The 207,554-nt window shown below is 42.0% G+C and overlaps 6 protein-coding genes and 1 non-coding gene across 14 annotated transcripts; 4 read left to right on the plus strand and 3 right to left on the minus strand.

Moving 5' to 3' along the window:
• Positions 1 to 489: 489 nt before the first annotated feature.
• On the minus strand, positions 490 to 7,340 carry TRMT2A (tRNA methyltransferase 2 homolog A). The gene is made up of 11 exons (XM_054289076.1): positions 6,760 to 7,340; positions 5,949 to 6,057; positions 5,283 to 5,464; positions 4,267 to 4,381; positions 3,894 to 4,009; positions 3,223 to 3,334; positions 2,649 to 2,771; positions 2,279 to 2,354; positions 1,670 to 1,786; positions 1,393 to 1,489; positions 490 to 1,064 (listed from the first exon to the last, which is right to left on the minus strand). Exons 1-11 carry the CDS (start codon positions 7,338 to 7,340, stop codon positions 782 to 784), a joined length of 1,911 nt encoding a protein of 636 aa, XP_054145051.1. The 3' UTR covers positions 490 to 781.
• A 72-nt stretch (positions 7,341 to 7,412) lies between these two features.
• RANBP1 (RAN binding protein 1) lies at positions 7,413 to 18,073 on the plus strand. Of its 2 annotated transcripts, none has more exons than XM_054289078.1 (6): positions 7,413 to 7,685; positions 9,663 to 9,799; positions 10,799 to 10,956; positions 13,257 to 13,385; positions 15,229 to 15,294; positions 16,161 to 18,073. In XM_054289078.1, the coding sequence occupies exons 1-6, from the start codon at positions 7,413 to 7,415 to the stop codon at positions 16,283 to 16,285; spliced, it is 888 nt and encodes a 295-aa protein (XP_054145053.1). In that variant the 3' UTR covers positions 16,286 to 18,073. The 2 variants fall into 2 exon arrangements, with proteins under 2 accessions (XP_054145053.1, XP_054145052.1); XM_054289077.1 differs by lacking the exon at positions 7,413 to 7,685 and adding an exon at positions 7,864 to 7,924.
• Positions 15,372 to 15,503, plus strand: LOC128945377 (small nucleolar RNA SNORA77). The gene has a single exon (XR_008483872.1). It is a non-coding gene; the product is annotated as a small nucleolar RNA SNORA77 (small nucleolar RNA).
• A 7,303-nt stretch (positions 18,074 to 25,376) lies between the features above and the next one.
• Positions 25,377 to 135,657, plus strand: ZDHHC8 (zinc finger DHHC-type palmitoyltransferase 8). 3 transcript variants are annotated; one of them, XR_008483851.1, is made up of 12 exons: positions 25,377 to 25,584; positions 110,458 to 110,579; positions 113,903 to 114,060; positions 117,645 to 117,817; positions 119,006 to 119,108; positions 122,406 to 122,497; positions 124,119 to 124,251; positions 125,117 to 125,234; positions 125,947 to 126,056; positions 128,924 to 129,960; positions 131,309 to 134,721; positions 135,387 to 135,657. XR_008483851.1 is itself a non-coding variant. In XM_054288811.1 (11 exons), exons 1-11 carry the CDS (start codon positions 25,481 to 25,483, stop codon positions 131,478 to 131,480), a joined length of 2,322 nt encoding a protein of 773 aa, XP_054144786.1. In that variant the 5' UTR covers positions 25,377 to 25,480; the 3' UTR covers positions 131,481 to 135,657. The 3 variants fall into 3 exon arrangements, 1 of the variants encoding a protein (XP_054144786.1); XR_008483852.1 differs by having other exon boundaries at positions 131,309 to 133,081; positions 134,568 to 135,657; XM_054288811.1 differs by having other exon boundaries at positions 131,309 to 135,657.
• Positions 135,658 to 149,152: 13,495 nt separating this feature from the next.
• PGAM5 (PGAM family member 5, mitochondrial serine/threonine protein phosphatase) lies at positions 149,153 to 157,627 on the plus strand. Of its 2 annotated transcripts, none has more exons than XM_054289006.1 (6): positions 149,153 to 149,409; positions 152,340 to 152,518; positions 153,735 to 153,860; positions 154,260 to 154,348; positions 154,618 to 154,751; positions 156,487 to 157,627. In XM_054289006.1, exons 1-6 carry the CDS (start codon positions 149,153 to 149,155, stop codon positions 156,635 to 156,637), a joined length of 936 nt encoding a protein of 311 aa, XP_054144981.1. In that variant the 3' UTR covers positions 156,638 to 157,627. The 2 variants fall into 2 exon arrangements, with proteins under 2 accessions (XP_054144981.1, XP_054144982.1); XM_054289007.1 differs by having other exon boundaries at positions 154,621 to 154,751.
• A 2,226-nt stretch (positions 157,628 to 159,853) lies between these two features.
• Positions 159,854 to 175,701, minus strand: ANKLE2 (ankyrin repeat and LEM domain containing 2). The gene is made up of 13 exons (XM_054288839.1): positions 175,437 to 175,701; positions 171,574 to 172,008; positions 170,443 to 170,634; positions 169,446 to 169,639; positions 168,434 to 168,622; positions 167,962 to 168,084; positions 167,555 to 167,621; positions 166,738 to 166,919; positions 165,283 to 165,389; positions 164,240 to 164,433; positions 162,946 to 163,627; positions 162,675 to 162,806; positions 159,854 to 161,832 (listed from the first exon to the last, which is right to left on the minus strand). The coding sequence occupies exons 1-13, from the start codon at positions 175,699 to 175,701 to the stop codon at positions 161,610 to 161,612; spliced, it is 2,985 nt and encodes a 994-aa protein (XP_054144814.1). The 3' UTR covers positions 159,854 to 161,609.
• Positions 175,702 to 178,496: 2,795 nt separating this feature from the next.
• GOLGA3 (golgin A3) lies at positions 178,497 to 201,261 on the minus strand. Of its 4 annotated transcripts, none has more exons than XM_054288725.1 (24): positions 201,186 to 201,261; positions 199,110 to 199,461; positions 196,112 to 196,270; positions 195,029 to 195,141; positions 193,863 to 194,554; positions 192,576 to 192,687; positions 191,860 to 192,166; positions 191,059 to 191,261; positions 190,828 to 190,965; positions 189,714 to 189,875; positions 188,579 to 188,947; positions 188,167 to 188,244; positions 186,929 to 187,192; positions 186,351 to 186,445; positions 185,971 to 186,187; positions 185,251 to 185,394; positions 184,430 to 184,627; positions 183,845 to 183,961; positions 183,489 to 183,628; positions 182,585 to 182,717; positions 182,266 to 182,388; positions 181,719 to 181,883; positions 181,345 to 181,505; positions 178,497 to 180,894 (listed from the first exon to the last, which is right to left on the minus strand). In XM_054288725.1, the coding sequence occupies exons 2-24, from the start codon at positions 199,237 to 199,239 to the stop codon at positions 180,687 to 180,689; spliced, it is 4,428 nt and encodes a 1,475-aa protein (XP_054144700.1). In that variant the 5' UTR covers positions 199,240 to 199,461; positions 201,186 to 201,261; the 3' UTR covers positions 178,497 to 180,686. The 4 variants fall into 4 exon arrangements, with proteins under 4 accessions (XP_054144700.1, XP_054144698.1, XP_054144699.1 ...); XM_054288723.1 differs by having other exon boundaries at positions 195,989 to 196,270; XM_054288724.1 differs by lacking the exon at positions 201,186 to 201,261 and adding an exon at positions 200,611 to 200,800 and having other exon boundaries at positions 195,989 to 196,270.
• Between the last annotated feature and the right edge of the window lie 6,293 nt (positions 201,262 to 207,554).

Below are 207,554 nucleotides of genomic sequence, written 5' to 3' on the forward strand. Positions count from 1 at the left end.
GCAGTGAGTGCTGACTGGAGCATCTGCTGGAGCTCAGCTGCACTGGCAGTGCAGGGTAAGGTGCTGCTGTTGGCACAGTTCAGTTCTGGCTGTCAGTTCGCAGTGGTGAGGGCCTGCCTTGAGCAAAATCCTCTCAGCTTTAGCAGTATGGTTGAGGAAACTTGCAGCCTTTATTGTCTTGCTACAGTCTGAGAGTAAGACTGACTTCAATTGTGGCAAGTGTAGCATTTTTATTAGACTGAGTTTGTTACTTCCTAATATTTTGCAAGTAAATTATTTTTGAAAAGGTTAATCTTAACTTGCATACTGAAAAAACATGGCACAGTTTTGACAGGGGTCAGAGCATGATGAAATACTGACAGGTAGGTCCAGGTCCCTGTAGCAAGATCTGCTCTGGGAATTGGGGGTGTCTTTAGATAAATGTATGAATGTACCTAGGCAGGAAGGGAAAAGCAGGATTTGGGCTAATTGTATGAGGTAACATCCTGTCCCTGGAAGTGTTCAAGACCAGGCTGGATGGGGCTCTGAGCAGCCTGGCTGAGTGGAAGGTGTCCCTGCTCATGGCAAAGGGGTGGTTATCAGATAATCATTAAGGTCCCTTTCAACACAAACCCTTCTGGGAATCGATGATAACGAAACTTAATTCAAATTAGGGTGATGAAATAAGTTGGAAGCCTTGCAATTACTCTGTTGTACAGAGATTTATTACCTGCATGTTACAGAAGTGATGTTACCAATGCAGTTAAAAATCAGAAGTAGTTTCTATGAAGTCTCTGAGGAGTTAAGGTGAGCCCTCTCTTGGACTGCAGTCCCCATGGCCAGCAGCTGCCTGGCTCCCCTCGCTGTCCGGGTTGGTGCCATCCATGCCCTTGGTGCCACAGGCTGCTGCTGGGGTCTCAGTGGCAGCAGGTGCTGCTGCTGCAGAGCTGCCATTGGCGTATTCCACCCTCTCAAAGAAGATGAGCAGCTCACAGTGCCTGGTCTGAGGGAACAGATCCACGGCCATGGCTCGCACGGGCCGGAATGAGGCTCCTTTCACCCTGTTGGAAGGGGCCCGGCACAGGCTGGATGGGGAAGGGAAACAAGAGCAGGGAGAAATGAATTAATATTTTAGTGCACTGCTCATCCCTGCTGCTCTTCTCAGAGAGGTTTTCCTTCCCTGAGCCTCAATTCCATGGTGGGCTTACTCACTACCACCAGTATTTCCATTTTGACTCGTCTGTTGGGCAGTGCCATTCCCAGCCAGCTGCTGCAGCTGCCAGCTGTGTCTGGTGAAAGGTGAGCCTCAAGGAACATGGCTTGCAAATAAAAATCTAGCAATGATACCCCTCCCCAAAAAGCATTGTTTTCTTATCCCATTTAGTAAGTCAATTTAATGCAAGAAACACTCACTCCACAAAGTTATTCATTGCAGCTCTGGGATTGCAGGAGACATAGATGAGCTTCTTTAGATGTTCAGCTCTTCTCAGGGCAAGAATTACCTTGGAATCTAGATGATCAAAACCACAACAGCTGTTTACTGGCTCTGTGTGCAGGAAGAGCCCCACAGAAAAATGCCAGGTTATACTCAGCATGAACAAAACTGCAATGTTGCTCCAAGCTATACTTGAAGCTTCCATTTAATTTATCCCAATGGTGTTTTCTTGGCCTTAAACCCCTGTGAACTTACGCAGCCCTGCCCGTGGTGGATCTACAATCGTGATCAGGTTCTGAGGAGCTAAAACATTCATCAGGGAAGGAACAATATCTTCTGCCTTCCCACAGTAAAATTCAATATTATTCAGTTCTGTAAGAAAAAGAAAAGATGTTATCAGTGTACTTGTCTAGTTGAAGCAGGTTTCAGTTCTTTACCTTGGATATTAAGTTTTGATGCCTCAGAAACTCCAAATCGTTTTGTCTACCCAGTGTAATATAAACAATCACTGTTAACTTCAGACCATTCAAACAACAGTAATTTGAGCATCTTCCACTGTCTGGACTAAAGCAAAAGCCCACAAACACCAGCTATGTTATTGTTTTCTTTAGGAGGGTAGCTGTGGTTTCATCTCATTTTTACACTGAAATAAATGTTTTACTTTTCAATTTAAAAAAAAAACTGTTCAACTGAGAAATTGATCTCACGGGCTAACAAGGTGTTTGTTTCCAAGAGCGATTAAGTGTTTAAACGGGACAAGATCACTATCAACAACATGTAATTCCAGGCTGCTTAGATAAGGTAAAGAACTGGCTGCACCTACTCCTCACCAAACAAAAGCTTCAGCATTTCAGCTTCACTCACCATTAATCTGGGCATTTGCTTTGGCGTCCTGCACAGCTTCCTGACAGAGCTCAATTCCAATGACCTTCTTCACTCTCTGCAGAATCAAAGGGAAAAGTTCCCTCTGTGGTCTGTATGTGTGAATTTAACCATTTTTCATAACATCAGCAGTTAACAGGGACTTTAACTCCTCCTACCCAGCCTGCTCAACATAAGGGTGAGCTTTCATAAGGATGTGGTAAAGCAGCTGCAGGCAGCTCAATTACAAATTAATCAAAAAATTGAGATATAATCTGTTGCATTTCACATTCATTAGGTGTTTTCTTCCCTTCCAGCCATAGTTAAAAAACGAGTAAAAAGTAACTCCTATCCAGGAAGAGAAATTGCCAACCTTTGCTAAGGAAATCCCAATGGTTCCTGTCCCACAGCAGATGTCCAGCACGGTGCTCTCCTGGCTCAGTTGTGCCCACTCCTCAATGGCAGTGTACAACACTTCTGCAGCTTGGGTGTTCACCTGGGAAATTAAGGTTCCAATAGATCTACTTCTTCATAAACAGTAAATATGTTTTAATGAGTCTCAGTAAAGCATCAACAAATCATTATAAGCTAAAAACACATTCTAAAGTGTTGAAAGGGCAGAAATAAGTTTTGGAAAAGCAAACAAAGATCACTTATACAAGACTCTTGAACTGTATTACTGCATGTTCAGAGTTACAAAAGGCTGCCATTAAACAGAAGGAAAATTATAATGAACAAGTAAATAGGAAAAGTTGTCTTCAAGGTGCTCCCATCAAGCTTACAGTCATTCACTGCTTTTACAGCCAAACATAACACTGCTATTTAATCACACCAAGTATATAAAAGGTTAAATTTCTAGGTATGAAACATCTTGTTCCACAGCATTAGTCAAGCCCCAGACCATTCAAGCAGATCCAGTTAAATGAGCAGCTTCACATCATCCTTACCTGAAAAAATGCATGAGGAGAAATTCTAAATTTTAGGCCAAGGAGTTCTTCATATATGTACTTATCACCAGCCACATGCTCCAAAGGCAAATCTTCTAGATTGGGAGATTTCCTGGGGGTAGGGGAGGAATGGGAAGACAAAATAGAGGGGGAATCAAAACCAGAAAAAAGAAGACAAACATGTTTGCTACAATCTTTACCAAAGCTGTAATCATCCTAAAACCTGCAGTGCTACACCCTAAGCAGTGCCATTTATCATCTGCTCTTGGAGACTCCCCTTGGCCATTAATGTCTCAGAGTGTGCAAGGACCTCCACCATCTCTAGATGAAGATATGTGAGCCTTGTGCTCCATGGAGTATGGGAGATTGAAAAATTCACAGCAATAGGGAAGAAGTTACTTGATAAACACAAACATTCATCTACTGCAGTAAACACTTCTGTAGCTTGACAGGCAGCAATGGCCAGTGGGTTCACCCACTGAAACTCTTCCTGCCTTTACCCAGAGAATTGGAGATTTCAGGAGTCTCTTGTGGCAAAGGTGAGTAACTTAAAACAAATTAGTAACTGCTGCTGCTACTTCTATGAAGTAGATAAACAACGCTATGAAATTTGCAAACATCAAAAATCCAGACACCACCAAAATCCCCCAAAGCAAAGTCAACCCGCTCACCTCTGTCCCTCCTCCACAAAGTACAGGGAAGTAACACCACTGCTCTTTCCCATCCCTTCTGTGAAGTATTTTGCCAGAGAGATTTTCAGGTCAGCTAGCTCTTCTTTACTCAATTTCTAAAATTTTCATGTGAATGAAGGGAGAAAAATAATTTTAGTGACTTCAAGATATCATTTAGTGTATGCTTTACATAAGAATATTACTTGTTCATTTCCATGTATCAGATTAGTCTAAATAGAATTAGAGCAGCGCAGCAACTTAAACCACACCAAGTAATTCTTCTATTTCAGTTTTGCATGCACAATTCATAAAAGCCAGTTTAAGTGGTTCTAAAGCAGAGCCTGGGCTGCCCATCACCCATCAAGTGCAGTACCTGAGGGTTGAAGTAAGCAATGGCCATGATGTGGCCGTGGCGGCTGGTGCGCACCGTGAGCTGCTTCCAGTGCCCCTCGTAGGTTTCGGGGCTGTACACCGAGTAAGGAGTCGACCTGCAACGGGCACGAGCTCGGTCACTCACACTGAGAATTCCTTCTTTGTGTAACATTAAACAGTTCATTGAATCAAAAGAAGTGATGGAGAAAATGCTGAGTACAAAAAGAGGGTACATTCATTTGTCAAACAAGAAATTACTTCCAACTAAGGAAGACTGATGGACAGTGTCTCCTAAAGAAAAATAACCTGCCCTCCTTCACACAATCCTCTTGCTCGTTTTAACCCATGCAAAATTACAGAGGCAAGAGGCAGCTTCTCACTGAATTCAGACAATGACATAACTTTTTAGAATGCTTTCATTAGCTTCTCTGCTTCACAGCAAGTTCAAATCTTCCATCTTCATGATTCTTCTGAGGTTCCATTTTTGTGCATTTAACTGCTTTTTAGAGAATGCATCCTTTTTTCTAAAAAAGTACTCTTATTTAAATGTGCAGCTCTTGGGTTATTCCTTTCTGTAGGACGATGATTCCCATCCCAGAAAACAATGGACCTTGGTTAATTAATTCCTCCTTTCAGAAGTGTTTTTCTGAGTGCTTCTTTACAGTTAGTGGAAGAAGCTCCTGAGTAACACACACTTTTACTGCAGTAACACACACTTTTGCTGCAGTAACACACACTTTTACTGCAGTAACACACACTTTTACTGCAGACTTACACATCCCTTTGCTTGCAGTGAAGCTGGGTTCAGCTGGCACCTGACCCCAGCTGGGAGCAGCTGAGCAGGAGCAAGGGCAAAAGTCCCCATGATGCAGGCACAAGGCAGAAACAAAGAATTGCTAAAATTGAGACTGGTACATCTTAGATCTCAAAGCTCAGAACAAACATGAATTAAATTTATAAATATTTTTGATTAAGATATCAAAACCTTTATGGATAACTCATTTTACTTATGCTCACCTTATGTAGTCTTGGAAAGCTTTTACTACTTTTTTGGCAATAGCAGGAATGTGAATAGTATCAAATGGCTCCACTACAGCACATGTACCACCCTTATATTTGCCAAGACGACAACCCACAGTTTTGTCTTCTTGATTTACACCAATCCCAATCAAGAACTCACATTTGTTGCGATATTCGGTCTAGATTTAAAATAAAGTTATGTAAGATATTTACACAGCATTTATTTGTACATGCCAAGTTGCTCCTGGAAAAAATCCCATGTGGTTAAATGCATTTGAAAATGGACACAGGACATTGAGCTCACATGGACAATACTGATGGATTTTGATGTGTGTGAACTAACAGTAATAAAGAAAAGGTATTTGTAAATCTTGTTATTTAAAAAGCAAAACATTGCCTCTGTTGAGGAATGTATTAGCTTACAACAGAGGCTTGCAAAGACAGCATATTCATTTTAAAGTTATCATATCCAGTTATCAATTTCTCTGCTTCCTGTTAATATTTCCACATAGTATTTACATGAAACACAACAAAAATTCATCATTTATTACAAGACTAAGTCAAATACTCAGTTTGTCCAGTGTCTTCTCAAAACCAAATAATGAATGAACATAACCCTCAGCTCATTAACCCTGTTCCACACTTTACCTGAGATTACATTACCTGCAAGGGTGATGCTTTCACTCCCTCCACTGGGCAACATAATTTATTAAACTTCTGCTTCTGCAGGAACAACCAGGGTAATAAAGCTCGGTTATTATTTCCTATTTCCCTGCCGAAATCAGAAACAAAAAATGTAAAGCACACATTTAGAAATATTGAGGTCAAGAGTTGCACAAGACTTCTTCTCTGTAAAGGGCACAAAAAAGAACCAGATTATCACATGGAAGAGTGTTTCTTCCAGGTTTTTTTAACAGGCAAACCCTCTCCAACTTTGTAAGAGCTGTAACCTGAAAAAGTAAGGGTTAAATGTACTGCTTACATTATGCTTATGTACTGGATTTATCAACGTACCATGCATGATAATTAATGCCAGTTTTGTCGACGGCAAGATACAGAAGTGATACTTTGATCTTCAAAGACCAGGCATAAAATTTTGAGGAGATTTTAAAAGAGAAAATCCTAGTAGTAATTTGCCATCTCTACAGACTGATTCTCTCTTACACCATGTGACAATGCCATTTTTTTACGGGCACAAACATCCTTCTGCTTATGGAACAACAGATTTAAAACCAATTTCCCTTCACTAAGCAATTTTTTGAAGGTGACCAAGAACATCAATAGCAAGTTTTGTCAGATGGAACAGCTTTTAAGCTGCAGCATCGCAGATTATCTTGTAATTATTTTGACAGGGGATCCGAGTTTTGACCTACCTCTAACTCACTTCAGTTTAGAGGTATCAATTGCTGTGAATTTAGCTATATCCCATCACAAGGCCAAGTCTTGTACACATTACGTTACAAACAGGAATTACTTTGTCAGCTTCTGCAGCACTTGTTCGCACTCCTGCTTCTTCTGGGCCAGCTGCGCCTCGTAGGGCACGTTCCACAGCGGGGTCACCACGTCCGCGATCCGCTTGCTCAGGGGCTCCTCCCCGCAGGGAGCCGGACGCTTCGCCTCCCCCTGCTCCGAATCCTCCTCCTGCTTCCTCTTCTTGGCGATGGGGTCTGCCTTGGGCTTGGCCAGGCGCACGCTGAGGTGGCGGCTCTTCCAGAGCGCGCCGTGCAGCACCCGCATGGCCTTGTCCCGCTCCTCCTCGCTCTTGAACGTCACGAAGGCGAACGTCTGCTTCCCGAAGAGTTTTATCTTGTGAGGGTTGAGCCCGTACTTGGCAAGGAACTTTTTCACATCGTTAAACCCGATGTATTTGGGCAGGTTCTGTATCTCTACTTTATAAATCTCGGAGGTGAACAAGTCTCCCTTAATGTATCTGTACACGTCGGGGCTCTTCGCGGGGTCTTCCCCGGCCTGGCTGTCCGGCTCTGCCCCATCTCCAGCCTCCGCCACAGGAGCCGGGTCGCGGTCGGGGTCGCAGCGCTCGCCTTCCTCCGCCATGGTCCCGCCACCCCTCAGCCACCCCGCGCACCTCCCGGGGCGGGGCCGTACCCTCACGCACGGGCAGCTGCGATGAGAATGGCGGCAGAGGAACGATCTGGTTGTTTTTCAAGCGCTGTCCCTCAGCGCTGCCGCTCCTCGCGCCCGAAAGCACCCGCGGCCCTTAAACACAGCAAAAACAGCAGCTCACACATCACCCCTTCCCTCACGCGGGCGCCATCTTGGGCCGGGACGCGGGCCGTCGCCGCCATGGCGCGGGGGGTGATGGGAAAAGCGCCTGGGAAACGGGACAACAAAAACGCTTCTCGGGGGACGGAGGGGCCGCGCCGGCGGTCGGTACCGGGGGCCGGTGACAGGGCCGGTATCGGAACCGGTTCCGAGGACCCACGGGGGGATCGGTGTGACGGGGCCGGGGCGGGCGGTGCTCTGCCCGCGCCGGGGGCGGGGCTGAGGGGGAGCGGGCGTTTCCCATCGGGCGTTGCGGCGGCGCGGCGCGGGCTGCGGGAATGAGGTAAAGGCGGGCGGGGCGCGCGGCAGGAAGCGGCGAGCGGAGCGCGGCGAGCGGGCCCATGGCGGACACGGCGGTGAGGGGCGGCCGCGGGCCGGCGGCCGGGCCGGGAACGGCGCGGGGGCGAGGGCGGCACCGAGGGCCGGGGTGGGAGAGTAACGGAAACAGGTGGGGCCCGGGCGGGGGGAGCCGAGGTCGGGCAGGGCCCGCGGGGGGACGGACGCTGGGCCTGGCTGGGGGCTGGAGCGGCCGCGCCCGCCGGGCCTGGGCTTTGCGGCCGCTCCGGGCACGCGTGGCCGCTCGGGCCGGGCCCTGCACCCGCTTTGGCCGTTCCCCAGCATGAGGGAGCCCGGGCGAGCCGGGATCTTTCGGGTAGTCCCTCTCCCCCTTTCCCTCCTTTCTTCTCCCCCTCTTTCCGCCCCTCCCCGGGCCCGGGCCGGACCCCTCGTGCCGCACCAGTTGCTCACGTGCTTCTGTCGCGGCAGGGCGGGATCGTGTCGGGATAACGGGATCGCGTTCTCTGTGCCTGCTGCGATTGTGCATTTCTCATGGTCTGTGTGATTATTGCTCAGGCGCAGAAGGCGTGATGAATGACCATGCGGGATGTGCTACTTGCACACATGGATACAATGTATAAAAGTTTGGCTAACATTTCCTTTTTTTTGAGACAGATGTGACGTAATTCCTTTCTCGCTTTTTTTGCTGGAACGCTGGGGATATAATATTGGCGATAGCTTGTGTGACGTTGCTGACACAACTACATTTTATTTTGCATAATTTTTTACTTAATTTTCCCTTGCCCCCCTCTTTTTTCTCTTGTTTACTATTTAGTAAAAATAGACTGCTTTATTTCTGTTGCTTTATGCACACGTGGTGTATACCTACTCTGTGAAGGACATTGTGAATGGAGCCTGTACAAGTGGACTCTTCCATTTGTAAAGTAAAAATATTATTTAAATGTCTTGTACGTGAAGACTGTTTTTCCTTTCTGTTGCTTCAGCAACACCAAAAATCCCCAAACACAGATCAGTTCCCTAGACCTGAGATAGCTGTTCTGTGGCTTTGTTAAACTTGCATATGAATCTCCCTCCCAGGCTTGTGTTCTGAGTGCTCTTAGCAGTCCATATGTATGAAGTACTAGAGATGTTTGTCGTTTACCTGCTAGTCACGGTAGTAAAAACCATTCTTAAGCTTAATGAATGCTCTGACAGATTCCTAAACAACTTAAATAGGAAGGATTATTTTGGCCATTTACCTGTAACCTAAAGTTCCTTGAGGAGTCTAAAAGCAAGAAATGTAAATTACTTTATGAGCTGTGCCTCAAAGAATCTTTGTTTGTGTTGACTGTGGGTGATTCTAATACATAAGACAGAATGGTGAACTGGGGATGCAATATGTCCCTTAAGCTGGGTTAGGTGGATGTTGTGTGGGTTTTTTCCTAATTTTCCCATTAACAATGGGTCATTAGGCACTCAGAAATAGTAGGGTGTTGGTAGCATAAAACACATTACATAGGAAAAACTGTTGATGAAATTGTTTTTCCATAACCCAGAGCTATTACTCCAAGGCCAAGCCTCTGCACAATTCATGAGTGGTAGGATTAAAACACCCAGCACTGCATGAGCACCCTTTTGTTTCTTAGTGTGCCTGTATGTTGACTTGGAAGTCATTTGTTTTCAGGTGTAATCATATTTCTTTATTTTATTGGTTATTACAGTTATTAAGATCTAATTGCTGAAAAGTTTGAAACACAGATGTGAGTACTTCATGGTTGGGGTACATAGCAAGTTTGTGTTTTCTTTTTTTCTCCTCAGGAGGCACACGAGGATCATGATACTTCTGCTGAGAATGCAGATGACTCTAACCATGATCCTCAGTTTGAGCCTATAGTTTCCCTTCCAGAGCAAGAAATAAAAACTCTGGAGGAGGATGAGGAAGAGCTCTTTAAGATGTGAGTAGAATACTTTTCACTATTATCTGACTTTCATTAGGCTTAAACTTGGCAGTGTTTATAAAAAGTGCAGAACTTGCAGCAATCTCTGTGTGAAGGCTGCCTTGGTTGGTCTGCACTGTGATGGCAGAGATTGAGTGGGGGGTCATTGATGTTGCCCCAAGAAAATGAAGTCTGGAACCACAGAAGGGAGCTGATAATGTGAATCTGGCTTTAGCATTGTTTGCATGAAAGAAGACAACAACTGAAATAATAATTATTGAAATTGTGATCACAGAATGTGAAACAAGTGTCTTGGGAGGAAGGAAATGAGATGTATGTGGTGTTACTGCCATGCATCCCTGGGTAAAGGGTGATGTACAAGGTGCTGAAATAATAAAAGCAACAGCTGCGGTTTTGGGGCATTTGTGGCAGTTCCTGTCTGTTGTCTTCAACACAGTTTATCCTTAGATTATGCTTATTGTCAAATCAGGATGGCTTGATCTGCCTGAAGAAAAATGTAGTCTTAGGGCTTAAGGATTTTGAATTTAATCCCTGATGTGCTGGCTTGAAATAGGTTTAAAAAATTATGCTTTTGCTTAATCACAGAGTGGTTTTGCTCATCTGGAAGAGAGATTTCAGTTCTCCTTGTACAGGTTCTGATAATAACTGAAGTGATGGTCAGTTTCTGACAGGTAGTGTGGTGAACTCTGGCTATGGAAAAACCTGTTAATTAGTTACCCGAGTTTAAAAGTTTGCCTACACCAAATATGTTTATCATCCCCTAACAGTGTCCAGAACCTGTTGAATTTTAGTACAGTTATTACATAATTCCTAATATTTTATTATTCAATTTTAATTTATCATATCAGTTTCTGAATGTGTATTTTGAAGCAGAACAGGGGATCTTATTAAAGGAATTGTTTCCTTTTTGTGTGTGGCTTTTAAAAAGAACTGTGCTCTTTGGTCAGGTGTGATATTTTAATACCTGCAGGCTAATTACATTTTCTGTTCTCCCAGGCGAGCGAAGCTCTTCAGGTTTGCATCAGAGAATGACCTTCCAGAGTGGAAAGAGCGGGGAACTGGTGATGTGAAACTCCTGAAGCACAAGGAGAAGGGAACCATTCGCCTCCTCATGAGGAGGGATAAAACCCTAAAAATCTGTGCAAACCATTACAGTATGTTATACATTTCTATAATTATTCTTGATTTAAAAAATAAGCTTGTGGAATTGAAGTGTGGTTGTTTCTTGCTCTTCATACAAGGCTTCAGGCATCAAAACCCATGAGGGGTTATTTTTATTAAGGGAAGGAAGCTGGAGGTTTTTTCTTTAAGAGTCTGATAGTGCTGTAGGACTAACAAAAGTCACTTGAAAATTTAACTATGATAGACAGGCATTATGTGGTTGCTTCCAGTGTGTGTGTGTGTGTACTTTATTTTAATGATTAATATAGTGTAGAACATGTAGGCCTTAATACTGCTCAAAATAAGAATTAATATTATCAAAATAATAGCATACATTAAATGTATGCTAGCTCACTTTTGTAAGAGTGAGAGAAACCATGATGTAATCATTTACTACTTTGACCTAAATGTCTGAATTTCCAAAACCAATCCTTAACTATCAGAAAACAGAGACTGAGGTGCTAAGCAAATCTGAGTCTGCTTTTCTCTGCTTGTGAAATAAACTGAAATGAATGTGTTATATTGGGCTGACTCATTCAAAAAAGAATCCTCTTTGAATTATAAAAAAAAAAATTAAAGAGCAAGACAGACTTGAAAGTCGGCACAACTTGCAACAAATAGACCAGTTTGTGATACTTTGCTTGCTTTGCTGATATTCAGATGTTTATATGAGGAATCTATAGTGTTCTGTGGAAATAAACTACATTTAGCTAATTTGAAATAAGAAATAGCTTAATGCCACCAACCAGCAGGAATAAACCTTTTGTTTAGGGAAATAAATGTTGCACATAGGAAAACAGAATTGATGAATTTATAGTATTTATGTCAAAAGTTGTATAGGTGTTTTTCCTGGAAAAGCTTCTCTCCATATAGATTTGTTTATTGAATTTATGCTGACTCACAGTCAGACAAAAGAACTCTTTTCATTTTTGCAAAGCATTAAATGGAGCAAAATGTAGTTTGATCTCTAGATGTTAAAAATGCAGGGAAGGGAGTAGACTTTTCAGATTTTCCTGAACTAGACAGGGCTCAAGGAGAAAAAAGCCCTGCTTAGACTTTGCATGTCTGTAATGTAAAAAGTCTTAAAGTACTGTGGGAAGTAACATTTCAACTTCTCCAGTCAGTCAGGTGAGGTAATTGTAGTGTGTTGGAGGGACAGGGCCCCATTAACTGGGAGGGAGAAAATAGATTGAAAAGGCAATGTGTACATTTTGCAGCACCACAGAATCCTGTAATTTCTTGTAGTACAGCTTTAAACTGATGGGAGTGGTAATTAGCCTGATGACTAATGGAAGGAAAAATGCTTTTTAAAATGAATTTTGGTAGAAGAAGAATGAGTGTTGTTTGTCTGGATACCTTTTCCTTCTAAATCATTTGTCTGTACTGCAGAGCTGTGCTCAGTGCCTGCATCTCTTTGTATCACAATCATCTGTTTTAAGCAAAAATTGAATCCAACTCTTTTTCCTAACAGCGGTGAATCCAGCATCCTCTCAAACAGTAATGGCTTTGCATAATTTTATTTGACAATGTAAGGAAAAATATATGAACATCACTGTCTTGTATTCATCCCAAAGTAATTCTGTGTCAAGTGCTTTATGTAACCATCACAGCCTGTTTTCACTGAGATTTATGGAGGCTGGTGTGGAAAACATTTGCTGTTGTGCTCTGTACATCTTTGAATATTGGAATATGAATCCCAATATTACCAGGTATATTGTGCCGGGGCCAGTCTGACCCTTGCTGCTGGGCCAAAGGCAGCAGCTGTGGTGTATCACCCCAGAGACACCTTTAGCTTGCTGGTGGTTGCAGCTGGGCACTGAACAAGTCCAGACTTGGTAGGAACTCTGTTTACCTCAGGAGGAAGGCTTCAGGCGATGGTGAAGACAAAGGAGATGGATTCTGGTGGAGGGTTAATATCCAGAGCTTTATTCCATGGTCACACAGGTCTGAATCTTGGCAACAGCTCCAACAGAATCCCGACCACATGGTCTGATTCACCTTTTTAGCTCCCGGGGGAGGGGAGGGGACAGGTGAGCCACCAACCAGGTGGGAGGGGCGGGGTCTCAGGGGAGGATGACACCCAGACAGGCCAATGACCTCTGGGCCTGAGGGGCATCCTTTGAAAGTGAGGAACCACACGAGCCTTGCTGGAATGTTAAAACTGATTGACAGCCCAGCAGGGGGCGAGATGGGGAAGGGGAAGAGGGGTATTGGCACACCTGGGGAAGGGACCTGGAAGTTTTTAAAAGACGCTGTTACAACACACTGCAACATTTGAATGCTTTTGTTTCAGTCACACCCCTAATGGAGCTGAAGCCCAACGCTGGGAGCGACCGGGCGTGGGTGTGGAACACACACGCGGACTTTGCAGACGAGTGCCCCAAGCCCGAACTTCTGGCAATCCGGTTCCTAAACGCAGAGAGTGAGTGCCTGCCACTGAGCTCACGCTGACTGTAACCTGGGATGGTGCCCTGCTTGTCTAAAGGCTGCTCTAAACCATTGCTGGAGATGTGCTGTATCTCACCCCTGCATGGCAGTGTTAGCTAATTCATTCTTTATCTGAGAGAAGTCTGTTCATCACTTAACCTTATCTGTTGACAAACAGTGTAGTAATTAGGTCTGTAGTAATATTTGTGCATTTTCTGCCCTAGGCACTTTCTTAACCTAAGCCATTTCATGTAAGTGCTGTGCCAATTAGAATAAAACTACAGGCAGTTAAGAGACTCACATAAAGCTTACTTTCATGTAATTCATGTTCTCAGTTGTAGTTAAGATTAGATTTTTGCATTAGAAACAAGGAAATCCTGACCTGATATTTCTGGCACATCTGCATTAGCAGAATATCTGGGTTGGTTTTTCTTTTTTTAATGAAGTATGTAGTATCTTTTGTTTTGATTAAATGGAACCCTCAATGCAAAGTGCAAGTCAGACCCATCATACTAGTTGGTGGGTTTTTCTGGAGTGACTACAATGAGTACCAGAAAAGTAACTCTAATAATGGATCAGCTAGGATTAAATCAAAGAAGTGTTTGGAGGCAGAGGGAATTTATGTTGTATTGTTTTGTTGTTGGGTTGGATTTTTTTTTAAAGGAGCAAAATGAAAGTGTTGCATTTCTTGCTTTACAGTTTGCCACACAAGTTTAGTGTGGTAACCTCCTTTTCTCCTTACATACTCAATGAATCATAAAAGTGGTTAAGTATTTTAAAGCTTGATGGTCTACCTGCTTAGTGCTTGCTTCATGATCAAGTAGGAAGTGAGGGGCAACTATTTGCTAATCTCTAAGAAGTCTTTCTCTCTTTCTGGTAGAGGCTGTTCAGCTTATTGAATGTTCTGTCTTGAGGGAATAGTCCTTCCCTCCTGTTTGCCCTTTGCAGCACTGACTAAGCAGATGTCAGGTGAACAGACCCAGATTTGTCCTTCAGGTGTCTCTGCTGTTTGAGGTGCTGGAAAAGGAATCGATACAAACACTTCCCGGGCTGGTTACTAAGTGTCTTCAGAATTCCTGTGGGCAACAGTGACCTCCTGTGGTCAGCCAGACCAGCCTGGGATGCCAGGCTGGTACTGCCTTGCTCATTGTGGTGACAGGAAGCTCCTTGCCCAGGCCCTTTTTGCTTGTATTACTTGTGTAGAGACATTATTGGGATTTGATCAGCTGCTTGCAATGGTTGTTGACTCGAGTGGTGGCTTAGACCAGAAGGTCATGAAGATTATGCATTGCTGGCTCTTGCAGTGAGGAGTAGCCCTCAGGTACAGAGTATGAATGCTGTGCTGGTGACACAGGCATTATCTTCCTAGTGAAACAGGCATTCTCTTCCTTTGCTGATGCTCAGAACCCCCAGTTATGGTCAGCTTGTGGAAGACTCTTAAGGTGTAACACAGCTGGCAAGGATTGCAGTTCAAAGCTAATCTTCAGGCTTTTGCATATAGTTGTATTAGCAGTCTCTGACATCATATTCCTATTCCTTTAGGCTACAGACAGCTGGGAGTTGCAATAACTACAAAACAGCTCCTGCTGGCATTACATTTTGAATATTTTGCAAAATAAGTTGCTTTAGTAGACATGCTGAAGAAGATGAATTGCTTTTGCAAAAAGATGTGATTGAAGAATTTTGCATCTTGTATGATTTACTAGATTACTTCATAAGTCCCTACAAATTTGGTTTACACAAATTTTCCCCTAGGGTATCTTTCTTCAAGATTAGAAGTACTCAATGTTGTGAGGCAGTAAAAGTAATGAAAAAATATTTTATCTTCACTGAAACAGATGCACAGAAATTCAAGGCAAAATTTGAAGAATGCAGGAATGAAGTAGGCAAGACAACAAAGAAAGGTAAGGTGCTCTCAGTGTACTTGGTGCCATTTCTGAGCTGTGTGAGTGGTTCCAGTAGCCTGGAGTGTTGTGTTCCAGCAGACTCACTCTGTGCTGAACTGCAGCCTTCAGTTCAGGTGCTTTTCTGTCTGCAAGAGTAAGAGCTGACAGGAGTGACGATGGCCTTCCTTCCTGTGGAAGGCTGTTACAGTTGCTGTTGGGACATTTTGCTGTTGGGCTGCTTTGGAATGACTGTCAAGGAAATATTTATGGCTTATAGTAAACAAATGAGCTGTGAACACTGCAACCACAGTGCTCTTTCTTCCTTCCAGGTCCCTTCCCCAAGTTTTGCAAATTATAATCATGCAAGTATAATATTTAATGTTTTTCATAGTTGTTAGTGTGTGTGAGATTGTTCACAAGTCTAACAGATTATTGCACCTCCCTTTAGAATTGCCTTTGTGATGAGCTATGTCACCATGTAAAAAAAATAAACATTTCTGTCTTCCTTAAGTACAGACTAACAGTGGTCTGCAGTCAGCATTCTTCAAGATATTTAGATTGGAGTTTTCCAGTCATAGGAATTCCTATGCCCCAATTTCAAACTGGGGAACTTGACTTTGGTTTTTTTGTTAAGATGCCAAGAAACAAAGGGTTTGTCTGGATACTTTATTGGTAGCAGCACAGCTGGCCAGATGCTACACATTCTTCAGTCCCTGTGTAGTGATTAATGTACATGAGTGGTGTTTCTTGAAATCTGACATCTGAAGTAATTACCAGAGGAAAAGAAATGGAATGAGTCACTCCAGTGGTCAGTGAAGAATATCTTTATTTTTGTCCAATCCATTACTGCTTGTATGTAATACCTTTCCTAACCAATCTTTTAGCAGGCACAGACAAAAATGATAGTGCTGATAAAGTTGCTGAAAAACTAGAAGAGCTTTCTGTAAAGGAAGAGAGCAAAGAATCTGAGAAGAAAGAGACCAAGGAAAAAACTGAAGAAAAGCAATAAAATCATCCTGGGCCTTGCAGTTTTTCCTTTACTTTTTTATTTCTCTTATTTTTTTTTCTTTTTTCTTTGTTTTGGTTATTTTTTTCATTTTTACAAGGGACTTTATATGGAACTGCATTCAACATTCACATTGTTTTTTCTAGGCTTTTGCCCTTTGGAAGGTGTCTTCAGAAAAATTCATTCCCCAGTCATGAAAATGTACTGTGCTAACTTTCTTTTCCATAGTGGAAACACTTATTTACAGTTATCCAAAAGAGTGAATAAAACAAACTTGAAAACAGCATCAGGGGACAGAACTGAGTTTTCTGTATACTGTAAAGGCTTATGAATACACTTGTTTAATTGAGCTACATATCATCATTCCTGTGGATTAAGTAGGTTAATAGACTTTGTCAGCAGGGAAGATTAAGATTGCATTTGTGTTTCTTATTTGGCTTCTAAATTGTAATCTAACAGACCTTTCACACCTGCTGCTGTGTGTACTGAGCAGGGAATGTGCCTGTGCTTCTTGAAATGCAGCAGACTTCTGGAATCAGGCAATAAGAGCATTCCTGGCACACTGCTGCTGCTGATCCCTCAGAAAATAAAGGTGATGGTGAAAGATCCATGGTGAAAATAAAGGTGGGGGACAAAATTTCTTGTGCCAGATTTGAGAAGCGTTTTCTTCTCACAAAATGAAATTTGTGCTTCCCCCCCCTGCCCCAAATTTTGATTTTAGCAGAAAGCTCCTGCTGTTGTCCCAGATCTTCCATGGTGCTGCTTGCTGACTGAAGGCAGCTGCAGCAGCCTGTTGTGCTGAGGGCTGTGCAAAGGAATCTGAGCTGTTTGAGTACCTTCCTGAGAGATCCCCCTTGCCAGTATATTGTTGTAGTCTCAAGAATGTACAGGTCTAAAATGTGTAAGCTTTTTTCCCAGGGCTTTGGAGCTTGTGTTTTTACAAACTGGAGGAGTTTTGAACTTCTCAGATGTTTGCTAGGGAGGCTGTCCTTGGAGAGCAGCAGGCTGGAATTCACTTTGGAACAGTTAATTATGGTGCACATGCTTTGAGGGACACCCTCCTTGCCAGAATAGGCAAATTGGTCAAATCTCTTCCTTGCAAATATTTTTTGTTTATCCAATTTCAAATTAATGTTAGAGAGTAAGAAAATAAACTATAGTAAGCAATAAAATCAACACAATTAAGTCTGGTAGATAAATTGAATTTTGTTGTTTAACACTAATACAAGGATTGTGTTAGGAATAGAGATGAAAGTTTAAATAGTTTCCAAAATAATTATGAAAAGTGTACAAACCTTGCTGAACTGTAAGACTGAATGATGTTAACATGGGATAGCAAGACCTTTTTGTCTTCATGAAGAGGTTTTTAACTCAGTCAGGTTCTGCAGTCTGCCTAAGAAAAATATATTTTTAAAAAATAAATCATGTCTTTCTTAGCACTGCCTTTTGATGCTACAGTGAATGAGTCTTAAATCTGGAACTGTAATTAAGGTACTCACTTCATTCAAACAAAATAATTCCTTTGGTGTTTTGCACGTTCCCCTTCAACTACAGCAGATATCAAAAGTCTGTTAATTAACAGAGATGGTTGAAAGGCAAAAATAAAATGCTCTTTAGTGTTTCTGGTTTGGAAGTAACAAGACAAAGCTATTTTGAAGTATTTAACATTTGAATGTAAAAGCCAAATCTTTTATCCATGAATCACTGTAAATGATCTGATAATGTCAAACTGTGTCTAAATTGATAGAAATGACTTAAAAATTTCAAAATAAACTTAAATTTTCATTTAAAGGATTTGCTTTTTATTTTGAGAACTTACTGGGAATGCATTTTTAGTCTGCAGGGGTAAAGTGATGAAGGCAGCAAAATGGGTGAGTTGCATTTCACTGTCAAACATTGCACAAAAGGGAGGGGGCAGCACCTGAATGGTTTAATTTGTCTTAATATTAGTTATTGATGACTCCTGCTTAATGTTATTACCCTTTCTTCTTCCCCTCTTGCTTCAGCATGCTTGAATGACTTCAAGACATTTCCATTCTTGTTTAGGTTTAACTGATCTGTGTTTACAGTTCCTGGATTGCAACAATCCTTGCAAGTCTTCAGTCTCAGAGAGCAAAGTTAAGAGAGAGCACTCAGTAAAATAATTTCTCTGGTAACATTTGGCTGAAGAATGTTTTAGTCCTCTAAACTAAAGGATGGTAACTCCATGTTCTGGTCACTTTAGCTGTTCTACACATTAAAAAGCAGTAAGTATTTTTAAAGTTATCTCAGTGGAATAAGGCTTGTTTTGGGCTAGTCACTGTAATGATTTAACTTGCCTATAGGTAGACTGCCAAGTGAAGATTTTTTTAAAAGTCATTCATTTTTTATAAAGAAGGAAAATACAACAGTGCTAATAAAGCATTGTTGGGTGCTAAAGTCTGCAATTCATACAAATTTTCTGCTTGCTTCAGGTTTAGAAAGATGCTATATAGCCAGGCTTAGTGATCCAGTCTTTGGTGGCACAAATGGTTTTGTGTGTATGTGCTGAATGGATGAATGTCTGAAGACTCCTGAGTGATAAATTCAACTTTAAAATTGTTACATTTTGACAAGCATCAAAATAGTATCTATTTAACAGCAAGTTCAGGTCTTAAAGAAGTCTACTTACAGAAAATAATTCAAACTAGTTCCCTCTAGATCTCATGTTAATTATTTTGAAGACTACACTAATCTGTTGGGGGGTTTTCTCCAGGAATAAGTTTTCTAAATGTCTTATTCAGAGATGGCAAACACTCCCAATTTGTTGTGTTTTCAACACTAAATGTTGATCTTCCCCCCCCCCCCCCCAATAAGGTAGTTTGTATCAAATGCAAGTTCTCAGTGATACCAAAACATCAGAAAATTAAAATTATTCTCACCACTATGCAGATAGGAGAATGTTGTAAATTCTTAATTTTGATGCTCGAGGCATACCTGTATGTAAAGGGAAATAATGAGTGTGAGTAGTTCTTTGGGTTTTGTTGATACTGTTGTCACCAGTTTGAGTGTTGTCCTCTGGTGGATGCTGTGTGTGGCTCACAGAGTTGTGCTGAACTCTGATGTCCCTCAGCAGTGCTGGGCCTTGAGCTGCTCCATCTCAGTGCATTCCTTCACAGAGCTCAGTGAAAAACTTGAATGTTACAGGTAACCTTTCTTTAAAGAAAAGACTCCAAAGCAGAGTCAGAAAACTCAGCTTGACTCCTTAGTAATATTAAATTGCACCTATTTATGTGGAAATGGAGACAGTGGTGAAGATTACATTCCAAAAGCCCTGCTGGGTTTTGATCTGTACAAATTGCCATTGGCTTTCAGTGATGAGTCCTTAAAGAGTGGATGATTATTTAAACAACCTCAAACCTCTCCAGTTAACTTCCCAGTGCTGTCTTTATTTATGCTCTCCTGTTCCCAGGACACCCATCTGTCCTGGCTGCTCCAAGTTGTTTCTAGCAAGCTGTATTTTCTGAGGTATCCATGGCAATCCAGTGTTTTAATTTTGATTAGCCAAACTAATTTCCAAGTGTTTTTACATTGCTGAGGTCATGTGTAAACTTGCACTAGTTCAGTGAAGTGAGCTGTGTATAAAGGATTTTGTTTTATTTTATGATTGTTTATTCAGGGTCTACTTTAAAGGTTTTCCTAATTAAATTTAGCTAGAATTACTCTTCAAAATAGAAAGAAGAGGAATTACCAGTTTTTTACCAACCTTAACTAAATCTTTGACAATGTATCATTTTCAGAGTAAGGAGCTAAGGAAAACTTAACTGCAGCAGATCAGAATTATTTTGCTTGAGGAAGAAAAGCTTGAAGTAATGAGCTGTAGAGTGGATTCCACATGTAAGTGATTTCTCAGACTCTAGTTTGTGTTAAAACAAGGTGATTCTCAAGTAAGCAGCTTGTGCAAGTAAAAATAAGGGAATAAATACTGAGGTTGTGAAAACTGACAAGCACAGGAGCAAAAATCTTCCTAATATATAAGAGCTGAATAGTATCTACAGCTATGCATCAGATTTTGTGACCACTATATTTTTATGATATGCAGATTAAGGTACACAATGTCTTTGTCCACGTAAGTCACATTAGACACCAACCACTGACTTAAGACCTGTTCATGTTTTTAAGACTTGTCAAACTAGTTAGCTGTAGTCTAGTGAAAATGCAACCTACATCAGATCCATAAATCAATTACATTTGTAGAAATGCACTTTTTTTAGGTATTAATGGTGCAGGTAATGTTTGTGGGGTGTATTTCCTGTTACAGCAATATAAGTTTTAAGTACAAAGAAGGTACTAGCACAAATCTGGATTAGATGTTGCATACAGCAAATTTCTTTAATTTTGTGGAAGGTGTCTGACTACCACAAATATTTCATCAACTTTACAGTCTTAAACATGTTTCCAACTTTCAAACTGGGAAAGTCCAGCTCATTGTTTATCAGTCTTGACTGTACAAATTTACATCAGCTGATTCACTGTACTGTAGATATGAACTGTTCATCAAGATGTGTAATTTACTTACAACCTAAGAGAGAAGCTAACAGTGTCATGAGCTCTTGCCTATTCATGTGCTGGCTGGCCTCATTTCAAGTAGTTTAAATTTCATCATTTTCTAATGCTTTTTTTCCATAAAAGCAATTATGGCTATTGTAAGCATCAACAAAGATGGATTGGACATGAAAATAACTGAATATTTTGTATGCTTGGAGGATATTTCTCAAGACTATTCTAACAGGTATAATTAAAGTTACATTGCTTCATATAAATAGTGCTTATCAGTGCATATTGTTTGTTGGTTTATGAACACTGTTGGCTTGCAGAGTTTCAGCAGCATCATTTACAGTGATATTTCATTTAGAAGAGGAGAATTACACTTTACTAATGGTTTTAAAGAGGATGGTTAGTGAATCTTTAAAACTGCTTGGATGCCTACCTCATTTTGATGTAAGTAGTTTTTTGTGGGGATCATTTAGGAATCAATATGCAGAGGTACTAAAGTCTCATAGTAAATGCAACTTGACATGCCCCATCACTGCTGTTGGGAAATGCACCAGATCTGTTCTGAGTAAATGCCATCCCACAAAAAATATCTATTGGAATCATCTAGAAAATTTTGTCATAAATCTGTTAAGGTTACTGAGAAGTCATTATTAGGCAATAATTTCTTGATTTATCTGGTAAAAAATGAACAACTAAATTAAAGTTGTCATATTAAAGTTCCAATGGGTAACTTACTAGGTCTGGCTTGTACCCAGAACTGTCTGGCCCTTGCTTGGACTTTTGGCAGCACTGTGCAGCACAAGATGATGCAGGTTTCTCTGGTCTGAACACTAAATTTGAGGGGAAAACCAGCTTTTATTAAACAACGAATTTGTGATCCTTGAGGGTTCTCCAAATGACCCTGAGCAGTTTGCAGGTCATCAGTAAGTACTACGTGGGCTGGCAACAACATTTGTAGTTGTAGTAAGAAAATGCAGTGAGAAAAGTAGAATTATTTATTGTGGTCACTGTTAAATGGCAACAGCAAATTCAAGCTAGGAGCTAACTTGCAAGTGACCAGTAAAATATTCCAGGGATATTCAGTATTTTCAAGTGCGCAAAATAAAATAATTTTCTTAATCATGAAGCTAAGATTTCCAGCTAAAATTAGTGCTGTGACTTGATATGAAAATTGCATGGCTTTCAGGCTTGCTTGATTCTTGCTCTGTTGTAAGTTTCCTTTCATCTGAGAGGGGTACCCTGCCATGTGGCTCCAACACAGCTTCTGTGGTTGGCCCTTCCTCCTTTGGGGTAAAACCTCAGAGTAAAATCTTGCAAGAAGACATGCAATTACTAGCCATGCTCTGCCAGATTATTTTTAGATTGTTCTTTGTAGCTGTGTTTGTTCTTTGTCATTAAATCTTTCCCTAACTCATGCTGCCATTGCTGTTTACCTCAGTGCTGCCAAAATCTTCTGGCATGCCAGTAAGGTAGTGTGAATCCAGAAACTGCAGTCCTGGAAATAAAGGTGTTCCAGGAGAGCAATTCTGAGCCATGCCTGTTCTGCCTTAGTCAAGTCCTCCTCAGACATCCTTAGTGTTTGACAGGTAAAGTCATCTGACTGCTTTAAATACACTTGGCTTGTAATAACAGGATTGAGTGTTGCTCAGCAGTGCTTTGTGCTGCCTTGAAAACAGAGCGTTCTTGGGAACTGGAGTGGTAGTGGGAAGGAAATGAGGTGAGCTGTGGGAACTCTTGGACACAAAATTACAGAAAATTACTGCTTTGTGATAGGTAATCTACAATATGCACCAGAAGAAAGTAATCCCAAAGCCCAATTCAGCATAACCCTGTAGCCTTGTACCATGGAATGTCTCAGCCCCCTTTTGGAAATGCTGGGTCTGCATGACTGCACAGCACAGGTGTCATGATCCACAGGATGATTGTGCAGCCCCAACCCAGCTGGCATTGTGATCTTCAAGATCTGTTCAGATTGGAGATGCACCTCTTGTTGCTATGAAAGGTACAATTCTTTATGTCCTGATAACTCACAGTTATCTTTAGTCTCTCTAGAGAAGTGTTATGTGATTGGGATATTAAAAAAAGCCAAAGTTGCTTGCTGCTGAGAGCCTTTCAGAACAGGAATGGCTTGAAAGATTGGCCCAACAAATGGGGGCTGATACAGCAAGATTGGATCAGCATCACTGTGTCAGAGTGATAGAGGGAAAACCTTTCTGAGGAGTGAAATGAGCAGAAGTGCTGAATCCTCCCCACTTGCAAAGCTGTCTTTGAGAAGCAGACTTTCTAGAGAGGAAAGAGTCCTTAGGGGAAAATACAATTGAAAATAATGAGGTGCAGAGGAGGCATAGTCTCCTTAAGAATAACTCCACAATTCGCATGAGGGAATGTTACTGTCCCAGAAAGGCTGCTTCTTTAAAAAGAATGAAATTTAAATAAATCATCAGACTCCAGATATGTATCTTAAAATGAACTTGTGCCTATTGCTTCCCAGCTCGTGCTAGAAATTTGACAGGATGCTCTTGTGCCTCACCTAGAAAGGAAACTTGCAGGTCCATGCTAAAAATGCAGATATGACTGTCACTTGGGAGAGAACTTTTTTCTCTCTTTAGACCTAAGAAATGCATTTGAGTAAATCTCATGCTGTCCATTAGAGGACATTCACCCAACTTCATAAACAGTCCATAATGCTGCTTAGGATAACATTTTCTAGATTAATTCTTCAGAGTTCTGTTTGCAACTTAAATTCTTTACCCAGACTGTTGCTTGAGTGGGAAGGAGGAAGATGATGTAAGGGATGAAGTCTCTGATGTAAGGGATGAATTCTCTGCTTTTGTCAAGTAAGTGGTGCTAAACTAACTCGTGGCCCAGAGCCTTAGGTGTGCTCCTGAAATGGATCTTCCAGCCCAGTTTTGTGGAAAAGAGACCCAGGTGATTCCCTGGAGACCACTCAGCAATACACATCAGACCTGGTAAGTGGAGATGATGGGGAGATTTGCTTCCCAGCTGTGCCTTTGATCTGATTTAGCATGCTCATGTAGCTGCACCTGAAGCCTTTCAGCTTCGTATGCACAGCCTGCTTCTGCATAAAATTGTTGACCTTTTGATTAGTTACAGGGGGTTTGAGAATAATTAATTCCAATAAGCTGGCATGACAAGGAGTAGTGAAGCATAGGAAACATTAAGTTCCTCCCATGCAAAAATAACTTTAGGTAGATGTTTTCTTTCCTGTTCCTTAAAAAGCTAAGTCTGGAGATGATTTTAAGTTGCCTTCTGGCTTTAGTCCCTTTTGGATTTGACTTTTTTTTTCCTTTTTTGTTTTTTTAAGCAGGGCAGTTGTTAGCAAAAGCTGAGATTTCACATAGCCATATATCCTCAGGCTGGAACTTGCTGGCTTTGCTTTTTGTTAAAGCTGATGCTAAAAATTTTGGGGTTTGTTTGGCTTGTGGTTGTGGGGGTATTTTTTTGTAAACTGCAAAGTTGAGGACCCTTACAGATTTTTGGTCGGGTTTTACTTGTTCTGTTCTTAAGACTTCTAAGACTGTGGAACTAATCAAGTGTCTTAAAATGAGAAATTATTAATGTCCTTTCTGAACAGCACTGCAGTGTACTCCTTCTAGGGCAAGCTTACTTTTAACAACACTCAGCAGATGCTGCAAATGTGGCTTTTGTATTAGGCAGGGGTTACTTTATCTGCATGTTGGCAGCTGCAGAAAAGGGATTAGCTGAGAAAGAAAGCAGGAGGGAGTGAGCAGGATGTATGCAGCTCCTGGTCTTGATTTCTAAACTTCCAAGTGGCCTTGAACCCTTCTTCCCATCGGAGGGTTTCCTTGAGACCGGCGAGCTGCTGGGTGGTGCCCCCGAGTGTGAACAGAGGAGCCATTCTCACTGCTCTTGGGAAAGCTGATTCGGTGAACTTTCTGTTGTTACCTTAAATTACCTCTTCTGTCTGCCTCCTGATGCTAATGGATAGATTTAAAAGAGCAGAGTGTAGTGTAATTTCAGTTATGTTTGCACTCAGTTATGGATCTTGGAATCAGCTAAATTTGGCAGATTGCAGCAGTTCCCTTAATGCTGTGGCTCTGGGTGTAGCAGAATGAAAAGTAGGGTTTATTCCCTAACGAGCACGGCAGGATTCGCTCGCAGCTGGCCCTGTCGTGCAGGGCCCCGCTCGGCGCCGCTCCCTGCGCGGACCCCGCAGCGCTCCGCGGCTTCTGCGGCGGTGCCGCGTCCGCAGCCCCCTCTAGAGCCCCTGTTCAGGGAGCTGCTACAGCAGCTTCGGCGTCCCACACAGCGCCCTGCGGAGCTCACTGCATTGCCATTTTTCTTGGCGGGGGGGAGGGGGTTGTCTTGTAGAAAGAATAGAACTGGGCCCCCTCCGTCCGCAGCGGGTGCCCCGCTGCAGGCAGCCCCAGCAGCCGCGGCTCGGCCGCCCTTCGGCGGGGCTGTGCTGGCTGCGCGCCCCGCTCCCGTCTCCCCGCAGCGCTACCTTAAGGGGCTGGTTGACATCAGCCGAGTGGGCTGGGCGGTGTGGGTGGGATTTCCTGTGCTGGAGGTCAGCTGCTCCCGTCCCTCTCCCGTCCCTCCCAGCCGCCCGGGTCCCGCTCTCCCCGCGCCGGAGGGACCCGCATCCTCCCGGCTCCCTCCTCTCGGGTTGGATTTACATAGTGATGTGTAAACTACAGGATGCCCAGCAGCACTGGAAAGAGGTTTAAACCTACGAAATACATCCCGGTCTCCACAGCAGCTGCCTTATTAGTGGGTTCGACTACTTTATTTTTTGTTTTCACGTAAGTACCGCTCTGGCGGAGGGGGGGCCCGGGCTGGGGCCGCCCGGCCCGGCGGGGGGAGGCGGCTGGGCTTGACAGTCCTCCAGGCCCTGCCGCTGCTGGTCCTGCTCCCTCCTGCTGTCCCTGCCCGGCTTTGCTTTGCAGAGGCTCACGATCTCTCCCTATCATAAAATGTGCCTGATAGTCAGATCCACCATTTCATGGCACTAAAACCCCGTCAGCCTCCCGCAGCTGCCGGCTGTGTGCATCAGAGCTGCCCGAGCCCCGCAGCCCCTGTGCCCGTGTGGCAGAGCTGCTGTACGGGAGGGGAATGCAGCCCCAGCCGCCCCGCTGCCGGCAGGCGTGGATCCAGCCCGTGGCTCCGCTGGCCGAGTCTCTGTGCTCCAGGAGGGAGGGCTGGAGCTGGCCTCTCCGTCAATCTCTCGCGTGTCTCAGGGTTTATCCGGCACAGCCTTTTGAAGTGGAAGGAATCCTATTCTAAGCATTACCGATTTTACATATTTTTATGTAACTGTTCCTGAAAGCTTGAGGACCTAACGAACAAATTTACATTTGCTTGGAGGAAAGACGAGGAAACTTTTCCCCTCTCTGTTTCTTCTCTCATTCCCGTCTCCCTTAAATGCGGAATGGAGCTGTGGCTGCCGGCTTGCAGCTCTCCTGTAGTTATATTAATATGTGAGTGCTGTAGTGCTTCGGCTGTTTCCCTCTCCATCCCCTCGAGTTCTGTAGCTCGCTAACCCTTCCTGTGCGGGGGCAGCGGCACCCTCCCTGCAGAGGTGTCCGTGTTTCCAGAGATGCTACAAAACTGTGCTCTGAAAGGAGCTTTGACTAATCTGCCTTCGGGAAAGTGCAGACATGGCTATTGCATATTAAGATTTATTGTTTCACTTATTTTGGAACTCTGTTTTCCTTGTTTTGCCGTTGCTATTTTTTAACCGAGCTTAGTGAAGCTGTTGGAAGCAGAAGGCTCTATAAGAGTGGGAGTATGTGTCTGTGTCATTATCTTTTGTGGTTTGGCTGTGATATGATTCTCGATGTTTCAAAATGCTTGTCACTGGTATGGTAATCTCAATGTAGGATTTCAGAATAAAACGTAAATGTTGTTTTGTCTAACAGTTTCTTACATCGGAACAGATTTTGACACTGAGTTTTGCTCTTGATTTAATGTGCGTTGATTTCTTCCTTGCTTGTTTTCAGTGCATTTGATGTAGTTTGGTGCTCACAGGCAAACACAGGACAGAAGTTGGCTTTTGTGATGAACTTGGTTGACACTGGAGTGTTGAATATTAAATGGTAAAAAAAAAAAGGGGCCTTTATGCTAGCATTTATCTTTGTGGCTCCTTGAGGAATGGATGTATGCTAAGGTTGTTTTGGAAGCTGTATGTTTATTTTCATATGATACTTCCAGTGTAGAGCTGCAATAGTGATGTAAGACTTTCCTGGTAACACAGTTGTTGTTGAAACATCCTTTTGGCAGCAGGACATCAACTGAGATGTTCGTTTTACAATTTGTACAGAAGAAGCAATTGCCTCTAATCTATTACTGAATCTGAAACTTCACTCTGCTCCCTCTGTTATCAGTGAATAATTACATGCAAAATGAAGTATTTTAAGGATCTCTCCATATTGTAACTTGGCCTGTGTATCTTGAAGTGCTAGTAAATTTTTCGAGGATTGTCCCAGACATACGTTCTCTGCTGCTGCCAAGTCTTGTGTGTAATAAAAGTAACACATAATTGAGCAACTGTTGTCAGGCAGAGTCTGAAGTCCTGTCCATTCAAAAATACTCAGATGAATTTGAATGGGATTGGTGTTGTTTTTCATGCTGAGCAGTGTTAGTAAAATCTATCTTTGTTGTGAAATCAAAGCAAGCCACATGCATACGATTAATTTCTTTTGTGTGGCAGTGGGTTTTTTCCCCTTTCCCGAGCATTTCCATTTTTTATCTTTTTCCACAGGCAGTGTTTTATCTCCTGAAGATCTTTTTATTGTAATATGTTATTAAAGGCTGAGATAGACTTGAATTTTCAGGTGTGTTGATTTGTTCAGCTTGCTTGATGTTGGATAGATCTCTGATATGCAGCAGTTGAAACACTGGCCTGAAATTCTTTTAGCAGTGCTTTTAATACAATCCTTGCTTGTCATAGCACAAGAACTTAATCGAATGAAGATTTACATGTGTGTTTATTAATTACTTATTTGTTTCATTAAGCTCTAAGGCTGCTGTGTCTGTTAATGAAGTAACCTGTGTATAAATACATGAATCTGATGGTGGACGGGATTGCTATCAAATTTTGGGTGCAGATCACCTCAGTGGGATGTCAGGGAATAGAGCAACTTCAGCACAGTGGAATTGAAATAATAGAGGATAATATATGCGGAAAAACTTGATAATAACTATTTTTAAACCTCTTACTGAACAGAAAAAATAAGCTTTTTAGGGCACTGGAAACATTTCTGAGTAACACGTACGAAAACAGCCTCTGACTTGGCTTTTTCTCTAGACGCGTTTGTGGTCTCATGCCACACATTATGAGTGTCTTCTGCTGGATAAAAAGCTCTTTGAACTTGAAGGCCAGGGTTAGCTTTTTAGCAATGTGGTCTTTATTTTTAGCTTTTTTTCCAAACACCTTTGCTAAAAAGCAGCACATAAAGAGTGTTTGAAATACACAGTGTCTGCTATTAGTTCATCATGGTGCTGATCACTGATACTGTTATACTTTAGGAAAATTCCATTTTAGATTCTCCTTTGCTTTTTTTCCTCAGCTAAGCATTTAGGATTCCCTGTATCACTGCTATATTTCCTCTGGTTTTATGAGGGGGAACTAAACTATTTAGCTATACAGATTATTGCCTGGAAAAGCAACTAAATATTGGAGTTGTATTATTGCAGGCTTTTAGCACTCCATGTGTGTTCCTTCAGTAATAAATACAGTGTCTGAGTAGGTGGTCTAATTTGTCACAGTGGGAGAGTAAATAAGCATTAACTCTAAGCGTTATGAAGGAACTTATCAATAATGTTGTATAGAATGATTAAGTTAATTTACTTATATGAGCAAATCAAATGGTGTAATGAAGGAAGAACTAATTCTCCTTAACATAGGGCAGATCCAGTGATTCAGTTCCAGGAAACCTGAATTTATTTCTAATAAAATAATTTTTATTCATATTTGTCATAAGACATTTTGTTAGAAGTAGCAATTTAACCCATTTCAGTGAAGTCTGGGCTCTTATGCCTTGGACTACGAAGTGCTGTGATGTAAACCTAATTATCTTCATTCCAAGACCCTGAGTTTCAAGAACTTCCCACCTTATTTTAGGTTGTACAACTTCAGTGTTAGCAGAGAATGCAGCTTAATTATCAGCAAGCAGAATGTCACCTGTGAACAGTTGCAATCAGTGATCTAAAAGGACTGTTCCAACCTAAAGGATACTATAATTTTTCTGGAGCTAGTAATTCTCTTCACCTGCTTAAATTGGCTACTTTCTGTAGGTGTTGGTGTGAGAACTTCTGAGATAGTTCAGCAGCTGCAATGCCTGTGTCTGGAGATTACACAGCCAGCTGAAAGCATATGGTTTTAAGGGGAAACTGTGGCTCATTTTAGTAAGGAGAAAAATGCTCATCATTCTCTCACTGAATATTGTAGGCCTGAAGTTTCTCATAAAATGGCCATTTTCAGACTATTTTCTGTAGCATGCAGCCTCTTGAGCATCTTTGAAATACAGTGGAAACATGTAATTCATAACAAAGGTCTAGGTGCCACTACTTCTTTGATATAATGGTAGCAACACTGCTGTGTATTATTTCTTTAAATGGGATAATAAAATGGGTAATTTTCTGGGTGACGTGAAAGCACAAATAAGTTGAAAACTCATTCAGTCAGTACTGAAAGTACGAACACCTTTGTTCTTAAGAGTCATGATGGGAGATAATCATAGATACACACCACAGACATCTGCAGTTGGCACTCTGATGCAGTCTGTGGCACAGGGAGTCCAATACTAATAACCTTCAGGAAACAATTGAGCAGTGATAAATTGGTGGAGAAGAGCAACTCAAGTTGAAGTCACAGTAGGGATGGAAAGAAAACAGAGAACTAGGCTGAACCTGTGCTGTTCAGATGGCAGAAGGAGGAAGAATGGCTGGCAGACTGTGCTCCATAGCAGGGCTGCTGCTGCTGGATTTACCTTTACAGGGAAGAAAGCTTGGCTTTGTTGGTGAATATTTAAAGAAAAATTAGTGCTCCCCCTGCATTTGTATATCATGTTACTGCATTTCATGAGCTAGAAAGACTCAGCATTTCTGTAGTTAGACTTGTATGAATCCAGATGCACTTCTGATACATTCACCTCTTAAATCATAAGCACTACCCCCTTCCTGCAGTTATCTGCTCCTGCACTGGAACAGCCTTAAAATAAACAGGTAATAGCACTGTAAAGCTTAAAACTATCATAACCTTCCTGGATGGTAGTTAATGAAAATACAATGATGTGTGTACCTACAGTTCTTGAACTATCTGTTAGATCTTTTCCTCCCATGACTTGAATATATTCACAGAGGGAGGAACACAGTCTGCTGTTTTCACTTGGGTTTAAGTCACAAGCAAAGGCCAAGCTAATAGAAGATCATCTTTGCTTTAGTGAATTTGATTTGTATCCAATGTTTTCCTTGCCTAAAGTATTTGGTTCCAGATGTGCAGATGTTCACTTCTGCCAGTTGAGTGTTCAGATTTCAGTTAGATGAAATGATAAAATGTGATTTAAAATGTATATTGCAGATGTTATGGAGCTTCATCTGTAACACAGGTGTGTTTTATACCAACCTAGAGGAAATAGAACTGAATGCTGAGAAGTAGATGCACAATAAAGATAATAAAGACAAAATTGTACCTCAGATTGTTTTATCTTGGTATGCTGCTGGACAGCATGAATTCTGCCTTAGAGTGTGGTCTTACATCCTTCTTACAGTTTGGCTTCTGCCCAGCAACTTGCTGAAGGCTGCTTGAGGATTTGGGAGAGCTCTGGTGGCAGAGCTTGTGCTGTGTGATGCCAGAAGCTCCAGGTGTGCTGTGGTCTGTATGAGAGCACATGGAAACACTGCCACTCCACAAATCCACTTCCCCCAACCTAACCAGATGGTCATATCAGATATCCTTGGCATTCTGAAAACTTTGGAGCACAAAACTCCTCTACCTCGTCTGTTTCTAGCTAGGGGTCCATTTGATAGTGGTAATGCTAATTATGAAACAGAACAAATTCCCCCCTCCTTGAACGTTCTCTCCACACCATTCTTCACTACTTGGAATATTAATGTATTTCTGATTTTTCTTTTTTGCTTCCCATATGCCAAACAAAGAAATCACTGGAATTGGTAGGGAGCAGCTTCACTGATGGCCATGCAGGTGACACTGTACAGGGAAAAAAGAATGTGCAAAGAAGCGTGGATTGGTTTAATCAGGTGAATTTTAAAACTGACTTCACAGTCACATACTGATTTCAAGCAGTGCAGTTTGGCCTCCTGAGATACCTTAACATTTTCCATGTTAAATGCATTTTTAATGGCAGGTTTTTCCTGTCCACTCTACCTGCAATCCAAAAGAGGCAACGCTTGCCTGGTTGACCTGAGTCATCTCAGTTGTCATGTCTGTAATCTTCTGAAAAATATTTACTTTGGTTATGACAAAGAAATGTCCTTTTAAGCCATGGCAATTTCATCTTGCTATAAAATGTTTGGAAATAGAATCTAGACAGGCTTGTCATTCTAGATAAGAAGGGCAGTCTCAACAAGAAAATATATTTAACTGAAGAGTGAAAAGTTTTTGGTTTATTTTTTTTTAATATCATAAGAAGCCTCAGTTTTACTTCTTTTAGGTAGTTAATTTTATGATCTTTGCTTCCAAGGGCAGTGATCTTTGCTTCCAACAGCAAAGTTGGCAGTACAGGACCTTTCTGAAAGCTATTAAAATTCATTCATTTAGGAAAAAACTTGATATTTCTTATCAGTGAGGATATTTTATTCTTCCTGTAGTTTGAGAAAGTAAAAAGGAGAGAATCATGTTTGTTGCGGGCAGTAAATGGCTACACATGTTCAGCTGTGGATGCAGAGCTTTCTGCAGCCACTGCAGTGGCATTTCAGTGCTCACTGTAGATCCACTTTGAAAAAGGCAGGAGAGCTACTGGAATGGAAGTTATTGCTGTCCATGGGCTACAGCTGTAGTCAGTGTGTGATTTATGCCAGTAGCAACCTCCTTTCTATTGTTCCTAATAAGCAGAGATTAAGGTCATATGGAAATAGGAATGAGTGTGTCTCAGTTAGATCAGGGTGGTCCTCTCAGCCTTTGTACAAGAATATACAAGCAATTTTTCTTTTTTTTTTTTTTTTGGTCTAAAGTCCTTTTCAAGATGCTCATTTAAATACTGTCCTTGTTTGTCCAAGTATGCCACGTGTGTATGCTTTTATAAATAGAAAAAACCTTTACAGGATTGTTCAAGCTCAATTGGTTTGTTAGTAATGTCAACTACGAATGTTATTGCCACAACCACAAAACTTAAACTGAGAGATGAATACATGTGGTGACCTTGGAGATCTGATTTTTGAGATTCATTACCTGGGATAGTCACTAATTATACACATAAGATTATTGTGTAAACAACTTATTCTGCTACTACCTGCTTCTCAGCTGAAATCAGCTGTAGGGCCCTGTGGTGTGGGGATCTCTGGGGGACCTGTGAGAGATGACCTGGAACTGCATTTCTGTGCTCATGTAGTGCATAAGCTGCAAGGAAACATTTCAAGGCCATGAGCTTTGTTCAGTTTGCACTTTAAGATGTCTGAAACACAGCAGTAAAGTGGTGTAAGCCAATTTAGAGCATGAAGGAGATGCACACTGGAGTGGGAGAGAAGTATTGTAAAGCTACACGAGATACACTTGTGTAATCAGTGCAGAAGTGGAACACTGATTTACTGTCCTTTGGTTCAAGCCAGTAGATACAACACTTATTTCTCTGTAATCCAGGAGTAATGTTCAATTTGGCTGCTCTGTTACAGAGATACTATTAGTTGGTCATTTGTCACTGGGAGCAGCTAATGAAATTGAGAGGAAGAGGCATGGGGGTTGAGACAGAAATGCTGCAGTTTGTAATGGAAGTTCTGTATTGTTCTTTTGCAAAGAATACCATAGATTGGAAAAACTTACTCAGCCTTGATCTTATTTTACCATGGAGAGGCAATTGTAGGAATCCTTATTTGGTGATTTGAAAAATTAATTCCAGTGAGTACACCACAGTGTAGTGTCTACTACATAAATCTTCAGCCAGTAATCTGTATCCAGAAAGAGGATTTAATTAGTCACTGATTGGTTTTTGCAATTACTAATGCAATTTAGCTAGACTAGCTTCAAAGCTGTCCAAAGTGCCTAAAATTCTGTGCTCTAAACTATTGTGCAAACACGAGTGGGTACCTGATTCTTTGTTTTTCTCAGGATGGATATAATGGAATAAACTGTACAGTAACCCATATTTAGATATTGCAGTGTTACCATGGTTCTTTGTGCACGTGTAAACACAGAATTTGTGCACTTCAAATGTGAAATCCTTATGAAATACCTGTATTCTGCTGCTGTGTTTTGAGATCATCCAGCAACACAAGACAGGGGTGCCAGGTGCAAGAAAAATCTCTTTCGAATTTGAAATGTAAGCACCAAAGCAGCTGTTTCCAGTGTACGTGTGCACCATGAAATGACTACTCTCCAGAAAAGCTTGGTGCACTCTTAGACTAAAGTAATTGCAGAATATTCTTAAATTAACAAATTATTTTTAAGTTGGAGCCTAACAAAGCAAACTTGAGAGTGCTTAAATATATAAGGGCCTTCATAAATAAAGCCAGACAAAGTATTACTCTCCGAGGATTCTTAAAACTAAATTGGCATTTACATTAGCTCTTATTCATGTCTTCAGGGAAATAAAGTAATGTAATATCTATATCAACACAATTTAAGTACAGTTCTGGGAATAAGGAAAGCTTGGACATTTCTATAAACAATTATAATTTTAATTTAAACTTGGGTCAATCACAGAAATGCTTCAAAATGGAAAAATTAAGCTTAAAACTTTTCTGCTTACTCTGATCCCAGTCAGCAAGGAGAGGTAGGTATTTTCTTATGGAAAAACACTTCCTCTCCCCTTTTTCAGCCAGTTCAGTTTCAAAAGTTATTTAGGATTATTTTCATTGTGTATAACATCCCTTTCAGTTCTTCCTCATGAGTGAGATCTCATTTTGCATGTTTAGCTTTCTCTGAAGATTAATGTTTGCCCCAGCAATAAGACTCTCCAGATGTGTTATGATCTAATAATGCTGTGGTTAACCCTTGTCTGCTGTCAGCAGCTTGCTGAACCACCTCCTGTGTTTTGCCAAGCCCCAGCATTTGATGATGCAGTTTCCTGGCTCCAAGCAGCAGGAGCCATGAGTTGTGTAGGTGGGCAGCTCTCCCTCCTTGGGGTTTGTGTCTGGCACTGGGCTCAGGAGCCTCGAGACTTCCCTGTGGAGCCCCACTGTTAATTTGGCTCATCCTTCCACATTCCAAGGCACAATGATGGAGCAGGGTCTTGAGGGTGTCTTTATGGTCACCTTCATGTGCTCAGACCTGTGGCTTTGACCAGGAACTCTAGATCTCTGGGTTCTTGTCTAACTTCTCTGTTGTGTGGTGCATAAGTCTCACATCTTTATTTTCTCTTTGAAGCTGGCTTTGCACATAATGTATCTTGTGTAAATGGCTAATGAGTCTTCGTGGCAAAAACAGTAAGAGCATCAACAGGCACTAGTGGTTTTTTAATTACTAGGTTTTGAGAATTCTGTAGAAAGAGGTCTATAAAATGGCTGCTTTCTGATACACAGTACAAGTCAAACACAAGGAGATATGAAGCCTGTGAATCTGATAGTATGATTTCTAAACCAGGCATGGAAGTTGTAGCATCTGCAGCAACAAAGGAAATTAATATCTGCTACAGAAATTTCAGTACAAAGACAATGCAGGATTAAAATAACAGGACTTTCTGGTGCAGCCATTGAGTCAATGAGTCAATGTGATTTTTTTTTTTTTTTTTTTTTTTAGTTGTGAAGCAAAACTTCTAATCCATGTCTAGATAGTTTTTTATCAGAAATAAAATGCCAGGACCAACTCAGCTCCTCCTGGCAGAGCTCTTCTGAGAATGTTCCCTCATCTTGCATAATCCATTAATTTTGAAATCATAGCCAGTCTGTATGACCAGTGCTCTCAGGAATCTGGTGGACATTGGAGGAGGACAGGCAGATACAGGTTTTTATAATATTGCAAGGGTTGATTAATTAAAATTAAATGGTTCTGGTTGTGTCATCTTTGTGTATTTTTAGAATAAGGCATTTGGCAAATAGATTGCAATGATAATAGGATACAAGGTCTTACATGTGGCATTGGAATTTGGCCTGCTGATGATAATAAACAGGTTGGAAAAAATCTGCTTTCCTTCTCTGCTGCAGTTGAGAAGACTTTGCTGGGGCAAAGCTGTGCTACTCCTCAGGAAGTCTCCATCCCTGCTGGTCTCTAGTAGTGCAACTTTTGGATAAGGTCAGCAGTGCTATGATCCCTGTTCACTTCTTAAACTGAGGCAGAGAGGCACTGTGCCACTGGAGTGCTGGTGCTTAGCAAGCTTTGCACAGATGTGCCAACTCCAGGCTGAAGCCCTGTCAGCCCAGGACTGAATGGAGATCATTCTCTCTGAGAGGGCTTCTAAAGATTTGCTTAATTCTACAGTTTCTACTCCATCTAATGTCATTTTGGGCCATCCATCATGCATGTTTTGTTTCTTGAACACTGCATGAATGTATGAATAGAGAAATACAGTACTAAAGCTTTGTTGTCTCTCTTTAAAAGTTTAATAGTAACATTGTAGTCTTTAAATTTTTATTTGCATGTGATTCCACAATGACTAGTTACTTTTACAAGTAATTTTTCTTGCATTGTATTACAATGACTAGTGGGATGGAGCTAAACATGATATCTATGGTTTGAGAACTGAAAAATTAATGATTTCTCCTCTAGCCTGTTGTGTTTGATTTATAATTCATATCTGATAAGAGACATTCTCTTCTGAGCCAGCTATCATCTCTCCATTTACATCTAGGTAGGGTATTTTTTAATTCTTTCTGTGGTAGGTGCTGGGGGTTTGTGAATTTTGAGCCCTAGAGTGCTCCTGAAGAAGGTTTCCAGACACACATTTCTCCACCTCTCATTTCCCACGAGACTCTTTATCCTCTGTAGGATCTGGCCCCGGGGCTTGTGTTGACCCCAGACGTCACAGCTGCTGTCACAGCCCACTGCCATGACCTGTGACTTTTAGCATAACCCAAGTACATGGTTTATCTTTCAGGGGCACTTGACAGCAGAAGGAAATGGAGAACTCTGGGGGTTTTAAGTGTCCTGAGTGGCTGCTTCCAGCCTCTCCACCTCTCAGGGAGAGGCATGGCTGAGGACTGAGCTATGAGCCCTTTACAGAACACTTCTCTCACTTCCTGTGTTTGGTCTTTTCCATCACTCTGGGTCTTTCTGGGCTTATCTGGCTGCATCTTGTCTGTCTCTTTGTCTCTTGTACTGTTGTGTTTGTTTGTTTGGGGTTTTTTTTGGGTTTTTTTTTTTTTTTTTTTTTTTGCTGTTCTCTGTCTCTCTTGACAGGTGGTCTCCAGTTCAGTCTGTTCAGGTGGGTAAGGCCCTTTTGCCCAATACACACACAAAGGGTGATCCTCTGCTTGTTTACCCTCTGAAATGCCAGAGTAGAGGCCTTACAAGATGCAGTTCAAAATCCTATCCCATCTGTCGAGCTGGGGTGGCTTTTAGGGGTTGATGAAACAACTCTTCTGTATTGAAACTGTAAGTGCTCTCAGTGGGCCACTGTCTTTACTGTGACTCACACATATTTGGCATCCTCTCCTAAAGAAGCTGACCAGTATTTCTATCTCCTTCCCCACTAAGAAGTTCTGTATTCTTTGTGAATCTATTTGCTCCAGAACAGTAAGCTGAGTCGCTGGCTGGTGGAAAGGGAAAGAAATGTGTAGCAATTTGCCAGTTACATTGTCCTCTTCTGAACACAAGAGAGCCCTGTTTAGTGGAGTGAGGCACTGATCCTGCATTTTTGTAATTAATATGTTTCGTGCTCTTGTTTGTGTCTTTGAGAGTGATATTATTTATTTTTGTTGCTTCAACTGTTTTGGAAATGAGAAAAAGCGATTTTGAGTGTAATATCGACTTGGCATCATTAAAAAAGTGCCTCTTCTTGCCAGTTTTTTTTTCTTGGTTCCCCTAGAAATACATTTCTTTTGGGCTGTTTCTGCCATTGTGTATGTTGTGATAAGTCTCCAAAGCAGCACACTGTGCATGTGTGCTGGATGGATGCTTGCATGTCTGATGAGGGATTGATTCCCCTGGGCATGTGAGTCCTGCCAACTCCTCAGTTAGAAAACTTGAGGTTTTAATATACATTCTGTCTTTTAGTCCCAGTTTGGCCTCTTCTTTTGGAAGGCATTTCTTTTCCTTTTTATTAAAAAAAGCTTACAGTTATATTGAGCTAGTTAATTAAACAGCCTGCATCTAATTTAGATCTCTCCTCTTAGTTTCCTTCTCACTTTTTCTTAACTGTGCCTACTTAAATAACCTGATGAAGCTGTGTAAGAATTACTGAGATGGGTTGAAGCCCATCTAAAGCTAGAACCTGAATCTGATCTCCCATTAAAATCTCACTGCAAAGTGATTACTCCAAGATATTCAAGGTACTGCATGCTTGGTTTAGATCCTTTGGAGGGCTCTTGGCTGATTGTGTTCCTTCAGCAGCCTTTAACATGCATATATCCTAGGCCTTACCCTTCTGAAAGATGTCTGTCTGTGGCCCAAGAACAAGATCCTGTTCTGTAGCTCTGAAGGGATGAGCTTTTCAACAGGAGAAAAGAATAACATTTGTCAGCTTCCTCTTGGAAGCATCTGAATCGTTTTGGTTGAAGCTGTAATTGGGACAAATGTTTTGCTTCAAGGGCAGAGGTAGCAGAAAGGTTGCAGCCTAACAGTTAATTTGGCAAAGTGATTCAGGATGGAAAATATGCAATATTGCTTTATACCTGTGCTTTCTCAGTCCCATCAACAGATATTGAAACACATCCCATCAGCTTTTCCAGTGGCTGCTAGTCTTCAGATGCTTCTCTTCACTCCTTGGTTTTCAAGTTGGTCTTCCTAAATTTCAGGAAATACTGAGCTTTCCCTTTGAAAGTCAGTCCTCTTAAATGTGCTTTTTCCATAGGGTGACAGTCTTAAAAATGTATTGTTTACTCTTTTTGTTCTGAGTTCAGAAAACAGTGATTTTAAGCTAAATTATCTCTTTTAGAAGACAATTCAAACAATTTGCAGTCTGCACACATTTAAGTGGTAGGGGGCAGGATGGAAAGACAAGAGAATATAAAATAGTGCTATTATGAGTTATTGTGCAGTAGGCAAGGATTTCTTCCATTCTCTCCCCCTCCTCCCCATCTTATGTATCTAAGGAAGAAGTTGCAGGGTGAGCAGGGATATTCTGATTTCCATGGCAGTAACACAGAAGGAATTTTCTGTTTTCTCCAAGAGTACACAAACACTTCACTATCACTTTCCTGACATTAGCTGTGATATTTTGAAGGCTATTGGAGAGAAAGTACATCAAGGGAGGCTTAGACTGCTGATTCTTACTCTGTATTTGCCGAGCCTTGACTGGGTCCATGTGCAGAAAGCAGAAACCTGTCAAAAGTCAGTGCATCTACACTGAATTTCCAAATTACTGTTAGTATTCTACATGCAGATTAGCTTTCGTTTTGTGCTTATTTATCTGTATCTTGGAAATAGCCCTCTAAAAATAATAGCAATCGATGAATACAGGATGAGTGCTGTGCTAGGCACACTTAAAATGCTCTCATGTATATCAAATCTAAAGTTCTTTATTTCAAACTAAAGAAAATAGAAGGGAAAGAAGTCAGAACCCCTAAGGGGAAAGTACTGCCTGTTCAGGTCTCTTGTCATGGCCCATTTGATTTATAAATATAAAAAAATGTTTGTCTTCTTGAGCTGTGACTGGTCCAGTGTTCTTTGTTGCTCTCCCACAACATAACAATCATCCAAAAATCTTGTTTCCATGTGAATACTGTGGGGCTTTAGGTGCATTATGGTATAAATGCTTATCTGGATATAAACTGTCAATCTCCATATTTGGGTGAGCCTTAAAGGAAGGTTCAGGCACAATAAAATAGACTTGTTTAGTGACAGTTCAGCATCACTTCACTTGCCATGTATGATCACCCTATCAAGAACTGCATCCTGCTGCGATGACAGTTTGCTGGAAACTCTCCACAGATTCATTGGAAGTTGGCTGAGCCCCAGCTCCACAAATTACTGGTCAGAAGAGACTGTTTTTAGGGCACAAATCTATCCAATTTGTAGTGTTGATTTGATTCTTTTTTTAATTAACACTTTAAAAGTGTGTCAGCCGAGTGCCAAAAAGACAAGAAATGATCAGCTAAAAAACATTTTCTTGCAGCATATGATGCTGTTCCATATTATCATGGAAACATGGCACTTAGATACAGCAATATTTTATTTCCTGTTACTTTTGTTCATTTTTGGGTCAGCAGTAATTTTAAATAAACAGTCTTCAAAACAAATGCTGGGGTTTTGCCCTTTTTCCTTTTTACTTCTCGCTTCTTTTCTCCTTCCCCTGTATTCTCATTAAGGCCAGTATCTTATTGAATGTAAAGCTAAAAAGTTGAATTTTCCCCATTTAATTTTTTTTTATTTGTAAGACTACTTTCTGTCTGGTGTTTCTGGCTCGATGAGGTGATTGCAGGAATTACATAAGGAGTACACTAGTCTGCAGTCCTTTGGAGATCCTGCAAGTACAGTCAGGATTAATAAAATCTGCCGGGCTGTTTTTTGATGAAATCATCTTTCTCCTTTTTATTTTTTTCTTCAAAGCATTTTTTTTTTAAGCTGTTGTTTCCTCAGTGCTCTGTGTGAGACCTGTCACTCCTCCATCCATTCCTTCAGTCCTGGATTGTGAGATCCAAGCATGAAAGATCAGAGCTGGTGTTGACAGCAGTTTAAATACACCCTTGCTTATGTTTCCTCTAGAATCGCTGGTTTATAGCTACAGATGCTGGAAATACTCTGTGCAGGGAGTCTGCAGGTGCTGGAGCCATGGCTACCAGCAGAGTTAGTGCTGTGTAAGGGTTTCATGCTGCCCGCAGCCCAGCGTGGAGCCCCCTGGGCCGGTTCCCATTCCAAGCTCTCCCTCTGCCCTGCCCTTCCCGGATGGCCTTGGCTGGCTGCGTGCCCACCCTGCCACTCTCCCCCTCACAGGATGGAGAAAATGGGATGAAAAACCTCCTGGGCTGCGATAAAGACAGGGATGTCACTTACTAGTTGCCATCAGAGACAAAAGAAACTCAACTCAGGGAAAATTAATTTAATAATTATTAAATTACATTTGGACGATACATTTGCACCTTCCCCCCCACCCTTTTTTTTGCAAGCTCAGCTTCATTCCTCTATTCCCAACTCCTTTATCTGTTCCAGCCCCTGAGCAAGGCCGAAGGGAGGGGGAGTGAGGGCTGTGGTCAGTCCATTTCAGCCCCGCTCTTGCTCCAGTGTGGGCTCTCCATGGCTGCGGTTCCCTCAGGAAATACCCCCGGCATCAGCACAGCCTCTGCCACAGGCTGCAGTGTGGATTTGCTCTGTGCTGGCTGCCAGGGAATCCAGCACAGCCACTCCCAGGGACGTTCCTCACACTTTTCCCCTCACTCCAGGGACATTCCTCACACTTTTCCCCACACTCTGTGCGGATTTTGCCCTTTCCCGAGATGCCGCGGCCTGGCTGAGGCCTCCCCTCACAGAGCCGCAGCCGCCCTCAGCGTCTGGGAACAGGCACCCAAACCCCAAAGAGTAAACATTTCTACGTAGATGTTCCAGCAGTTCTACATTTAAATGAGTCTTTGCATACAGGAGAAGGAGACTGTTACCAAAAAATACGAATTTGACCTTCATCATCCCTACCTGCACCTCAAGGTCAGTCAAACAAGTTGGGAGGAAAATGGATTTGCCCGTGTTTTCTGCCTGCGAATGACTTGTTTTTCAGTAGCGCTTAACAATCTATCTTCAGGAAAATTGCTGAATGTCAAAGTGCAGCAATGGCTCACTCTGATTTATGAAATTCCTCAGAATTTCCATTGTGATTCTGTGAGTCACATTTAATTTGGCTTCTTTAGCTCAAGGATTCTCCATTTGCGTGTTCTACTATAGTTTCTCTGTCATGGTCTGGGGGTTGTTGGAGGCCAAGCACAGGACACAAAGCCCATCAGTTCTTGTGTTCTACAAGCTGCTGGTGAAGAGGGTTCACTGCTGGGAGGCTGTGGCTGAAAATGTCCCCACACCAGGGGCTGGCAACAGGTAATTAATTGTGTAGCCTCACAAGCCAACTGCATTGCTGCTGAAAAGCCTTGTCCCTCCTGCTAATCCCAGAGGAAACTTGATGGGGTTAGTTTTAACCCCTCTTAAATACTGGGGTTTGGTTATAGGGCTGAGATTTTTAGGGGAAACTTTCCAGAAAATAGCTGCCTCTTCTCTGGGGACTAAAAAAGGTTTAAAGATGTGGAAACTGCCCACACTAATAGCCATATAGTAGAAGGACAAAATGTGAAACATTTACCACAGTTTTACAAGGATATGTTTGGGTAACTTTGGCAGCTGTACCCTATTATTGGAGACTACACAGGAAGAGCCAAGGAGAAGTAATCATCTTCTGTCAATGTCAGGAAAAGTGACTAGGTCAGAAATTCTGAGAAATGAAGTTTCCAGAGCAGAAACACTAAAGCTTCAGCCCAGTTCGCAGTTGTCTGTTTTCCTGTCCTGAAGCACTCCATCATAATTGCCTTTACTCATAATCCACCTGTCAAGAGATGACATTGTTATGCATTTAGCTTGGTAGTGTGACAGCAATGCATTTTGCCCTGCCAGAGCAGGGGTGGCTTGTGCCCATCTTATAGTACTTGCTCAGGTCTACCAGCTTATTTCCCCCTGATTTAGAAATAATGCCAAACAGTAACACATTGTGTATAAACCACATTGACTGTCCTTCCTGGGCCCCTTTAAAAATACTGGAGAGCTGCTTTTAATGCCACTGTTTATTCTGGTACAGCATCCAGACTGCTGGAAGTATGTTTATAGCACAGTCTAACAAGCTGAGGCTCCTCTCTAAGAGTTCAGTGCCTCATGGCTGGCTAGAAAAAGTCAGTGCACTCTAAATATGTATTTATGTCAGACTCTGGCTTGCAGTAATAGTTAATGCCACCTAAGCTAAGTTTGAGCAGCAGTGGATAGCACAGGATAGAGTGATCCTTGTTACTGTGGTGCTCATTAGTCAGACTTATCAACACCTGTGGTTGTGAACATCACCAGTTGCATTAGGTCATCTGTATTTAAGCTTGATGACTTGATGAGAAACCATTTTAATTTGCTGTCTACCTGTGCAGCACGAATTCCAGGTTAACTTTGAAATCTGGTTAATGTTTTAGATGCAAGAAATACAAGTATATGAAAATAGCGTTATCTACATTGAACTGAAGTTATAACTCTGCTGTGAGTGCCTGGAGCAAATATAAGTGAGATATAAGCTGCTCTTTACTGTGCTGATGGCCTTTCAATCCACATTAATGCAGTGGGTTTAATCTCCTACTCTTCACACTTTCTTTCCCGAAGGAAGTGCTTTTAGCTTGATGCACAAAGACTTCATTAACTGGGAGACAGTTTTGAAAATGTTTTATTTCTGATAACAATATCTTCCACACAGGGAGAAAGACTGAAACATAAAATAAATTATAAGTTTACTTTGAAACACAAGAATTATTCTCAAAGTTGAACAGATAATCCTGCAAGAGTGCAATTTTGGAGTTGTTTAAATCAAACTTGCTGCTTAAAGTCACAATTTGTTTCCAAATGGTTTCAAAGCCAGTTTGCCACATCTGCTCTCCCTGCCTGTGTGAATATCCTCCTGCCCCAGTTACTCATGGCTGGTGGGGAGCTGGTGCTCACTATCACTTTTTTGTCCAGGCTCAGACCACTGAACTTGTCAACTCTTTCTCACAGCCTGGATGATACAGAAGAGTGATCATCCTTTTCCCTTGCTGTCCCAAATTTAAAGCCACTGCAAAAGCTTTGCTGCAGCTGATAATTCACTGACATAGGGTATGGAGAATTTTGCTTCAGTGCCTGTTGGAAGGAACCAAACTTTTCCAGTGTGCCTCTGAAAAGTGCCTCTCTTGTGTTCACTTTTAAAATCTCATGCAGTCCCAAAGCTAATATTAGCAATGAGCTTTAAAGGCTGACTGGAGAAGAAAATTGATTTGGAGTACAGAATAGCTCTTCTGTCAGTGTTTTGGCCAGCCCTCTGTACTATGGGCAGTAGTTAAATCTTTCTGAATTTCAAAAGAATGTAGGCATTTAAATGATTTACAGGATATTAAAAACATTTTTATCATACCATGACAGCATTTTAATGAATTACTTTTTAAAATTACAACTGGAACTAATATCTGCTGGAGTAGGAGCTCCTTCAGTAGGTAGCAGAGTTGTTGCCAGGATTATATTGAGTATCTGAAGCCCAGATTGTATGTAGTGAGCCTGCTTGGCTCATTCAATAAGTTATTAGCATAAAAATCCTCCTGTAGCAAACTCATCCTGGGCTTTCGAAGAACACTGCTGTTCCTTACTGACAGAGTGAAGATTGTTTGAGCAGTTTGGGGGTTTGGGGAGGAATGTCCTTGTGCATGCTTTAAGAGCCCACTGTCAGTCTGGGGGGTTACAGTGCTCAGCTGCGTGCTGCAAAGTGCTCATCATCCTCACCACGCTCCTTCCCCTTTCCTGTGCTGAGACTGCTCAGAGAGCAGCAGCTCCCCTGAGGCACAGCCCTGGCTGGCACCTGCAGCACCTGCTGAAAGGAAGGACAATATTGCTTAGGGATGACTCACAGGAACCTTAAACCTGCTCTGTTACAAGCAGGAATTGCAGCTTCCTGAGGCAGACACACATGATCCCTGTGTACCAAGTTGCATCTCAGACTTCTGGCCCTTTCTGAGCACCTGGCAGTGCCCCAGCCCTGTTGTCTCCTTCTGGGGTACACTGGACTATCCCTGTTTCACCTGAGTGGGTTTTGCTTAAGCAGGTGAGGCCCAAGTGAATACATTTTGGGGAGGAGTGACTGGGAACCAGTGGGTGTTTAATCTGTGCTTTTCCAACAGTGCTGTTCCTCACAGCAGTGGTTTTTGCTGTCTCACAGGACAAACCTGCATAGAAGAGAGGAGGGAGTGAGAGGTAAAGTGAATCTGAGTGCTTTGGTCATTGATGGGGATTTTCATTTAGCATTGGCAGTTTCAGAAAGGTGCTCAGGGGCTGGCAGGGAGATTTTGCTCCCCAGGAATGAGGCATGAGAGACCTTCCTTTGAAGTCTATGGGCAGGAAGAAAGCAAGTCTGTCCTGCTGCCTCCTGTTTTGTTTCTGGGGTGGAATGTCATCCAGAGTGACCAGAGACAGGTGGGCAGTGTCAGACATCCAAAAGAAGAGGCTAATAAAAAATCAGATCCTAAGGCTTAAACTTTTTTTACACACAGGCCAAGCTTTATAAAAAGCCTGTCCTTCATTAGCTATTTTAAAACACATTAGAAAAATGAAGTGACTCTCATGTGCCTATTGGTGACTTCAATTCTTTCTGTATACAAGCAATTTCATTGATTTAAGGTAGTGCAAAAGAGTATTTGAAATTTTAGTGGAACTGATGTGTCTCTTTGTGTCATACTGAAAGAATTACGAATACTTGAATGAGCAAATAATGCAAAGGACTGAAGTTGTCACGGTATTTAATGCAGGAAGGGGTACCGAGTTACAACATGGAGGTTTTGTATACCTGGTCTGTCACTGAACAGCAAATATGTACAGAACAAATTAATTTAATTTTTTTTATTATTTGGCTCATTTTCTTTCATCTGCAAAAAAACGTGATAAACTGCACTACAATGATTACCAGTCTCATTCCTGTAGCTGTGTGAACAGCTAATCTTTGTAAGTGGGTGCTAGCATGGATGCAGAGCAGAACTGGGAATTCTGTGTTGTAATTTGCAGCTTCTTTGATCACTGGTGTTTACTGCATGATTTTTATATTCTAGTTACAAAACTTGAAAATGCAGGTTCTCAAAAAGTTATGTTCTTAATGAAAAGTGTAATTCACTTGTTGGAAGTTTGTCCTTTTTATCTCCTCTGTGGTGAAAGGGAGTGAGTACTTGGCCTTGATAAACTCTTGTGCCAACTGTTCTTTTGAAAACAAAAAAAGATATTATGGCCCGTAGTTATTTTCAGCATAGCCTTGTTTGGAAAGCAAACAGAACTTCAAATTAAGTAATTCCTCTTCATAGATTAAAGACACGTAGGTTTTCCTCTCCCCTGTATATTGCCTTCTTGTTCAGGGCTTCAGCTTATACTGAACTCTTCAGAGCCAGGATGCCATTGGGCTAATTAATGAAAATGGTTTCCATTGATTGCTGTGGAAAGAAAAGAACTAACTGGTTTCATTAACTCAAGACTATGCATATCTAGAAGAGTGACTACTGATCTGCATGAGTTTAATTAAAATAAAGGACTTGCAATTTTTGCAGACCTTGTCACCTCATTCTTGAGAAGGACTTCAGAGTCTGGGTGTGCCCTTTCACAGCAGCTCCATTTGCAGACCCTCAAACTGCAGCAGCTGGGATGGCACCTGGGCATGAGGGAGCAGAGTGCACAGCTCAGAGAATCACAGCAGCGTGAGGGGATGCTGGAATTTCTGCTCTTTGTCCTCCCATCTGAGCAGCAAGCTTGTCTGGAAATGAGATGACTAAAGCTGTAGGAAGCCACTGTTTGTGCTATGTACTACTTCTAAAATAGAACACTTTCAGAGGGGGAACCCTTCTGTCTGACATTCCCAGGTTTATCATAGGTTAATGAGACAGGAGATCCAAGGCATTATTTAATGTCTCTTTTTACTGTTTTGTAGCTTCTGTATTTATTTAGCTCTGTCAAAGTAGTGCAGATCACTTATTCAAATCAGAGCTTTCTGTGTTGCCACCAAGGCTTGCATTGGATCAAAACCTGCCCAGTTTTCTACTGCTGGACTAAAAATAGTACTTGTAATGTAGTCCTCTTAAAAGCAAGTGTTTTCAAATGCTTCTAAAGCCCTTGGTCAGCATTCTCTGTCTCTAAAACTTGTTTTCCTGGCTTCCATCTGGAAGGCTTCCAAAAGTAAGGAAATGAACAAAATGTAGGCTATTATTCTAACTTTTGCTGGCCACTTTGGGTACTATGTGAATAGGAGGGAAAACATGGGAAAGCAAGCCTTCAAGCAGTGAGGTGGATTCTGACATGAGTAGAAGACAGAAGCAACCAGTGGAATTTCTAAAAGCTGTGATATTTTTTGGGACATTGCTTATGATTGCAGAAGGTGACTTACCCTGTGCTGGTTCTGAAAAAGTTACCAGACCATACATCCTATGGCATCCCTTTACACCCACTGTGTGCCAGCACTGATGGTGGCTTTCATCAGGTGGCTGTTGTGGTTCAGTTCCTGTGTAGCCAGTAGCAGAGAGGGTTGGTTCTGTGCTCTGTCTGCTGTTGGCATCAATTCTTTGTGAAACTGTGCCCTTGGTCTCCCTTGTGCATGGAATCACTGCTTTGAAATTTAAATTGCAGGTTGCAGTGTACCTTAATTGTAATTATCCCCAACACTTGCACTGTGAGACCTTAGGTTTAGTTCTGTGAAATTTGCCATTTGGGTGAAGAAATACACTTCACACTGAGGGGGTTTTGTGTGCTTAAGCTAAACCAGAATGATTTTTAAGAAAAAAACCAGGTTTGCCTATCAGAATCTTCAAGTTCAGCAGGACTGAACCTTAGGGACTTGAAATGGGACAGGATTGCTTTTGTGGCTGGACTTTTTCTGCCTGTACAAGAGCAATGGGGTTTGTGTTCATGGGCAGAGGGCTACAGTCTCTTGATGTTCACCCTCCCAGGGCATAGCCTGGTGCCTAGGGCCTCTGCCCTGCCCTGAGGAGGCAGCTCTACTCACTGAGGAGGAGACAGGGGACTCTCTGCCCAGGTTTGGATCCTGCAGGCAGCAGAAATGAAGGCAGAAGCAGATGTTTCAGAAATAGCTGTGTGCTTTCTCAGTGCTTCTAAGGTGGGCAGTCAGGGAGCTGGGCAGGGGAAGGCAAAGAGCCTGTGAGCACCTGGCTGAGCTGTTTCAGTCATCTCACAGTGACTGCAGTCTTGCTTTGTTTGCAGAGCAGTGTCAGCTTGAACTTCTAGCTCTGAGCAATACCAACTTCATGTTATGTTGGCAGTGCCCCTTTCACTGCCAGTGCCAAGGTCCCTGAAAAGTCAGGTTCTGGGCGACACCCAGCATTCTGGGTTCCCATCTGCAAAATCCAACTGAGATGGAGAGATGGTAACAACTCCTGGGGTGTTAAAATGATAAATGCTGATGTTAGCAAAGCACTCATATGAGGTTAATTATAACAGAACATCCCAGAAGGAGAACAATTCTATATTGAGTACAGAATGTGCACAGCATGCAGCGAGGATAGCCCCAGGCCACGTGCTGGCGGGGTGCAGGGATCCTGAGCAGTACCTGCTCAGGCAGCATGCACAGCAGCAGCAGCCCTCTAGGGAATACAGGCAATAGAGAGATTAAATTTGGCCCTCTTGTTAACATGCAAGTGGCTTTAAAGATTCATGGACAGTTTTATTCCAGCAGTCCAATTTTCTGAGCACTTGTCTTTATGCCAGTGTTGTCACTTTAATGTATTTAAAAAATATGATGGTGAATATGAACTTACAGTGTCAAGTTGCAAAAAGAAGTGTTGGGCTTGGGGCTGGTTTTTTCCTCACTCAATTATTAGTCTGAGGAAGGTGAGAAATCCAATATTATATCTATAAAGTGGAGAAGCTTAAAGGTTATAAATAGCTTGGGTTCCCTTGGACTGATGTGGATTGTTTCAATGCATTTTTTTTCTTTATTGTCAAAATGATCACAGCTGATCTTGGAGCAAGTAAAAGATGTTACTGCATGCAGAAATATTCAGAAAAACATTTGCTTCCCCGGGAATTACAGTAAAGTCTATTAATCTTAGCCTACAGCCTATTTTTACAGATAGAATTATGGGTCTCAGTTTGTTGTGGTCACATTTCTGCAAGACTATCTTGGATGTTTCCATCTCTCACTTCTAAAAAGGGATCGTATGATGTATTAAGCAGCATCATAAATGTAAGTCTTATTTTTAAGGACAAAACCTTAAGCCTCCTTGCATTCTCATGATGTTTAATATTTCACAAGTTTGACTCTTTTGCAATCATTTATGACTTTACAAGTTGTGGTTTTATGGATTAGAGTTCAAAAACTGGTGGATTTTTTATAACTTCAAATAGATTGGGTGAAAGTAATTATTATTCTTTGAAATAATTACAAGCATGGCAACTATTTGAGGCAGAAATAACTGGGACTTCAAATTCTTATAGGCAAAGCTATTAATCCATCAAATAAATCAGTCCCTGATGGGAAGGGGAGAAGGAGTAATCACCATGTTTTTGTGGCACAATAAAACAAGGAAGATATTGTGTCCTGAAAGTCCTACTGTACAGATTTAAGTTACCTTTTTTCCTCTACTACTTTTAAGGATTAGGGAAAAAGAAAAAGCCAAACTCCGTGTCTCTTGGGCTTTGAGATTAGTATAAATAATTTCTTGTCTAAATGTAATTCCTACATTCTCTAAAAATCCTCAGAATTGTTTTTAGAATAAAAAATGTACTGTGTATGAGAAGACCAAACAGGCTAAAAACCTGGTAACATTCTGGGTTCCATGAAATTGCAATCTTTAAAAATGGCTAAGAAAGGAATTTTATTCCCACAGGAATCAAACTGGGCTTAGTAGCAGCAGTGGGAAGGGTGGACAGGAGTAGAGTGGGAGGACTTGCCTTCTGGGAAAGTGGTTACAATTCCAGTCTGGAATAGTACAATCAAAATTTCTGTATCCTATAGCAAGAAAGAAGCTTGGGAAGAAAAGAAATCAAATTGGTTTATATTTAGACTTCTTTATGTCCTAATGTTTGTTGGTTTGCATGATGAGAATTGTGGGTTTCTGTCTGTATTGACAGCTGTCGCCTCCGTGTCTCCTGGCTGCTTGAGCAACCAACCATCTTCTTAAAGCTTCTTCATTTCCCAGGGGGCAGGAGAAAATATTTGGACCATTTATTTTGAAATATAATTATTGCTCTAAGCAACCACTTAAAATTGACACCATTACATTGATTCGAGTGTAAACATATGAAAAATGTTATCATACTGAAAAAGAACATTTCGACTGAGAATGTCTGTTGTGAAACAGTCACAAGTTTTAAATCACTGTTGCTCTAGTAGGAGTCCTGTTTCTTTTCTCTGTAGGATTATGGGTAAAGAGTTCAAATTTTGATTGTTAGAACTTGAGCTAGAGGAACAGTTCAGGGAAGGATAATTCTACTGTGGGACGACTTTTCTTGGAAAGAAATGTTCCAGAATGAAGCACAATATTCTGTAAAATGCCAAGCCACCCTTTCCATAGTCGTGGGTTTTTTCAGTTCAACTCCTGCGTGTCAGGAGTTTGCTGTTGATTTAAATTTCATATAAATGTTAAACTTGATTTGGCTTTAGCAAAAAAAAAAGCATAATGAGCTTTGGTCAATGTCAAGATGATCTCCAATACCAAATTAAGCATTACTTTGACTTCAGGAGGTGTTTGTAATAGTTTCATGTGTTTATTCCTTGTCCTCCTCCTTCTCATGTAATTTGTTTGTTGAAATGTAAAAGCCCTGTAAGTGTTGAATCATCTCACCAGAAAAAAAGCGATTCTAACCTCTTTTGGCAGGGGAAGAGGAGGAAAAAGGAAGAAAAAGTCTGCATAGTCTACGCTTAGGAAAGGATTTTCTTGGCAAACTTTGCAAATGGAAATGATGCACATGGGTCCTTCTGTCTGCTTCCTCGTCTTTCCCTGCTGGGTACTGGATGTGTAGAGTTGTTTTAAAGTCCAGCACTGCTTAACCCTCCCTGCCCCCAGCCATGCTTTTTTTCATTAAGTAATAATTTACAACAGGATACGATGAGGTTGTCCAGTCTGGCCACACCTAACGTGTGCAGGGCCACACTGACTCCATTCAGGGCTAGGTGTGGTGGCTGTCAGACAGTTTGTCACCGCACCCTGCAGTGTTTTATGGCAAACATTAAATGGTTCAGCTAAAGGAAACATCCCTTTTTCTAGAGGAAACAAATGGCAACTTTCTACCACTAAAAGAACTCATTCCAGGAATGTGTAGTGTGAAAATTTCACAGCCTGGAATAATCATTGAGCTTGTACCAAATATACAAAGAATTGCATGGCTTTTTCCATTGAGTAATAGCATACTGCAATATTTAAAAATTATTATCTTAGTTTGTACGGTTCCAAATTTTCATCAGATCTTGTGCAGAATGGCTGAATGGAGGGCTCATGCTTCTTTTCTTCGTCTGGCATGCAGAAAGGCTTATTTTATTGTGTGAACTTCTTTATGGGCAATCCAGAAGGGAAACTGCAGAGCTTTAGAAGTGGAAATATTTTACTTTTTGGCTGGTGGGTTGTTCATGACACAGAACAACATTGGAGGGTAAAAACAAATAGAGCTCATGTGTATTTCTGGTGAATTTCAATGTTAATTGGGTTTTGAGCATGAGTTCAGTTTACAACACACTTTTGCTTGCTGTTAAAAGAAGGCTCTAACTTAATCAGAAATGATAAAAAGAAGCCGTTGTGCCTTGCAGAGCAGCAGAAATGCCACTGATGAATGACCAGTCTGAGGTATTTTTAAATTCAGCCTTGCTGGAGGGAACTGAACTTGGAGTCACTTCCAAGTAATTAAATTAGAAGGAAAGACTTTAAAAATAGTGTAGGGGATGAACTGTATTAAGATGTGCTAGTTTCATACTGTGAATGCAGCTACGCTACTGAAATGATTTCCTGGGTTATAACTAGGGGAATTGCTTCATACTTACCAACTGGAGGTGTGATTTCCTGTAAAAGTGGGAAAGGACAGAAAATCTAGTTTAAAGCTGATTTGTGACCTTGAGGAAAACAAGATGAGACAAATGATAGAATTTCAGGAAGTGATGAGCTGCTCATTCCAAGCACGTGGCCACTCACAGGAGATCTTTTCCTCTGTCTTTTACTCTGTGCTTCATCCTGTCCTGCTGTAAGCTAATGCTGAGGTTCCAGAACAGTGCAGGGGAGCTGGGCAGCAAGAGCTTCAGTCCCCCTAAAGCAAACTCACTGAGCTCTACCTGAACTGACTTTAAAGCATGATAGCCAGGTAGTTGGGGACAGAGGCACAACTAATAAAATTCAGTGAACTTGATAGTCCTGTGTTTGTAAAGAGGAATGAGAAGGGAATGACACTGTCTCACAAAGCTGATTATGGTCGTCCTGGAAAATGTTGTGTCTTTGTAATAATTTTTAGAAGGGACTGACAGCTTTGATGGCAGGGAAATCTTTCATTTCATTTATTGCTGTCACCAAAATCTTTTGTTGATGCTATGTTAAAATATCCTTTCCCAAGTCCTTACGTCTGTAGTCTTCTTTCCCAAAAAAATTTGCACTGAAGACAGAACATGCTAAACTGGACTGTCTTGCTGTTTGTCACAGATCAGTTCCATTTCCTAATTTTTTGCTTATAAAATGAGATGTAGAAGCCAAATATGTTTGCCATGCACATTTGGCATATTGAAGAGGCTATTTTTGTTCTGAGTGGAGGAGTATTAAGAAATCGTGATGGAAAATGTAGAGAGGCAGCAACACTGCCACTGCTTTGAGGCTCAGTAGTAGCATCTATGTGCTGTTGATTTCTCTGCATTTATCTACATAGTGATTGTGGTCACCACCATTCCAAAGCCTCCCTTTTCCTTGCAGTTAGTTTTTCCCAGCTGTCAAGCTCTTTCATGTGTCCATATCAATGGGAAATCCCTTTTCCTATGCAGGCAATCTGAAAGAAGCCGAGGTCTCCTCCCTTTTCTTGCAGCCATGAGATGATGTCCAGCTCCTGTGCTGCACTTCTTCCATCAGAGGAAGGAAACCTCTGTGTGAGTCTGCCAGGCAGAGTCTGGGGAGGAGCACAGCTGAGGATCCTGAGAGGCATTCCCCTGGCCAGTTTTCTTTTCAGGAATCTTGAGGCTGGAGGAACTAAGCAAAAGAAGTTTGCATACACCTGGAAGATAAGATCTCTTGGGTGCTGTGTAGTATTTTAGATAATTGACAGTTTTTAATGCTGGAGGTCCTGTAATGCCTGAGTTTTGGGCAGTTTGATTAAAAAATAGACTCTTGGCAAATGTGGCTGTCTCCACATCAAGTGTTTGGGCTGCCTACTTGTAAATCACAGATATTTCCTGAGCTACCAGCATTTAGGATAATTCATATCTTTCCCTTCTCTTTTTATTTTCTTTTTAAAAATCACTTTGTACGTATTAATTCTCCATAAGATTAAAAATATTGTCTGGAGAGCAATAAACAAATTAGGAGCTTTTCTGTGCTTGTACATAGTAAGGCAGGAAATGAACCTCCTAAATGCGTGTGCAGGTGTGATCATAAAACTGCTAGAATGCTATTGTTCATTGGCAATGAGTTATTCTGGTGAAAACCCTGGAGTGCAGGAGTGGTTTGGAACCAAGAAAATCTGAACTTGGCAGGGCTGTGCTTCACAGACCCTATAGCCCCCCCTGCCCCTTCTCTGGCTTGTTTCTCATCTCTGGGTTACTGATGAAGATTTTTTCCCCTTGAGTTACTGAAAGTGGTGTGGGCCAGAGAGCTCATCTTTCCTCTCCACTGTGAATTTGCCTTATTAGGAGGTAGCCAGACAATTTTGTACAAGTGTGTGACTAACTCTGGACTCCTTTTTGTAACGCTTTTGTCTATAGAAACAAACAATTCCTCAGGCAGAGAAGGACAGATGAGCTGTTTTCCTTAAGTCCCCTCCAGTGTGTTCCTAGTAAAGGGCTTGACCAAAGCATTTTGCATTGCTGTTACACAGCCTGATTGTGGAAAGGGTGTGATTCCCCCTCAAAGGCTGGCAAAAGCAGGCTGGCAGCATCTCCCATTTAGACTTGAGGATTCTCTGAAGACACTGCTGGTAGACATGCTTCATTTTGCTTAGAGATGCAGCTGCCAGGCTGTTTCACCTTGCATCTTTCAATGGGAGAGCTTTAAACTGGTTTTAATACCAGTTTAAAGCTCTCTTTCTTACCTGCATAAATTGTGCAGGTAAGAAAGTCTTCCTATTTTTGAGGCCAAGACTGAATTTTTGTCCAGGAGAACAAGAGCTTTATGGCAAGAGCAGTTTCTCTGGCAGAGCTGTAGAAATAAGACAGCTTAGCAGCATTTTTTTTTTAAAGTATGCTTTATAAAACATTTTGTGGAGGGAAACTTCACATCAGCAGTGATTTATCTTCCTCTAGGGGAAGGACTAGAGGCAGTGAAATATTTTGCTGTTTAATATCCAGTGGAAGAAATGGCTTCACTCTCATCCTAATGATGTTGTGTTATATCACTGAGGTCATGCACCTCTGTGCCAGCCAGTCCACTGGGCAAAGTTCATTGTGGGTTCTTATGGAAGCTAAGCAGTGTTTTCTCTTTTGGGAGGATATTCTGTCTGATCTTTGGCACTTGACTTTGTATTGGAAACATAACAGTTCCTTCCTAGTGCACACATGTTTTACAGTAATATCCTATTCTTTAGGTATGGAGCACAAGAATGTGTTTGCAGGAAAAGGCCCTGCTTTAGTAGCACTGTAAATTATGTGTAAAGGTGCATGATGGGGAGGCTGCTTTTTCAAGATTTCTAACAGACCATAGTTGTAAAGCTTTCTATACAAATAAAAAGAAAGCCACTCTTTATAAGTGGAGCCTTTTGTCCAAGTTACAGCTTGGAGAAATGTTTCTTTGGGATATAATTTTAAAATATTTTTACAATTCTAAGTTTTCATAAATTTTATTTGTTTTAATAAGTTCTTATTTATTGCTTCAATTTAATGGCAATGGTGCAGTCAATATGCTTATTATAGTCTTAAAGAACAGATGCACAAAGATTTTTTTGTGTATTCCCAAGCTACAGGGAGGGGACACCAATGAATCAGCCAACAATTGCCTTGGTTGTTGCTTTTTCAGTAGAAACTTAGAGAATTTAGAAGCTGTCTGCCCATACAAAGGAAAGTATGTATTTTGAAAGCTCTTATTGAGCTTTGATCAGCAAATGGTGAGTTTGCTTTTGGCCCAATTCAAGGTCTGATCCAAAGCCTACTGAACTGAAGTGGAATGATTCCAGTCATTTTGAAAGAGCTCTGGATCTGGCCCACATTTTTAGCAACGAGATGATGAAGGGCGGTACCTCAGCATCTGTCAGTTCTTTCTAGCAAGGCCACATCTGGGTTCTTTTGTATTTGCTTCTGCTTTATCTTAGACTTCAGCTCCCCTCCTGTGGGCCAGGAGCCCAAGCTTCTGTTGTTTTTTATACTCCTGTCCTTCCCCTCTTCTTGAACACCCATCATGAAGTAAGCAGGACAAGTACCGGTGTAAAAACTGTAAGATCTTCCAGACTTTGCATGTTTTGGCTTTCTTTGTATGTTTTTCTTAAGTTTGTTTTTGCCAACATCTCCCTCCTGTGTCTCTCACATATTTACTGTTTTTCTGAGATACTGGAGGAGTGTTTCTAACAAAGAACAGCATAGATGTAGCTACAAAACTGGCAATATATTCCCTTGCTGGAAAAAAAGCTATGAAATGGTTTGCCCAGATAGGATTTAAGGGAATGATTTTTCCTTTTCCTTCATATCAGATTGTTTTGCGAGTATATTGTAAGTGGGAGGATGTGTTTAGGACACGTGTTTTAGGAAACTGTTTTCTTATCTGTGTAGGCCTGACTGACCAGGCCAATTTCATACTTTTGATAGTTTCTTTGCAGTCAAGTAGGTTTGGGTATGAATTAGTGCATGTCTTCAATGTCCATCTGAGGATTACACTTTCATAAGATTTGAGTTGTATCAGAGGTGATGCTGGAACACTGCTGTATATTCTCACGTCATAACTATTTAAACAGTGTTGGGTGTAAAATTAACTTACAGATGTGTTGGACTGGGGAATCAAGAGCTGCTGATGCCTCACTCTTCTGGCAGCCCTTGTGATCACTGTGCTTATATAATGCTCTGTGAGGGAGACACTGTTGCATAAACACCTCTGCATTGCCTTACTGAAAGTTGCTGCTTTTGGGCCACTCCTTCTTAGTACCCTGCTCAAGAGTCTACTAGGCAGGATTAATATGTGGCTTTGTACACTTGCTGTTCAGCTGCTGGGATGTTTGGAGGAGTCAGGTGGGAAGGAAGGGGACAGAGTGCAGAAAAGATCAGAAAATAGCTGCAGGGAGAAATTACTGCAAATTCATAACTGTCAAAAACTGTCAAAACCTTTAAATAGCTTGCTGGGCCAGTAAAGCATCAGTGGAAATGCATTGCTGCAGAGCTCAGTTCCAGGCAGCCTCAGTGTTACTAAAGAATGAGGAGTGATCCTGTCTCTCACGTCTCTCTGTGACTTAAAAAAGATTGCTGGATCCATTGGTTGAGGTCTAAATGGGCTGTGAATAGGACCCCATTTCTTGTGGTGGTATTTCTGGAATTTAAACTTAAAAAAATGTAATTTGGATGCCTTTTGGCTTCCTGGGACTTGTTAAGATGCTTCAGTAAGGTTTGAGGTAATTGGGTAGGGAACTAGAAAAATGAACTTCTCTCTATAGTGTTTTCAATGGTTTATGCAGCACAAACATACATATACATATACATATATATATGAAATATATACATACACACATATATATGTAGATACACCCATAATAGAAGTAGGACAATTATACTTTGTTCAGAAGAGTCAGCAGTTCAATTTTTTCCTCATCCTGTGCAGTTCAAACCCTCAAGCAGGACCTACATTTCTCTCTACTTTGTTTCTTCATTGCTGTGTTTGATCCAGCACAATTTGTTGTTCCCTCCTTCTGCTGCACCTAAATGGTTTTTTTAAATAATTTGCCTATGAGGGATGTGTGAGTGAAAGCCATGTCCAAACAGGAGATAATGTTTTGAACTTTTCAGGTGTTGGACTAGTACATTGAAACTACTCCAGGATTTTGTTTGGTTTGGAAAAGGAAACTGTGGGGTTTTTTGCTCTTAGTAATAAAATCTCCAGGGTGAATTTTGATGGCTGAGGTCTGTTTTTCTGAGTTTAAACATTCAGCCTGCATAACTGAGATTTTTGCCAAGCAACTGGAGCTACTGTGTTGATCCTATGGAAAATTTTAAAGTGAGGCTGTACCAGAGTATTACAGGTGTGTTCAGGGGCTCATCCTTGTAATGTACAGTTTGACTTTGGTCCAGAGAGGTACAAGATGTGGCTGTCTGGACAATATGTTGGATAGGAAGCTTGACTGTAAAAGCTCTAACACAATCATTATGTTACTGGACATAGCCAGTAATTGTTTCTAATATCTTTATTTTGGATTGTGCTACAAATGACTTGTTCTTTATGAGTGGAGCTAACTGGATCACTGAATGAGGAGCATGCAGAGAGAAAAGAGGAGTAACTAACAATACCCAGGCTGGCATGTGCTGTGGACTTGCTGTGTGGTTGAGGAAAGGAATGGAATCCATTGAATGGATGTGCACAAAGCTGTTTACCAGTGGCTGGGAGCTGGTTAACTGCTAATCCAGGAGCTGCATGCTGCTGGCTCTGAAGCTGCAGGCTTTGCTTGGCAAGCAGATTTTGAAAAGAATGGGACTCTTCTTGTGTCCTTGAGGATGGACACATGCCTTTTATCGTGGCTACTCTGTACCAAGACTGAGAAATCTATTCTGAAGGAGGAGAAATGAATTTGAGCAGACTTGAACATGTAGTGGAAATGTAGGAACTCTGCCTGTGTAAAAGAAAGATGAGAGCACAGTGTGCATCTGGAGCACTGCTTGGTGGTGTTCTTGGTCAGGTAAGTTATGGCTCTCCAGTCTATCAGCACATGCAATGGCCTTAATTAATGGGTTTAATTAATTAATGGGTTTAATTGTGCTGTCCTTGGGGCAGGGCTTTGGCCAGACACTCAGCAGAACCACAATGAGAGGTCTGGGCTATGCTGCTGGGGTAAATCCTCTCCTGCTCAGCTCTACTCTGAAATAGGCTGCTTGTAGATGTAGAGGGAATAATTCATAGTGAGAGGGGATCTGGGAACAAGTTAGTTTAAACTCCTAAGCCATTCTTGTCCTACCCATGAGAAAGTGGTATTCAAGCTTCTGCAAGAATTGAAATTACCTATAAATAATAGGATAGGGTGGCTTAAATCAGAACGTGTATTTCTGTGCTGACAATGCACAGCATCTGCTTCTGCTTTAAGCGGGGACTGAAGAGACTTGGCAAAAAAAAAGCCTTTGGCATCACATGCAGGGGGAGCTAATAAAAGGCTATAAATCGAGCAAATATATGGGCCTCTCCACATTGACAGTTGCCTTTGAGAAAGTAATTAAGGATGGGGATGAAATTTTAAAGAAAACACATGCACTGGGAGACTGAATGGATCTCAAACAACAGAAGAGCAAAGAATGTATCAGTACTTTCTTGTGGAGTATAAAATAACCAGCTTTTAGAGGCTGAGCTGAAAGTCAGAAATTTTGCCCCAGACTCTGGTGCCTAACTGAGGAATGGCTTAGCCTATGGTATGTCTTCCATTTCTGATGAATCTTTGAAGTGAACTGTGTTGCTGGATAAAACACATGGTATTTATGTTTCGACAGTAAAACAAATACCATGTATTCATATGCTTGGACACTAATCTTTTGAAGACAAAAACAAAACCCAAACTCAGCCGTGATAAAATCTTGGCAGCAAAGTAGACCCAGATGAACTGCATTTTGTATGCAATACAAAAAAGCTTCAGTTTTTTCTTCCCCTTCCCTGGCTGACTGGCCTTAACACTTTCCAGTAGATAGTTTGCAGTTGCTTCCAGGTTATTTCACAGGCTGTAGTTATCTTTGTGATTACATTCAATATTCTGTCAGTGATAAAATTCCCCTGATGGTTTTAAGGAGAGTTCATGAATGTGAGATGCTACAGGATAACTAAGCAATGGAATTCTTAAAGAACCACTCTTGACTATGATTCAGCTTGTTGGCAATCTGTCCTAAAACACACCAGGACTGTATATGCTTCTGCAGTGGCTTTCTCAAAAGGATATTGTTTCATGGGTAGTCATTTCAGGTGGGACTGCAATGAAGGTGGTTGTACTAAACAAAGTTATAGTTAGAGAAAAATCTGCAAGATTGATTTCTCTTTTCTGCTTTGGCAAGAGTGTTTTTATTCAAGCAATAACTGAAATAGTGTTGAGCAAATTTGAACTTCTCAGGATCAGTGGGAAGAAATGGTGATAGAGTGGGAAATGGCTCAAAGCCACCTCATGTTCTTTCCTGTACATCCCTGATATAATCGGGGCTTTGAGCTGAAGTCTTGATTTCTAGAGGTAGGAGCTCTTCTAGAGGTCTTTTTCTGTAGTGAGCTTTTCTCAGACTGCTGTGCAAGGCTGATGACATTCCAAGAAAAAAACCTGCATTAAAGGAAGGCATCAGCAATACTTGTGCTTCTTTTAAAGTCTGGGTTCAGTTTCCTTCACTCATTGCCATGTTTTAGCCCCATTATTTCCAGTGGGATTTAAATAGACTCTTCACTCTAACACAGGGCAGACTTGCTGGCCTTTGGTTAGCAAAAAGCAGGAGTTGAATTAATATCTTTTCTGACAGTACCTTGAGAGTTTGAATGGCCATTAGCAGTAAATGACTGGTAATTACTCTGGCTTCCTAACCCAGCAGAAACCCTGCTGCTGTATTAATCTCCTGGCTGTGGAATGCAGCAGAAAGGTGTTAGGCTGTGAAGGCTGCCCTGTGCAAAGCTTGAACCCAATCTCAGTCAATAGATGAGCATAACCAGCTGCTGCCTTTTGATCTGGGGAAATACAGGACTTCATTGGCTCAATGGCAGGTTATGCTCTCATTAGGTTCCAAGTAATGTTATTTCTTCATCAGATTTCTGTAGAAGTTCGCAGTTTACACTGCTTAGTACTGAACTAGGGAGAAACTTTACAGGACTGCTGTATTTCACACAGCTCTAGCCATCGAGAGGTGTTTCAGATGTTTCAAAAGGAGCTCTTTTCCAAATGTGTCTATTGTAGTGGCAAAGTTCTCAGGAAGGTGTATTAGTGGGAAGGATTTGGTTTAGAAATGCTGACCAGCTTCCCACTGTTTCAATCTTAGTGTTCAGGAAATCAAATGTATGCTTTATGAGTTAGCACAGTGGAAGCTGTATATAATTTTATAATGAACCATGTAATAAAGGCATGAAAGGTCTCATCTACAAGGAGTGCTATATTTAAAAGAAGTGCTTTTAGTCAATTTTAGTACATTGAAACAAACCTGTGGATACTCTTTAAATCTGCAAGCTTCATGCAAACATGCAGTTATGTGTGTAGATCATTTGCTGGCCGGGGGTGTTTTTGCTAACACACTCAAGATGGGTGTTGGGCAGTGTTTACTCTGAGCTGCCCTCGTGGCTGAAAGGGCGAGTGCTTTGTTACACATCCCCTACTGGGACTGCTCTCAGTGCTACCAGAGGCGTGGCAGCTTTTCTGTTGGTAAAGTTGCTAGTAAAAGTCTTGGAGCATGTTTTGGCCAACTAGAAAGTATTTGAAAATCTCGTCCAAGAAACAGAATAGTGCAATCTGTTATTTTTGTGGGATGGTGGGTGGATTTACAATGCAGTTGAACCAAATAAGATCATGCATAGGCTTCTGAGTCTCTGTAGTAATTCTGCTTCCTTCAGAGCTCAGCTTCTGTTTTGTCTTTTTGTAAACCTTCTCAAACAGTATGGATTTAAATCTGTTTCTGTTATTGAAATTATGAATTTAGATCTGGGAAAAGCTTATCCCAACAGTAAATTGGTGTCAGTCACAGCCAATGTGTTCAGACCAAAGGATCTGACTTACTTGTCTGCTGAGACCTGGACCATAGGGAATCCCAAGTGTTGCAGAGCTGGATCAGTGATACACTGGAGTCATAATGCCAAAATTACTGCTTACTTAGGTATCTATATGTAAAAATAAAGATATTTAAACTTTTGAAGCAGATTAGAGTGAACTTTTAGGCCATTTTTCTGTGGTACTTTTCAAGATGGCTGGGGAAGATTCTACAGAATATTGTATGTGTGTTTAGGTGATGGCAAAATAAATTATGGTTCCGTACTTTCTTCCCCCTCTCCCTACTCACTGGACTTGGAATCTTGTATTAACATCTCAGATCATCTCAAACTTAGTCCCAAATTCTGTGCTTCAGTCTTGTGGAGTACCCACAGCCTGCATCAGTTTCTCCAGAGAGAATCTGTATCTCTCTACTCCATTCCTAAAAGACTGTAAATCTGTTTCTAAATTCCATAAAATAACCAATAGGCTTTCCTTGACACCAAATATTGATCATACAGGTAATTGAATATTCTATTTCTGGAGTTTAGGTCTGAAACAATATAGAACAGACTGCCTGAGTTTAGCATTCAAGTATTGAAAACTTGGCCTACATTTTGAAACTGCAGGCCTTATTTCCCTAATATTTCCCACAAAATAATGCAATAACTTGGGCTTTTGAAGCACATGATAGAAGGAGTGATCAGATGCAGTCTGCCTAATGTTTGCTTACTTACCCCAGTGGATTCCTTTCAGGGACAGGACTGTGGTGGACCTAATTCCTCCTTCCCAAGAAGTGTGCCTGCAAAATACAAAACTTCCTGCATTAGGTGATCTGTACAAAGTCTCTGGCCAGCAATGTCTAAATGCAAATGTAGAAATTGAGAATTTAGTGAGTCTGACTAGCTGAAAGCTCAAGTTTGTTATTTTGTCAATAAAATAGGTTATGCTCAACATAAAATTATCTCTTACCAGGTGTGCCATAGTGCCACTTTTGAAGGAAATGCTTGTGATAATTGACTGTTGATGTTCGGAATCATTCCTCTGCTTGTACCCCTCTTAAAGCACAAGAGAGAAAGGTCTGGAAAGGAAGGCAGCATTTAGTCAGGTAGACAGAGTTTACAGGACAGATACTGAAAATGGAACCAAACATGAGAGCCAAACACCTGAGAGATTTTTAGATGGTTTATGTGGGTCCAGGAGGTGTTAGCACATTGTCCTACTAAGCACAGATGAGTAGTAAACCCAGTTCTTTCTACTTGTCACCTGTTTCTTTGAGGTTTCTTTTCTTCCTTCCTCCTTCCACTACAGGAAAAACCCAACTCTTTGTTGATGGAAGTACAGCAAATAGGAAGCATTATTTCCCCAATTTCCCAGGAGGTGATTTACTCATGAGCAGTAAAACCCCAAAGTGTCTGAACTGCAGGTTTACCCAGATCCCAGGGTTCAGTTCAATCTTCATTTTGATTTGTAAAGAAAAGCAGTGGAGAGGGTTAGGAGACATCCTGCCTTGCCTGATCTTTCATAAGAATTGAGATGCATTTGAAATACAAAACAGATGCATTTGAAATACAAAACATTCTCTCTTCAAAGTATCTTTTCAACTATGGATAAAAGTCAGCCCTGATGGGGTGGATTAGCTTTATCTAGGGTGAGATTCACTCTTCAGCTTAAATACTGCTGTTCTTCTCCTCTGGATTTCCTGTGCTTCAGACTGAACTCAGAAGAAGAAGGATTTTCTATAGGTGGCTGCTGATTTATTTTACCTCCTCTTCAGAGCAAAGTGCCACCCTGTAAATTCAAGTGGAGAGAACGTGCATGGTGAATTGATTGTAATGGGATGTTTTTCTGCTCTCTGTGCCTGTGCAATCCAACCAGGCTTGTCAGCTCCTAGATTCCATGGGGCATAAGGCAGCCAAGCAGATTGTACTTAAACTTACCCTGTGATTTGTATCCCCACTTCAACTGAAATTCTTGGTGTCAAGCCTTTAAGCTGAGGTTGATCAAAACCACCTTTGTTTTTGTGTTAAATTACAGTGTCAGTCTTATAAAGCTAAGCTTTTTCACCCTAAAATGCAGATGCTATGCATATAGACTTATATTTGAATTAATTACTTCCATTTGTCATATATTGGCTGTATAAGTCAACAACAACAAAAAATAAAAGGACCTGTCCAAAGCCTTTAGGGAGCTCATTTAATGTCTCACATAAATATTGGCTTACAGAAAGGCTTATAATTTACGTTAAAGGGTGAATATAAAATAACCAATAACTCATTTTCTAGAATTGTGATTCAGCTAAAAGAACATAAGATTTTCATGGAGCTTGATGTTCTGCATCACAGGAACTAGTGATCCCAGGGGTGGGTTACATCTTGAATATGTGAGTCTGTGTTTGGTGCTGTTGGATATTGAGAGTGTAAAACAGTGAAAGAATGCAAAAGAAGTATCACTAGTTCATGATCATTTGAAAATGGTCTGAAATTTTGTGGGCCTGAATTTGACAATGTCCCTTTTTAAATATAATCATCATTTATCCTGTGCCTAATAAGAGGTAGAATATGCTAAGCAGTACATAATCCTTGCCCTAAGGAATTGTTCTATGCTCAGTGGATGTAAGGCACCAAAGAGAGCCATGGGGGTGTCATTGTGGATGTAAGAGGTGCAGTAGGTGGGATTTGGAAATGCACAAAGCACTACAGTTATAATGAACAAACCATTTGAATAAGAAGCAATGCAATAAAAGTAATTTGCACCAGCAGATACCAATGGTCAGAATGTGCTGGTTTAGGGGCTCCAGAGTCATGGTGACACTGACACAGAGGGTACCAACCTTTCAAGGTTCAGGATACAAGAGGAGTGAAAGAAAGAAACCCTTTCTTTTATAGGGGGAGCAAAAGTAGCTTAGTAAGCAAAATAGCTGCCAAGAAAAGATCTGTGATTGTTTCTGCACGCTTGACTGCAGGTAAGAGGCAGCTCTGAGATTCTTTCAGAGAACAGGAATATCTCTGTATATTTTTAGCTGTCATAAATGGTGTTCAGGTGTGGTAGAACTGAAGGGGAAACAGCCAAAACAGAGAGATATTACAGACAGTTTTGAGCAATATGTAAATGGTTAAGCTGAGGGATAGACACTTAGGCTGTAAGGAATGAAGGCTTTGTAGTGGCTTGAGTGCTTTAAAACCATGGGGGAAAGAAGCAGCTGTGTGTATGTGTTGTAATTGTTTATTAAGTAGAAACTGCCTGTTTGTAGTTAGTACCTCTCAATTGAACTCTGCTTCCCAAAGACCTAAAAGCCATTGGAGCTTAGAGCACGTGTCCTTGTGGGAGTTGGGAGCATTAGAGAGCAGTTGGAAGAGAGTTTTGTCTGGGAGCCTGGGCAGAAGGAGGTCAGACTTGTGTGAGTCCCTGTCAGTGTGATACAGCTGCAATTGCTGTCTCTGCTGCACTTCTCAAATGGATCCCATCCCTGGGCTCTGTGGCCCAGGGTTGTGCACACAGTGCTTTTCCATTTGTGCTTCCACAAACAGCACTCTTTTTAAAGCTGAAGGCAGAGATGAGTGAATGCAGCTCCAGATGGGAACTGACAAGTTTGAAAACATGTCAGCATGTGTATATTTTTAATTTCAAAGGCATCACGCTAGCATTAGAGTTGCTTTAATTCTAGAAGTAACTCTGTAGAACTATACAATTCCTAAACATCTCTGCCATAGAACAGGCACGTTGGCAAAAACACAAGCTCCCGTGAGCCAATTAATCTGTAATGAAGGTGAAATATTCTTATTCCGGTCTTTTGGACTGATCAGCCACTTATTGAGGATGTTGTTGTTTAGACTTATTCTGACATTATGTACATCAATTGCAGAGAACTGAGGAGGAAAAATCTGTTATGGATACCTAAATAATCTTGGCTTTTGGAATTCAGTCCACAGAGTTCGGTGAGGTTGAAGCTGAAGATTAATCTAAACAGATTCTATTAATAGTGGTGCTGCTAGGAGACTGAGCCTGAATTCTCTGTACAACAGCTGATGTGTGCTCTGAAATATGTTTGGTGTTGGTGCTTGAGATGTAGATTTGGAGGTGGGAAAGATTCTTAATGCAACCTTTCCTCACATGGGGATTATTTTATTTCCTAGTTGACTCTACAAAATGACATTGCCCTCCAAGGCCATTTATTTGCCAGCAGGGATGCACGAAGGGAATGGAGGATGTGCCTCCACTTCTGATAATGGAAGGCAACATATTGGACTATTTACAACTTCTTCTCACTTCCACTGTGCCAGACTGACACAATCAGCAGCAGCTCTGGAGGTCATATCTGATGTGCCTTGTGTGTTGGCAGGAAGGCAGGGAAAGGCAAGATGGAGTGTTCAGTGTCTGTGGGTATTTGAGACCTTTGGGAATGCCCAAATGTAGGTTACAGTGAGGTATCTAAACAAACAGACATCTGGGTTCAAACTTCCCTCCACACCTACACCCAGCTTGCTGAGCTGTAAGCTAAAGTGGAATCTGAGTGCCTGATTCCTACACAACTTCTCTCCTGAGCTGGAAAAACTTGGTTAAATAAATTGTTAAATAGTGTCCTATTTCACAACAGAAAGAAGGATTTATTTTTTTTAAATTCACATACCTAGAAAAATGGCTGATGCTGCTTCATCATGGCCTTCACTAACAATGATTTTTGTTTCTTTGATATAGTTTGTTAATGTCTCTGTATTGCTGCTCATGTGCCATAAATCTTAGAACAATGACCTGTGATAGTAACTGGTACAAAATGTCTGCGGGCTTAATCAGTGTCTCCATCAACTGCTTTCATCTCAGTGAAAAGAACAGAAGAAAAGAGCAGAAATAGCCTCTGCTGTAGTGATAACCTGAGGTCCTGAGGCAGCCATTGCTTTCTGACCTGCTTGCACAGTTTCCTGCATAAGGAGACCATTTCCAGAGCACAGCTTTGTTTCAGGTGTGTGGAAAGCCTGGAGGTGCTTGGTTAGTGGCCCCTGGCAATTGACCCTGGAGGCCTTTGCCTTTCTGCTGGATCATTTTATTGCCTTCCTGCCTGAGAACAATGAGCTTTTAGTTCTGACACTTAGTGAGATTAGATGTTATATAAATGGCCCTTATATAAAATGCAATAGAATGGTAAAATTGCCTAATTAGTAACACACAAAGCAGACTACATAATTGCATAAGAAGTGAAAACTACAGATGTGAGTACCTGGGCACGCTGTGTGGTGTTATTGTAGGAAGCCTAGTTATAGTTTCTGGGTTTTTTCATGAAAAATGTTTATTGAGCAAGTTCTAATCATCTAACTCTGTAGAAGAGATTAAACCAAAATTGACCTTAAAAGAGAATAGAAACTGCTAATATACTGTTAGGCCAGGTTTGAAATGGCTTACTAAGGGCAAGCTGTGTCCAGGTGGGTTCTCTCTGATGGTAGGAGCCTGCCAGAGGTGTGGTGCTGAAAACCACTGGATGTTACAGTTAGAGCTTGCATGCTGCTGGGATGATTCAGATATTGGTGTTTCCCAGCTTTGCAGATATCTGCAAATGTTACATTCCTACTTTCTGCTTTAAAAAAGACATTTCTATTGAGCAACTTCTTATCTCTCTTTACTATTTTTGGTATTCCAACCAAAGATGCCCAGATTGAATTAGAATACTGTATAAGGCTATTTACTCTATTTTGCCTGCTTTCTAAGGAAATGCCAGGATTTTGCAATTGCCCTGTCAGCTGAATAATTTCTGAATTCATTGGTCAGCTTTCAGGTTTGAGAACAGAGCTGGAAGCCTGGAACAGCATTGCTGTTTGTGAAATGGGAGGGTGACACAAGTGAACATTTCTGCTCAGGAGGAAGCTGCAGCATTCAGCTGTTGCACCAGTGAGTTGGACAGGTTATCTTTACTTAGATTTGTCTCTTTATATATGAACTATATACACATCTATCTCTAAAACAATGGGAAGAGCTGTGAGAAATACCTGAGCACGTCAAACGAGACCAAATGATAGAGAGGAGACTACCTCAAACCTGAAACACATTTCCTCTGAAATACAGCTGTGATCCTTGGGTTGTTTTTCTTTGGGGCTCATCTCACTGCTTGAAGTCAAAGAAAACAAAGTGCTGTTTGATTTGATATTATTGCTGGGAGGAACTTCATGGGTCATCAAATCCAGCACTGTGAAAAACGTGCATTCAACCAAAAGCACAGTTGATAGATGTACCTGCCCTTCATCTTGTGTCTTGAACTGCTTCGAATTTCTGATAGCTCAGATGTCTTGCTTTGAATGAGAATGGAACATTTTACTGTTGGTGCTAAATTATGAGCTTGCTGGCTCTGTCTACCCTGAGCTTTACTGTCAGTGGCACAAGAATGCTGGAATAGATAAGAAGTGATGAATGAGTAGTTCTTAGGGGTTTTTTCCTAAGCATCTGCTGTTGGCTGCTGTCAGAGACAGGAGCCTGAGCCTGCTGAACTCGTGCTCTGGTATCAAACAAGTGTTATTTTCTTAAGAATTTTGAAAATCCTCTCTCCCTCTGAAGCAGAGGAGGGAAGGAGGGGGGTCCTGCATGACTGGGCTGCTGTGATGCATGTTTGGGCCAAGGAGCAGGAGGGCTGCAATTCCAACAGAGCATTGCTGTTGCCTCATGCTGGCTGTCTTCACCCAAGGACTGATGGCTGCACACTGTTCCTGTCAGCCACACTCCACCATCCCTTGGACTTTCCCAGGGAAGCAGCTTGGCCAAATGGTTTACCTCCATTGTGCTCAAGTGTCAGAGAATATCTGTGGAAATGGGAGGCTGCTCCATCACATTCATGTTTTGAAGGAGACCTGGAAGCTGTGCAGAGAGATGATCAGAGGTTCATTACACACCACCTTGGAAACAAAATGTTTGGTTTTATCTTTAACTTTGCAAAGCTGTCTGTGTCTTAGCCAGAGATTCTGTTGTTTTGTTTGAAAGGCATGACTGAATGTGAAAAAGACTGAACTGGGACTTGTGTATACAAGGTTTAAGATTGTGAATGACTGAATCTACCATCTATCTAATATCTGAGTTTCTAGGGGGATCTCTAGATTTTACTTGTGCAAATGTGACCAGTTTGAACATCTGAAATTGCAAATAAACAAGTTAAGCTTGGTGCTATGAATAATAATGTTTTCACCATAAATAGTTTCTGAGTTTGCTGATTTATTGGTTCACTGCTCTTCCTCCCTCCTTGATTAATTTGCATGTCTGAAATTTCCTGACTTTAACATTCATGAATTTAAAAAACTGATCTTACAAACACTTGCACAGACACACATATGGGGTCATTTTATCTTTTGACGTTTGAGCTTTGTGAGCACTAAAAACATTGACATAATCCTGGTGCATCTGTTTCTAACTGGATGATGAGTCCACTCCTGATTTAATAAAGAAATAAAGGCTAGCAGTGTTTTGTATCTTAATATCCAGGGCAGATATGAGTGGAATAATCTCTCAATTAAACTTTTAATTTTTTTCCTTTGTAAATTTTCCAGTTCAGTAGGTTTGGGTCTTAAACTTTTCCATTGCTCCTTAGGGGATCATATTGGATGAGCCTTGGACAAGGAACATGTGATGCTTTTTAATATTGACAGGTCTTGAAAGCTCCTGAATAGATTAAATGTCTTTTTGCCTTCTTAGAGATGGCCTCCTTGCCCTTTTTAGAGTTTGGATTTAATCCAAGAAAAGGCTAAGACTTAGCTCAGCTGCAAACAAAACCTGACTACTGGCTCCTGAATTATGAATTGAAACTTCACATAATGGAAATTTGAGGCCCAGTTGTCTAAACATAGAAGTTGCCTTGCAGTATTGTTTTTGAATGAGTGCAGGTAGTTTTGCTGGGTTTTTTTCAAAAGCATAGCTTTTGCTTCCCTTCCTGTTTCATTCTTACTTGTTTTAATACCTAATTGTAGGCATACAATATGTAATTAAGAGGCTCTGGTACAGGAAGCTTTCAAAATGCATGTGAAATTTGGAAAACATAGCTCTTTAACTTAATGTTTAAAGGTACAGTGTGATAAGGGTCTAAGGGAATGCCTGCAAGATTAAATAAATGTCTATATAAAATCCAGCTAGCTTTAATACCTTCTTGTTCCCTATAATGTTCAGGGGAGATTTTAATACTGATTTGGTATTCCTAAGTGCTAATTTTGGCTAGAAAATGTCAATATTAATTTAATTACTTAATGTTTCTATTCCTGTCATCATCATAGCCTAGAATTACTTCCTTTTCTTTCTCCAGTCTCAAATTTAATATTGAAGTATTTAGTGTTTACTCCATATCCAACCCTTACTAGAATGATACAGGTGTGCATGCCCAGAAGTTTTACCTGAAAGTCTGTGTAGGGTCTGGCACAGATGTAAAAAAGGTACAGCTAAAAGGAGCAATTATCTTATTTCACCATCTCTCACCCATGGGCATTCCCATATCCTTGTTGATTAAAGTACATTTTTCTGAAAAGCTGATAGATTTGATCTAATGACACCAAGTGAAGGATTTGATGTTTTACTTCTTGTTTTCTTCTGGTAATTAATTTTCCTCACCCATAAATTGGTATATTTCTAATTTGTCTTGCTTGAATTGTGCAGCAGCTTCTGGGACTGTGCCCCACTGTGTCAAGAGTCCTTTAGCATTCCTCAGGATTATTTCTTGCTGTTTATAATTGTCACTTCCCAACAGAAAGCATGTTTAAAGCCTCATATAGAAACCTTTCGTTTCAACACTCAGACTTTTTTCATGGTGGCTTCTTTTCTGCCACCTTCAATTTTCCAATGCAAATTTAAAAATTTGGATACTAAGATTTGAATGTAATACATCAGTGGTGCCATGGAATCACATCCTGACTTTCTGTCCCCTTATTTCAGCAAGCTGAAGGCTCTGTGAGTCATTTATTCATTGTGCTGTGGCAGTGGCTGCTCCTGAGTCACTCACCGGCCAGGATGCTGAAGTTCTTTAAGACATCCCCTTTCCTGGAGCAGTTGCCTCTGCTCTGTGCTACCACAGGTGTAGCTCTGTCTCTGGCTTTGCCTGTTTTAACTGATGTCAACTGAATACGTGCACATTTTTCTTTATATTTTTATTTTTTATTTCATTCTGCCAATCTATGTGTTAGCAGAACATTTCTTCTAAGGAACTGGTTATATGTAGACTTCAGCATTTTTATGTATCTGCATGAGCATTTGACTGATTGATAAATGCAAAACCAAACTAGAGCAATTTCATTCCCCAATGACTTTAGACTGTCAACTACTTTGAGATCTGTCAGTTAGCCAACCCTTAATCCATTTAGCATCTGCTTTATTGACACGAGCCAAATTTGTAGTCAGAATATCACGTGGTGTAAGTCATGTGCCTTGAAAGTCTTAAATATTCAGTCAGCTCTACCAGCCAAATGTGTGATTTCAAATTCTGAAATCAGGTTTGTTTGAATATTAGTGTCATAAACCCCTTGAGATTGCCATTAGTTGCATTGCTGTCCTTTAATAGAAACCTATGCAAATTTTTCAGTTTCAGTCCAGCACTGGTTTTGGACAAATGAGGTTCCAGTGGCCAAGGCATGAAGTTAGCAGTCATTTCTTCTGGGAGCCATGGAGAATTGCATCCAGTGAGATTTACATTTAAAAAGGAATTCATTACAGGCTGAGTATTGGTTAATGCTGTTAAAAACTGCAAACAGACTGAAAAATTTGGAGCTGATATATTAAGTGTTGGGTGAGGAAAGTGTTTCAAACAGATCACAGGCTGCTAGCTTCCATCTAGACACTGTTGACTCTGGTAATTGTGTTTCTGTGTTCCAAGTGCCTGTCAGAGGTCAGCATCTCTGGGAAGAACAGTGTTTGTACTTGATGTCTTTGTTTATACTTTGATTCACAAGTCTAGTTTCTTCTTGTGTTTTCTTCAGTGAAAGAGATGTTGTTAATTAATGCTCCCAGATAGGAATGCCAACACACATTTAGCTAAATGTAGCATGCACTTCTTAATAGGAATGTTCATCACAGTTCAGCTAAAATTAACATGCATTTCTTAAACCTTAGAGCTCCTTGAGTGAAGAAACTGGCCTGGCCTTGTAACCAAAAATTAAACTGGGGTTACTGCAGATTTCAGCTTGATCTCTTGCTTTAGATTCTCAAGTTCAGTGGCTGTTGCAGCAGCTTCCTCAGGACCCAGTATCTCAGGAAGAGGATCTCACTGAGGATCACACACTGAGGGTTCAGGAGGAGAACTAGAGCTGATTTGATGAGAACTTTTTTGCTTGAAAGATAATATTGAAGAAGTTTCAGAATATTCAAGGGCTTCCCTCTTTGCAAATTTATATCACTTTACTGTAATTTCGAAAGAAGAATCTGTTGCATTGTGGGAAGAACGTCATGAGTTTAAAATCAAGTCTATTTTAGTTTTGCATAAATCCATCCTTACTAATCTTAATCTGCCTTTGCTAATCTTGCTAGCCTTCTGCAAAATTGGAAAAGGCTGGTTTGAAATCAAAATTGTGCAAACTTGAGTTAAAACCCACTTTCTGAAGCCAGCTGGTGTGCAGTCAGCACCCTTTTGGTGCTTCTGATGGAGCTTCTGATAACTTGAATTATCCATGACTGATGTCTTTATCACAGCCTCCATGCTGGAAGGTGAGGGAGAGCCATCTGCTCACAGCAGGATTAATCCAATTGATGGCCCATGAACACAAGCTGCTGCTTCATGGATCTGCCTCTCTGAGTGATGGGAGAGGCTGTTGCTGTCATATCACTGTAGACACAGGCATGTGGCTCACTGCACTTGAACAAAGTCCCTCAGGATACCCAAGCTTTGTTTTCTACATCAGCAGCAAAAGAAACACTTGTTCAGGGTGTTCTCACCTATGGCTTGTGCCTCAAGAAAACAAGGCTGGAACTAAAAACCATATTGAACCATGGATTAAATCTTTTTTTGCTTAAGGAGTATAATAAATATTTATTTTGGGGAAATGGCAATGTCAGCAGAAGACCTAAATGCAAAAAAATAGTTTGAGATTTTTTCTTTTTCCTTTTAGTTCCTTTGAGCTTTTCCTTTAGGCTTTCATTATTAACAATGAAATAGCAAACCTGCTCAAGGGCAGAATTGTGCTCTGAGAATCATAAGTGCGGTAATAAAAACAATTTTTTTTGTCCATAGTATACCAGATAGCTTAAATTTTAACCCTGTAAAGCAGGATCCATGAACTGGGCCATATGAATTTTTGCTGATAAGGTTTTGAATTAATCCCATTTTGTACAGACCTGTGGTTGCAGAAGCTTAAGGAAATTTATCACAGTTACAGATTGTTTTCCAAGTAATATCCTCATGGACTATGAAGCCTATCATTTTATGATAAATGCATAAAGGTTTTGCCTAACTTCATTTTTGAGCCACTCCATCTCTAATCTCTGTTGCTCAGTTTTTAAGCAGGCTTTGGCAGTCTGGCTGAACCACAGTAGTGCTGACATAGAAACTGCACAGTACCAGGTGGGGGAGGGATGTTAGAGGAGGTTCACTGTAGACACAGCTTGGATTTTTCCTCCCCTTTGATACAGCTGAAACTCTTACTTCCTGCACAGACAAGCAGTCAGCATGATTTCTGAATATTTGGGTAGAGGATAATATACAGCAAAATAATTCCACTGTAATCCCTAAAGATGGGATAAGAAGTAACATCCCTGCTGTACAGGCAGCTAGAATGATTCAGAAGGTGTAAAAGGGCTTTAATGTTGTGAGGAGCTGCCTGTAAAGGGTGCTTTTGAGTAGGCACATCTGTAACTTTGCACATGAAGTGAGAGGCAGGCACAGAGAGGCTGCTGGGTTGTTTGCTGTGCTGAGGAGGTGACTCAGCATCTGCAGCTGCTGCCAGGTGAGCTCAGAGCTGCAGGTGGGGCTTCCAAGGCTGCTCTGCAGAACAGAGTTTGCTCCCAGGGATCAAGGCATTGTTAGCACTGCTCCTTCCAGAACAATCACTGTTGAGGTTACAGCATTAAGTCAATATTTTCCTTTATATCAGTGTTATTTAATCTGCCTGGGTAAGGGGAGTGACAGTAGTTCTGAGAAGAGCTCTAGTGGGGAACTGGCTCTTGGGTATTGGCTCAGGGCTGCTCTGCTCTGTGGGGCTGTGCCAGGGCTGAAACAGGGGCAGCAGGGGGGTATTTGGGCCAGGATTTAAGCTGCCACTGCCAAAATCTGGGCCAAGGTATCAATGGCTTTGATAATCAACATTTCCATTGTAAACATGGTTCCCTCTTGCTTACTGTAGCAGCAGATACTAAAGTTTGAATTTCTGCAGGTTGAACTATTTTGAGATAAGTGCAAAAGGGAATGATTGTGTGAAGACATACTGATATACTGTTCTTGTTTGTGAGTACACCTGAGGAGAGAACTATCCAATCATTTTTTGTAATCCTTTTGGTCTGTGACATGAATTTGCATTACATATCTGTCTCTGAGGCAGATGACAAGCTTTTACTAAAAAAATTCCTTAAAACCACCCAAATCTTAAAACTCTCTGATTGTAGCATCCATCCAAGGTAGTGTTTGTCAAAAGTGATTGTTAGTTGTACAGGAGTTTATTGGCCTGTTCCTTTTTTCCTAGTTTGGGTTTTACAGCCTGTGGTGTGGTGTCAAGCTGTGGCAGTGTGGGAAGGAGCAGGGTGTTGGCAGGCAGGAGCTCCATTCCCCATCCATTCAGAATCAGATGGCCCAAACCCACCCCAGGTTTATTCATCTTTCTATGGGTTTGTTAATATTTCTACAGATTTCTGTCCAATTCCTTACTCCTTACTGTCATCTAAGTTATTGTAGTTACAGCATGTAGGCTTATATGACAAATAGCAATGAAGTGAAGTTATGCACCAGTGGGTGCTGTTAATTTCAGTTATATCATTGAAAGGCTTTGAAGAAATTAAAAGGCATGGGGTTTGTGTGTTTTTTTTTTTCCCTAAGAAGGTATAAATGAAAAGTGCACCTTCTAAACAGATGGATGTGTGAATGATGAGGAGGTAATCTGATCTATAAATATAAATGGAATTTTGTCTACTGGCTTCAGGCCAAAAATCAATAGGTTTAAAAATAATTTTAAATCAAAAACCCCTGCTTTAACTTGAAAGTAGTTTTTCCTCTGAACAGAATATTTCACAGTGAATGACCAGAGAGGCTCTTGATGAGAATTGCTGTTTGACTCAGGAGCTCTGTGAGGCATGCAGATCTGGAAGTTGCAGCATGCTATTCAACCCTTGTTGCCAAAGTTCTGCAGGCCAAATTATTCCCAGTATGACACCTAAAAACTTAATCTATGTTGATGTGTATTTCCTCTTACAGGGCGTTTTTGCTGCTGTGAGTTCAGCCGTGCTGGGTCCACCTAGCCCTATATCCTGTCTGTGACTGTAGCCAGTAGCAGTTGCCTGAAAAGGAGTGTTGGAACAAGCCAGATGAGATGCTTGGCCAAAATACTGTCCCTGATTCCCACAACTGCAGTCCAGAGTTCTTAAATCAGCAGTGGTGCCTTTTTGCACGGTGTCAGGCAAGGATCACAGAGAGTGCCCTGGCAGCACAGCTCATGCCAGGGCTGGGGCTGCCAGCTTGTGGTTCCTTGTGGAGGAGTCAGGAGATCCATCCCCAGCTGTCTCCATGGAGAAGCTGTGCTGGTCCCCAGTGAGGAGGGACAGTCGGCTCAGGTGAGGGTGTGGCTCCTTCCTCACCAGCAGGTCCTGGCCATCAATCCCACACACAGCTGCTCAGAGCAGGCTTGGGAAGGGAGTTTGCTTTCCTGAGCTCAAACAATATTGTGTTTTGGGCATAATGGAAGAATAATGGGTTCTTAGTCTAAATAATTTTTGTAATAAAACTAAATAAGTCAAGGACACCTTCTATAGTCAAAAGCTATTCAGCTAAAGTGGAGAGTTGAAATATGCAGAGGAAAAGCCTCCTCAAATAAAGTAAAGGGCAGCAGATGTTATTAGGATCTGTTTTTCTATCACAGAAGTGCTGATCCCGACTCTCCATTGCATTTCTATGCTGGTGCTTTTCTTCCTGGGAAGGCTGTGAGGGTCATATGAACTGTGCTTCCTGCAAACAGCCGCACTGTTGAAAACTTAAGAGAGCTTTTCAATTTGCCAGACTTGTGGTGAAAGGCTCTGATCTGCGTTACACAATCGAGCCTCAGTTCGTGCCTGTCGGAGGCCGGTAGCTGGTAACATGTGGGCAGCCCCAGTCTGCCTCTGAAGGGTTTTGTTCAGTGTGTGCCTCTGCTCGGCCCCACCAGGCCCTTGCACTTTTCAAAATGTTAAGTACTCAGCTTTGCCCCAGTACATTATCTCACAAATTTTCTATTGTTTGGCCCTTTTCTGAAGAGCACATTATGTGTGGTGGCACGAACCAGGCCGAGCTGTGTCTGCAGTGCCTGCAAAGGTGCTCTGGGCTGCAGCTGGTGCCACCCCTCATTGGGTGGTTTGGGACTGCCTGCTTGGGGGTGCTTTGAACTTGTTCTTCTGGGCCTAAACTTGTCAATGAAAGCATAAAGTGCTGTGGCTTTGTTCAATGGGGACCAGCAGTGACAGGTACGTAATGTTCCTATTCTTGGAGTTGTCAGATGGAAGGGAGCTAATATGATAACCCATAATACTTCTGTGATCTGGAGAGATAGCTGTGCTTATGCATCTGATTTCCACTGGAGAGGGTTGGAGGAGAGTAAAACAATCCCTGTTAAGGCTCAAATCCAGCCTGGCCAAGCTGCAGAGTTTTCATCAAAGGCAGGAAACAGATGGACAGGCACAGCTGCAGGAGGAGCTGCAACTTCTCTGGAAAAACTGCCCAGGCATGTGCTGCAAGCAGGGACACCAGGACAGCACTGCTGCTCTGCACAGGGCCTCAGCTCTGTGCCAGTGGATGGATGGTCCCACAGCCCCTGCAGCTCAGGGAGATGCCATTTTGGGGAGGAACCTGCCTGGCATTTCTCCCAACACTGTACCCTTGCCTGTTTCCAGGATTTGCTCACTGTAGTAGAAGAAAAGCGCATGAAAGACTTATTTCTGTTTCCAAGTCTTACATCTCTGGAGTGTGCTGCAGGCCCTGTCCTAGGGAGCTCAGCCTTACCTCCTTTGCAGCAGCACCTCATTGCCCTGTGTCCCTGCTGAATTCTCCAGTTTGGAGTGGACAGTTGTGTGATAAAGAGTTCTTGTACTTTGGTGGGCTCACAGAGGCAGCCAGAGAAGCCTCTGGGCTACACTGGGGGTTGTTTCTTATGTTCCTTGTGAGACAGAAAAGAAAAGAATGTCCAGCACCGTGTCCCTGGTATGTGCCCAGCCACTCACCCAGAGCCAGCCTGACAGTCAGGCATTGCTCCTGTGAAAAATGACTGTGCATGTTCTTCATCTGGCACCTTCAGGCCTTGACTCCTATTTACTGGAAGGTGCAAATATTTAGATCTCTTCCAGAGCAGATCTGTGTTATTGTTATTTAGAAGGTTTCTTTTCTTAAGCAGTTTAGGTTTTTTCTTCTTTTGTGTAATTTTTGCCAAAATCAAAGATTTTTCCAAGCAAGAAGCCTATGTAAGCACAACTGTGTAGTGGGGAGAACTTTTCTTAGTTTGCTTTCCCTTTTCTAAAGACAAAAGAGCCTTATTGAAATGTGCTTCCTTTCTGACTGCTAATGGCTTTTCCTTCCTTCCTCCTTGAAATGATCTTAACATTCTCCCATCCTGTTGGGTATAAATTTCAGCCTGGACTGTTTGCCCTGTTGAGGTGTTGAGTCACTGGCCTTGAATGGGAACCTGTGATGAGTTAGGGAGAGGAGAAGGCTTGGGAAAAAAAGAGTTTTTCCAGCAGTTTGGTGGTAGATGGGATGAAATTTTTAAAAAACAAGGGTAAGGTTCTATTCATTTTAGCTTGAGGCTGCCCATATACTCTTTTCCTTGTTTTATTTCTGGATGCTTTCTAATGATGGATCTGGATAAATTCCAGGACGTAATACACAGAATACATAAAGGAAGAGCTGGTTCCTGCTCAATAACAATGTTCCATTTTAAGCTGTCTCAGGTTAAAGGAGAAAAAAATATGATGCCATATCACTCCAATCCATTTGTCTCCTGGAGGAATGATGCTGAAATCTTGTTTCAAAGGCTCTGTGTGGGAATTATGTCCTAGAGCCTGGATATTCTCCAAGGCTTAATTAAGCTTATTCATAGAAACCCTAAACTTTATGAACTGGACAGCAGACCTCTAAATTTGGCTCTAAGTGCAGAGTGGGTATTGTTTCTGCACACTCTGATTAGCAGTACTGAGCACAGACATACACTCTGGAATAATTACTAAAATGGACAGGAATTAAATACAGCTTCCTATCTGCATTTTTCTCCCTTAAGTAAGGTTGTATTTTGTGTGGTGTTGGGTTGTGTCATGTGGGATGTATCTTCTCTCTCTGTCTTCCATCCAGAAATTCTTTCTGATCTAAAGTCCACAGTGGCAGATTTGAGACAAAAATCTGCATCTCCTCTAATATCTGCTTGCTCTTCAAAATGTAGAAAACAAGGATGAGCAATGCCATTAAACCAGCAAGAGTAAGGTTAGGTTAGTGACACTTTTGACAATCTCAGAGAAATCTGAACCCAAATATCTTTGTTACTACTTTGGAGTTTTCTTTTGCCCTTTTTTCCTCCCTCAAGCAATATGGCTGAGAAATTAACTTCTAAAATCAAGACTGGAATTATTGTTGTAATTATTGTAAGGTATCTGAGCTTGTGTGAAAACAAATTATTGTTCAGTTGGCTTAAGCAAAAAAGGCTGGTTTATTTTGTGTGGTAGAAAAGGAGATGAGACTTCAAAACCAGTTGACATCAATGTGTAGTGTTGCTTTCATGGATTTGTTTAGTTTGCAGTCCTCCCTCTGGAGAGCCAGCAGTGAAAAGGGTCACAAAAGTGGTTTAGAGGACTTTTTTGTTGGTGTTTGAGGCTTTTTTTTTTATTGTTCTGCTTTAATTGCAGATCAGTTTATAAGAGATAAGACTCTTCAATAATACTTCCTTTTTAGAAAGCTCTCATATAGGTGAAACTGAAGGGTTTGCTTGGGGTTTTTTAAGAACTCTACCTTAAAGGAATATTTCCTTATTTTTGGTATTGCTTAGGATTTATATATCAGGATATTTTTTTATAACTTTTCTCAGAGCATCCTAAATAAGTGTGAAAAAAAGCTGAACAGAAGTATCATTGGGACAGAGTGAGTTGCATACTTTGCTATTGTCACAGTTTTGTCAGTGTTGGGGCAAATAGCAAAATGTCTCCTGTTCAGAATTTTGTCCACCCAGAATTCCCCTATGATTAGTTTTGAAAATTGCTGCTCAAAAGAATTTAAGAAAAAATATCCTATGTAAAATTAAAAAAAAAATTTTGTAGTGTTAACAGATAGAAATGTTGATTGACTTTATTTTTTAATGTAAGTCATAACATTTAGACATGTAAAAATATAAGTGCTTTTTAAAATGTAAAATAGCTCCATGAGACTGCCTGACTCTCTGTGCATGACATCTCCAGGCTGCTTAAGTACTGTTTGCTTTGTTAGTGAGATGAAACAAAGATTTGAGAATGAAAGGCAGTCATGGTCTGGAGAAGCAATTGTTATCAGTGAAATTTATCTCTTGGAGAATGAGGCTCTTGGAGCTGGAAACTTTGGCTTTGACATATTGGAGCCCATGTTTCCCACAGATGTGCAGATCCTGTTCTGATGACCAGGAGTCACTGTGGATCTCAGTGAGTATTTCAACTTCCATCCTGCTTGAAACTGTGCACTTTCCTCCTGTCTGTGCTTGAATAAGAAAGAACCACAGGGTGGAAAGCAGCTTAACTAATCCAGGTTAAAGAGGCTGCAGTTTGGGATAGCTGAGGTCTCCTTACTATGGCAATTGCCTACCCAATGTGTAGAGTGTGAGTAAAGTGTCACTACAGCATTCCCAAGCCTTGTGGCTGCTGACCTGATACTGGAAGATTTTAATCTGACATAGAACAAATATCATCATCATCTTTCATATCTCTGAAAGCAGCACTGTGCTCTGTAGCTTTTCTGTTTGATCCTTGCAGGCACTTTGAATGTGTATCTTTTGCCCAGTATCCTGCTTTTGAATTTGCAGTGCAGTATCATAACACTCCATCTTTCAGTGAAAGAGCCAGCTGGAGGATGAAGCCTAGGAAAAACCTTGGGGTTACACTCTCTGTCTGAGCTGCTTTAGAGATCAACCCAGCTGAATTCTAATTTAGAGAAGAAAGCTTCCCATGCTACATTTGCACTGTAAACATTTAGGGAGGTTTGTAAAAGTTGAAGTGTCTTTTAGGCTGGTGATTCTGTTTTTATTAAAATTTTGTTTGTGAGAGCCCTTGAATACACACTAGGGAGGAAAGAGGTGAATAGAAGTAGACCACAGAATTCTGAATCTAGATAACATCATATATCAGGAGACTAACTTTGTAATTAAATATTGAACAATTCTATCCAAGCCTTTTCACAGCTTAGATTTAAAGTTCAGTAGTGTGGTGCTAGCCCACCTTGAATCTTGAATGTCCATCAAAAAAATCAAGGTCAAGAAGGCTCAGATCTACCAATCAGTTTCTTTTTGGTTGGAAATACTTGTAAGAAGGCTCTTATTTTTAGTGTCTGACATTGGAGATTGGAACTGGAGTGCTGGAGGGATTGAGGTCCTTACAAAAAACATGAGACCAAGCAACAAGGCTGCTTCCCTGAGGAAGGACACTCTGGTGTTTGGCTGCCAGAGTCCTGGACAGCTGCTGGCTGAGCAGTGTCTGAGTGGAGATCAATGCAGGGGTACTCCCATTCTGTATCTTTTTATTGAGCACAGTTCTATGGGCAGCAGTAATTTCAGCAAATCTGGGACAATTTGGGTGCTTTCTCTGCCCTTTGGCTTAAGGCTGTAGTTATCTGTAAACTGAAAACACCATTGTAAAAATCCAAAATCACAACCCTTTGTAACAGCTCACCAGCCTGCCCTTAAGGAGGTGGCCATGTGTGAGAGGGACAGGTCTGTCACCTAAGCAGGGAAGTCTCATTGAGTCCTTGGTGAATGGCAGCATCCTGAGATGTCAGGCTCATTAGGGACACGCTGCTAATTTGGTCAGGCAAGGGCTGCCAGGCTGCATTGTGTGGGGTTAAGCAGCGTGAATAGAGCCCCTGAGCAAAGCTGCTGGAATCTGCTTTTGTGCTCCCTTTGGATGCCTGTCCTCTGCTGCTGGCTTCTTTTCCAGTTCCAAGTGGCCACGTGGAGTTTTGGCTCAGTGAGTGCTGTCCGTGGATGAGTTACAGATTGCAGAAGTGATCCAACTTGTGCTGAGAGGAGTTACCCAGCCTCTCTCCTCAGCTGCTTTTGCATACACACACTTAGAATGTCAATTCACTACTTTGTGGGACTTAATTAGAAATGGATTAAGCCCTTTCTCTTTAAAACCCAATTTGAACTGCTATAGGTATTTTCCTTATCATCCCTGCTCACATGTGCTAGGCGCTGCCTATATAGCAATTAAAGTTTGCATTTCTTTTCTACCGTCAAAAGATAACCTTCCTCCCCTTCCCACGTGCCATGGAGCCCTGCAGGTGGGTTTGGAGCTCTGACAGCTCTGACTCCAGTCCCTGGAAGAGCTGGGAGGTTGTGGACTGACCCTTTGGACCCAGGAGATTGGTGGTGGGGAAAATCTGCCCCATGCAGCCTGGCTGGGTGGGTGTGCTGGCTCTGTGCGTGCCTGGCTGGAGCCATTCCTCATGGGATGGTTGAGCAAGAAGAGATTGTTTTCATCTCATAAAGGGAACAACCAGATTGTCTCAGTGCTGCCTTTCCCCAGCGTGCGTCAGAATATTGTTAATTTAGGAGCTGGAACCCAGTGGAGGATTTTCTGATTCTCTACCATGTGTTTGCCTTTGTGACTCCAGTTTCTCTCTCATCCTTTGGGGATGTTTTCCCCTGACATCTTCAGCCTTACCAGAACTCATTTTTGTTTCTGCCAGAGAAAACACTGACATTAATAGTTTTTGGTAAAATTTTCTACATCTTCATCTGATCAATCTGATTATGTTAAGGCTGAGCCGAATACTCCATTAAGAGTTTCAGATGCTCTCAGAACTGCAGCAGGAAGAGGTTTCCCAGGAGACTGACTGTGTGTGCCTGTGTGGAACAGACTTGGTGGGGATTTTTCCTGCACAGTTCCCTGGCAGAGCAGCTCAGCTCTGGCACTTCTGTCCCCAGATACCTGGGCTGGAAATTTGTATCACACTGGGGCTGCCCTGCCCTCCAGAAACAAGGGAATTCATGCCTCTGCCTGTTCATGTACAGGGATATTGATGTAATGCAGTGCCCCATTTTGGGAAGCAATGTTTTTCCAAGGGTGGAAAAATGCTGGCTCTGTGGGAGGGAATACTTCTTGCAAACAAGCACTGAATTTCCTCATTTTACTTTACTAGGGATTTCTATTAGAAAATAAGGCTGGAGGGGGGAAGTTTGGAATGATTCTGGGAAGCTTTGACTCAGAAAGGGGAGAATGATTCATATTATTACTGTCATTTATTAAGGAGAACAGACCATGAACCTGATCTTTTACTTATCTTTGGAAACTTAAAGCACTTATGCAGTGACCCCAGAAGAGTTTGTGGGTTTGAACCAAGGTCTTTCAACATAAAAGCTAAATCCCAGCTGTGGGAGCTGGCCCATAACATTTTAAGAAGATTTATTTGTATTACCTTCATACTTGATAGGTATTTGAATATCCTCAGTGCATCCCTTCTCTGTTTGTGAAATGGGGTGGTAAGTAAGTCTTGAAACTTGACCCTTTCTGTGCTGTGACAATGGCCAGTTTATCTCTGGTTATTGCTGGAGTCTTGATGTAAGAAGTCATTCATTTGAGAATGAGTCTAGTTTTGATGGGGAGAATTTGATTACTGAGAAAAGTAATTTGTTTAGTAGCAACATTTTTTGTCTTTTTAATTAGGAAATAAACATTTACTTCTCCAAAAATAACTTTGCTGTTAATAATCATGACCTAAGATAATCAAAGGTGTATGTTACAAAGAAGGTTTTAAGCTCCATCTTAAGATAATACTGAGAATTGTGAGGTAATTTATATTTGTGTTTGTATTCTGGTACTATGCAAAAAAGGTAAGTGCAACCTAAACAATATTTTCATTATATTTGGCAAGAGGACTTAAGCAAGGAAAAATCAAAACTTGACACAGTCTATGTCCCACTTGTAACTTCATTCTTGTACTTCAGAAGGTAGTGTAACCTTATCTTTTAGCTAATTCCTTAGGTCATTTCTTTAAAGAATCAATCAGACAAGGTTCTGTGTACTTTATGAAAATGGAAAGGCACTTGACTGTGGCCACACCGTTGTATCTTCTCCACTTGTAGCATCACACTGTGCACCCCTAATACTGCTGGTTGTGCTGTCAGTGGCTGAGAGTCAGAGAAGTTAAGGGAAAGTTTTAACTTGTAGGTTTTAACTTCTAGAGTTTGAGACTGGAACAAATATCTCCATTATCCTCCTGAAAAATCCTGTTAGCGAAGCAGTCCCATCATATCTAAGTTACTGGCTTGAATATTGCTTCTATTGTCTGCTAAAGTATAGCAGCTTAATCTCACCAGAGATTGAGAAAGCATGCAAAGACTCTGCTAGCAAGAAAAAATGGATGGAAAGGACAAATTGTCACAGAATTTCAGTACAGAAACTTGAACTTAGACTGTCTTTTACTGCACTGGGGAAGGCAGAAATCCTCAGCTTCCACAACTGAATCAAACACTTCTGACCAACTCAGCATCCATCCCAGAAGGATTTCCTGAAACTGACTTATGTCAATTGGAATACACACACTGTGCAAAGTTAAGAAGTCTCCAAGGCTTTGGATAATCAACAGAAATCTTAATTATGTTCAATCCCAGATAAGAATTTATCAATAATTACAGACATTTAGTTGACATGTAAGCAGTCCTGTGAGGTCACCAAAAAACATTTCTTGGCTCATATCTGTTAGTGGCATTGGATGTTTGCTTTGCTTAAAGGTCCATAGTAATGCCGGCCACATGGCCATGGAAGAGATGTGATAAGGCATTGAAAATCCATCAGTGTTTTCTTCATAAAGCTGCAAAATAAACACATTGAACTCTCCTGTAGTCAGTTCATGCCTGAAGTCTTCTTGTCCTGTGTGCTGTCAGAGAGTCCGAGTAACTGCTATGGTGAAATAAGATCCTCTGTCAGGATTGTAAATACCTTCCAAAACTGAGCTCAGACAGAGAGCCATGCACTCCAGTACTGGGGTCTGTGGGTGCCATTGCAGGGAGGGGCTGTGTAAGAACAAACACATGTCAGACACATTGTAGAGGTTTCCTCCTACTGGGCCTGGACTTCCCAGCTCCCTCAGGTTGCCAGAATTGAACACGGTGCAGAGTTTGTGGCTTTTGTGTCAGATTTCTTAAAGCAGTGCCTGATGTACAAATTCTGCAGCAAAACACAGGGATCTATAGCTACCCTACCACGTGGCCTGACTCCTGTCCTTGATTTCACCTCTGGAGCTCTCCTTGGCTATCCTCATCTCCCTCCCCAAATTAGCAATCCCTGTATAAAGAAAATGAGCATCAAGATCATTCCCAGCAAGAAGTATCCTTCATAATAAGACCAAAAGCTCCATTTCATGGAAACATTTTGTGAGTCAGCATGCTGAAATCCACAGTTCAGGCAGTACATCCCAAAGATCATTATTAAGTAGTGTGGCTAAGAACTGTTTTCCTGGGAGTGATTTTGCTGCTTGGGCAAATCTCTCACAGGTGCAGCCTATTAGGAAGTCCAGACTCTTTCCTATAAACAAGCAAGAAAAAACAATCCAAAGGACAGCAATGATCTCTTGCCTTGCTAGCAGGGAAAGTCCAAGAGAAGACTTGGACTTCAGTGGAGGTAGAATCTAGGGGGAGAGGAAATCCATAGTCTATAATGGGATTTTTGGAAGGAACCATTTATTCTGTACAAAATTGTCCAGTCAAAAGAGCTGATAAGTTTAAGGAACAAGCAGAAATACCCAAGGAAAAGCTCAGGCAACCCAGCCTGGTTACTGAATTGAATGCAGCCCTCTCTTTGTATGGTACAGATGGGCCTGAGAAGAGATTTCAGTCATCTGCTATGCAACGTGCATACTTTGCCATAGCCAATTTCATCTGCAGCAGCCAACACTGATTGTTCAAGTGGGGTAACTCCAGCATTTGCAATCTGAGAGTGCAGCCCCTTTTTCTTTTTTGCCTTTTTTCCTTTTTTTTTTTAAATTGAAGATGGCCAAAAGAACCCAAACTACAGGAACCTTCCTCACCTGAGAGGCACAGAGTTTGGTAAGTAGATCTTTTCGAAAATTCCCTTAAGAACACCCCCAGCTTCAGCAACACTGAGGCAACACTGATATGTTCCTCTTTTCTCCTAGGAATGAGAATTCAAGTACCAGCAAGAAGGTAAGCTGTGAGTTATTACAAATTTCACATCCATTCCAAAAAGATTCTTCCTAGAAATCCTTTGAATATGAAATTAAATACTGTTTGAAGTCAGTTGTCTTGGAAAATTTTCTGGTCCTTTTTTTCTACCCAGTTCATGTAGAATGTGATAATTTATTCTTTTGTTTCCTTGGCTGAGGGGAATTCAGTGTGTATTTTTGCTTCACCCCACTAGTTTGAGTGATTCATCTTGCCTTCCAAAGTGATTACATGTCCATCAATCCAACCACAAACCCATTTTTGAAAACTCCTTGCTGCTGTTATATGCACTGAATAAATCCCAGCCAGACTACCTCAAATACATGCTTCTGTGACACAATAAAATGATTGCAGGGATTATAGCTCTCTGTTGCTGCAACTGAGAGCTATTTCAGCATTGAGCAAATAAAGCAAACAACCTTCCCATTCCCCACCCCACTCAGTAAAACCACTGCAGAGTGGGTATAACCTGTATTTCATCTTTTTCTGCAGCATCCAGAAGAGTCTGTGGAAGCAGCTACCTGGAGCAGCCCTCTCACTGTTTTCCACCTGCAGCCTCTTGAGCCTTGTCTCCAAATAGCTGCACTGGGCCTTTCTCCTGGCACTGAGTTGTTGTTAAACATTTTCCCATCTGGTTTTGGCTCCACAATGGATTTCTCCTGAACCCTGAAAGCAGTGAATTCTTTTGAATGAAAATGAACTGACTGAAGCAGAATGCAATTTGAAGAGTCTTGCACATGTTAGTGCTATATCCTGGGAGCCTCTCTTCAGGATTAGTGGTTCCTCAAATGCATCAATGGCCAGGGCTGGCAGTGCTCTCACAGGCAGAGCACCTCTCAGGTGGCCTCCTTGGCTCTGGTTTTGCCTCAGGTTATTTTCACTTCTCTTTCCTCAGAGCTGTCTTTCCTCATCAGCTCCTCTTCTTCCTCTTTTACTCGTGGGTGTTGCTCTTCAAGAGCAAATTCTTATTAACTTAAATCATGGTTGCTTTGGCTCCACCTTCTGCTCTTTGTATTTTAGTGTTACATTTCACTTGTTATGGTTTATTTTTAATCAAACCATATCACATTTCTTTTTGGGGCCATAGAAGTGTGTTTAACATGTTTAAGTTGCCACTGTGAGGTTCTTCTCCAAACAGAATTCAAACCATTATGTTGCAATCTGTACCAGAGCCTTTCTAGCAGCTGTGTTTATACAGTTTCTAGTAAAATGGGTCCCTGATTAGGATTTTTGAATAGCTCATTCACTGTAAAAATGGTGTTTTGAACCAGCTAAAGCTATTTTAAAAATTGGGATAATATATGATTAAAAGTTTTGGTTTGAAGGAATCAGTGGCAACACCCTGCCAAATTTTAGGCCCCAAACATCATCACCATTATTAGTATTGTAAAGATTAAGTTACTGGATTTTAACTGGGCAAGAAGTAATTTTCTTTTGCTTGTTAAAAAAATTAACTGAAAAAGACATTTGTCACAGATTGAAAATTTTATGTTCAGTCATCCCAAAATTGTTGAAGTTTGGTACATTAGATGAAACTGAAGACAGGTTCTTTTTTTTTTTGGAATTGTCAAGCAGCAGTGATTTGAGGGCAACCTGCTGTAGAATAGAAGCTGAACATGAGGCAGTTCTGGGGTTGCTCCTCAGTTACCAAGACAAGCAGTTTGACAAACCAAACCCCATCCTCAGCTGAGTGACACTGACACACAGCACAGACTCTGTGTGTTGGGCAGGTGGGATTTCAGGAGCCTGTCTGCCCCTTCTGTGCCAGGCAGCCTCCTCAGGAGGATGGAGGAGCAGTAGCTGCTGTGGAGCAGCAGTTTTCTGCAGGGAACCCTGCAGGCTCTTCCTGCCACTGGTGAGGCTGGGGGGAAGAGGTTCCTCATCTTTGCTGTTCCCCACGGTGGAGGTGGCAGCTGCATTGCCACAGTTCTGCAGGTTTGGTTGCTTGTGTTCATGCTGCAGACACTGGTGCTGTACAAAACCAGTAAGTGCACATTAAGGCAGGGAAACACAAGTGCTGCTTCTGCTCCATTAAATTGGAGCTCAGGAATAAAGGACCAAAAGCTACTTTGACTGACAAACTCCATATTTAAATGTTTTTTAAATCATAAACTAAGAGCAGAGATTTATGAGTTTGTGTCATAATCCATAAATCTAAATCTTGTCCTTTGCCTCTAGACAAATGGCTTGTAGAGGAATTTGTAGTGGTTTGGATAAGTCTAGATTTCAGCAGTCAGCCCTCTGAAGTCAGACATATATGAAACATCTGTGATTGTTTGAGGAATTTGGCAGACAATCGTGTACTTAAATCACATTTTCCCCTTTGAAAGTTGGAAATGTCCATGTATGAATTAGACATACAAGCCACATAACTCTGCACTTGTGAATTAGACAAGGTATCAACCTGCTGTTACCTTGCAAATCCTACTGCAAGATAACAGCAAGTTGATACCTTGCTATAGTGAAAGAGACCAGCTTAAAGTTCTTTAAACTGTGTACCTTTTTTGTGCCCCAGAATAAAATCTAAGAGCTTTAGGGGAAGTTGCTGCTAAATGGCAGACTACTTTAGTGTTCAGAATTTGCCAGTTAGCCAGAAGACTAAGACTGAAATCAAAAGGTTCTTTGAGTAAAATTATACAAACCCTCCTTTGCAGGCAGAGTTGCTGAGTTATGTGCATAGCTGTCACATGCTGGGCCCCTGAGTACACTCACCATGCAGTTGTGCAGAGTCTGTCTAGAATCATCTCATCCTGTAATGAGACCATGTGAATTCAAAGCATCTTAAACTTAATCCTAGTTTTCAGGATTATACCCTGTAAATTTAAAAATGCAGAGTATAAAAAACATGTAATGTTCTTGAGTGCTTACTATAAAAAATGGGGCCCAGCTCATTGTGAACCAGCTTTGGTTCTGCCACTGAAAGCAGAATTTGGTGAAGGGACTTCACTGGGAGATTCAAGCTGATGTCTGGTGACCTTTGTCAAGCAGAACAAATGATTGCTCTGTTTGCTAGAATTGTATTAGTGCTGGATGCTTCTGGTACAGCCTGAGCAAACGAAGTTTAAAAGTCTGGCTGTCTATCAGCAAACTTTGCCTTTTGATTGAGTCTGTGCTGCAGCATGGACCCTCCAGGCAGGAATTGAGGCTCTGCTTTATTTGATGTCAGCTTCTTCAATAGTTCCAGAAAGTAATTTTGCTTGTAATAGAAATGCATGATGAAAACAGACATAATCTAAATAATGTGTTAAAATCAATTTCTGTGTGTCAGATTCCTGCATAGCAAATGTCCTTTGGTGCACACAGGAATTGCCTGAGCAACCCAAGGAAGAGGCTGTCACACACATACAGGCTGTACCTCTGAGAACTCCAGCTCTGGAATGACAAAGCAGAGCTGTCAACTATAAGCTTAACTTAACTCTGTGGACACAGAGCCAAAACTAGGCAAGAGAACCCCCCAAAAAAGGGAAGCCAAAATTTGCAGCTAGTCATTGAATAACCTCTAAGAGCTAAAGGCTACATGATTCTGACTTGACCACTGAAATGCTGTAAATTTACTGTGGAATTCCCCTGGTAGCTTTGAGCTTGAGGATGTGCAAGATTTATTAGCAGCATTCATTGACCTGTCTTGTGTGATGCCAAGCCTTTCCATGTTCAGCTCCCTGCTTTATTCTAAGGACAAGCTTAGTAGTCCTTCTGAGGCAGAGGTTTTTACTGTGCCTGATTGAGCAGCATCACACTGGAAGGAAAGAAGGTGGAAGGATTGTCTTCCCCAAAGCCATTACTGGAACAAAAATGACTCACACTGGCTTTAGTGGAAAACAGGCTTATTGTTTTCTTGCAGCTCTTTCTGCCACCTCCTTTACTCTTCTTTCTTTTCTGTCTTCTGTACTTTGGCTTCACTGTTCTCTCCTTTACATCTCTCCCTTTTTTTGCTTACTGCTCCTTTACACACTTAATCCAAGGCAGTCAGTTCTAACTGGGGTTTTTGCTTTATTCCCTGGGAAACATCTATATCCTTTCTGTTCCCTTCCCAGGGGCTTTTTTTAATGCCAGCACTGGTGCATCTCAGCCAGCTGCAAACTTCCCTCTCCTCCAGCTGAGCAAGAAGTTGACAGCAGCAGACTGGGTGCCTGACGGGACTCAGCTGAGCATCTCCCTTTGGATATTCTTGGTGGCTGCTGCCACGCTCCCCACAGCAGGGCCCAGTTTCTCTCTCTGTGGTGGGGGTGGCAGGGAGGGTTGGCACAGAAAGTGCAAACCAACCTGGCATCTTCCACAACTGAAATTTTTTCCCCCCTTGAAGAATATAGTTTTCCTTTTGACCTGTTTGGAAGGCTTTCTTGACATCTCTGGGGTAATGCAGTGTAGTATTTCTCTTGGCAGCCTATCTGAACCATTTCAGGAGCTTGTGGCTGATTGGCAGCTGTCAGTCCCTGGCTGTGCATTGTCAGTGTTTTGCTTAGGGAGGCTGAATTGCCTGATACAGCTCTCTGGAATGTAGCAGGAGGCAGTGCAGCATTTTCATTTAATTGCTTGTGGAGATAGCTGCAGGATTGCAGTGTCAGAAAATATTGCTAAATCTCCAGGGATTTCTTGGCATTTTGTTGCCACAATAAAGTCATAGTTGTCACAGTGGCTTAGTACAGCCACCAATATATGTACACTTATTTGTGCAGCCTGAAAATGTAGTGCAATAATAAAATACTCTATTTACATTTCTGCGACTTGCATTCATTTGAGTCTTCTAATGCTGCTTTTGTTATTCACTGTATTGTCTAAATGCATATTTCTTATATATGGAATTTATAAAGATGTTAAGAAGAGTTGTCAGTAAAGTCACATCTTGCAACCAGTCTTAAACATGATCCTACTTGTGGGTTTGTGCCTCTGCTGTTTTTATTACCTAAGCATTTCAGTTTTGGAAATCCATATTTATAAGGAATTTGTTCCACAGTAGAATTGCCATGGCATTGTTAATACCAAGATGACAAGTGGCCTGAAAATGAAGTGTTGAGCAAACACAAGCAGTTTTCACTTGAGCTCTTTTTGACTGTCCTGAAGCCCAACCAGTCCGTGTTGTGGAGCATTTGCAGAGTAAGATTGATGCAGTGCAGAGCTACTGCTGAGTTACAGGAAGGCAGTCAGTTGAGACCAAAAATGAGGTTCCTGTGTCTCCAGCTCTCCCCTAGCCAGTCAAAAGTTGGCTTGCTTTGAGAATGTAAAGGTATCTGTTTTTCTGTGTGTCATAGCTGAAACCTCCATGTTCAGGGTTATGTTCACTATATGTAAAATGTTAGCCTGCAGGAGGCATAGATTTTTCCAACAGAAATTATCTTAGTTGCACAAGTGTGAAAAACACTTGCTCTGTATGGTGTTTTTGAAGATCCTTTTCTCACACTGCATTTGTGTCTGTTCCTCTTGTCTCCAGTGAGGTGTTTCACTTAAAGCATTATGGATAAATCAGAAGAGCATCCATCCTGTGAGCAGCATGGAGAATATTCCAATTATCTTCTTACCCACGTCTGTGGGACTAAACCATGAACATCCCTGCCAGGTTGCTCAGTCATTCTGGCCCAAGCAGGACTGCTCACATGAGTAAAAAAATTCAATGTGATCTTGCAGTGCTGTTTAACAAAGTCATGGGCACACTGGTCATGGTAGGGTGTTATTGGAGGAGCTTTCCTCATGGTTATCTGTGCTTTTACTCCTTCCATTTGTCACTGCCTTGGTACCTCTCACTTCTGGGTTTTTCTTTAGGAGGAGCTTTATGTCTCTGTTAGGATACATTTGTGAATTCACTGCTTTTTCTCACAAAACTTAAACTGGAGAGAGATTTTGAGTATGTCTTACAGAACAGATGTGAAATCCAAGCTAATCAAACTAATCTGATAAAATAGGTTTTAGAATTAATCTAACATCAATCTGCTGCTCTGTAAAAAGCACATATCAGCAGTGCTTATTGTCTGTAGCCATAAGAGAGGGAGAAAAAAAACCCCACATGCATTCAGCTACTGCAGCAGCAAAGACTTTCCTTAGAACAGTGAACATGATGATCACAGTGCAGTGTGTTAGCCTAAACTTGCTAATAAAGGTTTGTGCTCAGACCCAGCCTCTCTGATAGAGACTGAGCTGAAAATCATCCCTGGAAACCTGGCAGATTTGTGAGTTGGGTGAAGAGGAGATAAAATATGATTTTCAGGCTGTAATGAAAGATGGCTTTGGAGGACATGTGCATGTGCAAGGAGCCTGAGGGAGGAAGTGTAAGATAGGAAATTCTGTGCCTTTGAACACTGACAAATCACCTGGCTGTGCTTAATGATCTGACAGCATCTTCTCACCAGCTGCATCAACATTTGGGCTATTCATCACCTTTATAGGTTCACAGCATTAGGTAGCACAACTTTTCTATCAACACATGATTTTTCCTGGCTGGTGAGCTGCAGAAAAGCTTCTTACAGTTCCTTTGGTAGGGAAAGCACACAAACAGGCAGGTAGCACTCCCTGTCAGATTATGGGATTTATGTCTCTGAACCATTTCTGTCTGCCACAGCCATTTCAAGTTTGAGACATTGATTCCAGAAACTGGTATTTTGCTATTCAACATCAAAGATTTGGTCAAAGTTTTCTTCTGATCAAATTATTTATGTCTTCATAAACTTGCCTCTCAGTAAGACTTCCCAGTGTCCCCTGTGATGAGTTTAGGAATGACTGAAGATCATAAAAAAAACAAATGGAGAGGTTTTCATAGAGACAGCATTCATTTGGGGAAGCAGTGGTATCTTTATCATTTATTACTGGGAAGCAACTTTGTCATCACATTTGGGAGACAGCTGTGTACAGCTGCTGGATGGAACTGGTTTTTGGAAAGCTGGTTTGTAAGAAGTGACATTCATCACAGTGACATTCATCACTGATCCACTGAAGGGCCTTGGTGCTGCCAAGACTAATGGGGGCACTGTAACATCAGCAACCCCATTGAAATAAAAAATGAGAGGTCTTACAGTGTTTGGAGGTTGGATTTAATAACATTTTAAATGTTTTTGTGTGAAGGTGGTGTTGATGGTTCTGGTGGTGGTGTTTTATTGGTCACTCACGTGATTTGCCCTAGATAGAAACATAAATCATAGAATTTGGGAAAGGTCTTCCAGCTCAAACAACAGACCCAGCCCCTGCTGTTTATAGTATGGAATTTCTGTCCTGTTTTTCTAGCACAGCAAAGGTGAGAAGCCAATCAGGAGCATGTTATGATTTGACTGTGCTTATGAGCTCTTTTGTTTTCATTAATTTTATTTACATATCTGAATTTGCCTAAGCGAGACCTACTAAGCAGTGTTTAAATTAAACTTTAGCATTTGCCAGAATAAAAAGGAACATTGTACAACTGATGACAAAAACTACAGTTGATGCAAGTGTCAAAGAGGACTTTGGCATAACTAACACAGTACCCTATGCAAATATTCTTAGTTGAAAAGGAATTAATCCCTATTCAAAGGGCTAGCACAAATCTTTCAATGGCACATAAGCCCGCTTTTGAAAGAGCAGGTGCTTAGCAAGCCCTGAGGATTCTGATTTCCAAACTGTACACTGTATTGACACATGCAAATACCTTGAAAACAAATTTCCAAACTTTTTTCTCTTACAAATTTGCTATAAATTCTGTGTTTTGTGAATTTAGATTTAAGTTATATGGCATGCAGAAATTCTGCAAGAGCAGGATCGTGTCATTCTGGAACTGAGCAAAATCATCTTTAAGCTGGGGTCAGACCAAACTGTAATTAAGGATTGGCCAGGTCCATTTGCCAAGCTGCTCATTTTGATCATTCATAGCAAGACACCCTTATTTTGTAAAAATCCTTTTGTTGGTAAAGACAGCAGGCAGGTTCTGTTCTGTCCTCGAAGAAGGTGGCTTGGTGCCAGTGGCAGCAGCCAGCAATCCAAAGTGTTTTGTTTAATCACAAGATTAATTTTTCCTTTTATTGGCTTTTCCTTTCAATATCACCAAGCATGACATGTTGTAAAACTGAAACAGTGGTTGAACAAGGGCTGGCGAGCATCTCTAAGCCCGCTGGCTATGTTGATAGCAAAGTGAACATTTGGCTTGGTGTGCAGCTGTGAGAGACTCCCAGGAAACCAAACTGGGAGAACTCTGCTGTCAAGGCATGGGCTGTGTGCCTGCTGAGGAAGGAGGGAAGGGGAAGCAAGAGCTGTGCTTTTCCTCCTTCCACACTTCAAACATCTGCAGTTTCAGTAGCACATCAGACACCTGAGTTTTTGTGCTGTAGATCCAGTCCATGGATGGTCTGTGGTTCTATTAAAATGTATTTATTTTAGACTTAGTGTGGCCATATGCAAGTTAACTTCTAAATGGAAAGGGTCAAGGATCCAAATCAAGTTAAAGATTTGTACTCATCCCACTGAACACAAGGACTTGTGCCTTGCATTGAATCATATAGGAAAAAAATTACTTTTTTTTTTCAGAAGGATGATGTTAGATTCACAATTTCTTTATCCTCAGAGTTTTCAGCAGTGACAGGATTAGCATCTCTGGTGTTCTGAGCCATCATGCAGAAATCTGATCATGGGTGAGAATGCTTATGGTGGAGAGGCTCTGTCTGCTCCTGTATCTGCAAACAACCATGTCTCTTCATTTTTATTCAGGAGACTCTGATGGTCTTGGAATGGAAAATTTAGCAGAGTTTGGTGTGAGTGCAGGAATGGATAACTGTTTGGCAAAGAGTTGTGAGCTTCCAGAACCCTGCATTTTGGGGGTTAATAAATATTTTAAAACTTACATGCTTCTGTCTTTCTACAGTCTGTATTATAACCTGTGAATGAATATTGTGTTCCCAGTGGTCAAATACAGATGATAAAACTTTACTGAGTTTAGAGGAAGGTAAGTGTACCTTCAGGGTAGTGTTCCTTTCAATTAAGATTTCTTGGTTTGGATTTGACTTGCTTTACTGACATCTTCAGTATAATAGCATGGATTTGCATGTACCTTTTCCAGCCAAATTTGATTTATTAGCTTTGCACAATCAAACAATAATGTTAATCTCCTGTATGAATAATACAGCTGCTAAAAGATCAGGGATCACTTCATGGTACAGGCAGATGCTGCTGGTAATTTGTCAAGGTCAGGCTCCCCTGAAACAAAAGGTTAAAAATTGCTGCCCTAACCTATGGTTGTTCCGAGTTCCTGTGCCACAAAAGCTGCTCCTGTCAATTTTTTCTTCTGGTAGAGATCCTTCTGCAGTAAAACTGCTCTGTGATTGATAATCTTGTGAAAAGATTTCAATAACTCTAAAGTAAAAGTTTACAAATGTCACTTTTTTGAACAGACACCATGTGGCAGCTCTCAAGGAAGAGATCTAATTTTTTGTTTCGAGGATTAAACTTCTAAGCCCCAGTTTCCACTCTTTGCATACTCTCTCAAGGAGCTGAGACTTGAGGGTGGGAGGATTATGTACTGTTATACATTTGTGTAAATATGAAACATTGACTGGAAATTGCAGGAGGAGACTGCAACCAAACAGCTGTCTTTGCAAATTTAATATTTATTGCAGAGTTAAACAAAATGCCTTATTGTTTAGAGCATTATTTGCCTTGGGCATTGGCTTAGACAGACGCGTTGGCTGAAAAGAATTTCCTAACTCCCTTTTCCACACAACAGAAGATTAAGTAGATAATAGCAACAATTGGCTGTTTTGATCTGGCCTTGACATATGTTCCAAGCATCTACTTCATGATTCAACTACATTATTTTTCTCTTTCATGGCTGCAGCATTTTACTCCTACTTACCATTGCTGCCACTTATGAGCCATCAGGGGCTTCTTTCTGGTCAGAAGTAAATAATTATAAAAGATTCTTGCTGCATAGTGTGTAAATTCTTTATGCACAGGGAGTATTCCTGACACATGATTAGTATGCAAACTTTTTCAGAGTTAAGAGAAAGCTCAATTGAATGAAACAAGTTCAAATCAAAAGTTAGAGGAATTGTTTGAGGAAAAAGGCCCAGAAGAGTTGTGATGTTACATGATGATGGTAATGAAAGTGGGAGACAATGAATGGCAGAATATTTTTGTACAGAGCTTTCCCCTGAAGTTTCTCTGACTGTCCTCATGCACCATCTCACCGTGTGCTAGGAAGAGGCTTCTGATCAGCAATATAAGTGGGTCACATAAGTTTCCTGCATCTTGCCAGGCCCCCAGGCAGCTGTATTCAAACTTTTTTCAAAATGCTTACTTGGTTTCTGAACAGAATTTATCAGCTGGCATGGAGCAGTGCTTTAACTAGTTCACTCCTTGATGCAAATGGAAGTTGTAGGAAAAGCTGTAGAAGTGCTGTTTCCTTTCTGTGTGCTGCTCTGCAGACAGGGCCAGCTGGTACAGCAGCATGTTGGTGACAGTGTTGGTGCCCATCTTCTCTGAAAGGCAAAGGTTTGAGGCTTCTGTCTGTCCTTTTGACAGACTCAAGGCTGGCTCCAGCTGGTGCTTAGCTCCAGCTGTGCTGGAAGGTAGTTTTTTGATTCCTGTGCTTATACTACAGTCCTGTTCCTGTCAGATCTTGGATCAGAAGGAAGGGATGCACTTACACCCAGGGAAGGTTGTCTTCCTGTGTGCTTAGGCACCATGTTAGTCTTTTAGTCTGTTTTATGTTTTCAATGAATTGCAAAGTCCACATTGTAATTGGTTTAAATGAGAATATGGAGTAGAGTCTGACACAGTGGAGTTGCAGGGAGTGGTTGCCAAAGCTCTGAGGGACCAGAGTTTGCAGCTACATTAAGACAGGGCATAACTGGAAGTATCTGAAAGTTGAGAGTGTATCTTTCCTTGACCCATTTTCCTCTCACACAGCTGTAGTGGCAGGAGATGAGGGAGCATTAAATGATTGTAATACCCACAGCTCTGTGTTTCTTTATGCTTATTTAGTTGCTGTGTCTGAGTCTCTGAGCAGCCTGCACACACTGCAGGCACTGCCCCTGTTTCAAACACGGATGTTTCAACACAGAGCACTCAGTGAGTTAAGGTCAGTTTTGCAGAATCTGCCACAATGTGGAAGATGCTGAGCAGCAAACTGGTAGAGTTGCTTCAGTTACTGAAATTAAAATACTTAAGCAAACTGACTAAATCGGCTTCTGCATCTGCATTGCAGATTTGCACTGACCTGGTAGATCGATGTTAGGCTTGGCTGTGCTAATACAATTTTTCTACCAGACTGCAGTTAATTACCCAATACTGGCTGGCAGCATCCACTTGTGAGGGTGTATCCACCCTGCAGAGATGGGATGCTTCAGGTGCAAAACATTTCAAGGTGACTCTCACAGCCTGGCCTCCACTTGTGAGTGTTACAGTACAGGAAAGTCCTGGAGACAACAACATTGATTCGCTAAAATTTATGGAAACTGAAAATTGAGGGGAAGGTACAGTAACCCAGTATTGTAGTGTTGGCTTTCACTGAGTGTATAGAAAATGTCATCATAAAAGACAAAGGTAAAACATGTTTTTCCTATTCACTAGAAAAAGGACTTTGTGCCTACTGGAAAGTCCAGAAATTTCCAAAACCCAGAAGTTTCCAGAGAAATAATGAGCAAATTTATGTGTCCTTTGTGAAAACAGTTTTTGATCCAGGAGATGCTGTTCTTATTATGCCTGTTAGTCTTTGTGAACTTCTGTGAAGTCACACTGCAGTTAGACTAGGTGTCAAGCCAAACACAACTGTTTGTAATATTGTTTGCACACAAAGCAAGGTGTGGTGTTAGAAGTAGTTTTCAGCACAAAAGCAAATGACAAACAATAGATTTCATTAGTAGAAAAAAATGAATTGGATTGGTTCAGCCAACAACTTTGCTAGTTATGAAAAAAAAATAGCCTGAAGAAGTCCTGTCCTTTCTGATGGAGGTTATCCAACAAATCTTTCACATTGTTATCAGTCTGCAAATCAACTTGACACAGTCATTGGTTCCTATAATTTGAGATCAGGTGGTCACTGCTGGATTTTAACTGGCTTAGGACCCACTAGCAGGGCCCCTTGGGACTGGCACTTTCACCATTTGCCACGGCTGTGAGAGGCAGCTGCAGGTCATTTACTCTGCCTCCTGAGACACACTCAGGGAACCCTTAATCCAAAACGAATGCTGGAAATTGTCCCCCGTGGACCTGGCAAAGTCATCCAAGCTGAAGACAGATGGGAAATTACAACAATTTGCAAGAGAGATGTTCCAGAGAGGTTCTGCTTTTCGTGCTTTGTGTTCCTGGCTCGGGGAGGGGGAGCTGGAGGTTTAACTCTCCTGCAGACACAGTGAGCCTGTGTGCAGACTTTTCTGGAGCGTCCCGAGCTCCATGTGCTGTGTGTGCGCATCGTGGGGTGGTGGAAAAACAAGCCACGCATTCTCTAGCCTGTCACCACGGGCTTTCTTCCTGTTTGAAGGGCAATGAGCACTTCAAGTTCTTTTCTTTGTCACTGGCTGTGCTGTTGTAAATGAGCAACACAAGGCTGTGTAATTTGAACAATTCAACGCCCGCGTGTTTGTGCAGGCGAGGGCTCGCAGTCCAACCAAACACGTAGGAAACAGAATCCTGGTAGAAAGGGAATCTGTTCTCCTTAGCTGCTCCTCCCCTCTGCCCCGGCAGCCCTTCTGCCAGAAGTGCACACTCAGGTTGGCTTTTCCGAAGGGCTTTGCTGCAATGGTTTAAGTTCTCAGTTAAACCATCACTGAGGGGCCCCTCAGTGTCTGAGGCACTGGCACAGGGGCTCCATGGGAGCACACCCTCTGCACAGCCTCTGCTTTTTCTACATCTATCAGGATGTTCTGAATTCACTTTAACCCCTTTTTTGTTTGGCTGGCACAAATTGTGAATAACTGAAAACATTTCCAGTTCAAGGCAGGGTTCTGCTGTCTTGGCATCTGTTCCTATTCAGAATGAGGATACTTGCATTTTCTTGCTGGCTGTGTTTACTGTATCTTTAGCATAACCATATCATTCTCTCTAGCTGTTATGTTTTTCCAACATCCACAAAAAGTCTCTGGTTAAACTAAGCCGTGGTTATGTGAATTTGAGAGAAACAAGGAATACCAAAGGAGCTGCTGCATAGCAGTTACTAAAGAAACAAGGCAGATGCATTTTCTCATCTTGCACAGTTAAGACAACTAACATGGAGCTTTTATTTTCTTTCTAATAGCCCTCTGAAGGAGGGCTGTGTTCTCTACAGCCTTTGCAAGCATGGAGTTTTGCAATTCAGAAATACTAACAATTCCTAAATAATTATTAATTCAGCAAAGCTGATTGCTTTTGTTCATGGCAGGAAGGGATGCAGTCAAACCCCAACCTCCAGATGTCCCAGGGACTGTGGTTTGCCTTGAGCTGTTGTGGGGAGGGAGAAGAGAAGATATGATGCTTTAGAAGTTAAATACAGAGTTAAACTGCTGTGTGGCAGTGCTCCATTTTGAGGGAAAAGACAAGATCCAAACAATCTTATGTTTAATTACAAAAAATCAAAGCAAAGCACCATGAAAAGCAAGCACATTTGTTAACTTGTCAATGACTTGATGGATCTGGTATTGTAAAAAAAAAAATAAAACTTGCTGATATCTCTGTTTATTGTTGAACAGCAGATGTTGAAGAGCTGATAAAATGAGTGTGTCACTCATGTCCAAGGAATAAACAATGTTAAAGGCTCTTTTCCTCTCTGTGGTGTGTGGAAGCAGGCCTGTAAGTGTGGCAGGATTAATGTCACAAGCAAGAAGCTTTGGGAGGGCTGTTGTGACAGAAGATGAGGAAGAGGATGGGCCCCACTCCTCATCTGCATCTCCATACCCAACCTGCAGCAGTGTAAATCTCTTGTTTAAGGATGTACCAGTCTCTTGCTGAGAGTCATTAATTTCAGCCATTCTTTTAGTAAATCTCTGTCCCTAGCTGGTGAACTTCTCTTGGGACAGGCTATAATACCTTCCAGTTAATTTTTATTGATTGTGTTGTTTTAAATGGAAAACTTCCCAAAATTGCTGAAGTTAATGTTAAAAGTGAGGTGTTTCCAGAGGGAAAAAAAACTGTGCTGAATTGTGGAATATATGAACAAACTGGTGAAAAAAATATCCCCCCCACCCAGGTCACTCAAAATACCTGACTGTGCTTCTTCAGGTAAATAAGCAAGAGCCTGTTTTTAGTCCATTGGGTGGGTGAGAAAAATATTATCTGGATGAATCAAATGAGCATCCTGGAACTAAAGCATAAAAAAGCCACTCTTCTGGCTCTGAAAAAGAAATTGCTTTTCATATTCACCAGAGGGTACTTCAGGGATTTAACTCCCCAGAACATGGTTCATTTCTACCTTGTACTTGACCTGTGGAACCAGGTGCACTGTACTACAATTTCAGAAATTACAAGTTTTCTTCAAAGTTTTCCTCAGAGTACGAGTTGCAGCTCTGTGCTTGGATTTTCTGATTACTCTGATTTTCTTTTTTTTTTTATTTTGTCCCCTCAGTCAAAGGAGATGATGGAGAAGTTTCATCTTAGCATGCTTTGCTTATGTCTCTGTGGCTGTTCTCCTGTGATGTGCAGCTCCACACATCCCCTATCCACTGTGGCAGACTCATCTGCTTTTAAAGAGGAGTGTAAAGGTCAGTGAGGTATCCCAGAGTTAATGAAGTTCTCTAGTATAAGCCAAAATTAGTTTGCTGGTGGTTTATTTCAGGAAATATTCAAGGAAGAAAGGACAGGAGGGATAAGGGATTCATTCAGAAAAACTGAACAGTAAATTATTTTCATTACACTGTGACAGCTGTTCAACAAGAAGTAAATGTTCATTTTTTTTTCTGACAAGGAGAATGATGGTCTCTACCTTTTAAATTAAATCAAGGGAAAAAAAATATTAATTAAGAACTTAACAAAGTTCAGGAGCAACTGATTATTTAAAAAGTACACATATTAGTGCAAGCTATTGCCACTGGAAGCAAGGACAGAGCTCCACAGACAAACCATCCCACAGTTCAGATCTGGAGCCAGACCTCTGGTTGAAAATTTGGCCTGGAAGTCTCTCAACAGTTAAATCATGAGATGCTGGACACTCCTCATTCTGGTCCCAGCTGGGAATCTGGAAAGTGTAATGTTTAAGCTGAACATTCACTTTGATTCTTGGAAATGGGAACGAGTTTCATCAAGAAACTGTTTCTTTTTTTTATTTTTCTTTTCTTTTCCATTCCTGAATTGGTTTGTCTATTGCATATCATTAGCAGATGGTGGCACATATGTCATTTCCATAGTCTTCTATTTTGGTGCAGGAGCTGCTAATTGTCCCATTTTGACTTGAGAGTATTAAGTTTTGTTAATGTATCTCAGGTAATTGTAATTAGCTTATGTTCCTGAATTATGGCCACAGAGTTGGGAGGGTTTTCATTCATCACATCCAGTGCATAATTGTAGCTTTCCTGGTTACTCTGATTCTGCCAAAGAAATGCACCCCAAAATGACAAAACCCATGGGCTTTTAGTGAGCAGTGAGGGATTAATAGGGAAAACAGCTACCCTGTGTCCACTGCACTGTGTGAGCAAGCTCTTCTTCTGCCTTTAAAAGTTCTGAGTTTGGGGGTAGAGTCAATAATATAAAAGTAAAGCAGTGACACTTCCCCACCTTTGTGGCTGCTGGGGGGGATCCTCACCTTGTGCACTTTGGAGTGGGATTGACGAGAAACAAATCTATATACCAGGCTCAATCCCATTTCCCTGTCTCTATACCAGCCTGAATCCCATTTCCCTGTCTCTGTAATTAAGATGCTATCCCCTCATAGGATGTTTTCTAAGAAAGTAATTTTGTTTTCTGTCAGCCTGAATTGAATACCTGTGCTCCAGCACAAATATTGGAAGACTGGCTTTATATTCTGTCTAAGCTGACAGAGGCACTTAGACCTAAGGTGGTGATGCTGCTAGGTTTCATCATTTAAATAAAAAAAAAATTACTATTAATGTGACAGTCACTGTGGTCTGTTTTAGGTTTTTATTGGTCCCCAAAAGCATTTTGGTTTTTTATGGGTTCTGTAATAAGATTTTCCCTGCAGGAGAAGCTGCCTGCAGAAGCCTGCCCTAATCCTGTTAGATGGCAAGCAGAGATGTTTCAGTCATTGATGTGCAGGCAGGGGAGTCTTGGGACAGTGATTTAATAGTTTGAGAAGGCTGTGACTGTTCTCCCTTAGTTATTCTTCTTGGTGTCTGTTGAGAGAATGCTGGGGAAGAGCTTCTGCATGTGTCACCTTTGCCCTGAGCCTGGGACACCTGTGTGCAGCTCCATGGGCTCCCAGACCCGTGGGGGCACCTGGGAATGCCTTGGAGTGGCCACACAGCCAGATTAAAGCAGCAACTGCATCGTGCTGCTCTGCTGCAGGAGGACATGTGGGACTGCTCAGTCATTTGATTTAGAACAGGACAAAGGGAGGGAGAGAGATGAAACAGTGTCTGAAAGTCAAGGAGATCCAAGGAAAGGAGAATAGTTCCACAGAGGGAAGGAAAAAGCAGATTTCTAGTAGAGATGTTTAGAAAAAGGCTCTTTTGACTCTGCTGCTGCCTCGAGGTGTCCTTCCCAAAATTAGAAAGGGGAATGAAGATGATGTTGTTACAGGGGGAGAGTGGAGATAGTGAGAACAAGCTGAGTTTGATGTGTTTCTTCATTTGATGAAAACAAATGGAGAAATGTGTTTGGTTTTGTAACATTTCCACCAGGTTAGGCAGTGGAGTTGTGGTTTTGCACCCTTGGTTTGGTTTGAACTGTTGTTTTCCTCACTTGCATTATAATCTTACACATTTGCTTGCAGGCTTGTGTGTCCCACTACCCTCTGCTGGAAGAAATGAGGATTTTTCAGCTCTGTCCTTGAGCCCGAAAACAGTCCCAGACCTCCAGCAGAAATGGGCTGGGAAGCAGTTTGGGAACACCCCCAGTTCTGCCCTGCTGTTGCTGGCATCCACCCTGCAGGGAAAGATGTGGGGTATAAAAATGTGTTTGGTTTCAGGGCAGTGCATGGCCAGGAGAGGGGTGCATGTGGTGTTTGTGTAGCAGGGGCTGCATGGGTGGTGTGTCCTGGTCTGTTTTTCTACCTTGGCCATAAATGTTAGGTCTGTTGAAGTTTATGATTAAAGGTGCTGCCAAAACAGGCTGAGTCACTGATGATTCTCCTCTGATGTCCAGTTTCAAAGGGTGACTGGGACCGTCAAGCTGATGCCTTAAGATTGGGTGAAACATCCCAAAGCAGGTGGCCACAGGAGCATGTTCTTCCCAAATGTAAAGTTTTATATGTTGAAACATGATGGTCTCTTATATTTTTCTTTTCTTAAATCAGCTAAAATAATTTTGATTTTTCATTCCTCGCATAAAATCTGAATATATTAAGGCTTATACCTGCTGTGCAAATGTTCTTTTTTAGTATAGTGAGAATGAGGTATAAAAATGTCATGCTCCTAGTTCAGGTTTCCATAAAACCCCTTCAAGAGGATATTCCAGAGGGAAATTAAAGATGAGATTCTAAGAGAGACTTTTGTTTTATTATTATATATTTGCTCCAGTACTTGATATATGAGAATGTTTACGCTTTCTACCCTATCTTCTGTATCTATTTGCAATAGAGGTGCCTTTATCTCTTTGTTTTCTTCATCTCTTCTGTAAAATATGAAGTCCCTAATCATTTTGGTTCACACAGGGGAAGCCTGCAATAACTGCAGTAATTTTGCTGCTCCATGTGTCTGGAAATCTTGAAACAAGAGAGTTCAGATTGGAACTGGTTTTCTTTCCCCACATGGGCAAGCGACTGCATAGATGAATGACCCTGTGCAGCAGCTCTGAAGCATGTTATTCAGGCCATGGACAGGTATTGTTTCCAGATTTCAAAGGCAATACAAGATCCAGATAGGTCTGCTAGAAACTCTGGTCTCAATTAGTTGTAAATTTCCTGAACAGCATTTTCCAGTCATGGAAGAAATTGAACTGTTATCACCCACCTGACAGGATTTTCCTGCCCCTCATTTGTCCTAGTCTCTGTAGTGCCCCAGCCCTGCACAGAGCAGCTGGCAGATCTGTCAGTGCCAGCTGGGTTTGGGTACATTGGTACATCAGTGCATTGGAACCTTTGGTACATTGGTACATTTATTTGGTGCATTGGTACATTTGGTACATTGGTACATTTATTTGGTACATTGGTACATTGGTACCTTTGGTACATTGGTACATTTATTTGGTGCATTGGTACCTTTGGTACATTTATTTGGTACATTGGTACATTGGTACATTTATTTGGTGCATTGGTACATTGGTACATTGGTACCCTTGGTAAATTGGTACATTTATTTGGTGCATTGGTACCTTTGGTACATTGGTACATTGGTACATTTGGTACATTGGTACCTTTGGTACATTGGTACATTGGTACATTTATTTGTGCATTGGTACATTTGTCCTGCCAGACTCCTTGGTGGTGGGGACAGTGTCAGACCTCACCTGCAGTGGATGGTCCATCCTGTCCCTCCAGGGCTGGTCATGCAACATCCCTGGCAGGGCCAGCTCTGCTGGTGTTCCTGCTTTTCTTCTTTTGCCCTGCATCTTTGAAAGCACATTGTGGTACCCTGTTCTGTGCTAATCCACCGAGGACATGATCACAGTGTTCAGAGCTCACACTGAATGCTTCTTCTGCATATTGGCTCATTGTTAATTTAAGTGGCACATACTTTAATCTAATAGATGCTGTCTTTTAGTTAGGTAATTGCTCCAGAAGCTGTAAAGGGATGGTGTCTTGTGAAGTTTAATTTCTTTCTACTGAGCTCATGTGGAAAAGGAATATCTAAAAAATCAAATTAACTTTTCAACAAGGGTAATACAGACTACCTTTTCACTGAAGTCACCACCTCCCACCTTGTATCATAATATTTCTTGTTTCTCTCTCTCTCTCTCTCTCTCATCACCACATACTTAAAATGATCTGCCTTGTTTCCACTACCCCACTATGTCAGGAATTCAAACACTGAATGTGTACTAGAAGTTCTGTGGTTGGGGAATACAGTGAGCAAGTGTACAAATCCTTGAGTGCCAGTAGCTGGGATCACCTTGAGTGTGTCTGAATTAGGCTGCTGATAATTTAAACTTGTTTTAAAAAGCAACTTTGTAGCAGCAGCCCACCTTAGCTTTCCCCATTGCTGGGTTCATGTGTGTATTGAGAAGGATGAAGACAATAGAGAAACAGGAGAACATCCTTCAGCCAGGGAGGAGCTATCCTGTGCCTTTTTTCCATCTGGGGATCTGGCAAATGCAATTCCTGCTATTCAGCAAAAACCTGTGTTACTGATTGCTGAGAGGTCTGGAAGGTCATGAGAGTCACTAGTGGTGACCAAATAAACCATGTTCTTCATTCCTCAGGGAAATGGGATCTGGAGGACTCAGGATGAGGGGCTGTCCTTTTCAGCACTGCTGTAGTCAGTGTGACATTCATTTCGTAGTTCTGATGTTTACAAATTGGAAGCACAAGTCTGCATTCCACATGGTGTTTTCAAAAATGCTCAGAAAAGCTCAGCTTATGTAGAGTTGTGTGTCCCTCTCAGACACTGTGAGGTACCTGCTGCCCTCCCTGGACACTGGCCTGGGCAGCTGCGCTGTCATTACTGCTGAAGTAGTGCACAGGGGAGCACAGACAGGGCAGTGCAGCCTCATGCACTGAGAACTCTGCTGTGTTATGAATTACTGGTTCATACAGCATCTTTTGGAGATAATTCTCTGATTTCCCATTTAGCAAGGTTTCCATGGCTTGATGACTTGCTTGTGTGACCTTTGGAATGGGCTGGATGTCACTCAGCTGTTGCACTGCAGGGATGCCTGTGGCCAGCCCTGTGCAGACAGGACTGCACAGGAATGTTACTGAGCTCCCTCTTTTGCCAACCAAGTGGATTTAAAACTTTCAGTGTGACAGGGCAACTGGTGTCTCTCCTGCTGTGATTATTTTGCAGTTACTCCTTATTGCCCTTCTCTTCTGTCCTGACCCAAACATCACCCATACACTCAGCTCTCTTACTGGCTGCTGGAAAAAGCAGAGTTCATTTCCAGCTGCCAGGCATGGGATTAATAAAAGGTTGATGCACATCTGACAAGCCCTGGATTACACTTGTCCTTGCCTCTTCCAGCTTGTGTGGCATTTTAGGCTTTGCAAAGTCCAGGATTGAAAAGGCAAACAAAAGATGTTAGACTCTGGATGTGTGTGCTCACTCCATGCGCCTGCACCCACAATCTGCTCTGACTTGCCCAAGCACTGGCAATTGGCTCCTTTCCTGAGGCACCAGAGCATTCTCTGCTGCTTGGAGTGATGCTGCTCACAGCCCATTAGACACTTGAAGTGCCATGAAGACCTCCTGCCTCACTTTGCTACAGGCATCATCCTCTCCTCATACAAAAATGTTCCTGTGTGCTCTGAAATGCAGCCTGGCTGTACCCAGATCAGTGTGCAGTGCAAACCAAGAGCTGGGCATTCCAAGGGCTGCTGCACTATTACAGAATATTCCTTTACAGGTACATCAAAACCTCTGTCCTGGGCCTTCCTGTATATCAGTAAGTGCAGACTGACTCTGAGTAGGGCCTGAACTCCCTGCAGGACAGAGCACATTTCAAAGCAGGATTTTGCTGGGTTGCTGTGTGTTTGCAGGTGAGCCCAGCCCTGCCTGCCCAAGCCCTGCTCTGAGCAGTGTGAGAGCAGCTCCTGGCAGCAGCCAATGGCTTGGCTATAACTGGGGTGGCTCTTTCAGCTTCCTGTGCTCGCTGAGTGTGCAGAGAGCATCTCTGCAAGGCCTGAGCCCTGAGCCCAGGCCAGGCCAGGCCTATCTGCTGGCTGTGCACACCATGTGAAGTCACACAGCTCACACAGCACCTGCTGCCCACTGGCTGCAGGTCAGCTTGTGCCTGGACAGTGGGTCTGGGGTGGCTGCACAGCTTCTGAACGTGAGAGTGTTGGGTGGGTTTGCACCTGTGGTGGTCTCACTCAGACTGGGTTATTGGTATTCTTGTTCCTTTCTGTGTTTCTCCCACATTAGCTCACATGACAATACTGGCTTTTCTCAGATATTTGGAGACTGTTAAAAAAGGGAGGAAGAGAACATGATCCAGAGCTTTCAGGCAGCTTTGTGAAAAAGGCAGATTGTGTTTTACTTTGGGGTTGATGTACAGCCCGGGTAAGATTTTTCACCAAGGACCATTACATCTCAAGTTGACTTTTTAATTGATTTAGCTGCTCTGATCTGTAAGTTGCCAGACATGAACCACTAGCCTTTGGATGGAGTCCAGAGTGTAATGGAAAGTTCACTGAAACCCCATCAGCTCTTGTTAAACCTGAGTGAATTCCAGCCCAGCACATTTCTTGTGAATAATTAAACACAGTTAAGCAGGTGATGGATTTGAGCCTCTATCTCTAGTGTTCATCTGTATTTCAGTGAGCAAGGGACTCGTGAAATTAATGAGGTTTTTGGTGGTGGGATTTGGGGTGATTTTTTGCCTCTTCTGCTGGATAATTTCATCTGAAGAATCAGGGTAGATGTTTTGGTAGGTCCTATTTATCACCAGTGTGAGCTGTTCTGTGTAGCAGTCAGCTCTCATAATTTACTGCTTTTCAGTAATAAATTTTCCAATATTTACTCGTCCTTTTCCCATTTTTTGGTAACATTTGGATTTGTTATCCTTTACTTTGATATCACTTTCTGTCAGTACAACTGCCATACTCACAGAGTGTAGTGCTATGGCAACGATATATTATCTGCAGTCTTGCCAATGAGTAAGATATGGTGCAGAAATTAGTTCACTTATCAAAATCTGATGTGCAGAGCTGAGCAAAGAAGCTGACAGTCCAGAACCTCCTGCTATTTTCACAAGACCTGCTGTTCTGTTTCACATTGGTTATGACACATAAATTTTCTTCTGACTGTTTCCAGTGATGCCTTGTTAAACCTACAGATGTCTCAGCACCTTGGAAAATATTTTTAGATGTACAATAATCTTCATGCTGTCTTTGATAGTGACAAAAAATGGAAAATGAGCGATTTTTTTTTCTTCTGTTACTATTCCAGAAAGGTACTTTTCTGTAATTTCAGGGTAGGAAAAAATCATATAAATAGAAAAATCTCGCCCAGACTGGGAAATGTGAGAAATATTTTAGATTAACACTGCTAAAGACTAAGGGATCTCTGCCCTTCTCTGCTCTGTGGTGCAGACTGGGCCATGCACAGCCTTCAGGATGTGTCTTGCACCTTCTCTGTTCCACGTAAAACTGATGGAATGGTCTTTAAAGTACAATGTTTACATCCAACTCCAGATCCTTCTACAGTGTGGGTGTTAGAATCAGACAGTTGACAGCCCTTTCATTTATGTTCCAGCTGGTGCAGTGCTGCTTGAGGACTTTTACCTCTGTGGACCTGTCCCTGCTCTGGTGTGTCCTCTCAGCCTTCCTGACTGTTTTGCCTTACAGGACAGGGCAGCTTTTGGACAGCCCAGATGTTGGTTCCAGCTCCTAGGGTTGATATTAGAAATGTTAAATCTTTGGTCAGATGATTAGGAATTATTTGTATGGATTTTACAGTGAAAATATGTTCTTAGCAGTCAGGGTTTGGCTAGAAGCTCTTGGAAAGGAGTCAGGGACAGGCTTCTACAGTCTGTGGACATTGTTTGAAAGTTTCCAGTGAAATTAGTACTTCCTCTTAATCAAATTATATTTGCTTGTTGACCCCTCTTATCTAATTTGTCCCTACTTTACTGAAATGCTTCTACTTGCATGCACTGAATCAGCTATTCCACATTACTCTTTCACCACTGTGATGGCAGAAGCACATTTGAGCTAAGAGATGCTTTCTTTTCCATGTTGTAACCCCATGCCTTGTGATTTGTGGAGAAATAAATAGTTTTGTTGTGCTTCAGCCATCTCTTTGAGGCTGAGGGGAAGGATCTCAGATCAAATATTAGGTGCAGCTGAGCAGCCAATTAGACAATCCTTGTGAGTCTTCTTGTTAGGTGTGGGTAAGTGGCCAAAGCTTGGATGGCCATCTCTTGAGGTTCCCACATCTCTATGCACTGCACAAGCAGCTTCAGCAAAGGGCAGGGTTGTGGCCTCCTGCCCCATGTCCTGCTCCTTGTCTCTGGCCTCCAGATGTGCTCACCTGTGCTTGTGGTGCTGCAGGCAGGTGTAAAATGAACCAGCCTTGTTTGCTGGCTAAATCACAGACCCATCCTCACACCATGCCCTGTTCAGGGGAGGCTGCTGGGTGCCCAGAGCTGCCTCCAGGGTCACAAACACCACAGACACCAGCCTGGCCCTAACAGAGATGCTTTCAGACTCTCTGCCCTGCAGAGTGGTGATCTGGCAGGGGTTTGGTCTCATTTGCAGAATATGTAACTGGGGTGGCTGGGGGCAGTAGGTGACTTTTGGTGGCTTGTGGAGCAATGTCAGAGCCAAGACTAGAACCTGGTTCTTGAAATTCCAGGCTTCATTCTCTGTGGCCTACTGTCTCTCTAACAATGTTTTAATGAAAAATGCAAAATATTAGTTTAGAGCAGGATTCAAGAAAAATGTCCAATTACTTAATCATAGGTGAACTATAATTGTGAGACACAAACATGTCTTGCTACAAAGCACCAGGCAAAAAAGCAGAAAGGATTATTTGTTGTTTAATTTAGCAGAGGAAGGCAGCTGATCATGCTAAGTCTATCTGACACCTAGCGAGTTCTGTGATCCTATTTGTTAATCTTTTTAACTTTCTGTTTTATTAGGATAGGGTTTCAAGAGCAAATAGGATAAATGAGATTAAATCTGTCGCCCTGAATTACTCTCCACTGAGTTATGAACAGAATCACTGTGTGTCAGAGAAGTATAATTATGAGGGAAATGCTGCCTGTGTAATTGTGTGCTTTGTTTGGGAAAATTTGAGATCTGTAATTATCCCCAGCGTGCCATGGTGCTGTGTGCTGGCTCTGAACCTCTGCAGTAAACAAAGAAAGGGAAGTTTCTCTTTGGAGCAGTCCTTGAGCAGTATGGCTGGTACCTGCAACATTACCCTGCAGGTCTTCAGGTTCAAGGGAGGGATCCAAATTAACTTGGAATGGGACACACATTGTACAATTACTGTCTCAGAGAAAAATCTGGTGGTGCTCCATTAGGGGATTATACACTGGTCCTGGCTCTATGTAATTCTTGTAGCCCTATAAAAGTTGTGGTACCCTTCCTGATATGTAATTCCTCTCTGAGATGAGTTAAAGACACAAAACTGTAGCCTCTTGAAATTTTGGGTTCACCAGCCAGAGAAAGCTTTAAATCCTGTGTGCTGTTTGTCTGGATTCACAACAGCTTCTGTTAGGAAAAAGGAAAGGAGAAGTTCAGCTATAATTGTTCCTATATAATAGGCACAATTGCTGCTGGAAGTAGATCTCCTGGAGAAAGGATATGCAGAAAGGAAAAGAACTTGCTACAGGTCCTGCTTCAACACTTCTGCAGCTTTCTTCTTGAGGCAGAGGGGCAAAAGCCAGGCTTTCACATGATGGATTAGTGATAAAACAACCTGCTAGGCTCTGATTAGAATTTCTGTCATTTTGCCAAAAATCATATGTGCATTAGTGAGAGGCAGGGAAGCTGCATAATTTAGGTGAATCCTATTGGATTATTTTTTTTTCAGACCTCTTTACAGTTATGAGCCAGGACTTGATCTCCACATCTGTTTTTATTGGCCAGTTAAGTTTACAAATGAGTCCCCTTTTGTCCCATCTAATTTTATGTAATCTGTGATGCTGCATAACAATTCTGGGAAGAAGAAATGGAAGGATTGTGAGCTGACCTTGTGGCAAGTATGTACAGTGACTCACTCTATTCTTTATTTCAACTTCCGTGAAGTCTTTTCAGATACGCTGTTTACCCATTAAATGTGCTGTGCAGTTTATCTTATGGCTAAAATTCTTCCTAATATTTTGATATATTTGTTGGGAACATGGCAAAATAAATCACAAATGAGAATGTTAAAAAATGCTTGCATTAATCATCTGAGACAGTCTCTCTAATTATAATCTCATTCAGAGTAACTGGTTATCTGTAAGAAAGGGTTTCCTGTCCCTTGATTTGCCAACCTACGTGACTTTACTGCCAAGGACATCTCTCCTCCATGCTTGACAAGCAATGGGTAACTTCATAATCTTTCTCTGTGTAGGCAATTTCTTCATGGGAAGAAATTAAGTCAGTCATGCCCATTACTGAATCTAATTTTACTATAATTTAGAGGGAAGAACTCTTCCCTGAGTAGAATTGATTTTATAACCGCTTACTTCAGGACTTATTTTGCTTTCCTCCAGAGGATGTGGCAGAAACTGTTGTTAGTGGCAGGCCTGCAGTTTGCTTGGCAAGGTCACTGCAGCAGCACCTTTCGTGGCAAGTGAGAAACTTGGGCCTTGCTTTGGTTTGCAGTCATCAGCAGCTGCTCTGAGGCAAACTGAGCAAGGCAGCAAGTCTGTATGAGCTCACTACTTGTTGAAATTCTTTCTTTTGGGAAGCATAAGGTTCCTAGGGAAGGTACCTCCTGGAGTCAAGCTGTCTTTGGCTGGTTTGTTCTCCTTCTCCCTTAGTCAGCCTGGAGGTTTGGCCCTGGCCACAGAGGTGTCTTGCTCATGGCTTTACAGTTCATTCACCCTGGGCAGGACTTGTGCATCTTCTCCTCACTCCAGGCTAGGCTGAGTGAAGCACTCACAAGGAAAGGTCCTTTTAAAAGCAGTTTGCAGCAGTGCTGTGGTAAAAGCCCAGCTGTGAAGAGGTGGGGAGTGCAAAACAATCTCTTTTTGCCTGCCCACAAAGAAACAGGAGAAGAAAACGTGGTGACTTCCTAACACTGGTCACAAGAGCAGGTTTGACAGTGTCCTTTCAAGGTGAGTAACACCATTCTCAGCTGTTCAAAACAGCCTCTTGCTAGCAAACCCAGTGCAAATGCACAGTGGAAGAGGGCTGCTTGCTTGTTGTTTTCTCCTTGTTTGCCCAGGCTTCAGCCTGGCAGACAATCAGACCCAATTGTAGATGTAATGCAGGCAAAATACCAGAATACATGGGCCAGAGTGTGCTTTATGCTAATGGCAGCTGGCATTGCTGAATGTCTGCCTGCTCAGCAGCCTTGGAAGGGTCCTTGGCTGTCAAGACAAGTGGAAATCTAAGGAGCAGCTCAGTAGGGGTCTTTTTCTCAATTGCATACTTTGGCCCACATTCTTCCTTATTTATATTTGCGAGTATCATGAGATTGATCAGATTTTTCTCCTCAGTGGCCCTGTAACACCAAACCTCCTCCTGCAGGAGAAATGCATTTGGTGGGGTGTTCAGAGGTTATGAATGGCTGAGTGAATGCACACTGCTTTTTGTTTGGTGAAGCTGCCTATAAGGCAGGCTATTTTCTGCCTCATCATGCCCTTCTCTGCTGGTAGCAAGTGTTTTTTGCAGTTTGAACAATTTTCTTCTAATTAACAAGAATTTCCCCATCCTCTTTCCAAAGGATCTTACTTGTTCTCCTTTACCCTTTATCTTCAGTTCCTCTCAGTTACACTCACTGGGTAAGCAACAAATCTTTCTGGTGCTTCTGAACATTGTTCACATGGCATATGCCATCTACTTTCTTTTTGATATTGCATTTTCTGCTGACACCTGCAAGCCTGGTCTGACAAAACTTTCCCCCAAGGAGAAGTTTTGTAGTGTTGGTTCTGAGTGTTAAAAACCATGGAAGCTTAGTGAAAAGCAAATGTGATTCTCTTTGCCCCTGCTTTGGGGATCAATGGTTTGAATTCTATTGTGCTTTACACCAGGGAAAATTGAAAGTAACCCCAGCTGCAACAAGGCAGCAGAGAAGGTAAAATAATTGCAACAATGGGCTGAAGCTGCTGCACAGAGCAGTAAAACGCCAGGTTGCAGATGAGGCAATAGGGTGGCAAAGCCCTGTGAGCCCTGGGAACAATCAGGGCTTTCTGTGCTCTGGAACAAAGCAGCTTTACAGAGGGTGTTGCAGTGATCACTGAAACTGGCTCCCTGGAAATTTCTGTTACACTGCACATTCAGCCTTGCTGCATGGCTGGGATGGCCCAGAGAACTTCTCTGTGTGGTGGTAATGAGTGGGAAGAAACCATGAGTTACAGCTGAAAGCCTTACCCATGACTCTTCTTCTCCACAGGTGCCCCTGGTTGACAAAAGCCATCTCCCCAGCCATCCCAGTGTACAATGGACTCGTTTTCTTGTTTGTGCTGGCAAACTTCAGCATGGCAACTTTCATGGACCCTGGAGTTTTCCCACGAGGTAACAGAAATTGGGATATTGCTGGGGGGAGGGGGGACATTGAAAATCCAAGCCAGAGGAGGTGCCAGGTATCCAGACACACAAGTTGCTGATTGATCTTGCAAACTTTATTTATTTATTTGTTTACTATATTTGACTGTCAGTAGCGTGAGATGGCAGTGAAATGCTGGGCACCCTCCAGCTCCCTTCTGAGCTCCTGGGTGTCCTCACACTTGCTCAGACTGGCACTCAGAGGGCACAGGGCTGTGCAGAATGGTTCTCCTTGGACAGCTCTCCTGAGTGATGTGATTTTGATTGCTATCCCCTGTGTCACGCTGGCACACTGGATTTAAGTCACTGTCTTCACCAGAGGTAGCAGAGCATGGCAGAGGGGAGAGGCTAAACTTCCTGCAAGTTTCATCAAAGCAGTCCTTCCAGAATACCTTAAAAGAAATGCAGAAGCATTGAACGCTAGAACAGATAATGATTAAGGCTTGCCTTAGAGTGTCTAAAAATGTATACATTTAGAAAGATATTCGTGCTTAAATTAGTACTGATTCACAGCTGATAGAGATCACTCAGCTTTTGTAATGGGAACCACAGTGCAGCTATCTCTTTTAACACATCCTAATGAGAGAATTATCATCTCATTTTATCTGTCTTCCAATAATTATTCACATGCAGTTTGCAGCAGAGACTGCTCTAGGCAGTCTGTCTAAACCAATGGATCTGTGCTGTCTGCAAGCTGTGCTTCCTCACCTCTGTTCACCAAGTTCAGGGTCTGTTTTGAATTGCTACCTGACAAGAGCAAGGCACCAGTCCTGCTGGTTTCCCTGAATAGCAAGGCCAGGTTTCTCCAGGTAGCCTGGTCTAATAATGAGCATCTCTCTGCCATTCCTCTCAGCTGAAGTTTCTGAACTCCTGATTAAGTGTTGCAGCACTCCAGTTGAGGAAATTATTGTGTGTAAAGGCAATCTAAGGCAGAGGCAAGATCCAGTCACTTGTGTAAGATCAACAGATACACTATATAGGTACTTAAAGCTACAAATGTTAGTGACTTTCAAAAGAGCTTATGCAGGAGTTTTGAGGAGTTTCCTGGACTTGTTAGTTTCTTTATCTCAGCAGAGATAGCAGTGGTTAATTAAACATTAAACATTATCAGTCTGAGAATCCAGTGTGTTTGTGCAGGGCAGTTCCCTCAGAGCAGAGCTGGACATCACCAGGCCCTGGGAGTGATCAGTGCTGAGTGTATTGTCAGTTCATACCTTCCTCTGGGCTTCTCTAACTTCCTTTTGCAAACAAGTTCTTCATTTTGGACTTTGCATTTAAGGAAAAAACACACGGGGAGATCAAACAGAAACTTCCTCATCACCTTCCCTCCCATCCCATCTCCCTTTACACAAGGGAGTCCGGAGCAAAGCAGGAAGAGGAGGAGCTCCTCAAGTTCACCCCTCTACTGTCTCTCACTTCATTTGTGGCCTTGGCCTTGCATCTCTGTGCCTGTGCCTTGTCAGGAAGATGCTGGGAGCAAGGGGAGAGAAAAGACATGGCATTCGTCCTGGGAGAAGGTGATGGAGTAGGAGTTCAGATGTGTGAAGGAAGCAAACTGATAAGGGAAAAGATGGAAAAGACTATAAATACCAGTGCTGGGAGGAAAGAGGAGCAGATGTTATTTCAGATCACAAGTGTGCATGTGAAAAAAAGCTTATCACCACCCCACGCCGCCCGCAGAGCTGCCAGCGCAAGGAGTTCAGGAATTGTAGGAGGGACTTAAAATGAATACACAATCACTCCATTTGCTTTCTGCTGTTGAAATCAGGTTCAGTCTTCTTGGTTTTCAAGCTTCTTAGCACATTTCTGATAGTTAGGAATTTACTTCAAAACCAAAACAACAAATAAGTAGTACAAAAGCTGAGACTGTAATGAAATCACACAATTCCTTAAGGAAGCCATCAAAAATCTGTTAGAAAAATATGAGACTGGGCTGCTCCATGTCAGTGGATCAGTGTATGAGAATCTGTGTTGTAAGATACATTCCTTTGTCAATGTATTCTTCTGCCCAGGTCTCTGGAAACTGGAAATAAGCACATTTCTAGCTATATTATATGAGCTTGCAGATCTGGCAGATAGAACTTGGCCTGTGGGGGGAAATGATAAAAGTTGGGCTGCAGAAACCCAGCTTGTTGAAGAGAAGCTTAATCAAGCTCACAGCTCTGTTACTCATTTTTAAATTTTTTTTTTTAAATTTGTTGGCTCTCTGAATCTTTCTGGTATGAATCAGTATTGGCTCTGTGTGAGTGAATTTCTGGTAATACACCAGAATGAATGAGTAGGAAAGGAAGTATCAAGTAACTGAAATTGGGGCTGCCTTGAAAAATCTGATTTACAGTCTCTAGGCTGAGACTGGCAATGTTTTTTGCTGGCTAATTATACCTACTACAATTGGCTTTCAGTATTTTTGATGTGGATCTGTTTTGTACAAACTCTGTGTTTGAATTCTGCAAAAGGAACATGTTTAAATGCATGTTGGTATATATAATGTACAGACTTTTTGTCAGCATAGTCAGATTTTTTATAAGAGCTTAAATGGTTTGACTGTTCCGGTGTCTTGTTTTCATCTGCCCACATGTATTACACCGCCTGGGCAGGTTTATAATGGTATTGGAGAACCTAAAGACTGTATTTATAGAAGTGCCTAAGGGATTTAGAGTCTGGCTCTCTCTAAGAGTCCCACTGACTAGTTAGGAAGGAAAATTATAGGGAATGGTGCCAGTACAGCACTCTGCTTCCACACACAAACGTTAATTCAGAGAATACTTGCAGATAAATACTGTAGCTGAGCCAGATCCCAAGCTCATCTAGGTGAAGGGAGAAATTCCCTCTGAAGTCAATGGAAATTGGATCATGATAACACATCTAGAGAAGATTTAATATAGAACTGCATGACAGTAATTGATGCTCCTCTGGGACAACATTATCAAATTCCACCTAATTTGGAGCCAGTCAACCAATGCCAGCTGCACTATAATGTTTAACCAGGTGTTAAATAGATGTGAACTTCTTAGATTTTCTGTCAGGAGGAAACAAATAAAGATCACAGGAATCTAGAAGAATATTTTTTCTTCCCAGTATATATTTGTCTGTTATAGACTGGGGTTTTTTTTTTTGTGCATTTCTTTTTAAATGGTCTCTTTTCTTAAGCAGGGCTGAGTATAAACCATCACATAACACAACACAGTAAGGGCACTGTGCAGTGTCCCTGTGGCCCAGGGGCTGACAGGATTAGTTCTTTTCTCCTTGCCCTCTGCTACCTTTGCCCTAACTCTGAGTTTTGCGTTGAGCAGCGGACGAGGATGAGGATAAGGACGACGACTTCCGCGCGCCGCTGTACAAGAACGTGGAGATCAAAGGAATCCAAGTACGGATGAAGTGGTGCGCGACCTGCCACTTCTACCGCCCGCCCCGCTGCTCCCACTGCAGCGTCTGCGACAACTGCGTGGAGGTAACGCTGCTGGGCTGGCCCTGCTCCGGGAATGGGCTGCTGGGCTGGCCAACGCTGGCTCTGGGCTGCCCTTGCTCTGGGAATGGGCTGCTGGGCTGGCCAACATGGGCTCTGGGCTGCCCTGCTCTGGGAACGGCCTGCTGGGCTGCCCCTGCTCTGGGAACGGGCTGCTGGGCTGCCCCTGCTCTGGGAACGGGCTGCTGGGCTGGACAACACCGGCTCTGGGCTGCCTCAGCTCTGGGAACAGAGTTCCAGCTCTGGGGAGTTGACAGCCAGGCTCCTGTCGCCGGCCGGGGGTCTGTGTACAAATCACAAACGGGACGGGACTGCTGAGGAATGTGCCTTGAGCTGTTTTGTTTTCTAGCATCAGTCTTATTATGTGGTTATGACAATGGGAAGATGCCACCAGCTCATATTCTAGGCATATTCTAGGCAGCAGACTAAGAACTTAATGTTATGATTTACTTTATAAGTTTTTTTTTGACTAATCACACAAAGCAAAAGCATATTGGGGAGTTCTGGGGAGTTCACAGCTGGACTCCCACTGAGCAGTGCCATTCGTAGCACAGCCCTCAGTTATGTGTGTTACAAATGCAACGATACTTGTTGTCAGCTCTGTCGCCAGTGGTGATTAAAATAGAAATTTGTAATGCTGGCTGCATCTTCCTTGGGGTAGCTAAGGGATTGTGAATGTAAAAAAAGGAGTGAACGGGAGAGTTGGTGGAGAGTTCAAGAGAGCAAGAAATTCAGGGTGAACCATTTCAACTTGTCATGTGTGAGCTTAAGGTTCATAATTTAATTTGGTGCAAACTGGTGCCTACAATAGTGGACAAGCAGAGAAGCCACAATGTGTGTGAATTCAGGAGAGCAAAACTCAGAGTTCTGGTTCAGCAGCAAATGGTTCTCCAGTCAATGGAAGGAGCCCATGTCTTGTCAATACCCCAGCTCAGAGCATGAGCTCATTCATGTTTCTAATGTTGATTGCTCTGAATTAGGGGACTTTCTTGATTCTTGTTACCCTTAGGGTCTTGGTGAGTCACACAGGATTTTTAAAAAATAACCCTAAACAGTAACGTGCTTTTGGGCTATAAGCATCTCCCAGACATGTAGGTACAGAGCACTGTATTCACAGCAGTGTATTGCCAGGGGACTTTTTATTGCTGAGCTAAAAATTCTACTTCTAAAGGTTCATTTCTGCTGCAAGGTCTATTTTTTTCAATAGAAAGATGAAATCTTAATATGTCTAAAATATATTCAGCCGTGCCATTAAAATGAAAAGAATTACTAATCAGAAGGGGAAAAAATACCAGAGTCAGCTGGAATGCTGTATACACTACCTTTGTCCTAATCCTCTTTGCCATAAGCAAGGGAATAGTCCCAAAGAGAGCAGCACAGTTACAAGTGAGAGAAAGGCTGCCTGGATTTATCTTGTGTCAGTCATATATCTAAGTTATAATTATCTGGAAGCAGTGCTATGCCTAGTAACCATTGATAAATGGGACAAGGCTGTCCTGGTTTGGAAGGCTTTAGAAGGATGTGGGATTTTAGAAGCCTGAGAGTGAGGAGCTGCTAAGGTCCCTGGGTAGAGAGAAGTAGCCACAGCTATTTGTGAGTTTGACACACAGTTTGTTTAGGCTGCTGTGAATTGTGGCACAGAGCTGGATTTTTGGTAGAAAACCTGAATCGTACATTACCAGTTTTAAAACATAAATGTTTTCACTAATTCTAGGTTCTGAGGATTGTTTAGATGATGGCAAATTCTCAGTTGTCCCATGGAGTTTCTTTCTTCCACCTTTCCCGGTGGCTCAGCATAAAAATTCATTTTCAGGAAATGAAGTTTTCTCAGAAAAAGATTGCTCAAAACTCAGTGGTATAAACAGTTGAAGTTTCATGCTGATGTAAGGCCTCCATGGGAGTCAGTTCTGCAGCAGAAATGAAAATGGGAGGGAATCCAAAAGGAACCTGCATAAAATAGCAGAAGGCAAGGTGACTCTGGCTTCTCCACAAGTTCTATTGATAGAATAGAGCTCTCCACAAGTTCTATTGATAGGCCAGTTGAGTGTTCCCTACTATTCTGGTGCACAAGTAAAGAGCTCTGCTTGTAATTAAATTACTACTGCTGTGGAGGAATGTAGGCAAAAAGTATTAATGACTTCTGAATCAATAAATCATGGCCTTAAACATGTTTTATTGATTCTTGTGATGCTTATTTCCCAATCACCTGTCATATTCTAGAAGAACTTTGAGACAGTAACAGGAGTGACTCTGCTGGCTTTCTATGTAGGATCGACTCAGGATTGTAGTTCCCATGTTTTCACTGTCAGTCTAGAATGTACAATCAAAATTATTTTCCCAAATATAAAACTTTTGAACCAATATGATAAAAATGAATAAACAGCAAAAGCAGACAACACTTGCAGAAATAAAACAAATTAAAACTTAAAGCATGCAGAGGGACCCAAAATGAATCTGTGACAAAAGTAGTCAGATTTTTGTTTTCTTAATTGGAATGTTTGCAGTGTATACTTACATAGTTTCATAATCCATAGGTATTTTGGGCTGCATACAGCCAGATTTGCATAACAGACAGATGTTATGTCAGCATTTCAGATATAGCCTGAAATGATCTTAATATTTAAGTCGCCCCTGTCCTTTTCTAATGTGCTTTGAGAAAGCTCTAATCCATTTTTTTGTATTTTGTAAATTTTTGGTAAATGCATTGTGCAAAATTAGAAATACAAAACCCCCTGTGTCATCATTGAGCAGTGCTTAAAAACAGCATTGCCACAAAGTGAAGAATACACGGTGTATTTGTCAGTGCAATGAATGTGTAATATCTGCTCTGCAGAACACAGAGGTAAGAAGGGTTTATTTCTTGCACCTGATCTTGTCTTCACGTCAGGAATAATCCCATTGGAGACAGTGGATTTACATGCTTACAAAACTGTGTAAAGGCACTTGGAGGGTGTCTGTGGCTTGCCCTCATTATTAAATCTCCTGTTAAAAGGGATCTGACTTTGTAAGGGACTTTGGACTTGTAACTAAGACAAATAGTTAGGTTTGGATTCATAACTTATTGGACTATGCATAACTTTGCCTCTGTCTGATCCTGCTGTTCTTTTTCTTTGTGACCTGCTTGGTAAAAAGGTACTTTTGTGTCCAAAATGGACTCATTGTTCAAAGTGGACTCATTCAGTGATGTATAAATACTGAAATGTGGGACAGGGCATTCTGCAGCGCTATTGCATCTTCAAACCATTCTAGGCTATAATAACTTCATTGTAATTGACTCATGCTAAGGATGATAAAAATGAGGGCTTCTGCTGCTAGCAGATAAATAGCCTGTTCTTTATGTTTGATATATCCTCTCTTCAAACCCTATAAACACTCAAGTACCTCTCCATTCATGGATAGAGAAACAACTTGGTCCTAAAAAGTCTTATAAAAGACAGTCAAGCGTTTTGTAAAGCTGCAGAACTAGTCTGATGTAATTTTACATGACAGGGGTTCAGATTCATCTCTGAGGCAATGTATTTTCTTTCACTGTTTGGATATTTTTCCCTATCTCTCCCTTTCTTTACAAGGATTTTGACCATCACTGCCCATGGGTCAACAATTGCATAGGACGGAGGAACTACCGCTATTTTTTTCTCTTCTTGCTGTCCTTAAGTACACACATGGTTGGAGTGTTCACCTTTGGGCTCATCTTCGTCCTGAACCACATGGAAAATCTGGGAGCAGCTCACACCACCATCACGTATCCTTCCTGTTGGTCTTTCCAGACTCAAGGTGACTGAGGAGAATGGGCAAGAATGAATCTGAATATTTGTCCTCAGGGAGCTGGTGGAGCCTCTCCTGATCCCCCACTGCTCTCCTCCTGTAAATGCTCAGTGCAGGATTTCCTCTGTTCCCATTGTACCTGGGTGAGCATGGATTGCTCCAGAAACTGTAGGTGACCCTTTGTCTTTCTCAATCTTTGTCATGACAGCCCAGCAGAAGGATGAGCTGCCTCCCTGAATTTAACTTACAAGCAGGTGTAGCTCTCAACTGCTGTTTGCTCTGTTTAAAACTCTGTTGCTGTGCTTTGGAGCAGAGTGTGCTCTGGAAGTAGCCCCCTGTGTGCTGGTGTAACACATGAATTGCTGACTCTGAGGGGTGATACTGCTCTTGATAGGTCAATGCAGAATATTCTTTACAAGGTAGAAAGGTAGAACCAGAATCAATGAGTAAAAAGTAATTCACATAACTTTTTAACCATCTCAAGGGTGAGGACCCAGACTAGGAGCAGATGGACTTAACTTTGAGATGGAATTTAGTTACACCTTGCTAAAGGTCAGGAATGATCTGCACACATGAGACCCCATCTGGAGTGCTGTACCAACATCAGAAGGATGTGGAGCTGCTGGAGCAAGTCCAGAGGTGTGGAGCACAGAGGTGCTCAGAGTCCCTCTGCTCTGGAGACAGGCTGGGAGAGTTGATGTTGTTCAGCCTGGAGAAGAGAAGGCTGTAGGGAGACCTAAAAGCCCTTTCCAGTGCCTAAAGGGGCTCCAGGGGAGCTGGAGAGGGACTTTGGACAAGGGTCTGGAGTGAAAGGATGAGGGGGAGCAGCTTCAAACTGAAAGAGGGCAAGTATAGATGAGATACTAGCATAAAATTCTCCACTATGAGGCCCTGGCACAGGGTTCCCAGAGCAGCTGTGGCTGCCCTGGATCCCTGGAAGTGTCCAAGGCCAGGCTGGGCAGGGCTTGGAGCAACCTGGGATGATGAAATATGTCCTGACACAGCAGAGTTGGAACTAGGTGATCTTTAGGGTCCCTTCCAACCCAAACCATTCTATGGCACTGTGACACTCCCCTATTTATTTTTTTTCTCCTTTACCTCTCCCTGTCTTTCACAGACCCTTTTCCCCTTCACTCATCCCAGTTTCTTTAACCCTTGGATACAGAATGGCTGTCATGTGTGTGGCTGGGTTGTTCTTTATCCCAGTCATTGGTCTCACTGGCTTCCACATTGTTCTGGTGGCCCGAGGGCGCACAACCAATGAGCAGGTAAGAAGCAATCCTTTCTCCATGTTTGTGGCTAAGGTGCTGAGGTGGGAAGGAAAGTCAGCAAGTCAGCTTTGGTAAAGCTAAAGATGGTCTAAATCTTACCAGAAATGTTCTTATTGGAGTTTTTGTGAAGATCTAGGAAGGTTGCTTATTTTTTTATTTTCAGATTTTTTTTTTTTAATACACTGCAGGGAAAGATTTCCCTTTTTTAGCCACAGAGCACTACCCCAGGCTTATTTATTATTTAAAATCTACAAATGACCTTGAAATAGGTTTTATGTGGTAAGTACCATCAACCCCAGAAGTTCAAACTTTATGAGTCAGACTGAACAATCCATGAGATTGAGTGAAACAGAAAGGAAAAGATTGAATCATTTGCCCTCTCTCCTGGTATTTTGAGCTCCCCCAACAAGCTCTCACTGCCCATAACAGGGTCTGAGTCAGCTCTTTGTCTCCCTCCGTGTCTCTCTTGTTCTCATGCATATGAACTCACACACACAGAGTGCTGTTGGACCCAGCTTGGTTTGCTTCTCCGAACTAAGTGCCAACATTTGTGCCAAAAAGCCTGGAAAACTCCAGTTCCCTTGTAGTTGCTCAAATGTCCATGACCCACATCCCTGTGGTTGATGCAGACCTGCATTCATGTGCCCATTAATGGCTTGGTGTGGCTGGTAGAGATCAATGTGATGGGATCAATAACAGGTCCCTGCCAGCCCAAGGGCAGTTTGCAGGTGTGGCACTGCTCTCAGCCCTCATCCCAAGGCTCCTGAACTCTGTGCATCCCAGTGCTTTACATTCCTTTACATTCCTGTGCGTTCCAGTGCTTTACCCTTCTACAGCTCCAGCTCCAAAGTGCCCCTCACATCTGGGCTTTTTTCCACATTTTTCCCCACCATACTTCTTTTCCCTTGGGTTTGGAGGTTTTTTTTCAGATGGGTTTTTGCTGCCCTTGCCCCCATGGGTGCTCTGCAGCTCCCACTGAGCTGTTTTGGCTGTCCTGGGGGCTGATGGCTCCATGCTGTGGAGCTGTCTGGCTCCTGGGCATGAAAACATCTGTCTGAGGCCAGGCCCTCGTAAACTGAGATGACATTGTCTCCATCCCACAAGGGACAATAAAAACTCTTATCCAGAAGAGTGTGGGAGGTTTACATAAGCAAGGAATCTGAAGTCATCCTGAGCAGTTGCCTAACATGGCCTTTGAACAAAGCAAGCTTCCATCTTCAAATGCTTTTCTCTGTCCTGCTCAGAATCATCTGCTCTTCATTTTAAAATTAATTTTGGCCAAGTATTAGATTTGATAGTGCTAACAATAGGAGCATGAAACACAGGGCATTTTGGTCTCATAGCCCAAATCGTGGTTTGCCTTAGGCTTGTCTTTGTGCAGTGATAAAAACTCTCCATGAAAATTTTAGGCTGGAAAAGAAGGAAAAATTTAACTTTAAAAAATGTTAAATTTCATTTCATATGTTTGTGGCTGCACTAGAATTTAGAAAGGTTGAGGATTTTTCTGTGATCAAAATAACCATTGGAAAATGTATCCTAGCTTGGTTTGTTTTCCTGAGCTACCAAACCACTTGAGATTTATTACATCTCCCCATGCCATTTTGAAAATTAAATATAATCTGGTCTTAATTTCTGCTTAGTCATATGTAGGGGTTATCTGTAACTGAAGGATGGATGTTCCCAGCCCTGAGGTCCTTTCAGAGGAAGCATATCTGAGTAATTAGAGCACCAGACCAGGAGAGATGGATGTGAGATCTGCTCCTGGCTTTGCCACTGTTATAAAACATTCTCTTTTCTCCTGCAGTCTCAGTGCTGATTCTCTTTTCTCACACTGGTGGTTATCTACTGTCAGCTTTGCAGTTGCAATATGCTCCGCTTATCTTGTTCTTTTTTTCCCAGTACATTTTTTAGGCCAGTGGTACAGACATTTTTGGGTTTTTACTGTAAATTTTTGGTATTTATTCATTCTGGAGTTTGTAAGTTCTGAGCATTCATAGTAGGCAGACTGTGATTGAAAAGTGCATAGTGGCTGGGTTTAGATGTTTACTGAGCTTTCTGAATGCCTCTGAAATTCTTTTATGGAATGAAAATAACCCATAACCCAACATGGCTCATATCCTGGTATTTTTAGTTTCTGAATAGAGTAAATAAATACCCTTCCTTCTTAGACTGCTTTCTAGCAGAGATTTTCAAACTACTTTAGAAACCAAACTGATATAATTAGTACTGTAATCTGTGAGTTGGAGAAATTTTATTTTCATACTGTGTTTGAGAAAATGGGCACAGAGATATGAAATGCTTTGCCAGCATCTGGCACAAGTCAGCGTGAGCCCAGGATTGATTGCAGACATGCCAAATGTCCCAGGCCCATGTTTTTATCAAAAGGTTGTTCTTCCAAATCTCAGAACTTCCAGCTTCTCTCTCTTGGCCTTTTAAAGAGCTTTATGTTATATCAACAAGGCCAGCATAATATATTGCAGAATCATTTAATCCTTGTTATTTTATGTGCAAGTTATTAAAGTATTTCTGGTGCTGTGTAAACTTGTTGCTAGATCAGAACTATGAGCTGATTAAAATGCTTTACTTGCAAACCACACCAACAGTAATGCTTTTAATGGCAACCACTATTAATCTCCCTGGCTTTATTGGTGTTTATCCCCATATGGTGACTTTTGAGCATGTGCCTGTAGAGTACAAACTCTTTATAATGCTTATGAAGCCTTGAATGGATCTCGCCAGTCTAATGAGGCTTGGCTTTTATTAAACCTGCTCATTTACAAGCAAACATTGTAATCACCAGGGAGTTCCTGGCACCCTCCCACATAAGGCAGTGGTTTGTACTGATTGCTGCTCAGTATGAGATCTGAGAGAGAGGAAACATTGCTCTCATCCAGCATTTGGGAACATTGATTCGACTTTGCTGTTGGTTTGGAGGGGACTTGCCAAGGCAGAGGAGGGGAAGTGATGGGAATGAAAGATACCCAAACAGGATGTCTGGCTGGGGGCAGACACAAATCCAGCCCAGGAGCAGCATGGAGAGGTAAACACATCACTTTGAAATCCAGTCATATTTAGCAATGTCCTTTTGGGAAGGATCTTGAGTGGAGTGCCTCCTAGCTGGAATTAGCTGACAGGGGTGGTGTGTTAGAGCTGGAGTGAAAAAGTGCAGCATTCAAAGAAAAATGATCTGTTTGGGAAGGACAGAAGGGTCAAACTTGTTCTTGGCTTTCTGAGGCTTGAATGATGACTTTTATATAACCAGAGGTTTGAGCAGTGTCCTGAACATGTTTCCAGGTGACAGGGAAATTCCGTGGGGGAGTGAATCCCTTTACCCGCGGATGCTGTGGAAACGTGGAACATGTGCTCTGCAGCCCCTTGGCTCCCAGGTAAGAGAAATGCTCTCAGCTGGAATGAGGGAACAAGAATTCCTGTTGGGACAGGGGGAGAAATGTGCTTGGCTGGGCTCACAAGCCAAGGATCATTGATGGAATAAGAGGAAAGCAAAGCAGAACAGTCCTGAAGGTAGAGCTCTGTGATAGCTGCTTCCCTGATGCATGGCTGTAACCTGTAATTTACCACCCTTATCCCAGAAATATTTTTTTGGAATGAGCTTATCAAATTATGTTAAGCTCATACCCTTGTCTTCACCAGCTTGTTTATCCAGTGGATTTCAGTAACAATGTAAATATCCATATGTTATCATATTGCCCACACTACTTCTTACACTGTACAGGCAATGTCCACTCTGCTGGGGAAAAGGAAGGAAGCTAAAATCAGCCTTTCTCCTTAAGAGTTAAATCTAATTTAAGGCTGCTGTGGTTTTCAATCTCACTGGCACTTTCATTATCATAAAACAGATTATCAATGAGATCTACATCACGAAACTTGAGATTTTATTTATGGCTTTCTATTTTTGGGGAAATGGATTTATCGTTTCACATTTTGAAATCAGGATCTTAATGCAGTAGATCAGATGGACTATAAATAATTCTAGGTGCTGAGCTGTCCAGCCTGCAAACATGTTCATAATCTTACTACAAGACTTATTTGAGCCTTTGTAGGGTGTTGAACAATTCCAGACCCTGACACTCTTATCTGCAGTTTTCCCCCTTTGTTGTACAACAAATAATTCCTAAAGGACTGTTACCTGTGTTAAAAACATTGGAGTAGCTGCTTCTCAAACCTTCCAAACATGAAAGTCAGGTCAAGGTGGATGAGAAGAGCTGGGTATTAAATGCTGTGAGACACTTGTGTTAAGAGAGGGGTTGTGAGTACCATCATCATGGCTATTCACAGAATTGTCACAAGCAGAACATTTGTGTTTTGTGAAGACCTGTTCAGGTTGTTCTGTATATTGAAGGCCCCTGAGCCATCACTACTAGAATGTCCTGTTCACTACATAAAACAGAGAAAGCTGGTGTGTGTATTGATACTTGGGCATTGTACAGACACTGGCCAATTGCACTTAGAGAATTCTGTTCCACTAAAGGGAAATTAGATATCTAAAATCAGCCATTTCCTCTTAGATTTTTTGCTTCCTATAGACTTGGCAGTCTCTTTTACCTCCATTTATTTGAACACTAAACATGCTACAGAAACAAGTCACCATGTGGTAAGTTAGAACTGGCAGCACATCATCTTCTCCATGGTAACTCCCCATGTGCTGGGTCTTGTTCCCCAGTCACTGACTTCCACCACAGGGCAGCTGTTTGGTGTTAACAGGGATGATGCAGTCAGTCACTTCTTTTGGTGGCAGGCCTCTCGTGCTCTCTTCGTGCTCTTGTCCATTGGTGTTTTAAAAATTGCTGATTTTTTTCAATGCATCTTCTTCCTTCGCGCCCTAATTTTTAATTTTTTTTATTGCTGCTTAATTATTACATCCACTGAAATAAATTGAGGTTCTTACCTGGATTCTGACACATTCTTAAATCATAACCTGGAAGTGGGAAGATTTTTAAGCCTTGTTCTTAGGTTTATTTTAATGATGAGTGTTGCACAATTCATCAGGTATGTGGTTGAGCCCAAGAAGAAGCAAGCTGTGAGTGTGAAGCCTCCTTTCCTGAGGCCGGACTTGTCCGAGCGACAGATCACGGTGAAGATCAGCGACAACGGCATCCAAGCCAACCTCAACCGCAGCAAGGTGAGGGAATCTCCAAGCTCTGCTTTTGCAGGGCAGGGATTGAGCATTATCAAGCCTGGGAATGAGTCTGTCATTGACAAATCTCTTTGAGATGATGCAGAAACTGGAGTTTAAGTCCTTGTCATGTACTTCATGCTTTGAAAGTAATGCAGGTTCAGTAACTGCAGCTCTTGATCCAGTAACAGGCAGCTCTAGCATGGAATCCCTCTGGGATTCTTTTGGAAGAGTTGCCTGTTCTTTGCGGTAGTTAATTTCTGTCCCAAGAGCTGTCACCCTTTCGTGTTCAGATTAATTTTAATGAGCCCTTGTACCACCAGACCAGGTCAGCTGTTCTACTTCAGAGAATGCTCTGAGCTTCGAGGCTGCAGGAAGGCTTGTGGTCAAGGGCAAGGAATATTGACTCAGAAGCTGAGTTCTCTTTTCAGTTTCCCCTGTCATGAATAATAAAGAAGGATTTATTTAGTCCCATAAAAAGTGGTGGATTCAAACGAAGCCAACTTGCAAGATTTTTGTAGATAGTTACTTCCTTTGGAAGTAACTTTGGATAGTTACTTGCTGAGAGCTACCTGGAAAGTTGCTGAAAAATGCTAGAAAGCACTATTGTCTTCTACCACATATTAATTAGCATGATGATTATAGTACTTAGCCTGCCAAGTAGACCAGGAAAGTACATTTAAAATTCTACTGGCTGGTTATGACAATGCTAATTTTACATGTGGCAGTCCTTGCCTGCAGTGGATGCTAAATCCTGTTTGTCATTATAGGTATAGGTAGTTCTGGTTCTTTGGTACATCCAGCACTCTGCCACATGCTGTTATTTAACCAAGTTTCATTAATGATTGATTTTTTTTTGGATCATTTTCAGTCTAAAATCAGCCTGGAAGGCCTGGAGGATAAGAGTATGGATGTGCAACCAACTCTCCCACCCAAAGGAGATCCAAGCAAGTACTCTGAGCTAAAAGGGCAGCTGGGCACCAGTGAAGGTATGTATGATCAGTGTTTTATTTTTATTTATAAGGAACTATTTTAGCCTCTTTAAAATGCTTCTTGTATTTTTTCAAAACTTGTGATCTGGGTGATGGATTTTTTCCTATTTATAAGATTTCCAGACTAGGGGAATTAACAGCAGGAAAGGGAGAGAAAAGCCTGCTTGAAGTGGTTTATTCAAGCCTAGGTTAATTTTTAATGTCAGTTTTGCAGAGTTTATAAACTCTTTTAAACCCTTTCTTAAATAAATTTTTAAATTAAGAATGTCTAAAGAATCTAAGGAATCAGAAATATTAGCAGGAAATTCTTAGGCATTGCAAACTGAATTATTTCATTGGTAAGAATGTGAACTTTATGCTTTGATACTATTAAAAAAACTTTTCTTTCAGACAGAACTAGTAGCTGAATCCAACCCAAACATTTAGTATTTCAAATTAGGCAAAATTTCTACTCGCCAAAACACGTCACCCCACTCAATATATTGTGTCTTGTCTCTTCTTCTCTGTAGATGGCTGACGTGGCAGCAATGTGCTGTTACTGCCATTGGGACCCCATTGATTTTGGTGGAATTCTGCACAAAAGTACTGCAAGTTCTATTCTCTCCAGAACAGATCTGCTTGCAGAGCATGATGGATGGCAATGAATCACGGCTGACAGCTTTCTGTCCACACACATTTTAATAGAAAAATTTTTTTTTTTCTTTTGCAGAAGGTGGCCTCTCACCCAAACTGATCAGCCCTCCCACTCCTGCCATGTACAAATACCGCCCAGGTTTCAGCAACACCCCCAAAGTTCACTACCACACCACAGCCGAGCAGGTGAGCGCACCCCGAGTTTCTGCCCAGCTAGTGCAGGCACTGTGGATCTGAGGGGGAATTCACTGCAGGGCTCCAGTGAGTGCCAGAGTGGAAAAGCAAATAACAAAGCTTGGCACTGTTGTGTGACAGTGTATTATTTTCACTGTGCTCCTTATGGAAACATGTCTGGTTTCACAGCTTCCCCCTGCTGACACGTCTGTCCCTCTGCCAGGCGTGTGCTGCCACTGCTGCAGTGTCTCAGCCTCATCCTGGGGTGCTGAGAAGTGTCACCTCCTGTTGGCTTCTCCTGGCAGAGGTGCCACCTCACATTCCCTTCAGAGGGAGCTGGGCATGCTGAGTGCTTCTCTGGATCAGACCCCTTAGCCAACACTCAGTGTACTCACTGATTCCTTAAGATGTCAGCTTGCAAAATAGAAAGAACTTTTAAAGCATCCCAAAAGATACTTTAGTGAAAATTAACAGAAGACTCCTCACATTTGACCTTCCTTAGCACCTTTTCAGTGCATTTGGGTTATATGGAAGAAAACCTTCCTAACTCTTGGCATCATTTTCACCTATCAAGAAAACTGAGATCCAAACAATTAGACAGATTTGCTGTGGAATTTTGACAGTTTATTCTTTTGCTTAGAAGTTATGAAACTTATTTCTCATGGATTTATTGCAAATATTCCTTGGCCCCTGGGACCTGAGAGCAGCATTTGGAAAATCACTGGTCTAACTTGTATATTTGCAATATGTATCTAAGTGTTCACGCACCAGTTGAGACACCCTTAAAAACCATATACCACACACAGTGCTGTTTTCTCAAAATTAATTTCATCAGGTCCTTCAATATCACTCCTGGAATAACAAGAAGGGGGTTATAGGAAGGAGTATTATGAAAGAAGTAAGGAAAGGAAAATATGGTAGATAAAAACAATTGACTGTAGCAACAGTGTAATAAGACAGAGTGTTCCTTAAATGGTGAGGAAAGCTTTTCCTGAATCCTCCTCATTTTGAAAAGAAAGATGGTGATAGATAGTGGAATTGCAGCTATGACCAAGTTTAAGTTTTAGTCTTACTGCAGTAATGGTAAATCTTATTCTCTGGATTTGTCCACTTAATGAAGAAACAGGTGGCTTATGAGAGGGAACACAAGAACAATGTGTTCACTGTATCCAGAAAGTTTAATATCCTATCATTTTCATTTTATTACATGAAAAATGGCTTGTTCATCCAGTTCAAAATAGTCTATTTACAGGCATCATGTAGCAATTTTGAGCTGTGGAAGCCACAGCATTCTGAGTCATAATGCCAAAAGTCAGAGAGCCAAGGAAGGTAGGCTTGTTGTGTTCATTCAGGGCACAGCCAGAGATGCAATATAGATACAGGACAGGTTCTGATTAGGCCAGGGGACTGGGCAGTGCTGTGAAGTGATAACAGGGAACAGCACCTTCACTCTGAGGGCTCCTGTTTCAATCCTAACCCAAAACAGTGCTGTTGCTGTTGCTGACTGGTGTGCAAGCTCTGGGGCCTTGTTCAGTTTTATAGTAGTCACAACTCTCTAGTAGTCAGCTGGGAGTATCATAAAATGGGGTTCACGTGGGGAGCTGATAGGAGGGCATGGATTTGTCTGCCAAGCCTAAGTAGGAGGTACAGAGGGAAAGAGACTGGGCTGTGTGAGGAATGCCATGATGTCTGTTCTGTATCAGCTCTTCAGCCTGTCAGTGTAATTCTGCTTTTGAGCAGTGAGAGCTGCTAGGAAAGAGGCATTGGGACACAAGGATAAGTAGCACAAATACACTTAAAAGCTACGTCATTGCTCTCATCCTCCTTTACAGGCTGTCACTTGGTCTCCTTTTTCCAGAGAAGGCCAAATTTAGCACCATGCTCTAGAAGAGAGTGAGCTGTTTTGCATATTTCTCTATCTTCTAGCTGAAAGGAAAAAAGCTTTTTAAAAACATCCACAATAAACCAGGGGTTTGTCATTCAGTTTATTCTTTTCAATAGTTTTCCTTTAAAAGAAACTAAAGAACAAGCTGTGCCAACTGCATTTCTGATTAAATATGTGACTGATAATAACTCTTTGTTTGCACAGCCAGTGTAGCCAATTTATTGTGCATTATGGAAACTCTTCCTTAAAAATAACAGTGAAAACTATTTGCTTAGCACAGAATGGCATTTTAAGTGAACGGAACTCTGAGCAATTTTCACAGAGTAAAACAAAGTGAAGTCCTATCTGTTTTTAGAGCACATAAATAAACTATGCACTTTGTTTCCTTTTCTGATGTGGCCACTTTCTCTTACACAGACAATAAAAAAGAGAAAATTGCTTCATTTCATTGTCTAAATGGTGGGAAGGAGCCTCTCTGCTTTAATTAAGGTTAAATGCCTAATTTTGAAGACCTATGACCAGAAGTTCAGAATTACTGAATATTCATAGTGCAGAGTAGAGTGGATAAGAGTGTGCTGGTCCCCAGTGTGTTGAAATGAAGCTCAAAATATTTCTGTCTCTGCACACAAGTCCAGACATCCCTCAACTCAAGAGCTATTTGTAGAAAATGTGAAGTGCAGTGCTTTTTCCAAGGGCAGTATTATCAGATAACAATCTGATTTACCTTGACTGAGACTTGAGTCTCAGCTTGGGTCTCATTCAGTGTCCATGTATTAACTTACTTTTTACTGTCAATATTATTTAGCAACTCCTCCTTGGTTCTAAGGTGCAAATCCATATGTTGAACAGGAGTCAGGAGATTTTCTTGTAATGAACCTGGGCTGACAGTCAGAGGGAAGACCTTCAGCTCTGTCCTTCCCATGCACTCACTGAAAGAGCAAATCTGTACTTACATGTCACTGGCTTCTGTTTCTCACACTCACCTTTGTTTTAGATCACCTTGCAGGAGGGACACAGTCAGGGGGCTCTGATAGAAGAGGATGGCAGGAGCCTTGATTACCAGTCCGAACCCAGCTTGGACATCCCCAGCTACCGGAAGAGCTCCCTGCACAAGACCTACCAGTCTTCCCCACTCCAGATAGATTCCTTTGCCATCAATTCACGATCCCTGAGCCTGAAATCTGCTGGCAGGAGAGGGACAGACAAAGTGCCCCTTCATCCAATAAAGTCCGAAGGAGCGGCTTCCACCCCTTACAAAAGCATCTTTTCTCCCAATTCCCTGTCAAACAGAAATGGGAGTCTTTCCTATGACAGTTTGCTGAACCCCATGTCTCCCTCGGGGAGGAAGTGCATTGCCCATTCTGCAGTCAGCTCTGTTGGGTACCACTCTCCATACTTGTCAGCCAAAATGTGCCACCTGCGGGGCAGCGAGCTGCAGCGCCAGCCCCCGCAGAGCTTCAGCCCGGTGCTGGGCAGCCCGGCCCCGCATCAGCGAGAGCCCTCCCCAGTGCGCTACGATAACCTCTCCAAGACAATTATGGCATCCATCCAGGAGAGGAAAGAGATGGAAGAGAGGGAGAAGCTCCTCCACTCGCACCCTGACTCGGTGTTTGCAGACTCAGGTGTCTATGACACGCCCAGCTCCTACAGCCTGCAGCAAGTGAGCACGCTCTCGGAAGACCCGCGCAGCATGGCCATGAGATACGGATCCAGGGACAATCTGATGGCTGCCACCAGCTTTAGCACAAGGAACCCTATACTGCAGTCCTCAGTGTCTTCACTCTCAAGTGCAATGACAAGAGCCCCAAGGACTTCCACAACCTCTCTGCAAGCTGATTTAGCCAATAATAACGTGCAGTCCCATCAAGCACTGCAGGGCAGGGTGAGCAATGGCTCCTACAAATCCCCAGGCCACCAGGTCCCATCGTCCCCCACAGGGATGCCTAGGTCACCCTCTTATGGAGGCCCGAAGGCTGTGTCGTTTGTAAACACTGTGGAAATCACAGAGGTGCAGTCAGTGGGAGCACAGAGGTATGTACTGCTTGAGGGGCTGAGAGCACTGGGAATCTGCTTGTGAGCAAGGGCTGGAGCTGGAGCTGCGCTGGAGGCACACCCTGAGGAGGTGTTTGCTGTGGGCCATGACGGTGGGAGGTTTGTGGGTGCTCTTCAGTTCTGTCACACCCCCACAGCAACCTCATCATGACAAAATGTTTGCACTTCTGCTGTACCTTGAACTGCAGGTGGTCACTTTTGCTGTAAATTCATAGTGAAACGATGTCATAGCTGAACTGGGGAATTATTTCCAAGGTGGTAGGCAGATTATTCCTCCCCTTAGGCACAAAAGGGTGGAACTGTTCTACTTTGCAGCCTGAAGGGAGGCTGACCCAGACATTGCATGGATACAGAGGCAGAGCTGGGATCCTACTTGTGCCACATACCCTCCACTGAGGGAAACAGGCTGAGATCCTGGTGCTTGGCATTGACAGCTCTGTATTTACCACTGTTGACTGTCCATAGTACAGAACTGCTGATAAAAGCACAGAGCTTCATGATATTACCTTAAGGCCTTTCTGCTTCCTTCCTTTCTGTGAGAAAGCATGGAGAGAAAGGATTTGCTGTGCTGAAAGCCTCAGTAACTGCCACCTGAGCAAGATGCTCAGCCGCAGCTTCTGCATGTGCTTCTGTTTTCCTTCTGGAAGCTATGAAGCTTGGAAAGCTTGAAAAGATCATGATCCTGCTGAGGATGCAGTATTTCAGCTTAGTTGGGACCTTGAGGGCAGCTCTTCAGAAATATCTAAGTTTCCTTTGTCTCTGGTACTTACTGTGCTGTGCTGACCTCTGGTTTAGATCCCAGGTTTCTCTCTCCTGTTATCCAACAGTTTTGGAAAACGTACTGAAATGTGGGAGAACTATTATTGTAGACCTCCTGAAGTTAAGTGCAAACAAGTTGTTTCAGAGATGAGCAACAAAGTTTTGTTTACCTGGATATTTAACTGGGAAATGTTTTTTCCGAGAATTTGTTTCTGCTTTTTAAACACCGTTTGGCTTAAGGTCAGTGGTGAGCAGTGGTAACAGTTAAACTCTCCTGTGTCCTACAAATGCCTCTGCAATTAGTTTGGAACAACAAAGAATTTAAGCAAGTAATTAAATTAACAAATATTACTCAGGCGTGGTCCACTAACCTAATGGCCAAATTAATTCTCTCATTTCAGTGGCTTTTCATCAAATGCACTGGCTTCAACCAGCTTGCTCCCAGGCTTGAATATTTTGCAATGCTGGGAACTCAGGATGACAGGGGTAATTGTTTATTCTGAATGAAGCCATTCTGTATCACACTTTGTCACTAATATTGCATCTTTTTATATTTCTTTTGGTGCAGGGATGACATGCAGTTGAAGACACCTCACAGTAAAATAAATGGACAGCCAAAAGGAATAACCAGGTTGGGTTCAACATCAAGTTCCCAGGGGACACCAGTCAGCCCTGCTAGACACTCTAATGTTAAGAAGGTGTCTGGAGTTGGTGGAACAACCTATGAAATTTCAGTGTAAAATAAAATGAATTAAAAACAAAGAGCCATCCACTCAGCCAGCCATGAAGCTAGGAGCACTGTGAAGACTCAAACAACAACAAAGAAGGAGCAGCAGCAGTCGGCCACTCTCCTTTTCTTGTTTTGGGTTTGTTCTGTTTTCATCTTTCTTTTTTGGCCAAAAACCAGCTGCAGCCTTATTCTTGAGGGAATAATAAAATTGTACAGTGTATCAGACTCTTCCTGAACCGACAGTCAGGAACTGGCTACGACCTAAGACCACACGGAGTGGAATTCCTTCCTGCAAGAGAGCGCTAAAGCCATTGTGGTGTGTCTGTCCAACCACTCTGTTGTGTAGCACTTGTGCTGTGAAACAGTTCAGTCAGCTAGGATCAGTCAGTTCTCCCATGCCCCTTCCCAGTTCTTCTGGCCAGCGAGGTGTCTGGCAGGAGCCAGAGGACCAACTGCTGTTTTCCTGCTGACATGGAAAGTGGGGTTCCTGTGCTGAGCAGGAGCTTCTCCTCGTCCCCCGGGCGCTGCAGCTCAGGTTCCTCCTCCTGGAAGGAGCAAGGCAAGGCCACTTGGGCTGCAGACACCATGTCTTCTTTGGAAGCCTCCCTGGTCCCAGATGGGGGCGGGAGAAAGGATAGCAACAGCTTCTCCCTGTCTGCCGTTGGCCTCCCTGTGTGTGAAGTTGTGTGTGTGTGTGCGCGTGTTTGTCTTCATGGAAAACGACCGCAACACCGGCGAGGATCTGCCACTCTGACCTCCTGCTCCCTCTGGGTTTGAAAGGCTTCTCTGACCCAGCAACAGAACCAAGCAGATGAGAAAAGAAATGTTCAGATGGAAGCATATTTTAAACAGCCATCAGCTGCTTTCCCTGCACCCTCCTTACCTGTTGGATTTAGGCAATAACAGAGTTTACTGCCTCGCCCTGGAGCCGTCAGTGTAATCCCGCAGCAAGGTTAACATAAGCTGTCGAATTTACAGTGTGTGTAACTGAGCCAAGCGTGCATCTAAAGGATATAAATTTTCTGTCTGCCTAATTACTAGCACATTCCCTCTGGTCTTCAATACTGTTAGACAAAGGATTTTCAATTTGGGTTTTTTCCCCCCTGGGGAACAACTTTTTAAAATAATATCAATCAAATCTATTTAACATTCTGAGGTTTCTTTTTCCTGTCTCCAGAAAACTACATTTACTTTGTTGGATTTAAAGACAACTTTACCGTAAAAAACAAGAAAGGGGTGCATTACTTTTGTCAAAAATATGAGGACTCTGGCAAAGCTAATTTTGGGACAAATGGATTTTTATTTCTCTATTCCTTATCTCCTTTTCCTTACCATTCAGTTACCACCTCAGAAGTCAAAAGTACTGAGATCTGGACCAATGCTAACTTGCCAGATCATGTGTGCAATTAAGAATATCCTGAGCGACTGTTGCCAAAGTCACTAAAAATTGTTATTTATCACTGAGCCAGTCAGCATACAAGACCTCGACTTCCCACCTGGTTCTCTTGGTGAATAGTTTTGATTAGAGATCTAAATCCATCATTTTTCAGGATATTCGTTTCAAGGGGTTAAATCCTTTTCAGTCCTTGACTATAATGGAAAGCTCTCCAGGTATTTGGTAGCAATTCAGAATGTGTTAATAATATCTTACTTGTTTTCATGTATGTTGAGGTTAATTATTCCAGAAGGCAAATATTGACCTTAATTTTGCCTGGTTACAATTTATATTTTGATTTGATGAATCTTGACATCTGCTGCAATACATGGTTATTATGTCCCTTGTATATCACATTATTTTTTGGAGACAAAGGTTGAAGAGAACATAAGAAAGTTAATCATCTCTCTGTGTAACGCTCTATGTTGCCTGAAGGAAGAAACGTGGAAAGCAATGCATCTGCAATAGGCTAAAGTTCTGAAAGGGTGAAGTAGAAATCAGTGTGCATTTTATTGCCTTGGTGATATTTTAAATGCCTGGTGTAGGGATATTGCAGAGCAGTGAAGCAATAGTGTTTCTGTGCAGATTTGCTCACTGGCATGTAGAACACTGTCTTTAATTGGAGGCACCATGGTGCCAAAAGGATGCTGGCAAACTGGATCAGGTATAGATGGAGCAATATATATTAAAGAACTGGATGGGCTGGCTAATGAGAAGATTTAAAGGGCTAAAACATGCCACTGGCTAAGCAATGAAGTGGAAATTGAGTACCATAATTTTACAAATATATTACTTAAAAGTTGTAAAACCAAAGGTAAATCCAAGGGTTGTCACTGGTAGCCAATGCTCTACATTTAGAATGGGGCAGAAAAGATGGAGAGGAAGGAGCAGTGAATTGTCTTCCAAGCAGAATTTTGGACAAACTGTTTAGGACAGTCAAACTGTATTTGGACAAGTCATTAAAAAATTTCTGTGAGAGGTGAGTCTGTAGGGACAAGGGGTAGACCAGATGGCCTTACAGATTTCTTCCATCTTTAACTGTTACTAATCTGCAGTCTACCCTGATGTTAACTCCTCAGGAAGATGCAGTACTTCTTTAAGGACTGGAATTCACTCTGGTGCATAGAGCATCACAAAATTACTTGTTTTTAAAGTATCATGTATGCCATATGTAAGCCCTGAAAAAGAGGGGGTAGGAAACACATGGGATTAGGGAGTGAGACAAGGGCACATTTTATCATGTATCTTTGAATACGTACATGAAATTCATGCAAGCAAGGCTGAAAATTTGCACCAATGTAATATTTGAGATTTGCATCCCAGTGATGCTCCACTTTGATCGTTCTTTCTCTTGCATTTATAAATGAAAAAGCTACTGAGGAACTTGAAGGGCCAAAGAGCCTTTGAAGTTAACTACATTAGTTCATGAGAGAATTTCTCAGTAAGACTAAACACAGTATTGTGTGTATAAAGCACTAATATCCAGGGTTATTTTGACATAGTTCACAAGGGGTAAGGGAGAAAAAAAGGATGCACTGTGTCAGTACAGGTTCAGCAGTAAGGATTATGTATTTTGTGAGTAGTTTTGCCCACAGTTGAGAGACATTCAACTTCTTCATAGGTTTACAATGGTACCAAAGTATTTTTTTTTTTCCTTTTGAGGTTTGCTTTTAATTCAGTGCACATAGCCTGGAGTAAATGATTCAGAGTTTCTGAAAGAATAATCTAAGCAGAACTGTTAACAGGAGATTGCATGCAGCAAATCCAGCCTCATTTCCATCCAAGGCACTGAACCTGCAGCTATTTACTCATAAATGTAAGTGTCTGTTCCATAGTTCCTGTTGTGGGACTGGGGACCTATTTATTAAATCTAATTTTTGAGCAGAATCCAGCCCATATTAAAGTATAGTTCTTGAAGCAGTTTACAGATCAGCAGTAAGGTTCTTCTGTCAAGATACCCTGTTTTTACAGACACTGCAGGCCAAATCTTCAGCTTGTATAAATTAGTGTGGCTCCATGAAAGCTCATTTAATTGATGCTAATTTATAGTAGGTGGGGATCAGCCATGAAAATCCAGCACGAGTTAACACATCCTGTAAAGTAGCTTTTTTATTTTTGTCATGCTTATTTCATGTTTCAAAAGTCTTAAATATTTTCAACATGTTTTTATTTGTAGCTGTGGATTGTATTACTTATTTAAAAAAGAGCAATAGGTTTTTTTAGTTTACGCATCAGTTTTCATTGCATATTGCATTTTATTATCTGTTTGTTCCCTGTTCATATGCTCCCATTTAGCCTCCAGGTTTTCATTGTAGTACTTTTCTGCCTTGAAAAGTTGGATCTCTATATCTTTAGTTGTATAATATATTGAGTATTATGGAATTAAATGTACCTTACTACATGGGTGGGAGAGAGAGAAAATATTTTTACTTGAAGCCTTAATATTTTCTTTTTTTACTACTTTGTTTGTTGACCTCATAGGAAAGTCTGAATAGCAAAGACTTTGAAACTCCGGGCCAAATACTGCACTGACAGACAACCAGCATTTGGCCCCCATGTCAAAACTGGATGCAGACATAACCTGAAGTGAACAAGGGAAAAAGCCTCAGGGTGGCATATTTTCCTGAAGATCATTAATACAGTCTCAAAACATGTCTGTAAGCAAGTACATTAAAGAAGTCTTCAAGTCTTGAATTTTTAAGGAAGGTGATAGCAGGAACTGCCCTAATATCTTACATCTGCTTTTTTTTTTTTTTTTTTTTTTATTTTTTAATTAAGCAAAACAAATTTATTTACTCAGTTTGGTTCAGCCAGCTCGGGGGGTTGCACAGAGCTCTGTGTTGGTAGCCATGTGCAGCACATGAGCTGTGGGGTGTTGCTGTTCTCATTCTAACCAAGCGTGATGTTGTGTCAACTCGGCCCACGAGGATCCCTCCCGGGCCTGACAGTGGACGTTCCTCAGATGATGCCTACTCTCCTACAAGCCTAATATGGAAATTGCAATGTGGTTTTCTTTGGACTATATCTGTGGTCCAGACTAGAGATATATAGAGAGATATATATATAGTCAATATTTTTTTGTGTGTGTGGGAAAGATGGGGTCAAGCTTTTCTGTCTCTGACAGTCTGGAAAGTTAATGTTGAACCGTTTTTATGGTCTGTATTTCACCTGTTCTGCCACCTTGAATTGTTGGAATGTATCCGTGCAGGCTTTGTGGAGCTCTGTCTGTAACCTTTTTTGTGGCTCTCGTAATACATATATATTTTTTAAACCTTTGGGTCACTTCAGTATTTTCAAGTGTCTGTTCCTGCCTCAGCTGCATTCGTTTGCTGAGATGGTTCACGGTGCTCTGCCATTTCTCACTTCCACTTGTGCCAAACCTGAACTGGAAGAGCAGAACTGGAAAGGCCAGTTCCAGTGCAAAGGACAAAACTGACAAAATATTAAAAGAAGTGACTGCACATTAAATCTCATTTTCAAGATGCCTATGGTAGAGTAGGAGATATGGTGAGTCTTTAAAAAGAGTGCTCCCAGTTGTGACCAATGAATCTTGTTTGGGAGGTCACAGCAAGTGGTCCATGAAACAACACTAAATGAAGTTTTCTGTACTGTTTATTTAAGCTGTGGGGTTAATAGGGATCCTGTGGTGCTGCACAATTTTGAATCACTGCCACAGAGTAACTGGAAAATTTTTATATTGGTATTTGTTGAATACATTCTGTCCAGGTCATGTGGGCTTAGAAATCCCAAACATGCGCAATTCTTAATCTGTCTTCATCTGTCTATGTGTTTCTAGTCTTTGGAAATATGTCCATTTGATCTGTCAGACTGTCTTACAACACACACAGCTGCCAAGCCCTGCAGCTGCTGCAGGATTTCTGATGCCATAATTTGCATATATAGGCTAATTGCATTAAGCAAGGATCCATTCGAGCATGTTCATTATAAATGCCAGTCATATTTGTGTGCTGTGGTGTCTTCACGTGGCAGAGATTACCTTTTATATAAAATGGCCCAAACTGTAATCACCAGGCTCATGGATGTTGGCTACATCAAGCAGGATTATATAAGGCCATGATCTGTTTCAATACTTTTTATTTAAAGATATCTTGGCTTACAGGAATCTCAGCTTTCCTCTCTCTAAGTAATATGTAAATTATCCAAGTTTGTGTTTCATTTTTTCATTGTTGTTATTTTTCATTCTGCAGGACAAGTTTAGGTTCACATTTTGGAGCTTAATAAGGAGAGACAAAGGAAACTATTTATACAGGTGAATATGTCTTTTAAAAAGAGAGAATCAGTTTTACAATAAATATATTAGAATTACTGTCAAAATTGGTTTTGTTCATCTTGTCACAACTTGAAATTTAACATAAGGCTTATTTCACAGCTGATATCTCTAACCCTGAAACATTTTTAAATGTTTAAAAGCACTTCAAATTATATGAAGAAATATGATCTACTTTTAGAGATTAAAACAGTCCTGGAGAAGTGATGGTACATTTTACAGTGCCTTATATATATGTGTATATATTTATATGTATATATATAATGCCTATATGTGTATAATGTATATGTAATTGTGTACATAGAGTCAGGTAAAACTAGTTACAGGTATCTCTATCAGATATATTTTAAATTGAACAAATCTGAACAAATTGATAGAAAAAAAATGGTTGTAGCAGCACCAAAATACAAAACCGAAATTACTTTTAAAAAATGTAAGCAAATAAAGTAGACTGGAAACAGTGTTTCTGCCATTGGTTATGTTCCAGGCTGTGGAAGACTGGTAAACAGACACACCATTTCAAGGGATATTCAGAGAGAAGGGAGGCAGTGCTGGAAGCTTGGAGAAAGTAGAGAATATGTAAGAGCAACTTGCCTTAGAGGTTGTGTTGCCATCATGTTCACCTTTTACAGGTCCATCCCCTGTGTGGATTTTTCAGGCAGTAATTTGTAAAGCACTGACATAGCCTGTCCATTGATACTGGATATAGAATACCCCTGGCCTGGGATGGACAGTGAGCACTGTGGGCAGTGCTGAAGTTTAATAACATTTCTAGACTGTCTTAAGATATTCTGTCAATCTGCTCCTCATTAATGGAAGTAATTTCTGCCTTTGTGGGCATGGCCAGTTTGATCAGACTACATGGCAGAAGTGCACAACATGGCTTAGGCAGCAGATTCTGCCAGACCAGGAGCTTTTCTAGGGGTTTAGTTGCATTGTAGAAAAAAAGGAGAACCACAGGTAAGTCTTTTATTTTAAAAAATATCCCCTTTCTGAAATAAAATTCTTTTATGAACATAAGTAATTCAAAAGCCTTTCTTTCAGCAGACTTGGTGAAGTATCTGCCATGTAAAAGCCATAAAGGCTGTGTGCTACCTTCTGAGGTTTGGTTCACACTTTTTAACTTCCAGCCTCCACATGGGGCTTGGACTATCCATCTATCTCTTCAATATGAGGTAAGAGCAGGATTTTCAAGGATTTAGTTGAGCATTATCTGCGTGTGTGTGAAACCCTCCCACTGAGTTCAGTGGTAACTGAAAGAAATAATGGGAAGGATATGTGTGGTGGGCCAGAGAAATGGCAATGCCTGGAACTCTCTGAGGGAAAAGTTGCCTTCCATACAAGTGAAGAACTGTCCTTTAGTTAGCACTGTTGTTTTGGAACTAAACCATGCTTCAATAAACCTTACCACTGCACACAGTCAGCCATGAGGACTCAAAATAGGGCTTTCAGCACCAAAATCACAAGATTTGATAGCCCAAATGAACACCTAAAATGAGAATTCCTGTTTTCAGAATAACAATAACATATCGAGCTCAGGAGTGAGCCATGCCTGGCTCACACTGAAATCTCACTTCCCTGAAATCAGTGGTAGTTTTTCCTTTAACATTAATGGTGCCTCATTATACTTTACATGCCATTAGGAGTGGCACCCACAGGAATTTGCTCTCTGCTGTAGCGTATTGACATTAGGACTTCTTCAAGCCTGTGACTCGGAACAAACAAAATACTTGCCATCTTTTATTTTCTCACAACAGCACAAAGGGAAAAGTGGAATTTCATAAACACATCCCATTCTGGGATCAGCTCTATTTTTAATGGAACTTCTGTCCCTGCTCCACAGGACAGAGATAGTTTTCATGGAGGCATTTTTGAGTGGCAGGGGAAGGAGGAATTTGGGATTAGTGGTGGAGCAGCAGTGGGGGCTCTTCTGCCTTGTGGCTTGTCCTTTCCTGCAGTGTGCAGGGGAGTGGCTCCTGGGCAGGGGTTTCCTCCTGCATTCACTGTTCCCATGGATATGAGGTGGATGGCTCCTGGTGTGCCAGCTGCACACTTATATATCTTGAAAGCCTCTTTCTTTTACACAGGACCAGAGCACATGGGGATCTTTGGGTCAGAGCTGACTGTGGAAGCTCATAAAATTGCATTATATTCTGGTTCTAGTCACGGGCCCAGGTGGTTTAGCAGAATACAGCTTTGCTGTCAGCTTTTTCTCTTGTACAGTCATTGGAACAGATGGTGAAAGGATTGTTGAGGGTCTGTTTTAAATACAAGCAATGCTACTTTTTCTTAGGAAAAGCTCTTGTAGAAACTGCAGTGTCTGAGTAAATTCAGTGAGTAACAGCATAATCCATTTTTTGCAGCCTGTATGGATCCATCTGGCCTTTGGATCAGCCCTTATTGTCTCATTGACAGATACCTAAAACAAGAGACTTAAAAACAGAGAAGTAAGTAGTTATAAATAGATGGTACTTGGTTATGACTAATTTTTTGGGCACACTGTGACATAGTGGAGACAAACTGCTCTGTTGTTGGCCACAATCCCCTCCATCAGAGCTCACATGCTTTGCACTGCTGTTGTTGGGAGCTTCTCAGCTTCCAGCTGTGACTCACAGTGACAGAGGTACCAGCCAGCTGTTCTTCTGCAAACACGGGCTGCACGTGAGGCACAGGAGTGGGCTTCAGGAATTCTGGCAGCAGTTCTGACTCCACTGTAGATTCCTGCTGCCTTGTTTGTCTTTCTGTGCTTCTTTGCTCCATCTTGGATGGGGGTGTGACTTCCTGACTCACAAATGTGTTGTGTTTGTGAGAGGCTCAAGCCCTGCTGTTCTGCCATCAGCTCTGCAGCTGAAGACAGGCAGATGCCTCCCATAGGTATCCTGCAGCAGTAGGGCATATTTGGGGCACATTTAGCCTCAAATGAAAGCATCACTTAGGTAGTGCACTTGAGGAGGAAGTTTTTGGGTGTTTGTGATGGATGTTTTTGACAATAATCTTGGTACTTCATGCTGATTTTGCAAGCTGTTTTAGTAAACAGATAAAGACATTTCTGCCTTGATCCTTCCATTGGCTCCCTGCACATTTCCCTACAATCCAAAGCTCTGCACATTACCCACACAGCACAATCATCATTCCAAGAGACCATATGCTTCATTGCCTTAAGCAGTTCTGCTCTCCCCTGCCTGCTTCTTGGAGCAGTTGTACATATGGATAATAATATCCAAAATGACTGAGCAGAAATGCAGTAAAAGAAATGGCTGTAGCTTGGGAGTGACCTCGAGAAGGTGGGACACTGATGTGCTGGTGAGGCACAGAACACATCAAGAGCTGAGTTCCACAGCCATTGACATGTCGTGGGCAGCTGAGGAACCCAGGCTGTACCCCTTGAGGGCAAGGACTGAGCTGCTGTGTTGCCATGTGAAAAATGTTACTAATTTCTGTCTTTTTTTGGGTCTGTTTTAGTGTTGTACAGAAGTACATACCCATTTATCTACATTATCAGATTAACAGCACATAAAGCTTGTCAAAGAAGGAATAATGTCTATTAGTGCACAAAATTATTCCTCCTTTTCTAGTATGGTCTTTCACTCAAGGAGCAGGAATAAGATGGAAATTATTAATTCCTGAGATTTTAACACAGGAAAGCACATCCTGATTTAGGGAATAGGAAAAAATAGGTGTGTTCATGGGTAAACAGAAGTCACGTGAGTTTATGTAACTGTAAAAGCAAAAAAAATTGTTTCCACTTATATTGAACAACAAAATAGCTACATTTTTAAAAACATGTAAAAACCTTCATATTAATCAATATAATAGAAATTTAGTGTATTTCTCCTTCATTTTAATAGGACCTTTAATATGGTTCTCTATGAATATTTTCATTTATTTTTGAGAGTAATATTTTTATTATATGTACTCAAAATCTAGGGGTATTTATACAGCTTCTGTTTATGAATCTCTGAAGCCCTGGATGCTGCAGGACTGCATTTCAGCACTGTGACACAAAGGAAGGAAAGAGTCCTTTTTGGGCATAGGAGACTTGGGGTGTGCTCTCTGCTTTTGGTTCAGTTCTATATGTATAAAATATATATATATACACTCTGCTACTATTATTAGCAATCCCCTGCATGAGCTGGGGAAGCAATGCTCTCCTTAGCCTGGGTTGACATTACTTGATTTTTGAAGCTGAGTTCCTTGGATGCTCCATGACTGTCTAATCCTAGGCTTAAGGATAAATTAATCACTTGAATCCTACAACTAGTGACTTGAATAACTTACACTAATTTGGTGCTCAGACTGGCTCAGTGCAGCAGGCTGATTTTCACCTGAGGGTCCTTAACAATTCCCTAGGAAATGCATGAATACATTAGTGGAAATTTGATGGAATAAGTTCAGTAACATAATTTGGAAGAGAGAAGGAGCCACAATGCCATTTTGTCTGATCTATACCTATAGCAATTTCCAAGTTGTTACACACACACATAAATATACACATACATTTACATAGATATGTATGTGCCCAGATATTTATAAAACCAACCACAGCCTTTCAATTGTGTGTGCTGTGATTCATCAGCAGCAATAGTTTTTGGCAGGGACATAATTTCAAATCTTCTGCTGAGGATGCCTGCCAAGACATCGTTGGACAGAGATAGGATGAGGAAAGTTATTTATAAATGGGGATAATTAGGTCCTGTGCTTATTAGTGTTGAGAATGAGACAGAAAGACGGCAAGTGTAGTAATGAGTATTGCAATATGAGAAGATGCTCTCCATGATTTTCGAATTGTTGAGAGGGAAAAGAATTTAAAAAACCCTCTCAGGTGAAATAACATCATTATGTGCTGCTCCCAGCTATGAGATTCAGACTGGGAGTTTGTGTACTATGCTCTAGGAGAGGTGTCAGGCTAATGGAAGCTTGGAATACTTCCACAGGATCCAGGTGCTGACTGTCATAACTGAGATTCTGTTTCCTCTGTCCTGGACTTCAGTTTGTGTTCAGGCTAAAACAAACCCTGATCAGACATAGAAACTGCATTTACTGCTTTTATGTGGAAACAGTGCTTGCAACCACACCATCAGGAGAGAGCACTGTGCTGCCTGGTGCTCTGCTCATCACCTGTCAGCAGAGGCAGGGCTATTGCTGTGTTCCAGCAGTCATGTAGATGTGTGTTACATCCCTTTTTTTCTTCAAGAGATACTGGGACAAATTCACCTTTCTACTGGTATTCTCCCCTAGAGGTATAAATCCAGTGAGCACAGTGTGAAATTGCTCCCTGCAGGGTCTGGAGGGCACCTGTGCTCACACAGACTGCACAGCAGCCAGGACACTGCTCTCAGCTAGTTAATACAAGGAGTGGTCACACAGTGAGTCAGGAGAATTGCCATTAATATTAAAGATTTCTTAGCTCCTGGCTTTGTACCAAGCTTACTAGATAGTGTGACTAATGTGTAGGAGACACCTAAGCACACATCTGTGTTGAAACAGTTGAATATCCCATTAACTTTTCTTACTTCCAAGCTATTTGGACTGGTCTCACAATGCTTGGGATTTTTATGGCCTGAAGCTCCTGCAGTCTCAAGTAAATGGTTGCTTTGGGGATATCTGAGTTTTTCACTAGAGGTGAGGGGAAGAAATAGTCTTCAGCATTGCAGAGAAGCTTGAAATACAAAAATAGAGTCTCTCCAAAGGTCATTATTTCCCTGCACAGTGTGGGGGTTTTTTAAACTCTGGCACAATACTGACAGGGTCCAGTGCCTTCAGAAAGATTATTCATGTATTTAAAGGTGGGTGCAGTGTAAGCAAGTGCCTGGCTTGGCCTGGGCCTTGGTTTCTCTGAAGGGGGAGTGGTTTTTGGGAGAGCTCATCTGGCTAAATCGCTGCCACAGCTGCTATCCCTGCCCTGTGGCCAGCACAGAATGTCACCTGTGTGGATGAGTATCTCTCCAGACCTGGAGCATCACTTCCCCCAAAACTATTTCATCCCAGGGTTTTGCCTACACATCCTCAATGCAGCCTGTATGTGAAAACACTGCATTTAAATGCTGTTGCCAAAAAAAGAATCAGCAGGGTTTAGACAGCCTGTGCCAAGCTCATCCCTAGGGTGATTTTTTTGAAGTAAAGCAGGGAATATCTAAAACAGCTCCTGGCAGAGAGATAGGAAAGAATATTTGAGGGAGCTAGAATTTTGCCTTTGTATTTCTTGTAAAGCATTAAAGGGATCCTTAGAACTAGAAATCTCTTAAAGTGTGTAATTATGTACGTCACGGTGTCTCAGATGGTTCTGCAGGCAGAGCACTCTCTTTCCTGCTAAGGGAATTTGGCAGAGCAGGTTTTTTTGTGATTTGCAAGGGCACCTAAAAGCAGTGCTGGGTTTATAGACTGCAGTGCCTAAATATTAAATGCTCAGTGGTGACAGTTACTGTCAAACACAATAGAAGCCAGCACTGTCAAGACCATTACATCTATTTATTTTTCTTTCTAAAACAGAGAAATAAAGGAAAACTGTGCAAAGGGAGATCAGTTGAATTTTGCAAAAGCAGTGTATGCTATTGCAAAAGCAAATTTTCACTTGCTAATCAGGATTAGAAGAAATGCCTGAGTTGTTTCATTGTTGGGAGCTATCAGCAGCACCTGTGCTTCATTAGCAAAATCAAAGTTTACTGTTATCTAAGACAAAAACATTGGGGGGGCAGGTGGTCCTTGAGGCAATAATATCAAATCCCCTTTTGTTTCCTGGAGAATGATTACAGTGAAATACTTTGGTTATGTTTCCATTCTTTAGACCATCTGTTTCAAATTAAACCCTTCTGGCAGGATACATCATCATTTATTAGAGCGTTACATTCGATAATGCAGTGTTAGTGCGGCTCTTACAAACCCTGAGCTTCATGAGTGTGACTGACTTCAGGGACACAACTGAGATGTTTACTTAATGAAAGGGCCAGAGACTGTTAATAAAACTGGTTTTCCAGTTCAGAAATTACTTTTTTTATAGGTCTTTCACAATTACATTTCTGGTGTGCAACTCTGAATGCGTTTGGTAGAGTGAAAACTTGTGGATTTAGATGACTGAAAGCAAAGGTACTGAGCAGGACTTGTCAGTAACAAACTGTGAGACACCTAAGGCTGGAAACAGTACCTGCACATGATGGGGTGACAGCCATTTCCAGAAATCTCCAGTGCCCTGTAGCATTCAAGGCACACCCCGTGTGATTCCAGAGCACACAAAGATCTGGCAGGTAATACTCCCCATCTGAAGGAATTTTCTACATTTTCATTCTTGTCCCCTGTAGAAACTCTTTTATTTTAAGCTGTCTGTCAGAGGCAAAGCTTCACATGCCAATAGACAGAAGACTGGCCTTGGTCCTCGAACTGTTCTGTCTCTGCAGTCTCAACCATTTGGGGACAGTTTAGGAAACACAGGACCTTGCAAGGAGACTTTTTTTTTTTAATTCTCAGTCCCAGTGTACTGAAGAGGCTCACTCACTCCTTACTAAAGGAGTAGGGGAAAGGATTCAGTGCCAGGAAATGAGCAGTTCTTTATAGGTGTATTTCAGATACTTCAGTTCGCCAGTGATGCCCACTGTTACTAGAAAAAAAATCTTTCAATCTACTTCAGTTAGAAGGATGGTGACTGGGAGAGCAAAATTAAGAAATAGATTAATCATTCATGATATAAAGACTTTGTATGCTTTAGATAAGGCAAAGCCTGCTTTTAAATATGCTTATAGAGAGTGTGCCTGGGGAAGAGGACAAGTCTTTCATCTTAAATGTGCTTCTCAGTTTTTTTCTGGTCAAAGTAAATCTGAAGAATCCTCTAGTAGATGATTCATACCACCTAGATTAAATTCAAGATCTGAATCACTGCTACAATATATCCATGCAGAGTTTCTTTCATGCCACCATCTCCCAAAATTGCTGTATTTAACTAACACAGTATTTGTCCTGGTTACCCTTCAGCAATGCAGTCAGACACAGTCAGGAAGCCAGCATCTGCTTCAAAATATTTTTTTTTAACTAATCAAATCATACTAACCAAAGTTGCTTAAAACTGGTATTCTGTCTTGCTCCTTAAAAAAAAAAAAAGTGAGCTTAAGTAGCATCATTTTATAACCCAAAAGTTTAGTGTATCATTTAAATGTTGCAGGATCTGAAGCAGGCCAGGATGACATCAGTATTTCCTTAAAGAAGGCCAGCAGTAAGTCCACAGTGTATGTCTGAATACATGTGGTTCAAATGACATAATGTTAACTTTTTCCGCTCTCTCTCTGTTGTTCTTTTGAGAATAAATTTACACTTTTTTGGTTTGTTTTTTTTTTTAATAGCGGGAAGGTGATACATGGTGAGTAAAAATTTTTGAGGTCATGGAAGAGGCTTTTCAAAACCACATTTTCCTTGTTTCAAATGTCCTTTTATTACTCTGTTTTGTCTAAAAAAAAAATAAGCCTGAAAGTTCATAAACTTTACTTGCCAGTTGTAGGCTAGAGACCTGCCCTTGCTCTCCCTGTAGGTAATGGTAAAACATCCAAACACTGACTCATCCCTGTGCTGATCCAAGTCCCATCCAGAGATGAGTTGTTTGTATTCCTGGTGAAGTGAACCCCGAGGGCTGCTGGGCCTGCTTTAACCACGGGGTGTTTCTGCCTGCCAGGGAAAACCATTTATTTGGCCTCACCTGTGTTGACCTTTCTGAAACCTTCTCCTGGCTTTCTGACTTCTCTTTGCTTTGTTCTGGTCACAGCACAGTTGAGAGGCTGCCCTAACCTTGGGCATCCTCCTTGAAGGTATGTCTGCATCAAACCACAGAAATGGGATAAGCCCCTGGGAATCATCCCCGAGGATTGGACCTATGGCATCAGTAGCACAAGCATTTACTGTTTTCACTAACAGAATAATTCCATTAGTGGGCATCAGTAGGTTGTTATCCTCTTAGATGGATTTTCTGCTTACAGATGAAATACAACACAATAAAACTGGATTAAAATAGCAGCAATATAAATACATGAAAAGAACAAAGAGAAAGAAGCTGGGTAATTATTGATGGAACACAGGACTGTATATTCAAGCTAGTGGTAATCTTCAACAAATTATTTTTGAGAGTTTTTTTTTTTTACCTAATTGAATTGCAAGTTTTAAAAAGTGGTAAACATAATCTAATTAATAACATTTTTGAACATACTGAGGAAAATCTAAGGTAACCTCAAAAGACTTTGCAACATAAATTGTCTTAGTGTTATTAGTACCTAACTCAAGCAAAAATAAACTGCAGAATGGAGCACAGGCACAGGAGATTCCTGATGGAGAAGTGTTAGTGCAGAAGAATGACAGCCAAAATGCAGCACTGAGACAAACAATCAATATTAGCCATTCTCATTTTCTGGCATAATGAGATTGCTCAGATGCTCAGCAGTACCTTTTTTGTGCTGGGGAACAGTTTTGACTATTGCTTAATAACAGTCTGAAACTTTTCTGGTGGTGAGCAGAGCTCAGCCCTGGTGCATTTGGTGACATTGTCATCCAGAATCTTTCCTGTGTTTATTACTGGGATTTTGACCTCAAATGGCAGATACTTGTGTGAGCAATGCACCTCAAATAGCACTGAAATTTCAAATGGAACCATATGATTTTAGAATTCAGTTCAAGCTACTGAGAGATTTATCAGGAATAGTTGTATTTGTCCGATCCAGCTTCAGCCTGTCCCTGTCCCCAGGTGAGTGATGGTGTCTGGTGCAGCTTTTTCCTTCTTTTGTGAGATGCTGGAGGCCGAATGGGATTCAGATTAGAGGGTAGGCTGGAGAGGAAGAGGCAGGACACAGGTGGGAGCATTTAATGGAGAATATGTATTACTAGGGATAAAAGAGAAAAGGCATTATGAGAGAAAAGATTTTGAAAGCATTTGCAGGACTCTGGGAGACTGAGACCTGGGGAAAAGGGACCATGCTACTTTAGGAGGAATTGGATGTGAGGTTTTGAAACCAAACTTTTTTCTTCTGGGCTCTTGGTAAGAAAGAACGTGCACAGTATAAATACACACACCTGCCTATATAATAAGATAAACCGAAGAAAATAATTAAATTACCATTTTAAAGCTATGTAAGAAGAAACAGAAAGCTGAGTATCTTAAATACAGAGAATGAGCAGTCAAGAAGGATAAAGGAGGGTGTGTATCAGATTTTCATCAGGGTCTGATTTACTTATTTGACCCCTGGGAGTCACTGTCTGTCTGTGAAATGCCCCCGAGCCAAAGGACCTGTACTCCGGTCAGATGTGCCTCCTCTGCATCGCATGTGTGTGAGACAGAGACACGGAGTGGTGGGCAGGGGAAAGACACTCCGCTGGGAAAGCTGGAAGGTGGCTGAACTTTAACAGAAAGACCATTTCCTTTGGGCAGGCACAGCGTCCTTGTGTAGCCCTGCTGTCCCTGTTAACCCCGGGCTCAGGGGAGCACATCTCTGTGTGCTCGGCAGCGGACAGGCTCTGGGCTCAGTGGCTCTGGAGTCACTCACTCTGGTTGAAATCTGGGAGCTGGAAACTGTCTGCCCAGCTGGCATGCCAGGGGAATAGCAGGAATAGTATTATAGAATTTGTGGTGTTGGGAATGTGGGTATGGAGCTGGAGCTTGAACAGGTGGACAGGAGTGGTAAGAATGCATAATTAAATAAGCAAAGGCTGCATAATGGAATCTGTAGAATCTGCTGGCATCCCAAGGTCCACATTCAGCAGCACTTCTGTCACCATTTGCAAACTACTGAATCTGACAGGTAGAAACCAGTGCTGAATGTGGGATGTCGGCTCAGAAAAAGGGGGCTCTGTTCTGATTCTCTTAACCTGAGGCCTCTGCTGTGAGATTAAGACATCTCCATTGGCCATCTACAGGTAATTAACATTCCAGTTCCACCGTGCCTTTCTTCTGCACAAGGCAATGTGTGGAGCTGTAATGAGCTCTGGCTTCTGAAGGGAGGCTCTGTGTGAGAGGGGAGCAGCGTTCAGGGCAGAGGCACAAGAGGTGGGACAGGAATGCCCAGGTGGGTGCTGCCAGCTCGGCTCTGGCTGGTGACCGCTTTTATTTCCCAAACCACAGGGACCCAGTGCTGCCTGTAAGAGATCTATTCCTGTATGACAGAATCAGAGACTCACTGAGGTCGGAAGGGACCTCTGGAGATCATCCAGTCCCACCCCCAGCCAAAGCAGAGTCACCGAGAACAGGTGACACAGGAACGCATCCAGGTGGGTTTGGAACGTCTCCACAGAAGGAGACCCCACGACCTCCCTGGGCAGCTGTCCCAGTGCTCTGAGTTCTTCCTCATGTTGAGGTGAAACTTTCTGTGTTTCAGTTTAAGGCCATTGGTCCTTATCCCATCGCCGGGCAGCAGTGAAAAAGAGTCTTCAGATTAACAGGCCCAGCTCCCACAGCCTGCCCTCGTGAGAGAGGCTCCAGACCCCTCATGAACCTTGTGGCCTATGCTGGGCCCTCTCCAGCACTCCTGGTCTTTGTTGTACTGAGGAGCAGCTGGGCACAGTGATAAGGCTCAGGGCTTATAATTAAATATGACGGACTCGGCAGTGCCGGGTTAATGGTTGGACTTAATGTACAGGTCTTTTCCACCCTGAAGATTGATTGATCACCGCATCAGGCGATTAAACCACGCAGGGCTGGCGGGAATTCCCTGCCGAGCCGTACACGGCGACCCGCCTGGGGTGGAAACCGGTTTGGGAGCGGCCGGGCAGGACCAGCCCCTGAGCCCGGCCTGAGGCGGGCGCAGCTCCGCGGGCACCGCGGCTGGGGCAGAGGGCCCGGGCCGGGCCCGTGAGGGTCTGTGAGGGCCAGGGGGATCGGTGGGGTCCGTGCAGCCCCGTGCTCCCCGTTCGCGGAGGAATCTTGCCCCGCACCGCGCTCCGTCCGGGGCGGGGCGCAGCGGGGCGGGCTCGCCGGTGAGGGGCACGCGGCCGCCCCGCCATGTCGGTCCGCCGCGCCCTGGCGCTCGCCGCCTGCGGGCTGGCGGGCGGCTCCGTCCTGCTCTCCGCCGTCGTCGTGGGCAAGCAGCCGGCCCGTGGCGGTGGCGATAGCGAGCCGCGCCCGGGGGGCTCCGCCGTGCCCTCCGCCGCGCCGCCCGGCTTGCTGCTGCTGCCGCCCACCGCCTCCTGCCCGCCGACCGCCGGCTGGATCGAGAGACCCGCCGGCAGCGGCAGCTACTGGGACAGCAACTGGGACAGGTGGGCGCGGCCGGGCTGCGGTGCCGGGGCCGCCTCCTCGGCCGGGGAGGTCGCGGCTGTGCTGAGGGGCCGGGGGGATCCGGGGGCGGCGGGAGCTGCCCTGAACCCCTCTCCGGAGCCCCGGGGGCAGCGGGCTCGGGGCGGGGCAGGGCCCCTCGGGGGTCGGGAGGCCCCGGGTCCCCACGGGAGCCGCCCCCGGCTCGACGGGACTCGTTTCCCGGTGAAATTCCGTGTGGCGACCTGTTCAGAGCTGAATCCAGCTGAAGTTCGTGCGCACCCGTGGAGCGCTGGAGGGATGAGAGGGCGCTGGGTGTTGTTCAGACAGCTCGGACACTTACCCTGTGCAGATCCCTTTATTTGATGCTTTCTGCCAGCGCGACTGCTAAGCCTCAGGCTTGTGATAAATGTAAGCACTGGGCAGAAGCTTGTCTTTTTTATTTATTTTCCAGCCGTGCCTCGGTGTTGCTGTGTGCCTGCAGCAGGTTTTCAGCTCCCTGTGGATGCCAGGCGCTCTCACGTGCTGGGCAGGCACGGGGCTGCTGCTCATGGAGCTGCCTGGGCTGAAATCCTTCTAAAGGCACTGAGGCTTTGAACCAAGCTCACTCGTGTTCTTCAGCGCTGAAACATTCACGCAATGGTTGGCTACATTTTTCTGAATCTTTAATTAGAACGTGCAGATATCTGCATGGAGCTTTGGCTCATTTGGCTTCGGTCTGGTAGAATTATCTCCCAGGGGAGACTTATGTCAGGCTCCAGCTTAATCATAGTAAATCCAAACCTAAGCACTAACAGATTTTTATTGTATAATGCATCATTTTGATTTTTGAGAGGCTACAGGATCAAATGCTCATGTAAATAGGGCTATGTACACCCCAGTTTTAAAAATACGTTCATTAAATATGGTTACAGCTGGTTACACAATTATACTGAGGGAGGTACTAAAGCTGTTTGTTTAACTGCAGCTCCAGGCCTTCCTGCTTCTGCTAAATGCTTGATTTTCTTCAAGGATTCTACAGTACTTTCAGACTCAAGTAATTTTTTTTAACCAATCCAGGAAGTAGAGATTGTGCTTTAGCTTGCAGAGCTGTCACCACTGCCTGAGCAAACATGGCCAGATACTTCCTAGCAGGTCAGGACAGCCAACCACCATTTGTCACAGTGTGCAAACAGTGGCAGTGGAATATGTTACTTACCCCAGATCAATTTGTTCTCTGCTGCCTGTGGTCTACCAGTTGTGCCTTAGGTTGTGCCTGCTTGAAATCTTAATCTTGACTTTTGGATGTTACTGGCAGAAGCAGTTAATGTGCAAAGTTGTTAAATGGTTTATCAGAATATCTGACCACTGTTCTTTGGGAGCAGAATGTTTAGAAAGTCACGTCCCGAGCAGATAACTAGATGCTGCAATATTCTTAACAACCAATGGCTTTTCAAGTTTGAAACAAACAAATGCAAATATCAAACTTGTTATTTGTCTGACAGGGTATCACACGTGGAATGTTGGTCTCTGCCACTTGCACAGGAGTTGTGCAACTCAGTTCTCAGAGAGGACAGATCTGGTTTCATTCATGTGGAATACGTAATGGCAGACATCAGATGAGTTATTCCCCTTGCTGCTCTACTAATGTGCTTGAATTGATTTTAAAGATTTTTTAGTTTTCCTACTGTATCTTGCCAGCAGTATAGTTTCCAGTGAATCAAAAGTATCCTGTGAAGTAGCAATAGAGCTTCTTGTTACTGGCCTGTTGTTTCATTTTTAATGCCTTGCTGAGGAATTAACAGCTTGAGGACTGTGTAGAGCCTCATTGTCTAATGGAAATTGTGTTCAGTAAAGCAAAATGGAGGCAGGAGGGCTTTGCACAGCCAGTCTTGCTGTGAGAAATAGGTGAGGGAAGCAGCAATTTTCTGTGAACAAATTACTTTTTCCCAAACAGAATAAAAATTATTTTCCATGAAAAAAATCTTATCATCAAATAAACAAGTTTAATACTGGAAGAAGTGAGGTGTAGTATGAATAAAATATGCTCTGAGGTGGAGTGACATAGAAAAGGATTTGCATTAATGGGGTGGGGGATCAGTGCAGAGAGGGCCCAGACCCAGACCAGGGAAGGTTTGGGCAGGGTTGGTGCTGGAGGTGGGAGATCTGCAGCACTAAACTGTGATAGCAGAGAGAGGGGGAGATCCCTGTCCTCAGGAGGAACCAGGTCAGCTGCCTGGTGATGTGCAGAGCAGGGTGCTCGTGTGCACTGTGACAAGTGGAAGAGAGATTAAAGTGGCATGAGGGGAGAGAGTGCTGAAAAGATGAAAGGATAAGTAAAACACTCCAGGCTGAAAAATAAAAATTTTACTGGAGAGACCTGATGTGACCTAGTTTAAAGCAGAAAATAATTCTCAATGTGCACTGAAGAAGGTCAGAGTCTTTCTAGGATGTTGTTGGGGGGATGACTGTTTAGTCATTTGATGTAAATGTGATTGATAAAGTGCAGATTTTGTAGGTGTTATCACAGGGCCTTTTAGACATGAAGCATTTTATTTCCTTAATGGTCAGTCAGCACCTTTTCCTCTTTTCCTGGGTATCCTTCCTGGTCAGTTTTTCTTGTCAAAAACCATACTGTTACACCCTACAAGTTTTTCTGTTGCTCATTGCTTTTTTTTTCCCAATAATTAATTCAGGTGGCTGGCACTAAGTGGCAAATTTAGTTATGTCAGGTTAGGCCTTTTAACCCATGACATTAACTTTTTTTTTTTCATGCAGACATTTATTTTAACTTTTTGCACAAAGGTTTGAATCAGTTTCATGCTACAAGTGGCTAAACTGTCAGTTTTAGTTCTTCAGCCATGTCTGGAATTAAGGCAAGGCTACATATCTGTAAAAATCCCTTGTCTCTTAGTCTCCCCTATCTAAAAATGACTCTTTAAATCTGTTTGTTTAGACGTGAACCACTGGCTCTTGTCAACCTCAAAAAGAAAAATGAAGAGACCGGGGAAGAAGAGCTCGCCTCTCGCTTGGACCACTGCAAAGCAAAAGCCACCAGGCACATATTCCTGATCAGGCACTCCCAGTACCACCTGGAGGGCCGGGCTGATAAGGACAGGACTCTCACCCCACTGGGTAGGTACCACCAGCAGCATCGTGCTTTGCATCTTGAGGAAATGATTTTTTACCTGATGAGGTCAGTAACTCAGCACTGGGTCTTGCTGCCAAACCTCAGCCTACTTTCTGTATTCCTTTGTGGCAGAAAGATGTCATGAATAAGTTTGTTTTCTTCAGTTTTGATCCAGACATTCAGATGTGATTTAGAGAGTTCTGAACACATTCAGGAACCCTGTCAAAGGAAACCCCAAATTATCTTAAAGTTGCTTTAGCAAACTTTCATGCTACCTGATGTAATTCTTAAAGGCTGTGGGTTTTAAACTTCATTGAGATGGATTTTTCTTGTGTTTCTTAATTTAATCTGCTGATTTATTAAAAAGAAAACACCTCTGACTTTCAGCTGGAGTGTTTATAATTAAATACATTGCACTTTTGTCACTGTTTCTGGGAGTACTGCTAATCACTGACATGAAATGAGGATAACCTTTGTCTGTGTTAATCTTAACTCCCTGATCCTGTCACTAGGTCTCAGATGCTAATTAGCATTACTTTTAATAATGTACTGGAAAAGCAGTGAACACTTCCTTGATTATATATTTGCCAACACTGTTTTCAGAGGGGGAAGAATTATTACTGTGGACTTTTTTCCCACCCACATCTCAATTACTGGTGTGAAAAACAGGAGTGAAATGCTAATTGCAGGCCTCAAGTGCAGTCTTAAACTGGTAACAAAGCACAATGTTAATCCTGTCTCATCCTGTGCCTTAAGTAAGTGACTTAACCTGTCTGTTGTCTTTTCACCTGGCTGCCTGAAAGGTGGGCTGAGCCTGCCTGAGGCTGCCCAGGTGCTGTGAACTGTGCCAGGCTGGTGTTGCCTTTATCAACAACAGCACACTGCAGGCCTGAGGGGGATTGTTGCTTCCTGGGGATGGGGCTGGCAGGGATATTGAGTATTTCAGTGAAAGTACTGAGTTGCTGAGTAAGCTTTGGGGTTTTTTTTCCTAATTGAAACAAATAATTTTTTTCATACTGATGCAAGTATGACTTGAAATTGTCCAACCAGTAAGCTTGGCCTTAGTAGTGGCTCTGATGAAAATGTTTTCCAGTTGCTTTTGAAAGGAAAAGGCCCAGCATCGATGTAGACCTTCTATATCAGCTGCACAGCTCTCTTGGTAGCTTGTGTGAGGTTCTAATGGGAGTGTCACCAATTTATGTAATGAATGTGCTTTGTAAGGTCGAGAGCAGGCTGAACTGACTGGACGCAGGCTGGCAAGCTTGGGATTAAAATTTGATCAGATTATCCACTCCTCCATGACTAGAGCAACTGAAACAACTGAAATTATAAGCAAACATCTCCCAGGTAAGAAACTTCCCTCAATTTTTCATCGACTTCTGATCCTTTAAAACTGCTTCCAGTAGAATTCCAAGCTTGTCCTTAAGGTTGAGATGTTATTTAGCCATTTCCCAGCCCTGTGTGAATGTCTGTATTATAAAGAAACCTACAGATGTAATTCTGCTTGTTTCCAAATTATCTTTAAAAGTACAAATACACTTTTTCAAAGTGCAACAGACAGCCTGTTCTGTTCAGTTGGAATAAGCTGTCTTGCTGATGGCAAAACAGTTTTGTTGGAGAGATTCATGTGGGAGAGTAAGCCTTCCTCAAAGAAAGACTGTGAAAAATGTATTGATTGTAGAGTTGTGGGGCTGTTTCTAATGGCATGTGAACAACTTGTTTCTGAATGTGTATCTAATATTTCAGGAGTGAAAAAAATCAGTACTGATCTGCTGAGAGAGGGAGCACCTATAGAACCAGACCCTCCAGTCTCCCACTGGAAACCAGAAGCTGTGGTAAGCTTTTTTTTTTAAGTTTTTTTTTATTTATGGTTTGGGGGTTTGGACAGTATCAATAACTGGCAGTGTCTGAGCTGATGTTTGTTATCACAGCCCTTAGATAACTGCATTCTTTCCTCCTGCTCAGTAAGTGTGCAGAGCAGTTAAAGTAACCTGCAGTCCTTGAGCATTAGTTGAGCCCCAGGGTGCAGGCAGTGCCAGGAGCTGCAGAGCAGGTGAGGGGTGCAGGCAGTGCTGCTGTGAGCTGTGTGGCACTGTGCCCCCAGCAGTATTACGAAGATGGCGCTCGCATCGAGGCCGCGTTCCGGAACTTCATCCACCGAGCTGACGCCAAGCAGGAGGAGGACAGCTACGAGATCTTCGTGTGCCACGCCAACGTCATCCGCTACATCGTCTGCAGGTACGGCTGCTCCGGGGGGCCATCCCACAGGGCCACTGCTGAGGGAGGAGATGCCTTGATTTCGCTTCTTTGAACTGTTGGAGATCAGTGCCTGCATTGTGAGCAGCTGCTGCTGCCACTGCATCAAGGCACATTTGATAATTAGAACACTTTCATTCTAATTCTAAAGCAAAAATGGCTAAGTCAGGGAAACTTAACCTTTTTTGTACGTGTGGACAGTTACTTTAGTTACTACATGCTTCTGCTTCCATAAACCTGAGGGTAGTGCCTGTTGGAAAAGATTACAAATAGATGCATTACTGGATGCATCTCTTTGAGGTGACATGAATTTGAGCTTACATAATTAAAGATTGATTCCATTTTGGGAATTCTTTACTAATGGATATTTTTGAGTTATGTTGAAGTTGCATTAGTGTGTTTTTGCAGTATCATCCAGTATTGCATTAAAGGGAGAGGGAGAGTGGATCTTTCCGATAACATCAAGGTTGTTCATAACGGAGAAAACAGTTCTGGATCTTTGCCTGTCTCTGTATCCAGTCAGCTGAGTCTATTTTATTCCTCTTCCCCATCAACAAAGCACTGTCTGTAAGATAATTTGTCGTGAGCAGGACAGATGTGATTAAACTTTAATCTGATCAATACCCACAACAGTTTCAGTTAGCTTTATTTAGCTGAGCTAGGTAAATGCTAGCCTGTCTGCTCTGTGGGCTATACTTTCAAAATTCCTATACTTGAAATTATTGATCAGGTAAACAGGCTGTTCTTTCCTGTGCTAAAAAATACCACATTTTTCCTGCCAGGGCTTTATCTGAAACACTTACTTACCTTTTCTCTTTGCTGTTGCATTCCTCTTCATTTTAATGTCTCTTCTGTGCAGTGAATCTGATAGTACAATGGAACACAATCCATGTAATATTTCCTTCAAATCTAGCTTGGCTGTAGCTGGTATTTAATTTTTCAAGCTTTCCACAAGACTTTCATAAGAGCCAAAACAAAGTTATTCCTCAGTATCAGAGGCAAAAGCTGTTTGATGCAACATGGTGTTTTTTTCCAGCTGTTTAATACAATTGATGGAGCTCCTGAGGCTGAGTTAGGAAATTCAGAATGGCTGCAGACCAACTGTGATGCTGTGTTTCTGTGGAAGGCACAATGTACTTGTCCTTCCTGGGGAATGATGTAGCCCATTGAAAGTAGTGGCACATGGAGGCCACTGGAGGGAATCCTGTGTCACTGCCTTTGCTGTGGGGGTGTGGCTGGAGTGTGACAGTCACTGTTTGCCACATCCAGGTCCCTCTCTGCTCAGGCAGCCCCCGGGTGCTGAGCCAGCTGTGTCCCACCTGCACAGGTGTTGTGGTGCTGCAGCCTCGCTGGGCCATCCCTGCCCCGGCTGTGAGGGGCTGCTCAGGGCACTCCTGGCAGCCTCCCTGTGTGGAGCTGCTGCTTTCTGTCCACTTGAACTAATCCTGTCAGCAGTAATCACACCCATCTGCTGGGCTCTGCTTACCCAAGGGCACTCTTGGCCCCGCTCCAATTACCACCGCTGTGGTTTTACAGCATTTCCACAAGAAAAGGCTTTTTTCCAAGGCTGACTGGGGGCATTGGTACAAGCTGCACTATGCCCACCAATTTTGAGTTTCCCCCTCCTTCTCCCCCTTATCTGGGACAGAAGGTGATGCTGTGAGGGTTTGTTAATCCAGCTGTTGATGAATTACTAATCTGTGTGTTCTGTCCCCAGAGCCCTGCAGTTCCCCCCAGAGGGTTGGCTGCGACTGTCCCTCAACAACGGCAGCATCACACACTTGGTGATCCGTCCCAACGGCAGAGTGGCCCTTCGAACGCTGGGTGACACAGGTTTCATGCCTCCAGACAAAATCACACGCACCTGAGTGAGCCAAATGGCTGGAAGGCTGTCCAGGAGCTGCCTCTAGTCTCTTTGCACTAGCACATTCTGCTACAGTACCACTAGATTTTTATTACGTTGGGGTGTGATGCTGTCTTAAAATGTCCTTTAGCCCCATTCCTCCTTCATATCCATATCTGCCTTTCAGTCCGGAAAAGAAGAAACCTTTGTAAGCCTGAACGTGTCCAGTCCTTAAGTATTCCCCAAAACTCAAAGCTGAGCTGTGAAATACAGGTTGAATGTCTGCTCAGCAGTTGCAAGAGCACTGACTTTTCCCTCACCCCGCTGTGAATTTCTCTAACCAAAGCTTGCTCCTGTGGGTGTTTTTCTTGTGCAGGAAAGCGACTGGTGTGTGAACAGTCTTATATCACACTGCAGCTAAAACAAAGGTGAGCCCGCTTGTTCCAGCTCCTGCAGAAGTGACAAACAGGGAATTCTGCTGTCCAAAGGACAAAGGGATAAAGCTTCAGTTTTTGTAAGCTGTTGAATATGTATGTTGATGTTGTGTCATTGTTCCCCTCTGCCCCCAAAAAGCCCATGTAAACTGTGCCTGGAGGTTATGAGCATGAAAGAAAGAGGGTAAAAAAAAATTGCCTCAGAGCTGTGGTGCTAGAACTAACTGCTGCTTATATTAAGTGTTCACCATCCTCAGGATGTCCTTTAAGATGTTCTTAAGAATATTTTTCAGTCTTGTAAAGCCTTTAACCAAAACATGGTCTGGAGAAGGCTGTAGGGATGAGGCTGTAGCAGTAAGATGGGAGGAAAGGAAAGCAGCAATCTTCTCAAAGTGCTTTCAGTCACTGATACATTTTTGAGTGCTCTTTCCCACTGGTTTGTAGTTGATACCTTACTTTCAGAGTAGAGCAATACCACCACTGAGTTCAGGGTAGTGGTGCTGCAGGTCAGAGGTGCTGCAGCCCTGGAGCAAACTGCTGTTGCCAGCATGGTGAGCAGGTGGCCATGGGGTGGCTGGTCTAGGGCCCAGGCATTGGGCAGAATGCTCCAAGGGCCCCCTGCAGACAGCTCTGATGCTGCTGGGCCTGTGGGAGGGGAGGGCTCAGAAGCATTCTGGAGCTTGCTGGCTACCCTGAGCCCATGCAGAAGCCTGGCTCAGTTAACAGTAGGACAGCAGATGTAACTAACTTGTTTGACAGATTCTCTGATCAATAAGGATGTTGATGATGCTGAACTTACTCCTGTTAGAGCTGTATGAAGCGTAATCACACAGCCTATGGAGAAGAGGATTTAAGGGTTTGATACTGAATGCTGCTACATCAGGATCAGTTCAAGGAACAGGGTAGGGAGCAAACTGATTATTGTGTAGTGTAAGGTGTGGGGGGCAAGAGGAAACCATCATGATGTATCTCTCATTGATGCAATGAGAATAATTTATCAGTTTTTGTCTATTAACTTTTTTAAAGTTTTGAATAAAATACTTGGTCTGTCTGTCTTTCCTGTCTCTTCAGCTGAATGGCTGCATGGGCAGCTGTAGCAGGTGTGGCTGGGGCTCTGCAGGGACTGCTGGTGCAGGACCTGGTGTGTCCCACACTGCTCAGGGCAACAGCTCTTTCACCAAGCACCTGAAATGTAAACTGGAGCTGGGAGCCAGAGCAGTTAATTGTCATCAGCCATAGAGGTGCCCAAGAGGGGAACTGCTGCAGCCTAAGCACAGCCCTTTGCAGGACTGTGCCACCACCACGAGGAACCAGCAGCTGTAAGATGAAAATTCTGTGATTTTTTTTAGTGTTGTGTGGGTGCATATGTACCCTCACACACATCCCCTTCTACATCCCCTGTGTCAGTGAATGAGCTCTTGGTGGGTAACCAGAGGACACAACACCTCTTTGCACAGGTACAGAAATTAACAACAATTTTGGTGACACTTCAAGTGGGAGTGGAAAGTGTGAAATTTAAAATTATGTCTTTTTTACCACAGGCTGAGTTCCTGTCTCTTCAACACTGTCAGACTCTTAAGTCTTGGGTGGTGTAGTCCATTGTCACTGTGCACACACACAAAAGCTGCAGGTACTGGACAAGCAAGGCCTGGACAAACCAGTGAGTTGCCCTGCCATGCCCAGCTCCTCCTCCCCACATCCCATATTCAACACAGCCATTCATTTCAGCTATTTATTTGATTTTAATAGAAAGTGGGATACTTCTGTATTTTTAACATGACACTTTGCTAATTAAAAAACAACCAACAAAAACACAGCTATTTTGCACCTTTAAAAGTGAACTTTTGGCCAAGAAAACACAATTCAAGCACTATCACTCTGATTTAAAGTGTCTCCACAGGCTCAGTGTTGAAGGGCTTTCTTCACAAAATCACAAATGATCAAATTGCTGCATAAGTTGCTATTTCTGTCATAGCTGAAGTAACACATTGTTAGAAAAATGACCTCTTAAGTACAACTGGACTAATGCACATTATATAACACAGTTAAAAAAATACTCTCCTGACTGAACCAAAACAACATTACAAAGTGAAAGGCAAGGGTGTGCTGGGTGTGTGGGGGGTGTCTGGCTACATGTACATACCAGTAACATACATTTAAATATTAAAAAAAATAAAGCAAAGCATAATAAAAGTAAAAAGGACAACAAACTAGAGTGTTAGTATCAGCCTCCTGGCTCAGTAACAAACTCTTAGCAAAAGGCAATGCTGCTGTACCCCAGCTGTGAAGGACCAGGGTGGAGAACAGCAGCTGCCCCCCACAGCAGCTTACCCCAGCACTTTGGCTCTAACATGGTATTAGGCAATTACATCAGCTGATCCATTTCTCCAGAATGATAAAGATCTAATTTACAATAAATTATTGAAAAAACCCAACCACCCAGAAAAAAAAAAAACCCCAAAACGCCAATCTCAATCCTTTTGGAGTAAATCTCTATGTATGTGGGATCTTAAAATATTTTGAGACCGTGAAGCCTGCTACATTAAAATAAAAAATTTAAAAAATGACCCAACAAAAAACCCTTATGAAATAAATCAGGTAACATACTTATTACAGAAGGTTCTTATTACAGAAGGTTATGGTTTTGATTCTGGGCTTTTTAAAACATGTTTCCTAAAGTAAGACACCCCCAGGCCCCTGGTACTTGTCTGGAATATGACTGAATGAGAGGCATTTATGTAAAGTTGCTCTTCTTAATGTCCAGCTCCATAGAACTAGGTTCAATTTTAACAAAAGGATAAGGATTCTTTTTTTTTATTTTTTAAATAATTTTTAAAAGAGGAGTCTCTCCCCCATGGAGAGCTATTGCACCAAATAATCCAACTTAGAGACATTAAAAGACATCCTGTTCAGAAAGCCCAGAGAAAAACTGTATTTTATCTGCCCATAGTAAGTGGATGCCACTTTTAAAAAAAAAAATTCCAAAAGAACAAAAAATTTAATTAAAAAAATATATTACAAAAGGCACTACTGAGCTTGCAAAAGCATTAAGTGCAGTGTTTAGGTTTGTACCAATCACGAAGCTGTGAGGGTGCACAGTTTGTGCAGAACAGTCACTGCCGCGGGAGAGCCCCGGCTCGGGAACGGCCCCGAGGGCCGGGTGGGACCTGGGGGAGGCCGGGCCAGCCCCTCCCGCCCCCCCCGTGTTTGCTCCGCTCGGTGCCCTTCTCTTCCAGCCCTGCCAGGTGGCTCTGAGCTCTCACTGACCGTGGCACCAGCCCACCCTAACCCAGCCCTTCTCACCAGCACAGCCCTGCAGAACTTCATACTCTGATCAGATTTATCTTGTAACAGTAGATAGGTCTTTTTTCTTTTTTTTTTTTTCCTTTTTTTTATACTAGAGAGCTGTTTCTGGAAGCCTTTCATGCAACATTACAAGCACTAGGCTTGATATGGAAAACTCTCTGGAGTTTTGAAAAGCTTTCTTATTCTCAGCATCACGCTGTCAAAACAAGTCATTCTTACAGAAGGCTGCAGAATAAAATTATTGACTGCTGTAACAAAAACTCATTACCACATCAACACCAGAGACACAGTAAAAGCTCAGATTTCATAAAAATATTTTGTCCTTAGTCCTCTCTCTTTACAGCTGGGAAATAGCCACCTCCTGGGCCACTGGCTACCATGCTAATATATTACAAACCAGACCATTAAGATAAAGTATCTTGCTGGTAAATTTGCTGAGATTATTGCTGATGTGCTTTTGTGTAATAACTATTCAAATCTGCTAGTGTTAGTAGCTTCTCTGGGGAAAAAATAACCAGCTAATTCCTAAGCTTTTCTTTTCCTTTAATCTTCCACTACCACTAAAGGAATCCCAATAGTTTCTACAGTGCCCTGTTTCTAAAGCACTCAGATCTCAGTGTCTGTAACAGCCTCAGAACAAGCAGAGCCTCGAGGGTCTCTGTGCAGATCTGTGCACACACACACGGACACACAGGTGCGGGTGGCTGTGGGAATCAACTGCCCAGCCCAGCTGGCTGGAAACACTCTCTGCTTCTGCACAGGGCTTCACATCCCTGCTCCACACTGCAAAGCTCTCCTCACGTTACCAGGCATGCTTTAGGCTTTTCCCCCTGCAAGCAGGAAAATGTTTCTGCCATCAATCTCCTCTCCCACATTCTATTTGCTGATGATGCATTTCCTCGACTATCCAAGGTCAAGAAAGGCAGTTGAGGGCTGTGTGGTCATTACAATGAGGATAAGGAGTGATAGCAATTACCACCACTGCTAAGGACAGTTCAGCCCACTGTGGTACTGGCAACAAGGGTTAATTCAGCTACTGGACAACTGCACTCACAAACTTCTTGCTTATCACCAGTAATAATCTACCTTGTATGTGGCATTAAGACAGATACTCCATTATTTAAACATACAGTTGTCCTCAATTGAGGAAAAATAAATAGCTGAGTACAAACCTCATGTCACCTTAGTAACATTGTAGTTTTTCCTCCACTCTACCAATGAGAACAGAACTGAAGTCCCAGGATGAGGAGTTGCACTCTAGTGGGCAGGAGGCTCTGCAAAGTAGCGCAGGATGCAGGCGGGGCTGTAGCGCCCGGGGCTGCCGGGCTCCGGAGGGAAGGAGCTGCCGTGTTTCCCCTGTTTCCCCGGGCTCCCTGGGATGGGACTGTTTCTTCCTGAACTAGGATACACTGAAGCATTTGGAAGACCAGCAGCCATGGACTGGGACTGGAATCTTGCCTTCAACGCTGGACTTGGCCAACTGAAAGAAACCAGAAGTCATTGCACACGTTTTAAAGGAAACTGTAATAGTGAGAGCAGCACTTTAACTCAGAATCACTTTAGATCTCAGAACCAATGCACCAGCTGAGAAAAATCCTGTCTGGTAAGAGATAGATCTGGAAGAAGAGAAGGAACAGCAAGAGCATGAAATATTCTAAATGGATTGTTGCCCAATATTCTATATTCTATATATTCTAGGTTCTATATTATAGATTCTATATATTCTAGATTCTATATTCTATACAGATTGTGTTGCCCAAATCAGTAAGACATCATTTCCTTCAAAATGGCCGTGATGACACAAACCATCCTTCACATGAACAGTTATTTTGGACTGGGGTAATAAAGAGTAAAAATAAAACCACTTAATAAGATGCATAAAGATAATAAATTCATATCAATATCCCTCAGCATAATCTAAGTACCACAAGGCAACAAACACAACATTCCTGCACTGCATCAACAACAGGATGAATTACAAACCAACAGCACAACTATCACCGAGTCCAGTGAAGGATCCAAGTACCAAATCAGCAAAGTGAGACACTGGCCAAGTGGAAAACAGTCACATCTGATTTGTCTGTGGAGACATGCTCAAGTTACCTGGGACAGCAGTAGAACGGAAGGAACATGACTGCAGCACCAGGAAACTCCTTATCAATAGACACCAGTAAAAAAGGCTTTGGTGATTAACTTCAGAACACAGTTAATTCTGCTGAATTTAAAATACAGGTTTGAGGGCAACAAGGCCTGAAAATCTGCTATTCAAGCTGATCTGCTAAAAATGTACTTCAGCTCCTGTGACTGAGTTTGCAGCAATACCTTTGCCTGTCAGATGAGGAGTAGGATTGCACTGCGTGTTTCCATTTGTAAATCATTGGGAATTTCTGGGGATCAATCTCTGCTCCTTCTATAGCTGCTAAGACATCACCATCCAGCTTTGAGGGCTGCTCCCTAGAATGAAAACAGAACTAGATGAAAAGAGAACCATGTATTTGTTCAGGCAATGAAACACCCCACTTCCCAAACACTTAGCTTTATATTAGCAAAGAGATTGTCTGTGCAAATAGGAGTTAAATAAGGCAATTCTTACCCAAGAAGGAATAACTTTAAATTGTCGTTTGTGGGTGAAGTCTTTGAAAGAAACTTCTGGGAGGGAAGTTCTTGACGTTGCTGTGACTCCCTAGTCTGAATTCCAGATTCTCTGGACACTCTTTCCTTTTCTAATGATATTCTGTGGTCTGTCCTTAACTTGGTCTCTCCATATTTTCCTGTAACATTTGGATCAGAAGAACTTGCCAGTGACACTGCAGAGCAGGTCTTGTCCAGAATTCCCTCATTCTCAGTTTGTTTAGTGATTTTATGAGATACTCCTGCAACCTCTTGTTCTTGGAATGACAGGCCTTCAAATTCTGACATCAAATTGGAAACAGGTGACATGAGGCATTCTGACCCATCATGCAGCTGCTTTCTGTCACTGATGATCCTTTTACTGGACACAGGACTGCAAAACCCATTTTTGCTGGCAGCAGCCCCCTTCTCATAGTGCCGAGGGTGAGCTGAGGTCTCTATGATGTTTCCTGCACACTCCATGGACAGGATGTCACACTCAGCATCTCCAATGGCATCAATGCTGGGCTCCTTGGACACCAGAGAGGGGCTGATATTTCGTGCTGCATTTTGTCTGTTTTTAATTTCTTCTAAGCTCATGTCATCATCATCCTCATCCAAAAATGCTCCAACAGAAATGGAATTGCAGGACTTTTTGCTTTTGCCTGTAAACAGTTTTAACAAGAGCAACACATAAGAAGACTTTAAACAGAATGTCAAGTACATAAGCTAGGAAAAAAATGCACAATCCTTATGCCTTATTCTATTTCCTGAAGACCTCTCTGACAGTATGTAACAGCAAGAACTAACCTGACTAAAGTAACAAATGCAAAATATACACATGGCAAGCAGTGGTCTAAGGTATAAAAGCTTTCCTGGGTTTTGCTTCTTGTGTCTTTTCAGGTTCACAGTTGTGAAGAAGAATTATTCTTTTATTTTTAAAATGTTATTTATTCCATATCTGTGGATTACAAAATTCTATGCTTTAAGATGAATGCCCAAATGCTCTGAGTGAAAACATTCTGAAGACAGAGGTTTTCTTACAAGGATTTCATTTGGGTGTACACTCAAATAAACTACTTCACATGGAAGATAAAGTCTGTACTTCTACATTCACAGCTGGCTCTTTTTCTGATGCTGTACTCAGACTGTCTGGGTAACAGGTGAATAACAGCAACCACCATAGGGAAATACTGCTTCCCCTGGGCACCAAGCTTTTTCTGTCCCTCTTCTCCCCAGGTACAACCCATTGTTTGCAGCATTTGCCCTTTTCTTACCAGAGGGATGTGGAGTTTTGTATCTATTGCAGGTTTCATTTTCCCCTGTTTCTGGCTGAGCCTTTTCGCTCATTTCACGATGACTCAGGTACTCTTCTAACTTTCGCAGCCCCTCCTGGGAAGACAGATCAACAAAACAGCCCAGAAATTCCCAGTATTCAACCCACGGGAACCCCAGCTCATGAGCTAACTCCCTGCAATAAATAAAATAAAACGAATCATTTGTGAAGACATAAATATCAGTTTGACAACAACTTTTCTGATCACATTTTAACAGCTACAAACAGGAGCACAAACAAACACCCAGGCAACACAATCCCACCACAACCAACAGTCTGCAAAAGCACACACACATCCTTAGCAATCAAAGTATCACCTCATTTGTCCAAGAGCATTTTTCACATTTCATCTACTATTTTTACAGTTGGCAGCATAAACATTGCTATCTTTAAGCTGACTGTATCTAGACATCAGACAGAAGAATCCCCACTGATACTGCATGCACCAGCTTTTTCTATTTGGGAATGGGAGAGGGAGGAGGAAGTGAGGGATTATTTTAAAGAATGAAATGCAGTCAGCTTTGAACAAATTATTTTTTTCATATGTTGCTGGTAGAAGGTATTTTAGCTGCAAGGACACACCACACACACACAGCTTTTATAAAACAGCAAATTTGTATTAGGATCTTTTCATTCTGCTCCCTTTTAGCAATCCCTCACTTTCACAGAACAAACAGGCTACGCATCATTTTAGATCTGACAAATGAGGCAAGTAAATATCTGTGAAAAGCATTCCATACATACCATCAATAACAGCTAAAATATCTTTAGTGCCAAAGCTAAGAAAGCCAGGTCTCACATTTTAACTATCTTATTTACACAAAAAACCAGTAAAAATCCAACTGCAAAATATTTCATTAAGTATTTCTGCAGTAGCTTTTGCCCCAAGATATTGTGCAGTGAGTAATAACTGTACTCTCAGCACAGTCTTTTGCTTTTACATGCTCTATTATTAAGTTTTTATATTGACAGTCTTTTAGATACCTTCCAACTCTTTCAACACCTCTCTCCAGATCAGATTTCCTGACATTGTGAAAGAAGCCAGCTCTCTCTCGAGGTGGAGTTTTCCACAGCCTGCGAAATTCTTCAGCCTTTAAAAAACAGAAGCAAATTCAAAAACTACCCCCCCAGTATGAACTAACTCAGTGCTGGCTACACATCTACCCACAGATGTTCAGCTGTTTGCTGTCCCTACTCCAGCTAGGAAGGATCACACTGGATCTAAAGTTGCTCCTTTCACTACTGGTGGTTACTCTGATCTCTACACTGCTCATGAAAGAGAAGGACCAGAATGTACCATAACCATCTGAAAATCAACTGCACAGACACCACATCTGCCTGGTTTTAATGTGTGTGCAGCAGGAAACAGAAGTGTCTTGTGATTTTGCCATGTCATTCTATTTAATTACAAATGCCTCCTGGTCATTGTTTTCTAGGCTGCAAAGGGGATATTTTTTTTATGTACAGACTTGCTACAATTATCAGAATAAATTCTTGCTGTCTATTTTGAAGTTGGAATGCCTCAGGGGAAATTTTTTGCAAAATCCTGCACTTAACTTTATGTGACAAGGATCACAATGATGACTAAGAGTTACATTCAGACATTAAAAATACATGTCAGCAATGAGCATTATGAACTGTTTATACCCTAGAGAATATTTTCTGGAGTACAAATAATATTTAAATTTCTGTCAGTTGAACAGAAAATTGATCAAGAACTTTTAGAAGAAAAAGCATTAAGCATTTTGGTAGAACTCAGTCTTAAAGAATGCAACCATCAGTCCTCCACTGTATTTATTCACGGTTTCTAAAGCTGTTATATTTGTAGCATGTTCAAATTAAATAAATGAGTCAAACACCTGTAAATTGGAATATATTTAACAGATATCTAAGTATTCCTTCTGAAAACTGAAGATTTTGCTTTTCCACTATACAGTCAATACATTTCCAAAACCACCCCAACACCTACTACTTGGTTTTTCCATCTAGAAAAATATATTTATGTTAATTCAACAAGCAGAGGTTATCATCCAGTGGCAACTTCTAGAAATGAGATAAACATACAGTTAAGGTTTTTAAAACTGATTCACAGCTGCTTTGAAAGGCTTTGCTTCAGGTTAGAGAGTTACAGCAATTATCTGTAAGAATTGAAAGGTTTGCCAAAGGTGCTCTTTGAATAGATGTCAAGAAAAAAAAAGAAATTTTTTTTACTGAACTTCTGCTCTTCTTATCTACACCACATTTCTGTTTTCAGCAATAAAAAAAAATATTTACAAGTTTCTGTGTTTCTCCATGGAGGAAGATCCATCTCCTCAGCAAAGAGAGAGCCACAATCTATACCGGGAGCAAGCTACACCACACAAGGAGCCCATGAGGATCTTCTTTATTCACAAAAAGGAGAAGCATGGGCACTGGAGTCACAGGGAGTTCTCTCCTTACCTTTGAGGGGCTCATGGGGCCTGCAAAAGCCCTGATGGACAGCACTGGGTCTTTGGGGCTGCCAGGGTATTTAGGCCAAGCTCTCTGGGGGCCATCGTCCGTCTGGTCGGGCGACCACGGTGCCCCAATGACCGGGGCTGAGGAATTGTCCTCTGCCCTCAGGAGTGGCACATAATAGTGACCTAAAATAAATCATACAGAGCCTTCTCATTCAGCTTCTGTCACATCAGCCTGCTGCTTCTTCCTGGACTACCAATGCACCCGTACACAGAACCATCTTAGTAAAACTACTTGTAATTCAGACTCACTGCTCCAGTGATTACAGATCACATTTTAGTGTAGGTTCTCTTCTCTGTTCAAACACAAAAACACCTGCAATAATCCATAAAGCCCTTCTCTCAGGGTCTTTAACATTTTTCACCACCTCCTTTTGCAAATGCCTAAACACACACATGACAAAACAGATAAAGTTGTGTGTCAAGGAAATTATAAAATGACAGGACTCCCCAGCATGACAGACACCTCTTGCCCTGCAAAAGGTTTTTAGATTCTTTCTGCTCCAGGCTCACAGAATCAGGGCCTTGCCTACGTTACAGAGCCATGAGGGCAACCTTGTGATCCATACATTAAGAGTTCTGACTGTCATTTAAAAGACAAAAAAGTTCTCTGTCCCTGCTCAATGTTAGAATTTCCCTTTGGTTTTTCAGAGCACTGTACAGCAGCATCATTTATAAACTCAAATGCTACAGAAAGCAAACAGGAGACAGCCAAGAGGCAAAATACACGCCTGACATAGTACAAAACTCTGCATACAGACCTTTCAAGTACTCTTTTATCTTTTCTTTCAATTCAGCAGATTTGTTCTTGCTTCTTTCACAAACTACCTGTTAATATAATTGTATCTGTTAGGGCAGCATAATAATCTCATTTTCAAATCAACTGCAATGAGTGTTCTTTCAAACAATCACATCATTGGCCCCCACCCATCTCACCCAGTACTTTTAATTCATAGTAGAGCAACCAAAATACATCCAACTTCATAAATTCTAAAACTTTTCCAAAGACACAATCAGCATAAAATATTTTTGATGTTATACAGAATTTACTCTTTAATTATGACACTAGGACCTTACAAGTCTTCTATGGTAGTCAGTAATGTGTGAATATGAAAAATGCTGATGAGGATAACATTTCTGGGTTTGCTGTGGACATGGAGAGACTTACTTCTGCTGGAGTTTGATCATATTTGTTTCTTGGATTTTTTACAATGGCTGGGTGTGAGGTAAGCACATTAACCACATCCACATTCCCAAACTTGCAAGCAAAATGCAATGGAGTATCAAACCACTGCAGTGGGAAAAAGAAAAATATTCATATGCACTTAGAAAGATTATAAAGTCAATACCACACATTTAATTTTGAGACTGAGGACAGTAAATACATGTCATGACTAATCATCTTAGCTCTTAACAAATCTGTTCCCACCATAGTGCAGAATAACGCTTACCAAAACCCACAGAACTTATGGACAGCTCCCCTTCTGTTTTGTTCTCTTTCAGTCTCCCTTAACCCTTTCCAATAATAATAATAACAATAACAATAATAATACTACTATAACAACAACGATAATAACAATAATAACAATGATAACAACAATAATCCTAATAACAACAACAGGTAACCCCCCAAATCTTACCATTTTATCTGGAGTGTTCAGGTAAAGGTCAACAATATATTGGATGCGTTTCTTCAACATGACATCGTTATCATCTGGGTACATGAGCCGCATAAATTCTGGATTTTCCAGAGTGTCCAGCAGTAACTGGCAGATAGCAGGCTGATTCTCCTTGGCAGCAACATGCATGACATTGTACCTACACCCTTCCTAGAAAAACAGACCAGTTTTAGAATGAATCTCCATCTAAACAGCTTTCTTACACCCAGAGATGTAACTGATTTAACTGTGAACATGGGTTCCTACACGGAGTTTTATATGGATATTTTTGTAAAGACTTATCTTTACACCCATATTATTTTTATAATTAATGAAATTATTCTTACACTCAGTGCCTTTATTTAAGGAAAGAATGTGGCAAAAAATACATCAAGATATTACACAATAAAGGGAGGTAGGAAGTACAGTTTAGATAAAGAGCAGGAAAATGGGTACAGATATAAAAAAATTCAGATAGTTTGCTATATTACATAAAAAATTTCAACAACTTCACAAAGCTGGTCTGATGCAAGTTGAAGATAGTCAGTGTTTGCTAAATGGCACCTTATACATGGTTTTGGAATTTAATAGAGGTGCTTAGGTAAGCAATGCTATAGGAACACCTAATTACAGCCTAGGCCCTAGCCTGGTCCTTACATTTAGTCTGTTTTAAAAAAGATTGCAATTAGTTGGAGGAGACCAAAGAATAAGAAGACAAAACTATTCCTTGCACTACTAAATGCACCTATTCCTCCTCTGAAGAACTGCACACTCAGCTCCTGTAGCTCTGCTGGAGCAAAGGCAGCTCTCAGGGTGACGTACAGAGACATGCCCCAGCTGCTGACAGTGAACAGAGAAACCCTGCACTGGGTGGAACAAGGTGTCTTGAAGGAGGAGCAGGAAACATCACTCCTTCCACTTCTGCTTTCAGGCCCCAAAAGCTACATCACTAAACCAGAACCCAGATTTTCCTGTTTTGTTGCTGGTTTCTCACCTGTACAATGGTTGGGTTGTCTCCTGACCCGATCAGGTAACGAGGGTTACTCCAAATAAGGTCAGAGAACGTTGCTGTGTCTCCTTTCTCCACAGCTTTCCGAAGCTTGGCTGTGAGATCCTGAGTCCGTGGACTTTTGTAGCTGTTGGCTCTCTCCTTATTCACAGTGTCACTCTCAGGGGAGCACAAACCATCTATCAACACACAAATCACTCCTTTCTAGAGACATTCTTTCCATGATCACCATCTGCACACCCAGGCCATGAAAATGATGCTTTTAATCTAAACCATGTATTAATTTCGCATCTTTAATACACAGGAGTAAGGAAACAACTCAATAACAAGGCATTTAAATACATAGTTGTTAGTAATAGGGAGGGAGAGGAAAATGATGAATCAACTTGTAAAAGTGTTTCAGACTTTAATAGGGACTGGTAAACTTTGTAATTACCAGTCTGCTCCCATCCAAATTTAAAAGCAAAATTCAGCAACAAACAACCATTTTCCGATTTTTAGGAGCTCTGTAACTCCTAAATCACTTTAATCTAGCAACTGGGAACACTATGAAATATGATCAGTATTTAACATTTTATTTCTGAATGTACAAATTTACTTAAGAACTGAGTACAGTTTGAATATACTGTGCCATTTTATCAGCATCTTGCTAAACCTGAAAATCCTGAAGTCCATGAGTAAAACTGAATCCTAACAAATATGACCATGGAATACTAAGCAAGGTATCCATGCAGACCATTACCTAAATTTCAGCTTTAGAAGAGTAGCAATAGTACTTTACATTTAAATCATTTTCTACATTTTCAACATTTCTACACTTAAAATAAAAGTTCTTTTAAACTTTAATTTATTCAATGCTTCACCTTTCATTTTTTTTCTGTTATTAGCGTATTGGTAAGACAGTTGTTGCTTCTCTCACAAAAAAAAAAAAATCAATGCTGTCTATTGCATCTACTGTAGAGAGATGAAGTTCCCCACTTACCTCTGTTAAATGATCCCATTTTCACTGGAGACAAACATAAAGAGGACTTGCCTGGAGATGGGAAATAATCACAGATTCCTTTAGCAAATTTCTCAGCATCCTCTCTGTTTGTAAAAGCTTTAAAACGGGAACCCTTAATCAGCTTAACAGCCTGGAGAGCTTCCTTCCTATCTTCATAAACATGTATTCTCTCTGCAACAAGAACCACCACAGTCAGATTGTTTCAATAATCTCAGATTTCAATTCCTAGACAGATTACAGAATTCCTACACTATCATTCCAGCTTTGGTCTCAGATCATTTCTCTTCCAAACATGACATAAAGGTCAAAAGTCCTTTTAAATTCTGTCCCCTGGAAACTGAGTAGGAGCCTCCCACACTCTCCAGGTAATGTCAGGTGATCCCTGTACAGGGCTCAGCCATTCCCATCAATCACACCCGTTAATGGATGGGCCACCTTCAACACAGCATTTCACTTCCAGATGGAAAAGCAAACTCAGCTAATTCACTCTGCATCACTTTTGATGCTGCTTTTCTCAGAAAGACCAACTTTGTAACTGATCCACAACTTTAATATCTCTACACAGTATCTCAGATAATAAACAAATCCTTCTCCTTTAAATGATGTTGTGCAAATAAGAATGTCTTAATGTACCTTTTCTTAGTAAGAATTCTTACTACTGTCTCAGAGGAAATAATCCTGTGCACTACTCTACTCCAGTCAGGAACAGAAAGGAAGATGTGAGAACTTTTAGAAGAGATCATTTAAGCTTCAACTGATGACAATATAATTTTTTTTGTTTGTTTATTTACAGGATTACTTTTTATTCTTGAGAGGGATTAAAGGCACAGGATGGGTCCAAGAGTAGCAGTAAGAAATAATTTTCTACATCTGAGCCACACAGGGTAGAGGATCCTCATTTATAGGAACTACAAAGGCAAACACCTGGGAAGCCTTGAACTGTTATTTCTTTGCCTCAGAATAAATATTATTTATAGGAACAAAGAAATACTTCAAACAGGGCTTACAATATTAATGCAGCGGTGTTCAGAACATCTGCTACATAAAAGAACTCTACTCAGCCATGACAAAAATGCTTTATCACTGGAAATAAGGGAAGTGAGTATTTACCATTCCTGGCCAGTATGTCATCATAAACTGGGCAAACACCATAGAACAGTGGAGGATCTCTGGATGGTGTCTGAGCAGAGATTTGTGACTCTCCAGCACCACAGGCTGGAGCTGAACAGTTCATGAGTGCCACAGCATCTTCTTCTGGAGGGTTCAGGCCCACACAGTACCCAAAGTCCACCTCCTCAGCAGCACTTCCATGGCTGTTGTGACTCCCTGGGACATTTCCAGCAGCCTCCTCCGGCAGAGCAGACCCTTCCTCCTCCAGGGCTCCTTGCTGCTCCAACAGTGCCTGAGCCAATTTTTTTTCAAAAATAAACCTTGTAGTTGCAGTAATGGGCCCACATTTCAGTCCTGCCCTCACAATCTCTTCTCTAAGCTCATCGTGGCTGAGCTTCTTTAACCGGGATAATATTGTATCCATTGTTATTGCACCTACAGGAAAGGCAACAAAGGAGAAAAAATGTAAAAACCAAAACTACTTCTTCTACTTAAATGGTGTATTAAAGCAAAGGAAACAATGCCTCTTAGCGATTCCTTGGGATTCTGAGGAGATCCTTGCAGTGCAGAAAAATCAAATTTTTCAATTCAATGTTTTTAAGCTACCAGACCCACAGCAAGTTTACTTCCTCCTCTCTCAACCACTTAAAAGAGTATTTACAGCTTACATTTTGTTCTTAGCAGTCCTTTTTCAATTTCTTCTAGAGTGAAAATTCAATCTAGAGCATTTACTCATTAAAATTAATGACAGGCTGAGAAATATTTGATTCCTGACAAGAAGGCACAATCTATTTGTGCAATGCAATACAAGGACAGGAGCACCAGTCAGCCCCAAGACAAGGGGCTGCACCCCCAGCTAAAGGCACAGAACTATTTCTAGTATTTCCTCAGGACTTTCTGGCTGACAGAAGTCATGGGGACAAGCACAGTGCAGCACCCAGGGCAGGCTTTCTCTGGCTGTGATGCAAGGCTGGAAATATGTACACAGCATGTTGTTTCCCAGGCCTGTTTTGAGAGCAAACAGCCACAAGACAAAAACAACTGATCTTTTCAGATCTCCCTCTCCAACAGAAAACAGAAGCTGGGAGAATTCCTCCATTTCCAAAGGAACCTCCTTCTCTCTGCTATGATCCAATTCCCCAGGCTCACGTCCCTCCATGTAATCCGTGCTGACAGCTTCCACACTGGTCAGCAAGAAGACACTAAAACCAAGCTGATGCCAACACAAATTCCTTGCTCTGAAAAACACAGCTGAAAAACACAGGATTTGGGCAGCTCCAAGAAGCTTTCCCATTATTTCATCAGAACTGCAGCCATGTACCTGCAGGCACTCCCCTGGCACACAGTGCTCAGGAAGGGAAGCTCCAGACAGGAATGATTCAGCTGTGCCATTCCCTCAGCCTGCTTCACTCCTGCCTTGCACTGCCCTTTCATGAGCCTTGTTCTGCTTTGGACACGCTGTATGGCTGGTTTAGTACTTTATTTTCAATTTTAGGTTTCATCCTCAGTTAATGAAACTTAAGACTACTTTTTGTATATTTAAAAAGCCCAAATGCAGGCAGTAAATTTTGCAGTTTTCAGCAGTAATCAATACAGCACCACCATTAAGTTTCACTGCAATCTGAGTTAGAACAAACACATTCCTAGTATTAGGAAACACTATGAAAATGTACTTAATGCCAAACTTCAATAGCCCTTCAATTATTGCAAGTCAACAGTCATGTGAGTTTGAGGGTTGTTTCCTTGGAGGGACATTTCCTTTGGGAGCTGTCTCTTTTTTTATGAACATCTTATTTTCAATGCCTGTGGTTAGAGAACAACATAACCTCAACCCCTGAACATTTCACAAGTTATTAACTGGAATCTCGCTGAAACAATGGGAAATGAGAATATTTCCAATTAAAAACCCCACCAAAGAGCAGCAGAGCCACAGCTGATGCTGCTGAGCCACTTCCCCAAGGTATTGTAGCTCCCCTGTGGTTCCTGAGCCTCCAAGCAACCTCACTGTTCGGATTATCTGACTTGCCCACAACAGATTATCTGACTGCAACAACAGATATGAAAGATCCTCTTGTTTTCAATTCTTAATCTTCTATTTTTTTAAATAAAATTTGATACCAGTATGTTTTAATTAAAGGATGTGCCCCTAAGGTCAATTAAAATATCCAAACTTGCTATTCTAAGGATTTTCCTTTTGAGACTGCATAATTGTAAAACCAGAAAAAGACGAAGACTCAGGGGTGAGAAAGTTCACTGCAAATACAGCTCAGTGAAAACACTCTGAGCAGTCAACATAATGCTTTAAAGAATTAGCTGAGAAATGCTCCTATTTTTAAGGCTCAGAACCAGCACAATCATTCTGCAGAAGAGCAGACCTGTACATATATATAATTCATGTATGGAGAGTAGACAGGAACACGCAAAAATCCTTCCAGCCTAGTGGGTAAGCAAAGAAATGCTGCGAGGGAGTGATTTCTCTGCTTTCTCATGTTTTGACAGAATCTGGTACCTAAATCTTAATGCTCAAAATTTTGTCTGTTAAAAAAAAAAAAAGTTATTTATTTTATTACAACTCTGGCACAACTGAATCAAAATGAGATGCCAAAGCAGACCAGCAGTGAAGTATGAGGTTTAAGATCTGCTGGTAGTATGAAGAGTTTTCTACAGGGTGTTTGGTGTGTAAATAGGGAAAACATTGTTGGAGTGACAACACAGAACTCTCACAAAATCCATTTGTGTTCTGAAAATGAGATTTCAGCTAATTTAGATAAGCAATATTGGTTTTTAATTTCATTACGTATTTTAATCTGTCCAAAACAAAATGTGTGACCTGCAAACCTGAGAAAGAGCAACTGCTCATACTGAGACAATCCTTTGCCCGTTTGCTATGTGCAGGTAAAAAATGAGATTATTTGAACCGTAAAATGCATTATATAACTAAAAATGATCCAGAGCACAGCCAGCACTGAGGTTGCTGCCTCTTCTAGTTCAGCACGTAAGGCCTCGTAAGTTACCTTTGCAAATATGAATAACTCCTTTAACAACAACATGTTCTAGGGTTCTTCCATATCGATCAAAACCTGGAAGAATGGGCAAGAATTGTATTTTCCTTTATCTCACTGGGTCAGAATGAAACAGCAGAATCTGCTTCCAAAACAAATTAAGAATAGACCCAAGACAGAATGAACGACTGACTTCTAAGCACGGCAGTATTATTTTACTCCACTACTCTCATTAAATCTTTCAATAAATGAATAATATAAGAAAAATACTCTTTTTGGCTGGGTTGTTTTTGTTGGGTTTTTTTCCGAGTCAGGAATGGAGAGTCACATCCTGTCTTTGGCCATATTCGGCTGATAGGATTTGCATATGTTAGAGCAACCGTGGCTCCGCGATGGGGTGATTTGTCTGTACCGCCTGTGGGCAAATGAGCCACCAGTTCTGAACTACGTGGCTGAAAGGGAACTGCTGAACAAACTTGAAATAAGCCACGGGAAAAGAAAAAAGGGAGGGGGGAAAAGGGGCAACTTTTCAGGGAGGAGAAACGCACACCTATGTCTAGACCCGGACGGGCAGGGCGCGGGGGGGATGCGGGAGCAGCAGAAGAAGAAGAAGAAGCAGCAGCAGCGGCAGGGCCGCGGGAGCGGGGCCGGGGCGGAGCCGCCCCTGCCGGAGCCGGCGAGGCCCGGCCGTGACAAAGCGGGAAGGGGAGCGGGGCGGCGGGGCCGGGCCCGGCGGGGCCCGCGGGCCCTGAGGGGCGGGCAGGGCCGCGCGGCCTCCCCGGGCGGTGCCCGGTGCCCGCTCCCGGCCCCGCCGCGGGGCGAGGGGCAGCACCATCCCCCGGCCTCCCCCGAGTCTCTCACCTGGGCGGCTCCCGCTGCAGCGCTGGCTCCCCGCGGCGAGCGGCGCCGGGGCCGAGTGGGGAGCCGGGGACGCGATGGGGGTCGAGGAGGAGATGGCGGCCGCTGCCGCCCGGCGGCCGCCCGGCCTCCTGTCCCGCAGCCGCAGCAGCCAGCCCACGGCGCCGATGACGGCGCAGGCGGCCAGGAGCTCCCAGCACGGCCATCGGCCCCAGCCAGCTCCCCAGAGCGAATCCCAGCCCCCGGCGGCCCCGACCCACCGCTCCATGCCCGGCCCGCGGCCCGCCCGCCGCACGCCGCCGTGCCCGCACGCCCTCAGGGACGGTACCTCCGCGGCCTCGCGGCTTCCAGCTCCTCCGCCCCGCGCCCGCCCCCCAGCAGACGCGGCGGCGGCTCCGCCCGGCGCTGACGGGGCTCCGCCGCCTGCCTGGGCCTCACCCTGACCGCAGCTCCGCTCGGCCGCGGCTCCCGGGCGGCGGGGAAGGGCCGGGCAGGCCGAGGGAGCGGAACACGCGGCGGAGCGGCCGCAGCTGCTGGGCGGGAGGGGAAGGGCCGGGCAGGCCGAGGGAGAGCGGAGCGGCGCCGCTGCTGCGGGGGAACACGCGATGGAGCAACCGCAGCCGCCGGGCGGGCGCTGCCCAAGGCCGGGACAGGCGCGCAGGGTTTGAACTGTACCGGCCCTGGGGACCGGGAACACACGGGCACTTCAGAGGCCGCTCTAGAAAGGTTCCGTCCGGGTATAACCCATTAAAATGCTGCAGCAGTCTCGTATGAGCCATGAGAGGTGGAAAACCAGGGAGCAGGAGGCCTCTAGTGCAGGAGAACCGTTTCCTGCACAGACGTGAACCAGCCCTCCCAGCAAGTGCAGCATTCCTGCCTTAGGGTACAGGCACCTGCACTATGTGCAGGGCAGGCACTTGGTGGTTTAAGTTGCTGTCCTTAAAGAAGAAAATAGTATTGCTTTAACTCACACTGTTTATATTGCAAGGAAGGTACAGGAATTTCTCTACTTACCATTTTAACTGGCTAAATTAGAATGAAGATGACATTTCTGCTGTGTTCCATTTTGTATAAACTCCACAGGCTGACAAATTCAGGCCAAGGAATTGTGTTTCTTCCCTGATGAGTTCAGCTGAGAAAAAGAAAATATTATGGAAATACAAACACAATGAAGTTTAGCTGTGTGAAAAATCAATACACAATAATGTTGTCTTTCAAAATAAGATTTCTTTTCCTTAAAGGTGGCAACACAACATATTCAGTATCCCAACAGAAAAATTACTGTCCAAAACCAAAGAGAAAATGGTAACTCTCTCGAAGCAGAAACAACATGGGGCCCTTTAGCAAAAATAGTTTATTGCACAAAACTTTTAAAGGAATCCCTATGCACATAATTTTTATAATCAACATGCTTTGTATGATCATAAACATTAATTGTACATAGTGTAACTCCTCCAGCCCCTGGGTTATCCATTCTTCAAGAACATGGAATTATTAACTTCTATCTTTACAAATACGGCCTAAGCAGACATTACTGAATGTCATACATGAAATAGAACCATTTCATTTACAATATCCAGAACATCTCCCCTAGAAATCTGTGCATCTGTATTGGAAATGAGGCTGCCCAAGACCAAAGTGTTGCTCATTAGTAGGAGGCAGAGGGATCAGATGACAGCTGTTGAGCATTAGTAATTCCTCTGGACAGCAATTGCTTTCACAGAAAATACTTAAAGGCTCTGATCACAGCAAGTCACATGCAACTATTCCCACTTTCCCCACAAAGTTAATAAAATGTACATCACAAGCTTCTGCATCACCAGGACTGAATTTGTCATCCTTAAGGTAAATTTATATTGGTAATACCACCTGTCCCCAGCACACCTCTGATGTTGTCACAGCTGACACTAAAATAGCTGTGCCACTCTAGTTCTCTCCCCTAAGGAGAGAAAATATAATCCATGACAATATGAACAGTAGAACATTCATCCTGGATATTACTTTACACATGTGAAAATCCCATAGATTTCTGCTAGGATATTGCCTGAACAAACAGTATGGGATCAGATCCTCCTGCTGCATGAGTGGATAGGGGGCTCAGCTGATCCCAATACAGTGCACAAATATTTCCAAGAAATCTGGAAGACAACAGAATGGAGCATTATGCAATATTCAGCAATGCCAGAGACTCAGTAACATTTTATTCTTTTGTAGGGTTTTTGCTGGTCTTTGTTGTGATTTTTTTTCAAATGCACAGTTATTCAAGAACCCTCAAAAACTCAACAGCATCTGAAAAAATAATGCTGCACCATTTACCAGCTTTCAGCACTGGGGAACATTCTCACATTGCAGTGACATTTCTCCTTCATTAACTAGATTTGGTTTAGTACACAGCATCCACTAAAGAAACACAGAAAATACATTCTATTGCAGTGCTTGAGAAAGTAAAATAAATTTTAAGAGATTAGTCTTCAGATTCTCCTGATTATTTGGCAGTGCTGTGACAGGCAGAGGGGAGACAATTTTCATTCCTACAGCTAAGTTATTTTATTGCCTAGACAGCAGAGACCTGAAGCTTTGCAGACTGAGCACGGCCAGGCTCAGTGTGAAGCTTTTTAATAAAGCAGCAGCTGTTTCTCTGGGTCATTAAAACATAGCTGATGAGCTTCAAAAACTGGCCTTGCCTTTATCACACACTGCATGCTCCTTCTAGAAGACCTCCCAGTGACTTCTGTAACTTCACTTAGTACCTCACCAGATTTAGACCCTCTGAAGTCTCCCTGTCCTTCATGTAAGTAAATGACATGGTGTTTGTAGAAAAAGCACATGGTGAATATAACAGGACAATGCCCAGTGTCCAGGTACTGCCAGCAGCAGCTGGGCCAATGCAGAATCTAATCCACAAGAGCTCCCTCATCTTGGAAAGGGAAAAACACATCTAAGGCTGATTGTGCAAGCTCAGATGTCTCCAGGAGCTAGTGAGAAACTGCAGCAGGAGGCAGAATGGATACAAAAAGGAGAGCTGACATTCAGAACAACTAGGAAAGTTTCTAAAAATTCTGGCTTCTTTGACACCAGATAAAACCTTTATCCATACAACCACTGCTGAACTAACAGAACATAGTGGATTCTGAACTGTAGGAAATGTATTTAATAAGGTGAACAGCAACATTAACGCTGCACAAGTATTATTTTAAATCCTGGACATTTGGTAGTTTTCTTGTACTGAATATATTATTCATTACAGTTTATTTTTATTTCTTTAACAATACTGTGGTTTGTTTTTTTTCTTCTTTGAGCTTAATATACAGGCAACTTCAAGAACATGACAGCAGCAAGATAATCAGTACCATTTACTCTACAAAGCAGACTGCAGCAGTGTGCAGACATGTCTTAAGCTAGTTTGTAAAGCTTTTGATTTTGAATTGTTTGGTAAATCCATCTGATGGGCATCTAATACCACATCAATGCATTTCTTCCTTTACCAGTTGCAAAACGTTGACAGTCAGCATCACTTCACTTTGATCCCAGTAAAATCTAACTTAAAATCCAGTAGCTGCAGGGCATGAAATCATTCAGTAAAAACATTTATAGTGCGAAGTGTTCAACTGGACTAGAGCTTGAAGTGGTAGCTACAAGAAATCAGACTTTGGATAAATATAGGTGGGTTTGGGAGTTTTGTTTGGTTATTTATTTTTTGCCTTACTGCTAAACAAAATGCAATATCCTTCCCCCTCCTCTGCAACAACCAAACCCAAAACCAGCAACAGCCTCTTTGGAAAAATACATGAACTAGAATTTTTCCCCCAGCCTTTGAATCTACTTGTACTTAATAGATTTTTTTTTTTTTTTGTGAACACCAAACTACAATGGATATAATTGACTTGTTTTAAGGACAAAAACATTCTAGTACATGAGTAACCACTAAATTTCCAAATACCCTAACACTGAATTTTAGAGTGAGGAGAGGGCTGGCTTGTCACTGCACTATGAGCCACATGGAGCAATGGGGCCAAAGATGAAGGAAACTAAAGTGAGCTGCTTTAAAAATAACTTAGTCAAGGTGCTCTGCAGAGGGACTGCCACAGTACCAACACTTCCATTCACCCTGGACACCTTGGAATAGAGGCTGCAAAAATTAGAGGGAGCGTGTGGGAGAAGATAAAGCTATTAAAAATAATAATTTTATAGGCATTATAATTATGTCTTTTAAAGTAAAAATAATTACATTTCTAAAAGCTCTGGCTTTAGGTGCTGATTCCCCTAAGCCATTTTTACAGTATGTCAAAGAAGAGCAAACTTAAACATAACATTAAAACAATGACAGTAACAAAACCCCTCATTGTAGCCTTAACTTACAGTATATAAGCATATTAAACCAGATATTCAAAGTCAGAAAATTATGATTTTTTTTCTTATGTATATATATATATATATATTTTACACACATACTTTTAACTGGGTGTCTACTTCAAAACTTGAAATAAAAAGGTGCAAAGTATTTGTGCAGTGAAGCAAAGCTCACTACTGGCCTGTGACTGTAAGAGAAAAACATCAGCAAACGTGCCAGGCAAATCTGCCAAAGATACCAATGCTCTGCACTGCTTGTCTTTACAGCCTTGTTTCTTCTGCTATAGGTCAGAGGTCATCTTCAAAACTGGAAATGGCTTACAATAACTTATTTTCCTTCAAATACAGATGTCTATAATCTGCATTTCAAAAATAAGAGGTTATAGGAGGGACAGGAGAATACTCAGCATGTCCAGTTCTCAACCACAGCTAATGGCTGAACGTGAGAACTTGTTTTTCACTGTAGTTTGGCTACTATCCAAGATGAGGGAAAAAATACATCCTACTCCCACAAATTAAAAAAGAAAACCAAACAAGAAAACCTAGATGTTACATAATTAACAATAATTCCTTAACAAACTCACCCAGATTGAACAATTACATACTTGAAACCAGATGCTCCTCTTGACCTCATTTTAAATCTTCATCTCAATCTCTTACTAAACCCTCAAATGAGCTAGATTCACCACTTGGCAGTACCCAACGTGACAGAACTGTTTCAAACAAACCCTTAGAATAGCACATTCTGCATTTACTATTCCATCAGATTCTAAATTGGTGCCCTTTGTTTCTACAGGCAAAAGCACAACTCTGAACACCATTTAAAAAAATGAAATAAATAATTTTTATAAAGATTTGTTTATATACTTAAAGCAATAGGAAGAAAGACAACTGATAAAGAGGTTATAGTGTCAAAGCTTCCTTGTCACTAACACTACAATTCTCTTTCTTTTCATCTGCAGTAGGAGTCTCCTGCTGGTCTGATGCACTTGTAGGACTTGTAGAAGTAAGGTCCATTAACTTGCCCTCAATCTGAGTCCATGAAGACATTGATTCATGTACTGTAATGGTGTGTTCCTCCATCTGCCGCTGAAGGCTGTCCATTTCTTGCCTTTGGATGTATTGAGAACAAAAAAAAGCCAAAATTAGCAAGCAGAAAACTGACTGCTAAATGCAAGACCAAAAAATTACTTTTCTGATTTTTGATACCTACTCCAAGGCTACTTAAGATATAGCTGTATACAAGAGAGAGAAATCTACAAGAAGCTTAAGAACAAAACAAATACCATGTGCTTGATTAAAAAATATTAATAGCTGGTTTTGATTTTTTCTGCTGTGTACAATTCAGGATGGACATTTTGTTCAGTTTATTGTAAAGTCTTCTTTCACTATGGCAATGACCATATAAGCAAGCACTTACAAAGGCAGAACATCCTACTGTCCTAAATATAGTCCCAATAAATAATTAATTTTACAAATCCCTTTTTTCCTCATGGTGGCAGCTGGTTTCCTGAAAACATTTTTAAGATTCCTTAGTATGGTTTAAAACAACAGGCCATACTTTAGCTGCCGGAGACAGCTGTTCAGGTTCTTCAGAGGCTCCTTGCTCACAGCTGTTGGTTTCAGCAGCTCCTCCAGCAGGGCAGCAGGCACTGGACAATCAGGAATCTTGACTGGAGTCACTGGATTGGAAGAGTTATTCTCGCCTTTCAGTTCTTTCCTCTGGTTAAAGGAAAAAAAGGAGTCAGAAGCATCAATTTTATTTCATCAATAGCTTTTTTCCCACCTAGAAAGTGTCTCACATCACACTACTGATGCACACCTGCACTAAGGAGCAGGAACCACAGGCACATTCATGTTAGGTTGTTTAAGAGCACTAGCAGGGACACAAAAAGCATCTCTACTTCACAAAAATTGTTCTTTCTATTTAAATACCTTCTTCATCTTGCCATGCTTCAGGTCCAACTTCAGCTGCTGGTTTTGCTGCAGCAGTGACTTCATGCTGTTCTTCAGTTCAGTCATTTTAGCCTGCAGCATAAACTTATCCTTCTGAGTTGCTGATAGGTCTTCCCTCACCATCTCCAACTCAGTCTTGATGTTCTAAATGGGAGGAGAATCAATATGATGTGAGAAATGTGAGAAACAGCATAAAAATTCCAGCCAACTAATGTTTTTATAAACTTTTCAGTTTCCAGAGGAAACTAGCAGAAAAAAACAACACACAACACTGTATGAAAGTGTTTGCTGTTTGAAACAAATTTGCCAGATTTGGCAAATGGCAGAAAATCAGAGGTTGGGTTAAAAGAAAGTCAGTAGCCTGTTTTAATGGCATAGAGGTTGAAGAATTACAAAGGTAACAGCACAGTCAAAATAAAAATTCAGAAAAAAAGTCTAACTATGCTTTTAAAAATAAAAATATAGTTTTAAATATCCCCCTAAAGCAATCAAAATTTCCATCCATCAGAATTGGCTGATTAAATACCTGCAAGACAACTTGTATCCCTTCTAACTCCTTGTGGCTGCGTTGTTCAGTCATGTCCAGCTGCTGCTTAAGTGTTTCAATTTCTCTTTCTTTTCGTTCTACTTCCCACTTCAAGTCTTCCACCTACCAGGGGAAAAAGAAAATACATAATTGGAATTATCTACAGGTGCAATCAACCACAAAATCCCAAATATATTCTTATATCTCATGAAAACATTCTTAAGAAAACCTAGCAAAACTATTAAATATGCTGAATTAAAGCCAAAGTCATACAATGGAATAGAAATAGAGATACACACAGTAAGTGTTCACTTTTTACCTCTTGGCTTATTAGAGGCTGTTCACTAAGTTTGTCATCCAGGTTTTTCTGCAGAACTTGGAGCTGAGATGTGGCTTCTGCCAGCTCTTGCTGGAACTGAGACACCTCCTGGGAATGTTTTTCATCCTCTACCCTGCACAGCAAGATTAACAGACACAGCAGTTACTCAATCTGTTCTTTAAAACAAGAACTTCACTGGGTTAGCCAGTTATCTATAAATGACATGATTGTGCATGGAACCTGGTTAATCACAGCTTTCACTGAGGGCTTTGCCAACACATTCATAGAGCAAGAGCTAAATCACAAGAAGATTTTATGAAAGATATGTATAAATTCTTGAGCACCAGAAAAAGTCCAATTACAAACAAATGATTATGCAGAAAAAAAACCAAAACCCCACAAAACTAAAACCCTGTCAGCAATTTTGCTTTGTTTCTGGAGGAATAGACTTAAGCTAATATTCATTTTCATGTAGGTCTGATAGTTTCCTATAATTAAGAAAAAAATTTATATAGGAGCAAACTGAATTTTAATACATTGTGGAACATAGTCAATAATCAAATTAATTCTCTATGTAGTTCCTCAGAGATGTAAAAGATGTAAAAGAGAGGAATAATAGGATATATATAAAATGTTAATCCTTACTAGCAATGTGAAATAGTAGAAGTGTGTGGTGAAAGTAGAAAAAAAAGCAAATAGTGAAGCCTAAAAACAGTGTACCAGAATTATAAAGAGAGAAAAATGCAGGTATTTGCTCAGAGTCCAAACAAGCATCCATGGTCATGTTCTGCTGAGGAACATTCAACATAATCCACTCCAAAGGGGCAAATCCAAAAATTCACTGATGTATGGCTTTTTGAGAGGATTTGTTTTAATTATTGTTCTTTTTGAGACATTTACTTACTGCAGCTTGTCCACCTCAGCCTGCAGGGCCTGGACCAGCAGCTCTTTGGCGTGGAGCTCCTTCTTGATCTCGCTGAGCTCCAGCATCGCTGCCCGGTGGTGTCGCCGGTTGTGGGCTGCATCCGCTTTGGCTGCTGCTTCCTAACAGGACAAAAAGACACAGTTTTACTTTGTTTTTTCTCTCAGGTGAATAAAAAAGGACACAACAGAGGAGACATCAACTGGTCTTTCAGCCACTGGCCATCCTGACAGACCCCCTGCAGGAAGTAGGATGTTACAAAACATAGATTTCATTTCAAGATACTTTTTAAATACCTTTAAATCGCATCATAAGTAAATAAAAAGATGAGTCATTACCTGCTTCTGAAGCTCTTTAACTTTTAACTTTTCCTTCTCTAGGGAAGCCTGTAAAGCTTGAATAAGTTGTTGCATTTGCTGATCCTCTTCCTCTTTCCGCTTTAGGACTGCCTGAACCTGTAACACATCACAAAAACAAATGCACACTTTGTGTGGGCTCACTGGAAGTAGAGGAAATATAAACACAAGCCAATGCAGGGATTGCAGAACACCTTTCTGCTGTTCACTGATTACTCTTTCCACATGGTACCTTCAACCTTACAAGTAGCAATGGTTAAATGGTAGTGCATTGCCTATATCCACATGAATGTACTGGAATAAAAATTATTTACCTCAATGAATCCATATGTAAGACATACGGATTTGGTATGTTCCAAATACCTACACTTTCACTATTGCAAATATTGTAGTGCAATTTTATTAATTTTTTTTCTAAAGAAAACTCTGTTTACTGCCAACTCCCATTTCTGATTTCTTGTTCAACCCCATATTGATGCTGTTACACAACACACAGAGGACCCAGAGCTGGAGAAAATACACCGAGCCAATTCCCTTCTGAAGTTATTACATCAAAAAGTGAAATACCTGTAGATTCAGTTGTACCAAGTCTGCCTCTCTTTTTGCTAATGCTGTTTCGAGGATATTGTTGTGTTCCCTCAAAGCAGCGTTGGACTGGCTGAGACCTGTAAGTTTTCCACGTTCATGCTCCAGTTCAAGGGCCAACTTCTTATTCATTTCTTCTAAACGTTTTATCTTCTTCCTGAAGCCTCTAGATTCCTGAAGCTATAGTCAAAGAAAAACACAAATCAAACAAACATAACCAAACAGCTTCAGGTTACTATCCAAAAAACTTGTAAGTTAAACTCATTAAGCATCTTGTTTTTCCAGAGTGGGATTTCTTTTTTCATTTCTTTTTTTCTTTTTTAAATGAACATTAAAAAATAAGTTCACTTTGGTATTTTTTTCTGTTGGAAGACTAAAATGCTTGCTAGAAAGAAGAATCCAGGAGTACTGTTCAGGTGCAGATCCAGAGCAGTTGATATATATAATTTTTTTTGTGCCACTCTACAATTGAACAGCATCACCAGCATCGCTGGGGATCCATGACTCCCAGCAGTTCACTAATGGTTTATGTATCCTCACTGTCTCATGACCAGACACAGCTGGTATCTAATACAGGAACCACTCTTCTCTCTCATCCTCTTTCCCTATAGGACAATGACTCATGAAACCACAAAGAACCAGCACAAGGCAACAAAATTTGCAAGTACCACTGACACGATGTTTCCTAGCCATGATTCTGATTTTCTCCACCACTGGAATAAAATTTTGGTACATTTTTTCCCTGTCTTGCAGGCACTTTTTATTGTCATATGCCCATCTACCAAGCAAATTCAAGCAATCACCTCATCTTCAAGTTCCAGCACTTTCTCTCTGTATTCTTCAAGCTCCTGGCTGGTTAGTGAAATCACTTCTTGCAACTCTTTTTCCAGCATCAACTTACTGCTGCTCAGAGCTCGCAGTTCTGTCTTCAGAGCTTGGATCTTCTCCTAAAGACAAGAGGGTCACACATGATTAGTGATGCATCACCCATCTTCAGGAGTCACTTCTGCTGCTTTGGTTAAAAACCTGCTTCTCTAGAAAATATGAAACAAGGTGCTAGGGTTTAATTTAAAGGTCTTGGTCAGACTTTTCCACCCCTGCATCCAGCTACTGCTGTAGGTGTACTTGATATCTTGCTCCATTGGTTCATGAAATTGGAGCTTCCCTTAGTAAATTAATTTTCTTGTTGCAGGCCTAACATATATAAATAAGCTATAGCTACCTTGAAAAACTTTTAGCTGTCAATGAGAAAAAAACAGTAAGAGCTAGAATCCTGGAAAACTTTTAGATACCAACCCTTAAAAAAAATTAAACAATTCCACCAAAAAAACAGCCAACAATAAAAATTTAATCAGTAAATCTAGCTTGCCAAATCATAGTTAAAGAAGTTCTCAGTGCTCAGAGCCCTGACACCATGCTCTTATCTAGCTTTACTTTCCAAATATTTTCATCACTTCAGGGTAAAATAGTATTTCAAGACTTATAGCTCTGTCTTTGTACAGTGTCAAAGGACATCTGCATACCTGAGCAATCTGGTCATTCCCACCATCAGTAATTTGTGCTTTTAGTTTGCTCAGCTCTGCCTCAGCAGATTCCTTGGCAGTAAGAGATTCCTGCAGCCTCCGACTGAGAATGCTGACTGCATTCTCATAGGCTTTGTGTTTTGCTTTCATCTCTTTCTGAGCACTCGTCAGGTCTGACCCGAGACGCTTCATTTTCTGTTTCTGCTCTGTAATGGCCCTGGTGTGAAAGGAAAAGAAAACACCAGGTAAAAACAAAAGCTGCTTGACAAATAGTACTACAAGATCAATTTTTAACATGACCCAACAAAACCCAACATCTGAAAGCCAAATATGAAAATCAGATGCTGTAGTTCTTTTGTCTGTACTAGAAGAACACTTACTTTTTTGCTTCTTCTTGCATTTGTTCTACTTGTTGTTTTAATGCCTGATTTGCCTCAGCAAGAGATTCCATTTGTTCCTTATCGAACTGCAAAGACTTAACAGGAAGGAAAAGAAGACTCATGAGTGTAAGAACAAAAGCATGTTTGCTGTGATGTTTGATTATAAAAGAAAAATAATGAAATTTCAAAATTACTTCCATCTCTAAATATAAATTGCTCTCCAGTCCTCCATATTCTCTTTCCCTTTTATTTTGTCTTTAACTCTTTCCTTTGAGGCCACCACTGTTAACACATAAGAGTGTTTGGACCTTGTTCTCAGATGGAGTTCACAGTAGTAAAGTGCTTCCACATCAGTCTTCTACCACTCCTGTAGTGCTTCGCCCCACTAACATGAGATGTTAGTAAGCAGTCATGCATTTACAGAATTTTGGTAGGTATGTGTTGAAATGTCTAGACTATTTTAAATATATAACCAAGAACATTAACTTGCAGGTGGTCATTCTGTTTCTTAACAAAGTTACCAGAAACAGCAGTGTATCCTGGATGTAACACTCTCCAAAGCTTTACACCTTCCATACCTGCAGGCGTGTTTCCATATCATCTCGTTCTTTCTGCACTGACTGGAGGTGATTTTCTAGTTCCACCATCTGCTGGTGAACCTGAGATACTTCCTTCTGTAGTTTTGAATGCTCAGATTCGAGTGACTGTTTCTCAATTTGGATTTTCAGCAGCTCCTTTTTTATCTCCTTCAGCTCCGAGTCCAGCCGCTTCTTTGTTGCTTTCAGCTCACTGATGAGCTGGTCCTTGGAGCTGGCATCTCTTCGGTAAGCTTCCACCATCACCTTGCACACAAGAGTTTCAAGAGGACAATGTGTCACCTCTGTTTCAGCTTTGCAAAATTTTTGACTAATTTACTAGAAAGTATTTACTGATATTCTTTTAGTTTGAGTGGGTGGGGGTGTCATACAAACCAGCACCAGCCTCTGTAAGATATTTACTCTGGTTCAAAGGCTTTTATGCAAGCTCAGATATCAAATAACAGCTCATATTAGCAATTTATTAAATGAAACACCTCAGTGCTCTCTGCAGTAAGGGATGCTCTTCTTCACATTCTTTATGGAAACTGCATTATGTGCCATTTTTAAAAACCAAACTAATTGTCAAAAATTAACCATCCTACGCACATAATTAGTAACTTTTGCCATGAGAAGAGGGTTTAACTATGACTGACAGTTTAAACAGCCTTCCCAAACTTAAATATAACAAGCTAAAACAAACTTTGACATTAGGTTAATAAGCAATCAAGCAGCAAATTAATGGTGTCACCTTATAAATAAGACACATATATGTGCAACACTAATGACATATCCATTTCAAATTACTGTTTCAAAACTGTGTAAATTCAGAATAAAATTTGCAGTAAAGCACTTATTTACCATCTAATTATGGCAATAATTAAGCAACTATTATTTTTCAAAGCTGCAAGGAAATGACAACACTTGAAGATTTACATGAGTGCTTTTGCAAAAGCAAACCTAATCAACAAATCAAGGAGAGATTTTCTATGGTGGATCACTTGGCAAAGGCCAAAGCCCTATCAAAGCATGCATTTGTTGGTAGGTCAGCTTTCACATTAGTTACAGATAGAAATTCAACTGAAAGTTATACATTTTCTGTATTTTAATGCCACAAAGTTCTGTGATACAAAACATAGATGTAAATATCCTCAAAACCTTCAGAGAAGTACATGCCTCCACTGTAAAAAAAAGTGTATTCCTTGGGTGCATGCATCTGAAATGTCTTTGGTTTTACTTACCTTCTCCTTCAGGAACTGTTCCTTCACTTTTTGAAGCTGTTTTTTGAGGCTGGCATTTTCTTGCTGCAGATTTTCCACCTGCCAGAGGGGGGAAAAGCAAACATTACTTTATGTGCCAAATGTCATATTATACCTGATTTCTTTGGTGAGCTTATCTGTCTGATTTTAACAATTGGCTAATCTAACAAGGATCCTGTTCCTGACTAAGCATCTCAGTGGTTAGATAACATAACATTTTATACAGAAATACACTCACCAGGTCACCACACTATGAACCAAATTACTGCATAAGAAAGATGTTTGGCCCACAATGCCACAGAAAAGAGCACCCTACAAAATTACTACCCAAACTGTGACCTGTACTCCAAATTATTGTGTTTTAAAACTGGTAAGATTTCAGAAAGATCATTACCTGGCTTGCCTTGACTGCCATTTCCTGCTTCAGCTGCTCCAAGATTTCTGATGTTACCTCTGTACCTTCTTCAAGGCGTGCTGCCCCTTCATCAAGTTGCTCTTTACTTGCTTTTGCTGCCTGCAGAGCCACCTCCAACACAATCTTCTCGTTCTGCAAATACTGGATTGTGTCATCCTTAGAAGCAGCATCACTCTGGAGCTCTTCTAGCCTGACCTTTAGTTCATCATACTGTGTTTGCAGGTCATCCAGGGACTGCTCTTTGGTGTGCAGTGTCTCCTGGGCTAGAGTCAATTGCTTCATCAGGTCGAGGTGTTCTTGCTGCAAGGATTTGAGCTGCAGATCTCGCTGATGCAAAGTCAACTTGACCTGAAAGGAAATATTTTAAAATTAAATTAGTACAAAACAAAAGTTATCTTTGCAAAAGCACTCTAATAAAAATCAAGTATTATAATTAATATTTCAGCCTGTAGGAGAAAACAGCAGAAGGTGAAAATATTTTTAATGTTCTGAGGCATCTTGTATTTACTCTGTTAATTGTATCAACTGCCTTGAGCAGCATCTGTTACCTTACAGGCTAAGCAATGACCAGAATGGCAAACCTAAAATATTCATAATATTCATTGTATTCAAAAGTTTTACTTGAAAAATGTGTCCACAGCAAATTCAGGTAAATTCAGCATTATTAATAATACCATATCATGACATGGAATATGTACTGAGCTATCACATACTTCATGTCACTGCAGCCCTTGACATGCTGCCTGCATAAGGTTACAAGGTTAAAGCAAGGCTCTGTTAAAGTATGTAATGATATCCTCACTGCCTGACAACTTTGAACATGGATCTGTGGTTCTTGTCTATACTTAGAATAATCACATACTGAATTCACTAAAAAAACCCAGCATCTGGCAAGACAGTAGTTATGAAATTTTTAAAAAGTATTATTACTGTCATGGTTGGAAAAAAGGCCTTTTCACCTGGAACAGAATGACTTTAGTATGCACTTCATTTTTGCAGCAATCTTTCAGGTTTCAAAAAGAAGTTTAAAGGGCAGTATCAATTTACTATTGCTTTTTCTGCCAAACCAGTATTTCCCTTGGAATTCCTGGGAAGCTGATTAAGAACAGTCTACCTCTTCCAATTCTTGCTCCAGTGTTGCTGCAGAATCAGCCATTTTCTGGAGCTGTTCTTTCTCATCCTCAAACTCCTCCAGTTTTCTCTGCAAGTCTTCTTCCACCATTGTTTTGGCCTCCTGGATCTGCATGAAGGCAGCTTCCTGATCTAACATGTCAGCCTGCATAGAAAAAGCATGGAATCAACTTCAACAGTTTCAATGGAGGGGAAGGAGTGGGGAAAAAATAGGAAAAGAGAAAAGTAAATTATCAAGAAAATTTGTAGAGGAAAAACACAAACACAATTCTGATGTCTGCCTTACACACATGTATGCCCTTACTGAAGTCACTCATTCCTGTACTTAAAACACCTTAGAATAATAGTGAATGTTTTGCATACTTGTCACAATCTAAATACCTATTAAATAACACCTTGTCCTTTCTCAGTTGATGAGCAAGACATGAAGAAAAAGAATCTTTATTAAAATTAAGCTGTCTGGGAAAATTCTAAACCAGAAGGGACTCCTTGGATGCTGTAGCTACTCAGGAAACAGTCCTGTCATTTACACAAGCTATCAGTAACACTGCAGATGGGTGCTTCCACAAACCTGCTGCTTCACTCTCCTTTGAGACTCAGAAGCAGAAATGTCACTGAAAATCAGGGGATTTTAAGGCTCTAAGAGCTTTGGAAGTGACTGTACTGCACTTCAGATTTTACCCAACTTTTCTTACTGGAGGGAAGGAAGGACAAACCTGATTAGTGAGCAATTTAACACATTTAAAAAGCACATTACGGATTTAGATTAATTTCCAATTAAGTTTCCTCTTGAACAAGTTCATGGATGGGCAAAGGACAACATTTACATTTGCCTTCAAAGTTCAATTAAAAACAAATACCAGAAGTGAAAATGCAAGTATCACCTTTGAATGGGAAATGTATGACCTTCTTCCCTCTAATTGTTCATAATGCTATGCAAATTTATTTGCTCTCAAATATTTACTGCTTTTATAATGCAGGATTTGAACCAATTCATAAGAATTCTATATTACTTTGCCAGAATAATCTTGATTTTGTAAAACATAAATACACAACCTAGACAGAACATAACTCATGAAAACCCTTTACAACCATACCTCAATATTCTGTAGTTGTGCTGCAATTCGTTCCTTTTCTTTAATGGACCTGTGCTGGGTTTCAGTCAGCTGCTGAGACAGGGCCACATTCTCTAGTTTGAGATGTTCCAACATCCCTGCTTGAGTCATTTGCCCAGCCTAAAAGAAGGAAAAAAAAAAATCAGTTTTGTCCTGTGGATAAAACTGAAAAAAAGAGATTCTCAGTTCTCCCATGTGCAATAAATCACAAACCTGTATATTGGCCATCTCACTCTGCAGCCTGACACGGGCCTCCTGTGCCAGGACCAGCTGCTGCTGGTACCACTGCCTCACATTCTGGAGAGATGTGATTTCTGTTTCAGATGCCTTCAGCTTGTTGGTCAGGGTGGTCCTTTCCAGCTGCACCTTCTGGAGCTGGGTCTGCAGAGAAGCCAACTGCTGGCGCAGGTCATGAACTAGAAAAACAAAAATAAAGAGCTTGGACTAACACACCCCACTGTGCTATTTTTATGCACACTTTTTCAAGGATTATTGCTGTATTTGTAATTTTATCTATTTTTCCTTAATTGTTGAACAAAAGCACATATGCCTAATTATAGAAAGATTGGCTTTTCCTGCCAAAGTGCTAGAATCTAAAGTAGCAGGTCATAAGCAGAATAAAATTAAACTAAATGAATCACTTCTATGAGCATTCACAGTTCCTTAGAGGCAGAAAATATGAACTAACTAAACATCAGGAAGTAGGTGTCCTGGCACATAGAGTCATCATTACAAATCAGCATTTGTACAATTTTCCAAAAAAACAACTAGGCCACTGTCTGGACTAAATATTTATGCCTTCCTCTCCAGGCTGGCAGTGGCAGCTTGCAAACTGTGACACTTCTGTGACACAAAATCAAAACCAAACATCTTAAAATTGAGACTATTTTATTAGTATGATATCAAAAAAACACAAGTTTAAATTTCTTCTTCTTCTTGGACTTCAGAATCAAGTTGAAAGAAAATGATTTATGGAACAACAGATTTTAAAGACTGACATTTTCATCATCCCACCTGTACTGTCTCTGGTGAGAACATTTTTTTGCATATCTTCAACCTTCTGCAGGAGTCTCTGGTACTGCTCCTCTGCTAACTGCAAATCATTGTTTGAAGAAGCCAAGCTGGCATTCTTTGCTTCCAAGGCATTTTGCAGGTCAGCCATTGCTCGTTCCAGATCCCAGCAAGACTGCTTTAATGTGGCCACTTCTGAGCTCAGGGATTCCTGCTTCTGCTGGCTGCTTTGGCTGTGCTCCATCTGTGCCTGAAGCTTCATGTTCAAAGCTGCAAGTTGGGCTTGTAGCTCAGTCTTCTCTTTGAGAGCCTGAATGTGTCCAGAAAACCAAAATGCAGGAGTCTCATGAGAAAATATATTAGTGGCTGACTAAAAAAGAGGCCCAGCAAAGTGGCTTTGATAAGACAAAGACCAAAGGAGGTGCTCCATGCTCTGGAGCTGAGACTCCCCATCTCTCTCTGTCCTCATCTCAACCCCTGAGCCTTTCATTGTTATTTCTGCTCTTCCCTGGCCAGCTGAGGAGAGGGACTGAGCAGTTTTGATGGACACCTGGCATCCAGCCAGGGTCAGCCCACCATGGCATTCTTGTAAAGTACCTCATTCAATAATGTTTTTACAAAACACAATTCCACATGTAATGAGCAAGAGGTTCTTGAAAATTAATTAAAATCTTATTTTAATTATTTACTGAATACAGAATTCCAAATTCATTTTCTACCTGATTAGCTTCTAGTGAGAGTGCTTCTAGTTGCCCTTCAAGTCTCATCTTCTCCTTCATAACCTGCAGCATCTCATCATGAGTTCCTGCAATGGAGCTTTCCATGGAAACACTGGAGACAGAGACAGCACAAGCACAGTTACAGGGTTGGAATACAACACTTGTCTAGTTGAAGAAAAGTGACTCTGAAATTAAGAGGTACTCAGAATCTGTGTGGCTTAGACTGTAGGACATTTTTTCTGGTTTATGATAGATGCAGAACACAGTGTAACAACCTCTGATAAAAAAAGAAATTATATTCATGCTAAGGTTTTATACTTTAGTTTCCTGTACTTGCAGAATCTAGTGTGGCACCATATATTTGTTATTTTTCTGATGATGAATGCAATCATTGACTTCATCATATCCTGTATTTACAGATCCCATTTTAAGCAGACAACTGGACATGATGGGATCACAAAACCTTCACAATTATTCTCATAACTATCTGCTTTAATGTGCCTGAGAAATGCCATCAGCTGCTGCAAAAGAAGGAATAACAGGTATTTGGCATAAGGGATTCCTTATGCTGATTCCTTGCTGTACAGCCAAGGCATCTGGAGAAAAAGATCTTTTCTCATTACCATAAGAAAGAAATCTAAGCCAGAATAATCATCAACAACTGACTGTACACCTCAACATATTTGGGCATGACACTTTATTCCAATAATTTCAAAAGTAGGACATATAAAATATGCATCTGCAGACAACTGATAAAAAGCACACATTGTTAAGGGCTTCACCAGTTATGCATTTGCTTTCTGACTCAGTTTAATACTTGTCATTTACACATAAGCTTGAGAAACTAAATCTCATTCCCAAGGGGCTGAAGAGGATAAGATATCTAGGACAAGACTCTTGGCATCTCTTAACTATGTGAGGTCTGAAAGGTACATGCATAGATGAGGAAAAAGACAATACTAAATATCATTGAGACAGTCAAGTCTCTACTTTCAGACTTTATAGACAAAGCCTTGTGAGTGATTCAGTGAATGAAGTCCTTCCATACAGACAGAAACAACTGCTTGCAGTACATTTAACACAGCCACTGGCAAAAATATCTTTCTCCAAAGATATACTTAGTAAATAGGTACTCAAGTGAAGCGACCTCTCAGATCCTTTTAGAATTTGTAAGCTACTAACAGACTCAATAACAATGTAAGTTAAAACTGGATCTAAAGTGAGTAGGAGAGAAAAATAATAGGCTATTTCAAGAAAATATCATAAACTAACAATAGATATCCTTACCTGCTAGAAATACTGTCTCTCCTGCTCCGAACCTCCCCATTAACTTCTTGCTCTTGGGCCTGGTGCTCCACTGCTGCAGCCTGCAGCACCTCACTGAGGGAAGGAAATTGCCCCATGGCTTCAGGATGTATCTTCTGGCCATTTATTGTATATGGAGTGTCCTGTTTGCCTTCTGCATTCTGCAAACTGCTATAGAGCCCTTTCCCTGACACACTGCTGTAGGTAGAGCTGTCGCTCTCATTTCCATCCAGCCTCATTCCCACTTCACTGCCATCAATCTCTGAAATGCTGTCTCCTGCCAAGGAGGAATTCTCCACTCGATCATCCACGTCAGAGGGCAGACTGATCTCAGACACAACTGATGTTGGGCCACTTCTGCTTTGCATCACAGCCCCCCCAGGTAGGTCAGTAGCCACAGAATTCCCAGCAGCATTTCGAGCATCTGAATCTTCAGTTCTGTAGTCAGCCAAGGAGCGGATCTTGCTGGCCTTAGATTTTGAGCTTCTTTTTTCTTTTGAGGATGCTGGAAGTCCCAGGCTACCCAGCTTTGGCCCCCTGGGGACGCTGGTCCGCAGAAAGGAATATTCTTTAGTCATTGCTACAGTGCTGGCTCTTGGCAGGATTTCTGGATTTAACATCAGCTCAGGATCCAGGGTGCTGGAGGGACGGGTTTTGGATGTAGACTGACTCGACTAAAATAAGCAAAGAGTCAACAATAAATTCCAGAATGTTAACTCTGAAAGAGCATCAAAGATTTATTTTGCTGTAACTTAAGATATAAAGCTCTACTTTTACACTGATATTAAATATATGTCCTTTCATAAACAAGATGAATTATACAATTCATCAAGCTATCAAGCTTCAGTATATAGATGCTGAAAATATTCATGTGAGACTCCAAAAGGTAACTGAAAAATATAGGCAAAATTGAGCATTTGGGTTACTTTAAGTTTGGTGTATGTTTTTTTCCTCCTCTATTTTTAAGTATCACAAAATGGTACACAACTGATGAGGTAACAGAAACAAATTTTGCCTGTGAAGAAGACAAAAATGTTTTCTCTCATTTGAGGAAACTATTGAATGTTTTAATTCAGGGAACAAAAATGGTAAAGTTTTCAAGCTTCTCAACAAAACACAATCTAGAAGATGTGTTGTGTGGTACTCACTCTCTCTTGGTGTCTCTTCACTCGGTATTGTTTGAGCTGCTCTTCCAGACGCCTTCTTGCCTGAAGTCTGATTTGTTCTTCATTTTCCAGTGGCAGTGAAGACTCTCCTGAGCCTGTAAGGGAAAGGCATCTTCACAGTCAAACAGAAAACTCCAACACAGGTAAAAGGGATGCAAAAGGTAAAAGCCCCTTCTACCATCAGCAACATGCTTCATGCTTAAGCAAGGAACAAAAGGAAAGCCCACTGACATGCACCTCAAATGACCCTCTTCAAATACATCCTTGTGTAAGCACTGATAAAGCCTGTGGACTTCCACTGCTCAGTTTGCAAATGCTGGTTCCTCCACAGATGGAGGAGATGACAAGAGATTATACAGCAAGACAAAAACTATTGCTGTCACTTAATCTCACTTGTCCTGCATTTCTGACAGTACTAAAATTAGAAAACTAAGCAAGACCTACACAGTCCACTCATTCCCTAAAAGTAGTGGAAAATGGTTCCCTAGATGTATTTTCTTACCTTTTATTAACTCACATTAAACCTTTCCTGTAGTAAGACTTTTAGACACCTTTATATAAAGGCTTTCCCTTCTCCCCCCCTTCACTGCTCTTCTCTCCTTTCCTTTTTTTCTTAGCTTAAAATCACTTGGTTCTGCTGTTCTTTTTTATTTAATGTCACCTGTTTCTCCTAATAATCAAGAAGATTAGAATAGCTTCAGCCCCAGAAAGCGTGAATTCCCCTCCAGTGAAGAGCCAGTTTTAAATGGTAAGGCAGTGCCTTAGCTGTAGCAGAAGGTGGTTTACTGAAAGAAAATGAATTGCAGTTCTGAGTAAAAGTTTACTGCAAAAATGAAGTTTAGTTCAAGCTTAAATGATGTTACAGAAGTCCAGAGCCAGGCTCAGAGTAAAAAGCTTTATGCAGCAAGAGAAAGCAGGGCACCACCATAAACAGATGCTTACACAATTCAGTTTCTTGCATGGGAAGACTTAGTTTGAGAGACTGCAAAGCTTCTTTTCTAAGAGCTATGCCCTCAGCACTAGTTCCCTGAGACTTCCTTAGGCTGTCATGGAAACCAGTCACACCTGGGGATGACTCTTCACCCTGCTCACTGCTGGTAGGATCAAAAGACCCAGGAGAGTCAAGGCAGAGCGACTCTGGCCCATTCTGGCAGGCATCCACTTTGCTGTTTATCTCCAGACTTCCCTCTTCATTTGGCACTTCATTGATGTTGTTACTGGTAGCTGGAAAAGAAAGTTCTACTGAGCTACAACTTCAAGCCACTTAATTCATCTTCACAGCTCCACCCAAACACAAAGCCAGCACTACTGCCTTTACATTGTATGAATACAGAAACTGCTACTGACAGCAACTGGCAGGAGACATCTCATAGAGGATTTGTGATTCTTTACTTTACAAGATCAGAATAAGTACTTTTCATTTGCTTTATTATGTTGCCCTCCAGCAGGACCTCAAAAGTCATCATAAAACACATCTTTAAAACTTCACAGAGGTTTTTAAATCTTGTTAGGTTTAGAAGCATGAAACACTGAGTGTAAGGAACTCTGAGGCACAATCTACTACAAGTAAGCCTCAGCAGCTGCAGGCCTGTGCTGAATGATTCAGCTCTTTGATGTGCAGCTGGGCACTGGGGAGAAAGCATCCACCATCCCCATTTCCAGCCTGGCTCAAGCAGTTTCTCAATTTTAAACTGAGCTGACATTTTTTTCAAATAGGATATCGTCATCAAAAGCACAGTAGAAAAGATCATATGTATCAAAATAATAAACCCACCAATTAAAATGCAATTAAAGAATCACTTCAACACCAATTTTATGCCCACTTACTAGTATTTTTCTTTTCCAGCAGGAAAAATGCATATTCAAAACCAGATAAATATTTCATAGGTTTATACTCTGGATTTCTCATTTCTAAACATTTCATAGGTTTATACTCTGGATTTCTCATTTCTATTTCACTTGGCTGGGAACTACTAACATTTATGAACCTGCTCTTGCAAAAAACCCATGTATCTAACTTTAAATTAATTACTATATATCTCAAATGAACAGAGCACTGAAACAGCCACTGCCTTTCTGTTCATTCCCACACCATGTTATCACTGAAGTAACTGCAACTCACTGGAATAATACGCAAGATTTAGTTTGGTTTTTTTTTTCCTAAAGATGGTGGAAAATATTTAACATTTATGATCACAAAGTATTTACAAGTGCTAAAATCAAGTTCCTACCCCTGCAGTGCATCTTCCCTCAAGCCAGCTCAGTGTGAACCAGCATAGAGGAAACTGAATGAGGAAACTGAATTTGGCTAGAAATATAAAGTTTTCAGACTTAGGCTGCCAAAACCCATCAGCTCTAAGATTTGAATAAAATACTTTTGAGAATCTTATTTGTCATGCAGACAACATTTCAGGCCATTTAGCCTTAATCACTTCTCTGATTTAGATCACCATGTAGTCACAAAAACAGTTGCAGGCATGATGGAAGGGGTGAGTTCAAAAAGGATGTAAAGGAGGGCAGAGGGAAAGACTGCTTTTTAATGACTAACATTTTAAAACTAGAATACTGGCAAAACTGAATTTGAAATAGGTGTCAATGCTAAGAATAGCCACAAGAATCAAAAATAAGAAAACAGCTCATACATTCAGAAATATTGTTTCTGCCCATCCCAGAAACTGCATCAGGTTTATACTTTATTCACATTTTTTCTTCCCAGCAGTGAGTGGTATACATACACCAAAGGGATGCTGGAGCAAAATTCTGGAGGAATGGTTTCCTGGTGACTTCCTGAGGCCAGGAGACACTCACAATCTACACACTCCTTGAACTAAAGTAATTTACAGGCAGTAGTGTCAATACAGCTGCAGTCTTTTTAGAACAATGGGCAAGGAGATGCAATTAGAATAAAAACAGTAGAAAGACACACTATGTAACTGTAAGTCACAATTTGATTGTCCAGCACAGGAGATAACAGGAACGTGTGATCTCCAGCTTCAGAAAAGATGAATGAATCATCACACTCTGCCACTCTGATAACAGGCAGAGTAGAAAAAGCAAATGAAGTGTCAGGGCCTCCTCTCTGCTGCCTGTGACAGGGTGACAAACCTGTGGTGCCAGAAGGCCACAGCTTCACCACGTCACCTCCTTTTACACAAGGAACTACTGTGGTTTTGTGTATCCAGGCAGCCACAATGTACACACCTCTCCACCCAGCCACCCCCACATCCTTAAACACCAACATATCCTCGGACTCCTGCCAGGAAAACACGGAGATTTCAATTCAGTGCAGGGAAAATACTTTCACAATGAAAGCAGTTAAATACTGGAAGGGCAGGGAGGCTGATGAACCTCCCTCTGCAGACACTTTCAGAATTCAATAGCACGAGGGCCTGAGCAACCTGATCCTGCTCCAGAACCAGGTGTGCTCAGTGCAGCAGGTTGGACTAGATAACCTGCACAGCTCCCTTTCAACTCAGGTCTGATTCTATAATCTACTCAGATAGTGGACTCTAAATAGTTTCTCATAAACAGCTGCATGATTATTTTACTATAGAGCTTGTCTACCTATAAAAGTTACTTTGAGATAAACTGGAAAGTACATGCCAGCATCTCTCTTTCATAAAGAGAAGCAGAGCCAGACATTTTGGGTTTTGCCTAAGTGATTTAATTTATTAGGAAGAGCTCTTCTGCCAGAATAAAGTACTCCAGTCACAAGCTTACTCTGGAACAGTCATTTCAGAACTGATCATTCTAGAGAGTTTCAGGTGTACACTCTTGGAAACATTATCTGAAGACTGACACCCTGAACAACAAATACTCACCTAACAGCTGATAGTATTTAAGTTAATAGCTTCGTTTTGCTTTCAAAATGACAAGTTCTACAGCAAAAAAACCCAACAGTTTTACATGCACACAGAGCTATAGACTTCACCAAACTTGCTTAAAACTGCTGTACAACAAATTCCTGACCCCAAGAAAAACCTTAACCTGAACAATAACACAGATGATTATATAAAACCCTGGGTAAAACAGGAAATTATTTGGTGCATATTAAATAACTTACTGTTAATTTCATCTGTAGTAAGTAGCTGTGACTTGGGTTTACAATCTGAAAGTTCTTCAGGGCTGCTGGGAGCCCCATTACTGCTCCTGCTCTCCAAGTGAACATCCTGCTGGACAGATGAGGAGTCCATGGTAAAAATGATCCAGATCCCTGGAAAGTTCTTCTTCTCAACAATTTGCCACCAAGTGAACTACCAAGTCCTGTTTCTCTCCATCAGCAAGAGCAGCATCAAGGTGTCCCACAAGAGCACAGTTGTGAGCTGTAGAGCTGTTGGTGTGCAGCAGGCAGCTCTAACTCCACATCATGGAAACAGCTCGCAGCCAAAGTTGCAATCACCAAGGAGCTGCATCTTCTAGGAACAAAATTTGTAGTGAATTTACAAACATTTACTGGAGCTCTGAAAAGATGAGTTAATAAAGTAGTGCCCACAGACAGAAGCAGGACATGCAGTAACAACAGAGACAATGAAATACAACCAAGTATCCAGATCTGGGGAGAAAAAGTGATCTGTTTATGTTCACTGTTTTAGTAGCACTGATATACTGCAGAAGGATGCAACAGATATTTAGCAAGACAGCTGATTTAAAATCATTGTCCCTTTTAATAGAAAGATCTCTTTGGCCTCTGCTTTAAGAACAAAGCCAGTAACAGAGTAGTATTGTCCCCTGTAAATTGCAGTATATATATGGAAACATACCATATACTTAATTTAATGGAATGAGTTTCAATATCTTTTGTTAAAATGAAGTATAGAATTCAGATTAAACATTTTAAAAATTAAATTACATCATTACTGTTTACTTGTCTGCAGAACAGCAAGTATGAATCACTGTACAGACTCTGAACTACTCATTACAGCACAAGCTGGCAGTCAGAACACGGCCTAGACTGCAGCTAAACATTGCCTTCTCCTGTGACCAGCCAAGAAAATTATTTCCAAACACAGTTTATGGAATTTGCAAATGATTCTTCAGGTATTCGGATCTAACTTCTGAATACCTAATCTAACCTCTGGGGTGGGGGGGTGTGGTTTTGGAGAATGTCAAATCAGGAATATTTTGACTGCATTTTTACATGAACACAAACATTTTGAACAACATTCCTGCCATATCTCCAGGGAGCACTTGTGTAACTGCTACTGTGCCACACTGCCCTGGTCACCCTGCAACACCACCACCACCTCCAAAATGTCACTGAGGCAGCAAACAGCTCAGGACACACAGGAAAACAGGGTTATGTAGGTGATCCTTACAGAGGGGAGCTGTGGAGGAGCCAGAAACCTGCAGCACCTTTCCAAATGGGAAGCCTCCACCAAACAAACAAAAAAAAAAACAAACAAAACACCTTCACTGTGATTTGTTACTAATTTTAAAAGATTTTCAGTATAGTAAAGCTTTCAGTAAAACTCCTAGAACTTCCACTGTACAGCAAATAGATGCTACGTGACAGGTTACCAAGAGGAATTACAGACAAAAGGCAAGCAAGATTTTGGCTCTCACACCTTGTCAAAATCCAGCCAACACGAGATGGTTTGTTGTCCTTGTTATAAAACGCATTTAAATGATCAAGGTGATGAAGAATGGCTTTCTCCTGTACAACCCATTCCCAATATTAAACGGAAGAGCATTCCGGCCTCCGAGTCCTTTTGTATCCCTGTGTTTTGCATAAGCAGACACACACAGACACAGACACACACACAAATGTAGGCACGCCACGGGAACACAGCAATAAATAAGCCCATATGGAAAGAGCTGTATCAAAGTCACCGATTTTGCTTAAAACACGAACAGTCAGGACGACAACGGGTCCCGGTCACAGAGCGGGAGGCACCGGCAGACACAGCCGCGGGGTCTCTGGGCCGGGCACGTCCCTGGGCGCCAGCAGAAGCATCGGGAGGCCCGGGGCCGCAGCCCACGGAGCACAGCCGAGCCGAGTCGGGCCGAGCGGTTCCCCGGTTCCTCGGGCAGGCCCGGGCGGTTCCCCGATTCCTCGGGCAGCCCCGAGCGCCCCGCGGCCTGAAGCGGGCCCCGCGCCCCCACCCCGAGCTGCCCCCCATCCCGGCCAGCCCCCGCAGACCTGAGGCCGCCCGCCCGGCGCCGACTCCTGCCCGAGACGTGGCGCTGCCTGCGCCGGGAAGGGGCGGGCGGGGCGGTGCAGCGCGGTTCTCGCTCCGCCGCCGGCCCGGCGCTGCCGCCGCTGCCGAGCGCGGCCCCGCACGGGCCCCACGGCTCTGCCCCCGCGCGCCGCCGGCCGCGGCCCCCGCCGGGCACAGTCCCGGCCTCGGCCCGGGCGCTCCGAGGCGGCGGCGGGGCCGCCGGGCCCGTGGAGAAGCGGCGGCTTTTCCAGCCGGACCCTTCCGGCAGCGCACGGAGGAGAGGGAGGCACGGAGGGGAGCGGCTCTCGGGCCGGGCCGCCTCAGTGCCCGCCCCGGACCGTGCCCCGGCTCTCTGAGGGGTGAGGGACTGACCGGCTCCTCCGTCGGGACCCTGGGGCCGGCGCCGACGCGCGTAAATTAAAATTAAATTGTGCATAAATTAAAAATTAAAATTTCTTTGTGAAGGTGATGCGCCCCTCGCAGCCTTGTGTATCTGCATCATTCCTGTTCCTGTATTAGCGTTGCCTTTTACAGAGTCTGAGTCAGGAAAGTCCCATGACATGTCTATAAATGTCACATTTTCAGCGTTCCCCATGGCCCTTTACTAATAAATCAGCCCTTAGAGTTTCCAGCGTCTTTCTGGAGCCGGGCATCCCCACAGGTCCTTTGGGGTATTGGGAGCTGGTGCATCGGAGCACGTAATTTCATAATGAAGACTGCTGCTACCGTCATACTGCCTCCCTTAATATAATTGCCAGGTAAACAGTATTTGCTTTGCCTGATATTCCTCTGTTATCAACCTTTCCAAATTATCCTTATTATGAACATGAATCCTCTGAGCTGTTACTCTAGAAAGGCGGGAGTCTGTTCCACAAGTCAAGAGGGTGGATAAACCAAAACGCCAGCATGTTGTTTGAACTGCAAGCCTGTTAACCGAGCTCCTGGATACTGCCAACAACTAGGTGTTTTCCTGCACACATTACACAGCCCTCTAGGCATTATTTGGAAGAGACCATTACTTTACAAACTAAGTCAGAGAGAGGACTGTTCTCAAGTGCAGATGCATGGATGTAAGAGAGGCTCCCAGCATGATGATCAGAGGTATCAGATAAGTGGATCTGGATTCACAGGGCAGCCTCCTGCTGTTCTGCTGCCAGAGCCAGATGTTGGTATGAAAGGGCAATCTCAGGCTGTGGCTCAACACCACAACTGAAGTTTGACCTTGGCTGCATGCACGTTTGGCACTGAGCTCATAAACCATATGTGGGATTTGAATGTGTGAAGGGGAGCTGAGTGAAAGAGAGCAAGGTTCTGCTGAGATATGAGAGGAAACCCTGAGAATTGCATGCATGAATGAGTGTTCCAAATCTTTAGCAGTGACCTTTACTGGGTACTCTTACACAGAAGATGTCAAAAACAATATGGTGAGGCAGACTTGAATGCTTGATCTTCATTGATCTGGTTTTGATTTTCTTATAAGAATGTAAAAGCTTGGAGTTTTGCCTCTTGCAGAGAACTCAAAACCAGAAAACAATAACTAACAGAAAGCTCAATTGTTGAGTCACTGAAGTAGCTTTTCTCTTCAGTTGGAATATTTGTCTATATTTGCTTTTTTACTTTGATCCTATCTCTCTAGAACAATGTAATGCTTGGGTAAAGCTCCACAGTATCTCTATTTAACTTGCTACTCTGCCACATAGCACTAAACTCCCAGCTACAGGAATAACCACTTGTTTGGAGATTATTGTCCAAGAACGGCACAAAGCTGCAACAGGCTTAACCAGGCTGCCTGAAAGAGAATCCTTCATACTGAAAGATGACTATAATCAGTAACATAATTTTTAGCACAACAGAGGAATGTCGTGGTTTAAAAAGTCAGAAAAAAGGTCAAACACTATCACAAATGAGGCCTTTAAGGGAAGGAATTCCTGTAAATTTGCAGGAGACAACTTGTATAAAGTGCAGTCTCTGTCTCCAGCAGTGAAAGAGCCCATGGCTTACCCCAAAGCCTGTTAGAGTTCTTGTTGCTGAGCACTCTTTAATTCTTCAGGAAGGAAGATCAGAAGGTACCACAACAAATTCTTTAACCACAGCCAGCTGCAGCATTTTCTCACCCTGCAACTAGACTGCATACAGGAGCTGCCATGCTGCCTTCTCTCCAACTGAGCTCTGTCACACCTAACAGAAATTGTCTTTTTCGGGGCCTTGTTCCTAAAAGGGGAAGAGAAATTTTTTCATATTTCCTCTGAGAAAAAAAAAAAAAAAAGGTGGCATATACTGCAATTAAAGAGATGACCTAACAAAATTACCAGGGAATACTGGCCACTTGTAGAGTTCCTGTCCAGCTGGCTAATTTTGTAACTCACTGCATGAGAACTGCACTAGTGAAAGAAGAGCCAGGAAGGAGAGAAAGGCTCCATACTCTGCAGGAGCAGAGGGTGGCACTCTCTGCACAGCACAAAGCCTGTGTGTGGTGCTTTCCACTTACAGCTTTTACAGCTACAAACACGTTTTTCTAAATATTTCCTTTGGGAAGTTCTTGCTCTCTAGCCACTGACAACACGATGTTTCAATTCCCTGTACTTACTGCATGTTTTTCTGCTTTACATATTTCTGTTGTTTGGTGTCACTCAGTCTGCAGAAGCTTCATCAAAAAAGAAACCTGTGCTAACCACATAAAAATAGCTCTATTACTGGCAGATTGCAATCAGACTCAGGCATCCAGCACCCACTGAGGAAAAAGATGGTTTTGTATTAAATACAGACAGTGGAACTAGAATGCAGGCCTTCAGGAACATGCTTTACTAGACATTGCCTTAATATTTAATTTATGTATTTTATTTACCCATAAGTTTTATTTATATATGTGAAACATTTTTACAGCATTATTCCTAAGCAATTTTTAGCATGTCTTTTCTAGCATGGAAAAGTATTTAAAATGTTGCTTTCCTGACTCATTGCTATAAACAGTGAAGACAGATGCAACTGTGGTGTGTCTGGTATAACAACAGAGCTCAGAATGGATTTAATCAACCTTTACTATACCTAAGAGAAGGCTGGGAAAGCATAAAAAGCCATGTTGTGTAACCATAAGGTTTGCATATGGGAGCTCTTACGTACAGAGAATAAACTAAGATTTAAGGCCTTGTTACTGAAAGTATCTTACCAATGCCCTCCTCCTGTTTAAATCTGGATTCAGTTTGGTCACACCAGCTGTTTTGAAAAACAGAAACTGCTAAGAGCTGCATTCATTTCTGTGAGACGTTTTACAATAGTCTCTCTGGGCAAGGAGAGTTACTTTTGGTATCAGGATGCCTTAATATTCCAGGAAATTATTTCAGAAAGTTCTTTCCATGTATCTGTGTGTGTGTGGTAGAGAGAGAGTTGATGGAAATTACTGGGATTTATTTCAAGCTTAGATTTCCCACAATAAATGATTTTTGCTGCCAGTCTGGAAGCAGTAAATTTCTAGTTATTTTTTTTCCTGGAAATTACTTTCCCAGCCTGGAGCTACTGGTTAAGAAAGTGCTGCCATTACATACACAAGTCCTATCCACTGACTTCATAAATGTCACTATTCTACCGAAATTGGTGCTTGCTTCAGCATTTCAGGAGCTCTAAAAACGGCATGGTACAATAGGAAACATTATCCTTGGAAGGACTTGCTAAAAGAGCATGAAAACCTTGAAGTTTTTAACAGGGAATCCAACACAGAGAACAGGACATTTACTTTCTTAAAGATGTCTGAATGACTGTGGAAGAGGCTTGGCCTTTGTTCAGGGATGTGCACAGTTGTTGCCCCTGTATCTCCCCTTCCCTGTGGTGTGGTAAGAATGGGCTGCAGCTCTGATCTGGGCTGTGTGGCACTCTGTAAGATGTGGGGCTGAAGGGAGTGGGAGACAGGGAATAAAGATTTGGCAGGAAGCAAAGTGCCTTTTACCCTTCTGTCCTTTCTTGATCCTTCCAGTAAATCCTGCAGCTGCCTGACACATCTGTCTAACAGGCAGCTGTGGCACTGGGAGAGGGCAGCTCACCTGGAACAGGTTTGCAGGTACCATTTGCAAGCCTGGCTTCGTGGTCTTTATCTCCAGTGGGCAGTCAGACACCTTTTGGAGCCTCTCTTCTGGGTGCTGCCTGCTGGGGGAAGTTGTTCAAGCCCATACAGAGTCCTCCTGCCTGCTCACAGAAGGAGATCATAAATATAAAACATAATCCTCATTAAAAATATGGTTTGAAAGGGTCAACAACCTGAGCTGAAGATACTTTATGAGCAGACTACTGTGCTTTTGATCCTTAATTCTGGATGCTAAGTCACTGCTAAGCCGTAGTGATGAAAAGTGGTGTGGACAGGTTCTGCTAGCAGAGGGATGTTGAGATAAGGGAACAAAGACATACTGACAGAGTTTGTGAGGCCAACAGCAGGGCAAACACAAACATGAGAAATCAGCATACAGTTGTGTCTGTGCTACAAGCCCAAGGTCTACAGCTTGGAATGGCAGTATGGCCCACAGAGACCCTCTTTGCCTCCAGACGATTACAGGTGCCTGCACTCAGATGACCCCTGGAAAGGAATCCAAATAGCAGGGGTGTAAGATCCTTAAAAAGAGAGCTGCTAGACTTGGACTTGTTCTTTCCCTTTCATTTAGATCTTTTTATATTATTATTCCAGCAGTGTCTGAGCAAAGAAGGGTTTTGAATGTCCTTTTCTGCCAGCTAGTCTTTGACTTACATCCTCAACAACTGTGCATCAGCATAAGGAAACAGCAGATGGAATCTCTGCACTTTCTTCTTGTCACACTGAGCCTCATGTGGAAAAAAAAGTAGATTTCTTGTTTCGGGGATTTTTCAAAGCTTAACAAACATTTATGGTGACATCGCCCTGAGATTTAACCGTGAGTGTTGAGAAAAGTAATGTGCCTCAGTGCTGTGCTACAGAGACCAGACTGCCCTTCAGGCACAAGTGTTCTGCTCAGAAAAACCCTCCTGCCAAGGATGCCAAGTGTCCTGGGTTTTGTGTTTATTCAGAGCAGATAAAATGTAGTTATAAATTCTCTGATCTGTGCTTTTTCATCTGACAGGTAAGTCAAAGAAATATTACCCGGGAGGAGCGAAATGTAAATTCGAACAGAGGCAGTCACAGTAAATAACTGACAAGGTCAGAGCCCAGGAACACCCTTTACAAGAGTTTGCCCTGGAAAAAAGAAGGGTAAAATAAGAATTGGTCACACAAAGAATTATTTGCATCTTCTGCTTTCAGTGCAAGAAGTATAAACAAGCCAATTAAGCTATCAAGACATTTCTTATGTGTCCTTCCTTCTCAATTAGCATATGTACATTTCCCAGGAAGGCAGCGTGGTCGCGGTGGGCAGTGAGCAGTCCTGTCCCTGAGCCTCCCTCAGCCTTAGGCTAATCATGCTGTTACTTTTTGTAGGTCTCCAGCAAAGGCTAGCAGGCAGCTTCATCTCATGAGCACTGGAAGGGTTAGGTGGAGATCTGTTTCACTTCTTTGGGATTCAGGAATTGTCTCCTACAATCAGGACATCAAACCCATGGAGCAGGTGAATGGCCTGGACTAGACATGAGGTCAGTGCCAGGATGCATTCAACAGAAGACTGCATTTATGAAAAAAGAAACTTTTCTTTGACACCAGCCCTCCAACTTCATGCTTGTTATATGCACCTGCTTGGACACTAGATGAAGGTGTTACCCATTTTTTCCCATTGATTAAATTGTTGTCTGACACTCACTGCAGGATGTGGTGTGAGTCAATGGGGTACAGAAGAGTGTAAAGCAGAAAGCTGCTTCAGAAACAAGGAGTGTCCCTTGCCCTCCCATCACCCTCAGAAAGGTTAAGTGGTGCTGTACCCTGACTGCTGGTTTTTGTGCATGTCCTGTGCTTTGGGCTCCCCAGGATGCCTGTGAATATTCCTTTCCCATCCCTTGCTTCGTGCTGAGATGAAGCCGGGTGCTTTCAGCTAGGAAAGACCTGAGCCCTTTTCCTATTTCCCATTCCTCTGTCCGTTCACTTACTCCCCTGACTGGGCTGCCGGGTCGGGCAGGGGACTGGAGCAGCGGCCGGGTGCGCTGCCCAGGGCAGCCGCCCTCCCTCCATCTCCCACGGCCCCGCAGGAGAAACTTTTCCCGCAGGATCCCGACCCCGCTCCCGCTCAGCTCGCAGGGGCTGAGCTACCTCCAGGATGCAGCACCCCGGGAGGGCTGCTCGGACCGGGCCACCCCCGCCGCCCCCAGCCCGGTGCCCGCCCGGTGCCCGCCGAGCTCCGCGCCGCAGGTGACCCCCGGGGGAGGGCAGGGGCCGGGAGCGGCCGGGGGAGGGGGCGAGGGGCGGGGAG

This window comes from Melozone crissalis, unplaced genomic scaffold, assembly GCF_028551555.1.
Source record: "Melozone crissalis strain CALT ecotype California unplaced genomic scaffold, PUWL_Pcris_2 ptg000063l_1, whole genome shotgun sequence".
Taxonomy (NCBI): domain Eukaryota; kingdom Metazoa; phylum Chordata; class Aves; order Passeriformes; family Passerellidae; genus Melozone; species Melozone crissalis.

Bases quoted from the DNA above. Each gene is read 5' to 3' on its own strand.
- TRMT2A (XM_054289076.1), bottom strand. From the start codon at position 7,340: ATGGCGGAGGAAGGCGAGCGCTGCGACCCCGACCGCGACCCGGCTCCT. The intron at 4,382-5,282 runs GTGAGCATAAGT...TGCCCGTTGCAG, and splicing joins GCTTTCCAAGACTACATAAG to GTCGACTCCTTACTCGGTGT. The intron at 1,787-2,278 runs GTGAGTGAAGCT...TTTTTCTTACAG, and splicing joins AGCAAATGCCCAGATTAATG to AACTGAATAATATTGAATTT.
- ANKLE2 (XM_054288839.1), bottom strand. From the start codon at position 175,701: ATGGAGCGGTGGGTCGGGGCCGCCGGGGGCTGGGATTCGCTCTGGGGA. The intron at 169,640-170,442 runs GTAAGTGGGGAA...GTGTGTTGATAG, and splicing joins AATGGGATCATTTAACAGAG to ATGGTTTGTGCTCCCCTGAG. The intron at 168,085-168,433 runs GTAAGATTTGGG...TTCCCACTGCAG, and splicing joins TGAACACTCCAGATAAAATG to TGGTTTGATACTCCATTGCA.
- RANBP1 (XM_054289078.1), top strand. From the start codon at position 7,413: ATGAGAATGGCGGCAGAGGAACGATCTGGTTGTTTTTCAAGCGCTGTC. The intron at 10,957-13,256 runs GTATGTTATACA...CTTTTGTTTCAG, and splicing joins AATCTGTGCAAACCATTACA to TCACACCCCTAATGGAGCTG. The intron at 15,295-16,160 runs GTAAGGTGCTCT...CCAATCTTTTAG, and splicing joins AGGCAAGACAACAAAGAAAG to CAGGCACAGACAAAAATGAT.
- ZDHHC8 (XM_054288811.1), top strand. From the start codon at position 25,481: ATGCCCAGCAGCACTGGAAAGAGGTTTAAACCTACGAAATACATCCCG. The intron at 110,580-113,902 runs GTAACAGAAATT...TGCGTTGAGCAG, and splicing joins CCCTGGAGTTTTCCCACGAG to CGGACGAGGATGAGGATAAG. The intron at 122,498-124,118 runs GTAAGAGAAATG...ACAATTCATCAG, and splicing joins TGCAGCCCCTTGGCTCCCAG to GTATGTGGTTGAGCCCAAGA.
- GOLGA3 (XM_054288723.1), bottom strand. From the start codon at position 199,239: ATGGACTCCTCATCTGTCCAGCAGGATGTTCACTTGGAGAGCAGGAGC. The intron at 191,262-191,859 runs GTGGGATGATGA...TTGTTTTTCTAG, and splicing joins TCTCACCAGAGACAGTACAG to TTCATGACCTGCGCCAGCAG. The intron at 184,628-185,250 runs GTGATTGCTTGA...CTTTGACTATAG, and splicing joins TGCTGGAACTTGAAGATGAG to CTTCAGGAATCTAGAGGCTT.
- PGAM5 (XM_054289006.1), top strand. From the start codon at position 149,153: ATGTCGGTCCGCCGCGCCCTGGCGCTCGCCGCCTGCGGGCTGGCGGGC. The intron at 153,861-154,259 runs GTAAGAAACTTC...CTAATATTTCAG, and splicing joins TATAAGCAAACATCTCCCAG to GAGTGAAAAAAATCAGTACT. The intron at 154,752-156,486 runs GTACGGCTGCTC...TTCTGTCCCCAG, and splicing joins ATCCGCTACATCGTCTGCAG to AGCCCTGCAGTTCCCCCCAG.